The sequence below is a fragment of the Rana temporaria genome, chromosome 8, assembly GCF_905171775.1.
Source record: "Rana temporaria chromosome 8, aRanTem1.1, whole genome shotgun sequence".
In the NCBI taxonomy this organism is placed as follows: Eukaryota; Metazoa; Chordata; class Amphibia; order Anura; family Ranidae; genus Rana; species Rana temporaria.
The window spans coordinates 55,170,434-55,458,791 of record NC_053496.1 but is presented as its reverse complement, the minus strand read 5'-3'; the positions used below and the strand labels follow the sequence as shown (position 1 = coordinate 55,458,791).

Below are 288,358 nucleotides of genomic sequence, written 5' to 3'. Positions count from 1 at the left end.
GCCAACGTATCTAGAGATACGCCGCGTAAGTGTAAATGTGCACCGTCGTATCTGTGCGCCATGCCCACAGAACTAGATACGCCTGAAAATAGGCTTCCTACGACCGACGTAACTTATGCCGTCGTATAGTAGGCGCATATTTACGCTGGCCGCAAGGGGCGCTCCCATTGATTTATGATTTGAATATGCAAAGAGTGAGATACGCCGATTCACGAATGTACTTGCGCCCGGCGCATTAAGATACGCGGTTTGCGTAAGGCTTACGTCCAGCGTATAGTTATTCCCCCTCTATGAGACGCAACTCATGCAAAGGTATGGACCAGGGAACAGTCGTCGTATTTTACATCGTTTACGTAGTAGTACGTGAATAGGGATGGGCGTAGATTACGTTCACGTCGTAGGCAGTGATTCGACGTATCTTAGGGAGTATTTCCAACGTGATTCTGAGCATGTGCACTGGGTTGAGTCCACGGGACGGCGCATGCGCCGTTCGTTCGGCCCATCATTTGCATGGGCATGGGCTTCATTTAAATGGATCACGCACACTTCCACCTACTTTGAATTAGGCCGGCTTACGCCTACGAATTTACGTTATGCCGGCGCAACGTTGGGAGCATTTGCTTTGTGAATACTGTGCTCGCCGATCTGCGCTACATCGGCTTAGCGTATATTCAATACGCTACGCCGGCATAACTATACGCTGTTGTATGTGAATCCAGGCCTATGTGTGCGCCATCTACATTTTCTTCCAACCTTTTCCCAAAATCTTACATGAATGAGTGTCACTATGCCACGGGTTCAATTAAAATCAGATTTTTACAGAGTTACACAATTAACCTCACCCTACAACAAGAGGGGTGAATTACATGTAAAATACAAAACCTTTCAACATTATCATGGGTGAGCAGTGTTAGATATTTACTCCGTAGTGTAGTGCCCTCCAACATGAATGTACCTTTAAATGGGAATGAGGAAAAAAAAACAATTGTTGTATTATTGACAACAGAAGCAAGGAAGATGGGAAACGTTATTTTTTTAAGAAATTGCAGCTATCTTGCAGTAGTTAGGGGTATTATATAAATAGTTGTTGTTGGAAGTGATGCATTGATTTGGGTTGTATAACAAAAGGTTTGTAAGAGAACAAAAATCAAAACAGAGAACAATGGAAGAAATAAACTTGTAGTCACTGATCGGAAACGTTACAATTTTCTTATGATAGTTTAATCTGGATGGTGTAGGGACACTTGTAAGTCAATGAAGTGGATCCAGTTAATCTACAGTATGTGTATGTGAACCTCCGGTACCAGTTCTTCCAATGCTCCCTTATTTTGCACATCTGTCTGACCACTCACCTTTGTCATGGATGGAGAGGTTGTGAACTTTCTTGGAATTACTACTCTAAGGCCTCGTACACACGACCGAGTTTCTCGGCAAAAAACAGCAAGAAACGTGCTTTTTTTTTTTGCCGAGAAAACCGGTTGTGTGTACACTTTTCGACAAGGAAACTGTTGAGGATCTCGTCGAGCCAAAAAGAGAGCATGTCTTCTTTTTCCTCGACGGGAATGGAGAAATTTGGCTGGCCGAGATCCTCGACAGCCTAACAAGGAACTCAACGAGCAAAACGATGTGTTTCACCCGTCGAGTTCCTCGGCCGTAGGTACGAGGCTTCACGCACGCAGGAAATGGCCCAGTTGGCTCTCTTACCAAGAATGGAGCTGAGATAGCAGACCGATTTTTGCATACATTTTATCTGTTTTATCTTGCCATGGATGGAAGTTTTGACAACCAGGAACATCTTTTCACAATATGGACCAAGGGCATGCGGAACACCACCACATAGGCAATATGCTGCTGTAGCCAACCTGCCATAAGCAGGCGTGTCTTAGGATTGCTGCAGTCAGCCAATGTCAATTTATAATCTGTCTTTAATATTTTGTCTTGTTCAGCTTCTTCCTTATGCAGCCTGGCTGTCAGTTCTCCCGCCTGTCAGTCAGTGGTACTGACACCTCTGCCATTAACCACTTAACCTCTGGACCATATTGCTGGTCAAAGACCAGAGCACTTTTTGCGATTCGGCACTGCATCGCTTTAACTGACAATTGCGCGGTCGTGCGACATGGCTCCCAAAGAAAATTGGCATCCTATCTTTCCCACAAATAGAGCTTTCTTTTGGTGGTATTTGATCACCTCTGCGGTTTTTAGTTTTTGCGCTATAAACAAAAATAGAGACCGACAATTTTGAAAAAAAAAATATTTTTTACTTTTTGCTATAATAAATATCCCCCAAAAATATATAAAAAAACAATTTTTTTCCTCAGTTTAGGCCGATCCGTTTTCTTCTACATATTTTTCGTAAAAAAAATCGCAATAAACGTTTATCGATTGGTTTGCGCAAAAGTTATAGCGTTTACAAAATAGGGGGTAGTTTTCCTTTAATGCTGCTGGCATCTCCAGTACCATTTAGAATTACATGGCTGACTTAGTTTCACTTTCTTATGACTGAGAAGAGGAAGCTTTTGGTGTAAGGCATGATGCATTTAGGGTGTTTTGCCCACTGTATGCGCACGCGCCCCTAGTGGCCGATTCGAGAGCCCGACGTATAGCTACGGGCTCTCGCGCAGGGGAGCCGACCTGCCACCGTATAACTGCGGTGGCTGGTCGGCAAGTAGTTAATGTGGGATTCCCAATGCGCTTGGGTTATGAATGTTCGTATCCTTTTCCAGCCAACCACTATTTTTTTCTTTGTCAGTGAAGTATTATGGGAAAGGATATTAATATTTGGGATGAGCTGCTGAGATGTTTGGAGCTGCTTGTTCAGCCCTACCTACCTGTAGAGATATACATGAGCCTGATTTTTTAAGCTGTCCCTTCTGGAATACCAAGGAGGTTGTTAGACTTCCCTAGACAAGAAGGAGCATAGGATGGAGTCCCAGTTGGTGTTGGTCGACTCTCCTATAGAAATGTGATTGCTGCTGGTGATGTCTACTGAAGAATTCTAACACAACGTTGTCAGTCTTGACTTAAAGGTCTTTTTCCTGCGCAGTGATTTTTGGAGTACTAGAGTTCTGTCTTAATTTGGTACATCTGATACCCTTACCCTCCCTTGGAATGTGAGTAATAAACCTACTCTTGTTTCATCTTAAAGTGACTGGTGCCCAATTCTTTACAGACCCCCCAATATGCACCATGCGACTCGCGCATGAGCAGTGCATGCCCGGCCATGAAGCCGCAAGCTGTCATGGCCGGGTGCCCATAGTTTCAATAGAGGCGCCGTGGAGAGGAGGGGGAGAGGAGCGAAGCTCCATGTGCCCCTTTGGCTGGACCGTGGGACAGGTGATTGTCTGTTTATTAAAAGTCAGCAGCTACACTTCTTGTAGCTGCTGACTTTTAATAAACAAAAAAATAAAGCCTGGAACTCCTCTTTAACCACTTGGTGCCAGAGTACGTCATATGACGTCCTGGGCTTTGTGGTGGTACAGCTACAGGCATCATTCAGATATTGCAGTTTTCAGCCGGCTATTCCCTTCACCATCAGAATGGTCATAGTGTCACAGTGGCTGTTCTGCCCCTTGATCGTTCTTACGGGCGGCGAAAGGGGACGTCCCCCCTCCCGCCACCCTCTGGTGCTTCTCCCGACTCACCTCTGTGATCGGTGAGTCGGAGACAGGATCCGCCGGCCCCCAAATTGTGATCATAGAGATTTCTGGCGGACCAGATGAGCGCCAGAGTCTCTATGATTGTCGGAGGTCGGGTGCGATGTTATGACACCTTTCAGGGGGGAGGGGGGTGCAGATACCTGTCTAAAGACAGGTATTTGCACCCACTTCCGGCCCGGCATTCACGGGCAAAAGACGGGCATTCCGTCACATCCCGTCGCCCCCCCCGTTGTGTGCTGGGAACACTCGGCTCCCAGCACACAGCGGGAGCCAATCGGCGGGCGCGGCGCGACTCGCGCATGCGCCGTAGGGAACCGGGTAGTGAAGCCGGAGCGCTTCACTTCCTGGTTCCCTCAGCGTGGATGGCGGGGGGAGCAGCAGAGGACGAGCGATCGCTCGTCCTCTGCTGCGATCGGCGCTGGACTCCAGGACAGGTAAGTGTCCTAATATTAAAAGTCAGCAGCTGCAGTATTTGTAGCTGCTGGCTTTTAATATTATTTTCCCATGGCACATCCGCTTTAAATAACGTGCAAGATAAAAAGTTGCAATGACACCATTGTATTCTCTAGGGTCTCTGCTAAAAAAAACATACATAGTGTTTGGGGGTACGATGTAATTTTCTAGCAAAAAAAATATGATTTTTACATGTAGGAGCAAAGTGTCAGAATTGGCCTGGGCTTCAAGTGGTTAAAGCGGTTGTATACCCGCAATTATTATTTTTTTACACCTGTAAGGCAAAAGCCATAATGAGCTAGTATGCACCGCATACTAGCTCATTATGAAATACTTACCTTAAAACGAGGTGTAGAGAACTTACCTGGTCCACGCTGAGCGAGATGTCATCTTGCCTCGGCGTGTCTTCCGGATATCGCCGTTTCAGCGCTATGATTGGCTGGAGCGGCGATGTCGTCACTCCTGCACATGCGTGCGGGAGATTTCATTCCGGCAAGGGCCCTTTAGCCGAGGATCCCCGCTGCGCATGTGCCGCTACAATCAGCGGCGCATTGCGAGGGGATCATCTCCTAAACCCAGGGCCGTTTGAAGGAATTTGGGGGCCCCAAGCAAAATGGACATAGAGGCCCCCCAACCCCCCCTGCACGCACACAAAGCCTACAGGAACCGGTGGGCGGCCTCCTACTGGCGGCTCTGGACTGTGAGGGAGGGAGGAGGAGGGGAGAGGGAGCCAGGCAGGACACGAGCGGCGCATGGATACAGACAGACGGTAGCAGTGATCTTACCGAAGGCCGGGACACACTCGTGTATTTAGGTTTTGTGCTGCCCTAGGCCTGGTGAAACTCGCGCACCCCTTCCTTTTTAAGACTCGTCCTGTCATTTTCATGGGATGAGGACAGAGGGACAGGGTGGGAGGGGACAAGGTGGGATGAGCACAGGGGGACAGGGTGGGGTGAGCACAGGGGGACAGGGTGGGGTGAGCACATGGTGGGATGGGGACAGGGTGGGATGAGCACAGGGTGGGATGGGGACAGGGTGGAATGGGGACAGGGTGGGATGAGCACAGGGTGGGATGGGGACAGGGTGGGATGAGCACAGGGTGGAATGGGGACAGGGTGGGATGAGGACAGGGTGGGATGAGCACAGGGTGGGATGGGGACAGGGTGGGATGGGCACAGGGTGGGATGGGGACAGGGTGGGATGAGCACAGGGTGGGAAGGGGACAGGGTGGGATGAGCACAGGGTGGGATGGGGACAATGTGGGATGGGGACAGGGTGGGATGAGCACAGGGTGGGATGGGGACAGGGTGGGATGGGGACAGAGTGGGAAGGGGACAGGGTGGGATGGGGACAGGGTGGGATGAGCACAGGGTGGTATGGGGAGAGGGTGGTATGGGGACAGGGTGGGATGAGCACAGGGTGGGATGGGGACAGGGTGGGATGAGGACAGGGTGGGATGGGCACAGGGTGGGATGGGGACAGGGTGGGATGAGCACAGGGTGGGATGGGACAGGGTGGGATGAGGACAGGGTGGGATGGGGACAGGGTGGGATGGGCACAGGGTGGGATGGGGACAGGGGAACAGAGCATCTTAATTTGGGGGGGGGGGGATAGAGGGTGGTATGGGGATATGTGCTGGGGAGTGATTTGAGAGGGAAGATGATATGTGCTAGTGGGGGGGGGGGGAATCGGACCCCCCCCCCCACACACACACACACACACTAGCACATATCATCTTCCCTCTCAAATCAGTCCCCAGCACATATCACCATACCACCCTCTCCTCTCCCATCACTTCAATAGTTCACCTCGAATCTGCTTAAGGGGGGCCCCTTACCTCCTGCTTACTGTGCAGCACTCGTGTCTCTCCTCGGCTCCTCCTCCTGGCTGTGTACACATTGAGCCATGAGGGGGGGAGGAGCCGAAGTGTGACTGTGTATTGCAGTCAGTGGAGAGAGAGGGACGGTTGCACACTGTCCCCGGTGACTGCGCCACTTTGCGGGGGGCGGAGAAACGGCCCCCCCCGCGAGCCCCCCTCCTCCCGCACGGAGAGCCGCACAGCTGAATTCTGGAGTTCAGTGCAACTGCACGCTTCGGCGCTGAACTCCAGGATTCAGCTGTGCGACTCTCCGTGGGGGAGGAGGGGGGCTCGCGGGGTGCCTGTGAACATAGCAGCAGGCAGACAGGCGAGCCAGCTTGGGGGCCCCCCTCTAGCTCGGGGGCCCCAAGCAATTGCTTGCCTTGCCTGTCCTGTTGCGACGGGCCTGCCTAAACCGTACAGGTTTAGGAGATATTCTTTATACCTACAGGTAAGCCTTATTATAGGCTTACCTGTAGGTAAAAGTGGTAGTAAAGAGTTTACTACCACTTATAGACCTTCTTGGTTTTAGGGTCCAGGGGCAGAGGCAGTTGGTACTCCAGGTATTTATGGTGTTATGACAATTGATTAACGGTTAGACCTCGTACACACGACCGAACATGTCTGCTGAAACTGGTCCGTGGACCAGTTTCCGCGGACATGTTCGGTCGTGTGTACGGCCGACCGGACAATTTTCCGGCGGATCAGACAGGTTTCCAGCGGACAAATGTTTCTTAGCATGCAAAGAAACATGTCCGTTGGAAGCCTGTTCGTCAGACATGTTCGGTCGTCTGTACGACTTACCGGACATGTCCGCTCGGCCGAAAGCCCTCGCATGCGTGATTCGACGCATGCGTGGAAGCATTGACCTTCCAGGGTCGCGTCATCGTCGCGGCCACGTCACCGCGTATCCTGTCTGCGGGGATTTCGGTTTGATGGTGTTTACAACCATCAGACCGAAATCTCCGAGCGGACATGTTTACTGTTATTGCTGTTTTTTTTTATTTTATTTTTTTTCCAGTTGGGAATATTTTCCTTCTCTAACCTCGGTGTGTCAAAGGGTGTGGCATAGCCGGGAAGGTCGTTGGCATCCAGAATCACAAGAGATTCTAGCATTCCCCACACTTCATCCAGAACTAAGAAAATTCTGTATTGAGTTGCGCTTTAAGATAATCTTACTGCTGGCAATGGAGTCCCTAAAAATATAATTGGGATGTCGCATTGTTTTAGTTGTATAAGGTTGCCATCTATACAACATGTCCAAGTAGATAGTGCTAAATTTCAGCCTTTTAAAATGTTAATGTGATTTTAGTACATTAAACAATTCTTATTTGCACAAACAATGGAAATGTGTGTCAATTTATTGGGTAAACTGAACTTAATTTTGTATTAGAATCTGGCATCTCTGCTTGTGCGATAAGAGCAGCCCTTTCAGTCACGTTTATTTAAATAGATCATGTAAATGCCCCCACTATTCCTGCAGGAAAAATAAGTTTCTAATGATGCAAAATTTCCTTTTGAAAATAAAATGTGATAATGCAGTATGCATAATATATTTTGATTTGTAAACAATGCATTCAGCAACAGAAATACTTCCCTGTCATTTTTTAAAGGTTGCTTTCATTTGCATAATGTACTACTTAGGAAGTGGAGTTACAAACCCCAGAGCTAAAAAATGTATTAACTCATAGGGTGGGTACTGCTATAAACTGACTTTAGGCGGAAATTGAGGAGCTTATCGTCAAAGATCTTCTCATTTGGGCAAAAAAAGTCTATATGCAAAGAAAACAAGGAAGTCCATATAGTGACTTGATGTCCGTAAGATCTCTCAATTGTGGATAATTTCACCAAGAAATTGTGACAGTTCAGAGAAACGCCTCCACCTCATAAAATGGCCGCTTACCAGCACCTAAGACCTCCTGTTACAAGGTCGAAGACACTTGTGGCTATAAAACGTCCTTTTTTCCCCACAAATAGAGATTTCTTTTGGGGTATTTGAACACCTCTGCGGTTTCTATTTTTTGCGCTAAAAACAAAAAAAAGCGTCAATTTTGAAAAAAAAGCAATATTTTTTACTTTTTGCTATAATAAATATCCCCCAAAAATATATAGAAACATTTTTTTTTCCTCAGTTTAGGCAGATATGTATTCTTCTACATATTTTTGGTAAAAAAAAAATCGCAATAAGCGTATATTGATTGGTTTGCGCAAAAGTTATAGTTTCTACAAAATAGGGGATTGTTTTATGGCATTTTTATTATTATTATTTTTTATTAGTAATGACGGCAATCTGTGATTTTTATCATGACTGCGACATTATGGTGGACACATCGGACACTTTTGACGCTATTTTGGGACCTTTGTCATTTATACAGCGATCAGTGCTATAAAAATGCGCTGATTACTGTGTAAATGACACTGGCAGCGAAGGGGTTAAACACTAGGGGGCGCTGAAGGGTTTAGGTGTGTCCTAGGGAGTGATTCTAACTGTGGGGGGGTTGGCTACCAATGACACGACAGTGATCAGTGAGTGAGTGAGTGAGTGAATAACTTGTATAGCGCTACACATGCAAACTAAATCGCCTCAAGGCGCTTTTCCCATCCGGCGTCGTCCTAATCCTTCAGAAGAGGTGGGTTTTTTCCTGAAGGCCCGATGGTTTTCTTCCATGAGGATGTCCGTTGGTAGAGCGTTCCATAGCCGTGGTCCTTGGACTGCAAATCTTCGTTCTCCCTTTGATTTGTAGTTGTATTTGGGGATGTAGAGGAGGTTTTGGTTAGATGATCGGACAGTGCGATGGGTGGTGTAGTGTTTTATTTTCTCGCACAAGTATTGAGGCGCCTTTCCTTGTGTGCATTTGTGAGTGAGGCAGAGGGTCTTGAATGTGATTCGATCCTTTACTGTTAGCCAATGAAGGGCCCTCAAGGATGGGGTGATGGATTCCCAGGGTTTCTTTCCTGTTACCAACCTAGCTCATGTGTTCTGAACGATTTGCAGGCGTGAGATCAGGTATTTTGGTAGTCCTACGTAGAGGGAGTTTGCATAGTCGAGTCGAGAATTGATGATTGTTCTGACTACTACCGCTCTGTCCTCTGAAGGGGATGAGTCTGCCCAGTAGGCGGAGAAGGTAGTGGGATCCGCCGACTACTGATCCTATTTGCGCATCCATCGACATCTCTGCGTCAAAGGTTACCCCAAGGCTTTTGACCTTGGGGTAATGATCTGCCCAAGGATGGTGGGTGGTGTCCATGATGTCCTAGCTTTAGCCTTTCGGTTTGCGTGGAGGAGAAGTAGTTCTGTTTTTGATCCGTTGAGCTTGAGGGATCACTGCTCCCGATGACAGTGAGCAGTAGATCAGTCCCAGATCATTCTAGGAAATTGTATTAGAGCAGAGGTCGCAAAGGCATCTCACCCATTCTGCAGCTCCGTGACCCGATCGCGGGACAGCGGCGAGCATGGAGTCCGCGGGTCCCACGGGCACGGTCACAATGCCGCAATTTAAAGATGAGGTACCTGTACACCCATTTGCCGAGCCATTGTGCCGACCTACATCAAATCCACTTCTCTGGGAGATTTTTTATTTCTCACTGTTGTTAGCGGGTGACGATACATCTCTCTAGCAGAACCCTGGATAGCTGTAACAACTAGAACTAATCCTTTTTCATCATATTCAATGTATCAAAAACATTTTTGGGTTTGACATGCACTTTGGGGTTGATTTACTAAAGTTGCTTCAGAGCTTAGTAAATGGGGTAAACCTTCACACCGCAAAGAATACCCAATCATGTGCAAGGAGAATTAAAAATAAACAGCATTTTTGCCTGCACGTGATTGGATGATGGAACTGTTCTGGATCGGAAAAACTGTCCGGCTTTTGGTATCTGCTTCCTGGCCAAATCTGATAAGTAGTGAATAGTTGCGTGCACGCATACAGAGTAAGCTCACTGACAAAGGCTGCAGTGTGGAATACTTCCCTTTTTTTTATTTCATGGTTGATTTATACTGTATATGGTTAAGAACATGAATATTCAAACACATGATCATGAATATGTAATATTAACGTGTGATCGGTGGGTGGCAAGCTTTGCTAAATGCGACCCATTCAAGTGAACGAGGAGGCGACGCAAATGCAAACATTTGCCGGCAAAACTGGTGTTAAATCAGCATTTCATTGCCTGCTCACTGTCTGTCTATCACCTCTGAAAAGCAATCTGAATGCAGGTCGCTCTTTAGAGGAGCGGTAGATTAAGACACATGTCTAAGTCTACCATCAAAGCACAGGTTCACTTCAAAAGAGTGAGCTGCCGGGCAGCGTTGGATTCACATCCAAATTTTCACGTTTATAGGCTTTGAAATTTGAAAAACTTCTTCAAACTTGCAGTCTGAAAAAAAAAAAAAGAAGATAAAACCTTTTATACGGTGAGCTTTTTAGCTATAGTGATGTTCTGCTTCAGAACATGGTCTGATCTGTTTCAATATCCATGAAGTGTTTGGATATATATTTTTTTTCTTTTGAAAGTTTGAGGCGAACAGCAATTTCTATACAATACCTCAATTGGAATCACCATGACAACCACCGGAGCCGATCTTGTGCACAAAGAAAACTTTTTAAAATATAAGCTTAAAATAATAAAACATAAAGTACATTAGAGCACCACGGCAAGCTATCTCCCATTCATAGAGCCTGTTTGTTCCATCACCTGATACTCTCGCTGAGAGATAAAAGAAGTAATAGAACTCGAAAGTCTCTGTTCCGCCAAAAGACAAGATGTAGTATTAGGTGCAAGCATGTCTCCATGGAAACCTATTTATTAATGTACATGCATTTTTCTGTGATAAAACAATAAAAATGTATAAATAATGCAGAGACCACAAATGTAATTTAGCCCGGGCCTCTTCATTAATAATACATTGTAATCGCAAAAAACAAAATTTTCTGTTTGTTAAATATAACTTTCTGTAGTTACTAAAGGAGGCCTTAAAGTGGTTCTAAAGCTCAATATTTTTTTTAAACTTCATGCATTCTATTCTATGCATGAAGGTAAGAGGCCTTCTGTGTGCAGAAGCCTAAAGCCTCGTACACACGACCGAGGAACTCGACGGGCGAAACACATCGTCTTCCTCATCGAGTTCCTTGTTAGGCTGTCGAGGAACTCAACAAGGCAAGTTTCTCCATTCCCGTTGAGGAAAAAGAAGACATGCTCTCTTTTTGGCTCGACGGGATCCTCGACAGTTTCCTCGTCGAAAAATGTACACACGGCCGGTTTCCTGCAGAGAAACTCGGTTGTGTGTACGAGGCCTAATCTGCATCGCGATCCAGCCATGTGTATGAGACCCCACATCTCTCCTCCAGGCTGCAAAGCATGAGGTTGGGAAAAAAAATTCACCGATCTCATGCTGACCGCCGTCATCACGGTTTTGTTTACTTCCGGGTACCCGGGCGTGACGTCATAATGTGGGCTCCAACAGTCATAGAGATGACGGTGACCATCTGATCACCAGTCATCTCTATGTTCGTCATCCGGCGTTGGCCGATACATTCTCCGTGCCCCCGATGGCACACGGGAGAGCCCTGAGAAGCACCGGATGGTGGCAGAGGGGGGACGTCACCTCCCGTCAGGCAGTAGAAGACCACGCCGGGTGTCACTCCTGTCAGCTAAGAACAGGAAACTGAGGCTACAATTCACACAGGCTCACCAAAATTGGACGACAGAAGTTTGGAAAAACGTTGCCTGGTTTGATGGAGTCTCGATATCAGCTTCTACATTCAGAAGGTAGGATCCGAATTTGGTGTAAACAACATGAAAACATGAATCCATCCTGCCTTGTTTCAACGGTTCAGGCTATTGGTATAATGGTGTGGGGGATATTTTCTTGGCACACTTTGACCCCCATAGTACCAACTGAGCATTGTTTAAACACCACAGTCTACCTGAGTATTGTTGCTGACCATGTCCTTCCCTTTATGACTACAGTATACCCATCTTCTGATGGCTCCTTCCAGAAGGATAATACACCATGTCACAAAGCTCCGATCATCTCACCACTGGTTTCTTGAACAGGACAATGAGGTCACTGCACTCCAATGGCCTCCACAGTCACCAGATCTCAATCCAGAAGAGCACCTTTGGTATGTGGTGGAACAGGAGATTCACAATCTGGATGTGCATCCGACAAATCTGCAGCAACTGCGTGCTGCTATCATGTCACTATGGACCAAAATCTCTGAGGAATGTTTCCAACACCTTGTTGAATCTATTCCATGAAGAATTAAGGCAGTTCTGAAGGCAAAGGGGGTCCAACCCGGTACAAGCAAGGTATACCTAATAGAGTGATCAGTGATGCCCCGTACACAAGATTGGAATTTCCGATGGCCTAAAATCCGATGGAATTTTTCATCGGAATTCCGTTCAAGCTGTCTTGCATACACACTGTCAGATCAAATTCCGACCGTCCAAAACGCGGTGACATAAAACACTACGACGAGCCGAGAAAAATAAAGTTCAATGCTCCTGAGCATGCGTCGACTTGATTCTGAGCATGCGTGATTTTTTCTCCGTCGGAGTTGCACACAGACAATAGGAATTTCCTATTGTTTTTTTTTCCATCGTAAAAAAATAAAACATGTTCTATTTCTTAACACCAACGGAAAAAAAGTCAGATGGGGTCCACACACGGTCGGAATTTCAGAAATTCCGATCGTGTGTACGCGGCATGAGTGTATATGGGCAGCCTTAGATGCAAACTGTATGCATCCGATACTGCTCATCCTGTCCTAACAACTCCATGTGCAGTTACATGCAAACAACCATGGTGCTTTGATGGCATCATTGATTTGTACAGGCCATTGGCTGTGGTTCATTGCTAACACTGGTGCTTCTCACCGCAGAGAAATGCTTCTCTTGGTGTGAGGCCCCGTACACACGTCCGAGAAACTCGACGGGCAAAACACATCGTTTTGCTCGTCGAGTTCCTTGTGAAGCCGCCGAGGATCTCGGCGAGCCAAGTTTCCTCATTGACTAACGAGGAAATAGAGAACATGTTCTCTATCTGGCTCGACGGGTTCCTCGTCGGTTTCCTCGGCCAAAAGTGTACACACGGTTTCTCGGCAGAATACGGCTCCGATCGAGTTTCTGGCTGAATTCTGCCGAGAAACTCGGTCGTGTGTACGGGGCCTAAGGCTCATATCTGCCATCTGAATGAGCTCTAGAATGGAAAGCCTTTGCTGTTTGAGTCCACTTTAAAGCGGAGTTCCACCCTAAAAATGAACTTTCTATTAACAGCTTGCCTTTAATGTAAAAAAAAATAAATAAAAATAAAATAACTATCTGGCTTTTACTAGGCAGAATTCGTAATCTGCCTACTTCCTGGTTCTAGGTGGTTCAATATCCTGTCCTAAGACCCCATTGCCTCCTGGGAAATTATGACATTCATTTCCCTGGAGTCTCTGGGCATTACTATGCCTAAAAATCGCCCAGCATGCAGGAAGAAAAAAACAGGAAGAAAAAGGAACTGGGCTTCACATGCCCACACATGATGGATACGGCCACAACATGAGCTGGAGGATATAAGGCAAGTGTTTGCAATGATTTCTGGAATGATTGGGGAGAAATTAATATGTTTTAGGGACTATTTAATGTGATTAATTTTAGCTTACAAAAATAAATAAAAAAATATGCCTGGAACCCCGCTTTAACTACACTTGCATGGCTCTTCCTAGAGATTCTGTACTATAAAATTTGGTTCTGATACCTTAGTACCACTCTGCAGTGTGGGCATTGAAGCAGGCAGCCCCATTTATAGGCATGTGCCAACACCCAGCAATTTGCAGCCGTAAACTTCCCTTCTCCATATCCAAATATAATGGGCCAGATCCTCAAAAGAGATACTCCGACTTAAGTGCTGTTCAGTCTGTGTGTAACTTTGGAAACGATCCTCAAAAGGCTTTTTCCAAAGTTACACAGAAGATCCGGCATGTGTAATTGAATTACACTGCCGAATCTTAGGATGCAGTACCGCATCCGCCGCTGGGGGCATTTCGAGTCGAAATGCCGTTGCTAGTATGCAAATTAGCACTTAAGGCGATCCACAAAGCTTTCTAGCTTCCTTTTTGCGCCGTAAGTGTTATTTTGCAAGTGTAAAATTAGGGCTCGTTCTACAAAGTGTAAACTAGTTACACCTTGTAAAAGCCCATTCCAGCGACGGCATTTGGTATGCTTTCCCGAGGGAGAACTCCACGGCAATTTGTAAAAAACAAAACCGGCATGGGTTCCCCCCCAGGAGCATACCAGGCCCTTAGGTCTGGTATGGGTTGTAAGGGGACCCCCCCTACGCCGAAAAATCGACGTAGGGGTCCCCCTACAATCCATACCAGACCCGTATCCAAAGCACGCTACCCGGCCGGCCAGGAAGGGAGTGGGGACGAGCGAGCGCCCCCCCCCCTCCTGAGCCGTGCCAGGCCGCGTGCCCTCAACATGGGGGGGTTGGGTGCTCTGGGGCAGGGGGGCGCACTGCGGGCCCCCCCACCTCAGAGCACCCTGTCCCCATGTTGATGAGGACAGGACCTCTTCCCGACAACCCTTGCCATTGGTTGTCGGGGTCTGCGGGCGGAGGCTTATCGGAATCTGGGAGTCCCCTTTAATAAGGGGGCCCCCAGATACCGGCCCCCCACCCTAAGTGAATGGATATGGGGTACATCGTACCCCTATCCATTCACCTGGAGGCAAAAAGTAAAAGTTAATAAACACACAACACAAGGCTTTTTAAAATATTTTATTATTCTGCTCCGGAGGCCCCCCCTGTCTTCGTTATTAGCTCAATTAGCAGGGGGGGCTTCTTCTTCCGCTCTCCGGGGGTCTTCCACTCTCCGGGGGTCTTCCGCTCTCCGGGGGGGCTTCTCCGGACTCCGGGGGGGCTTCTCCGGACTCCGGGGGGCTTCTTCCATCTTCTCCCCTCTTCCGCTCTTGACTCGGCGAACCCCGGTTCTTCTGCAGCTCTCCGGTGCCTTCTTCTTCAGCGCTGGCTGCCTGCTATGTTTGTGTGTTAGCTCGATTTCAAACAGGCAGCCAGCGCGGTCTTCTGTGGCGTCAGGGTCTTCTGGTCTTCTGTTCTTCCGATGTTGCCTCGTCGCCTGTTGTCGCTGTAATGATGGAAGCGCGCCTTGCATCCCATTTATATAGGCATCACCGTCCCATCATGCTCCGGCAGGTACCCACGTAGTTGGAGCCTACCCACGTGCACCCACCACGTGGGTACATACCGGACCATGATGGGACGGTGATGCCTATATAAATGGGATGCAAGGCGCGCTTCCATCATTACAGCGACAACAGGCGACGAGGCAACATCGGAAGAACAGAAGACCAGAAGACCCTGACGCCACAGAAGACCGCGCTGGCTGCCTGTTTGAAATCGAGCTAACACACAAACATAGCAGGCAGCCAGCGCTGAAGAAGAAGGCACCGGAGAGCTGCAGAAGAACCGGGGTTCGCCGAGTCAAGAGCGGAAGAGGGGAGAAGATGGAAGAAGCCCCCCGGAGTCCGGAGAAGCCCCCCCGGAGTCCGGAGAAGCCCCCCCGGAGAGCGGAAGACCCCCGGAGAGTGGAAGACCCCCGGAGAGCGGAAGAAGAAGCCCCCCCTGCTAATTGAGCTAATAACGAAGACAGGGGGGGCCTCCGGAGCAGAATAATAAAATATTTTAAAAAGCCTTGTGTTGTGTGTTTATTAACTTTTACTTTTTGCCTCCAGGTGAATGGATAGGGGTACGATGTACCCCATATCCATTCACTTAGGGTGGGGGGCCGGTATCTGGGGGCCCCCTTATTAAAGGGGACTCCCAGATTCCGATAAGCCTCCGCCCGCAGACCCCGACAACCAATGGCAAGGGTTGTCGGGAAGAGGTCCTGTCCTCATCAACATGGGGACAGGGTGCTCTGAGGTGGGGGGCCCGCAGTGCGCCCCCCTGCCCCAGAGCACCCAACCCCCCCATGTTGAGGGCACGCGGCCTGGCACGGCTCAGGAGGGGGGGGGGGCGCTCGCTCGTCCCCACTCCCTTCCTGGCCGGCCGGGTAGCGTGCTTTGGATACGGGTCTGGTATGGATTGTAGGGGGACCCCCTACGTCAATTTTTCGGCGTGGGGGGGTCTCCTTACAACCCATGCCAGACCTAAGGGCCTGGTATGCTCCTGGGGGGGGAACCCATGCCGGTTTTTTCTTTGAAAATTGGCATGGAGTTCTCCCTCAGGAATGCATGCCGCTGTCATTTTTTTTTTCCCCGACGCAATTTTAAGCCGTCGCGATCCTCAAAACTCGGCGTAACGTAACTTCGCGCATGCGCAGTACGGCCGGCGCGGGAGCGCGCCTCATTTAAATGGGACTCGCCCCATTTGAATAGGAACGCCTTGCGCCGGCGGAATTTTAGTTACACAGCCTGAAATTTCTAGATAAGTGCTTTGTGGATCAGGCACTTAGGTAGAAACTTTAAGGCAGTGTAACTTAAATTGGATTTTTTAAGTTACGTCAGGTTTTTGTGGATCTGGCCCCAAGTCTTTATGAAGTTCTCCTTCCAATATATACAGAGCGAGGCAGCAGTACATTTATCTAAAATTTGTCATGCGTTGGCTTCTGCACATTGTCTAAGGTTTCTTCGCTTTCATTTATATAGCAAAGTGCTTTTATATCATTCAAGGAGCGATTTGCTGCTTTTTGCAAAACACGTTCATTTCCTTAGACTCACATTACCGGCTTTTAAATATGTGTATAATTTTCAGGGGACATCTGTTTGATTCTTGTTGGAAAAGCGTCTTTTTATAGTGTGAATCATTGTGCTGGCTCTTCATTTCAAGGGCTTACATGTCACTTCACTTAAAACTAGCTGATCAAAGTGAGACTGCCACACTTTGCTATACTAAATGGAATGAAACTATATGAAATATGCACAAGATATTTACAACAGTTGTGTCTGTTCTACCAAGAAGAAATAAATAAATAAATATATATATATATATATATATATATATATATATATATATATATATATATATATATATATATATATATATGTATGTATATATATATATATATATATATATATATATATATATATTAATAAAGGGGTGGGGGGTACTGCATGCACAAGAATTGATATTACTGGTGTTATATTTGAAGTGTATGTGAACCCTTACATATACCCAGGCCTCAGGCGATACACAGAGGTGAAACAAGTCCTCCGATTTAAGTTGCCTCCGTTTAGCTGCAGCCATCTCTGCTCTACATCCGTTCGAAGTGCAGAATTGATATAGCTTGTCAGAGCTTCCACGGTACAGGGGGCTGGGAGCTCAAGTTACACTCTACAGAGCTCAGAGAGCTGACTGGATGGAAGGGACAACACACAGCACACAAGAATAGAGCAGAGGCTGTCAATCACAGGCTGTGCGCTGGAGCTCCCTCCCATGTCACCTTTTTACCTCTTGGTGTCAGGAACACTTGTCAGAAGTGACTCATGCAGATAGCAGAGATATGAGGCAGCGGACAGAAATGACACTAGGGCAGGGGTCTCCAAACGTTTTAAACAAAGGGCCAGTTTATTGTCCTTTAGACTTTAGGAGGGCCGAATTGTGGCCAGAAGGGGCAAAAAAATTCTGCATCATTGAGAATAAATATAGCCTCAGGATTGGTGGTCAATAGGAGGGGTAGTGCCCCTATTAATAGGAGGAATAGTATCCCATCATTGGTATCAGTGGAAGAAAGAGTGCCCCATTGTTGCTGTCAGTTGGAGGAGTAGTGCCTCATATCAGTGGAAGGAATAGGGCCCCAAGGGCCGGATAGAAGCTAGCAAAGGGCCACATCTGGCCCTCAGGTCGCAGTTTGGAGACCCCTGCACTAGGGGGTTGATTTACTAAAGGCATATACACTGTGCACTTTGCAAATTGCAGTTTCACTCAGAGCTTAGTAAATTAGCAAAAGCTCTACTGACTTCCATGATCCAATCACGTGCAAGCAAAAACATTTTTTTTTTCTGCACGTGATCGGGTACTTTTTGCAAAGTGAAGCTTTACCTCATTTACTAAGCTCTGGAGCAACTGCACTTGCAAAGTGCACAGTCTTTTTTTCTTTAGTAAATGAACCCCAGTGTATCTTTATATATATATATGTACTGAGAAAAATTATAAACGCAACACTGATGTGTTTGCCCCTACGACTTAGCCCTAGCACCAGACCTCCTCTGTAACTCAAAACATGCAACCTGTAGAATTTCTTAAACGACGCCCATGGAGATTTTTATGGGTAAAAGTTTGTCGTTATTCCACAAGCGGGCGCAACTTTGAAGCGTGACATGTTGGGTATCAATTTACTCGGTGTAACATTATCTTTCACAATATAAAAAAATTTGGGCTAACTTTACTGTTGTCTTATTTTTTTAATTCAAAAAAGTGTATTTTTTCCCAAAAAAGTGCACTTGTAAGACCATTGCGCAAATACGGCCGCCATTTTATTTTAGAAAAAAATATATAATGTTTGGGGGTAAACAACAAATTTCAAAAAGAGGTTTGGTCCTTAAAGTGGTTGTAAACCCTTTTTTTGGACTTCTGCCTATAGGTAAGCCTAGAATAAGGCTTACCTATAGGAAGTGGAAATATCTCCGAAATGTGCGCCGTTTAGGAGATATTTCACTTGTAGTCTGCCAATATTCTGTACGCTAACACATGGTGTAGAGCTTCTCAACAACAGGTGGATGTCTGTCCTATCTGAGAAGAAGCAAGGTAGGGACTTGTACCAACATCTGCCCATTCGTAGTCCCAGTAGTGTATTTAGGTTTTGTGCTGCCCTAGGCCTGACTAAACTTCTGCACCCCCCCCCCCCAATTTATATATGACCCACCCCTTCCTGTCAAGGTCACACCCCTTTCTGTTTAAGACCCGCCCTGAAATGTTCGAGTGGGGACACTAGTTCTAAGGGCCTGAGTGGGGGGGGGGGCAATTGATGTCCTTAAAGCGGGAGTTCACCCAAAAATCAACTTTCTGCAGTTAGATCCAGCATACTGCTGACATCTGCAGTATGCTGGTCTTTTTTATTTTATTTTGGTACTTATCGTTTTAGCAGTATGTCTTCTATGGCTCCGAGCGGGGAATCCTGCGGGGAATGGGCAAGCAAGTTGATTGACGGCCTTCGATAGCGCGTCACGGCTTCCGAAAACAGCCGAGGTGACACTTGGCTGTTTATGGCGACTGCGCCTGTCGTGTAGAGCTGACTGCGCAGGCGCCGTAAATTGCAGAGTGTCACTCGTGTGTATTTTCGGAAGCTGCGACGCGCTATCGAAGGCTGTCAATCAACTTGCTTGTCTTCGGGAACGCCTATACCAGGAAGTAATCCCCGCTTGGAGCCATAGAAGAAATACTGCTAAAACGATAAGTACCAAAAAAAAAGACCAGCATACTGCAGATGTCAGCAGTATGCTGGATCTAACTGCAGAAAGTTGATTTTTGGGTGAACTCCCGGTTTAATTTGCATAGATTTCCTCTCACTTCTTGATTGGCTATGGGGCAGGAAGTGAAAGGAAATCTCTGCAATGGGACAGGGATGGTAAAAAATAAACTGACAGGGGCTATAACCCTCCCTTACACTTACTATTTTAAGAGGACTAAGAAGATATAACCATGGCAATGGTGCAGCAGAAAACATAGCAGTGAGGAAGGTTTGTGGTCCAGGATGATAGGACAGTCAAAATTAGAAGTGCCCTCCCCCCACAGTTGCGGAATGCCAGCCAACCCACATAACGGAAGCAGTACGGCCGCTTTATGGGGGCGCTAGACTAATTTGCCTCTCAGCCCAGTCCTCCCCATAAGACTGACGCTACATTAATAGTGTAGTGCAAGCTGGCAGGGACTCTTTCCGTGCTGCCCCCTGCAAAGTACTGCGGTTGGGCTAGGCCTTGGCCAGGATCATAGGCGTGCGCACAGGGTGTGCCCAGGCACACCCTAATCATTCTGTGCAGCACTAGATTCCCCCTACCGCCCTGGCCCCCCACTCCTTCCCTCTGCAGCCCCCCCAGACTTCCCTCCTCTCCCCTCCTGCCGGCTCTTGCTGCGGACATGGTTTAGGATGAGTGAGGTAAGGGGCCGATAAATATGTATTTATCAGCCCCTTCTCTTTCTGAAAGAACATGGTGAGTGATCGGTAGTGTGTGTTTGAGGTTTGGGGTGCACACCCTAATGCAATAGGGCTGCGCACACCTATGGCCAGGATACAGCATTGCGTAGTCCCCCTTACAAATGGGTTTTACTAGTTGTGTCCTCTTATACTCTCTGGCCTGGATTCAAGAAGCAATTGCGCCTGTGTAACCACAGGTCGCGTTGCGAAATTTGAAATTTACGTAGTTTGCGTAAGTGAATCGTGAATGGCGCTGGACGCCATTCACGTTCACTTTGAAGCAATGACGTCCTTGCGACGTCATTTGCCGCAATGCACGTCGGGAAAGTTTCCCGACGGAGCATGCGCTCTACGATCGGCGCGGGAACGTTTAAATTGCGCGCGCTTGCGCCGGGCATTTTGCCGGCGCGCCCGCACAATTTACGGAGCTTCTGCTCCGTGAATCGAGGGCAGCGCAAAAAAATTGCGGGGGCGCAGGGCAAAAAAGTTGCCCTGCGCCTCCGTAAAAATAGCGCAATTCTACCTGAATCCGGGCCTCTGACCTCTTTCCCAGCTTTATTTGACAGATCTTAGATCTTTGATCTGTCACAGCTGCCAAAGTCGTTGTGAAAAACCACACTTGCAAAGCTTGTTCTTTTCAATGACAAGCTTAATAATGCTTAGGAGATTATGTAAAATTGTTTTATTTCAAACAGTTCAAGCCTTAGGCTATTTGACAGAAACAAGCAAAGCCATTTTCATAATATTAGAAGATCATCAACTGAAGAGGACATGTTGTATGTTCCTTTTTTCCCCCCGAAAATATTTAAGTTAACTTTAGTAGAATATTAATTTCATTTAAACGTGCCAGCAGCCTCATCCTATTATTAATATGTGGAGGCAGACAGCTGGAAATGGAGGGAGCTGCATTGCCAGAATACATCTGTGTGCATCCAGCCATCTCTGTCATATGCTGACAGAATGGGGCCAGGGGATGCAAATAAAGAGATGTTTTCTCTTTCTTTTGGTCTGGCAGTAAATAAATTCATTTATATCTGAAGGCAGAGACGTGTGTTTACTCGTTGTCAATCTTCTTATCAAAGTCATAAGATAAAAACACTTACCTGTAGTGTAACACAATTTTCACAGTCAGAGCCCTCTTACATGATTGACTCAGATATGAAAAGTTGCTCCCATAGGTACAGATTACAAAAATAATATGGCCCGGATTCAGGTAGAGCGGCGTATATTTGAGCGGGCGTAGCGCATCTCTTATGCGCTACGCCGACGTAACACAGAGAGGCAAGAACCGTATTCACAAAGCACTTGCTCCGTAAGTTACGTCGGCGTAGCTTAACCACTTAAGGACCGGACCAATATGCTGCTAAATGACCCAAGGGGTTTTTACAATTCGGCACTGCGTCGCTTTAACAGACAATTGCGCGGTCGTGCGACGTGGCTCCCAAACAAAATTGGCGTCCTTTTTTCCCCACAAATAGAGCTTTCTTTTGGTGGTATTTGATCACCTCTGCGGTTTTTATTTTTTGCGCTATAAACAAAAATAGAGCGACAATTTTGAAAAAAAATCAATATTTTTTACTTTTTGCTATAATAAATATCCCCCAAAAACATATATAAAAAACATTTTTTTCCTCAGTTTAGGCCGATACGTATTCTTCTACCTATTTTTGGTAAAAAAAAATCGCAATAAGCGTTTATCGATTGGTTTGCGCAAAATTTATAGCGTTTACAAAATAGGGGATAGTTTTATTATTATTTTTTTTTTTACTACTAATGGCAGCGATCAGCGATTTTTTTCCTGACTGCGACATTATGGCGGACACTTCGGACAATTTTGACACATTTTTGGGACCATTGTCATTTTCACAGCAAAAAATGCATTTAAATTGCATTGTTTATTGTGAAAATGACAGTTGCAGTTTGGGAGTTAACCACAAGGGGCGCTGTAGGAGTTAGGGTTCACCTAGTGTGTGTTTACAACTGTAGGGGGGTGTGGCTGTAGGTCTGACGTCATCGATCGAGTCTCCCTTATATAAGGGATCACTCGATGATGCAGCCGCCACAGTGAAGCACGGGGAAGCCGTGTTTACATACGGCTCTCCTCGCTCTTCAGCTCCGGGGAGCGATCACGACGGAGCGGCAATAAACGAATAGCTGCGCCGTCGTCCCGGATCGTTTCTCGAGGGGATCCGACCGCCGCATGTAGCGGGGGGGGGGGGGGGGGGGTCCCGATCGGACCCCCGACCCACGTCTAGGCAGGCACGTACAGGTACGCCAATGTGCCTGTACGTGCCATTCTGCCGACGTATATCTACATGCGGCGGTCGGGAAGTGGTGATATTGGCCGGCGTAAGCCCGCCTAATTGAAAGTAGGAATGTGATGTGATGTATTAAAATGAAGCGTGACCCCACGTAAATGAAGGGCCGAACGAACGGCGCATGCGCGCGCATGCTCAGAATCACGTTGCATATACGACGGCTCAATGCCTACGACGTGAACGGAACCTACGCCCAGCCCCATTCACGTACGACTTACGTAATCGACGTACAATACGACGGCTGTTCCCTGGTCCATACCCTAACATGACTTACACCCAGGGCCGTCTTAATGAGTGGGCACACCTGGGCACAGACCAGGGGCCCCTGCACTTTCCTGTCCCCTTGTAAACATGTGCTACTACTCCTTCTTGCTTAGGGAGTGAATTTATATATTTTTCTGGGCCCCATCAGTTCAATAGCGGGGCCCAGAAGGTGGGAGCTGAGGGACTATTTTTTCATTTTCGGGTGGTGCACAGCTGCATGCTCTAGAGTTCCTGGCTGCAGGGCTAGCCCCTCCCTCAATATAGGTCCATGGCAGTGGCTTGTCTGTGTGCAGGCCCGTCGGAACCCGACAGGAAAAGCAAGCATTTTCCTGGGGCCCCAGCAGGGAGGGCCCTTGCGTCCTCCTGCAGTCTGGTCGGCCGTGTACCATAACCGCGCGGTACAGGAGAATCAGGTTCCTGTTCCCGGCCGGACTGACAGGAAGTGCACACACTGAGTGTTCACTTCCTTTCAGTCCGGCCCCGGGAACAGCAAACTCCTGTACCGCGCGGTTATGGTACACGGCCGACCGGACTGCAGGAGGACGCAGCGATACGGCAAGGGCCCTCCCTGCTGGGGCCCCTGTGCGGACACCAACATCTGCCGGTGTGTGCGTGTGAGGATAGAGGTAAGCCGCCAACCCCCCCCCCCCCCCCCCGCTTCTCAACTGAAAAACTGAAATATCACTTTTTTTTTTCCTGGGGCCCCCAAATGTCTTCAAACGGCCCTGTCTGTGTGGCGTTCTGGAGGAAGAGAAGAGGAGCTCTCCGTGCACATGGAGGAGAAGTGCCAGCCGCTGCAGCCGAGTCCTGTCTCAGCCTATGCCTGTCACAGGATCTGTTCCCCTCACACAGATCCTCGGTGTCTGAGAGCTGCAGGCAGATGTGTGGGGGAGGGGGGCTCAACTCATCCTATCCTGCAGGAGCCCGGGAGGAGGGACATCTGCCATGCTGGGAGGAAGGAAGTCTGCCATGCTGGGAGGAGGGACATCTGCCATGCTGGGAGGAAGGAAGTCTGCCATGCTGGGAGGAGGGACATCTGCCATGCTGGGAGGAGGGACATCTGCCATGCTGGGAGGAAGGACATCTGCCATGCTGGGAGGAAGGAAGTCTGCCATGCTGGGAGGAGGGACATCTGCCATGCTGGGAGGAAGGAAGTCTGCCATGCTGGGAGGAGGGACATCTGCCATGCTGGGAGGAAGGAAGTCTGCCATGCTGGGAGGAGGGACATCTGCCATGCTGGGAGGAGGGACATCTGCCATGCTGGGAGGAAGGACATCTGCCATGCTGGGAGGAAGGAAGTCTGCCATGCTGGGAGGAGGGACATCTGCCATGCTGGGAGGAAGGAAGTCTGCCATGCTGGGAGGAAGGACATCTGCCATGCTGGGAGGAAGGAAGTCTGCCATGCTGGGAGGAGGGACATCTGCCATGCTGGGAGGAAGGACATCTGCCATGCTGGGAGGAAGGAAGTCTGCCATGCTGGGAGGAGGGACATCTGCCATGCTGGGAGGAAGGACATCTGCCATGCTGGGAGGAGGGACATCTGCCATGCTGGGAGGAAGGAAGTCTGCCATGCTGGGAGGAGGGACATCTGCCATGCTGGGAGGAAGGACATCTGCCATGCTGGGAGGAAGGAAGTCTGCCATGCTGGGAGGAGGGACATCTGCCATGCTGGGAGGAAGGACATCTGCCATGCTGGGAGGAGGGACATCTGCCATGCTGGGAGGAAGGAAGTCTGCCATGCTGGGAGGAGGGACATCTGCCATGCTGGGAGGAAGGAAGTCTGCCATGCTGGGAGGAAGGACATCTGCCATGCTGGGAGGAAGGAAGTCTGCCATGCTGGGAGGAGGGACATCTGCCATGCTGGGAGGAAGGACATCTGCCATGCTGGGAGGAGGGACATCTGCCATGCTGGGAGGAAGGAAGTCTGCCATGCTGGGAGGAGGGACATCTGCCATGCTGGGAGGAAGGAAGTCTGCCATGCTGGGAGGAGGGACATCTGCCATGCTGGGAGGAGGGACATCTGCCATGCTGGGAGGAGGGACATCTGCCATGCTGTTGAGAACAGATGAGGTTAGTAAACTTATTAGGGAGGGAGGATTGTGTAGAAACTGAGCTGGGTGGGTGCAGTGCCGGCCCAAGACATTGTGCTGCCTGGGACCAAGAATAAAATGCTGCCCCCCCCCCCCCCCAGAAAAAAAATCACGCCAACCAAAAGGCCCCCACGTTCATTATTTTATATCATGATAACTAAAGGGGACCCGTCAGGGCTCTATACATGTATAAAGGAGTATATAGAGGACCTGTCATTGCTCTATACATGTATAGGAATATCAAGAGGACCTGCCATGGCTCTATAAATGTATATAGGACTATAAAGAGTACTTGACATGGCTCTATACATGTATAAAGGAGTATAACGAGGGCCTGTCATGGCTCTATACATGTATAAAGGAGTATAACGAGGGCCTGTCATGGCTCTATACATGTATAAAGGAGTATAACGAGGACCTGTCATGGCTGTATAGATGATAAAGAGGGCCTGTCATGGCTCTATACATGCATATAGGCGTATAAAAGGACCTGCCATTGCTCTATACATGTATAAAGGGACCTGTGAATTGCCGGCGGCCACAATGTCTTTTGCGCAAACTAATCAATGTACGCTAATTGTGTTTTTTTTTGGTACCAAAAATATGTAGAAGAATACATATTGGCCTAAACTGAAGAAAATAGTTTATTTTTCTAAATTTTGGGGATATTTATTATAGCAAAAAGTTAAAAAATATATAGATTTATAGCACAAAAAAAAAAAAAAAAAACGCAGAGGTGATCAAATATCACCAAAAGAAAGATCTATTTGTGGGAAAAAAAGGACATCAATTTTATTTGGGTAGCGGAGCTGGCGGAACGGGCTGGTGGGCATCAGTATGCTGCCCCCCTAAAAGTGCTGCCTGGTACCCATGGTACCACCCGGTCCCATCATAGGGCCGGCCCTGGGTGGGTGTAATGATTGTGCTAGGGGAGAGACTGCTGCTCAACCCACCCCATGTAATGTGCTCTCTTGTGCCCACTATGTCATGTGCTGTGCCCACTATTGTGCAGTTCCTACCATGTAATGTGCATTGCCCACAATGCCATGGGCTTTGCCCACCATGTAATGTGCTATGCCATGCAGTGCCCACCATGTCATGCAGTGCCCACCATGTAAATTGCTGTGCAGTGCCCACCATGTAATTTGCTGTGTTGTGCCCACCATGTCATGTGCTGCACCATTCAGTGCCTACCATGTAATGTGTTGTACACACCATGTCATGTGCCATGCAGTGCCCACCATGTAATGTGCTGTGTCGTGCCCACCATGTAATGTGCTGTGCCCACTATTGTGCAGTTCCTACCATGTAATGTGCATTGCCAACAATGCCATGTGCTTTGCCCACCATGTAATGTGCTATGCCATGCAGTGCCCACCATGTTGTTCAGTGCCCACCATGTAAATTGCTGTACAGTGCCCACCATGTCATGTGCTGCGCCATGCAGTGCCTACCATGTAATGTGCTGTGTCGTGCCCACTATGTAACGTGCTGTCAGGCAGTGCCCACCAAGTCATGTGCAGTGCCCACCATGTCATGTGCAGTGCCCATCGTGTGCATGTGCTGTGTTGTGCCCACTGTGTGCATGTGCTGTGTTGTGCCCACCATGTAATGTGCTGTGTTGTGCTGTACCAACCATGTCATGTGCTGTGCCCACCACGTAATGTGCTGTATTGTGCAATGCCAACCATGCAATGTGCTGTTCCTTGCTTACCGTTGAATGTGTTGTGCCTACCTTGTAATGTGATGTGCTTTGCCCACCATGTAATGAGCTTTGCTATTACCCCTCCCCCAGTCTCTCTCTCTCTCGTTCTCTCTCTCTTTACATTTTTTTAACAAACAATAAGTGTTTTCATTTTATTTATTTTCATAAAAAGGCCCACCAAAATCCTCAGCACCAGCCCATAATGCTCTTAATCTGACCCTACCGACTGCTTTCTTTCTTTCCTGATGTCAGTGTTTGGCGGAGTGATCTGTAAAGTGCTGCGGCTGCTCTACTCTTTCAGGTGGAGGGACTGAAGTGAGAGAGCTGACAGAGAGGGAGCAGTAAAACGAATACGAGCGGAGCGGCGGTGGCGGCGGGTAGCGTGGCAGACACTTAGTAGCACACAGTGAGTAAGGTGTCACACCCGTTGTGATATCCTAAGAATCATCCAAAGTCCTCACAAGTGCCTTCTAACATCTAAGGCCGCGTACATACGATCAGACCGATCCGATGAAACTGGCCTGAAGACCAGTTTCATCGGACCAAATTGATGGTGTGTACGGCCCATCGGACCGTTGTCCGTCGGACCAAAGTTTTAAAACTTGCTTTAAAATCTGTCCGATGGTCACCTGTCCGTCGGACCAAAACGATGGTTAGTACACAAAAGCATCGGACCAAAAACCTGCACATGCTCAGAATCAAGTCGACACATGCTTGGAAGCATTGAACTTCGTTTTTTCAGCACGTCGTTGTGTTCTACGTCACCGCGTTCTGACACGATCGGATTTTTGGTCCGATGGTGTGTACACACATCAGACCATCAGACCACTTCAGCCTGGTCCATCGTGTACGTGGCCTTATAGTTTTAGATCATCCACACAGGACAGCAGGTGCTCTGCGGCTTTGTCACAGTGTGTCACATGGCTGGTGCTGACTTTGCTGTGAATGTAATGTGGGGTACAATCTGTAACACACAGTACAGCTATAAATGAACAAAGTCAGCACCCAACAGCCATGTGATACAATATGACAAAGTCATAGAGCCCCCGCTGTCCTGTGTGGATGATTATCCTAAAGCTATAAGACCCAATGCACTCAAATATTTTCTACCCACATCTGCCACTATACCGCCCTATACTACCCACACCTGCTACTATATTGCCCTATACTACCCAAACCTTCCACTCTACCACCCTATACTACCAAACCTTTTACTATACCACCCTATATTACCCAAACCTTCCACTATACCACCCATACTACCCAAACCTTCCACTATACCACCCATACTACCCAAACCTGCCACTATACCACCCTATACTATCCAAACCTTCCACTTTACCACCTATACTACCCAAACCTCCCACTTTACCACCTATACTACCCAAACCTTCCACTATACCACCCATACTACCCAAACCTTCCACTATACCACCCATACTACCCAACCCTGCCACTATACCATCCTATACTACACAAACCTTCCATAATACCACCCTATACTACCCAAACCTTCCACTCTACCACCCTATACTACCAAACCTTTTACTATACCACCCTATATTACCCAAACCTTCCACTATACCACCCATACTACCCAAACCTTCCACTATACCACCCATACTACCCAAACCTGCCACTATACCACCCTATACTATCCAAACCTTCCACTTTACCACCTATACTACCCAAACCTCCCACTTTACCACCTATACTACCCAAACCTTCCACTATACCACCCATACTACCCAAAACTGCCACTATACCACCTATACTACCCAAACCTCCCACTTTACCACCTATACTACCCAAACCTGACACTATACTGTATCAGCCTGACCTCACCTTCACTGTGTCCCCCAACCCCTCTGTACTGTGCCTTCCTGCCCCCCCCCCCTATACCGTGTAACGTCATACATAAATACAGGCTGGGAGAGGCATTTATGACAGGCGGGCAGTATGTACAGGGACGGGGATAGTTTAAAAAAGGAGTGGGAGCAGTGTGTACAGGGAAAAAGAGTCAGTGTATACAGAGAGTCTTCTCTTTTATTTATGCTCCCCACGCCAGAACATCCAGGCTATTTTGTCACAAAGCGCTTTGGCACCACTGACCGGTGGTATATGCGCGCTTCCCAAATAAATAGTAATAAATAAATAAATAAATAAATATATGGGGTGGGAAGACAATGTGTATAGGGGGTGAATTTAATTTGAGATAATTCACTGTGTGTATTTTTTGTTTCTAATCAGACTCAAAAGCCACACCCAATATGTAGCATTATTTATCCACACTCTCTCCTTGCCACTACGCACATAGTGTGCCGCGGGTCACCATCTCCCTGGTAGGGGCCCTAGTGCATTACTTTGCCCAGGGGCCCATGATGTTATTAAGATGGCCCTGCTTACACCTGCTTTATGTGGAATATCTTTACGCCGGACGTACGCCTTAAGTAAACGGCGTAGATTACTGCGACGAGCGTAAGTACGTTCGTGAATCGGCGTATCTCGCTCATTTATATACTCGACGCATAAATCAATGGAAGCGCCCCTTGCGGCCACCGTAAATATGCGCCCAAGATACGACGGCGTAGGAGACTTACGTCGGTCGTATGAAGCCAAAATTCAGGTGTATCTTATTTGCTGAATAAGGCGCATAGATACGACGGCGCATCCGTGGACTTACGCGGCGTATCAGTAGATACGGCAGCGTAAGTTCTTTCTGAATCCGGGCCTATGTCTTTGCATTAAACAGTTAAAGTACAACTGGAAGTACAACTAGTTCCTGTATGGCAATTTTATACCATTCTAAGTGTCTGTACAAATACTCAATTCAGCTACTATGTGATGTACAAGAGTAAAAAGAACCATAAATTTACTTTACTTTTCCTGACTGAGACAAATCTTTCATCATTTGTGTCTCACACGCTCCCCCTCCCAGGCACTGCAGCTCACAGTGAGAGGTATTCAATAACCATAGGCAGTGCTGCCAATCCAGATACCAGTGGGTAGGACTAGGCATAGCTTCCAACTGTCCCTGATTTCGAGGGACTGTCCCTGATTTGGAACAAAGTCCCTCTGTCCCTCATTTTGATCTGATCTATATACCGTGTTTCCCCGAAAATAAGCCTAGGTCTTATATTCATTTTGGCAACAAAAGACAAAGTAGGGCTTATTTTCGAGGTAGGTCTTATCATGTAATGTGCTGTCTTCTCTCCCCCTCTCTCTCCCTGCCTAATGCCGCGTACACACGTTCGGTCCATCCGATGAGAACGGTCTGATGGACCGTTTTCATCGGTTAACCGATGAAGCTGACTGATGGTCAGTCGTGCCTACACACCATCAGTTAAAAAAACGATTGTGTCAGAACGCGGTGACGTAAAACACAACGACGTGCTGAAAAAAACGAAGTTCAATGCTTCCAGGCATGCGTCGACTTGATTCTGAGCATGCATGGATTTTTAACCGATGGACGTGCCTACTAACAATCGTTTTTTTTCTATCGGTTAGGTATCCATCGGTTAAATTTAAAACAAGATTGCTTTTTTTAACCTATGGATAAATAACCGATGGGGCCCACACACGATCGGTTTGGACCGATGAAAACGGTCCATCAGACCGTTCTCATCGGTTTAACCGATCGCGTGTACGCGGCATTACAGGAATCCCCAGTGTTTACTGAGTTAAAATGCTTGTAAAATCCTATAATCTACTCTATTACAGTATTATATAATGTACAATGTGTGTGTTTCTGTAATATAATTGTGCCAAATACCTTCGTTATAGCGCCGCTCTGCGCTTCTGTGACCCGCAGGAGCTCTCTTCCCTTCAATTATATTAGAGAAACACACACATTGTACATTATATACTACTGTAATAGGGTGGATTATAGGATTTTACAAGCATTTTAAACTAGGGCTTATTTTCAGGGTAGGGCTTATATTACAGCTCTCATGGAAAATAGTGCTAGGTCTTATTTTCAGGGAAACACGGTAGTTGTATAAAAAAATTCACTATTTATCTTTCAAAAAGTGTTTCCTAGTGCTAAACCTTTCATCCAATTTCTCCAATATATATTGGTGATATTCAAAAGCCAGTATAAAGGAATGGTAATGGTTAAAAAAAGCACTTGGGGGTTTAACTAATAGTTTTTTTGTATACTTTAAGGGGCGTGACAGGGGGTGTGTCCTATGCTTACACACTTTGGATAATAGGTGTCCAACATTCTCATGTCAAAAAGTTGGGAGGTATAGGACTAGGTGTGGCCAGATGCAGATTTAAAGGGTAACTAAAGGTTCAGTTTAAAAAAATAAAAAAAGTCATACTTACCTCCTCTGTGCAGTTGGTTTTGCACTGAGTGGCCCTGATCCTCTTCTTCTGGGGTCCCTCAGCGGTGCTCCTGGCTCCTCTAGTGCTCTCTTTCGGGGCACTCGAGCAGGCGCGCTCCCGTGCCCTGCTACTGCGTCTATTGACACAGACAGCATGACTCGGCCCCGCCTCCCACATCATTGGATTTGATTGACAGCAGCGGGAGCCAATGGCAGCACTGCTTTCGATCTATCCAATCATTACCTTTTGCTATAATAAATATCCCCAAAAAATATTTAAAAAAAACATTTTTTTTCTCAGTTTAGGCCGATATGTATTCTTCTACATATTTTTGGTAAAAAAAACTCGCAATAAGCGTTTATTGATCGGTTTGGGCAAAAGTTATAGCGTCTACAAAATAGGGGATCGTTTTATTTCATTTTTATTAATATTTTTTTTTTACTAGTAATGGTGGCGATCAGAGATTTTTATCGTGACTGCCACATTATGGCGGACACATCGGACACTTTTTCTCCTCTCTGCCCACCTCAAGATGCAAGTGACTTCTGAGGTTGCCCCCACGCTTCTTGTTCCTCCTTGATGGTTGACAGATGCGCACCCCTAATAGAAGAAGCCATAGAGCCCCTTCCAGCCTTGCAAATGTGGCCTGTGCATCCAAGTGGTAATGACCTCCGGTCATGGAAGGATTAAATAAAAGAGGAAGCAATTCAAATGTAAATATACCACATTTTTATTGGGTGTTCTATGAAAGTATAATTATGGACCTAAACACATTTTTTTCCTTTTCCAACTATATATACTCTGAATAAACCAAGAGTCCTTTAGTAAAATCAATTGGCCAGAAGTGAAGATCTAGTGATTGTCTCGCCCATTCGCTGACACACTGTTGACCAAGAGATTCCAAGCCTGCCCACCACGGCAAGGTAGACTCTTCTAGGGCAGGGCCTACACTAACTACACTAACTGCGCTTAGACACTGCCCTGACGGGTCAGTATTTGGCGCATTATAAATCTATTAAATCAATCAATCAATCAATCAATCACTAAGCTACCCTATTGGATGCTAGTCATCCTTTTTCTAATGTTGGGTGTATGTTTGTAATACGGCCTCATCCTATAAAAAAGGATGCTAGTCATCCTTTTTCTAATGTTGGGTGTATGTTTGTAGTACGGCCTCATCCTATAATCTGTGTGTGCGATCTGTGCATGCCAGTCATTGTATGTTGTCCAGTGTGTGTCAGTAAATAAATGTTCGTCCTGTTTTTATCTGGGCATGTGAGTGAGTGAGTAAGTAACTTGTATAGCGCTGACAAATGCGAACCGAATCGCCTCAAGGCGCTTGTATCCAGAGTCGTGCTGATCCTTTAGAAGAAATGGGTCTTCAGTTTTTTCCTAAAAGCCCGATGGTTTTCTTCCATGCGAATGGTCGTGGGTAGAGCATTCCAAAGCCGAGGTCCTTGGACTGAAAATCTACGTTCTCCCTTAGATTTGTAGCGGGCTGTGGGGATTTCGAGAAGGTTTTGGTTAGTTGATCGGAGCACCCGATTGGTGACGTAGGGTTTAATTTTCTCGTTTAAGTATTGCGGAGCGCTTCCTTGTGCGCATTTTTGAGTGAGGCAGAGTGTCTTGAATGTGATCCGATCCTTTACGGCTAGCCAGTGGAGGGACCTCAAGACCGGGGCGATAGATTCCCACGTTTTTTTACCTGTTACCAGTCTGGCTCCCGTGTTCTGGATGACTTGTAGACGCAAAATCTGGTATTTGGGTAGTCCTAAGTAGAGGGAGTTTGCGTAGTTGAGTCGGGAATTGATGATTGTACCAACCACTACTGCTTTATCCTCTTCCGGGATGAAGGGGATGAGTCTAACGTAGCATGCGGAGAAGGTGGCCAAACTCATCTTGCATTCTGGTAAAAAAAAAACCCGGTCCTTCCGATTTGAGGATAAAGGAATCACATGCTCTGTCCCATACCTCCCAACTTTTCAAAATGCAACCGCGGGACATTCATCAAATTTATTTTTTCCATGCCATTAAACTTGTTGAGGGGGGGATGGGTTTTCGGTTCAACCGTCCCCACACAGCCCCCCTGTTTTTACCTGGGCACGTAGCCAAACTCACCTTGCCTTTGGTCAAAAATTTTGGTCCTCCCGATTTGAGGATGAAGGAATCACATGCTCTGTCCATCTGTGCCCTCCTACCCCCTTACTGTGCTCTCCTAACCCCCTGTTCTGTGACCTCCTAAAAATGGTATTGGTGCATCCCTAACTGAATGTAAACAAAAGAATTGCCAGCAATAAAATTTGAAGATATATCAGCATGGGGTTCCCCCCAATCCATACTATGCCCATCGGGTCTGGTATGGATTCGAAGGAGAACCTCACGCCAAAATGTAAAAAATAATTATGTGGGTTCCACCAAAATTAATACCAGAGATTTATCAAAGCATGCAACCTGGCAGGCTAGGAAAGGGAGGGGCGAGCGAGCGCCCAGTCCCCCACCCCCAACCATACTAAGCCACATGTCCTCAACATGGAGGGTGCTTTGGGGTAGAGGGGCTCCCCTCCCCCTCCCCCAAAGCACCTTGTCCCCATGTTGATGCGGACAAGGTACTCTGGGGGAGGGGAGCCCCCTACTCCAAAGCACCCCCCCATGTTGAGGGCATGTGGCCTGGTATGGTTCAGGAGGTAGGCGGGAAAGGACGCTCACTCGTCCCCCTCCCCCCCTTTCCTGGACTACCAGGCTGCATACTCGGATAAAGGTTGGATTTTGGACCCCCAAACTATTATTTTATTTTGGCGTGAGGTTCCCCTTAAAATCCATACCAGACCTGATGGACATAGTATGGATTGGGGGGAACCCCATGCTGATTTATCTTAAAATTGTATTGCTGGCAATTCTTTGGTTTTCATTCAGATGTCAGCGGGAAACCTGCCGACAGCTGATGAGTCATTAGTTAAGGACACACAGGTTCCAGAAGACAGCAGGGACCAGTGACATCGCTCAGCACGAGTCGCGCATGTGCAGCAGGGAACCAGCAAATGAAGCCGCTTCCCTTTCCGAAGATGGCGGCGGCATCCGACATTGCGGGCGCCCTGGACAGGTAAGTGTCCTTATTTTTAAAAAGTCAGCAGCTGCAGTATTTGTGGCTGCTGACTTTAAAAAAAAAAAAATTGGCGGGCATCCGCTTTAGTCTTGGTAGTCTTCCCTCACTTCTTTTTTAGTTGCTGCCAGTTCTTTCATCCCTGCACATTTTTCTTGCATCTTTGCAAGTTCTTCTTGCTAACTGTGAGTTCTTCTTTCCTCACTGCAAGTTCTTGTATCTCTGCAAATTTTTCTTGCATCTTTGCAAGTCGTTCTTCCCACACTGCGAGTCGTTTTTCCCTAACTGCGAGTCGTTCTTCCCTAACTGCGAGTTGTTCTTCTTTCCTCACTGTCAGTTCTTGCATCTCTGCAAATTTTTCTTGCATCTTTGCAAGTTGTTGTTCCCTAACTGCAAGTTCTTCTTCTTTCCTCGCTGCGATTCCTTTAGTCTCTGCAAATTTTTCTTGCATCTTTGCAAGTCGTTGTTCCCTCGCTGCGAGTTGTTCTTTTTTCCTCACTGCGAGTTCTTGCACCTCTGCAAGTTTTTGTTTAGTCACTGAGAGTTCTTCTTCCATCGCTGAAACTTCTACCGTCAATGTGTGTCTTTTTTCCTTTATTGTGCACACTTCAGTCAGCTGTGTTTGCGTTTTGTTGCTCTCAGTGATTCCTCCTTCCATATCTCTGCTTGGCTCCATCATGATGCGTGTTTCATCCTTTGCTGTGCATCCATCTTCTATTACCACTATGACACAATCTTCCTTTGCGTCTCCTTCTCTCATTGTGTGTACTCCCCCCATCTCTTGGGATCCTCTGTTCATCTCTGGGTGTCCTTCTACCATCTTTAGAGAGTCTTTCTCTCTTTGTCTTTTCTTGCAGTAACAAATTCTGTGGAGATAAAGAAAGAAATGTTATAAGAATGTGTCCATAAACCAGCAGAAATTTTCAGAATTAATAGCTGACGCCACTTAAATCTGTGTTTGATCGAAAACAAATAGTCACACGCCATCACCCCATTTGTTACTGTTACTAGCAGCCTCCGTTCATTCACCCCTCCCCCATAGAACAAAATGTTATGCCCCGTACACACAATCAAATTTTCCGTCGGAAAAACCATTGATGGAATTCCCCTCAAGCATGGTCACACAAGTTCTCTGAACTTTTGACTGTCAAAAACGTGGTGACGTACAACACTACGACGAGCCGAGAAAAGTAAGTTCAATGCTTCCGAGCATGCGTCGAATTGTTTCCGAGCATGCGTTGGAATTATGCCTGTCGGAATTGCCACAGACAATCTGAATTTTTTCCGTCGAAAAGATAGAGAACCTGCTCTCAATCTTTTGCTGGCGGAAATTCCGCCAGCAAAAGTCCGAAGGAGCATACACGTGTTCGGAATTTCCGACCAAAAGCTCACATCGGACTTTTGCTGGCGGAAAATCCGATCATGTGTATGGGGCATAAGAGGTGCATTATGACCAGTGAGGGGCTTGTGCTGCTAAACCCCGGAAAATAAGTACAGAAAACACACCGCCTCGGTCTGATCAACTGCTCGCCTATAGGAAAAGTGGTAAATATTGGGAGGGGGGGGGGGGGGCTCATACAGTGGGTGATAGCATGAAGAGTAATGGAGAAAACCTATGAAGAATTTGCAATAACTTACCTAACTATTGAAATGATGACGATTACTACTAGAAGACCGACTCCAGCTAAGATGCATGCTGATGGAAGGTAGCCATTTTTCTTCAGTTGATAGAAGGTATTGGTGATAAGTTCCACACATAAATCGATGAATACTAATCCTGTATTAAAAGTACTGGTCTCTGTTGTTGTTGTTGTTGTCATTGTCATTGTTGGAGACATCATGGGGACCTCCTCAGTGGAAGTGACTGGAGGGGTCTCCCATTGTGGTTCTTGGTGGCTTTGGTCCTCCCTGACCGTCTTGGTATCAGCGATCTCATGGGAAGTGACTGGAAGGGTCTCCCATTGTGGTTCTTGGTGGCTTTGGTCCTCCCTGACCGTCTCGGTATCAGCGGTGTCAGGGGAAGTGACTGGAGGGGTCTCCCATTGTGGTTCTTGGTGGCTTTGGTCCTCCCTGACCGTCTCGGTATCAGCGGTCTCAGGGGAAGTGACTGGAGGGGTCTCCCATTGTGGTTCTTGGTGGCTTTGGTCCTCCCTGACCGTCTCGTAATCAACGATCTCAGGGGAAGTGACTGGAGGGGTCTCCCATTGTGGTTCTTGGTGGCTTTGGTCCTCCCTGACCGTCTCGGTATCAGCGGTCTCATGGGAAGTGACTGGAGGGGTCTCCCATTGTGGTTCTTGGTGGCTTTGGTCCTCCCTGACCGTCTCGGTATCAGCGGTCTCAGGGGAAGTGACTGGAGGGGTCTCCCATTGTGGTTCTTGGTGGCTTTGGTCCTCCCTGACCATCTCAGTATCAGCGGTCTCAGAGGAAGCGTCTGAAGGGGTCTCCCTTTGTGTTTCCATGTTTCTTTGGTGCTTCCTGACCGTCTTGGTATCAGCGGTCTCAGTGGAAGCGACTGAAGGAGTCTTCCATTGTGTTTTCAGGTTTGTTTGGTGCTTCTTGAATATCTCGGTATCAGCGGTCTCCGTGGACGTGGGATCTGATGAAATAAAAACAAAGGAAATAAATTTAAATGTCCAAATAATGAGCTATAATGTTCAACAAACCGGTTTACATTCATGACTATAAATCTATTCCAAATGTCCCTCTGCCCCCATCAAAACTGTCCCCATCAAACTGCTCCCATCAAATTTGCCCCTATTAAACTGCCCAATTAAAATTTTCCCCATCATATTCCTCTACTGTAAATAAGTGTGTCTGTCCCCTTCCCCGGGCTCTGTATGTAATCAGAGCTGAGATTCTCCAGCCCCCTCCCCCCATCGCCCATCATTGTGAATAAGAAGTTTTGTGTAACAATGGCAACAAAAGCCTGGCTGCCCTTTTCAAACATGGCGCCGGATGTGCATTGCGTCATTTCTGGTTCACAGAAAAAAAAACGCGGCGCCCCATTGATGACACACATGATCTCCCAGGAGGCATTGCAAACCGGAAATGATGGCGAGAGGAGGAGGAAGGGAAAAAACAAAAATACTCAATTTACACAGAAAGTGCTGAAAAAAAAAGTATCCAATTTGTTTCCAGTGCACATATTAGTGAGGGGTGAGGAGGAGGAGTTATAAAAGTGGGTGGAGCTCCGCTTTAAATGTAATATCATTGTATAGTGTGAGAAGTGATGATGAGATACAAGACATCACATTGTAATGACCAGATGTCTCCTGTGTGGGGGGATTTCTGGGTATAAGATTTCGTATTGTGTGGGGGAAAAAACTGGCAGGGAAAGGGTTAAACAAATTACCCAGAAGCCTACAAGTCCCTCTGAGCTGGACCTGCCCAGCCTGGTCCTGGTCCCACCCCCACAGTAGACCCCCCCCCCCCATGGTAGATCCCCCCCCACAGTAGACCCCCCCCCATAGAATGAACAATAAACCAAAAGCTGTAACACTCACCAGTCACATGAATGATGACCACCTTGAATGGCTGATACGGGACGTTGTCCATGATGAATCTGCCCTCGTAGGTTCCGCTGTCTCTATACCGGATCGAGTCGATGATAATAGAACAATCCACATGATCCTTCTGCCGGTTTTTCACATCTTCGTGCATTAGAAGGGTGTAGAGACCTCCTCCTTCCGGAGTCATTCCCCACTCCAACTTAACACTGCTTGCACCAGATAGAAGATCGGTGCGGACCTTACACGGGATCGCTACTTTAGAGCCAACTGTAGCATCCATACGGGCGTACACTGGCCCGGCGTGAGAATATTCCACACCCAGAGCCAGGAGAAGGCAGAAAACGGCAAGCGTTTTCCAAAGGCTCATTTTTCCAAAATTTGTCACGAAAAGATATATAGAAATGTGACAAGGAAATTAATATATTATTATTATTCGCTTATCTAATCAGATAGATCTGAATAAATCGCTTCTAAATCGAATGAGAATTCTCAGAGCAGTCAGAACACTTCTGATCGTCTCAGAGTCTTGAGCTCAAATGACAGATCCTCTCTGCGAGTTCTTTATAAAGGCTCAGATGATGATGTCACAAAGTCACAGACAGTGGCAGATATGCCACCATGGCAACAACAGCCGTTACACAACACAGCTCAGATAGGTCGCCATGGCAACAGAACATTCCAGCTCACTTGACCTAACTGCCACTTTGTTCATTAACCCCTTAGTGACTGAATCAGTGTGTGTGTGTGTGTGTGTGTGTATATATATATATATATATATATATATATACAATATGTATGTATATTTCTATCTATCTATATATATATATATATATATATATATATATATATATATATATATATATATATATATATTTATAAATTATATATTAATTTTTTACCTCCTGGAGATATATATATATATATATATATATATATATATATATATATATATATAATCTCCAGGAGGTAAAAAAATAAATATATAATTTATAAATATATATATCTACAGGAGGTAAAAATAATAATAATTATATATATATATATATATATATATATATATATATATATATATATATATATATATATATATATATATATATATATATAGCTATCTATCTTCGAGGTAAAAAAAAAAATATATATAATATTTTTTTTTTTTACCCCCTGGAGATATAATATATAGATAGGTGTATTATATGTATATATGGGGGTGTATTATATGTATAATTGGGGGGAGGGGGTGTATTATATGTATATATGGGGGGGGAGTACTATCTATATATATAAAACTCAACGTGTGTGTGTGTGTGTGTATGTATGTATGTATGTATGTTCCAACATCACGTCCAAACGGCTAAAGATATTAACATGAAACTTGGCACACATGTTACTTATATGTCAGCAACAAACATAGGATAGGTGGTTTAACCCTTACCCACCCCCATTTCCCATGGTCTGGGTTTTTCTTTAAAGTCCCATTCAACTCTATGGGAAATGCATGTTACTTCATAACTTCCAAACGGCTGTAGATATTTCGATAACACTTGGTCACATGTTACTTATATGTCCACTTAAACTATAGGATAGTTAATTTAACCCTTAACTACCCCCATTTGTGAGGGTCGGGGTTTTTGTTTAAAGTCCCATGCAAATCAATGGGAAATGTATGTTCCCACATAACTTCTGTACGCCTGGAGATATTTCAATAATACCTGGTACACATATTAGGGCCCTTTCACACTGGGGCATTTTTCAAGCGCTTTAGCGTTAAAAAAAGCGCCTGTAAAACGCCTGAAAGAAGCTGCATCTGCAATCCCAATGTGAAAGCTCGAGTGCTTTCACACTAAAGCGCCTGAAAAACACCCCAGTGTGAAAGTGGTCTTAGCGTTAAAAAAAGCGCCTGAAAGAAGCTGCATCTGCAATCCCAATGTGAAAGCCTGAGTGCTTTCACACTGAGGCGCTGAGCTGGCAGGGCGTCAAAAAAAGTCCTGCATGCAGCTTCTTTGCAGCGCTTTAGGAGCGGTTAATACACCGCTCCTAAAGCCCCCTTCCCATTGAGGAAGCTTTTTTTAACGCCAAAGCGCCTGAAAAGCGCCTCAGTGTGAAAGGGGTCTTAGCAGCGCTTTACCAGCGTTTTTTGGGCGCTGGCAGTGTGAAAGGCCTCTGAAAGCACTTGGGCTTTCACATTGGGATTGCAGATGAGGCTTCTTTCAGGCGCTTTACAGGCTTTTTTTTAAACGCCAAAGCGCCTAAAAAACGCCCGAAAAACGCCCCAGTGTGAAAGGGGTCTAACTTATATGCCAAATAAAAATATATGACAGTTAAATTAACCCTTACCTACACCCTTATATAAAAGATGGGTATATTTATATTACTATGATTTTCCTCCCCAAAAGGTTAAGATAGGAAGACCGGGCAACGCCGGGTATTCAGCTAGTATATATATATTTGGGGGGGGGGGGGGGTACTATATGTATATATGGGGGGGTGTATTATATGTATATATATATGGGGGGAGTATTATATTTATATATATGGGGGGGGGGGGAGTATTATATGTATATATGGGGGGGTGTATTATATGTATATATATATGGGGGAGGGTGTATTATATGTATATATGGGGGGGTGTATTATATGTATATATATACGGGGGGTGTATTATATGTATATATATGAGGGGGGGGTATTATATGTATATATGGGGGGGGAGTATTGTATGTATATATGGGGGGGTGTATTATATGTATATATATATGGGGGAGGGTGTATTATATGTACATATGGGGGGGTGTATTATATGTATATATATACGGGGGGGGGGTGTATTATATGTATATATATGAGGGGGGGTGTATTATATGTATATATGGGGGGGGGGTGTATTATATGTATATATATGGGGGGGTGTATTATATGTATATATGGGGGGTGTATTATATGTATATATGGGGGGTGTATTATATGTATATATGGGGGGGGTGTATTATATGTATATATATATGGGGGGGGTGTATTATATGTATATATATGGGGGGGTGTATTATATGTATATATGAGAGGGGGTGTATTATACTGTATGTATATATATGGGGGGGGGTGTATTATATGTATATATATGGGGGGGTGTATTATATGTATATATATATGGGGGGGGGTGTATTATATGTATATATGAGGGGGGTGTATTATATGTATATATATGGGGGGGTGTATTATATGTATATATATGGGGGGGTGTATTATATGTATATATGGGGGGGGGGTGTATTATATGTATATATGAGGGGGGGTGTATTATATGTATGTATATATATGGGGGGGGGTGTATTATATGTATGTATATATATAGGGGGGTGTATTATATGTATGTATATATATATATATATATATATATATATGGGGGGGTGTATTATATGTATGTGTATATATATGGGGGGGTGTATTATATGTATGTATATATATAGATGGGGGGGTGTATTATATGTATGTATATATATGGGGGGGTGTATTATATGTATGTATATATATATATATATGGGGGGGTGTATTATATGTATGTATATATATGGGGGGTGTATTATATGTATATATATATGGGGGGGTGTATTATATGTATATATATGGGGGGTGTATTATATGTATATATGAGGGGGGGTGTATTATACTGTATGTATATATATATGGGGGGGGGTGTATTATATGTATATATATGGGGGGGGTGTATTATATGTATATATGAGGGGGGGTGTATTATATGTATATATATATATGAGGGGGGTGTATTATATGTATATATATGGGGGGGTGTATTATATGTATATATATGGGGGGTGTATTATATGTATATATGGGGGGGGTGTATTATATGTATATATGAGGGGGGGTGTATTATATGTATGTATATATATGGGGGGGTGTATTATATGTATGTATATATATAGGGGGGTGTATTATATGTATGTATATATATATATGGGGGGGGTGTATTATATGTATGTATATATATGGGGGGGTGTATTATATGTATGTATATATATATATGGGGGGGGTGTATTATATGTATGTATATATATGGGGGGGTGTATTATATGTATGTATATATATGGGGGGTGTATTATATGTATGTATATATGAGGGGGGGTGTATTATATGTATGTATGTATATATATGGGGGGGTGTATTATATGTATGTATATGGGGGGGGTGTATTATATGTATGTGTATATATATGGGGGGGTGTATTATATGTATGTAGCACCCTCTACTATAGGTAGAGTTGCCACTTTTTCTTCAAGTCAATCCCGAAATCTTTAGCGGCGCACAACAACTATTATTATAGAATAAACTATACATAGATTTTGCAATTAAATTACATTTCTAATCATATGAAGTTAATCACAAGAGTTCCCCTTTACATCTGAATTCCCGGAGTTCCCTTACACTGTAAGGGGGGACTCTGCAGGCTCTGATATAAGGGAGAACTCTGGGGACTCTGACATAAGGGATGCTCTGGGAACCCTGATCTAAAGGGGAACACTGAGAACTCTGATGTATGGAGAGGACTCTGATGTAAGGGGGAACACTGTGGCCTCTGGTGTAAAGGGGAACTCTGATGTAAGGGGTGCTCTGAGAACCCTGATTTACATTAGTGTACTCACTCAGAGACAGAAGAGGGAAGGGGGAGACTTCAGTCACAGACAGGGATGGATGGTGAGCTCACTCACCCCTCACTCTGTATTTGTATGTGGAATATCTCGGAAATTATGTGAGATCTAACGTTAAAACCCCCTTATCAATTTTTTTTGGCCAAAAATCTTTTTTTTTTTTATTAATAGGGTGAACCCCCGCTTTAAATAAGACATGGATGCTTTGTCAAGAAGGCCCCGTTGTTCCAGAGACCCTCCAGAAGAATAGGCTCATCTGACACCTGAAGTGGTACGAGCCTTATGTCAAGGAGCAGAACATCAAGCTGGAGGAGGACCCAGGGCCGAAGACGTTGGAGTGTCAGCCGCTGGTGTCCCCAGATGTTATTGCAATGTCAGAGATGAAGGTCTGCTCGAAGCTGTCAAAGACCTGCGGAGGGACCAGTTGGAGGACCGTCCCTGTAGCTTGGCATTGAAGGCCTTGGAGAACCAACGCCCTGACTTGCTCCTCACTGACTCCCCAAAGGAAACCCGTCTGCTACACAGAGAGTGGGAACGGTTTCTGGTGCACCAAGGGTTGGTCTACCGAAGGTTTGTTTTTTATTTTCTAAATAGGTTCCTTTAAGCCAGTGCATTGTTGGTTCACTTACCTTTTCCTTCTAAATGTTTTTTTTCTTTGTTTTCTTTGTCTGAATTTCTCACTTCCTGTTACTCCTCAGTAAGCTGTTCTAAATGACTTTCCACCGCTCGGATGATGGTAGAAAGCTTACTGAGGAGAAACAGGAAGTGAGAAATTCAAACAAAGAAAAAAAAAATTAGAAGGGAAATTGAAGGAAAAGGTAAGTGAACCAACAATGCACTAGCTTAAAGGAACCAATTTAGAAAATAAAAGACAAACCTTTACAACCCCTTTAAGCCACAGGTTACTCTCCCTATAGTTTGATGTTCAGACGGTGGGCCCGGCTGCCAGTAGACTTTGACCTCAAGGTACGAGTGCAGGACCTACAGCCGGATGACAAGGTACTGCTGAGAAACCTGGGTGTCCATGGAAAGCACAAGTTGGCTGACCACTGGAAGTCTCAGCCCTATGTCATTTGCAAGCATCTGCCAGGATTCCCAGTATATCAAAGCCGGCCAGAGGGAAGCACAGGCCCGCTGAAGACTTGGCATCGCAATCATCTGTTGCCTCTGTCAGAAGCAGTTCATGTGCCACCACAGACAGATTTACAGTCCACACCAACGGCCTCTCAAAGATCCCAGGCAGTGACTAGATCTCAGTCTGTACCCCTTGCTGAAGATGAAAACAGCGAGGCAGGACAACCTCCCCTCCTATAGTAATTGGTGGGATGTTTCTCTGCCAGGGTTATATGCAGATGCAAATTGTATGGTTTCCTGTGCACACTAAACTTTTATTTTTTTCCGTGTGTATATCAAAAGCATGTAACACGTCATAGACTCTTTTCCTCCTTTGGTGGACCAAAGGTTCTTTGGTGGGGGGGGAGTGTGTAGCGGGGGCTGCTCTGTCACCCATGGTCCCGCACTTCCCGCCAGCAAACGTCGGACTGAATAGACACTGACACAGGCACTCACTGAGGGAGATCATGCCTGTCAGTCCCTGTCTCCTCTTCCTTGAGTGACGAGCGGCGCTTATTCACCGGCATCTCGCCCACTATGCTCTCTTCTCTGTGTCCCTATTGGCAGGGTGAGGGAGCCAATCAAGCAGCAGCAGAGGACCACAGGACTTGAAGTCTCATCCCAAAATGGCACCATTGATTTCTACAGGGGGCGGAGCTACTACTTTTGCTTTGCAAGAAGGGGGGCTAGCTAAAGACTTAAGCTTGTTGGTCTGAGGAGAGATCACCATGAGGCAGGACGATGAACAGAGGTGTGAGGAGAGACTACAGGCATTTGCTAGAGAACCATCCAAAGACGGTTCCAGAGACCCTACAGAGACAGTTGTAGATGGATGTACCTTCTGTACCACCTAATATCCCTATTTCTATGTGGAATATCTCTGAAATGATGTGAGATCTAACGTTAAAACCACTTGATCTTACCGGGTCTAACAAATATCTATTAGTCTGAATGATTTTTGGCCAAAAATTTGGATAAGGGGGGGCCAACCCGTCCATATGTTCATCCATATGTACCACCTAAAAATCTAATTTTGTATGTGGAATATCTCGGAAATGATGTGAGATCTAACGTTAAAACCACTTGATCTTACCGGATCTAACGAATATCAATTAGCCTTAATGATTTTTGGCCAAAAAAATTGATAAGGGCGGGCCCGGGCGGGCCAGCCCCCCCTCATTAATCACTTAATAAGTCTCTAATTATGTGAGATCTAACGTTAAAACCACTTGATCTTACCGGATCCAACGAATATCTATTAGCCTGAATGATTTTTGGCCAGAAAATTTGATAAGGGGGTGCTGATGACGGGTTAGCCCCCCCTAGCAAATAACTGTTAAAGGAGTTCTCTAAGCTAAAACTTTTAACCCCCGCTGTGCCCGGGCTGTAAAACTATACAAAATAAACTTTCACTTACCTGCCTACGATCCCCCGTTGTTCCGTTATCGCCGCCCGTGCTCCGGTTCCTGTCAGCTTCCTCTTCCTGCGGGTCGGTGACTCACCGTGCGCTCAGCCTATCAGCGGCCGCAGCAATGTCCTGTCGTGGCCGCTGATAGGCTGAGCGCACGGTGAGTCACCGACCCGCAGGAAGAGGAAGCTGACAGGAACTGGAGCACGGGCGGCGATAACGGAACAACGGGGGATCGTAGGCAGGTAAGTGAAAGTTTATTTTGTATAGTTTTACAGCCCGGGCACAGCGGGGGTTAAAAGTTTTAGCTTAGAGAACTCCTTTAATATTGCTTCTTCTGTGTGTGATCTAACGCAAACAATGATTGATCTAACCTGATCTAACAAAGATCTAACAAACTGCATAAAAAAAGTCAACATTTTTTATATGAGGGGGGGGGGGGGGGCAAAGGTAGCGCCTTAAGTTTGAGCCTGGATATTCTATGTTTTTGTATACCCTCCGATCTTACCCTTAAATTTAACTAGCACCAGTACCATAAAGTACACAGTACACGCTACATGTATATTTGCTAACAAATTGTGTTCACTTTCAACTGAGGTATGTTTCAATTATTTTTCAAGTCCTTTGGGGTTAACCATTTCCTTTTGTAATGATACTTAATGCCAACTCTATTCATGTTTTAGATACCCACCTCTGTATTTCTTCTGAAGGAAGGGGGTCTGTTGAACTGAAAAAAACTTTGAAACATTCCCTTGTCAATCCAGAAGTAAAATGGAAATACTTAAAGGGGTTGTAAAGGAACATTTTTTTTTTCATAATAAGCATCCTTTACCTGCAGACATTCCTCTTTTCACTTCCTCATTGTTAGTTTTTGCTCAGAAGTTGCTCTATTTCTTCTCTGTTCTGTTCACTTCCTGCTTGTCTGATTTTACTGACCACCGTGATGGGAGGCATTACTGCGGTGGTCAGTAACGTGCTCACCCCCTCCTGGGAACTACATCTGTGTGGCAGGACGCTCTCTACGTGTTAGAGACTTCAAGGAGGTGTGAATTACTGGGCGTGCCGCAATTCATACTGGGAAATGTAGTTCTTACATGAACAAACGATGCAAACCAGGAAGTGAATGAGAGAACATAAACTAGAATGCCTGAGGTGATATAGATGAAGGAATTTAATAGGTATTTACTCGTTTTTTAACAGAATCATTACACTATTCTGTCTGTCTACCTTGCAGACATTCATTTTAGGCAAAAATGTTTTTTTCTTTAGCGACCCTTTAATGTATCTATTTACATGTTAAGGCCAACTATAGGAGATATATAGGAGAAGTACTGTATATGGTCTTGCTTGTATGTACAGATTGTAAACAGCATCAATTGCAATGTAAATGGGTTTACAAATAACTTTTTTTATACTTGGATAACTAATGAAATATTGATATCATTTTACTCTATGGTAGGGTTGCCACCTCTTCTTCAAGTCAAACCCAAATACTTTAGCGGCGTACAGATTTTTTTTTTAATAGTATAAACTATACATATATGTTGCTATTAAATAACATTTCTAATCATATGACGTTATTAACACCTTTACCTCTGAATCCACAGAGTTCCCCTTTTACATCTGTACTCACAGAGTTCCCTTACACTGTAAGGGGGGACTCTGCAGACTCTGATGTAAGGGAGAACTCTGGGAACTCTAACATAAGGGATGCTCTGGGAATCTGGAATTAAGGGGGAACACTGAGAACTCTGATGCATGGAGAAGACTCTGATGTAAGGGGGAAAATATGACCTCCTGGGGCACCTTGAGGAGTTGAGAAACACTCGCCTGGGCATTGGAACTGTTGATCATGCAGCAAAAATATTAAACTGTCAGTAAAATGTCCAATATACAGTTAGGTCCATATACTTGTAGCTCTGTATGCCACCATAATAAAATGAAAACAAAACAATCCAAATGAATTTGAAGTGCAGACTTTCAGCTTTAATTCAAGGGGTTGTGGAGAATCCTTTACTGGCAGTCAGGGCCAGACTGGGAATAAAAACCAGCCCTGGAAATAATATTATAATATTATTTTCTTGTTCATAAAAAGGGAAAACCATGCATTTTAAAGCACATTTGAAGAGTGTATTACATATAGATAAGACAGATATGAAAGCACAAAGGTCTATGGATATATATATACAGGGCTTTTTTTTCCAGCGGGAACGCAGGGCACCTTTAGCACTGAATGTATGTGATGTCAAGGGGTGATGGGTTGTGCTACAGTGTCTATTGCTGCTGGGGGATATAGTGTTTGCTGGAAGGGATCTATTTTTGCAGGGGGAGGGTCTATTGTTGTGGAGGAGGTACAGGGGTGGACTGACAACTCATGGGGCCTCCGGGCAATAGGAGATTATGGGGCCCTCGGGCAATAGGAGATTATGGGGCCCTCTTCAAGAGGAGATTATGGGGCCACTGGGCAAAAGAAGATTATGGGGCCCCTGGGCAATAAGAGATTATGGGGCCACACAGTACACACACACACACACACACACACACATACATACAGTATGCATACACAGTATACACACAGTACACACACACACACACACTCATTCATACAGTATGCATACACAGTATACATACACACACACACTAAAAAGGTACTGGAGAGGCGGGGCAGCTATAATCTTGTGATTTTTCGACCAAAAGGATGTCGGTAAGGGACATTTCAGGAAAAAAAACCTGAGATGTTTACATACTGTCCCTGGTTTTGCTGAGGCTGGCAACCCTAATGGTGCCCCCTAGTGGCATGGGGCCCTCGGGCGGTGCCTGAGAGCCCAAATGGTCAGTCCGCCCCTAAGGATTGTTGCTGGGGTGGGTCTTATGTTGCTGGGAGAGTCAGTTGTTGCCTGGAGGGATCTACTGTTGAGGGAGAATTCTATTGTAGCTGGCTGTTGGATGGTCTATCGAAACTGTCTGCGGGGAGATCTTTTGTTTCTGCTGGGGGTCTGTTGTTGCTAGGGGGGGGGTTATTTTGTTGAGGGTGGTCTATTGTTGCCGGTGGATCTATTGTTGCTGGGGGTCTATTGTTATTGGCTGCAGGGGATCTAGTTTACTGCTTTTCTTGTTAACAAATTAAAGGGGCAGTACTGGGAGGTGGGTAGGAGGTGGGACAAAGAAACGGTGCTTGGAGGTAGGTAGTGGTGAAGACGAGGTAAGATGGGGCAAGTCCAAAAGGGAGAGTTCCTGCACCTATTCTCTGAGAAAAAAAGCCCTGTGTGTGTGTGTGTGTGTGTGTGTATATATATATATATATATATATATATATATATATATATATATAAAGCAGATTTTTCAGAGACCACCTTCCGCAGAAAGAATACACTAAGACTGGCCGTGCGGCGCTGCCACTGACCTCCTTTCAGGTGCACCGTGCAAGGATCAGTCTGTTGGCTCCTACTTGTTGTCTCTAGTTTTCCTATAGTCTCCTCTACACAGTCCACACATGCCTGACTTTTCCCATGTCCCCCATCCTGGCGGCGCTCCCATTCTTGACTCCTCTCCATACTTCCTCAGAGACTGCAGACATGATATAAGACAAAAGATGGTCAGAGGTTGCGGACATGATACAAGAGATGGTTAGAGGCTGTAAGCATAGTACAAGAGATGTGAGAGGCTGCGGGAATAATACAGGAGATGGTCAAAGGGTTTGGGCATGGTACAGTTGATGTCAAGATGCCAGAGGCTCCAGGCATGGTACAGGAGATGTCAGAGGCTTCAGGCATGGTACAGGAGATGTCAGAGGCTTCAGGCATGGTACAGGAGATGTCAGAGGCGGCTGCAGGCATGGTACAGGAGATGTCAGAGGCTGCAGGCATGGTACAGGAGATGTCAGAGGCGGCTGCAGGCATGGTACAGGAGATGTCAGAGGCTGCAGGCATGGTACAGGAGATGTCAGAGGCTGCAGGCATGGTACAGGAGATGTCAGAGGCTGCAGGCATGGTACAGGAGATGGTTAGAAACTGAGGACATGATAGATGTTAAGAGATTGTAGACATAATACAGGCGATGGTAAGAGACTGCAGACATGGTACAAGAGATGGTCAGAAACTGCAGACATGATACAGGAGATGGTAAGAGACTGCGAGCATGATACAAAAGATGGTCAGAGACTGCAGACATGATACAAGAGATCAATGCAGCCTTACCAGTGCCCATCAATTGCAGCCTCAGCAGTGCCCATCCATGCAGCCTCACTGTACCCATCCATGCAGCCTCACTGTGCCCATCCATGCAGCCTCACTGTGCCAATCCATGCAGTCTAACCATACCCATCTTTGCAGCCTAAATGTGCCCATAATTGCAGTCTCACCGTGCCCATCATCATAGCCTCACTGTGCCCATTATTGCAGCCTCCCTGTACCCATCATCGCAGCCTCACTGTGCCCATCATTGCCGCCTCACTATGCCAATCATTTCTACCTCACTGTTCCCATCATTGCCGCCTCACCGTGCCCATCATTGCCGCCTCACCCTGTCCATCATTGCAGCCTCAAATGTCTTTTATTGCAGCCTCACTGTGCCCATCATTGCCGCCTCGCTGTGCCCATCATTGCCACCTTACTGTGCCCATCATTGCTGCCTTACTCTGCCCTCATTGCAGCATTGCCATGCCCTCATTGCAGCCTTACTGTGCTCATTATTGCCACCTTACCGTGCTCTCATTGCAGCCTCGCCATCATTGCCGCCTTACTGCGCCCATCATTGCAGCCTCACATGCCCATCATTGCAGCCTGTGGTATTAGAGGTTGAAGACCACTCTCCCCCTCCCTCTTTCTCCCTGAGTTTATTTTTAGGTATGGCTTGATGTTTGAGGGGTTTTTATGAAGTTGTTTTTTAAATTGTGTAATTAATTATATAAATGTCCAAAATAAAGATTATATATATATATATATATATATATATATATATATATATATATATATATATATATATATATATATTAGTGCTGTCAAGCGATTAAAATTTCTAATCGCGATTAATCGCATTAATGTCATAGTTAACTCACGATTAATCGCGCGATTAAGGAGGTTCACCCTTTAAAACATTTTTTTTTTGTTTTCTTATTTATTTTATTTTTTTTTATAATATTAAATTGTGTTTTTTAATTTTTTTACATTTTGATCACTTTTATTGCTGTCACAAGGAATGTAAACATCCCTTGTGACAGCAATAGGTGGTGACAGGTACTCTTTATGGAGGGATCGGGGTCTAAAAGACCTCCGAGCCCCCCTTTGCCCTTCAAAGTATTCAGATCGCCGAAAACGGCGATTCTGAATACTGTGTACTTTTTTAAATCCGGCGCCATTGGCAGCCGAGAAACCCGGAAGTGACGTCATGACGCCGCTTCCGTGGTTTCAATGCGGAGACTGAATCAATGCCGTTTACGGCTTAGTGTCAGTCATGAGCAGTCTTTCTTTTCTGATTTTTTTTTGTATGAAAATCATATGAAAACGGTGCACATTAAATCGTTTGTTCTGTTTCCGTACGAGAATTTTTTTTTTCCGTCGGGAATTTTCGTACAAAAAGTCAGAATTGGCTGTCGAAAGTTGTGTACATACTATTCGAAAATCATATGAAGATTCTTTGGACGAAAATGTTTGCCTGATTTTCTTATAGTGGCCCGGATTCAGAGAGCAATTGCGCCTGCATAACCATAGTTACGCAGCGCAATTGCTTACTTGCGCCGGCGTAACGAATGCTCCTGATTCAGGAACCTCGTTACGCCGACTGCAGCCTAAGATAAGGCTCTTATGCCCGCATATCTTAGGCTGCATTCTTGCGATGGCCGCTAGGTGGCGTTCCCGTTGTGCTCAGCGTATAGTATGCAAATTGCATACTAACGCCGATTCACAACGTTACGCGAGCCCTGCGTACGCAGTTTAGCAGGGGCAGCCAGGGGCAGCCAATGTTACGTATACCCGTCGTTCCCGCGTCACGAAATTTGAACTTTACGTAGTTTGCGTAAGTGAATCGTGAATGGCGCTGGACACCATTCACATTCACTTTGAAGCAAAAGACGTCCTTGCTACGTCATTTGCCGCAATGCACGTCGGGAAAGTTTCCTGACGGAGCATGCGCTCTACGATCGGCGCGGGAACGCGCCTAATTTAAATGATTCCCGCCCCCTACGGGATCATTTAAATTGCGCACGCTTACGCCGGGCATTTTGCCGGAGCGCCCACGCAATTTATGGAGCTACTGCTCCGTGAATCGCGGGTAGCGCAGAAAATTTGCGGGGGCGCAGGGCAAAAACGTTGCCCTGCTCCTCTGTAAAAACTGCGCAAAGGTACCTGAATCTGCCCCAGTGTGTACAAGCCTTTAGGCTCGAAGGTTGTGTACCCGTAAAAAGTTTCTGCAACCCCCTTAAAACAATTCAAAATGAATGTAACTGAATATAATAAAACTAGAAGAGAAGTTATTTTATACGTGAAAAGAGAACACAATGGCAATACATACAGAAAAATCTCCCGTAGTGACTTTTAAGGTGGTAAATATTCATATTCGTTTACGGCTTAGTGTCAGTCTCCAATCTGGACACAGAACGCGGCGGATGGAGGATCGGGTCTCCCGGTGGGACGGGAGGCCCGGTCAGAGCGGCGAAAGGCGGCAGGGGGGGGGGGGATGTCCCCTCCCGCTCCTCCGGCATAACAACCGAGCGGCTTTTAGCCGCATCGGTTGTTATGTTTGGATAGCCGATCGCCCGCTCTAAACAACGGTACCGGGATGATGCCTGCGGCTGCAGGCATCATCCCGGTATAACCCCCGAACGCCGAGGACGCATATATGCGTCCCGTCGGCGTGAAAGGGTTTAGAGGTACGTGCTGACAAAAAAAACAAATGATTGAGCCCTGGTTCACACTGGGTACGATTTGGAACGATTTGAGATGCGATTTGACATGTCAAATCGCATCTCAAATCGGCGGCAATTGTCGGCAATGGCACTGTCCTAATCAGTGCGACGCCGCATAAGCGATTTCAAAAAGTAGTTCCTGTACTACTTTTTGCGATTTCGGGCCGCGATTTACATTAAATTGCGGCCAAAATCGCGGCAAAATCGCAGCCGCGAAATCGCGGTAAAATCGCGCATTTTACCGCGATTTTGAATTCGCAGCAGTGTGAACCTAGGCTTAAAGGGTGAACCTCGTTAATCGCGCGATAAAAAAATTGACGGCGTTAAAATGGGTTTGTGTTAACGCCGTTAATAACGCGTTTAACTGACAGCACTAATATATATATATAAAAAAAGTATAAATCCAATAGTACATCTAGAGTTTAGCCACCAAAAGGTGTCTAACTCAGGAGCTGTGGGGAATAGCAGACAAGCAGAGATGAAAAGAGTGATTATTATGGCTTGGAATGGTATCAAAAGGAATATAAATGAAACAATGTATGCAAGAAAACCAAGAGGGGCCTCAATGATGATCTATGGTGCTGGGATGCATTCCAAACCATACCACCCCATGTAGCTATCGCTGGTTGCAACATGCCAGAACCCATCACATTATGCAGGATCAGTTTGTAAGCGGGTTAAAATTATGCTAGCTAGGTGCTGCCCTCGGACTGTAGAGTTAGCGTTAATCGTCTTTCCCGATTCCAGTTACCTTTGGATCTGACCCACTGATCCTGTGATATAAATGAGGGATAATGGTGTGGAGCAGAACAAGCCACCTCCCTTTGCTCAGAGAGGCTCAGCGCCTGTAAGAGAACCTTGAAGGAAGATCAGAGAGCCGCACCCAGGAGGAGCAGAGGAATGTCGCTTGCCACTGCCATGATGCAGAAGTTAATCAGGACCTGGGGTTCATTCCCAAAGATTCCAACACTGGGAAATGTCACTAATTGATCTGATTTATTGTACATGTATTCTACCTTTGCAGGTATGTCAGGGCAGCAAATAGCCTAAGTTAGGAGTAGGGTTGTAGGAAAAATCTTGTTCTTGTATGTTGGACTTTGAGATGTAATTTTTTCTCTTTTCTAAGTAAAGCTTTGAAACTTTGTTTCCACCTGGTCTAAAGTTACTTATGGGCTGTGAGGCAAGTAATCGGCGCAAATGGTCTTTAGCTTTGGTCATAAAACACACTGGGGTATGAAGACATCAATACCGAAGTTGGTGTAGTATGAAAATACAAGTGGAGGAAGTTGTCCGCACTATCTCCATGAGTGGTCTGTCTCCCATAGCTATAGGAACAGATTTCCACCACAGAGGTTCCCAGCCTGTGCACAAGTATTGAATAGTTAACTAAGTAAAGTGCACACATGGGGCCAGATTCACAAAAAATTGCGGCCGTGTAACGTAACACGTTTACGTTACACCACCGCAAGTTTTCAGTGTAAGTGCCCGATCCTCAAAGCACTTACCTGGAAACTTGCGGCGGTGTAACGTAAAGTCGTCCGGCGCAAGCCCGCCCAATTCAAATTGGGCGGGCACCATTTAAATTATGCGCGCCGGACGTACTGCACATGCTTCGTCTTGAAATTCCCGCCGTGCTTTGCGCGCAGTGACGTAATTTTTTCGAACGGCGACGTGCGTAGCGTCCATTCGTATTCCCGGACGTCTTACGCGAAAACAAAAAAAAATTGAAATTCGACCCGGGAACGACGGCCATACTTTAACATGGCTCGACTAAAGTTAAGCCATGTTAAAGCAGTTGTAAATTTGCAACGGGAAAAAATTACTAGCGACGACGTAACGACGGGAAAAAACGTTGTGGATCGCCGTAACTGCTCATTTGCATACCCGACGCTGGAATACAACGCAAAATCCCCCCAGCGGCGGCCGAGGTATTGCATCCTAAGATCCGACGGTGTAAGTCAATTACACCTGTCGGATCTCAGGGCTATCTATGTGTAACTGATTCTATGAATCAGCCGCATAGATACGACAGGAGATACGACGGTGTATCAGGAGATACGCCGTCGTATCTCCTCTGTGAATCTGGCCCATGGAGTCTGTGCTAGATGCACGATGGTACCTCAAACCATTACTGGCAAGATGGACAAGACTCACCCATCCAGTGATACACTGGATGGGTGGATGTGGACCAGGCTCAGCATGTCCCTCCTAAATGCAAGTTTTAGAGAAGGTGTACGTTGTCACAGGGACCTGAGAGCTAACTGGATAATAGTTATGGTGCAAGTGTACACGGTGTTCGATCATCTCAAAACGGAAGCCCGCCTCTAGGTCGTGTATTCCCTAATGGAAATGGAAATGGCAGGGAGTAAAGGTACCCCATGTGTAATGCAGTTATCCTATCCCCAGTGCCTAGTGTAGCCCAGGAGAACCCACGCTGGGGGTAGTCCTCTCATGTGACCCAGACTTAAAGGGAAAACATAGAGGAAAGGTCCATCTTCAGTCCTACCCTGCCTACATGTATATGAAATGTTTCTTTCCTGCATGTGCTGTAATAATGTGAGAGGTGTTGACTAAAAGGTACACACTATAAGAAAATCGAGCAAATCACAGCAAATCTGAACCGATAAACGAAAATTAGTATGGAAATATTTTAGTACGACAAAGGCTTTTTTTTGTATTGTTTCTGATCATGAGCAGTCTTTCTTTTCTGATTTTTTTTTTTGTATGAAAATCATATGGAAACGGTGCACATTAAATCGTTTGTTCTGTTTCCGTACGAGAATTTTTTTTTTCCGGTGGGAATTTTCGTACAAAAAGTCAGAATTGGCTGTCGAAAGTTGTGTACATACTATTCGAAAATCATATGAAGATTCTTTGGACGAAAATGTTTGCCTGATTTTCTTATAGTGGCCCGGATTCAGAGAGCAATTGCGCCTGCATAACCATAGTTACGCAGCGCAATTGCTTACTTGCGCCGGCGTAACGAATGCTCCTGATTCAGGAATCTCGTTACGCCGACTGCAGCCTAAGATAAGGCTCTTATGCCCGCATATCTTAGGCTGCATTCTTGCGATGGCCGCTAGGTGGCGTTCCCGTTGTGCTCAGCGTATAGTATGCAAATTGCATACTAACGCCGATTCACAACGTTACGCGAGCCCTGCGTACGCAGTTTAGCAGGGGCAGGGGCAGCCAATGTTACGTATACCCGTCGTTCCCGCGTCGCGAAATTTTAACTTTACGTAGTTTGCGTAAGTGAATCGTGAATGGCGCTGGACGCCATTCACGTTCACTTTGAAGCAAATGACGTCCTTGCAACGTCATTTGCCGCAATGCACGTCGGGAAAGTTTCCCGACGGAGCATGCGCTCTACGATCGGCGCGGGAACGCGTCTAATTTAAATGATTCCCGCCCCCTACGGGATCATTTAAATTGCGCGCGCTTACGCCGGGCATTTTGCCGGAGCGCCCACGCAATTTACGGAACTACTGCTCCGTGAATCGCGGGTAGCGCAGAAAATTTGCGGGGGGCGCAGGGAAAAAACTTTGCCCTGCGCCTCCGTAAAAACTGCGCAAAGGTACCTGAATCTGCCCCAGTGTGTACAAGCCTTTAGGCTCTAAGGTTATGTACCCGTAAAAAAGTTTCTGCAACCCCCTTAAAACAATTCAAAATGAATGTAACTGAATATAATAAAACTAGAAGAGAAGTTATTTTATACGTGAAAAGAGAACACAATGGCAATACATACAGAAAAATCTCCCGTAGTGACTTTTAAGGTGGTAAATATTCATGGAATCATGAAAAAACAAGATGTCTACAGCAGAATTCCCATTAGAACTTGGTATTTTTCAAATGTAAGCAAACCTTCCCAATTATTCTTAGAAGTGATGCAATACAAAAGAGCAAGATCTGATATACATTATTCATATTCAGCATTATCATTCAAGTAAACCTTAGCCGTGGGACTATTGGACGTGTCCCCATTAATATCTAGCAAAACATAAATTGTATAGAGTGGCGTTTGTGATTGAGCTTGTATGTAGCAATTAGGTAACTTGTAGCAAGCAGACCATTTACATATAGAGAAACAAGAAAAAGATGGCCATAACCTGATCAGGATCATTACCGACTTGCAGATTGAATTTTTACTTACATAACCCAGCAGTCTTCAGTCTGATGCTGAAGCGCGGTTTGCTAAAACAAATGTGACAGTTCTACTCTAAATATCTATTATTATTGTCCTGGAATTAGATGAGCTGTCAGTGTCTCTGTGATAAGGGTTATTTTTACCTGCTCGCTTTGAATTCTTGGCTATGTAAGCAGGAGATTAAGGTTGCAGGTGGTGAAGGTCTGCTAGACTCAATCATTTGTTGTTTGATCCCGTTGGAAGAAAATTCTTTTGGAGATGGCATTAGAGGAGGCGCTTGACATCCAATTCATCAGCCTATTATCACACAGCTTATTTTGACTGATATAGAAAAGAGGAGACCACCACTATGCCAACATTCAATAATCATATGAAAGGATTGAATGAGTTAAAAACTCGATCAAAACATGGCAGACTTTTTCGGCACAACATAAGACAGTAATTGGTAAAAATATAAGTAGAAGTAGAATCCATAGACTCCTTCATGTCTTCTTGTCAAGGAGACATGAATGAGTTTATGGATTCTACTTATTGATATCATTACATACTTAGGCCCGAATTCACAAAGCACTTACGCCGACGTATCTCAAGATACGCCGCGTAAGTGTAAATATGCGCCGTCGTATCTATGCGCCGTGCCCATAAACTGAGATACGCCTGAAAATAGGCTTCATCCGACCGACGTAACTTTCCTACGCCGGCGTATCGTGGGCGCATATTTACGCTGGCCGCAAGTGGCGCTCCCATTGATTTCCTATTCAAATATGGAAATGAGAGAGATACGTCGATTCACAAACGTACTTGTGCCCGGCGCATAATATACGCGGTTTGCGTAAGTCGTACGTCCGGCGTAAAGTTATTCCCCATATATGAGGCACAACTCATGCTAAAGTATGGACCAGGCAACACAGCCGTCGTATTTTACGTTGTTTACGTAGTACGTGAATAGGGCTGGGCGTAGGTTACGTTCACGTCGTAGGCAGTGATCCGTTGTATCTTAGGGAGTAGTTCCGACAAGATTTTGAGCATGCGCACTGGGATACTTCCACGGGACAGCTCATGCGCCCTTCGTTTTAAGTACTTGTATGGCACTCGGCCCATAATTTGCATGGGGTCACGCCTCATTAGCATGGCTCACGCCCACTTCCACCTATGACGGCTTACGCCGAGGGAACCCAGCGCAGTTTGGGAGGCAAGTGCTTTGTGAATTCGGTGCTTGCCTCTCTGCGCTACGTCGGCGTATCGTATATTAGATACGCTACGCCGGCATAAATATGAGCCAATGTATGTGAATCCGGGCCTTAGTGTTTATACAATTTTTGTTATAGTACATTCAGATCCTAACCTCTATGTCTACTTTATTGGGTATCTGTTGACCTTGTCAGTTAGTAGTAGGGTTGCCACCTCATCCCTTATAAACAGAACACATATTAATTACACAGGTTCTGTGGCTAATTAAGGTGGTAATTAGACTCATTTGGTGCCTAACCTGCATTAAATTAGCCTCAGAACCTGTGTAATTCATATGTGTTCCTTTTTAAAGGGATGAGGTGGCAACTCTAGTTAGTAGGGTGTTTGTCATATGTGATTTTAAATATTTGTTATTAAGACTTTATATTTTTACCAATTACTGACTTATTTTGTGCCGATAAAGTCCGCTATGTTTTGATCGAGTTTTTAACTAATTGAATCCTTCCATATTATTTTGAATGATATTAATTAATTGAAATCTGAAGGGACTCTATGTTTGCCTAGGCAGGGCAAGGCAACAGGTACATTTTACCTTGGCCCTCCACAACAGCATAACCTCACCAAGCTGCGCCATTTAGCTGCCCGTAGTGAAGGAAAGTCCTATGTTAGACGCAAGGTGCTGTAGTTGTAACATGTAATAAAGACAAGCTTCAGCCAGGGCTCAAGAAAGAAAACTGTATCTCCTTTACCACCTAGAAGTTGCCTGTAGGATCATACTCACTGAATAGATGTTACCTCTATGTTTAGTAAGAAGGTCAATATACGCTTGTTAAGGTAATGATAGCAAAGGTAGTACAACATAGATCATATGGGATACCTCTAACACTCTCAATTTATTCAAATGTACAACAGAAGAAAGAAATCTTCATAATGTTGCAATATCTTTATTGAAAAGATAAAAGGAGGATCAGAAATGTTTTGAGTTGCAAGTGCTGCCCAATAACTGCAGGATCAACTGCCATTTAATGGAGGGAACCATTCATCACACTGTGAGAACTGGTGTGTAGAGATTGGCCGAACGACCCCCTGTTCGGTTCACACCAGAACTTTCGAACATTGCAAAAGTCGGAACGGAATAACAAACCCCATTGAAGTCTACGGGACCCAAGGGTGAAAAATCAAAAGTGACCATTTTTAAGGCTTATATGCAAGTAATTGGGCATACAATGGTTATGGGGGTCTGTGTACTGCCCTGGGGGAAATGTATCAATGAAAAAAAGTTTATATATATATATATATATATATATATATATATATATATATATATTTTTAAATGAGCAGTGATTTATTGATGCTTAAAGTGAAAGCATAACAATTTTTAATTCCTTTCAATATAGTTCATGGGGGTCCCCTAAGTCCACCTGTAAAGTGGATAAACAGGAAGCCCACACTGCACAGCACTAATCACAGGCAGTGAGACATTTCCCGGTTCGTAGCTCTGCACAGATCAGGAAATGTCTCACTGGCTGTGATTAGCACTGTGGAGTGTCGGCTTCCTGGCGGGATCGGGCATGTGGGATTTTAAACACACCCGAGCCCATCTCTATTGGTTGTAGACAGTTGAGCTCCCCGCAGGTTGCTCAGCAGCAGTGGAGCTTCTCTGACAAGCTGATCGGGATGCAATCCAGGTGATGCTCCCAGTCAAATCCTAGTGTTAAATATCAGTGATTTTATTTATTAAAGCCCACACGTTACAGGCATAGAGCCCACATGGCTGCGGAACATACGGGTGATTATATATATATATATATATATATATATGTGGTTGTACTCTTGATGCTAATAAATACTGTGTTGATTAGATCTGACTGGGAGCATCACCTGGATCACATCCCGATCAGCATGTCAACAGAGAAGGTTATACAGCATTACTGCTGCTAGGTGACCAGCTGGGGGCTCAGCTCTCTATAACCAATAGTTCCAGCCTTCCCCTCCATGCACCCATAATGTCACCAGCACTAGGTCCTAATAGACTGCCGCCGCTGCCAAGGAGACAGACGCCAGACCAGCGCTGTCAATAGCAGGGGCAGGACAGCTGGGGAACCCCACAGTGGCAGAACACCAGGGCCTGGTGGCAAGACAACCTTTGCAACCCTGAAAGTTCTCCCACTGCTTTGGACCCTTATATTTTCTTGGTGTGCTGGTGACATATATCTCTTGTTTTCTGCCACCCTGGGGGGCCCCAGTATAGTAGGAAGGGAGCTCACTGCAGAACATGTGAAAGGGCCCGTTGTGGGATTGTAGTAAAGGGCCCCAGGATATATATATATATATATATATATATATATAATTGCATTTTATAGTTGGCCCCCCTACTTTTATCCATTTCCCCCCATGTGCCCCCCCCTAAATATGAAAGCTGGAGACGCCACTGTTTAACTGTACTTAGGCATGGTGACAGGGTGCCTTGGCACCAAAGGCTGCACTGTGGGATAAGGAAGGGGTTCGCTTACGATATACTAGAAGTGAAGATATCCCAGGCACTAGCAGATTTCTTGCTGCATGAGTCCCTAAAAGATTTACTCAAAAGAGAAATTTCAGTTTTAATACAAATCAGTCCATCTATTTTTTGATTCATCTTTTATTATCACAATTTCAAACTGGAATTATTTTTGTTACATTAAAAATAATAATGATATATTTCAAATGTAGGTGCTGTGACCAATCTCATTTTGTGGTCATGTAGGATGACTTTTCCTGAAATTTTCTACATCTCTATTTCTAGATTTCAGAGTAGTCAGGTTAAAAAAACAGTTACCAGATGGCAATTATTTGTCACAATGTAGCATTGTTGAGCTTGTCATGGAAACTAAAGTGACATGTTCTCAAATGTTCCAGATTTCTACAGTTAGCGACGATGTCAACATTCTGTCATATATATCTGAAACAAAATGCTGTGTTGAAGTAGGAAATTGTCCTGAGCAGTATAGCAGGAAACCAAGGAGAAATTTAACAGCCTCTCCGCTTCATATTCAAGTTCAAAGCCATCTAGTTGATAGTTCGCAGAGGTTTTCAGGATCCTATCAGGTTTATCGTTAATGTAAAACGTTCGGTAAGTTTTCTAACATTCACCTCTCTGGGGATCTAATTCTGGGACCCCTCTCTGGTGCATGGTGCCACAGCCATATAGGAAACAGCTTCCTGATAGGTGCCCCCTGTGCCCTCCACACCTCCTCAGCTGACAGTGTTCCCTATGCCCCTATTTCCTCCTCCTTTGTCCCTCATTTTGGTCTGATCTATATAGTTGTATATAAAATTCACTTTTTATCTTTCAACATGTGTTTCTCAGTGCTAAACCTTTCATCCAATTTCTAAATTGCTGCATTTATAATTTTCAGAAGCCACAATAAAGGAATAGTGGTGGCAAAAAAAAGCATTTTGGGGTTTAACTAATATATTTTTTGTATATTTCTCTTTTACAGGGCAGGGGTGTGCCCTACATACATTTGCTTATAGGTGTCCCTCATTCCCATCTTAAAAAGTTTTAAGGTATGCCAGTGCACACCATGTCTGCAAGTGAACGCTGTGTCTCTAAATGCACCCCCAGTCTCCAAGTGCTTCCCATGCCCCCATGTGCTCAGTGTGCACTCCTGTGTCCTCAAGTGTTCGCTTTGTGCCCTGTGTCTCCAAGTGCGCCCCCATGTCTCCAACCACTTACTGTGCACCTGCATGACTCCAATTGCTCAAGGTGCATTGTCATGACTCCTGTGTCTCCCTGTATCCTCTAGTATGCTCTAGGGGTGTTGAATATAATCGTTGCATCGATGCATCGAGATTCGGGGGCCCCCGATTCTGCATCGATGCATGTGACCCCAATAATCGATGTCGGTGACGTCATCCCGACTTGCGTCGCCCCTCCCGGGAGAGCGCTCCGAGCGTGTGTTTTAAAATGCTCGTTTTGCAATACATGCTGCTATAATCCATTCAGGGGACACTGCTGCGTGTGCTTTTTAAAATATACTGTGTTTCATTCCTATATTTCTGTCTGTATATTCCCCTTATGTGACTGCACGCTCTGGCCCGCCTCTCACCTCCCACGTGTCTCCTGAAGTCAGCCCCGCCAGCCTCTCTTCTCATCTGATGGCTACAGTACAGACGGTGGGCGGGGCTGAGAACTCCCACTGATGTCGGGAAAGAGGAGAACGAGAGGCAAGAGGCGGGCTACAGGACAGAGTCACGTGCGGAATATAGAGCATACACAGACAGAAATGCAGGTATGAGAAGCTTTATATATTTTAAAAAGCACATGCAGCAGTGGACATTTAATGGTTTAGAACGGCATGTATTTCAAAACGGGTACTCTTAGTTACAGCTGTATTCTTTTTCCTACATGTGCTCTGTGTTGACATTACCCTGATCTCCTAAATTTGCACATTCCATTGTGTTAACTCCTAGTGTGCTGGAATGTGTGAACTTGGGAATCCAGGGTAATTTCAACACAGACACAGTACAGGGAACTTCACAGGGCTATTTGCTGTGGATTATAATCTCTCCTGACCTCCCAGCACCACATGTGTATATGTCTGTACCCTGTAGTGCACCGGATTAGTGCACTACTTATAGCGGAGTTCCACCATTTTTTAGTTTAGTAAAAGTCACCAGCTACAAAAAGTGTAGCTGGTGACTTTAATTAAACTGACACTTACCTGTCCCTCAGTCCAGCGATGCGGCCGCACAGAGTCCCATACCTTTCCCCGCTCCTCTCAACCCCGCCATATCTACTGTGGGCACCCGGCCATGATAGCTTACGGCTTCATGGCCAGGCGCGCACTGTTATCTGCCATTGGCCAGCCAATCTTCTGGGACCTGTGTCCCAGAAGATTGCTGGCAAGGAGGAGCCACCTAGGGCGACAGGAGGAGTCACCTAGGCAGCCGTGACAAAAAGGTCCCATTAAAAATGGCAGGGGGCGAGGAGTGCTTAAAGCAGAAGTTCCACTTTTGGGTGGAACTCCACTTTAAGGGAATGAGTTTATTTTTATTTAAAAGCAGAGTTCAGTAAAAAAAAAAGTTATTAAAAGTCAGCAGCTTCAAAAAACAGTGTATCTTCTGACTTTTAATAAAAAGACACTCACCTGTCCCACAATCCAGCGACGTGGCCACCCGAACCCTCCATTCTGTCCATGGCGCTGGCAATACTACTGTGGGCATCCGGCTGTGACAGCTTGCAGCTTCACAGCCAGGTGCACATGTCTCACTGCGCTGTCCTGCATAGCTGGACAATCTTCTGGGACCTGTGATGTGTCTCAGAAGATTACGGGGATGAAGGGCCACCTAGGCGGCCCAAGCGGAAGTGAGAGCTCGTTGGTAATCGTGATGCATCGCGGAATCGAATCGAATCGAATCGTTGACCAGATAATCGTAATCGAATCGAATCGTGAGACCGGTGAAGATGCGCACCCCTAGTATGCTCCACGGTTATCTGGTCTGCCATGCTCTACCACCAGTACCCTCTGTTGTCTCCCTGTCTGGTGTGTTCCTGCATTCACTAGGATTGTCCTTCTCCCTTTGCAGATACATACCCCTGTTTTGACAGTGTCAAATTAACCAGTCAAAATACCATTCAGTGACTTGATGCCATCAGATAAAGCCTGGTTGGCTGTCATAGTTCAACATACACCCTGCACATTAATTTTGCACATTGTATTGCTTTTTTTAGCTAAGCCCACAAGTGTGTAACTTATAGTCTCTGGTATCAATCCATGTCTGTTTACAGATAATATTGATAGAGTTGCATGTACTCTTCTTTACTTTACAGTGTGAGGAGACATAATTGCAAATCCAGTGTGTATACGATTTGCTGTACTGTTTGTAGCATCTAAGTGTAGAACCCTCTAGTGTACAGTCTAGTGTGAGGAAAAAAACAGACTCACAGTAGTCTGAGGGGTTGGGGTTACTGTAAGTTAAGCTGGAGGGCTATACAGGTCAGACCTCTGGTACCTCCCCCTGGTTCTAGAAGCTATTGGAAGTTTCTAGAAGCTAGTGGGTGGAGGAGACGAGGCTATGATCTGCATATTTTTGTAAATCTGGCCAACACCAGGCAGGAGGCCTGGCAGGGTGGTTAGGTCTGCCCATAAATATTGTGTAGTCTGGCCAACAAAGGGGTGGTGGTTGTTGTCGGATGGAAGATGTAGTGCTGAGGCTGTGTCATGGAGCCTGGGAGGGGAACCCAAGGGTAAGGGGGCTCTGCCTCCAGTCTACTGCTGAGGAAGGAGAGACGCTAGACAGAGGGATCTCCACTACTCTTCAGTATCTTCTAGGAGACATATGGGAGGACTTGGACCAGAAGGCCTGAAAAGCAGTCTTTTCCAAAAACAGCAGGAGTCTAGGGACAGTGTGAGTACCTCTACAACCCCAGGGTGATTCAATATCCAGCAAGCTTTCCAGGGACAATGTCACAGCTAAATCCAAGAGGGGACATAGAGCTCCTGCAAGTTTGGGACTTTTGCTAAATTCCACTAGGGGGACACAGAGCTCTTATAATTGGAGTTCTTACTGCCATTTCCAGAGAGACTGATATTGTTCCAGAGGAATACAGTCCAGGATTAAAATATATTTTTTTTAGTGTACAGGGTGAAGGAAGTTGTCCTCAAGTTGTTCTATCAAGTCAAGTTGGGCATCACATAACCCTTTTCCCCATCCCAAAAACAAGCACATGGATTGATTTTTGTCTTTGTGCGTGAGTTGGAAAATAGGGAAACCCCAAAATCCATATGTAGTTGCATCTATAGTGTTAAAAGTTAAAGTTAAAACTGTTGTCATACATTACCTGCTCTACTTCCAGTGTCACATCTTGAAGGATACAGGAGTTTTGTTTTAAATAGGTTCTTTATATAACACAGTAAAGCGTTTTCTTTTGAAGCTGTCATGTGACCTACTAGAACGTGCCTCCCAACACTGGCGGCTCTGACCCGAAAAAAAAGAAGTCTCTAAGCACTTCATCACTGTAAAGGGTGTGTAGAGAATGACAGCTTGATGGATTGTTCATGGCTGAAAATTCTGACAAAGGAGTGATAACGCCTATAACAAAAAAAATGACAAAATTGTATTCTGTTGATGAAATATCTCTCAAAGTCCATGCTTTGTCTTTGAAATTACTCCTTTCACACTTACAAAAGCATATTAAGGGTGTTATGCATGTAAAGAGAACCTGTCACTGGGGCAAGATACAAATCTGAATGGTCAGATTTATATTTATCCTCCTATATGAGCTTCAGTTTAAAGCAGAATTCCGCGTATGTCATGTTTTCTATAACTACATAGTTCCAGCTTGCACACTTGTTGGACACACTTGTTAGTTGTGATTAAAGTGGAAGAGTAATGTGTACAGCTTTTAAAAAATTCTTATTTAACCGCTTGCAATTCGCCCGCCTACATTTTGCCGTGGGTGGGTGGCATACAGGCACAATCACGTACCTGTACCCCAGCAGTGTCTTCTGGGTTTAGGGAGAGTGCGCACCCCCTCTGGCTGACTCTTGCTGTGATTGGACACAGTGGTATTTTGTCAACAGGTTTCAGCCAATGATTCATGGCTGAGACCTGCTAATTGGCAGCCCAGACCTGTTTGTTTTTTTCTCCCTGCAAAGCAGAGAGAAAGGACAAACAGATATTTCATAAAAGGCGACACATATTACACACTAACACTTGTTAGGCACGCACTCAACCCCTTGATTACCCTGAGATGTTAACTCCTTCCGAGCCAGTGTCATTGGTACAGTAACAGTGTATAGTATTATCACCGATCACTGTATTCGTGTTACTGGTGATGTCAGTGTCAGTTAGTGTACCTTCCAGCCAGCGTCAGTTAATGTCAGATTGTCTGCCGCACTATGACAGTCCCACTATAAGTTGCTGATCACCACCATTACTAGTATAACATAAATAAATAAATAAATATAAATTCCAGTATATACACCAAACCATATACAGGCATACCCCACTTTTAAAGCTTTAGTAAAGGAAAAAAAAAATCATTTAAAATAACAAACATGTCATACTTACCTCCACTGTGCAGTTAGTTTTGCCCCGATCCACGTCTTCTGGGGTCCCTCGGCGGCTGTCTCTGGTCCTCCCCGCAATTAGTCACCACAGTCATGCGAGAACTCGCATGGTGGTCAGTAATTGCGGGCGCATTCCCGTGATACAGCGAGCGGCAATAGCCGCTCACTGTATCACTCGGCCCCGCCCCTCGGCGCACCGCGTCACTGGATGTGATTGACAGAAGCGCCAGCCAATTGCTGCGCTGCTCTCAATCCATCCGCTCAAAACAAACAGCGGCCAAGAGGATTGCGGGAACGCGGGACTTTCGAGGGGTCAGGTAAGTATAAAGGGGGCTCGAGGGGGGGGGGGGGCGGCAGCATCCGATGTTTTTTCACCTTAATGCATAGATTGCATTAAGGTGAATTTTTTTTTCTTTACAACTCCTTTAAGTACACAATGGGGTTTATTTACTAAAGCTGGAAAGTGCAAAATCAGGGTCACTTCTGCATAGAAAACAATGAGCTTCTAGCCCCAGCTTGTTCAATTAAGCTTTGTTAATAAAATGTAGAAGCTCAATGGTTTCTATGCAGAAGTGAGCCTGATTTGTGGGCTTTACAGCTTTAGTAAATAAACCCATTGTGTACTTAACCTCCCTGGCTGCATGATTTTTTCAGATTTTAGGTGCTGAAAGCGGAAAGCATGGAAATTTGGCGTTTTACTTTGTAGGCCTACAATTCTTAGGAATAACTCACTTAAATCTGTCCAAACAAGAGTCTAGTAGACATCCCGGGTATGATAAAGTTTTAAAAACAAAATCATAAATTATAATATAATAAATAACTATAAATAATTATAACAAATAATAATGTAATTATATTAAAAAATATTCAATAATGTAATCAAATCAAAAACACTGAAATTTGCTCAGTTGCAGAATTGTCGCTGTCATTACTTTTATTTTTTTATGACGAATTTCCCCACAAATCGCTATCGCTCAATTCTGCAAGTGATTATAATTTATTATCGCTGTTTTCTAGCTTCTCTAAAACCACTTTTGACATAAAGGAACACTTTTGGTTGCTATGGACAATCTACAGTTTGCAGGCAGAAAGAACAGTTTTTATTATATAAAATAACATGTAGGGCACTGGGCAGACCACTAGGGACAAGGGGGTGTGTATTTTTTACATACAGTACTGTAATCTATAAGATTACAGTATACTGTATGTAATGTGTTTATTAACTTTTTTGAATTTGGCACCGTTCTCCGCTCCCGTGCGTCGTAACGTCGCAGGGAACGGAGATCGGCAGCACACAGGGACACTGTGTGAATCGAGCGAGGTCCCGCTCGCTCACACAGCGGGGAGGCATCGCAGGATCCAGGGACAAGGTAAGTAACTTGTACCTGTGGATGCTGCGAGGCGGCCCAGAGTCTGGCTCGGGGATACCGATCGCAGCACAAAAATCTCACCCCGAGCCAGACTCGGGAATACAGCCAACCAGATTAAAAGTGAGGTATGCCTGTACACTTATTGGGGTTTTATTTATTTTTTTACCAAAGACATGTAGCAGAATACATTTTGGCCTTAATTTATAAAGAAACTCATTTTTTTATATGTTTTATAGTAGAAATATTTCAGTCTTTTTTTCATTTTTATAATAATAATAATAATTAAAAAAAAAATGACAGTGATCAAATACAACCAACAAAAAAAAAAAAGATCAATTTGTGTAAAAAATGTAATTTGGGTACAGGATTCAATGACCATGCAAATACCAGTTAAAGCAGCACAGTGCCAAATAGCAAAAATGACCTGGTCATGAAGGAAGTAAAACCTTCCGGGGGTTAAGCGTAGAGCACACTTGCACAGGCATAGTCCACCATTTGTCGCTGATGCAAACTCCCCCTCAAAAATGCAATCCAACTATCATAGGGGTATATATAGACAGAAAGGGGCTACAAATTGATTAGTAGTAGTGAGAAGCAACAAAGGATGACGATTTCTTGAGACTACAATAGTTAAATCTTCTTGGCAGTATTTTTGATTATGTGCTTATAAAGCAGGGATATGTAATTAATCCCATGAGCCATAGCAAGACTCTGACAGCCACAAGTATGACACCCAGAGGCAGAGGCATGATGGGATTTGTAGTTTTGCAACAGCAGGATCGGCTAATTGCATATCCCTGCGTAAAGGGTAAATCCAAAAGAGAGACAGAGAGACATTTAAATATATATATATATATATATATATATAATATGTTTTATAAATACCAATTATTTCACATCAATCAGGATGAACAGTCATTGATAAAAGCAGAACTCAAAAATAATAAAACAGAAAAACAATAAGATGAACATTAATAGCTTATTTAAAGATAAATAAAGGAAAAAAAAACATATTACCTTTAATACAAAGCTGTTGCCCGCATTAGTTCTTTTCTGCAACTATATGTTCTCAGTCTGATGGCCAGTTTGATAACATCCACTTCCTCTGAACCCAGGTCATCCTGAACCCATCCCAGCCTATGATAGGACAGTGAAAGGAGACACAGTACAGTGATTAACTCTTCTGTCACTCTGCTTTCTCCTTCTATTACCACGCCCCTTGTCAGCACATGAATGCTGCTTCTCCCTCTCACACCTCAGCCCTGTTGTACAGGTACTGCAACAGGTTGGTACCAGCTCAAATTCAAGCACTTACATTGCTTATATAAAAAAAATACATTTAATAATGTATAAATGATTACAGAGCTGCATTAATTTGTGTCTTTTATATCTTTCTGGATTTCAGCTTTAAAAATGACTTGATATAGTGATATCTATTGTATAGTTTATGTTCCCATTACAGTTAAAAATTGGGTTTTTAATAAAGACTAGACAAATATTTCTGTATGGTGTAATGAAAAGTACCAGTTGAAAACAGAAGATGGCAGCATTGCATAATTAGGTGATGCTAAACTACCCCGTGTAATTAGATTCCTACTTCAAATAAGTACTTCCGTGGACTTACGCATATCAGAATTTAAAATGTGTTTTGTACCCATTTCTGCCTAGGCTTGCAAAATATGTTGAGCATTGCTAGAAAAAAAAAGATATGTTAATTCGTCATTGTGCTGCTACCTACAGTAAATTCAAATCCCACCAAACTGTGAGAAAGGCTTGCGATTTATCTCATTGTCTTCTGCTGTGCAGTCCTTGTCATATCTGTTTCTATCACTGCAGGGTGGCTTGGCTGGACTGTAGAGACAGAGATGAACATCGGCTGAGATATAGGTCAGTCTACACTCTGTACAAACACTCACACACACATTGTAAACAGGTAAATGGAAGATCTGGCAACTCGGTGACTCCGCAGAGAACAGCAATCTTTATTATCTTCTATAAAGGGGGTGAACAAATCACCATACAAAACTACAAACCACAGTGGCTAGTTTGGAAAAATCTATAATGGACACTAAAGCCCTGTACACACGATCGGTCCATCCGATGAGAACGGCCTGATGGACCGTTTTCATTGGTTAACCGATGAAGCTGACTGATGGTCCGTCGCACCTACACACCATCGGTTAAAAAACCGATCGTGTCAGAATGCGGTGACGTAAAACACAACGACGTGCTGAAGAAAACGAAGTTCAATGCTTCCAAGCATGCGTTGACTTGATTCTGAGCATGCGTGGATTTTTAACCACTTCCATACAGGGCAGTTATACACCCATCCATACCAGGCCTATTCTGGCACTTCTTTCCTACATGTACAAATCATAATTTTTTTGCTAGAAAATTACGCAGAACCCCCAAACATTATATATGTTTTTTTAGCAGACACCCTAGGGAATAAAACGATGGTCATTGAAACGTTTTATCTTGCACGCTATTTGCGCAATAATTTTTCAAACGCCTTTTTTTTGGAAAAAAATTGATTCATGAATTAAAAAAATAACAAAACAGTAAAGTTAGCCCAATTTTTTTGTAAAATATGAAATATGATGTTACACCGAGTAAATAGATACCTAACATGTCACGCTTTAAAATTGCGCACACTCATGGAATTGCGCCAAACTTCGGTACTTAAAAATCTCCATAGGCAACGCTTTGAATTTTTTTACAGGTTACCGGTTTAGATTTACAGAGGAGATCTAGTGCTAGAATTGTTGCTGGCACTCTAACGCACGCGGCGATACCTCACATATGTGGTTTAAACGGCGTTTACATATGTCGGCGGGACTTGCGTGTGCGGTCGCTTCTGCGCGCGAGCTACTGGGGACAGGGGCGTTAAAAAAAAATATTTTTTATTTATTTATTTTTTTACATATTTATTTCTTTTTTTTACACTTTTTTTTTTTTATTTAATTTTTTTTATTATAACTTTTATTCCTATTACAAGGAATGTAAACATCCCTTGTAATAGGAATGTGTGTGACAGGTCCTCTTTATGGAGAGATGCGGGGTCAATAAGACCCCACATCTCTCCTCCAGGCTGGAAAGCATGAAATCGGTGAAAAAAAATTCACCGATCTCATGCTTGCTGTTGCTTAGCAGCCGCAATTGCGGCTTTGTTTACTTACGGGGACCCGGGCGTGACGTCATCACATCGCGCCCGGGTCCTCCGACGGTCATAGAGATGACTGGTGACCATCTGGTCACCAGTCATCTCTATGCTTCCTGCCAGCGCCGGACGATTCGTTCTCCGGGCCCCCGATGGCACGGGAGAGCCCGGAGAAGCACCGGATGGCGGCGGGAGGGGGGGGATGTCCCCTCCCGCCGCCTGTAAGAACGATCTAGCGGCGGAATCGCCGCTATGATCGTTCTTACGTTGTGCAGAATCGCCGGCAGGAGAGAAGGATATCTGAATGATGCCTCTAGCTGCAGGCATCATTCAGATATCCACCCGCAAAGCCCAGGACGTCACATGACGTCCTCCTGGATCGAGGAGGGGTTCCTGCCGCCGTCATTTCACAATGACGCGGTAGGGAAGTGGTTAACAGATGGACGTGCCTACAAACGATTGTTTTTTTCTATCGGTTAGGTATCCATCGGTTAAATTTAAAACAAGATTGCTTTTTTTAACCTATGGATAAATAACCTATGGAGCCCACACACGATCGGTTTGGTCCGATTAAAACGGTCCATCAGACCGTTCTCATCGGTTTGACCAATCGTGTGTACGCGGCATAAGAGGTCTAAGTACCTCTAAGATGTACAGGATTATCAGGACACTGTATATGAATGGGGCAGAAGGGAGCAAAGATATCCCACTACTCTGCGTTCCATTTTAACAATGAAAAACAGGGACAAATCTGTCAATAAATGTGAATTTTAGTTCACCTGAGGTCTCTGATTCATAGAGGATTATTTACTAAAACTGCAAAATCTGGTGCAGCTCTGCATCAAAGCCAGCCTCCAGGTTTTATTGACAAAGCTTAAAGTGATTGTAAAAGTTGAAATAAAAAAAAAACATGTCATAGTTACCTCCACTGTGCAGCTCGTTTTGCGAGTGGCCACAATCCTCGTCTTCTAGGGCACCTCGGCGGCTGTCTTGGCTCCTCCCCGCATCAGATAACCGCCTCTGCGAAGTGCTTTCCCAAGGGGGTTACCTTGCAGGTGCGCTCCAGAGTCCAGCATTTGCGTCCAAAGACACGAATGCTGGACTCGGCCCCGCCCGCAGCACTCGCGTCATTGGATTTGATTGACAGCAGTGGGAGCCAATGGCTGCACTGTTAGCAATCTATCCAATGAAGAGCCGAGAAGCCTGGGCTGAGATCCAGCACGTTCTTGATGTGGTACTTTCGAGGGCTCAGGTAATTAAAACTGGGGGGTTGGAGGGTCTGTACCGAATTACAGGTAGGTTTTTATTACGGAATGACCCGTGACACCCAGAGACTTTTGAAGGATGGGGGGTACTCCTGTGCCAGCGTCACTATTAAATCTTGGGTCTAGGGTCACCCTGTGCCCCTTTTGGGCATAGGGTGACTGATAAATGATTATTCATGTTTTGCAGGATGTCTTGGAATATTACAAGTTGTTAAAGTCTGACTCCAAATGGGGTGTTTTCATTCAATGGGGGGACACATGCTTTTGAGGTGTTAATTTGCGTCTGCTCCTAGACATTCCATTGTGTGATGCTAATACTGTTTGTGTCCATTGTACTAATTAAGTCTGAAAGGTCATATGTCTCCTTTCAGGGGTAGGGAATTAGCATGTCAATTATGTTTAGTAAAGGAATGTGTTTTGTGTAACAGGTGAGGGGAACTTGTCGGAGACAGGACGTCTGGGGGATAATTAACTCACCTGAATGTCATTATCTAAAAGAATGTGATTGAAGCCCCATTGTGTGATTTGTGAGTGGAGTGTGTCTTTGTTCCTTTGATTACTGTAACATGCTTGTACTGTACATAAGAAAGCTAAGGAACCATTAAAGTCATTCATACATTTTGAAACCAGAGAACAGAGCGTATGTCTCGTTTATTCTGGGGAAATCCATAAGCTGTCGTGGGTTGATGGGTTGGAATATCGTAAACGGTGGTGACCGTTACAGTTTACAACCCCTTTAATTGAACAAGCTGACATTAGAAGATGATTGGCTACCATGCACAGCTGCACCAGATTCTGAGTGTACCAGTTTTAGGTTTGGTTCACACAGGACGCCGATGTGGCTCCCAACAGGGGTCCTGTGCATCCTGGTTCACCGTTTTAGGTCTGGTTTCAGACCGAATTTCGGCTGAATTCGGACCTGAAACAGACCAAAAGACGCACAGGGCTCCTGTGCAAATTCGCACTGGAGCCGCATTGGAGATATGTGAACCAACTCCATAGAGAGCCATTCACATTCTCCTGCTATTGTGAATTGGATGCGGGATCACAATAGTGTGACCCCGGCCTTGCTGTGGCTTGTGGAGGCTGGCAGCCGGGCACAGTTGCCAGATAATTCTTCCAGATGAGAGTGGGGAGATAGGAGCGCTGCCTTTGCTTTTCTCTCTTCTCACACATATTGTAGTTAATAGAAGGATAGACAAATCTAGGGTTGCGTTCTAGGAAAAGGGTTACTTCAGGAAGGTTACTCCCCCCTATGTGATAGAAATCAAGTTAATTATAAGAAAAAGTAAAAAACAAAAACAAAACATATATTAAAAAATAAAAAGGCAGAAACAAGTTTAACCTTCCCACATACACACATAAGAACATAAACCATAAACACAGGTGGTTGTTTTGTTCATGTAGGAAAACGTTAGTTGCGCTACATATTGTATATCGCCGCAAAGGTCGGACTGAGGGTACTAATTCTATGGCCATTATTCATGTTATATTTAAATTGATGACCTATAAAACCTTTCAAAGCTTTTACACCATTTGTCCCCATTTCACAGTTGTGCACAGTTTTAAGACTTGGCATGTTGAGTAACTATTTACTCATTGCAACGTCCTCTTTTCAATTTTACCGAATGTGGCAATATATTTGTGCATTAAAATTTACTTACATGCTTTTTACTGAAAATTTGAGCTTGATAAACATGTACACTAATATGATGTGACATTAAAAAATTGAACTAACTCCATTTTATTCTCCAGGGTCTTTGCTTTCAGAAAATATATATAATTTGTGAGGGACTCATTTTCATGGTCAAAATGTGCACTTTAACTGTGTTAAATAAAAAATGGCTCTGGTAGTAAAAGTGGTTAATATAGCTATTTCTTTTGATCGTTCAGTCCATCTAGCGGCCATAATAAAGTATTTTTCTTGAAATACCTCAATCAGAAAAAAAAACACTGCATTGTGGCCACACGATGGACTTGTTGATCATAGGAAACCACTGGGGTAGATTTACAAAATCTGGTGCACTGAGATTTTAGTTAAGCTGTGCATGGTAGCCAATCAGCTTCTAAAATCAGTTTGTTCAATTAAGCTTTGGCAATAAAATCTGAAAGCTGATTGGTTTCTTTGCAGAGCTGCACCAGATTTTGCACCATGCAGTTTTAGTAAATAACCCCCAGTGTGTTAAGCAAAATAATTCAGAATTAATCAAGGATGAGTGAATTCTTGCCACATTCGTCCACCAATATTTTTATACATAGATCCCTATAACTGCAAATAAAGAGAGTTGTTGTCAGGAGGCAGGAATTATGGGGCCCCTTACACAGCTTCAGGCATTGGCCCCCTGGAGCAGAGAACCGGGGGGGTGCTGCTGCCTGAAATTGAGAAGCGGGGGGGGGGGGGGGGAGGGTGCTGCGAATTGAGAAAAAATATATATAAAAAAAGGGGGGGTAGCCGTCCGGGGGCCTTGGGGACCTCTGGGTCCTTTAATAAAAAGAAATAAAAATATATATAAAAAATATATATATATTTTTAAATAGGGGGGGGTTGTCACCTGGGGCCATATATATATATATATATATATATATATATATATATATATATATATATATATATATATATACAAATTATTATTATTTTTTATAAAAAGAAATTACAAAAAAAAGGGGGGGTTGCCATCCGGGACCTCTGGGCCCTTTAATAATAAAAACAAAAAAAGAAACCTCTGGGCCCTTTAATAAAAAAAAATATATAAAAAAAATAAAATAAACATTTATTAAAAAAAAAGGGAGTTTCCATGCAGGGCCCTTTAAAAAAAATATATAAACAAAAATAAAAAAATAAATATTTACTAAAAAAATTAAAAAAAGGGGGTTTGCCACATGGGGCCCTGGGGACCTCTGAGCCCTTTAATAAAAAAAATTATATATATATATATATATATATAGAACTAAAAATAAATAAAATAAAAATAATGTTTTTATAAAAAAAAAAGGGGGGTTGCCATCCGGGGCCCTGGGGACCTTCGGACCCCTAAAAAAAAAAAAGGCCCTTTAAACATAAAATACAAATATATTAAAAAAAAAAATATTTTCTGGGCCCCTGGGGACCTCCGGACCCCTTACAGGTGTACTGCCTGATGGCGGCCCTGTCAGGAAGGCACAGACAGCAATAAACAATTTATTAGAAGTTCTAACCATAGGTGTGCACAGCCTATTGCATTAGGATGTGCACCTCAAAGCTCAAACACATATGTGTATTTATACTGAAGGTGTCGGTTGAGCAGTGGGTGGTGTCAGTAGGGCAGTGGATGGTGTCAGTAGTTTTTATTTTTATTATTTTTTACAATTTAATTTTTTCTATTTGCTTTTACAGTTTTTTTTGGAGCCCCTTCAGGGGGCTTTGGTGGAAAATCGGGAGTTTAAACTGGGTAAATCTGCACCACACAGGGTGATTAGGGTGTGCCAAGGCACACCTGGCACACCCTGTACGCACGCCTATGGTTCTACCTCTTATGTACTTTACTAGAAAATGTTTTCTCATTTGTGTCCGATTGGAGCGAGAGTTTAAGATGGGGGGGGGGTTGGAAATAAAGAGAGATATGTTGGGGGCCATGTCACAGTGGGAGCAGTGGCTGTGTCCATGCAACCACAACGCCCCAACTTAAAGCTATGGAACTGCCTGCACGGAGATGCGCAGAACACCTGTGCACCCTCGTGCAGGTATACACAGACCTCACATGTGGCATGGATGCACACACCCCATGTGAAAAAGGCCAAAAGAGGGGGACTGCTCATTTAGTAGTATGTATCAAAAAAATGGACTATATACTATATATTATACCAATACAACCATTCAGATTCACACCTATACTGAAAAAGAATAGTTAAAACATTTCAAATTTAAAAGTATTCCCCCCCGTAACAGAAAACATTTTTTAATGAACAGAAAAATCTTTTTTTTTTTTTTTTGAAGGTACAATTGCTTGGGCTGTCATCCTTATCCTGGTCTCAATAATTAGTGGCCTGAAATAGGCATGCCACCAGTGAAGTGCTGGGACACCTTCTTCTAAGTCAGCAATTAAAACATGGAAGAAAAGAAAAAAATTACAAACCCAAATTTCTACCTTCAAAAACAGGTCAGCAGCTTTCATGTTTCTCGGAATTTTAAAATGCTGAATGCCGTAGTTACAATAACTAAATTCAATGACGGCACTTTTTCCTACTTTCCATGTTGTTAATATGCAGTCCATCAACAGACAGCCCTAAGGCCGGGTTCACACCTATGCGAATTGAATGCGCGTTTCTCCGCATTCAATTCGCATAGCTGGAGAATGTGATTAGCTCTCTATGAAGCTGGTTCACATATCTCCGCAGCGGATCCGGTGCGGTGTGCCGGAAAAACGTGCCTTTTTTGGTGCGTTTCAGGTTTGATTTTAGCCCAAAATTCGGGCTGAAATCGGACCTGAACCTGTGAATCAGCACGCATCGGACCCCTGTTGTGCACAGCATGCGGCGACAGTGTGAACCCGGTCTTAAGCGTTTTGCCTGCATCTCTGCACTCAATGGCCCGGATTAACGTAGCACTTACGCCAACGTATCTCGAGATACGCCGTGTAAGTGCACATATGCGCCGTCGTATCTATGCGCCTGACTCTGAAAGCAAGATTTCTGCGCCATTGTATCGTGGGCGCATATTTACGCTGGCCGCAAGGGGCGCTCCCATTGATTTATGATTCGAATATGCAAATGAGTGAGATACGCCGATTCACGAACGTACTTGCGCCCAGCGCATTAATATACGCGGTTTACGTAAGTCGTACGTCCGGCGTAAAGTTAAGCCTCATAAAGGAGGTGTAAGTCAGCAGCATCAATGCAAATGGCTGCACCAGGGAACACAGCCATCGTTTTTTATGTCGTTTACGTAGTACGTGAATAGGGCTGGGCGTAGGTTACGTTCTCGTCGTAGGCAGTGATTCAACGTATCTTAGGCGTTCGTTCCGACGTGATTCTGAGCATGCGCACTGGGATACGTCCATGAGTCGGCGCATGCGCCGTTCGTTCTTCGTCTCTTAATGGCGCTCGGCCCATCATTTACATGGGGTCACGCCTCATTAGCATGGCTCACGCCCACTGCCACTTACGACGAGTTACACAGAGGGAACCCAGCGTAGATTTGGGAGCAAGTGCTTTGTGAATACTGTGCTCGCTGCTCTGCGCTACGTCGGCTTAGCGTATATTCGATACGCTACGCCGGCATAACTATGCGCCGCTGTATGTGAATCCGGGCCAATGAATGTATGACCGCAGAACATACTATAGAGTTAAATCAGGAAAAGCTTCTATTGTATCATGGGAGTTTTAAATAATTTGACCTGCTTATCTGCTATTTGAGTAAGAACAACCACCAGCAAGTCTCATTTTTTGATGTGTATGATTATTAATAAAAGGAGTTCTCATAAAAAAACAAAAACAGGTTCTGTTTTTCTGAAACTGCATTGGGGTTATGTCACATAATGCATAGCGGGGTCCTTTTTTTTTCTTTTTTTAAAGAGTCAAATGTACTGAATCAGTACCTGATTCACACTGTGCTAGCCTTGATACACTTCTCCCAGTATTGTGTGGCTTAAAAAGCAAAAAGAAATATAGATTTCATTTAGACCCATTATATTCATTGCCTTCGTTTTAAATATTTAATCAATCCCTTTATATATAACGACATTATGTTTTATTAATTCTGCATAACCATTACTGGCTTTCTTTATGGATCTTTCTTGATGGTAGAAAAATAGTGAATGCAGCGGAAAGACAATGAAAGGCAGATATATATATATATATACTGTTCTATAAGGTTAAAGTCCTACACCAGCATTAGCTAAGAGACTGAACGAAGAACGAAGAATGAACACATTTCAAGCAGGTTCCATTCAGCGGCATGGTTTATGCTAATTATCCATGTCAGTTCTATTAAAACCATTACTCATAGCACTGCATAAAGAGAGTATAAGAGTGACATAGACAGAGGAAGGACACAGACCACCGTTAAGAAATATTCATTTGTATTCAACTAAAGAGGAAGTTATACAGTCTCTAAAATTTCATTATTGCATATTAATGCAGCCTTCCAAATATACAGTTGTACAAATCATTTAGGTCCCATTTAAATTCTTAGATTTTTTTAAGGTTTAGATTCAGAGAAGAAAGTGCTAATTTAACAAGGTGCAAATCTCTTGAATGGTGGTTACAGGGACAACAAAAAATGTTTATAATGGCTATAACATATAATCAATATTATGTGTCCTTTAAAAAGCCATGCATTGATTTCACACTATAAAGGTGATACAGTTAAAAAAAAAAAAAAATTCGGGAGGGAAAAACAGTGGAAAGGGAAAATAAAAATAAAAAATATCAGCAGATTTCGCCCAAATCGTCCTCTCCATTCCTCCCAGGACCTCCTACTCTCTAGCTCCCTTGTTACCTCCTCCCATGCTCGCCTCCAGGACTTTTTCAGAACCTCTCCCATCCTCTGGTACTCCTTGCCCCAGCATGTCCAGTCAGCCCCTACCCTGTCTGCCTTTATGCGATCCCTGAAAACTCACTTAATCAGGGAAGCCTATTCCACCTCCCCCTAAGAACTGTACCCAAGCCACCTCCATAAGATCATCCCCCACAGCTATTACCTTTTGTATCACTTCCCCCTCCCTTTAGATTGTAAGCTCCACGAGCAGGACCCTCCTGTTTTGTAATTGTACTGTCTCCCCTACATTGTAAAGCAGGGGTGCCCAACCTTTTGAAGAGCGAGGGCCACTTAAGCAACTTGATAACCAGTCGCGGGCCACAATGAGCGGATCAGGTGGATGACAGGTCATAGCTACTCTATAGGCCCTCCGATCCGATCTGCCCAGATGGAAGGGGACGAATTTCCTTCTATTTTTTTTTTTAGAGGATTGGATTTGAAGTAGGCAGGTGTAAACGGACAGAAGTCTGTTTACATTTGCCGCTCTGTAGAGGTGAATTGAGGGTCCAATTGGGTAGGGTCGATCATGTAAAAAGGGCTTAAGACTGCTTTCACACTAATGCAGTGCAGTTTACCCACACCACGGTGCAGCGTAGTGCACCTATGTCTAACCCGCGGGTTAGCTAACTTTGCCATAGACTCCGCCTGTGGCAAAAGCTGGCACTCTACAGGAAGCATTGGCTTATGGAGCTCTGCTCAGGAGCCATTTTCTTCCTCTACCACCAGCTTCATGCACAACACTGATGCTGTGGTAGGACAGGTCGGCAACCTGCGATCTGGGCTTGCCAACCCACCATTCCAGAGCAGGAGGTCGCGGGCCACATCAGAGGGCTCCGCGGGCCACATGTGGCCCCCCCTGTTGTAAAGCGTGGTGCAAACTGTTAGTGCTATCTAAATCCTGTATAATAAAAATAATAAAAAAGAAGATGAAATGATCGGGCAAATTGTAAAGATATTGAAAAATAAATAAAAAACAGAATAAAAATGTAAAAAAAAAATAAAGAAATATGGTCATCACAGATAAATTTGCTGGTTGAACAGGTGCAAAACAAGTCTTTGCTATTTAAATGAACATACAAAAGAGTGTCACATTTTCCTACTAACCCAGAATACCTGTACTAAGAACATTAAATAAAATTGTCATTAAAGACAGTAACATATAGCTTAGCAGTAATACAAAATTATTTCTCCATTTACACACGCTTTAACATAGGAAATATTTTTTTTTTGTTTGTTAGGCTCTTGTTACTGTAGCAAAGAGTTCAATATCAAATGTTGTCAAACAATGTCTACTACACAATCTTTCTATAAGTGTCTAAGTACATATATATAAATTGGAAAAAATAATAAGACAAATCAGAATAATGCATTGCATATCATTATTTACAATAAAGAAAGGAAATGTTTTGGGCTCAATGTTTTCTTATCTGTAAACAAATTATTGTTTGTTTTTCATGTTTTACGCTTTATGGCCATTGAGTACAATTTTTCATTATTTTTCCACTTTTTACAGCATCTAACTGGTTTAAATCACAGCTTGGTATTTTTCTACAGATTTCTCTGTTGGATGGTGGTTGGTGCTAGTGCCAGTCAAACGTTTGATTAACCATTGTGTAGAACCTTTGATTATGTTCTCTGAAATAAGAGTAAAGTTGCTCCAAGACTGTTTCATTTACTATAGGATGGGGGCGCCCTTTAGACTCATGCAAACACCTTTCTCGACCATCACTTCTGATGCAGTAGAACCCCTTGGTTTGGTTAAAATAAAAGTTTGAAGAGACTATTCTAGGAGGCAGGTCAAGGAACCTCTCCACCTTCTGCAGTTCTGTGAGAGGTGTTTTAATTAAAGTATTTCCATCCACTATGTGGATCTGATTTAAACTGAAGTATTTCAGCCATCTCTCCATGTGTAGATCATACAAGCTCCTTTGGATTGCCTTATATTTGGTATTAAGTGCACCGTTTTTAATCACAATTCCCTCAAAAGGCTGCACTGGCTTGTGGTTTTCCAGCCTGTTGTAATAAACTTGGGTGTAATCCGATATGACCCTCTCCGTAGGGTCTCGAAGAATTAGAAGCAGCTTAATTGAGCTGTTCATGCTATGAATCCTTTCAGCAGCGAGTGGTGATGTAAAATAACCTGGAGTTTTCTCGATAGTAATTTGATCTTCAAATGAGAAAGGCATAAGGTTTCTGTACCATTCAATCCCTTTCACATAGTTTTCATCCCAGTCAAAGAAATGTACTTCAGTAGCAGCTACCACAATGTTTGGGTGAATGTCCAGCATTTCCAGCAATGCCCTGGTCCCACCTTTCCGAACGCCGACAATGATTGTCTGAGGGGTCCGGCGGATTGTACCTGGAGGCTGGGTGGAGTAATGTTCAGTAGTATTGCTGAATTCTTCAAGGAATAGGGAAGAATTTGATAGAGGTGGAAAATCGAGAGGAACTGGCTGACACGGGGTCAGTAGGAGCAGCACGGCAACCAAATATACGGCCATGTAGAGAGAGTTGGACAAGTCAGTTCCAAAAGCTGACCCTCTGTAATCTCATGTGTATTTGGCAGTATTGCAAGTGAAGAGCAGAGGGCTAGAAATGCTATCCAGTACCATCTGTTGAGAAAAAAAAAAAGAACTTTAGAATTTAATTTACATACAGTGATACTTGCATACCAGACAACATAAGGGTGATGTGTGATAGTGGTATAGGTGCCCATACTTTTGCTCCATTAAAAAAGGAAGATATTGAAGCACTATGGTTACACTTTGGCTTTGGGTGTTAACAATTGTACCCTTTGCACACTACTGTGACAATGGTGACACTCAATCTAATTTATTACAGTGATAACAATACATGATCTTTCCAGTTTAGATTGTTCTTTTTGATAAAGAATAACCAAAGGAATTAGTTTTATTCCATAAGTAGGCAAATGCAGTACAAACAAAACAACAGGTCTGGGATAATAGTCAACTAAAATCTATAGTGATCTTAAAGTGTATCTAAAGCATTTTTTGTTGTGGATTTGTGATGAGTTAGAACCTTTGTCAAGCTGTTATAGCTGGCTATCCTAGTTAGGCAGATTCGCTGTTCCTATTTGTCCTGGTGACCATTATCACTGATAGATGGGTAACATCCAAAATTTTGAACTATAACCAGATCAGCAGTAGAGGAAAAATTTTCATTACATGGGGTTGACGATGTCCTTCCCTCCCTCATGTGACAGTGTAAAGGCCTGGTGATTAGTAGCTTAGGAAGAAGACCACATCTGTCCCCATATCCAAAATAAATGAGTATTTATGGGGGGCTCTGACAGAGGGGTGAAGAGTTTAAATGGGTATGGGATTTAAAGAGGCTCTATAGTTTTGCCTCAAAAATGGAAAGCATCTCTTTAATTTTTGGTAAATTATAAGATCTCAATATTTATAGCAGCCTAAAGCTTGCTCGGACCCTTAGATGATCTTCTGTTCACACATCTACCATTTCTTTACAGCAGGGGTGGCCAACCAGTGGCCCGTGGGCCACATGTGGCCTGCGGAGCCCTCTGATGTGGCCTGCGACCTCCTGCTCTGAAATGGTGGGTTGGCAAAACCAGATCACAGGTTGCCGACCCGTCATACCACAGCATCCGTTGTGAATAAAGCTGGTGGTAGAGGAAGAAAGCGGCTGCGGAGCAGAGCCCCATAAACCAATGCTTCCTCTACAGCACCGGCTTTTGCCACAGGTGGAGTCTATGGCAAAGTTCAGCTAACCCACAGGATAGACACAGGTGCACTACACTGCACCCGCAGTGTGGGTAAACCGCAGCATATCAGTGTGAAAGCAGTCTTAGGCCCTTTTTACCGGAGCCCAACCAAATGGGACCCTCAATTCACCTCTATAGAGCAACAGATGTCTGTTTACGCCCATCTACCTCCCCTTTCATCTGGGCGGATCGGAGGGCCTATAGAGTAGCTGTGAGCTGTTATCCACCCACACCGCTCATTGTGGCCCTCGACTGGTTTCCAAATTGCTTAAGTGGCCCTCGCTTTTCTTCAAAAGGTTGGGCACCCCTGCTTTACAAAGTAGGAGGAATTATTGAAAAACACCTTGTTATTTTAATTCCTCTTGACTTCATCAGCCAAGAAGAACAGAATGCTGCATAAAACTTGGTCTGATCTTTTGACACAGAGACCTGCCAATCCTTCTCATGCCACACACAGGGACATTATCACAGGATTATGCCCCCACAAAAACATACTGCATTGTCATCCTATTCATGAACACCTTTTTCCTTATAGTTTACATTTGGATGCTTCACAATGATTTAAAATGTAAAACAAAGTATTTGAACCATGATCTCTTTACTTTGAAGTCTTGTTCCTATTCAGAATGCCAAAACCATTTGATAAAAGTGAAATTGGTCTCAATGGAATTCAAAGTGATTGACACGTAGATCAGTCTCTGCCTTTAATTTATTCTCTACTGCTTCAGGGGTTATTCTTCACTTCAATTAATCTCACTTAAACTATTGCTTGAGTAATATAATCATGCTCAGTTTTGGCTAAGTGGCTTGACATTGAGCCAGAGTTCGTCTCTTGGAAAATAAGAGGACTTTCATATTTTCCAAGGGTTACTGACCGCCCTGTACATTTACAAGAGGTGTCATGGCCAACAGTTAATTAGCAAACCAGACTGATGGCCAATTTCTAATTATCATCAAGAAAGTGACTGATTGCCAGCTGTTTAACAAGGAAAATCGGAAGACTTTAACCTAAAATGGCATCAGTTAATGAGCTTGATGTGCTAAGGAGATATTTGAAGTACCGCAGTTAAATAAGTATCTAAAGATAAAAACTTTTTTTTTAAGCTTTGGCTGAAGTAAGGTAGATTCTTGTTTTCAGGAAGCTATGCAAAACACCTTCCCACCAGCCATGATCTGTTAGCACTGTATGGAGAGGTGCAGAGACCTAATACAACATATAAGGTATTTGATGAAGACAAAAATGTTTTTTAATAACTCCTGTGTCCAGCAACAGAGACAGAATCATTGAGGCTGCTACACTAAATTGCCACCATCTGACTTCTGCAGCTCTTGGTCACTTCATCTATAAGTGTTCCAGTGGTGTATATTCCTTGAATTTGCTGGCAACTCATTGTGTAAACAAAAAAGTCAGTGCTAGTACCCATACATCACATGGAAAGCAAAGCTCCTGGGTACTCGATCCACAGTCGCTGGCTGAGAAGAGTAATGAGGAAAAGATGATCCGCACTCCGTCGTTGCTCTTAAAAATATGTAGTATTTTTTAACAAGCCACAGTGGACAAAAGCAAAAAATGAAATGGTTGACGCGTTTCAGCCTATAAGGCCTTAGTCATAACCTCCTCATTATGTGTTCACATGGTTACAATTTAATATCTGTTGTGAGTGTCTTTAATAACAGATTAATCATTTTGTCCAAGAGTTTGGGGAACTTAAGCTTTGTTCACACCTACAGGTACGACCAAACATGGGCACATAGGGCAGCCCATTCATACATGCAAGGAACATGGAAAATAATTCACTGGCTCTTTTCCTAAAATAACAGCACAATGCATTTTAGTGCACAATAACATGTATTTTCAGATGTAAATATCCTCTGTTCGGAATGTAATTAAGAAATGTCAGTCATCAGGAACAGTGAAAGTTAAAGCAAGATCTGAAAGACCAAGAAAAATATCAGATAGAACAGCTCGCAGGATTGTGAGAAAAGCAATTCAAAACCCATGTTTGACTGCACGATCCCTCCAGAAAGATCTGGCAGACACTGGAGTTGTGGTACACTATTCCACTATAAAGAGATGCTTGTACAAATATGGTCTTCATGGAAGAGTCATCAGAAGAAAACCTCTTCTACGTCCTAACCACAAAAATCAGCGTTTGAACTTTGCAAATGAACATATAGACAAGCCTGATGCATTTTGGAAACAAGTTCTGTGGACCGATGATGTTAAAAAAGAACTTTTTGGCTGGAATGAGCAAAGGTACGTTTGGAGAAGAAAGGGCACACAATTTAATAAAAAAAGAACCTCTGTCCAACTGTTAAGCATGGGGTGGATCAATCATGCTTTGGGGTTGTATTGCAGCCAGTGGCACAGGGAACATTTCACGAGTAGAAGGAAAAATGGATTCAATAAAATTTCAGCAAATTTTGGATGGTAACTTGATGCCATCTGTGAAAAAGCTGAAGTTAAAGAGAGGATGGCTTCTACAAATGGATAATGATCCTAAACACACCTCAAAATCCACGGGGGATTACATCAAGAGGCGTAAACTGAAGGTTTTTTCATGGCCTTCACAATCTCCTGACCTCAACATAATTGAAAATCTATGGATAGACCTTAAAAGAGCAGTTCATGACAGACAGCCCAGAGATCTCAAAGAACTGAAAGACTTTTGTAAGGAAGAATGGGCAAAGATACCTCAAACAAGAATTGAAATACTCTTGGCTGGCTACAAAAAAAAGTGTTTACAAGCTGTGATACTTGCCAAAGGGGGCAGTACAAGATATTAACTCTGCAGGGTGCCCACACTTTTGCAGGCGCCATTTTTTTGTTTTCTGTAATTTTGAAAGTGTAAATGATGGAAATAAAATCTAACTTTTTTTGACATATTATAAGAATGTCTAATCTGTAATTTGATGCCTTGTGGAGATTTTTCCATTTTTCCTTTGCTTCGTTATGCACATTAATACAAATGTTTACCTGGGGTGCCCAAACTTTCGATCCCCACTGTAACTCCAATGCAAGCGCATGGGAGCTCATTCATTCCAGCGGAGGCTGGAATTTTTTACGGAGCTGCGCATGGGCAGCTCAGTGTAGAGTTCAGAAAGTTAAGAAGAAAGGCAAGAATCGGGTTTTGCAGAAGAGACATAAAATGTGTTGTCTGCAATTAAAAACCTTTCTTCTAGCAAGTTCCTAGTTCAATGCTAAGCGGGGAGAGCAGCAAAGGAGAGTATAAAAGGGTCGAGGGGGTGAGCTTTAAAGAGCCTCTCCAAACAAGACACTTTCCTGCAGTTTTTAATGTGCAATTCATTTTTGTAGATATTAATTAACATCAATTACTGAAAATTGTTGAAACGACTGTGCATTTAAGGCGACCTAAGATAATTTTGAACACAAGTATTCAGCAAGAGGAGTGGGAAAATTGTAACTAATCAAGAAAAAAATTGCGTCAATGTACCGTACTTATAATGTATGCAGCAGGTTCAATAGTTTGTGGCATTCATCAAAAAATGTTCAATCAAAAAATAAATCATCATTTTAGAAAAGGTTGTATTAATTAGTTCCACGTGTATTGCTTGCATTATTCTCTCTCTCTCTGGTTATACTATCAATGTTTGTAATATACATGCATATAATGGCCCATTATCAAAAACGACTGCATCACTTTTCATGCGTTTTTCTTCCTTTCTAAAACTGCTCCTTTCTAGATGATATTAATTCTTAGATTCCCTTTAAATGACTATGGGGATATAGGAAAATGGAGTCTTTCAAGTCTAGGAGATAGAATATCATTACATGGGGAAACAATATGATTCATGAAAATTGTTAGTTATGAAATTATCGCATGCAAAGCAATGAGGATTGCACACCTATGCAATATCCAGGTATGTTATTTAAACTCTTTGAAAAGAAAATTGTTTGGTAAATTATCATGACTTTCAATACTTAGTGAAAAGACTTCTACAGGAAGCTGGTAAAGGCTGGTATTTCTGCAAAAGGTGTTGACTGACATGATGCCAAAACATAACCCTTTCATGCCTTCTCCATAGGCGACGCTTTCAATTTTTTTTACGGTTACCAGGTTAGAGTTACAGAGGAGGTCTAGTGCTAGAATTATTTCTCTCGCTCTGACAATCGCGCCCATACCTCACATTTGGGATTTGAACACCGTTTACATATGTGGGCGCAACTTCTGTATTGCGCTTTCTTTGCTGCGCAAGCTCACAGGGACAAGGGAGCTTTTAAAAAAAAAAAATGTTTTTATTTTATTTATTTTTATATTATTAAATTGTGTTTAAAAAATAAAAAATTGATCACTTTTTTTGCTGTCACAAGTAATGTACCGTATTTATCGGCGTATACCGCGCACCTTTTTATAGGGGGGAAATCCCGGGAAATCCCGGGTGCGCGCTATACGCCGATAGCATACCTCGGAGGAGAAGGAGGGGGACGAGCGCCCGCGGGAAATCACCAAACTGTCATCTCTTCTCGGCTCTCGCGTCTCACACGCACAGTCCCGCCTCCGCCACCAGCATTGGACCAGTGTTCTGTCTGTCACTGAAGATGGTCCAATGCCGATGGCGGAGGCGGGACTGTGCGTGTGTGACGTAGAGCCGAGTGGAGATGACGGCTCTGTGATTTCCCGCGGTGATTTCCGGCGGGCGCTCGTCCTCCTCCTTCGCCTCCGAGGTACTGTATGCTGCATAGTTTTAAATAGCATAGATTTAAATAGGAGGGAGACTGCACACGCACAGGTGCACTGAAGCATTGAGCTAGCAGAGTGGATTTAAGTAACAGCCTGATGCACAAATTCAGTCAGACCCAGCTGGAAGTGGTGAACTGTGGGAGACATCTCACTTGGTGTTAGTGGTTTTTGCCTCTTTCATTTTCATTTTGTAAGTGTGGTTTTAACATTTAATAAAGGGATTATTCCTTTTTATAGGAGAGCACTATCTTTTGTTCTTTGTATCCTTTTATATGGCTGGATATATCATTTTGGAACTGACCAGTTGAGAGGCAAGAGCCTGTAATCTGCTTTGTAGCTGATCCCAAAAGGTTCACAAAAAATTAGTTTTTCCTGAAAATTCCCTCTTAAAATTGGGGTGCGCGTTATACGCCGGTGCGCGTTATACGCCGATAAATACGGGAAAACATCCCTTGTGACAGTAATAGGTGGTGACAGGTACTCTTTATGGAGGGATCGGGGATCTAAAAGACCTCAAATCCCTTCTTGGCACTTCAAAGTATTCAGATCGCCGAAAACAGCGATTCTGAATACTGTATATTTTTTTAAATCCGGGGTCATTGGCAGCCAAGTAAACCAGAAGTGATGTTGTGACGTCGCTTCCGTGTTTACATTCAGGAGACTGAAACGCTCCAGTCTGTGGCTAGACGCCGGAATTTCTGGCTCACAGATCGGGTCCCCCGCTCCTCTGGCATAACAACTGAGCAGCTTTTAGCCACATCAGTTGTTATCCCTGGAAAGTCGATCGCCCGCTCTAAAAAACTGTACCGGGATGATGCCTGCAGCTGCGGGCATCATCCCGGTATAACCCCCGAAATCCGAAGCCGCATATATGCTCGGCGGGAAGGGGTTAAAGTCTTCATAATTCTAAGCCATCATGCATGAACATATATCATATTTAAAGCTCCTCTCTGACCGACCCCCCCCCCAACTAAATGTTGATTTAATAATTCTTTCAATTACTGTATTTATTGGCCTATAACACTCGCTTTTTTTACCCTGAAAATAGAGGGTAAACTGTGCCTGCGTGTTATACGCAGGGAGCTGTGGAAAGTTTTTTTCCTGAAACTTCCCGTTGCGTGGGTGCGTGTTATACGCCTGTGCGTGTTATACACCGATAAATACGGTAGTTCATTTCCAAAACGAGCCTTAATCAGTGGTCATGTGTTAAGCCATGTCCTGCATCCTCCCTTTTTCATGTGCCCATGCTGCTACATGGTGATGTGGGCACTTTCATTGACTATTCATCAGCGGGGTCCTCACCGGTCCTGAAGACTCCATTAGACATGGACATAGACAAGATGAGGGTTACAACAAGACTGGTCAGCTGTGAGCCCAGACTACAGTTCTGGATCCCCATAGGCAGTGGATTACAGGATGTGGAGGGCCATGTGAAAGCAGAATCAGGTAGCTACGTAAAAAACAGACATCCTAAAAAAGCTGGCAGAGAGGTGCTGCAATAGTCTGGTACAGAATAGCACATGGTATCAGGTGGCACATCGACAAGAAAAAATTGTGCCGTGTGATCATATTTTACTCACAAGCACACTGAAGATTGCTTCTAAGTAGAGTCTCCAGCTGAGACATTTCAAACAACTCTATATATTCTAAAACAGGTGATATCCCATGACCTTCTTTCTCATCGGGGCACAATATATTGAGTCTTCGGCATATTAAAGTGGAAAAAAGGCGGACAGATTTGAGTCTGCTAATTTCCATCTGACAAGACTCATGCAAGCAACTTGCTGACAAACAAAGTATGTCTCCAGAGTTCTCAATTGAAAGATTACCTAAAAGAAGCATTTCCATGAGATTAACTTATTACTTATGAAGTCTAAAATAAACGCTATTAGGAGTTTTTTATTTGCAACAAAGGCTCTGTACTTCTCTTCTGCCGCCCCCCCCCAAAAAGCCCTACTCCTCTTTTGTGTGCACTGCCTGTGGCGTATGCACAATGCACTCCTATAAAATGTCTAGTGTGAAACTGGGTCCTGGGATAATCTAACTCCAGCATATGTATAGGAACTGTATCAACAGTGGCTCCCCAATTGCTAAAGAAAAAGACGATGGACAGAGAAAAAGCAGCCGAGAAGTGGCAGCGACAGGAAACCTGTACCTCTCAGCGCTGGAGGAATGCAAAAAATAAGAGGTAAGTTTGCCATAACTTGCAAGTATGCCATGCATACTAACACATTATGGCAAATGCTCCTTAGAACCCACCGGACAAGGTTTTGCTTTAACCACATGCTGACCGGCAGGCAAAAGGACATATATATACGTCCCCTTTAAAAAGCGGCATTGTGGACGCGCGCGCATGCCCGTCGCAAGCTCCGTGACTCCGACCACGGGTCCCGCGGACTCGATGTCCACGGGCATACCCGCGATTGTGTCACAGGGGGAAATGCTTATGTAAACAAGCATTTCCCCAGTCTTCCTAGTGACAGGACAGTGAACACAGCTTCTTGTAATCAAAAGCGGTAATCACTGTCCTGTCACACACACAGCCCATCCCCCCTACAGTTAGAAGCACTCACTAGGGCACACTTAACCCCTTCAGTGCCACACAGTGATCAACCCCTTCACTGCCAGTGTAATTTTCACAGAAATTGGTGCATTTTTATAGCACTGATCGCTATAAAAATTACAATGGTTCCAAAAATGTGTCAAAAGTGTCCAATGTATCCGCCATAATGTCGAAGTCATGATAAAAATTGCTAATCGCCACAATTACTAGTAAAAAAAAAATATGAATAAAAATGCCATAAAACTATCCCCTATTTTGTAGATGCTATAGCTTTTGCGCAAAGCGATCAATAAACGCTTAGGCCTAACCTCAGGAAAAAAAATAGTTTTTTTATATGTAGCACCTGGCTACTTTCAGAGCCGGTTCTATGTTAATTTTAGGGGAGAATTCAGAGAAATAGTTAGCTCTGAATTAGTTTGACTGTTTAAATTTGGGTCTCTGCTCTAGCTTGGCTGTACTGTGGGCTAACCTTTTGTCCGGGGACACCTGTCGTGTGGACATTCCCTTTTCTGCAACTCTCATCAAGTACCCTAGACGGCGGAGATACAGAGGTAACATGCCACCCAAAACAAACCAGCAGCTCCTTCAGGGGTTGTGCTACATATATATTTTTTGGGGACATATATTATAGCAAAAAGGAAAAAATATTGATTTATTTTCAAAATTTTCGCTCTATTTTTGTTTATAGCGCAAAAAATAAAAGCTGCAGAGGTGATCAAATACCACCAAAAGAAAGCTCTATTTGTGGGGAAAAAGGACGTCAATTTTGTTTGGGAGCCACGTTGCACGACCGCGCAATTGTCAGTGCCGAATCACAAAAAGTGGCCTGGTCTTTGACCAGCAAAATGGTCTGGGGCTTAAGTGGTTAAAGTAATCCTTTTCTAACTAAATGTGAAGTGGCAAAATAAGTAACGTACAGAATACTCACCTTACAATATCCCTGAAAATCTCTGATGCTGAATCACGCCCTCCTTAACCAATAGAAGGCAGTCAGTTATGAACGTGAGATGCAGGCTGCCATTGATGACCTATAGAAAATGATAGTTGCCTCCTCCTACAGAATATGATAGTTGCCTCCTCCTACAGTAAACAAATATTTATATAAATTGCCTGGTTGTTTCTACACTGACAGTCATAGACTTGAAACTGGCATGCACACAGTAAAATCACAATTGCTAATCGGCACGTGTGTTATGGATCAGTGACTCAAGGTACTGTATTGAAGCCAGACGATCAGCATCAGTTAGGCAACTAACATTTTCAGAAGGAGAAGTCTGAATTGGAAGCCTGTATAAATCTCTTTGTAGAAGCTTCTTTTACATGCATTGGTTGGCCTCTGTGGCTGAAAGTGAACCGTGGGAGAGAGAAGGTCAAATTCAAATTTTCCCTTATGAAGCACATACAGTACAGTATTTTGCTTAATAAAAGGAATGCACATTTCTGTGCATACAGTATACATTATGGTCAGAACTATACAATGAAACAAAATATTTAGTCAGGTAAATATGAAATGTAACTTTTTTACCAGACATTTATAAGACAGTATTTATATGACAGTGTTTAAAGCGGTTGTATACCCTCTGGTCCTAATTTAACAATGCATATGGTTTTGAAGAACAAATAGTTGTAAATCGATTGAGCGCTATTGTTTTGGCTACATTCGTTTACTCACTGTTTTACAGATGATCGTTTAAAATAAATTCTCGAGTTACATCCGCGCCATATTACCTGTGGTCTTCCGTGTTCAGTTTTATTTCTATTTCCGCCCACAGTTTCTTCTTTGCCGTGTAATCCCGCGCGTGCGCAGTAAGTTCACTAGTCAAGCCTCTTCTCGGGGAGGAAATATCTGCCTAACCATCGCGGGATGTCGGGGCTAACGTCAACAGGAAATGACGCAGCCCCGACATAAACAAAGAATGTTTCCGGAAGGGTCACGGCTTGCCGGATTGAACGATGATACGGCGCATGCGCGTATCAACGTCATCACTCGGCAATATAGCGATAACAGGAAAAAGAAGCAGGTAGGCAAAAAAAAAAACATTGCAATAGATTAAGGAGATAATGAGACATAATTACATGGAAAGTTCGAGATTTGGGTATACAACCGCTTTAAAACTCTTCTCCAGACAAGAAAAATTAAGAGACTCTGTAAGTTTAAGAACATTGAACACTGCTAGCTTGTGGGAAGTGCAATCTTAGCCTGATCAGAATTCACCTGCTATTGATTGAACCCAAATATATTGAATGCTTCTGCATATACCTGCAGAAGCTTTCAATATCTTCTGGTTTGATCAAATGCCGGTGACTCGACGTTAAGGTTCCCCTATCGAGATGGTTCCTATAAGGACTGCGCAGGCGCAATCCTTGCCGACGGAAATCTCCGAACCCCGGCCGGCATCCAGGCTCATTCCTTAAAGCGGGGGTTCACCCTAAAAAAAAATTCTAACATTACATTCAGCTCACTACCGACATTGACAGTATGCAGATCTTTTTTTTTTTTGCCGTACATACCGTTTTTTTGGTTATTTTCCCCCCAGCTTCCGAGTAGTGAATCCCGCGGGAGTGGGCGTTCCTATGCACAGACTAAGTGATTGACGTATGACAAAAGGTTCCCCACGGCGCATACGGCCGCATCATGAGTTGCCGAAAGAAGCCGAACGTCGGTGCGCAGGCGCCGTATAGAGCCGACTCGCAGTCCGGCTTCTTTCGGCAACTCGTGACGCGGCCGTATGCGCAGAGGGGAAGCTTTTGTCATACCTCAATCATTTAGCCTGTGCATAGGAACGCCCACTCCCGCGGGATTCACTACCCGGACGCCGGGGGGAAAACAACGAAAAAAACGGTATGTACGGCAAAAAAGAAAAAAGATTTGCATACTGTCAATGTCGGTAGTGAGCTGAATGTAATGTTAGAATTTTTTTTAGGGTGAACCCCCGCTTTAACATCCCTGTGGATTGGAGGATGTTAAAAAAAGAGCCAGGAGGCCGAGCGAGCGGAGCGAGCCGTCCGAGTGAAGCCCTGGATGCCGGCCAAGGTTCGGAGATTTCCGTCGGAAAGGATTGCGCCTGCGCAGTCCTTACAGGAACCATCTCGATAGCCAGAACAATATCGTCAGATCACCGGGCCATCTGATCAGGTAACCTTTCAGAACCTCATAGTGTAAACTTGCCCATCCCCTCTCTTCTCCCACACAATCATGTTGGCAAGTAAAAACATACTGACGGGCAGGGCTTTTTTTCAGCGGGAACGTGGGGGAACGCAGTTCTGGCACCTCTAGCATTGGATTTATGTAATAGCAGGGGATACAGGGGTGGGCTAGAGGGTCTATTGATTCTAGTTGCTGTATGATCTATTGTTACTAGAAGGGAACTATTGTTGCTGGGAACCATCTACTGTTGAGGGAGGAGTCTATTGGTGCTGGTTGCTGGGAGGTCTACTGTCGCTAGTAGGGGTGCAACGGATTGTCATTGATCCGTGATCCAAATAGGTCGCCGTTTTTGGATCGGCACACCACGTGATCCGCGGATTGCGGCCATAGGAAAGGCCGCGGCTCTGGCCTAGTTCCGGAGCAGCGGCCATCTTGGTAACCCGGCGGCGGCCTAGGTGAGCTCCCCAGAGCGGCACGCTGACCGGGGAGAAGTGGGGAGATGTGGACATTACAGTGGGAGATGTGGATATTACAGTGGGGGAGATGTGGATGTTACAGTGGGGGAGATGTGGACATTACAGTGGGGGAGATGTGGACATTACAGTGGGGGAAGGTTTGTGGACATTACCTGCACCTATTCTCTGAGAAAAAAAGCCCTGCTGACGGGCCAATAGAAAATGTGAGGAAACTGTTTAGTGACAAGTTCCAACACTACCAGAGGGTGTTGAAGCTTTGCCCATTTAGGACATTCCAGCATTCAAGTGTACCAAGGGATACCAAAAAGCTGCATCAGGTACAGGTGCTTGCACTTCATACTTGTCATAAACGGTCAGTCCTTTTAAAGTTACAGACAGCAGTAGAGGTCAAATCATTCCATGTATAAAAAAAAAAAATCACATGTTCTGTTTCTCATGAGAGTCATGGTTGTCCTATATACGTATATGCACACAGCTCATCATCTTTCCAAATGTTTGTTTTCTGTTTCCAGCAGCCTGTTATGCATATAAATAACTAGCACTTGCATAGAACAAGCAAACAGCCGAAATTAGCATTTATAATTATAACATCAAGTATTTATGATTTTGTATTAATTAATATTTAAACACAAACATGGTACGCTCATCTGTTAAGCCACAATTATTTTATTTTTTTACATTAATCAAAGCTAGAATGCTGATAGTGTTCAGGAAGTAAAAGGTTTTCGGGGTCTCAAAAAGCGATGGGAACCATATGCTATAATATCTGGGTCGGAAGTCCTGTCATCAAATGTATATAGCACATCAATGAAAAACTTTTAAAGGGAAAGCATAGTGCATGTTCCACAACAGCATATTTTGCATTATGCATCATACTGTTATGGGAACTAGGTGAACTGGGAAATTGAGGTTCTGTTTTTTATTCCAGTTTGTCTGATCTGTAATCTGTGATTCCTAAATTATGTATTTCTCTACAGAAAGATCTACAGTATATGCAAATGGTAAAGTAACTCAGCTGCTAAATAGAAGTTAAAAATAAATTGTTCCCTGCAAAGAAGACATGGAATAATTACTTCTGTTTCTCCTGTTTCCATCAAATCTCTTCAGTAGGGAAAATAAACTGCCAGCTGAAGATCTTTCAGAATCGGACATGCTGGAGACTGTCCCATTCCAGGTCTCCCTCTGCCCTAATGCAAGGCTTTCTCCCTGGTGTGGAGTGTCGTCCCCCTTAAGGGGGTAGGGGGCAAGCAGGAGAGTCAAGACACTCACTAACACACAGCTCCTTTCTCTGCAACGTAGAGAGCGTCCTGACTCTCCTGCTCACCCCCTCTCAAGGGAGGGGGCGAGCACGACACTCCACATCAGGGAGAAAGCCTCGCATTACTCCACATCAGGGAGAAAGCCTCGCATTAGGCAGAAGAACAGGAAGTGAGAATTTCTCAGAAGGAATAAGGACATTTAAAAGCAAAATTGAAGGATGAGGTAAGTGAAGGAGGAATGCACTAAGGTAAAGGAAGCTATTTTGGGATTTTTTTTAACCTTTACAACCCCTTTAAGGACTACCAAAAAGTTATTAGCACCTCTTTACCTATTCATAGGTAGGCCAACAGTTGCACATAGACCACCCATTCTCCTTGGACACCTGATGCACCTTCCTAGTGTTGAAGGGAATTGAAGTATCACTTTCCAAATTGTGTGACTGATATGATGGCCTGGTTTTAGATACAAAAACTTATATGACTGATACATAGGGTCGGCATCTTATGTCTGATATTCTTGCCGTCAAAATCAGCTTAGCATAAATTTGATAATATAGTTAATACAAAAAAGCTCTTTGCTAGAACTCTAAAAAAACGAACTCAACATTATTGACTGTTTTTGAGCTTTAGACAGAGTGCAGAAGTATGTTATCACCAAGGGAGATTTCCCCTCAATTCCTCACACCATCAAAAGAAGCCACCAAACCAGGAGGGTACACTTCCCAAAGGGATGCCTATCCTACTGATACTTTGGGGCTATTGCGTCTCAACTTAATTGTATGTCATTAAAAGGTTTAATGGGGAAAAAGTGCCCCAAAAAGGACAGCAACAACATTGACAAAGGGTGTAAACCTATCCTTTCCAGAATTAAAAAAGAAAGGCTGGAGGTTCCGACCATAGAAGGGGCTAAGAATGTCCCCATTACATTTACACACACTCCAGGGATATTAAATTATGGCATTTAACTTACTAGTATCTTTCAAATATGTGGAAGGAAAAACTCTGCAAACACAGGAATAACATAAACTCATGAAGCTGGGACTTGAACCTCTGCTGGGATTTAAGGGCACACACAGGATACCTTAAGCTGCCATTGTACCTTTGCTGGGTGTCCCGAGCAACCATATAACTTTAAGGAGGGGTGGGCTCCCTCCAGGCCAATCGTCCTTAATCTATCCAACTTATATATATATATATATATATATATATATATATATATATATATATATATATATATATATACTCCAATTTGGGAGACTCTCAAAATTATAGAGTTAGGAACACAGTAAACTGGGGTGCCTTGATGTGACCACCGAGGCTTGTGCAGATGTGTGCGACTAAACCCGTTGTTTTTAACGTGAACTGTTTGACAGGGTACATTTCGTTTTGTTGCAGTTTAGCTGATGATTGAACTGGGAATTTGTGTTTGTCTTTTTATGGGATTTAAGCAAGAACCCGGAGCTGTAATGCTAGAGTGCTAATCAATTAACCTTCGCTCTGCCCATTGCCGACATTGTAATGCTGCAAAATTGAAGTGCCAGTAACAAGCGCTGTGGTAATTAGTTAGAAATGTTTACAGGCTGATTTGTATAGCAGATCTGGACAAGTATGACAGGTGGAGCCTGTATGGTTGGTCAAATCTTTCAGAGCTTCAGGTAAAAATTGAAAGAGAGAAAGATCTTGTATAGAAAATGTCAACTTGTAGCATCCCTCATCTGTTATTTAGGGAAGGTTACATTTTCAATTTCAGTAGGTCAAGAAAAGATTCTGCAAAGGCCGAACAGGAGGGTGAATGACGTGATGGAGATGTTGTTGGCATAAGGTCACATGACCGCTACCAAAAGAGAACATCAGTGTCTATTGTGTGAACAGAAAATGCATTTCTTCTGTTATTCTCCTTATATCACGTTTTTTCCTTTCTTCCCAACATGTTTTATTTACCAGAAAAAAAATTACTTTAAAATACAACGTAGTAAACCTAGACATTCTTTGCATACAACTAAGCCGAATGGAGATTTTCAGCAGTAGTAACTCAATAGCAACCACCTACTAAAGTTAGAACAGTAGGAAAAGATACATGGTGATGCACAGCCACATTCCGAACTATCATACAATGGCCTTATAGTGCCCAAGGCAAAGACATTATACCCCCAAAATAAAATACACACAGTGTAGGTGTAAAAAGATAATATTACTTGCATAGAGATTAAAGTAAGTAAAGAATAGATCTTTGGCCTTCCAATTAAAAAAGTATACTGCAGTACTTAAACATAAGGGCATCTGCATTTATAGTTTTCTTTGAGTTCCCCTGCAAAGTCCCACAATCTTGCCAGTAAAGTCCACCTAATGCAGTGTCCTTCAATGGTGTGGCAACAATGCTGCTCTGTTCCTGAATTCAGAACAAAGTAGTCGCCCTCATGTAGGCTGTACCTGCTTGTATTAAAATGAAAAATGTTTGCAGGGGGTGTGGCTATCAGCAATGCCTCTGAATTGCTGCTAAATTCCTCACATTGTGAGCGGTAGTATCTGGGAAGGAAGAATAGGAGACACAAATGGAGTATTTAACATGGTGTTTTTTTTTAACTTTATGAAACTTGCGCATTACATAGTAACTAGTTTTGGTACTTGCTTAGACTGTCATACAGAAGTGTTTAGTTATAATTTAATATCATTTACTTCCCCCAAAGTGAATCTTCAGCAAATATGTCTATCTTTTTTTTTATATGTTCTTTATTGAGACACTAAAGCCCTGTACACACGATTGGATATATGATGGAATCTAATCCGATAGATTTCTTTGTCGGATATCCGATGAAGCTGACTTTCATCAGTCTTGCCTACACACCATCAGTTAAAAATCCGTCCGTGTCCAACGGGGTGACGTAAAACATTACGATGTGCTGAGAAAAATGAAGTTCAATGCTTCCGAGCATACGTCGACTTGATTCTGAGCATGCTGGATTTTTGACCGATGAACTTCCACACAGACGATCGTTTTTTTTATCGTTTTTTTATCAATAGGAGCATTTTAAAACATGTTCTATTTTTTTTCACCGATGGAAAACAAACCGATGGGGCCCACACACGATCGGTTTGTCCGATGAAAACGGTCCATCTGTCTGTTTTCATCAGACAAACCGATCGTGTGCACAAGGCTTAAGTTATGGTACAACAATTGTAGCAGAGAAGTTGCAAACAATACAAGGAGATTGACAATATCAGGTCTGACCCAAAATAGTAAGGGTCTAGTATGCAGAGTAATTTTTCTTTAACGGGAGGGGTAGTAGGGATACGTGAGGCAATATGTCTATCTTTACAAGTAGAAATAACAAAACCGTTCTTTCCATGAATTTGATTAGAATTTTCTCAAAGTGTCCAAATTTACAACAAAAGTGTTGGCATGGCAAATATTTCTAAGTACACAGTCATACACAATAAAGAGAGCAGGTAGCTTATAGCAAATAATTAACAATATCGGGAGAGTTGAGCATTGTCAAAATGAAACACTGTGTTCAAACATATATAAACGTTATGTTATACCTATCTTACACAAATGGTTTAAAATATGCAACTATGCTTGCACTTAGATGTTGGATGATCACAAGGGAGACTCGTTTTTCTTGAGAGATGACACATAGGTTGTCTCATTATGGGATCGGAGGAGAGGAGGGGGGGCATGATCATGAAGTACAGATGTGCTGGTGTTACGGACAAAAAATGTTATAAAATGGAAAAAGCCCAACACTATAAGGGCAGGATAAGGTCCCCTTATTACTGGGAAATATAACAATAATCACATATAAAGGTGGAGATGAAAAAGATGACAGGGATGCCTCACTGTTTCCATTTCTGGTAAGCATGTTTTAGGTGATCTGTCTAGCTGCCGACGTCGGCCTGGGTGTAGATTGTGAATTATCGACATGTAGCGACTCTTGAAAGTCGAGCCAGCATGCCCATGTGCGGGTTATGCCGCGTACACACGATCGGTCAAACCGATGAGAACGGTCTGATGGACCGTTTTTATGGGACCAAACCGATCGTGTGTAGGCCCCATCGGTTATTTATTCATAGGTTAAAAAAAATCAATCTTGTTTTAAATTTAACCGATGGTTAACTAACTAACCGATAGATAAAAAAATGATCGTTTGTAGGCATGTCCATCGGTTAAAAATCCATGCATGCTCAGACTAAATTAGGGGACGGGAGCGCTTGTAAAACTAGCGTTCGTTATGGAGCTAGCACATTTATCACGCTGTAACAGACAGAAAAGCGCAAATCGTCTTTTACTAACAAAAAATCAGCTAAAGCAGCCCCAAGGGTGTCGCCATTGGATTTGAACTTCCCCTTTATAGTGCCGTCCTACGTGATTTACGTGACTGCGTTCTGACACGATCGTTTTTTTAACCGATGGTGTGTAGGCACGACTGACCATCAGTCAGCTTCATCGGTTAACCGATGAAAACGGTCCATCAGACCGTTTTCATCGAATGGACAGATCGTGTGTACAGGGCATAACTTTAAAGGGATCATCGCGTGCAACACTGATCAGTTCCTCAATCTCTGCTGTCTGATGAATACGATGATACCAGTCTGCACGCACAGGAGGGATATTGGAGTTCCAATGTACAAAGAGATGCATCGTCTGACAGCATTTACAAGATGTAAAGCTAGTGACTTACGATACACAGACTTCAGTAGAGAAGAATGGTGCAATAAGTACTGGGCAGTGAAATCAAGAGTATAAGTGGTTATTTTAGCTATGTCTGCATGTACAGCAGAAGAAATCGGTTGTAGTTTTGTGCATGATCACCATAAGTGTAGCAATGAGCCAGCTTTAGACTCACATCTCCAACATAAAGGAGACACTGAAGGCTTAAATTTGTGAATGGGCAAAGGCATCCTATACCATCCTGAACATAACTTGTAGCCTGCTTCCTGGGTCATTATATTTATTAAGCCCTTATGCAAGTGGTAGAGTATCCTGTCCTACTCCTCTTCTGTAAGGTTGAGACCAAGTTGGTTTTCCCAGTTGTGGCACCTTCTACTGGCCTTCGGGGGGACTGTTGGAGAAAAGGAGTATGTATAGCATGGATAGCACATGGCATTGTGCCGCAATTTAACGTAAGTCCAGAAAGGAAAAGAGGAGGTATGCATCTAGGCTTTTAGAATAACAAGAATGTTACTGTCAAACCGTGTGCATAATATAACAGGTAGAGTCCTCAGGGCCTAATTATAAATATGCTAGTTACCCGGATTTGTATTGTTTCCACTACTTTTTAAGGCACAGACCTAAACAAGCATGCTATAACTGAGTGTCAGAATCCCTTATCTCTATACTTTTTCCAGGTCAGTAACTCAGCATTGAAGCCAAAGCATCAGTATGAAAGCCAAGCAACATTCTTCATAGGAGAGATTAGCAATAGTGACCTACATAATGCTCTCATCATAGAAATAGTTTAAAGAGAATCTAGGATACAAACAAAAGTAAAACATTGCTGCAGAGTAAAAGTACAGGCACGTAGTATTGTCTGCACATACCAGTTTCAGTTTCAGAGGCCCTACACATATAGCTGAATATGGGGCCATTGTGACAGGCAAAGATACACAACTTCCAGGCCGTGTCAGAGCTTTCTGCTACATTCTAGCCTCTCCCCTTACAATTGGTCCAACACTATGATCAGATGACTCATTGGCCAATAGGATAACAAGCAAGATGGCTACATCGATTGCATAGATGGCGTCATCCCGACTCCCCCTGCCTCTCCCGGGACAGCCCTGCCAGGGCATTCTAAGGTTAAAACAAATCACTGTCAGTCCCTCTGTTAATGTATTCCTTCCTACGGTGTGTTAGGGATTAATGTAAATCGATGACTTTAACTTATTATCTCCAATCTTTCATCCCCGGTCACGTGCCCTCCTGCCAGGAGGGGGAGGAGGAAAACGGCGGGCTGTCGGGCACGTGACCATGACTGGGGATGAAAGATCGGAGATAATAAGGTAGATACATTGGTTTACATTATCCCTTACAGGAAGGAATACATGAAACAGGGGGACTGACAGTAATTTGTTTTAACTTTTATATTGTGCTGGCAGGGCTCTTCTGGGAGAGGCAGTGGGTCTCCTGGGAGTGCAGGGGGCTGTGCAATGTAAATTAGGGGATGTATCATTTAAATGGGCTGTATCATGTAAATGGGGGGGGGGGGGCTGTGGAATGTAAAGTGGGCTGTGGAATGTAAAATGGGCTGTGGAATGTAAAGAGGGTTGTGAAATGTAAAGGGGGCTGTGAAATTTAAAGGGGGCTGTTTAATGTAAAGGGGGCTGTGGAATGTAAAGGGGGCTGTGGAATGTAAAGGGGGCTGTTTAATGTAAAGGTGGCTGTGGAATGTAAAGGGGGCTGTGGAATGTAAAGGGGGGCTGTGAAATGTAAAGGGGGCTGTGCCATTTAGTATTTATTGTTCTAAATAAATACTGTTGTTGTCTTTTTAACTAAGTTATATAAAAGACCCCCTCAAATAAAAGAACCTGTATTAACTATATTGCCCCTGAGCAAGTCTGGACATTTTAATTACTAGCAGTGATGAGCAGAGTGTAGAGTGTGGAAAATGAGAGAGTTTCAACCGCACAACCGAACTTCTTCTACAGACATAAAACATAAAAAATTATTAAAGTGGTTGTAAAGGCATAATGTTTTTACCGTAATGCATTCTATGGTTACAGACCTTTCAGTATCAGCTTCCCCCCAGGCCCCCCAACCCAAATACTTACCGGGCTCTCCTTTCAATCCAGTGCTGTGCCCGAGAGCAGCATTACTGCTCTTTCTGTCCTCACAGGCCTTTGGCTCCTGCTGCTGTCAATCATATCCTATGAGAAGGGAGCAGGAGGTAGGGCTAAGCCAGGCTGTGTGTCTTGTTGTCATCTTGCTATTGGGGCAGATGCAGAAGAGAAAGAGCCAAGAGCACCATTGGGGGGGGGGGGGGCAGGAGAGGAGGTTTGGGTTTGCTCTGTGCAACAGATCAGGTAAGTATGCTATGTTTATTATTTTAAGAAAGAAATGAGCTGAGCTTCAACTGATACAAACTTTGTATTATAAATATATCTTACTTCTTTCTATATGTTGCTATGTTTTTGGCTTTATGCATTTAACATTTTTTTTAGGATTAAGCTTTTTGCAGGTAAACGACAAATTAAAAAATGCTAAAAGACCATCATAATACAATGCATAATGAATTGCAAAATATGTTGTATGTGCCAGACCAAATGAAACATTTTCTACACAATACTACCATTTTTATAACCTATTTTTATTTCTTGCAGTGGAACATGACCTGCAAACATTCAAGGTCACAGCAATCCCATTGAGAGCACCTGGAAAAAAAATCTCTTGTGAATTTTGATGTTATCCAAGGTAGTCTCTTTTTTGCAGGAAAAAAATATACATTTCAGATACTCTGTAGGGATCTGAGCACATATGATATAATTGAAAAACTATTTTTTTCCATTTCAGAAGTTAACAAAGATATCCAGGTATGGCTATATTATACATAGTTACATTGGTCCAGCTTGGGAATCGCTGTATTACTGATGTCTACTTCAGTGGTTTCCAGCTTCCAGGGGAATAAACCCGGTATGGTTTATAAATAGTTACATTGGTCCAAGCTTGACCAATGTACATTTGCTAAATGTATATTATAGTCATGCTTGGAATTATTCTTTAAACTAAAGTAGGTATTTTATGGGCCCGTATTATACCTTAAACTCAAACAGATATTAGGGACATTTTGCCCAATGGCACAGATGCTGGAATCACAGATGCTTTCGAGTCTTCTGCCCTGTACACACGATCGGATATCTGATGGACTTCCACACAGACGATTGTTTTTTTCTATCAGTTTTTTATCCATAGGAACATTTTAAAACATGTTCTTTATTTTTCACCGATGGAAAACAAGCCGATGGGGCCCACACACGATCGGTTTGTCCGATGAAAACGGTCCATCGGTCTGTTTTCATCAGACAAACCTATCGCGTGTTAGGGCTTTAGCCTCAAAGGGACCAAAGAAGTGAGGACACACTTTTGTTTTCCTATTTTACAATAAGTATAATTAAAACTATAAATGCCCTTGTCTGTTTGCATTCTTAGGTTGACAGTATAAACTACATGTGAGGGGGGACACGATGTACAGAATAAATTAAATAAACACTGATAGTTTTAATTTTTCCAGGACCATATACTGTAGTAAACCTAAAAGAAATGCCAACACTTCAGAGCGGGCTAAAGTATCACAAAAGTGGCTATTTAAAGTGATATTATAGGATATTTTTTTTGTTTGGTTAAGATAAAAGGATGTTATACTTACCTGCTCTCACCACCGTTTTGGCAGTCTTGTCCTCACTGTCCACTCCTCCTTCCTATGGGTATCCCCTCAGCAAGCCAAGTCCATAGACACACACAGCCACACCCCCCACTCCCTACTTATAGGATTTACCTAACAGTAGCAGGAGCCTATGATGCTGGATTGGTGTAGGAAAGTAAGAAGTGTGTTTAGGGAAGAAAGGGCACAACAAGTAGTGGGACATTTTTCACCCCAAACTTGCTCATCCATGTCTTTATGGACCTTGCTTTGTGCACTGGTCCAAATCATTTGGTGGAGGGGAGATTACGGTGTGAGTTTTTTTTTCAGGGGTTGGGTTTGGCCCCTTAGTTCCAGTGAAGGGAACTCTTAAGGCGTCAGCATACCAAGACATTTTGGACAATTTCATGCACCAACTTTGTGGGAACATTTTGGGGGTTGGCCCCTTCCTGTTCCAACATGACTGTGCACCAGAACTCAAAGCAAGAGTCCCATAGGCACACTCCCAAACCTTGTGGACAGCCTTTCCAAAAGAGTCCTGTTGCTGTTATAGCAGAAAAGGGTGGGCCAAATCAATATTGAACCCTACAGACTAAGACTGGGGTGCCATTAAAGTTTATGTGCATGTATCTCCAGATCTCTTCTTTGGCAAGACAGAATTTGGAAACCCAGGAAGATCATCCCTGAAAATTCCAAAGTTCAAATGAGAAAGCTGAGGTTGGGTCCAACCTCTTCTAGATATCTGCATTGGTGCAGCAAAATATCCATCACTATAATGGACCAACAGGAAGGGGCAAGGAAGATGGAGGGAGAGCAGGCATAGTCTCTCTCTTCTGAAGTAAAAATCTGTATAAGTGAGCATTCCATGGTGTAAGGCCCATAATGATAGGTATAAGTTATAGAAGGTCACATCCCAAACATTTGGTAGCCCTCTGCATGGCACTACAGCATGAAGCCAACCTGCCTGAAAATTGAGGAGCTAAATGGTGCAAAAGAGTATGAAAGCAGAATATTATTGCAATTTCACATTTAAAAAGTCTATCACAAGGGTGCAGTCTCTTGCTATAATAGCAAAGTAAATTATATTATTATACAAGATTTATATAGCGCCAACACTATGCAAAGCACTCTACAATATAAATAGGAGTGGTCTTTAAAAGTTTAGGGAGTTGTGTAGTAAACTCCACTTGTTTTAAGAGATCAGAAATTCTGCTTACATCCTCTTATTGTACACAATATTTAAAAGATTCTAAAGCTGTGAGAAACATTAAAATTACATTTAAAACAAGTTCACAGACCTTGAACTCATTCTATCATTCTTTCTCACTGATTGAATTAAAACAAATCTTCGCCTGCATTGTGCACATAAATCTATTTGCTGACTGGCATATCAGAAATACAGTGCCTTGAATAATTTATCGAACAAATAAATATGTATATCTGCTTTTATTTGCACAGGTTCAGGATCAAGGCAAGGATTCTGCAAAATATAGCTTATAAATAGTTAAAACCGCTAGCATCCACTGGAAGTATGGGGCAGCTCTAACACCTATTATATGTTTGGGCTGCAGTAAATTAACTCTCTATTATTCAGCTAGAGGGAGCCCCAAGGCTTGTCATCATTTAGTAATGTGTCAACATATGGGTCAGATTTAAATACATAACAAGTCTATTTTAGTAGCAGTGACTATTGGCCTCCATGGTAAAGGCATCTAGCTTCTAGATGTTATGTTTATGCCAGCTTCCTAGTGTACCTACATACAGATCCCATGCTTTGAATTCTTAAAATGGCCAGAAGGATGCCTAACAATTTATTCACATAAATGTTTTTTTCAGATATGGGAAAATCACCCCTGGTGGTACATGCTCACTCTAAATAGTACAAGGTAATAATGGAACGGCAAGGAAACTGCAGATAAGGATACTTCTTTCAGGTATCGTAGTTTAAATAAACACATAAAAGGTTGATTTACTAAATGCAAAATAGGCTTTTCAGTTTGCAAAAGAAGTTGCACTTTGCAAGGGGAGTCCACTCCAGAGCTTAGTGAATGTAAAGTGGCATCGCAATCGAGCTTCAGCGTCCAATTGGACAGCCGTTCCTTTGGAAACAGCAGGAAATCATAAAAGAACCGGGTTCCTTGCGACTTCCTTACCTATCTGCATTCCCGCTTCGGTTGAGTGCCACCTACAGTGGGGAGTACAGACTGCACCTGCCAACAATCTACTGTTACAAGAGTAATGCCGCGTACACACGGTTAAAATTTCCAACAACAAATGGAACGTGCCAGGGGTGTCCACTATCCCCGATGTTGTTTGCACTCTCACTAGAACCTCTGTTGAACAGGATCAGGCAGAACCCAGATATACAGGGACTTCAAATAGGTGATCGGAAATAAAAAATCTCTGCCTACGCAGATGACTTGTTGTTTTCACTGTCATGCCCCCAGGTCTCACTGCCAAATTTGATAAAGGAAATGGAAGGATACAGGACACTAGCAGATCTGAAGATCAATTATGCGAAATCAGAAGCGATGGGGGTATCCCTCCCCTTAAAAGTATAGCAAAGCATAAAACCAATTTTAAGTTTAAATGGGCATTGAAATATTTAGGGATAAATATTCCATTAAGACTTGAGAAGGTATTTTCGGTAAATTTCCCACCAGTATACAAAGAAGTATGGGCCAGATCCACAAAAGGGATACGACGGCGTATCTACTGATACACCGTCGTATCCCTGTTTCTATCTTTGGAACTGATCCACAGAATCAGTTTCCAAAAGATAGGGAGAAGATCCGACATGTGTAAGGGACTTACACTGCCGGATCTTAGGATGCAGTACCGCATCCGCCGCTGGGGGCATTTCGAGTCGAAATGCCGCTTCGGGTATGCAAATTAGCACTTACGGAGATCCACAAAGCTTTTACGCTTCGTTTTTTTCTCCGTAAGTATTAGTTTGCAATCGTAAAATTAGGGCTGCTTTTACAAGGCCTAAACTGTTTAGGCCTTGTAAAAGTAGACCCTTCTATCCCGCGTCGCCGTCTTTTTTTTTCAAATTTTTTTTTTCCCGCCGCAACTCGTATTTTTTTTTTTACGCCCGTCGCGATTCTTAAAACCCGGCGCAACGTAAAACCGCGCTAAGCACGTCGGGAAAATGACGTCGTGAGCACGGCCGGCGCGGGAGAGCACCTAATTTAAATGGGACTCGCCCCATTTGAATAGGAACCGGGGATTGGAGTCACTGGGTCCAATAAGTATGTTCAAACTGGAATTGACTAAATTTGAAACATATTGTAATGAGAAGGAACCCCTCAATCGAATAATATCAACGATATATACGTTACTAATAGCTCCTTTAGAGAACTATGAGATGCCAGCAATTAAAAAGTGGGGGAGGGATCTCAATAAGATCTTTACACCAGCCCAGTTTCAAAAGATAATATACCTGGCTTTAAACACATCAATATGTACCAGAACGCAGGAATCAAATTATAAATTATTGACCAGGTGGTATTATACGCCAGTAAAATTAGGAAGGTTTTTTCCTGAAGTTTCAGATCTGTGCTGGCAATGTAACGGGGATCGAGGAACTTTGCTTCATATATACTGGACATGCCCCAAGATTAGGCAATATTGGCGAGAGGTACGAAAAGTATCTCAAAAAATGGTTGCATGGCCGGTGACAGATGATCCGGGGTTTTTCCTGTTGCATCTCTCGCAATTACATACACAGGTATATAAAAACTCGGTATTATGCCACATGGTCAATGAGGCTAAAGTGTGTATAGCGAAAAATTGGAAAAGCTCTAGGCTTCCAACAATCGCTGAATGGCTCTACAGGATTAGAAACGTGGGGGCCATAGAGGACCTGGTACTAACGGCACAAGACAGAAAAGAGCAATATAACAAAATTTGGTCAACATGGAACATATTTGCCCATCAGAAGAAGGGAAGAGATTAATGGGAAACATAGTTGGGGAGTAGGGCCGCTTGGGGAATGAGAATGAGAAATACTTGGGAGACCAATATTCACAGACATCCACGGGGGAGGGATTAAAATATTATCTTATTTTTTTTTTTTTCTCCAGGTTTGCTTTGGGAGGGGAGGAGTTGGGGGATTATAAAAAATTTAAAAGAGGAAAATGCAGAAGGCTGAGAGAAATAAAAGATAAGGATACTCAGGAGAAAGAGGGGCATAATTTTGTGATTTCTTCTTTGGTTGTATATGTATAAGAATACATGGACAGTAAAGTAACGATAATAAAGAAAGAGGAGAGGGAGGAGATTAAAAATAGGTTTAAAGAATGTAATGAGATGAGAATTGTACCATGTTTTGAAATATAATAGAACATATAAATGTACTGAAAGATGTATCCTGTTCTTGAAATATGTAAATAAAGAATATATAAACAAATGTTCGATGTGAGCTTGTTGTCGGAAAATCCGACCTGTGTGTAGGCTCCATCAGACATTTGCTGTCGGAATTTCCGACAACAAATGTTTGAGAGCTGGTTCTCAATTTTTCCAACAACAAAAGTTCTTGTCGGAAATTCCGACTGTGTGTACACATTTCAACGCACAAAAATTCTACGCATTCTCGGAATCATTGAACTTAATTTTCCTCGGCTCGTCGTAGTGTTGTACGTCACCGCGTTCTTGACATTCGCAATTTCCGACAATATTTGTGTGACCGTGTGTATGCAAGACAAGTTTGAGTGAATATCCATCGAAAAAAAAAATTCACCGTTTTGATGTCGGAATGTCCGATCGTGTGTAAGAATATCTTCTTTTTGAGAAAATGCTCATTCTAGGGACGATTTCTGCTGTAACTCAATGATATGCCGTTCCCTAAAGTGCATTTTTACAAGATCTTCAGCGGGATACATTGATGCTTGTCATCCCGGCAAAAGGAAGCAATTGAACTGTGTTTTGAACATAACTCCTTTTACTGAAGGAATAGAAAGACACATAAGAGTCACCCAGAGCTCATATCTTATGTGCAGTTACAGACCATGTGAACTAGCATTGTCTAAAAATAATATGGACACATTTTATCAACATTATAATTCAAAAGGTTTTCAGTTAAAACCAACCCTGGGATACTAACAACCCTCATACCACCCACCCTCACAACCCTCTCGAACCTATCGCTGGTATGAAAAACAAAATTACCATTTTACTTACCTTTAGCCCTGGTTCACACTGGGTACGATTTGGAACGATTTGAGATGAGATTTGACATGTCAAGTCGCATCTCAAATCGGCAGCAATTGTCGGCAATGGCACTGTCCTAATCAGTGCGACGCCGCATCTGCGATTTCAAAAAGTAGTTCCTGTACTACTTTTTGCGATTTCGGGCCACGATTTACATTAAATTGCGGCCGAAATCGCAGCCGCGAAATCGCGGTAAAATCGCACATTTTACCGTGATTTTGAATTCGCAGCAGTGTGAACCTAGGCGAAGCCATGGTCAAGTGCCAGTCCTTCTCTTCTGTTTACTTCCTGGGGTTCTTCTTTGGATGTCCACATCATTGCCTGCATGATGTAGACACCTCCTATATGTGGAAGCAACACTTCCAAGGACTAGGTCCTCTCTTAAAACCAAACAAAAGACCGCAATACTTATCTCTCCTTCAATTGTCCAACATCCTTTTGCTGGTATCTTTTACCTGGCTTCTTCCCAGTGCTGTGCTGCACTTGTCTTCATTGGCAGGCATAGGGTGACGTCACTTCCGCACATGCTCAGGAATTCAGTCACCACAGCACACATGACCTATGTCTGTATGTAAACTGCGCTGCCATTGTACAGCTCAGTGTACTTTCCAAAAAAGAGCATGAGCATGCAGGTAGGTTTATTTTATTGCTGAAAAGACACTATTTCTCTTCTGCAAAAAAAAAAGCCTGCCTGTTCATAGATTTTTGGAGACTTCAGAGATTCCAGAGGCAGGAAAACTCCCGGGGGAGCTGAGGTGTCAGGAATCAGCAGCTGGGAGACCAGATATCTATAGCTACACCAAGAAACTGGGGCCAGTCCATGTATGTATATGTTTAAAATGAGATTTATTTACAGTAAATGAAAGATAATCACACACCAGCAAACAATAAGCATGAGACTGCATGAAAATCAAACTAAATAACAAAATACCTAACCAGAAATCGAACAAACTAAATATACAAATATATATAAATATGAAACATGCAAGGCAGGGGAGAGCAGGGAGCAAATGGGAAGGTAAAAAACAAAACTGGGATATGAACAATACAGTAAAAAGTGGTATCAGGGCAAGAGCCTTTAACTACTTTAATACCAGGCACTTACACCCCTTCCTGCCCAAGCAAATTTTCAACTGTATGTGCTGTCGCTGTTTAAATGACAATTGCGCGGTCATGCTACACTGTACCCAAACAGAATTTTTACCATTTTGTTCCCACAAATAGAGCTTTCTCAGTTTGAGACACAGTGCAGCTGGTGCTCCACATCATATTTAGCTGTAACACGCTTGATTCCTTAGTGCCAAGGTCTTGGCACTTGCACAAGTAAGCGGCCATTTGGCTTTTGTTTTTAATCTGTTTTACAATAAATCACGGAACTTCACTATGGCCCATTTTTCTTCATTTTATCCATGGTAATTTCTTCTGTTGGAGTCTATTCCTGGCCAGTCCCATCCAGGTACCAGTACAGACCGTAGGCCACCAACTGTACCACCTGATCCTTTTTTTTAAAACGAAGGGTCATGGTGGTCTGGTAAGTAGGCACGTACCTCTACCTCTCACCGGGTGTCGCCAGTTTGATATCTGTTCCGTGGTGATGGTGTCTACTCTCAAGTTAACCATTTGATGCATGGACTTACCAATTGCTTATCATTTAGTGACCATTGCTGTTTGCACCTATTTTTTTTATTTTGTTATCATATAAACAATTGCACTTTAAATCACTAGTGTATTGTTGACCTTATAGTTAACATATTATCTCACGTTAGAATTTGGAATTTATTTATCACTTACTATTAGCGCCCCCTTATTACTATACACCCCCACATTGCTAAAGTTGTTTCACACCACTTTAGGGGAGCAGCTTCCTTAATATAATTTACATTACCATAGCACGGAGTTCTCTATTTACTCACCTCCTGCTCTTTAGCTCCCTTGCTACCTCCTCCCATGCTCGCTTTCAGGACTTCTCCAGAGCCTCTCCCATCCTCTGGAACTCCCTAACCCAGTATGTTCGATCAGGCCCTACCCTGTCCACCTTTAGGAGATCCCTGAAAACTCATTTATTCAGGGAAGCCTATCCCACACCCACCTAACTGTCCCTGAGCCACCCCCATCAAATCATTCTCTGCAGCTATTACCTTTTTGTACCACCACCCCCTTCCCTTTAGAACAGGGGTCTCCAAACTGCGGCCCGAGGGCCAGATGTGGCCCTTTGCTAGCCTTTATCCGGCCCTTAGGGCACTATTCCTCCCACTGACACCAACAAGGGGGCACTATTTTTTTCACTGATACCAATGATGGGATACTATTCCTCCTACTAATAGGGGCACTGCTATTCCTTCTACTGATCACCAACCTTTAAGGCCATATTTATTCTCACTGATGCTGGGCCCATGACAATTTCTGCCCCCCACTGGCCACAATCCGCCCCTCCTAAAGTCTAAAGGACAATAAACTGGCCCTTGGTTTGAAAAGTTTGGAGACCCCTGCTTTAGAATGTAAGCTCTACAAGCAGTACCTTCTGTATTGAACTGTACTGTAATTGTGCTGCCCCCCCTCTACATTGAAAAGCGCTGCGTAAACTGTTGGCGCTATATAAATCGTGTATAATAATTATTATTATTTTCTCATCAGCAGTATGTTGTAACTTCTATCAGTACCTGGTTAAAGCTTGTAGGAGGAGTTTTTATACTGCACTGGTTGTCCGGTGTGGATGCAGGACCCCTGAGCTTCTGTCTGGACAGTGCTGATTGGCCCTGTGCTATATGCTGTACTGCATATACAGACTGATTTTACTGTTGTGGGTTTAGTGACACTTTAATAGGAAAGCGGGGGACTGGCAGGATCAAAGGAAGTAATATAAAGAGAACAGAATACTTTTTAACACAAGTACATGGTACAGCAAGCACATATCAGGAATATGAAATGTTGGGCTTACATGATCTTTAATAAGCCAGGTTAGGACTATTGAATCAAGCATATGTTCTGTCAAAATCATTATCATGGCAGGGAGGTGTTACTTTTGGTGCCAGTGGTTGATCACCTATATGTGCCAGTGATGGGAATCAGGCTCTATGCCTAAAAGGCTAAAAATACATCACTTCAACCTTACCTTTAATAGGATATTGCCATACAAAAGATAAGTGAGCAAAAACAATTCAGGAATGACATAATAGAACGCAGGAGCGAGCCTTGATTAATTCTTGAAGCATCTCACACATTCCTTTTCACAAAGAATTATTTTTATCCGTTACCATTGCCAGCCTGGAAATAAATGACAGTGCAGAGAGATTCTCTGTGTAGAAGTCTCTAATTCTGAGGACTAACAAATTAATGTATAACACAGGCAATCAGCAGGCATGGATAACATCCCAGCATGTTGCCTTCAGGACATGTCTGCGAGATCAAACAAATCTGGATCACATGCGGTCCTGCAGGTCTTACAGGATCTCTTTAAAATATCATCTGCATATTAAAGCGTTTTGGACGGGAGTAAATTGGACAGTGTTTGCAGCCCTGTCATGTGTTGTGTTGTGCATTTTCTTTTCACAGTGAACTCGCGCCACCTGAGGCGTACATCTGCTGACCCGCATCTGCAATCTGTACTTTTATCTGTGATCTGTGAGACATGCCAAGTCTCTGCGCACATAATGAGAGCCGCGAGCAGTCTGTAGCTGGGCCACTCTGTCAAACATCAGGCCTAACAAACACTAATTGTGGGGCTCTTTACTGCAGGCTTGCACGGATGGTGTGAGTGTTTCTGTAATGGTAACTCATCTTCTTTTTGGTGTCCATACATGTTTTTATTAATGAACGATTTCTCTTCCGGTCATCTCTTTTGATAGGAATTATCAACCAATAGTGACAGCACTTTAAATTGGTATGCCACACGCAGGGAATTTTTTTTTTTTCGATCATCAGTTAAGATACAATTGTAGCACCCTCTAGGTAGGTAGGTGCTAGAGATACAGTTGTATTCAAAATTATTCAACCCCCACTGAAATTGATTTTTTTGGCCAGTTTGACATTGATTTTGATCATTCAGTCATCCTGCTTACAATTAAATCAAAGAGGCACGTGTAGGTCAGACAAATATAACATAACATTTATAGTGAAATAACCACAAATGTCTTTTCTGTGCTCACATCATTATCAGTTTTATTCAACCCCCAAGTGACATTCAATCTTAGTACTTAGTACAACATCCTTTTACAGTTATAACAGCTTTTAAACGTGAAGCATAGCTTGACACAAGTGTCTTGCAGCGATCTACGGGTATCTTCGCCCATTCGTCATGGGCAAAGGCCTCCAGTTCAGTCACATTCTTAGGCTTGTGCACTGCAACTGCTCTCTTTAAGTCCCACCAGAGGTTCTCAATCGGATTTAAGTCTGGTGACTGCGATGGCCACTCCAAAATGTTCCAGCCTTTTATCTGCAACCATGCTCTAGTGGACTTGGAGGTATGCTTGGGATCATTGTCCTGTTGAAAGGTCCAACGTCTCCCAAGCCTCAGGTTTGTGACGAACTGCATCACATTGTCATCCAATATCTCCTGGTACTGAAGAGAATTCATGGTACCTTGCACACGCTGAAGCTTCCCTGTACCTGCAGAAGCAAAACAGCCCCAAAGCATGATTGACCCCCCGCCATGCTTCACAGTAGGCAAGGTGTTCTTTTCATCATAGGCCTTGTTCTTCCTCCTCCAAACATAGCGTTGATCCATGGGCCCAAACAGTTCTAATTTTGTTTCATCAGTCCACAGAACACAATCCCAAAACTTCTGTGGTTTGTCCACATGACTTTTGGCATACTGCAGTCGACTCTTCTTATTCTTTGGAGACAGCAAGGGGGTGCGCCTGGGAGTTCTGGCATGGAGGCCTTCATTACACAGTGAGCGCCGTATTGTCTGAGCAGAAACTTCAGTACCCACATCTGACAAATCTTTTCTCAGTTCTTCAGCAGTCACAAGGGGACTTTTCTCCACTCTACGCTTCAGGTAGCGCACAGCAGTCAAAGTCAGCATCTTCTTTCTGCCACGACCAGGTAGCGTTTCAACAGTGCCCTTTGCCTTGAATTTGCGAATGATGCTTCCTATGGTGTCTCTTGGTATGTTTAACATCTTTGCAATCTTCTTATAGCCATTGCCCTTCCTGTGAAGAGTAATCACCTCTTCTCTTGTCTTCCTGGACCATTCTCTTGACTTCGCCATGTTTGTAACCACACCAGTAAATGTCTAGAAGGAGCTGAGTATCACAGTCAATTTAAAGCTGCCTAATTGGTGCTTATTAGGCTTTATTGCTGCTCCCTGACATCCACAGGTGTTAATACCTGATTGAAAACACTTCAATGAACCTCTGTTCTTCAGAGTGGTAGTCTTTAAGGGGTTAAATAATTGTGTAAATGAAGAATTCACAAAAGAAACATTTACTACTGTATTACAAAACCAATTGATGTCATTTTAGTTGCATATGGTTCTTTAAGAAGTCCTTGCAGTATTTCATTCTGAATACAATTACAAATGTACACTAAATTCCCTAAAACCTTTTACAGCATAGGGGGGTTGAATAATTTTGAACAAAACTGTAGAAAGGTTGAGTCCCAGGGCCAGATTCTTGTAGAAGAGCGTATCTTTGTTCCGGCGTAGCGTATCCTATTTATGCTACGCCTCCGCAACTTAGACGGGCAAGTGCAGTATTCTCAAAGCACTTGCTCCGTAAATTGCGGCGGCGTAGCGTAAATAGGCCGGCGTAAACCCGCCTAATTCAAATGTGGAACAGGGGGGCGTGTTTTATGTAAATAACTTGTGACCCGACGTGATTGACGTTTTTCACGAACGGCGCATGCGCCGTCCGTGGAATATCTCAGTGTGCATTGCTCCAAAGTACGTCGCAAGGACGTATTGGTTTCGACGTGAACGTAAATTACGTCCAGCCCCATTCACGGACGACTTACGCAAACGACGTAAAATATTCAAAATTTGATGCGGGAACGACGTCCATACTTAACATTGGTATGCCGCATGTACGCCTCATATAGCAGGGCTAACTTTACGCCGGGAAAAGCCTAACGTAAACGGCGTAACTGTACTGCGTCGGCCGGGCGTACGTACGTGAATTCGCGTATCTAGCTGATTTACATATTTCTAGGCGTAAATCAGCGTACACGCCCCTATCGGCCAGCATGAATATGCAGTTAAGATCCGACGGCGTAAGAGACTTACGCTGGTCGGATCTAATACAAATCTATGCGTAACTGATTCTATGAATCAGGCGCATAGATACGACTGCTCAGACTCAGAGATACGACGGCGTATCTGGAGATACGCCGTCGTATCTCCTTTGAGAATCTGGGCCCCATTTGCTAATCACAGGAAAAGCCACATCATGCACTATATGTTCAGCTGAACCGTGCTGCTGTCTAACGGCAATAGATCAGATGCTGAAATGCTAATGACAAAAAGGGTTGAGCTGGAATTGATGGGTAATGGCTGCAATGAACCACTTGTATACTCAAAAAGGTTGCTGCCGATTTTTTCCAAAGATTAAAACAGTACAAATGTAAATAACAACCACAAGGCTATAAGGCTGGCTCAGGCACTGATGAATCACTAGGACTAACCGGGACAACCAACCAAGGGACACCAACCATGGAATGCCACAAGGACATGCCAAATGCAGTCTGTGGTGTGTAGAGCCGACGGGCAAGGTAAGATGGTGTCACTGGTGATGTGAATAGAGCCAAGCAGCACAGTCAGCTGCTGAATGATTGTGGCCCACCTGTCACCCTGCCCAGCCCGGCATTCACTTCCAGACACTTCAAGACACTGAACCATCAGCTTTGTTTTTGTATTTTATTGAGGGATTAAAAATAGAGGTAACCCGAAAGATGAAACTAGCTGCGAGTCACCAGCCTACTCTAAACCACTCCCAGCCCCACAGATCAAAACAAACAAGCCTAGCTTCTAGCTATGCCTGCCTAAATGTAGCTGTTCTGCAAAAAATCTCACTCTAACACCTACAATAGGTAGAGGGTGCTATATATATATATATATATAATATTATATTGCATCGTACCAATCATTAGATGTGGTGGCTGCATTTGTTTTCTTCTCTCGGTTTTCTCCTGGTGATCTGGCTAGAGACACAACTTTGGATGAAGGAGCACAGGGGGCACATCAGTCAGCAGCATTGTCTATCTGGGTGGAGGGTAGTGTTAAATGTATTTGCAGATTGGGATACACCAAAACACTGAAGCCAAACTCCAGCTCACACTTTATAATCAGTTACAGCCAGTGTTAATTTTGATGACTAAAATTTGTTAATTGACCAAATTAACACTATTTTAGTTACAGTAACTAAAAAACAACTAAAGCTAAAACAATTCAGATGACTAAAATATGACTAAAACAAAATGGCATTTTAGTGAAAAGACTATGGCCCGGATTCACAGACATCTTATGCTGGCGTATCTACAGATACGCAGCGTAAGTGTCCAGATGCGCCGTCGTATCTATGCGCCTGATTCCTAACACTAGATACGCCTGAAATATGGCTTCAGCCGACCGACGCAAGTTGCCGTACGCCGTCGTATCTTGGGTGCATATTTACGCTGGCCGCAAGGGGCGCTTCCGTAGAATTACACGTCGAATATGCAAATGACCTAGATATGCCGATTCACGAACGTACTTGCGCCCGTCAGATTAAGCTACGCCGTTTACGTAAGGCTTACGTCCGGCGTAAAGTTACCCCTGCTATCCCGCGAGTTATGGCGGGATTTAGAAAGAACTTGCTTCTTTTTAAATCCCACCATAACTCGCGGCAAACATCCGCAAACATCCACAATGACAAAAGCTCCCAGGAGACATTGCGGCATCGAGGAAGTGACGGAATACCCGCACACTACCCGATGAATCCATATACAGGAAGCGGCCAGTAACTTAAAGGATTACTAAGGTACAGTGAATCGGAAAAAAACAAAACAAGCGGTTTAGTAATTATGCATATGAGCGTATTATTTATTTTTTTTGGTGGGGGATTGGATCTTGGGTGGGAGTACCCACACTTTTTTCCCCAGGACTTGACCCCTGATTAAACTTCATTTTTCTCGGCTCGTTGTAGTGTTGTATGTTGTATGCGTTCTTGACGGTCAGAATTTTGTGTGACCGTGTGTATGCATCACAAGTTTGAGACAAAATTCCATCGAAAAAAAAATTCACGGATTTCTTGACTGATTTTCCGATTGTGTGTACGTGGCATTAGGGAAAATTCCCTTGCAAAGTGCAAATTCTTTAGTAAATCCCCCCCCCCCCCCAGTGCAATCTTTCTCCCAGCTAGGCGGATCATTATCTGCTTGTAGAGGTTGGCACACAACGAAACAGTTGCAAAGTTCCATGGAAGAAAGGTGATCTATAAATACCTTTCGTTGCACACTGGCCATTAAAATCATGGCAGGACAGTAAAGTATTTAGACATTTTATAGCGAGGAGGATTAAGATGATATCATTTGGTGGATAACGAACACAGATACCTGTTCTCCCGTCTCTCCGCTCGGGGTTATCTGGCTTCTATGCCGGCGCGGCAGAGTCAAGCGATGTGCCCCAGGCAAAGAAAGTAAAAAGCAAATCTATGTCATCGTGCAAACCAGTAACATAAGTTACCATGACAGCCTGAAAGCACTTAGATTATTAACAGCTGCACAACCCAAACTTCCTTCTCAGATCTTCTTTCTCACTGCTACATTTATATTCCAGGTTTTTTTTTTCACATTATTCGCAGGGTTGGATGCACCTACACAAGAAACCGGCACCAGATAAAGGGCATTAATTAGGCAAGGAAACAAATCTACAGATTGCAGGGTTTACTGTAGCAGCAGCCAATCCATAGTTGAATTTTACTGTTCTAAATTGATGCTTGATGTAGGCTACTCATGTCACAGTTTCCTTTTAATTTAAAGGAAATATCCATGTTCTTAGGTCCCCATGTTATAACATGTTTATTTGAAATTCAGCTTGCTAGCGATCTTCCCGATTTCCAGGAAAGGATTTGTGACCCTTGCTATTTATTTATTCAGTTGATATTTTTTGTAACCAGAATATAAATTTGCTATCTTATGCAATTCTTTATTGCAGCCATTCTCATGCCTCATACACACCTATAGGTTTCCCATCGGGAAAACTGCCATGAGAGCTTTTGGCCGTGTGTATGCTCCATCGCAATTTTCCCGACAGGAAAACTGCCAGAAAAAAAAAAGAGAACCAGCTCTTTTTTTCCCCCCGGGATTCCCGTCGGTTTTTAAGCCGGCAGTTTTCCTATGGGAAAAAGACAGCGGTGGAACAAACACATGGCCGGGTTTCCCGACCAAAACTCCCATGGCAGTTTTCCTGTCAGTAAACCTGGCGGTGTGTAGGGGGACACAGTAACCAAGCAAGGTTCTTGATTTTGCCCTCGAGTTTCCCAGCGATAAAAAGTCCGCCGGGAAACCTGTACGTGAGTACTAGGCATGAGTAATTTTTCAGTGGCAGCACCCTTTAACCACTTGCCTATTGGGCATTTTTACTCTTTTCCTGCCCAGGCCAAATTTTCAGCGCTGTCACACCTTGAATGACATTTGTGCAGTCATGCAACACTACTCAAGCAAAAAAACTATTTTTTTTTAACAAATAGAACTTTCTTTTGGTGGTATTTAATCACAACTGGGTTTGCTAAATAAAATAATAAAGACTAAAAAATGTTAACAAAAAAAAAAACTTTTTATAGTTTGATATATAATTTTGCAAACTGGTAATTTTTCTCTTTCACTAATGTGAGCTGATGAGACTGATGAGCACTGATGGGCTTCACTGATAGGCACTGAAGAGGCTGCACTGATAGATGGCACTGATAGGCAGCACTGTATTAAGCTCCTGTCCCCTCTGTATTAGAACAATAAGTTCCCCTGTGTCATAAATATGCTTATCTGTACTGATAACACATTGTTTTCCTGTGATCAGTTGGATCAGTTGCCTCCTCTCTCCTCTGTCTGGCTGACAGTTCCAGTGGGCAGGGCCGAGCACTGCCGCTGATGGAGAGGAGAGAGGAGAGACAGAGCCGAGGAATCACATAAGCATATTTATGATATAACACAGACACTGGGGAACATATTGCTCTAATATATAGGGGATGGGAGCTTTTAATGTCAAGTATGAGAGCAGGGGGGGGGGTGCAGACACGGAGCAAACAGTCAGAGAGGGGGGGAGAGGACACAGGAGACAGAGAGCAGGGGTGTGGCTGAGGGAGGCATGTATGCTGACAACTGTGTCAGGGCTCAGCAGACCTGATATAACGTGGTCAGTGTACAGGGGGGAGTGTATGGCCAGGTAGGATCAGGCAGGTATTACAGGTGATACACGGGGCCAAATGACACAGCACAAGCACTATGCTGTATAACATGGTTAAAGGGAATAGGATCTGTTTTTTATATTTTTTATTTGGGTTAACAAACGCTTTAATGCTTTATTTTGGATGGTTAATTCTCCCCCCCTTTAGTTATTCAATTGGGTTTAGTTATTGTCCCTGTGGTATAGGATTACATCTGTCCCTGTGATATAAGATTATATTTGTTAGGAACAGTTATTACATTTTTTATATTTTTTTATTTTTTATTTAACTATATGTTAAAATAAATTGTAAAAGATTGCTGTGGTATGTAGTTATATAATTTTATTATGTTTTGCGGATTTCAGTTAATATCTGATCCAATCAGCATAGGTGTCCCCATTAATTTAAGTGACGTGACACTTGCGGATATCCGGTTTCTATCTCAGCCGATGCTTCCTCTGCCATATGTATGGAATTATGTTGCTGATTAGTTTGGTTGGTTGCCTAGAAATGAGTGTCTATATTAAAACGGGTAGATTGGGTGGCTCCTCCCCTACTAAGGAAGTCCTGACTATTGGATGTAACATATGTATAGTAAGAGGAACCCCTACATGATGTCATGCCATGGCCATCTCTGCACCAAGTTGTCTGGTCAATAATTGCCAAAGACGAGCGATATATGATTAGCACTGCCTATAGTGTTTTTTTTCTTTAAGTGCAATATTTATCCTTCTATTAAAATCAGAGTTTTAATCGGAGAGCACTGAGGTTGTGTGCTTTATCTCCCCACATATACATTGCTTGAGTCCATTCAGCCATCCATCCACTCATATGAGTAGGAAGCAGTGAAGACTCGGAAAGGAGTAGCTGTTTTTGCTTCATCCCCAGAGAGGGAAAACTGTGTGGTGTGACCTACTGTTAAAGCAGGGGTCATGTCAGTGAGGTGAGAGGCCATTCTGTACGGGTGGTGGATTTACTCTATGTAATGCATATCACGGTGGTGATTTCAATGGATTGAAGCTGGATATGACTTACCCTTTTTTCAAATATTTGGAACACTAATATATTTTCACATTTGGAAATTTATTAGACTATATTTTCTATATCTTTGGAGGCATTGTGCATGATATCATAGTGAAGATCATTAAAACATTTTTTTATAGATTATATTATATTATTGATGTTTCTGTACACTATTGATATAAGATTTAAGCGCCCAGAGGCGATTCAGTTCGCATGTGTTGCGCTATATAAGTTTCTCACTCACTCACTCAAGGTATTTATGTTGATTTCTTAGGAGAGTTGTGCAACACTATTTTGGGTAAATAGTTTGGTTAAATAAGTTTTGAATCACTTATAGGTGTTGGTTAGCAACTCATTCAGCACAGATTGTATTGGCATTTATTGGATTGGATTGCACTGATTGATCACTTGTACGCAACTTTAATCAGAATGGTCCAGAGGACACTACGATCACAGAACGCACCACCCGTGTACCAGTAGGGGGCATGCAACAGGCACGATCATGGGAAGCCATCATAGGACGGTGTCCCAGAACTAGACAGCCGCGCTGTAGTCATCATTAGGCTATAGCGCGGTCAGCAAGTGGTTAAATGTATGCATAATCTCAAGCCCCCCCACCTTGTAAAAAAGTAAAGGTTACCTCCTTCACATCAGAGTCTTCCCATTATGTCAGAGGCCATTCATATCAGAGATCCTCCCTATCATGTTCAGAGCCCCCCATTCACATCATAGTTACCCCATCACATTAGACCCTCAAACTTGACAGCCATAAAAGTTACCACTATACATTGAAGGTCCCCTATACATGAGCCCCCCCCCCATCACATCTGAGTTCCCCCAGTCACAGAGCCCCCTCATCACACAGTACCACCATCAAAGAGTCCGCCAAGGACACAGTCCCCTCTTTGTATCAGAGCCCTACTTTTAGACTACAGCAGCGGGTGGAAGGTGGAGAAGGCAGACATCCATCTTCTCCTGAATGTTGGGGGTGATCCTGCATGCCACCTGCCCTGGATCATATACATGTTGCCATATTGTGGGTGAGCCAGCTGCCATCTCTAGAGCAGCAGTTGAGAGTGTCATTGGCTTTTTGGTGCTGGTGGCTGGCTTGCCTGCACCATGGCAGCTCATGTCGCTGAAGCAGGGCATACTGAGTCCCAAGCTCACGGCACCCAGAGGAAACCCAGACAGCACCTGCCTGGCTTGAGAAACACCACTTTATTTCACATACAGTACATAGACAGATCGACCCCAGTAAAATCAGGCTGCTCACAGATGGATTAACATTCAGCCAGTTCCTGCTGAATACCATCCCATAAAGTGCCATAAAATGGCCAAAGAGATCCAGAAGGACTGAGAAATTAAAATGTCTTGCATATGGACAATCAACAAAATCCACCACCTGTATAATTAGCATACGAGAGTCCTTCTCAATAAATGCCACATTGTGTCAAAGATGGGGCCCCGAATATCTGGAATTAAAGAGTCACTAAAGGAAAAAAATTTTTTTGCTGAAATGACATAAAAGTTAACTGATTCCTTTTAAAAATGAATAAAAATAGATTAAATTCAATCATATAATGTGCCTACAGTTTCACTTTCGTTTTAAACTGGTTTCATGTTTATGTGAAGTAAAGAGACCCACAGAACAAAAACAAACAAATCCAGGGCAGTGTTTTGTTTTTAAAATGAATCTGATTGGTTCTGTTAAGTTTCAGACACACAGTAATGACAGCTTAGACCAGGGGTCTCAAACTGGCGGCCCTCCAGCTGTTGCGAAACTACAAGTCCCATCATGCCTCTGCCTGTGGGAGACATGTTAGTAACTGTCAGCCTTGCAATGCATCATGGGACTTGTAGTTTTGCAACACCTGGAGGGCCGCCAGTTTGAGACCCCTGGCTTAGACCATCGTGAAAAGCTCCCAGTACTGTGGTTATAAGGAAAAAGACAACCAGGAAGTGTGGAGATCAGAGCGGTTTTACAGCAACATCAAAGCAAAAACGAGCAATGAGGACATGAAACCAGTACTGCAGTAAGGTAAAGGAAGCTATTTAGCTAAAAATAAAAAATTCCTTTAGTGGTCCTTTAATTCTACACACTTCACTTTATTGAGGAAAAAAAAAAGATACAACTGTCTCCAAAGTTTCCTGCAAATATGAAACACAATTGGAGTTGTTACTTACAGTACCCATTCCAGCCTCATGTTTTATTCTCTTGGGAAATGAGGAGCCTAGCTTGTCACCAATTTCTTGTTTGTTTCACATTTTTACATGTCTATATTTTGTTTTTATAAAGAAGACCCATATTTTTTGTCAAATAGCAATCTGACATGCTCTTCAAACACCCCCACACTGCAATTCCAAGTCACTGCCTGCAGACTTTGAATTTATGGATGTAGTTTGAGAAATTTCAGAGCATTTTTTCAGCATAATTGTAAAATCAGAGATCCTGTGAGTTATGAGAAGACGTTATTCATGTAACCCCAGCCATATCTAGCCGTGGAAAGATTGATGGGAAATATATGCACATGTAAATGCCTGTTTTGAAATCTGTGTCATCGATCATAGCAAACAAACCTGGTTTTTCCCCTTTGCACAATATTTTGTCATTTTAATGTAAGCCGTTAGATAAAAAAAACAACAACAAAAAAAACCCAGTGAATTAACATTGCAGATAAGCCCAATGAAAAATGTGTTTACTCTTACAGAGTGATGTCATCGACCATTTCACTGCATAAAGTAGTTCTGAAATATGGCGGCTCGATGGATCATTAATTATAGAAATCTGCAAACGCATCTTATAGCCGCAATAAAAAGGGTATTTTCTGTGAAATTTGCATGCAAAATCTTTGCAAGCTTGTTTAGTTTCCTAATTTCCTGCATAAAAGTACTGGAATAAGGCAGGGCAATGACTTGCACCAAAAACTATTTTTTAAAGTGAACCTGTGCTTTGCACATGCAAAATCACCCCCTGCAGCAGTTTATATTTGGCTTTATTTTATTCCTTCGCAGCTCCACTTGGCTGCAGGTTTGAGAAGAAAAAGCCTTGATAAGCTCAAAGTCAGGATATATAGGTCTGAGGACACCTTCACCACCCCCCATTGCTGAATGACCGGGTGGCCAATTGCCATTCATTAGTGATGCAGCTAAAAAAAGTATCTCTTATTTGCTCCCTTTGGGGAGCTCCCTTTAAATATACCATTGAAAGTGCATTGTTATTTAAAGCAAAATAATACCTGTTGCAGATACCTATGAACTCTGCTTCTGCTGCACTGAAATCTCTAGCGGGTTTATAAACCCTTTTATGAACTATAGAATACCTTTCCTATATATGTTAGGGAGAGGAAGAGGGGTAGGTGATTTGTAGTCCAAATCAGTGATCAGCCTAAGGTGACAGTACTGCTCCTCCTTAGACATAGTACAGTAAGTGATTATTCTCACCCCAAAACAGGATGCATGTTAGGCCCGTTCCACACCAGCTGACCGATCGGGTCCACTTGTCCGATTTTCAGGTGGAACTGATTGGACCAACCATTGTTCTCTATGGAGAGGCGGATGTCAGCGGACATGTGTTCGTTGACACCGGCCAACATCCAATCCAATTAGGTCTGATAGAAACAGTCCGGTGGATAGGGTCAGATGACAGTCGAATGGAAACAGACAGGAAGTCTATTTCTATCCCACCGCCCCATGGAGAACAGCTGGCTATGCAGAGCGGACACGGAGCTGTCATCCCTTGCCTGCTCAGTGGGGATCAGCTGCCTTACTGGTAAAATCACCAGCTAAAAAAAAAAAACTAAGCTGCAATATATATACTGTATTATATAACACTAGATGCAGATACAGCTAATGCAATGACCTTATAGCAGTGGTTCTAAACCCCACTAGTGCTGTGACCCCTTGATAAAATTTCCCAAGTTGTAGGGACCCCTAACAGTAAAAAAAAAAAAAGCATCGTGGGTTGTCAGCACCCAAGGCAAGACAAGTAACTTTCACCCCTAACCCATGGACATTTAGTGCTCCCTGAGTCTCTTCCACTGGTCCAGTATTAAAACCCCTTATGGTACATTTAAGGATGTACCACTCTCTCTTTGTTCTCCTTTCTTTCCCTTTTATCTCTCTATTCTCATTTCTTGTCTTTTCCCCCTCATCCCTCTCTCTAGCCATTTTTCTTGTTCCTTCTCTTGTTCTCCCTTTTTCTTTGTTCCTTCCCTTCTTTTCTTCTCCCTTCCATGTATTCTCAATTTTTTTTACTCCTTGGTGGGGGGTGGGGGGAATGGGATCAGTGGCAGTGCTGGGGGAGTTCTGCTGATCAGCCAACTTAGGTGTTCTTGATCAAGGTCATCTTCTGATCTGAGAACTGTAATGGGGACTTTTAATGGCAACTATAATCACAGGTAGTGTTACTGTGTCTTCAGCTTCACCGTGTCTCCAGCTCTGTGCTGTCTCGCAGCAGTGATACCTATGCCAAAATCAGGAGATAGTGTCTCCTTCAGCCCCTCCCACTTCACATTTCTCACCAGTCAGCTGACCTCTAGTATCTGCCCCCAGCCCTACCGTGAACTGAGGGGGCAGCCGCGGGCTCCAGGAGCAGCCCAGCTGGGGGGCGTGAAAAGGCTGGAAGAGGCTTCAGGAACAGACCAGGATTCGGTGACCCCTGGCAAAACATCATTCGACCCCCCAGGGGCTCCTGACCCCAGGTTGAGAACCACTGCCTTAGAGGATCTGGAAGGATTTTCTCATCCCCGGTGAAGCAAATTTGACCATTTTTAAAGGTTTTTTGTTTTTGCCTATCTCCGGTCAACTGTGGGAATAAGGTCCTGTATATAAAAGATTTGAATGTATTTATTTATTAAATTTTTCTACTGGTTGAACTAAATGTCTTTTTTGACCTGACTATGTAACTATAATACAATACTGTTCATGACTTTAGAGATGCTTGAAGATCAACAACAAGGGTGCATTTATTGAAAGTAAAAATCTTGTAAATAAAGAACAATGAAAGAATTTGAGAAAACTAGAACAAGATGAAAAACCAACAACTTATCTACTTAATGGGAGGGAAAAAAAAAACGGGTAAAGTACTAAATTTCTGTTATATTCAGCAACAAACCATGAAGGTGAGCAATGAATACAGCAGAGGGTGAATGGCAGGAAATGAAAAGGAAGACATAAGATCAATGCACAGTAAATAAGCAGCAGATGTAAACTTGAATAAAAGTTGAATATTCATAGAAAACTGGTATCCAAAAATGAGTGTTTTACGAAAACAAGAACATATATGGATGATGACAAATCTGTTTGCAAGGGGTGACTGCGTCAGCGAATAATTACGACCAATGCATGTTGTAAATCAGCAAATGTATGGTGAATTTTGAGTGACTCAACAATGTTTTATTTTTAGAAATTTTGAATGTGGAGTTATTTTCCTCACTACATAGTAAAATGTTAGCAGCTGTGTGCTATAAAAAAATATATAAAGTGCAGAAATTTTCTATTTTCAGCATGCCATCATTTCATAAAATGTCCCCCAATGTTCTATAAAGTTCAGGAAATTATCCAGCTTCTGTGTAATAAGAAAAAACTAGCTTTTGCACACCAAGTAAACATTGATTCATCTGTAATCTCTCCACCTACCCACCTTCTGTGATTAACACAAAACTGTAATAGTGTGTCAGTTGTGAGGAACCATCAGCTCATGGGCTGCTATGGTCAACGTAGAAGAAACAACAGGGTCATGTAGAGCCCAGGAGTATGTTGCCCTATTTTGTCTCTTTCTATCTAATAAGTGGCAAAAAAGAACGAAACTTAAATATAATCAAAAATGAGACAAGAACTGTCACTCTAGAAGATGTGGTTGGGAGCTCCCTCTGGATTCCCTGTAAGTTAAAGTGTAAGTAAAACCCCCCTATCGTTTTCAGCCAAGGAAGCTGCCATTTTTGCCTCTGTTTAATCTACAAATGCCATGATGCTGCACATGCGATCAGTTATGACACCAGCCATTGGATGGTTTGACAGTTTGGTTGAGAGCACAACCAATGGGAGTGTTACATTTCAGGCACGTGCCGAAAGGAGATGAAACTGTTAAATGGATGGGTTTACTTCCACTTTAAAGGTTTTCTTCCTGGCTTCACTATTAACCAGAAAAGGATTTGAAGTGCCTACTCTGTATATTAAGAGTCAAAACGGTTTTAAAACTAGTAATGATGGAGAAATGAACATATTTTTTCTGTAGGTTTTTGGTTCTCTACTGAAAAAACAATAAAAAACAAGGAGGAGATGTGGTAGAGAACTTACGGTGTACTAATTCCACATCTATAATATGGTATAGCAATTCCCCATCTGTAATATATTATAATGTAATATTGGATATTCTGAAGAATAAAAATTATGTGATGAAATGGGTTCTCTGGCTCACTGCACACTTTTAGCAACAGCATTTACACAGCACTTGACAAGCGTGAAAACCACCCAATACGTGTTCAGCAATACTGCAACATTAATTCTAAAGCCTTGTGCACACGATCAGTTTTCCAGACTGGAAAACTGTGAGGAGAGCTTTTGTCCGGGAATCCCGGCAGTGTGTATGCTCCTCGCATAGGAGCAAGAAAGAGAACCAGTTCTTTTTTTTCCCGTCGGGAAATTCGGCGGACTTTTGTCTGGCGGTTTTTGGCAGTTTTCCTATGGGAAAAACTGCGATGGATCATACACACGGCCGGGATTCCCGGCCAAAGCTCCATCGCAGTTTTCCTGTTGGGAAAACCAGCCGTGTGTAGAAGGGAAAGATTGAACCGAGCAGGCTCTCGGCTTTCCCCTCTGGATTTCCGATGGGAACTTTTCCCATCGGAAATCCCGTACGTGTGTACGAGGCATAAGAGTTCCTCAATCATCCAAAAAATAAGTATTGAAATGCCCAATGTTCTACTGTTTAAGTTGCAGCTACTGACATTTAAATTTAATCTTATATAACACAGCTGTAATTTGATGACACCATCACTTCAACAAATTCACAAAAACATATTCTGCCCCAAGTCTTATTTTCAATTTCTTGTTTCCAAAAAATGAGCGCATCACATTTGGTTCTGGAAAAGGTTTGAGCATTTGAAATGCAAATCTTCCATTCCACAAACATCGGACATAATTAGCGACTTAACAAGTATTAAATGTCTCCATGAATATTTCCACCGCATAAATTAAATGTACTGCATCGAGGAGGTCAATTTAGCCCCAAGGATCTTGGCTGATTATGCCAAGAAGCTTCAGCACCTAGAGGAATCCGCGAGGCTGTGTAACAAATGTCATCAGCAGTAACTATCAGACCCCCGTGGCATCTCGGCTACAATTATACACACCAGAAAATATGACAAGCAGGATAAACCTCCAGCAAATTATGACAAATTAAACTGAAAAATTAAAACAGATTTTCTTGTGTAATGCTGGCAAAAGAGAAGCACATAAAATGTGTCATTAAAAAAAGCTATACTAAAACAACGGCGAGTGTAATAGATCCACCTATTAAGTGGAACTAGAAGTACTAGTACTGACCAAATATTTACACATATTTAGGAGGTGTTTTCTTAGTTTTGTCCATTTTGTAATATATATTTTTAGTAAATATCAGTATGTCTTGGTCTTTCATCTATAATTGGTAAAGCCACCGTGGTACTTTTTCAAAGACCTGAGCAATACTCAATTACTAGTAAGGTCATGCAGCAACCTAAAGTCACAAATAGACTTTGAGTCTGCTGACCTCCCTTTAGTCTTTTATTATAAAAATGCCCCTAAGCCCCCCTAAAAACTTACCTCAGTCCTACAAAGGGGATATCTTTGTAATGGCAAAACCTAAACTATTTATGAATTAAGGTTTGCTGCTATTTATGAGGGTTATTGCTGACCCCCTAGCCTCAGTACCCAAAGCTAGTATCAGGAAAGCTCTAAATCTATAAAAGTCAAGAATACAGATTTTATGATTATGTGAAATAATATGATTAGTGATGTGTTTCTGCTACTAAAATCTCTGAAATGAAGACGACTGATACCTTTAGAGCTGTACCAGATTTTTCACTCAGTTTTGGTAAATCAACCCCTGTGCCTTGTAGAATAGAAATGGGAGAGGAGAGGACACTACAGTAAGAAATACATGTATTTAACACTTGAGAGGATTTGGTCTGACAAGTTGGCTGCTTCTGAGGACTTCTTTGTGATATTTTCTGACCAATTGGACCATCTTCCATCCTGATCTGGAGCCCAGGTGTGGAGGTCCCATACATTGATGTTTACACCACATGTCTTGTTGACTCATTGAGCATATGCCCAGTTAAGTCTTCTTACTCCGGTAAGCCTCCTCACTAACCCATGGTGGTCTTCACTTCAACACTGATGGCACATGGAATCCCCTTTCTGGCTATATAGTTTTTCTTTACTGTTTATCCATGGACTGTTGTATTCATGGTTTAAAAACCTCTATATGATGGAACATAGACTTTAGTTTGGGTGTGAATTTCACATCACTTTTCACTGTTTTTATAAAATTTTGTGGTCATTTCACAATATATATTAGATTGTATTTATATATGAATTTGTATTATTATGAATTTTTGAGTGCTGCACAAAATTGTATTTTTCACAGATACCTTGAAAACCTGTAGCCTTCATCAGACAAAATGTTTATCACAAACATTCTTCAAAGGATCCCTAAAGAAAATTCCACAAGTGAAATGTATATTAAATGCAGCCTAATGATATAATGTGAATCACAGTCCATAATGAGCATTATCTTAGAGGAGGTTCTCTTGCAACTAAAACATACTTTACCATCATGATCCCAAAGGGACAGAAAGTGTAAAAAAGTAAAAAAAATTGTGACTACCCTACCTTGTTGTAAAACTATTTTAGAGGGAGTAAACAAAGATTACCAAAACAAGTGTGCCTTCCAAAGGGGTCAAAGTTGGGTACAGTATATTACAAATGATTTTGAAGAACTATTTTAGTGGATAAGATGTACAGGGGAGGAGTGAGAATAGTATAACATGGGGTAGCTTGTGCATGAGAGAAATATAGAAATGATGAGAATGACCAGTGTGTGCATGGGGGGAGTGGAGAAGGAACAGAGTCCAATATTTGCTACGCACATATACGTCAGCAGAATGGCACGGCTGCACAAAGCAAACTATATATACGTCGCTTTAAATTTCATGCCGTTCGGGCGCGTGCCCCTGCCACAAGATCCGTGACCGCAATTTTTTTACCAAAAATATGTAGAAAGATACACATCGGCCAAAACTGAGGCAAATTTTTTTTTTAGATATATACTTTTTGGGGATATTTATTATAGCAAAAAATATATATATATATATTTTTTTTAAAACGCAGAGGTGATCAGATACCACCAAAAGATAGCTCTATTTGTTGGAAAAAAGGACGTCAATTTTGTTTGGGAGCCACGTCGCACGGCACGACCTTGCAATTGTCAGTTAAAGCGACGCAGTGCCGAATCGCAAAAAGTGGCCCGGTCATTTGGCAGCCAAATCCTCCGGGGCTGAAGTGGTTAAATCGCCATTTAAAAAAACCTTGATGCCAGATCACTATTGTGGGAAAATGTGTCTGCATTTTTGTGATGGGGAAAAGCATGTCCCTTTGCTAGACAATCATGCCTCGTACACACGACCGTATTTCCTGGCAAGAAAACTGCCATGAGAGCTTTTCGCCAGGAATCCCGGCTGTGTGTATGCCCTATCGCAGTTTTTCCGACAGGAAAACCGTCGGGAATCCCAGCTGGAAAAAAAGGAACATGTTCTCTTTTTTTCCCGCCAGGATTCCCGGCGGTTTTTAAGCCGGCAGTTTCCCTATGGGGAAAACCTGTGGTGGAGAATACACACGGCTGGGTTTCCCGACCAAAGCTCTCATAGCAGTTTTCCTGTCGGGAAACCCAGCCATGTGTAGGGGGAAAAACTACTGGGCAGGTTCTCGGTTTTCCCGGCGGACTTTTTACTGCCCGGAAAACCGATCATGTGTACAGGGCATTAGAGTATTAAAAATTGCCCTTATAGGTAAAAGGGTATATATTCATATACTATTAAACTATACTTTTAGCATTCCTTTGGATACAATGTAGTTATCTAATATCCTCAGTATTGGACCTAGATAAAGATTTCCTGGCATATAAGGAGAGTAAGAGCCTACATTGTGTTACACCAAAACTTTAGCAAGCTTGCTGAAGCAATTATTTTTGGCATGGCTGCTAAGAACCATTCTCAGACAAATGTGTAGATTATCCGCAGGCTGCAGTCAGGTGTTTGAATAAAATTATACTGAAAGTGTACTGAATGTCGAAGCATTGCCCAAATTTACACTCCCCCTCTGAAGCATTTTCCTGCTTTACATTTTGTAGTGAGACACATCTTGTATTACTATTTAAAGAGGAAGTAAAGTCTTCCTCTTTAATTGTACCTATAGGTAAGCCTATAGTAAGGCTTACCTGTAGGTACTGTAAATATCTCTTAAACTTCCACCGTTTAAGAGATATTTACTGTATAGGCTGCCGCCAACATCATCGGTGCGTGCGCACTGAAGGAACGGTCCGCTTGTGCCTCTTCTTCAGGACCCGTGCTGTGTCCGGCGACACCCACGCGGATGGCAAGCACAGCACCGGAGCCTGCAAAACCAGAAGTAGCTCTGGGAAATAAGTCAGCCATGGGAGCGGAGTGCAAGTGTCACTGCAGGGCATCGTTTTAAGGTAAGTATTTCATAATGAGCTAGTATGCGATGCTCATTAAACCATTGTCTTAAGCCCCCATACACACTATCAGTTTTCCTGATGGTTTTCTCTTCAGGTTTACCAAAACCATCTAATATGAGGTCAAACCTTAAGCGTTTCAATTTGAATGCAATCAGGCAGGTCCTTGTACTACATGGTTTTGGTAAACCTGAAGAGAAAACCAGCAGGAAAACTGATAGTGTGTATGGGGCTTTACAGTTTTTTTTTTTACATTGCTTCAGTTACTTCCTGGTTTACATGCCTGGAGTAATGAGATCATACATTCCAGGTGTCTTCAGTAGGGGAGGAGGGTTGTTCTTAGCTAAGCACACCCTCTCCTGCTTGCGTGCCTGAGATAAGGGCAGGTGGATTCCAGGAAGTACTGTAAAGCCTGGTACACACTAGCAGTTTTTTTCCATCCAACCCAACAAGCTGAACAAAAAACAACTGAAGAGCTTGAGAGGAGCCAATTGGCAGACCTTTTTCTGTCATGCCCCTTCGACAGAAGCCAGCCGAACCGGCTCCCATACACACGGGGCAAATGTCGGCAGGTTTCTATTGAACTGAATAATGCCGCCTGATATTCGGCCCGTGTGTACAGCCCTTAAGTGCTACATGAATCATCTGCCCTTACGCAAGATGGCTACAGCCAGAAATGCTAGGGGTTGTTTTTCAAATTGATTTCTCTACTTAATAAAGAATGACGATATGGGTAGATGGGTGAGTCTGCTTTGAATATTATAAATGAAATAAATAGCATTTTTGATTTGTGGCACTCAGAGGAAGTGCAGTTCCACTTTAAATAGAATGGTAAGAAATCACTGGATCTTTGGAAAATAAACTGGTATGTTGAACTTGCAGCTTTTTAAAGCGTTAAAAAAAAAGGAATCTGCAGAAATGTATCAAATATATATTTATTTAGCGCTGACAAGTACTTGAAAAATGTTGCCAAGCCCACAAAGTCTCAAATACCAACATTATGATTTGCTCTGGCAAATGCCAAAGATGCCATGGAACACCTGCTCCAATGGCAATATTAGCATGGGTATAGGGAGACAATTTAAAATTAAAATCCTTAATGAAGGCAGACTTTTTATCAACACTTACCTCTAGCTGTCTTAAAATAACTTTTTTCCTTTTACCTGCACAATTCAGAAATTCACCAACATACATGAAAAGCCTATTACTTAAAAGTGCCCAATAAATAAAACAGCTAAGAATACTCCACACTGACAAACAACTTAAAGAGAACAAAGAGCCGCACAACTCTCCAAAAGTGTTTCTAATTAGGCTTCCCAACAGTTCCTCCTAGACCTTTGTCATTTTTAAAAATAAACCGACATAATAAATGTTGTCAGATTATAGTAATTTTGGAGGAACGGCAAATAATAGAGATGTCAATTCCACCACATAAAGATCAGTCAGGTTTTTAAACTAATACTTTGTAATTGCAGTAGATGCATATAAGTGCACACTATTATACAGTCTTGCAAAGTACCAAACTTACGCGTAAGAAGGAAAAAACTGACTAAATGAACAAATTGAGAGTGAAATAAAAGATTTATAAAAGTGAACTAGATTACTAAATTAAAAAGTAAATTCACATTTTAAGTAAAGGAGATTATGAGCAGCTATTCTTCATTACAGCACAGGTATCAATGGTGGCACGTGGTATGTATAAGGTGCGTTTTGTGCATGACAGACATTGGAAATATCATGGAAAATTGCATCAAATACTTATCATAATTTTCCTTTCCTGGCACCAATCCATGGAAGCATACTACCAAATGTATGCTGTCAGGTTGGTGCCAGGAAATTAGGTTTACTATGTTGGCTGTGGAAAGCCCTGTAGGGGACATGTTGATTTAACCAGTGGACTGGATTTAGACACTTTTTTCTAGTTCCAGGTACATTTTTGGATAGGGCATATCTATTCTTGTAAAAAGATGGGTTGATTCATCACAGGCTAATAGGGTGTTCATCTTGCGAGGGAATTTGCACTTTTCAAGTAAATTTATTTATAGCTTAGTGAATACTGTGAAGATCTGCTGAGTATTCTTTCCAAAGTGAGTTTTCACCACATTTACTAAGCTAATTCTTGCAAAGTGAACAGCCTGTTTGCCTTTACTAAATCAACCCCTGAGTCTTATTTATCATAGAATGAAAATAAAAGGGATGCAAAAGGTAACTTTAACTGTACAAGTAATACAGTATTTGGATAATGCAAAGACTTTTACACTGGTACACCAACAGCAGCGGCCTGTTCATTAGGAATGTCTGGGAGCTGCCCCCTCTCTCCTCACCATCCCCTATATGCAATGGATAGATTCATGATTAGCATGAATATGGCCACCACGGCCACCCCTTATTCATGTATCCGGCCCCTTTTAGGGCACATGAATTACAACAGCAGTTTTTTTTGTGAAGCACCTGAATAGGTTGGGCTCAGGTCACAGAGGATGCAACCGGAGCCCACCCAGGTTAATGAACATTTGCTGTTGAAACACTGATCCTCAATCCGGTCCAATTCAGAAGCGGGTGTGAGACCCGTTTTTTGATTGGCTGAAAAAAGAAGACTCCCAATTGGCCGCAAGGAGGCGGGAGGAAATGGAAGCTGCTGCCGCCATTGCCATGCTGACCTGTGGAAAGCAGGAGAATGGGAGGCCGCCGAGCAGGGGAAGCCACCGGTGATGGGGAAAGTGCTTCAGACTGACCGTGGGGGGGGGGGGGGGTCATACTGTCTGCCACCCCCCCAAAAAAAATTCCTCCGGCCTGCTACTGTACGCCAATAACTTAGGGAAACACTTCACTAAGCATTCTATATAAATAAACATGTACATTTAGCAAGTAATCCTGTAAAATAATCACCCTGTGTGGGTCACATTATATAATCTTTATCTTAATATTGCAATCTTAAAAGTAGTTTTCAATCTTTTTTTTTTTTAAGTGTATTTTGTGCGTGTACTCGAGAGAGGAGCCAGCCAGAGTTGGGAGTAGGCAGGCCTCCCCCAGAGGCAATCTGACACCTTTCTCCATGCCCCGGGTGTCAATGGTGGGTGTGTGAGGGGGTCCTCCCACACAGCCCGCCCTACCTGCTCCCCTTTGAAGCCTAATGGGGCAGAGGGACTCCCTATAAGGGAGTGAGAGGATTTGCCCGCTCAACCAGCCCCGTTAGTCCTTCGCCTCTCTTTTTAGAGACCGCGTGGTCAAAGTGCGTGCATGTTAACCCAATTTCGAGTGCGTGTAAGTGTGGTGGTTTTTGTGGGAGGGGGGTGGGCGTACTAAGCGCAAGCTTACCTCGCATAGCACACCCACCGGGAGACGGGCTGAGACCACCAAACTCAATTCACATGTAGCCGAGACCGGGATCCGAACCTCTAGCTGCAGAGGTGAATGGCTTGTCAGCGCAGTGCCAATCGCATTGAGCCACCGCAGCTCAGCTTTTCAATCTTTTTAAATCTGCAGCTTACATTAAAGTCCACCTTCTCTTTACTGTATGTATTGTCTTAAAATAAGAAATAAATCCCTTGTTTTGGGGATTCCGATTTTATGACGAGTCTAATGTGCAAGCTTACTGGTTTAGTGCTTTGCTTTGGCCCACCACACCATAACTGATCTGGTTATATTTTCCAGTATACAGCAATATAACACGTCTAACAAATAAATGACTCTGTAAAGAACATATGGGTATTTCAGTCTTACCATAGTATTGAAATAATAATTTAGACCCTTTTCAGAGTACTTTGTCTTTCATGGAACTATAGAAGTACATTTCAATCTCCGTGCTAATACTGGCATTCGTGACCAGGAAAAGGGAAGCAATCCATGTAGATAATAAATGATGCAGATGGTGTAATGTGCCTATAATTCATGGGAAGTAGAGAAAGGCCACAACAGACTGGATTATGAGAAGCTGTACTCGACATTTTTAACTCACTCTTACATTTAATGCTACTCGGATGCTCTTAAAACCTTTTAGAGTAACTGTGATGCACTTCAATATTTTATTACAAGGCTTGCTCGTTGAGGATCACCCAGAGATTCTGCTTCTGTAAATCTGATACCGTCAGTCTATGAAAACATTTGCATTGTATATTGAAAGGAACTTTAAAAGGGGGTCAGCTATAGAAGAACAAGATCCATTATAAATCTTAGGGCAAATTCCCATATATGCAGTGCATTAAAGTGGTTGTATACCCGCAGGACAAAAAAAAAACCCTGTAAGGTAATACTTACCTTAGAACGAGGCGTCGATATCTCATCCCGGTCCACGCCGAGTGAGCTGACATTTTTACCTTGGCGTGTCTTCCGGGTTCGCAGCTCTGCATGCAAATTGAATGTCTCCTAAACCGAACAGGTGTTCACAGCATCTCCCCGCAGGGAGAGGGGGCGAGCATGCTGACTAACCCCCAGCCAGAACGGCTCGGATGATGGGGGCAAGCTTACTGAGGAGAAACAGGAAGTGAGAAATTCAGGCAAGGAAAAAAAAACATTTAGAAGGGAAATCGAAGGAAAGGGTAAGTGAACCAACAATGCACTAGATTAAAGGAACCTATTTAGAAAATAAAAAACAAACCTTTACAACCCCTTTAATCTACAAAGTCCATAGCTACATACTGTAGTTACATAGTTAGTCAGGTTGAAAAAAAGTCTAGTTTGACCAAACAAAAACAAAAGAAAAATCATACAATTCCATATACACAATCCTTCACCCACAGCTGATCCAGAGGAAGACGAAAAAGCCCAGCAAAGCACGATCCAATTTGCTACAGCAGGGGAAAAAAATCCTTCCTGATCCCCCAAGCTACAAGCTGGGATCTATATTTCTATGTATTGTACATAACTCGGCAATGTGCTTTAGCTGATCCCTTTATTAAAATAATAACATATATATATATATAGTTTGCATTATATTTTGCCAACACTTCAGCTGCTGAAAGGTGGGGTGACAATGTTGGGAAAACTGCAGTATACTTTGATATCTGTGTTTCCAAATTCTGTTCTAAAATCCTACCAAATCTGTGGACCTCTGAACCTAAATTGCATAGCATTAACAGGGACTTGTTAATCCTTTATCGCATACTGTATGTAAGGCTCCCTATACAAGTGTGGGTGGAAATCCGAGGACAGGTTTTAAAAAATTCTGCTTGAGATATGTCTTCATTTACACTGTTGAACACTGTGAAAACATACTATCTTTGAAACTTTCTGATATGAACAATGAGTCCATTTAAATGGCTATTGCACTCTATTGCCCAGTACACACGATCGGTCCATCCGATGAAAACGGTCTGATGGACCGTTTTCATCGGTTAACCGATGAAGCTGACTGATGGTCAGTTGTGCCTACACAACATCAGTTAAAAAAACGATCATGTCAGAACGCGGTGATGTAAAACACAACGACGTGCTGAAAAAAAATGAAGTTCAATGCTTTCAAGCATGCGTCGACTTGATTCTGAGAATGCGTGGATTTTTAACCGATGGAAGTGCCTACAAACGATCATTTTTTTTCTATCAGTTAGGTATCCATCGGTTAAATTTAAAACAAGATTGCTTTTTTTTAACCTATGGATAAATAACCGATGGCGCCCACACACGATCGGTTTGGTCCGATGAAAATGGTCCATCAGACCGTTCTGATGGATATTTAATAACTAGTATGCTAAGTGAGAGGATATCTCTTAGGCCCCGTACACATGACCTAGTTTCTCGGCAGAATTCAGCCAGAAACTCGATCGGAGACGTATTCTGCCGAGGAAACCGGTCGTGTGTACACTTTTGGCCGAGGAAGCCGACGAGGAAAGCCATCGAGCCAAATAGAGAACATGTTCTCTATTTCCTCGTTGGTCAATGGGGAAACTTGGCTCGCCGAGATCCTCGGCGGCTTCACAAGGAACTCGACGAGCAAAACGATGTGTTTTGCTTGTCGAGTTTCTCGGACGTGTGTACGGGGCCTTAAAGCCATTTAGGTAAGTGCTCTAAAAAAATAGAAAGAAGTACATCTGACCAAAGGGCTAAAGTGCAAGTAAACCCCCATATTGTTTTTAGCCAAGGAAGCTGCCATCTTGGCCTCTGCTCAATCTACAACTGTCATGATGCTGCACATGTGATCAGTTATGACACCAGCCATTGGATTGTTTGACAGTTTGGTTGAGAGCACAACCAATGGGAGTGTTACATTCCCGACACATTTTGAAACTGTTAAATATATGGATTTACTTCCGCTTTAAGCGTCCTTCGTAAACTGTTAAGGGAGATTTACCAACTTTGGCCAACAGCAACACATTGTAAAATAGGAAAAGTGAGATAATAAGACCAATTTAGCTGTTGGATCACAACTTGAGTCAAATAAAGGTTAAAGGCTGGGTTTGCAGGCATTTTGTTTTATAAAGGACAAACAAAAAGAAAAGAGTTTCTCAAATATAATGCATATACATATGCAAATATTGCCTTCAGAATGCATATTTTTTCTTAGAAGAAAATTAGTAAAACTCCATAAATTTAAATACAAGAGGATCTGATTAGCAATAAGATTAAACCTCTGGGGAGAGCAATTATTTCATCTGCTCGGGAACAACAGGTTGTAAGGTTTTAGAGATGAAAGGAATGTTCCATTATTAACATATTTATGCAGAAAATGAAACAGGATTTCATAGATGAATTTTTATGGAATGGTCATTGTAACTAGTTATTTTTTATTTTTTTTAATGCAGAGATGAGTTCTGCAATATGGATGAAAAAAAAAAAGTTGATTGGTTTCCTTTCCACTGTCAATTAAAAAGGTGAAGCATAATGGGCAAATGCAATATCTCACAGCGACCAATCAAACCCAAGAACAATTGAAATGTATGCACTCTTGTAGCTGGATTCAGAAAGCTTTACGCCGGCATATCAGTAGATACGCCGACGTAACTCTGAATCTACGCCGTCCTAAATTTAAGCGTATTCTGGAAATCAGATACGCTTAAATTATGCTAAGATACGAGCGGCGTAAGTCTCCTACGCCGTCGTATCTTAGGGTGCAATTTTTCCGCTGGCCGCTAGGTGGCGCTTCCGTTGAGTTCGGCGTAGAATATGTAAATGACTAGATACGCCGATTCACGAACGTACATGCGCCCGGCACATTTTTTTTACGTCGTTTACGTATGGCTTTTTCCGGCGTACAGTTAATCGAACAAATAGCTGGCCTAATCAATGTTAAGTATGGCCGTCGTTCCCGCGTCAAAATTTGAAATTTTTACGTTGTTTGCGGAAGTCGTCCGTAATGGGGCTGGACGTAATTTACGTTCACGTCGAAACCAATACGTCCTTGCGGCGTACTTTGGAGCAATGCACACTGGGATATGTACACGGACAGCGCATGCGCTGTTCGTAAAAAAACGTCAATCACGTCAGGTCACCACCCATTTACATAAAACACGCCCCCTCATCCTCATTTGAATTAGGCACGCTTACGCCGGCCCCATTTACGCTACGCCGCTTCGTGAATACAGCACTTGCCTCTCGGACTTACGGCGGTGTAGCGTAAATACGCTACGCCGCCGCAAAGATACACACATTTACCTGAATCTAGCTATTGATGTTTTAGCCACACCTGGGCTTAATTACTACCAGTAGTTTTCTCTCCTCTAGTTGCCAGTTGGGCTTTGTATGACATCTGTAAATGTCGGCAAATCAACAGCCAACTGAAGCAGCATGCACTTCAGGCTAAAAATGCTGCTGCCAACTGCAAGAGGTTGTCAGTCTTCAACAGGAAGTTCTGTTACTGTCAGGATCCCCAAGTCAAAAACCCACTTATAATAATATTTTGCTTAAAAAGCTATATATAACTTCTCTGACCCCCTCCATATCAGTGCCCAATCCAAGTGAATACATAAACTGTCCAACAGACCATTAGCTTTAAGCACACATATGCGGTGCGGGAAATGCAGCGATTCCTATGCTGTTCCCACACCTCATTTAAATTACACTGTGTTTGCGATCCGCTGTGGGTGTCAATACAAAGTTAACAAAACAACAAAATGATCAAAAACGCAGTGCGGTTTGCCTGCACCGTATTACATGGTACAAAACGACAATTGTGATTTGGTTGCGTTACGGCTCCATAAAAGGTGCCTGCACATTTTTGGTGCAATATGGTGCACTTTGAGCCCATTCAAAAATGAATGGGCTCAAAACACACCACACTGAATTGCATAGGAATACAGTACAGTTCACGTGCACATTATAGTGTGAATAAGGGCTACTAGAAGACTACTAAGCCTCATAACAGTACTATTAATAACAAGCATCCATCCTGCTGTAAAAAGAGGATTACCATCATTTTGAAGCTAAATGCCTATGTATCATAAGGTGCAGGAGGCAGATTATACACATTCTATCGCCTAAGGCCTTGTACTCACGACCGGATCTGTGCGCTGGAAACTGTCTGCCCGACAGTTTCCGGCGTACAAGGCTGATTTGTGTTTTGTTCCGCTGGCGTGTACACACCAGCGGACCAAATTCCCGTCGTACCGGAACGCGTGCACGTAAACTACGTACGACGTCACTATAAAGGGGAAGACCAAAGTTAATGGCGCCGCCCTCTGTTCCTCTTTTGCTAGTTACGTGTTTGCTCGTGTTAGTGAAGGTTTGGTTAGAGCTGATTCGCGCTTCTCGGTCTCCAGGCTTTGACAGCGTGTATTCACGGGTTCAGTGCGTGTGCTTGCGGTAACGTAGTTGTCATTCGGCTATAGGCAAGCAGGTTGTTTCTGCTTTAGCAGTTGCATCCTGTGCGCTCGTATCTGTTTGTCACGCGTTTGTCGCAGGTAGTGCTGGATTTGCGAGTGCTTTCTGTTTCAGTGTGTTCTTGACTGACCAGCCGGCCGGTTTGAAGCCATGATGGAGCAGCAGCGTCAATTTTCGCGAGTTGGTGCTGTTTATGGGATGGCTGCTGGATATGTTCATTTGTCCAGTACTTTGGCCAGAAACAGGGGGCGGAGGCGTTTCTGGACCAAGAATTGGTTGCGCCAGCGTGACCAGTTCTCACATATGCCTCTGCTTAGGGAACTCCAGGAGAATAATCCTAATGACTTTAGGAATTTTCTCCGCATGACGGACCCCGTATTCAACCGTCTGCTGGATCTTCTGTCCCCCTATATCACGAGGCAGGACACTGTGATGCGCCAAGCCATCACGGCCGAGCAGAGGCTTATTGCCACGTTGCGGTACCTGGCGACTGGGAGGAGCCTGCAGGACCTCAAGTTCTCGACAGGCATCTCTCCGCAGGCGCTTGGGGTCATCATACCGGACACGTGTGCTGCCATCATCAAAGTTATGCATGAGGAGTATATTAAGGTAAGTTTCCTGGCTCTAATAATGTGGCCAACTAACTTTATTTTTATTTTCCCAGATATGCTGTGTGTTTAACTAACGTTACCTTTTCTCCCTATGCATGTTGATATCAGCTTTACATGTTTTATTCTTGGCCTACCTGCATATTTGTCCCTTACCCAATATTAACCTGTCCAGCATGCTATCCTAGGGACAAACCCACCTTGCCATTTTTTCAAACAGGACTTTTTGGTTTTTGTGTCCCCCCCTTCAAACTTTTATTGTCCCCATCAGAGGGCTGTGGAGTCTCTTAATGAAGTGGCCCTATATATTTCATTTCCCAAATTCTCCATGCACATTTTTCTAATGCAATTTTAATACTGTGAACTGTCACAAGGATGCTTGTAGGATGTATTTGTTACAAAGTACTAAATCTCTAATTTTGTTTGTCCCCACAGCTACCCTCCACACCACAGGAATGGCAGTCTGTGGCTTCCCAATTTGCCCAGCGGTGTGATTTTCCAAACTGCGGTGGAGCAATAGATGGGAAACACGTCCGCATTGTGCCCCCACCCCGCTCGGGGTCCTACTATTATAATTACAAGGGTTATCATAGTATTGTGTTGATGGCGGTGGTGTCGGCACAGTATGAGTTTCTATATGTGGACGTGGGGAAGAACGGCCGGATGTCTGATGGGGGAGTGTTCGCACGGACTGATTTCTATGATCGTCTCCAAGCTGGTGGTCTGGCATTGCCACCAGATGAAGATAATGTGGAAGGACTTCCGTTTGTGTTCCTAGCGGACGAGGCTTTCGGGCTTGGTCCTCACCTCATGCGGCCTTTTCCCCAGAGGACCCTCACCTCAGAGAGGAGTGTGTTTAATTTTCGGTTGGCCAGGGCTCGGAGGGTAGTCGAGAATGCCTTTGGGATACTCACCAACCGGTTCCGCCTGTTCAGGACATCGATACATCTGGCGGAATATAAATTGGACACCGTTGTATTTGCCTGCTGCATTTTGCACAACTTTTTACGCAGGCACTCCCAGACGTACCTACCCGACATCGGTTCTGAGGCAAGACTACCCTCAGATCCCCTTCCCGGGCTGGACACTGGTCGCGCTGGCTTGGCCCCCCAATCAGCTCGTGAGGTACGCGACAAATATGTTGAGTACTTCATGGGTCGGGGGGCCATTGCTATGCCAGATCATATTTCTTTCTAATTCGGCCCCCAAAGAAAGGAATATTCTAAAAAATAATAAATAATTAGACCATTGGACTTTATACAGTTGTTTGTCATTAATGCTTTTTCTCTTTTTCTGTCTTCCTGGTTCTCTAACTAACTTCTTCAATTGTAATGCATAATTGATTTCTCCACTTTTAGTAACTAACCACATTTTGCACAGTATTCACTCATCTACAAACAGGGTATTGAGTCTAGAAATAAGAAGCAACTCCATTTGTAAATGTTGAGGTCAAGTTTTTTTAATTTTTGCTTGTTCATGACCCCAAAAATAATTTTATATTTTTTTCATTACTCCCTGCTTTTGTACTTAGGAGTCTTCAAAAATTTTTTAAACTTTTTTTTTTTTTTCAGGTAATTCAACCAAAAATATTATGCAGATTATACATTTATTAACAAGTTCACTTTTTTTTTACTCAAATATAGTTAGATTTATTGTTTACATATATATATATATATAGATTATATTTGGTGGGGTGTTTACCGCCTTAAATTTTTTTTTGGCCATATTTTTTAGGCACAAAAAACAATAATTTTTTAACCATTTTTTTTGTTTTTGGTGTGTTTTTCTAAAAGAAAATTTTTAGGTGAGAATTTGGAGTCAAATCTCTACTTCACTAAATTCAGTGATTAGAGAGATTTATAATTCTATATATATATTTTTAAAAATTTTTGGCGTTGTTTATTCTTTATGGTCTAAACTTTATAGTATCCCAAAATGTTCAACATGGTCAAAAAGTAACAAAATCCAATTCCAAAAATATAAAAACTCACAACAGCAGTCAGTCATGGTGTGCTTTCACACTGGAACACGCCAAAATTGGAAGATACACACATTCAGTGCAAACTCGCCAAATGTCATTGGTTCAACAGACAAATGGCCACATGTGCTATCTGACATCATGGGTGATCAATGTCTGTGTTTTGTGGGAGCAAACCCTTCCTCTCAACTACTTGAGGATGGAGGAGGGGGTTGGACCCACAAAGCACAGACATTAGATATTCTGTGATGGCAGATAGCACATGTTGGCACACTGTGTGTGTATCTTCAAATTTTGGCGTATTCATTATTCAAACTGTAAAAATGTTTGTGGGGGCGGGGGATGGGCGGGGGGTGTTTCAGTCTTTGACACGGCCCATCATGTCAATAATGTTCTTAAAATTAGATTCGATGACCATCATTCTTTGCCGCATATTGTCCATTTCCGTGCTGCATTCCAAAAGGACATTTGTTACATTCTGTTCCATGAGAAACATCCTTTCACGCATATTGTGCATTTCAGTGCTGCACTCCATTACCTGCTGAATAATTATAGCAGCACTTGCACGTGAAAATATTGGCACACCATCCTCCTCCCCTAAAACAAAAAAAAAAAATGGCATTTACAATATTATTTTTCAATGAGGCCTATCTACATATGTTTTTTTGAATCAAGCTAGGGTGACACTGACCTGATGGGCTTCTCCTTTCCACCTCTTCGACATCTTCTATCACTCCTCCTTCTTCCACCACCTCCCCATCATCTTCAATCACTCCTCCTTCTTCCACCACTTCCCCATCATCTTGGACTCCTCCTTCATCCATCAATCCACCTTCTTTCAATTCGCCAAATTGTTCTTCCGCCACTTGCCCTTCATCTGCTATGACTTCTAAGTCCAAAATTACTTCTTCCTCCTCTCTTCCTTCCTCCTTTCTTCCTTCCTCCTCTCCTTCCACATCCTCCTCTCCTTCCACATCCTCCTCTCCTTCCACATCCTCTTCTCCTTCCACATTCTCCTCTCCTTCCACATCCTCCTCTCCTTCCACATCCTCCTCTCCTTCCACATCCTCCTCTCCTTCCACATCCTCTTCTCCTTCCACATCCTCCTCCTCCTCCACATGTTGAGATGGCAGATTTTGGCCTTGTCTGGCCCTCTCTGCCTCCTCCAAATGCTGGCGACTTCTTTCCCCTGAAATAAACCAAAAAAAATGTAGACTCATCAGCACACAGATATTGGAGAGCATAAATCGCACACATTGCTTAGAAGATGCTTTCATTTAGTTACTTTTATCTTTCACCAAACCTACATTTTGCAATTACTTCTATATGGCAAGCTCTGATCCTGCCCCTTTTTAGCAAAGTGACACACATGGATGTCCCCCCTAAACTGTATTTCTGGGAGACCCTACCAAAACCCATTTTTGATTTGGGGAGACACAGGTGCTCTGCATTGCAGATGTGAAAACATCTGCTTTATTACCATATTATTTCTAGAACTAGCTTTTACACAATGTTTACAAACAAAGTTTTTGGCCAGTGAGCCATGTCCAGGTGTGTTGTTCCTGGAATAACCGAGCCTTTCTGATAAACTATGTGATGTTACGTTGTTTACTAAGAACACTGTTTGTAAATATGTAGTTATTTATGTTCTAAAAAATAAATAACAACATGTCTTTAAAATTACAAGCAGGCCAAGGAGGCAGATGGTGAAATATACATGGCAACACATTATTGCAGACAATCACCACCCCCCCCCCCCCCAACCCCAATATATATTTACTTACTTTTACGCAGAATTTTAAGTATTTTCTTCATCTGATGTGGCTCCCTCAATTTTAAGTCTGACCAGCGTTTCCTCAGCTGTTCCTTGGACCTGGTGATCCCAAACATCCTCTGCATTCTCCTCGCCACCTTGTCCATAATATGTGCCTTTCGGCGGTTAGGGGTCTTGTATGGCCCTAATTCACCATCATAGTCCTTTTTTCGCATGATGTAAACTAACTCCACCATTTCCTGGAACCGCATATTAGTGGCTTTATATCTTCTTTTCCTTGATCGGGACGTCCCTGCCTCTGTCCCTTCACTTGTGGCATGAGAGCATCGTGCCCGCTCGTGTGACATCGCCATCTTTCCTTTCCCACAGAGATTATGGGCGTGGAAAAGATGAATTCTTACGCCATGGGCGGAGAAGAGGGCGGCGTTTAATACATACGCGGAGTGTAGAGAATGCAAACAACGTGTTTACGTCCGTTACGCGGAGAATCTTCGAGCGCATCCAGAACATACACAGTTAACGCCATATTTCCTAAACTCATTGATTAGGGGCCTCGCAAAGGTGACGAGGGCGGGGTTTCATAAATACGCGGAGTGTTTAAAAGGTTTACGCCGTGATTACGCATCTTACGCGGTAATTAGGCGAGCGTGAGAAACGAGGAGCGAGAGACAGGAAGGTAAGGAAATTAAAAATGTGATCAGCAGAGGCCTTGAAAATGTAGACACATGGGATGGGGGTTTGGGCTGTTGGTTGCACCCTTTTTAAGCTATTCTGTCTATGGGGTACCACAATGTTATTTTGGTATCCAAATGCTTTTGGACACCTCACAAAATAGAGATGTGAACAATGCTGTACCTCATTGACAAGTTTTTGAATGGTGTATTCAGATCAGGCAAAGTATTGTTCAAGTGTTGGTTGTACAGAGGTCATTAGGAAGTGTCTTTTATGTCATCCATTGTCAGGGGTATGAGATTTACACATGAAAGAGTGCCTAGATGAAAACTGTCATTTGTAAGCATTGTTTAATTTAATATATTTAAAATATTTACTGCAATGTGAACAATGGCTCTGCATCTAGCAAATCAATGTTTGGTACAAGCAATGCGGCCGAGCTGCCAATCATTGTTTAAACAAGAGAGACTGTGTTTGGAATTAGATATAGGTAATAAATTTGAAGACACATATTAGATCAAGGTCAACGCTGATCCTTTGGAATATTTATTTTTCTGTGGTTTATGTTTTTGTAATCTAGACTCAAAAAGAAATATAATTTTGCAAAAATTGCAATGGACCTCCTACAAAGCAAGGAATCTATAGAGGCCTTACTTCAAAAATACCAGGACACGCCCATCCTGTGGAATTCAAAACACTCGTTATATTGCAATAAAGAGGTACGAGCGGCAGCACTAGAAGAGCTAGCAAATTATATGCAAACTTGGGTGCCAGGATGCACTGCCAACATGGTGAAGGATAAACTTGCCAACCTCAGAAGCACATACAGGAGAGCATACAAAGCTAATAAAATCAAAAAATCGGGAGCAGCAGCAAGACAAGCAAAGGAACCCAAACTGTGGTATTATAAACAGATGGCTTTTTTGCGGGACGAAATGGAAGGCAGGAAAACGATGTCCAGTCTTTCTTCCAACCTTTCCTCCATGCTACCTTCCAGCGGACATTCCCCAGATGACCACAGCCCTGCAGAGTCGGAGGAAGAGGGCCTGGCTGACAGAGATGCAGATCTGCCACCCTTCGATGAGGAGGTATAGTAGTTTCCTCTATATTTATGGCGTAAATAATTCTTGGTGGATTAATGATTAGATATTGTAAAAAAAAAACCAAGCTGGAAAAAAGCAAACAAAAAGGTGTACAGACAAATAGGTGTCAGGGATGACAACTGCAGGGGTCAGAAGTAGAGTGTATTCAAGTAATAATGAACAGAAAATACTGAACGAAAAACATGAAAATGAGTGTGGTTTTATTTAGCGAAATTGTAAAAAAATTCTTTTTTTTTCCACACAGGAAGAAGAGATCAGCCAGGAGGTGGCAGATCCTCAGGTGTCTGTCAGCCAGGAGGAGGCCGGGGTCAGTGGCAGCCAGGAGGAGGCCGGGGTCAGTGGCAGCCAGGAGGAGGCCGGGGTCAGTGGCAGCCAGGAGGAGGCCGGGGTCAGTGGCAGCCAGGAGGAGGCTGGGCCCAGTGGCCTGCAGCAGGTCCACCCGGCCAGGAGAACCACCACCAGCCAGTCTTCTCCCCCCCAGGTGAGGCCATCAGGCCGAAGGAGGCAGTTGAGGCCTGTGGAGGAGGCAAGCCTCCGCATGATCCAGGAGGCAAGCGCCATCATGAGGGCCCCCCTCAACCCCACAGAGGCCTTCAGTGCCTCATTGGCCCATGATTTAAATGAAGGGGAGGAGGACCAGAGAAGACTGGCAAAGGCCCTGATGAACCAGGTCCTTTGGTGGATGCAGAGGGGCCTGCTGACCCCAGACACTGGGCTATGTGACCCGGCCCGGCTTGCGGAACACCATCCTCCTGCTGCCACATCAACCCCACCTGCAAGACCCCGTGTTCGATCCGCTGGAAGGCTGCCTGGAGGGAAGGCTGGAAAGAGGAGGAAACGTTGATTTTCTGCCTTCCATTTCCTTCCACATAAAGGACATCTTGTTTGTACTACCACAGTTTGGGTTCCTTTGTTTGTGTGCTGCTGCTTCATATTTTTGTGTTTGGCTCCTGAGGCTTGGAAGTTTATCCTTCACCATGTTGGAAATGCAAGTTTGCATATAGTTTGCTATCTATTCTAGTGCTGCTGTTCTTTTTATTTTTTGTGATGACATTTGCCTGAATAAAAGGCCTTTTGCTTTCATTTGAAAACATGTCTATTGTTTGATATACTGTGGGGATTATTAGGCAGCAAACCTTTAATAAATATACAATGGGTAATTTACAAAGGACACACTCCTTGGGGGGGGGGGGGGGACATTTGGTGTGCCAACATGGTTTAATATTCTCTAATGAAACACCAACAAAAAAAAAAAAAATTTAAAAAAACATGTAAAAAAAAAAAAGTTTAAATGGTGACATAACTAGAAACAAAAAAAGAAATTAAAAAAATGCACATTCCTTTACAAAAATGACTACTCTAAATTATGGAGGACCACCAACCAAAACACACGTCTGGCATAGAAAACATTATTAAAGGATTACATCACAAGCAAGAAATGTGACATTTCAGTATGGGACAACTCTATTGAAATTGCATCAGCAAGAGAACGGGGTTATTCTAGCAAGAGAAGAATTAATAAAACGAGGCTTTAAAATGTGGTTTAGTGCGCCTTTTTAAGACATTGTTCTCTTGCTAGAATAAAAGGTTTCTAATGACGAATGTGCCATATCCCAAAGAAACGCGAGTTTTACCTGAACGAGCGCTCCCGTCTCCTCATTTGGACTGAGCATGCGCGGGGTTTTTGTACGCTGCTTTTGTGTACAGACGACCGAACATGTCTGACGGACACGATTCCAGCAGACTGTTTTAAAGCAAGACCAGGAAACAGTTGTTCGTTGGAAAACGGTCTGGCCGACGATTGTTTGCTGGAATTCTGTACGTTACTGCCTACACACGAACGAACATGTCCGCTGAAACTGGTCCGCGGACCAGTTTCAGCAGACATGTTTGGTCGTGAGTACGAGGCCTAGGTGTTATAGGCATTTTATGTATATAAACTTTAGTCTTTATCAAATACGTTTATGCTGCCCAATATAATAGACTGTAGCATGTGATAATAAGAAAATATAGATATTGTTGGAAAACATCCAGGGTCTGCTAGAATATCCTATACACGTTAACCCTTCCGCTCTACAGCCCTTATACCAGGGGTCAGCAAGCCGTCAAACGCAATCTACCAGTTGACCGTGGGCATCTGACAGGTAAATTGGGAACATGGCCCTGCATTGCTGGATCTTCCACCTCAGCTTCTGCCCCCCCTCATTGCAGAGTGGAGAGTGGGACACATCACAATACTGGATGGAGGACAGGCGTTACTGTTCACATGAACCAGCAGGTGATTGGCTAGCAACCAGTTACCAGCTAGTTCATGTAAAATGTTAACTCTGACAGCTCCTGCTCACACCCTCCATCCAGTACTGTGACACATCTCTCTCTCCACTCTGCTGCAAAGTGTACACCAGTGTAAGGTTGGGGACTGCTACCTATATTGTGTGTGTGTGTGTATGTGGGGGGGGAGTAATGGGGGGAACAGAGAACACTATTGGGAGGGCTGATGTGAAGGATGGCAAAAGGCACAGGAAATTGTTATGGGGGGCACAGGACACTACAGTGCGGGGAATGTGATGTGAAGGGGACAGAGGGGAAGAAAACATTATATTTGTGGGGGTGATGTGAATGGGGGTACAAGACACTGCTATAGGGGGTGGAGCAGGCAGAAGACACTAATGTGTGGGGGCATTGGGCACTACATGAGGGTTGTAAAGGGGGGCGGAGTACACTACAGAGGGAGTGAGGCGAAGGGGGCCACAGGACAGTGCTTTAGGGGGGCACAGTACACTGTAAAGAGATGGCAGAGATGACTACAGTGGGTGGGTAATGTGAAGGGGAGCAGATGACACTGCTATGGGGGCATGGGGAACTACAGTAGGGGATGATGTGAAGGGGGCAGAAGACACTGCCATACAAGGGGAGCAGCAGCAGAGGACACTACACTAGGGGGGATAATGTGAAGGGGGCTGGGACACTGGTATGCGGAAGACACTACTGTATGGGGGGCAGAGGGTCAAAGGACACTACTGTGGGGGTGATGATGTGAAGGGGAGCAGAGGACACTATGCTGTATTTTTATTGGGGCTTGATAGTTATTTTCCTTCATGTTGTCCGGGTAGATCTCAACCTCTGAAAGGTTGCTTACCCCTGCCTTATACCCTTATTGGCGTTATTATTTCTGCAAACACATTCCTCAAGGGCCACAAAAACTGCAACTACAGCTTGAGAACACTAATTTTATCATTACAACTAGGCACACTAGCTACATTGAACCAGACTCTTATTTTTAAAATATCTTTATCTATATTTTGTTTGCACCATTTTTCTGGTCTTCTTATTAAATGATATATAAAAATCATTAACGTTATTGTAAAGGTACTTTTTTAATAAAATAACAAACATGGTATACTACCTCTATTATCCAATGGTATTGCGCCAAGCCGCCCCGAACCTCCTCTTATGAGATACCCTGCCAGCACTTCTGGCTTCACCTATTCTGAATGTGCCGCCATAACAAGCTGTTTGCTATGAGGGCACACCTGTTGGATCAATCCAAAGCCGGGCCATGTGCGTCTATTGAAACACAGCATGGCTCAGACATGCCCCCGCTCCCTCCTCACAGGATTTGATTGACAACTGCTGTCGAGCCTCCTGTGAAAGAGCAGCACTGCTGCAAATGGGCACAGCACTGGATCGAGATTGGGCTCAGGCAACTATTGGGGGAGCTGACATTGAAAGGTTTTCTGCCATTAAGGTAAAAAAACATTAGCCTTTAAAACAACTTTAAGCTTTATCTCTAATGTCCTAAATCCAAACTGTAAGGGGTTGTAACTTGTAAAGGTAAAACAATGTTTTCCCCTAAATAGCTTCCTTTACCTTAGTGCAGTCCTCCTTCACTTACCTCATCCTTCGATTTTGCTTTTAAATGTCCTTATGTCTTCTGAGAAATCCTTACTTCCTGTTCAGGACACCCACTAACACACAGCTTCTTTCTCTATCTGCAACGTAGAGAGCTTCCTGACTCTCCTGGTCGCCCCCTCAAGGGAGGGGGCGAGCACGACACTCCACACCAGGGAGAAAGCCTTGCATTACTGTGTAGAGTTACAGACAGAAGAACAGGAAGTGAGGATTTCTCAGAAGAAATAAGGACATTTAAAAGCAAAATCGAAGAATGAGGTAAGTGAAGGAGGACTACACTAAGGTAAAGGAATTTAGGGAAAAAAATACCTTTACAACCCCTTTTAAGAATCCCAGTCTTTTTGAATAGTGCTATTATACTTAAACTGGTCATGTCCCTGTCTGGCGTGACAGCGTGTATTTCAGAAATTTCTTAAAAGTCAGAATTGGTACAGCAGATACTGTTGTTTGTGCATTACCTGCAGAGTTAACCAACCCCAGTGATGATCACTTCCAGTCTGCTTGCATTAGATTGTTGTTCCACAAGCTGGAAAATATCTGTGCAGAGTGCCATCATCACATACTGGTGGCAGTGACAGTCACACTTGCCACTTCAACCACCAACGCCAATTGACTAACCTGCTCACATGCCTTTTCTTATTGGTCATAACACCCTGAGAATATGGCAGCTCATATTTTGTGTATTTACTAATTGTTGCAGGAAAGTGGTCATCACGGGAAGGCCTGTTAAACTATCCAGTGTCCCATCTTTTGTGTAATGCAATCATAGTGGCTTCTGTCCTCTTAGCATATTTTTTTATACAGCACCCTGTAGTTATTCATGTCCAATCTACACACAAATTGATTTATTCCAGTGGAATAGAAGCTCATCCAATGAATTGATAAGAACATAATAAATAAAAGTGCTATCAAAGCAATTTAAAACCACAAACTGTTCTTCATGCTTTCAATTTTTATCTTCACTCGATTTGGCTTTGTCTAGAATTCAGCACATTCCACCCGAAGCTGTAGACTATTCATCCAGAGAAACTATGTATATTTCATCACTAATCTCTACCGTCACATTCCATTTGTCAGCGACTCCTCTCCAGGGCTTTCATTTCCAACATCCGTATCGTTAAGTCCCTCAAAAAACAATTTTAAGTCAAGTTTCCACCACCATCTATAGACCATTCATTCTCTACCAAACTTAATTTTTCACCTTACTGCATTAAGGGCCCATTAATATACATGACATGGATAGGTTATTTATTTTTGTAGCTTTTTACATCAATAATATTTAAAGTGGATTTTTTAGGCTAGAAAGTTGAAAAAATGCTTTTTACTGGAGGCCAATTTTAAGACTTCCTCAAGTTGGAGTAACACTGATGGGATATTTTCAAGTATTCAAGGCTTCTTGTATTCTAAGGAAAAAGAAACATAGGTAGATTCACAAAGAGTTAGGCTGGCTTATCAGTAGATAAGCCGACCTAACTCAGAATCTACGCCGACCTAAGTTTAAGCGTATGCTCAAACAGAGATACGCTTAAACCTATCTAAGATACGATGGCTTGCGCCGTCCTATCTTAGATTGCAATATTTTGGATGGCCGCTAGGTGGCGCTTCCATATCGGTCGGCGTAGAATATGTAAATGAGGGGATACGCCGATTCACGAACGTACACCAGGCCGACGCAGTACTTTTACGCCGTTTACGTAAGAGATAGGCCGCGTAAAGTTAGAGCTAGGCTCTAGTGGAATAGTAATGTCAAGTATGGCCGCCGTTCCTGCCGCGAAATTTGAAATCTTTACGTTGTTTGCGTAAGTTGTCCGCGAATCGGGATTTACGTCTTTTACGTCCACGTCGAAATCAATAGGCCCGTATGGCGTACTTAGCCGCAATGCGCACTGGGAAATGAAGGCGCCCGGCATGCGCAGTAAGAAAAAACGTCACAAACGTGAGGTCAAGCCTCATTACCATACAACACGCCCCCCTCCAACCCATTTGAATTAGGCACCCTTACGCCCGCCGTGTTTACACTACGCCGCCCTAAGTAAGGAGGTAAGTGCCTTGAGAATCATGTACTTGCCTCTCTTACTTAAGGCGGCGTAGTGTAAACACACTAGGCTACGCCGCCGCAAATTAGCGAGCCCCTACCTGAATCTACCCAACAGATCCTAATGGGAAAGCACCATGCTTTGTGCATAATTGCTTCATTTGTTATGGTCAGGACCCAAAAAATATAACAACTTAGGGCCCTTTCACATGGCCGGTTACATTCAGCCACCAGATTCCAGCAACAAGAATGAACGGATTCTAGCAAATGGGATGACCAGGGCAGTGCAACGAAGCCTATTTAAACTAATTGTGGGCTGACAGCTGACAGATGTCCCAACATGGATGTAGCTGACTACATCCAAGCTCACAAATCCATCAGTAACCACAGCTAACCGCTCTGTGTAAGGCTACATGCAAACAGCAGCAGCCACTCAGCTTATTAAAACTAATGGCGGCGGGCTGACAGCGGCCGTTGCTATTCCACTCACAAGAATCTGTCAATTCCATGTGAATGTGGACTAAAAAGCTTTTTTCTCTTTTTTCTTTATATCCTGAAAAAATTTGATATTGAATATTAATATTTCTTTCGAGCTAGCAGACCAGCAGCATGTTTCATTATTGTAAAACCTACTTACAGCATAGCTCCCAACTGTCTCTGATTTCAAGGGACTGTCCCTGATTTGGAACAAAGTCCCTCTGTCTCTCTTTCCTCCTCATTTCTCCTTAATTTTAGTCTATATAGTGGTATATAAAATGCACTTCTTATCTTTCAAAAAGTGTTTCCCATGGCTAAATCTTTTATCATTATTTCTAAATAGTTGCATTCGTGAATTCTAAAATATATATAAAGGAATAGTAAAAAAAAAAGCACTTGTGGGTTTAACTAATCATGTTTTTGTAGAATACTCCTTTACGGGGCGTGGCAGGGGGTGCGTCTTATGCTTACATACTTTTGCTAATAGGTGTCCCTCGTTTCCCACCTCAGAAAGTTGGGAGCCCTGTAAAGACGTGAACTCAATACAGCAATGACTTAGGCCTCGTACACACGACCGAGAATCTCGTTGTAAAAGAAACATTGTTTTCCTCAACGAGAATCTTGACAAGCTTTCCTTGCATACACACTGTCAAGACAAAATCTTGTCGTTCTCAAACGCGGTGACGTACAACACGTACGATGGCACTATAAAGGGGAAGTTCGATTCCACTGGCGCCACCCTTGGGGCTGCTTTTGCTAATCTCGTGTTACCGCGTGTTAGTAAAAGTTTGGTGAGAGACGATTCGCGCTTTTCAGTCTGTTACAGCATGACGAATGCGCTATCTCGATTACAAACGTTACTTTTACCGAAGGTGCGCTACCGCGGGTTTCTAAGCATACACACAAACGTGTTTCTCGTCGTAAACCAGCCCGACAAGAAACACGACGAGGAAATTGAGACGCCCGACGAGATCCATGACAGTTTTCTCGACGAAAAGCATACACACGACCATTTTTCTCTGCAAAAATGCTCTGCCACCAAGTTTCTTGATGGATTTTGCCGAGGAAAACGGTCATGTGTACGAGGTCTAACTCCAATGTGTCAAGCCTTACCAGAGGACTCACTCCAAATTTTCTATCAGATAAAACCACAGCCTCTAAACAGGCACCGTCTACTGTGCCCATGCTGCTCAAGAAATCCTTTGTCATATATTGAATAACTAGTTGTAAAACAAAGAGTTGTAAAACAAAGGCTGATATAAAACAACCTTTTTTTTTTATAGCACAAAATACAGAATAACATTTTTGATTAAAGCTTTTGACGACCTGCAAAATGTCATTTGGATCAAGTCACTGTCTACTAATTCTACTGTTAAAGCTATCTTGCCACAACTGGAGCAGTCATAGAGCTTACACATTTATAAATATTTTATTATATCTTTTCATGTGACAACACTGAAGAAATTACACTTTGCTACAATGTAAAGTAGTAAGTGAACAGCCTGTATAACAGTGTAAATTTGCTGTCCTCTCCAAATAACTCAACACACAGCCATTAATGTCTAAACCTTTGGTAACAAAAGTGAGTACACCCCTAAGTGAAAATGTCCAAATTGAGCTCAATTAGCCATTTTACCTCCCTGCTGTCATGTGACTCTTCAGTGTTACAAGGTCTCAGGTGTAAATGGGGAGCCAGGAGTGTTATCGCTCTCACTCTCTCATATTGGTCACCGGAAGTTAAACATGGCACCTCATGGAACTCTCTGAGGATCTTCAAAAAATAATTATTGCTCTACATAAAGATGGCCTAGGCTATAGGAGGATTGGCAAGACCATTAAACTGAGCTGCAGCAAAGTGGCCAAGACCATACAGCAGTTTTAACAGCACAGGTTCCACTTAGAACAGGCCTCGTCATGGCCGACCAAAGAAGTTGAGTGCACATGCTCAGCGTCTTATCCAGAGGTTGTCTTTGGGAAATAGACATATGATTGCTGCCAGCATTGCTGCAGAGATTAAAGGGGTGGGGTGGGGGGAGGTCAACCTGTCAGTGCTCAGACCATACGCCACACACTGCATCAAATTGGTCTGCATGGCTGTTGTCCCAGAAGGAAGAGCTACAGTTCATTGAGGGAACCATGAATGCCAACATGTACTGTGACATACTGAAGCAGAGCATGATCCCCCTCCCTTCGGAGACTGGGCCACAGGGCAGTATTTCAACATGAAAACAACACCCAAACACACCTCCAAAACGACTGCTGCCTTTCTAAAAAAGCTGAGAGTAAAGGTGATGGACTGGCCAAGCATGTCTCCAGACCTAAACCCTATTGAGCATCTGTGGGGCATCCTTAAATGGAAGGTGGAGGTGCATAAGGCCTCTAACATTCACCAGCTCCATGATGTCATTACGGAGGAGTGGAAGAGGACTTCAGTGGCAACATGTGAAGCTCTGGTGAACTCCATGCCCAAGAGGGTTAAGGCAGTGCTGGAAAATAACGGTGTCCACAAAAAGTTATACATGTCTGCAAGCTAATCACAGCACAGCATCTTACAGCCTACAATATCAATAATCCAGTGATTTCGTAATGTAACAGTGAGTGAACAAGTGAGTTTGTGCATTATACATCTATACAGTAGAAGCTGCTTGCAGTTGCATTACTACATGCCATGATTTCTGTTTAAAATACCTTCTCGAACTAGTGAGATAGAAAGCAGCCTGTGCTTCACAAATAGCCTCAAGACTCAGAGATAAGCAATTGATGCACTTCTCAGAGACTGACTGTTAACTCTTTCTTTGTCAGGGCAATGTCTCAGCAAAACATGATTTAGCACCCTTCTAGGTAGGGGCTAGAAGGGAGTAGAGTTTTTGGGTCTTTCTGCTTACCAGGAAGATTGTCGGGTACATTTAGATGCTCTCTGCCTGATAGTGTCTGCTTATGGTGTTCAGGTGCTGCTCATGTTGTCTTAGGCCCCGTACACACGACCGAACATATCTGCTGAAACTGGTCCGCTGACCAGTTTCAGCAGACATGTTCGGTCGTGTGTACGGCCGATCGGACAAATGTCGTCTGTACAGACTCACCGGACATGTCCGATCGGCCGCCATCCCTCGCATGCGTCAAAGTGATTCGACGCATGCGTGGAAGCATTGACCTTCCAGCGGCGCGCACATTGCCGCGTCATTGTCGCGGCGCGGCCACGTCACCGCGCTGTCTGTCCGCGCGGATTTCGGTTTGATGGTGTGTACAACTATCAGACCGAAATTTCCCAGCGGACATGTCCGATGAAAACGGTCCGGCGGACCGTTTTCATCGGACTGTCCGCTGGTGTGTACGAGGCCTAAATGTTTCACACTGGTCCAATAGGGGGAAGTGGGAGGAAATCTGACAAATGAAGGTTTCCCCTGGAATTAATCCAAACCCCTGGATTCATTATAGGAAACAAGTGGATGAGAGTGTGGGCGTTTGTGTGAAAACCCTTAGCAACTGGTGGCAGGATAAGAAGGGAAAAGCCCAAGGAAGTCCACACACAGCAATGCCTACGGGGAAGTGCTACAATTACATTTTCCATGAAGGGAGAAATGCATCAAGAACCAGAATTCTTTTCGAGTCATGAACTAAGCAGACAAGGTAAACTCTTTGTTAAACCAACTTGGAAGGTTCAACAGAATTGTAAGGCTGATAAAGAAGAATTGCTGGTTAATGTCAGTTACTTATGGTCTAAGACCCCATTCACACCTGAGCGACAAAACGCCCGACGCCGGACGCTTCTGTCGCTCGAGGGGAGAATTCCCATTGCTGTCTATGGAGATGGTTCACATCTCATAGACGCCGAACGCCTGTCGCCTGAAAAAAAGTCCCGGACCCTTTTTTGGGAAAACGACATAGGCGTTTTCCCATTGACAGCAATGGCAAGACTTTGAGAAAAAAAAAAGTGAAAGTTTTGTACTCGCGGCAAAATACGCTGCTACACGCGATCGCGGCTGTCGCTCAGATGTGAGAATGCAGCCTTAAACTGTTGATTGCATGTCTTTCCTCTCGCAACCTTTTCGTGAGGTACTGCAACTAGAGGGCACCCTCAAACAATTCATTTCTACCTATGAAAGTTATCAAAGACTGTGCCATTCAGTGACATCACAAGGGGGCAGTGCCACCCGGTGACATCACCAGGTGGCACTGCCTCTTTGTTTATTTAGTAGTGGGAGCCAGCGGAGCTGTCAAACAGTGGGAGCCTTCAACGGGAGCAGAGCTTTTTTTGGGGGTTGACGGTGACAGCGAGCATCATGATTGATGATGGATCTACACCAGGGGACATTTAATTTTTTTGGTTGTTTTTAATTAAAAAAAACAGTTTTTAAAACTACACTTTTTTTTTGGTGAATGAGTAGGGCTACTCCTTACTCATTCACATAGGAGGGGCCAGATTCCGATAAGCCCCCCCACCTGCAGACCACCTGTCAGGGAATGCCCGTGAGACATCTGGCGCATAGATGTGTGCAAGCGCATAGGTTTGCCCATAGAATGGCTAACAGACGCACGCATGCGATCACGTGTGCGCACGAGCGCTGGCTTAATTCCTCTTGGCGCCAGAGGGAGTCTAGCCTCCTAGTCTTTGCTGACTGATCTTCAGCTGTGCCCTGTATCCTGATCTGATCCTGTGTGCTCTCCTAGTTTATGACCCGGCTTGTTCTTGACCTTGGCTCAATATTCTGTTCCTGTGTTATACGCACCTCTGACCCGACACTGTTCCTGACTCTGGCTCTGTTTACGATTTGGTACCTTCCTGCCCACCTGTTGAGGAACCCGGCTATTCCTGTAACTCTGCTACTGTCTTTGATCCTGGCTGCTGTTAACCCTCGGTTGCCTGCCTGGCTGTATACTGTTCCTGCTCTGTACACAGCAGCCTACTCCAGTCAGCAGAACCCTGACCATGTGCTGATCCGGGACCTTCCACATCAGGCACTCGAGTCCCTCTTGTCCTTTGGTCTCCTCTGTCTCATCCTCAGTGGAGCCAGGACAGGAGATAAAAGAGAGGCCGACCTCGTCAACTCAGTCTCCTATCAGGTACCTGACACCACCACAACCACTAACCAGGTTTGTGGGAAAGAGGCTGTTCGCTCGCCCCCCCCCCTCCCCCTTTCCTGACCTGCCGGGCTGCATGCTCAGATAAGGATCTGATATATATTTGGTGGGGCACATCTATCTGTTGCATGAAACAACATACAGGTAAGTTGTTTCACGCAATAGAGCAGCCCTGCCGCAGTATATATGCGGTGGGCGGTCTTTAACTAGTTAAAGTGTATTTAACAGTTTTGACTTTTTCATGCAAAAAGCACCAGTTAAAGTTTATAAATGTTTATTAATTTAATACGGATTTATCTTTTAGATTTAAAAATTATTTTGGAAGTTATTTTGCGTGTGTGTGCAAACACAAAGTAACAACATTTCATTTTTTTTCTTTATTGTGATAACCATTTTGCAGCTACAGTGTATGGGATGTAAAACATCAAAAGCAACATTTTGTTATTCTACGGGTCCTGTGCTTTCAGAAAATATATGGTTTGGGTGAAAAAGTGAAAGTGATAACTAGTAAAACAGGTATAAAATAGCAAAAGAGGTCGAGCGTCCTAAAGTGAAAAATGGAAGGATGAGCCTGGCAGTGAAAATTATAACACGGTAATTGTCAGATAAAAGTACAGTATTTAAAAAAAAATACTATTAGATTTTTTTCATGAAGTTGTAGTCTAGTTAACCATCACTTCTATACCTCAATCACCTCTGGACATGAAAGGATTAAAATAAATACTGATAAAATTGTCATCATGCTGGTACTTTTATCATAGTTATCTTAAAAAAGACTGTTAGTGAAAATCAAAGGCCCATCTAGTCCCAGCTTTGGGACTTCCCTGTGCAATCTGCCAGGTATAATCTTCAAGCAGTATTAAACCCCCAAGAAAAAAAAATATACTATTGCAGCTTACCAACTCTTAGCTGGCTGCTTTAGTTTTCTTTGTAAGTTTTTCGCCTTTATTTTTTATCTGGTAATCCACCCAGTAAGTCTGTTATATTTGCAACTTCCTATAAAAGACCAAGCTGTCCAGCAAAAATGGCAGTTAGATTAACACTGACAGGGGTGTTTACAATAGTCAGATTTTATTAATTTATAAAAAAAAACTTTATCCTAAAAGGGAAAAACATTTTTTACGTAACTGCTTACAAATTGTAAGCTGGACATCAGTTAATGTGGTTGTAAATCCTCACATATACCCAGTGAAGTGAACAGCCTCAGGTGATAGTGATACAAAACCTTCAACATAGTTTACTTGTTTATCTGCAGGCTCTCTTCCCTACACCCCTTCAAAAGGGGGCGAAACGTGTTAAAAATGTTCTCCATCTGTGTAGAGTACAGAGGAGGTGGTGGAGAGCTTCAGTTACAGTATGTGATAGCTGATTGGAGGAAAGGAACACATCCCCTTCACACAGCAGAAGAACTGTGAATAGACAAGCTGCGTGCTGAGCTCTCCTTCCTGACACAATTTTTTTATAAACTTCTCAGAAGTGTCTCATGCTGATAACAGAGGAAGGGAGCATCAGAGAGAAACAACACTTAGAGATTTGGAGAGAGACAAGTAAACACTACAGATGCATGTGCTTTGCTCAGATTTCATGACTGAGGTTTACAACTACTTTAAAGCAGAGTTCTACCCACAAAGTGTAACTTCCGCTTTAAGGAGTCCTAACCCCCTGACATGTCATTTTTTTTGAGGGGGGGGAGTGGGTATCTAATTTTTACAGGTACCCAGCTCCCACTTACACCCAGGCCGCCAATGCGACTCCTCCTCTCCCCCTCCCTCCCTGCAATCTTCTGGGATATGTCCCAGAAGATTGCTCGGCCATTCAGGACAGTGCAGCGCGACTCGCACATGCGCAGTGCACACCTGGCTGTGAAGCCGCAAGCTGTGCCCACACTAGTAATGCCGGCGCAAAGGAGAGACGGGGGAGAGAACCAAGGCTCCGGGCGGCCGCATAGCTGGATCAAGGGATAGGTGAGTGTGTATTTTTTTTAAAAGTCAGCAGCTACACTTTTTTAGCTTCTGACTTTTAATCAACTAAAAAACAAGCTTTAAGTCCATCCAAATCTGCTAATGCATCTAACACTACCTTGCCCCCAGAATAACAATGCTGCTGTCCAAAGGTGCCTCTGTTGCTCCTTCATCCATGGTGTTGACACCCTAAGGCCCCTTTCACACAAGCATTCCATGAGTCAGTTTTTCAATCGTACGTTGATGGATGAAAACTGACAACAATGCATTCCTATGGGCAAAAACGGATGTAAACGCATGATCATCCGTTTACATCCGAAGACACAAAGGTGTGGTATTGACCAGATCATCAGGAAAGAAGAAAAAAAAAAAGATAAAAAAAAATTGAAAACCAATACAGCCACCACATTTAAGAATTGGTAAGCTGCAATATATATATATATATATATATATATATATATATATATATATATATATATATATATATATATATATATATTGTTTTTGGGTTTAATACCGCTTTAACTAAAATATTTTTTTTTTTAAAAATAAATAAAAAAAAACCTGTCCATAGATCTGTACAGCAGATGATAATGCTGCATATTTGCACTTGTTTCCTCCCTAGCTGGTTACATATTGTCCCTATAGTCCAAAAGGTTCCCCTTTCTCCATTCCGAGCCTCCAGCTTCTCAGACTAGAATTAAATTTGTTCTAATTAGTTTCAGGGGAATATGTGAGATTGCATTGCTTAGTGAGACCTTTGTTATGCCCCACAAGAAGATTTCCACCTAGGGAGGAATAACACTAAAGAAGTAATTAAAGTTCAGTTACAGTTCGTTATGTGGAATGCATTGCCTTAATTGCAGAGCGGTGTTTTTCATTATGTTACAATCTATATTCCGAGCTGGATTCCAGGCACATCGCTGACCATTCAGCTACTGAACAGACTGGGGAGAAGGATATTCACATTGCATTGCACGTTCTTTTTTCTATTAAAAAGAAATATGATGCCTACTCATCTTCCTGGCACATTCATACTTTTATATTCATTTTATTTTTGCAAGAATCCATTGCCATTCTGAATTTATAATTCACCAATATCAACTTTCCAAACTAGTACTCTATTATAGTGGACCTGTATCTAAAGTTTATGTAAAAGGAAACTTTTTTTTTTTATGTAGCACTACCCCCGAAGGAGCTGCTGGTTTTGTTTGGGTCTGTACTCTGGCTATCAACCCCTGAAACTGGCTCAAACCCTCCTTTGGCACAACTGGTATCGGTAAGGATTGTGGAACCCACTGGTTGCCCCTGACTTACCCCTGCTTTATGAGGGATAACGTTACGCCGGACGTACACCTTACGTAAACGGCGTAGCTTACTGCGACGGGCGCAAGTACGTTCGTGAATCGGCGTATGTAGCTCATTTACATATTCGACGTGTAAATCTATGGAAGCGCCCCTAGCGGCCAGCGGAAATATGCGCCCAAGATCCGATGGCGTAGGAGACTTACGTCGGTCGGATGAGGCCAGAATTCAGGCGTATCAAGTATTGAGAATAAGGCGCAGAGATACGACGGCGCACCTGTACACTTACGCTGCGTATCTGTAGATACGCCAGCGTAGGTGTTTTCTGAATCTGGCATAATGGATCGAAAACAGAACTTCTTCTGTTTCACGCCAACCGTAAGATGTCATTCAATACATTCCCATGTGCACAAAAGAGATAATTTGACAGTTGGCCAGTGCATACATGATCTGATTGCCAAATTGGGTTGATAACCAACTTTATCTGTTAACCTGAGCCAAGTCAGGAAGACAGATCTATGAGGCCCCGTACACACGACAGAGTTTCTCGGCAGAATTCACCGAGAAACTCGGTCAAAACCCGGATTCTGCCGAGAAACTCTGTCGTCTGTACAGTTTTGGCTCGATGGAGCCGCCGAGGAGCTCGACGAGAAAATAGAGAACATGTTCTCTATTTTCTCGTTGTTCTATGGGAGAAGGCGGCCCGCCGAGCTCCTCGGCGGCTTCATCCCAAAACTCGACGAGGAACTCGACGTGCCAAGCACGTCGAGTTCCTCGGCCATGTGTACGGGGCCTAAGAGTTTGGTGCTACTTAAAGGGGTGGTTCCCCCTAAAACAAATTTCTAACAATACATTCGTAAGACCCGTTACACTGCGGGTAGGCTGGCTTTTGTTTTGTTTTTTTAGTACATACCTCGATATCGCCATTTCGTCCCTTGGCGGTGGGCGTTCCTAGTTGATTGATGTTCCTCCGACGGGCACATACGTGACGTCACGACTTTCCGAAAGAAGCCGAACGTCGCTGCGCAGGCGCCGTATAGAGCCGACTCTATACGGCGCCTGCGCAATGACGTTCGGCTTCTGTCGGAAAGTCGTGACGCGCAGTATGCGCCCGTCGGAGGAACGTCAATCAACTAAGATCGCCCACCGCCAAGGGACGAAATGGCGATATCGAGGTATGTACTAAAAAAACAAAACAAAAGCCAGCCTACCCGCAGTGTAACGGGTCTTACGAATGTATTGTTAGAAATTTGTTTTAGGGGGAACCACCGCTTTAATACCATAGCACTTACAAGAGGACTTAGTGTTGTGTGCAATCATAGAATGAATGTGCAGATATGATGTATCCTGACTTATTGGATCCACAGCCCATTTTTCCACCAAGATAAGCAGAGCATTAAGGCGGAGTTCCGGCCACAATTTCACTTTTTAAATATAAATACCCCTGTAATATACAAGCTTAATGTATTCTAGTAAAGTTAGTCTGTAAACTAAGATCTGTTTTGTTAGGTTGTTACAGCATTTAGACTCTTTATAAAATAGAAATTGACTGGGGCCATCTTAAGTATGGGCATCATGAAGCCAGACTGTATGACTTCCTGGATTTCAGCCTTGCAGACCTCGCACATGCTCAGTGCTGCACAAGCAGTGTCAGATCAGGTTTCAGCACCTGTGCTGTCCAAGTCACATGATTCTTTGAGACTGGGGAGTGCACAGACTCCTGGAAAGTTACACCGACTACATTCCCAGGAGTCTGTGCGGTGTAGGTTAGGAAGCATTAAGCACCTAGGTGCAGGAAGTGGGAAGATTAACTATTCTGCCTAGCAACAACACTTTGAAGGCATCTAAAAAAAAAAAAAAATTTGTAAAGGACTAATGACATTTTTTTAAAACTACTGATGTAATGTTATATTTATGGGTGGAACTGCACTTTAAGCCTTGTACACACGCACAGTATTTTTCGGCAAGAACCAGCAAGAAAACTGCTGGCAGAGCTTTCTTGCAGAGTAAACCGTGCGTGTGTACGAGGCTTTGAGGTTTCTCGTCAAGAAAATCTAGACGAGATAAAAATAGAGAACCTGCTCTAGGCAATGTTTTCCTGCCGAGAAACCCAAGCGTGTGTATACTTACTACTCCATGGAAACCTGCGCATGCTCGAAATGACTTTGACGTATGCGCAGTAACTTCCAAGGCATAGGTAGGGTGAAGCAAGATGGTGGCGACGGCATCGAATGTGACGAGCACATGCTCGTCGTAGTCGATGACGTCACTGCGTTCGTGCCATTCAAAAGAACAGCGGTTCTTTTGAATGGTGTATCTGTACACTCGGCCGGCAAGAGATTCTTGCCAGGAATCTCGTCAGGAAAAACAACGTTTTTTTTCCTGACGAGAATCTGGGCCGTGTGAACAGGGCTTTAGGCTGAAACATTAGCTGTCAGTACCAAGAGATGAGTGCGGCTAGTTTCAAGAATCAAGACTTACCTACCATAAGACCACTCTGTACACTACCACCCCCTCCCTGCAACTTTAAACTCTCACACTTTAACCCTTTCTTTAACCTTAACCATGCAAATTTAACTCTTTATTGTCATGCTAATCTCTCCTATGTGAGGCTCCTCTGTGGTTGGGACCAACCTTCTTGTGGCACTACTACTTTTTTAAATGGTGTTGTCTACTCTGCTACATACACAAATTATCATTACCATAGGTGCAGATCACCAGCTCTAGAATGTAAAGGGATATTCAGAAATTGCACCATGGAGCTCTAGCAGCAGAGAGTAACCTAAAACATGGCTTGCAGCTGCAAAGTTCTTAAAATTGTTAATTGTTTATTCAGCAGGATTAAGGTGGGTGTTGGTGACAAAGGGTTTGATAAACTGCATCAAAGTCAATGCTAATCAGAGGGAACTGAATATTGCAATGCAAGCCATATCTTTAGCTGCTGAGTGATAAAGCAGAAAAGAATGCACCCTTTTAAATTCAATTTATTTTTTATTACCAGGTAACCTTCAAACTCCTGTCTATGTATTTCATCTTATTAATACTTTATTTCAGAGTAGACATCCTCTGCATTTTTCAGCACAGCAATCTCACTCTGAACAATGGCTGTAACGTTTAATATATTATGAATCAGCAATAATCAGTCTGATTGAAAAAGCCCCTTTGGTCAAGCATATTATGAATTTCACTAACATAAAACTAGGCAATGTCTCTGTGTCTGTCTGTCGGTTTCTTTCTTGCTCTCTCTCTCTCTCTATTCTGTATATATATATATATATATATATATATATATATATATATATACACACAAACACACACTGTATATTCTCATGTATTATTGGTGCTCTCTACAGCAGCTAGAAACCTCAAGGGGCACCCTTAGATCCCCCCCACACTTCTGCGCTTTTTACATGCAGTTTCACGTACAGTAAACAATCATTTAAAAGCACAGGAGACACTGTGATGTTATATCTCAATGATATCTGGATTAGGAGGTAAAGAGAATCTAGAACCCTGTAGGCAAGATTCTAATTTGGCATGACCTGAGCAAATCTAATGCTATTTTTAAAATTATAATTCTAGGATACCCCTATTTTTGTGCGTTAAATTGTGTACACGCGGTCGGAATTTCCCACAAGAACTTATGTTGTCGGAAAAATTGAGAACCAGCTCTCAAATTCTTGTTGTCGGAAATTCCGACAGCAAATGTCAGATGGAGCATGCACACGGTCGGATTTTCCGACAACAAGCTAACATCGAACATTTATTGTCGGAAATTCCGACCGTGTGTACGCGGCATAAATGCTATCCTATTATTTGTTTAAGTTCAGTGCTGACAATGGACATTATCAAACAAACCAACATTTGTGTTACCATTATATTATAAACTAAAGGCTTTGCTAATCCTCCAGCAGTCTGTAGAGAGCATCAGCTATCAGCCGTGTGTTAAGACATGAGACAGGTGAGCCCCCAACAGAGCCTTACAGCCTGACACCGAGATGACATTTCTGCTGTTAAAGGAAGATAATACAAGTGAATAACTGCACACATCCACATCAATGAGAGGTAAGGCTACGCTATTACGATTGGTCCTAATAAAATGACACCCAGGCAGAAGCTCTTCATCCATTTACTGAAGATTTATCTGGCCACTCAACCTTTAAGAAAAGCTAGTAATAGATATTCACATTCAACTTGTTCTGAAATGTTGAAGATGTTTCAAAGCTTATCCAATCTTCTTCTTGAATTCTACTGAGCGTCAGGATCATACGCCACAATTTATATCTATACATACAGTAATGACCTTATTCAAAAAATACCACGGAACGTGATAAGGCAAATGCTGATTGAATTAGTAATGATTGGATTACGGTGACTATGCTACCTGTGTGGAAATAAATGCTGGGGTATGTTCCTAACACTCATTAGAACCAAAGAAGAGGCTTGAATGAGCTACAAAACATAATCGTTCCAGAACAAGTCCAGTTGCATGTGATTGTCCTAACTATACCATGACTTGGATAAATAAGAACCTTTAAACAAGTATTCAAGTAGTTGACAACACAAAACCATCCCATGACTTCCTTCTTAGGGTGTAACAGAAAAAGATGGCAATGGTGCGCTTATTTAATAATGTGCCATAAAGTAATATACTGAAAGAATGAATACGATGAGTATCCAAACATACAAATAAATAAATATATAAAACAAATGTGAATAAAGTCCAACTAAAGCCCAATGGTAGGAGTTAGTTCATATAAAGGTAAACATCTCATATGGATTACTTGATAGAAGAAAAAACATCTATCCAAAAATCGACTGTTAGATTTACCATTAAGTTGGGTAATAATGACAACCATTATCAGCACTTAGACACAGCGGCAACGCTGTAATTGGCGCTATATAAAACATTATTATTATTATTATTATTATTATTTATGAATTGGCCGCTCACCTCCAACAATGATCCAAGGGTCAAACAAGGCTTATCGGATAGTCAGATAAGGAATCCTGCTCATGGATCTGTAAATGCATCCAGGTTCCAGGCGATTACGAAGAACTACATCCAAAACTTGGCATCAAAACATCTTGGGTAATTCCATATATAGAGGAAACAGCTCGCTCCAAGGAATGCCACTTCTTGTATAAATGACGCTCAAAGGAAACAAAGAACAGCCACAGTGCAATATTGCCAAATGAAAAATAAATTTATTTAGTAAAAACACTGCTTACATCAAGAAAGGAAAAAAACGCAGTAAAAAGCAATGGGAGTAGTGACACACAGGCCTCCTCACCGTACTTCCGTTAATCACCACCAGAACTGACGTCACAATGCTCCACCCAACGCGTACGTCACTGGTCATGTGACTTCCTCAGGGATAGGAGCCAAGTGACAAGTGCCGGGTATTTGTACCCCTTCTAACCAATGGGCTAGCCTTAGTGAAGGTGAGTCATCAGTTCATCTGTGTCCAATGTAGTTAATTGGCCAATAAGAAAAAACATCCATCAAGGCCATGGCCACATCCATCATAGCATGTTGTTTGTTTCCTTTGGGCGCCATTTATATAAGAAATGCTATTCCTTGGAGTGAGCTGTTTCCTCTATATATGGAATTACCTAAGATGTTTTGATGCCAAGTTTTGGACGTAGTTTTTCATCTTCGCCTGGAACCTGGATGCATTTACAGATCTATCAGCAGGATTCCTTATCTGACTATCTGATGAGCCTTGTTTGACCCTTGGGTCATTGTTGGTGGTGAGCGGGCAATTCATAAATCTAACAGTCGATGTTTGGATAGACATTTTATCTGTTTTTTCTTCAATCAAGTTATCCTTATGAGATTTTTTGCCTTTATATGAACCAACTCCTACCATTGGGCTTTAGTTGGACTTTATTCACATTTTTTTTTTGTATGTTTGGATACTCATCATATTCATTCTTTATGGCACATTATTGAATACGCGCACCATTCCCATCTTTTTCTTTTACATTTAATACGCAGTGTTTTTTGAGTACACTACTAAGTGGTTGCAGCTAATTAACGGTCACTATACATGTACTATATATTTGTTTCTGAGTTTATTTTCACTATGTTTACTGGAGGCTGATAGTTTATATTTGCTTAAAAATTAGAACATATTAGTGTGCAAGTTTTACACAATGTGGTTTATTTACTAAGGCTGGAAAGTGCAAAATCAAGCTAATTTCTGCATATAAACCAATGAGCTTCTAACCCCAGGTTGTTCAGTTAAGCCTGGTAATAAAACTTGGTTTCTATGCAGAAGTGAACCTGATTTTGCGCTTTCCAGCTTTAGTAAATAAATCCCATTGTGTACTTAAAAATGGGGTATGCCTGTAACACATTCCTTCTTAGGGTGCTGCTCTCATTCAATAACTTTGCATACTAAAGATGTAATCCATCTCCTTATTATAACTTCTTCACTTTCTATTGGCCCTGTCTTTCCCTGAAAGGAAATACTTACCAATAGAGGATGTTACATAGTTACATAGTAGGTGAGGTTGAAAAAAGACACAAAACCATCAAGTCCAACCTATGTGTGTGATTATATGTCAGTATTACATTGAATATCCCTGTACGTTGCGGACGTTCAGGAGCTTATCTAATCGTTTTTTTAAACTATCGATGTCTCCTGTTGAGACCACCGCTTGTGGAAGGGAACCCTCTACAAAGTTTATGGTTAAACCTCTTTTCTTCTAATTTTAATGAGTGGCCACGTGTCTTGTTAAACTCCCTTCCACAAAAAAAAGTGTTATCCCTATTGTGGGGTCACCAGTACGGTATTAAAGTACGGTACGGTACGTTGGCACCAAATGGGCTATTCAAACTCAGCCAGTGCTCAGGATCAGTTCTGCTTTGTCTTTCAGCCTGCCCTGTATCCTGTGATCCTGTTATTCTGTATCCGGTTTCCAGTTGCTGACCCGGCTTGTCTGATCATTTTCTGAACTCCATCTGCACCGATCCCAGGTTGTCCTTGACCTCTGCTTCTGTCTGCTCCCTTTGCTTTTCTTCAACTGATTGGCACCTGACCAGGCTTGCACCCAGACCACGCTCTTGCCTACTGCTCTGTACCTGATCTGTCCTTCCAGCATATAACCCAGCTTGCCTTACTCTGCTTCCTGACACATGTTGCTGTGCCTGCTGTTTTACGGTCTGCTACCAGTGCATGCCTCACCTGCACACTGCTGCCAGTGCCAGCCTGCTACAGTCTGCCATCCACCAGCTGCTTCACTGAACACTACTGACAACCTCTCCTGCCTGACGTCTGCTGCTGGCAAGACCTACAGGCACGCATGCCACTTTGCACTCCTGCGCCTTCTGTTCACACTACTCATCATTTCAGGCTCTGCTACCAGATATGTGATACTCTCCTTCTCATAGAGGTAATGGGAACCAAAACATCAGAAAAAAGAAGATTCATTTTAATTTTCTATTGTGGCCAATGTTTATTCTCTAAGCAGGTGTCGACATCTACATCCGAAAAATGGCTGATCCTCCCTTTCTATCCCTGGCTAATGTAACGGTCTTAGGCCTACTCTCCATGGCAGAAGTCTCCTCAAGTCAAGGTACTCACAGAACATAACAAGATCCCTTGTAATCCTCAATACAAATTGTACCAACCCTGGAAAATTAGCTGTACGTACTAAGATTAGCTGACCTAGGATGCAATGCAGTCACGACTGACTTCTACACGTGACTGGACCAGTCTAATAAACAGAGCACGAAATGTAAAAATAACACCAGTTACAGCCTCCGCTTACAAAACACTTGCCATATAAAAGTTGACACCGAATCCTCCTCATCAGCACCTGCTGCTCACAGTTGTGGTTCCTTGTGATGTGCTCTCTAATTATGTATGGCGTCAGTTGCTCAGTCAAAATATTTCAATGCATATTTTACACAAAGAAAAAGAGACAGAATATTAAATGTACTGTCAGGAGGCCTGCAGTTTAGAGTGAAAGAGTTCTGTTTTCCTTTGGAACAAAGACTCATGACTCTTTCACAAACAGGAAAACTTATCACACACAGTAAAACTTACATTTTCTACAAACTACAAAAATAAAAAAGTATATATGTATGTATATGTATTCACACAAAGGTAAAACTTTGTTAAGCCTAGGTTCAGACTAGTGCGATCTCAGACATTGCATGTGATTTGCACCTGCACCGCAGGTGCCGATCACATGCAATGTCTGAGCAATGGGAGTTCAGCCATACAGTTTGTATGGCTGAACTCGCATTGGCTTCACACAGAAAAAAGTGCATTGACTTGTTTTTCCCCTCACTGGAATAGCATGGGTGTTCTCACCTATGCGTTCTGATTCCTGTACGAATCCACAGTTCGCACTGCGATCAGTGAACCGTTCTGGGGGTGTCATTAACAACGTATTAACACACACAGCGGTTCGCAGAGGGCAGTGTGAACTGCCAGCGGGAGAGAAGCAGTACGGGAACCGGCGCTGTAATTGCACTGGTTCCCAAATCGCACTAGTCTGAACCTAGGCTCAAACTGTATAACAAGTTGAGAGAAACACAAATATACATATGTAGAATGTTCTTTAGTTTTGAGAACATTCATAAAAAAAGGGCATCGCTTGGATTTTTCTGCCTAGTCCTTTGAGATTATGGCCCAGATTCACGTAGAGCGGCGTATATTTGTGCAGGCGTAGCGCATCTCATATGCGCTACGCCGACGTAACATTGAGAGGCAAGAACAGTATTCACAAAGCACTCGCTCCCAACGTTGCGCCGGCGTAACGTAAATTGTCCGGCGTAAGCCTGCCTAATTCAAAGTAGGAAGGAAGTGGGCGTGATCCATTTAAATGAAGCTTGACCCCATGCAAATGATGGGCTGAACGAATGTCGCATGCGCGCGCATGCTCAGAATCACGTCGAATTTACTCCCTAAGATACAACGGCTCAATGCCTATGACTTGAACGTAACCTACGCCCAGCCCCATTCACGTACGACTTACGTAAACGACGTAAAATACGACGGCTGTTCCGTCGTCCATACCTTTGCATGGGTTGCGCCTCCCTATAGGTGGAATAACTTTACGCTGGACGTACGCCTTACGTAAACGGCGTATACTCATGCGACGGGCGCAAGTACGTTCGTGAATCGGCGTATCTCGTCATTTGCATATTCGATGCGTAAATCAATGGAAGCGCCCCTTGCGGCCAGCGTAAATATGCGCCCAAGATACGATGGCGTAGGAAACCTACGTCGGTCGGAGTAAGCCAAATTTCAGGCGTATCTTACTTGCAGAATCAGGCGCTGAGATACGACGGCGCATCCGTGCACTTACGCGGCGTATCAGTAGATACGTTGGCATAAGTCTTTCTGAATCCGGGCCTATATTTTTTTTTTTATAGAGAATAATATAAGATAGCTTCTCTGCTTAAAGTTCAACTAAGGCAAAATAAAAAATGACCTATATAATGCTGTCTGTCACTAGTATTAACAGTCATTTTTTTTTCATCAGTTGATTCTGACAATAAATTTATGTTATTATTTTTACACTGCCTTTAACAGGGTGAAAATGATGTTTGTTCTGCAGTTAAATAGCACAACAGCGTTGTCACCCTGTGGACAGGATCGTTTTAGATGCTTAGATACTTGTTCAGCAATTGAAGGACCCACAGGGATTAAACCTTTGTTAAATATTTCAAAGTAAAAAGTATTTTTTAAAGGGTCCCACAGGAGTACTGCTATGCTATGCAGGTAACTTTTTCTTTTTCTTTTTTGGCTTTTGTTTTGTTTTTTATTATTATTATTTTTTTTAGGGAAAATCATTGTTTTAAAAGTGCATGGGAAAAATACCATGCTGCATGCATGCCTGAAAAACATTCCAATTTATCACGTTATCATATGTATTTTCAATGCTGGCAGTGTGACTTTTAGCATGATGTTTATTAGCGCACATTCACGATATCTCCCTTAATCAGAAAAGTGCTGAATACATATGATGTATTTTAGCAGGAGCAGTTACAATATATGTTATAATAACTTCACTACAACAGTGCAGCAATGCTTTAGTGTTTAAACCGATAACAAATTGTTAGGACAGTTTTGCAGCACATTTAATCAGAACAATCTGTCTTGGAGTCAGCCCTATACTGTAAACCCCCCCAAAAAAACTTGGCACACATATAGCCCCAGTTCTCCTTTACAAGTGTGCAACGTTTGCTGTCTGGGGGACCTACGGCCAGGGAGCACCGATTTTTCAAAACCGGGTACCCTTCTATATACTCCCATGTTAAACGTAAGTCTAGTCATGGACACAGTGAGGCATGGGCACAGTGAGGCATGGACACAGTGAGGTACAGTGAGGCATGGACACAGTGAGGCATGGGCACAGTGAGGCATGGACACAGTGAGGCATGGGCACAGTGAGGCATGGGCACAGTGAGGCATGGAAATGGATAACCTAGGCTTATACTCGAGTCAATACGTTTTCCCAGTTTTTTGTGGTAAAATTAGGTGTCTGTTACAGCTTGAAAAATGTGTTATCTCCATTACAAATGCTACTTTTACTCCCGTCTCATACTTTTTTCTGAGCAAGCGCGGGTTTCTTAGCATACACACGCTCGAGTTTCTTGTCGGAAACCAGCCCGACCAGGAACTCGACGAGCCAATTTGAGACTCCCGTCGAGGAAATAGAGAACTTGCTCTCTTTTTGGCTCGTCGAGTTTCTCGACAGTTTCCTCGACGAAAATGTACACACGACCGCGCTTTCCTCGGCAAAAAAATATCTCCCAGCAAGTTTCCTGTGTACGAGGCCTCAATCAAATGTATGCAACAGGGAGTTAGTGTCTGTGTGCAGGCGGTCACCAATTGTTGAAGTTAAATTCTTTGTCACTGCTAGGTTATGCGCTAGCTATTATCAGGGCCAAAGTTGACCCAGCATAATAATGAATAAAGGCTTCTTTTAACAACTAAGCATCATGTACTAGCTGTGCTTCCTGCTTAGTAGTGCAGTAATTTGCTTTGCCGTTGTCAGTCTACAGCCAGAACTTTGTAAGTAGGTTTGCACAGAAAACAATACAATTTAGATGCCTTATTTTGTAATTTACTTTAATGCACCATGCTGACATGGAAATGGCTGCTAGAGGAAAAAAATGTACTTATCCGGGTATGAAATATGTTCCTGGAATTATAATACATCTACATTGTAAATTGCTTTCACCATACAATAATAACTCGGAAGAAGTATTTACTGAAAATCCATCATAATTCCTCTTCTTTCACTCTTTCATCTTCAAACCACATGCTGGCTACATTGGTTCTGTAAACATTTTAGATAAAGCGTTATAGGAAATAAACATCTGGTAAAGATCCAAAAATCAAATCTGTCCTTCAATGGGAGAGATGCCTGGAGGGACCTCTTCTCCTACACCTTGCTCTTCTTTCTGTAGATTAGTGGCGTCACTAGCGTTACATGGTGTCAACCCCCCCCCCCCCCTAACAAATTTTTATCAGGACAGTATGAACATTTTTTTTTAATTAATTACATTTATTTCTTGTGCACTTGCTGTGAACTTACTGTTCCCCGGAGGACAGTGAAGAGTTAGCAGGACAACAGCACTGCACAGGACAACCGAAGCAAGGAGGGAGGCAGATTCTGGCTAAGTACATTCTAAACTTAGTTTCTTTCTCATCCCTGCAAGCTCCTCCTCTGTCAGGTCTACTATCTAGCCTACCACAGAGCCTTGCAGTAAAGACGGAGAAGAGAAGGCTAGTAATTTATTTTAAGTGTCCACAGAGTGACAGCAGGACAGGCAGTAGGGCACTAAGCAAGCTAGCGCATTGGCTGCAGCTCTCCCCCCCCCCCCAGCCTGCCACAGTACTCTGTCCTACCATTGCAGAGTGACAGCAGTAGACAATGGGCAGGCTAGATCATCAGGCTCTCTCCTGTCTAGCCTTCCAAAGTGCCCTGCAGAGCGCTGGACTGGCTATTTTGGGGGCAGCAGTGCACAGTCATGGTGCACACCCCAAACTGGCCCCTGTAAATGATGCGGTCAGAGACGGTGCACCGATCCGTGCACTGTCACCAATGGGAGTGACACCATGGCGGTCGGATATCCCTTCCTACTTGATGGTGTCACCCTTCTGGTGGGTGGCACCCAGATGTGGTCCGCACACCCCATAGCAACACCACTACTGTAGATTTCACTTCAGCTGCCTTTTTGGACAAATAGTGGACTTGTTCTTTCAGAGATAAAGTTAAATGTAAACATTAACAATGAACTTTGTTGTTATTTGGTCCCTTGTGGTCTGTTAAATAGACCATTGAAAGTGTTTTGTTATATCTGTTTGACAAATAAAAAAAAAATACATGTTAAATGTTAGGTTTATGATTAATCTTTTTAATCAGCACAAGGGACAATACTTACATTGAATGAGGAGTATTCCTTGTGCTGGTGGCTGCTGTCTTCATTTAAAACATCACCTCTTTGAACTACAGAACACCATCTGCTATCTTATAAAGAGAAGGGAGTAAGGCCTCGTACACACGACCGAACATGTCCGCTGAAACTGGTCCGCGGACCAGTTTCCGCGGACATGTCCGACCGTGTACGGCCTAGCGGACAGGATTCCTGGCCGGGCGGACAGGTTTCCAGCGGACAAAAGTTTCTTAGCATGCTAAGAAACTTGTCCGCTGGAAAGCTGTCCGTCGGACATGTCCGATGGTTAGTATGACTCATCGGACATGTCCGCTGGTTATGACGTAAAACCAGCGGCCCGAAATCCCGCGCATGCGTCAAATTGATTCGAGGCATGCGTGGAAGCATTGTACTTCCATGTCAGAGAACATCGGTGTCTTATACGTCACCGCGTTCTCTGTCCGTGGGGATTTTGGTCTGATGGTGTGTGCACACATCAGACCAAAACCTCCCAGTAGACATGTCCGATGAAAACGGTCCGCGGTCTGGTCGTGTGTACGGTCTGGTCGTGTGTACAAGGTCTCAGAGTCCTAAAACAGTTTCTGTCCTAGGGTGATAACAATTCTTCTCCATTGATATAGTACGGCAAGTGAACGTTGCCACCCTGGTACAGAAGTGTGTTACTGGTAGAATCACTAGATGAAAATAAAGGGTAAAAAGGCTTGAAAATAGAAAACTAATGCAAATCTAAAGACTGGGTAGTTGCAATAGAATACATTTTTGGTTCTTGGGTTTAGATACACTTTAATTTTTACTTGGCAAGGAGATGCTGTTATATAGAATAAACTAGACATGAAATCCTCCAAATGAAGCAAACAGATATTGTTAACTATGTACCATTACCCAGTTGTGATTCTATGTTTTACTGTATGTTGACAAGGTGGAAATCCACTTTACTCTAGCATTTCAACATATTCCCTTATCTTCTTTGTAAAGGAAATTATATGTGCAAAAAAAAAACATACCTGTGTTGGTTTTTTGGCTTAAAGACTTTGACGCTATCCACCCCATGCTGTTCATTCAGTTTGGCAGAAAATGCCAAACTATTAATAAAGCCCAGTCCCAGAAGCGATTTTGGTCTTTAGGTCGCGTGATGTCAATTACGGCTTTCTTCCCCAGCCGAGGGCTGCACCACAGTCTTGCTTCTGTAGTTCTGCCAGATTTCAGAGACAGGGATGGAGCAAGAAAACAGTATGGTCTCTCCCTAGAAAGTCAAATAAAATGATTAGACATAATAGAATTTACAGAGTAAAAGCAAAGAATGCATATAAGACACAAATTAATTTGAAATTTAAATTAATATTCACTATAAGAACTAATTATATCAAGTGCCCCTTAAAGCGGAGGTTACATTATACATTCAGTATACCTCAAACATGTACAGTATGATGTTTTTTTGGGGGGGTGTGTTCATACGGTATTATCGGTATTTTCCTCCCGGCTTCCGGGTACTCGCTCCCGCGGGAGTGGACGTTCCTGTGCAGTGCGGCAATGTCATCTAGGACTTCGCCCATATGATTGACGTGCCTGAGAAAAACTCCCCCCGGCAGATAAGGCGCGTCACGACTTACCGAAAGTAGCCAAACCGCAAGTCGGCTCTATACGGCGCCTGCGCACCGACTAGGAGCCGTGTAGAGCTAACTGCGCAGGCGCCGTATAGAGCCGACTCGCGATTCGGCTACTTTCGGAAAGTCATGATGCGCCTTATCCGCCGGAGGGAGTTTTTCTCAGGCACGTCAATCATATGGGCGAAGTCCCAGGTGACATTGCGGCACTGCACAGGAACACCCACTCCCGCGGAAGCGAGTACCCGGAAGTCGGGAGTAAAATACAGATAATACCGTATGTACACCCCCCCCCCAAAAAAAAAAAACGGCATACTGTACATGTTTGAGGTATACTGAATGTAATGTTATATACTTGTTTTTTGGTCGAACCTCCGCTTTAAACTGAAACTATAGCATTTAAAAAAAAATATTTACTGAAGAGACATACTGGGGTTTCATAGTTTCATGGTAAGTAAAGTTCAATAAAGACAATACAGTAGCCCATCCAGTTTAAGCTTTGTAGATGTGGCTTTGTAGGTGTATGTGTGTCAGTGTCGATAATCATTTCCCATATCCCTGTACTGTATGTTGTGTTCACTAAAACGCATGTCCAAGAGTCTTTTAAAAATATCAATAGCTAATAGTTTGCTAGCTTTGGGTTGATTTACTAAAGGCAAATATACTGTGAACTGCAAGTGCACTTGCTCCACAATTTAGTAAATGAGGTAAAGCTTCACGTTGCAAAAAATACCCAAATCACATGCAAGGAAAAAAACAACAACATTTTTGATTGAACATGGTTGCATGGTAGAGATCAGCAGAACTTCCTCTCATTTCAGAGCTTCACTTCAGATCTAGAGCAACTTTACTTCCAAGTGCACTTATAGGGGGATATTTACTAAAGCTTTACCTGATGTAACGTGTAACGGCACTTTGTAGAGTACACAGTCTATTTGCCTTTAGTAAATCAACCTCATAGTGTCCCGTTTTAGAGAAAGTAAGAAATAGTTTAACCCCAAGCTTTTGTTGCTGTCTGTGTCTGGTGTGGGAAATTACCCTCCACTTCCTATAGACATGTCATGAAGGGAAAGGAAGTTTCTCCAAATGTCCTCTTAAGCTGGCCATAGATGGATCAAAATGTGTCCCGTTCAGCAGAGACTGAATTCCGATCCATGTGTGGGCGTCCCTGTTTGACAAAAGTCGATCATTAGATTGACTTTTGTCGAAAACAGGAATGTTGGAAAACTTTTGTCGATCAGGGTGTGCAGCTGCTGTATTCTGAAAGCAGAGAGTCCCGCTGTCAAAGTACAATGCCCCAGTGGGGAAGTTGTTATATCCACCTCGCTTGTGTGGATGGAGGAATTCATGTTTTTTTTCCTTCAGCTCACTGGCTAAACAAAAATACTCATCTTTGGTCAGCTTTAAAGGGGTTGCAAAGGTAAAAGTTATTTCAAAAGTAAAAGTTATTTCACCTTAATGCATTCTATGCATTAAGGTGAAAAAACATCTCAGCATTAGCACCCCACCCACCCCCCGTTTACTTACCTGACCCTTCGAAAGTCCCGTGCCGTGAAGGTTTCTCAGTCGGCTTCTCGGGTCATTCATTGGTTTATTGAAAGCAGCCCAGCCATTGGCTTGTGCTGCTGTCAATCACATCCAATGATGTGGCACGCCGGGGGGCGGAGCCGAGTGATACAGTGAGCGTCTATGGCTGCCGGCTGTATCACAGGAGCGCACCCGCAAGAACTCATCACCATGCAAGCTCGAAGGGGATGAGTTCTTGCGAGGGGGAGCCGAGACAGCCGTCAAGGGACCCCAGAAGACCAGGTTCGGGGCCACTCTGTGCAAAACAAGCTGCACGGTGGAGGTGAGTATAACATGTTTGTCATTTAAAAAAAAAAAAGTTCCTTTACATACCCTTTAAATGTCTGTCACTGAAACAATTGCCCCCCTCAGAAAATGTACCCCTTACTTATGTTCTAGCAACAAATCCAAATTTAGTTTTTTTTAATGTTTAGACAATGGTCACCAGGACAAACTGAGAACATAAATCTATCCAACAGAAACAATGAGAGCAATAAAAACCTTTCAGGGGTTACACCCTTCTTTATTCTTAAAAAGCTAAATGTTATAAGTTTAGATACACTCTAAAGTGTAGGTCCAGCCCTTTTTCTCATTCTGAACAAAGTAGGGTAGGATTGTTGGGTTTTTATAGCTGTCCAGGGCTGTTATGCCACGTACATACGATCAGATTTTTCGTTGGAAAAACCTTGGATGACTTTTCCGACGAAATACCGCTCAAGCTTGGCTTGCATACACACGGTCATACAAAAGTTCTCTGAACTTTCGTCTGTCAAGAACGCGGTGACATACTAAACTACTAAACAAGCTAAGAAAATTAAGTTCAATGCTTCCGACCATGCGTCAAATTGTTTCCAAGAATGTGTCGGAATTTTGAGCGTCGGAATTGCTAGACAATTTTTTTCCGTCTGAAAATTTGAGAACCAGCTCTCAATCTTTTGTTGGCAGAAATTCCGACAGTAAAAGTCCGGTGGAACATCCACACGGTCGGAATTTCCATTCAAAAGCTCACATCGGACTTTTACAGTTGGAATTTGTACGGGGGGCATAAGAGATTTTAATTGTAATGTGTTAAACATTTATATATTTAGGTTTGTCGTGGAGTCATTTTGCATTCATAAGAGATTTCTACCTATTTACGGTCATGGTGACCAATTTCACCATAAAGAAAGTGAGAGTAATATAAACTGAGAAAAAAGTTGTAGCTTGAGTTACACTCTAAGATATACAAGCAACAAAGCATACCTACTCATAATAAAGCCCTTAAACAACTCTTAGGCCCCGTACACACGACCAGTTTCCTCGGCAGAATTCAGCTTCCGACCGAGTTTCTGGCTGAATTCTGCCGAGGAAACTGGTCGTGTGTACACTTTCAGCCGAGGAAGCCGACGAGGAGCTCGACGAGGAAATAGAGAACATGTTCTCTATTTCCTCGTTGTTCTATGGGAGCTCTCGTCCCGCCGAGCTCCTCGGCGGCTTCAGTGCTGAACTGGCCGAGGAACTCGATGTGTTTGGCACGTCGAGTTCCTCGGCCGTGTGTACGAGGCTTTACTTCAACAGCCCAGTGCTAGGGCCTCAATAGCCAACAGAAATTGTGGCATTTGATTGCTTGGTGGCAGGGACAGGGATTACCTCAGGCTTTGAGCACATATCCATGTGCACAATGTGCCCAAAATACCCTAGAAATAATTTTTCCTGCTTTTCAGAAATAATTAAAAAGTCTGTATAATTTATATATCAGGTTCCTTTTGAAGTTGGCCAAAACATGCAGCTATAAGGACGCACTTCCACAGACTGGTTCCTAAACATGTTTGTTTGGATCCCCTAAGCATGCATGTTTTTGCCTACACATGGGGGAGAGGAACCTCAGGTGTTAGGTGATGTACGGGATGACTGTCTGTTTCAGCTAGAATAGGCCAGTTTGGGTAAGGGCCTGTGTTGACGGGCTTTGGTCTTATGTCCAAAACATCCATTTGAGACTCTTCTAAGACCATCCAGATTTAATTGACCGATATATTTGATCTGCAGTTGAGCTCCCATTGGCCTGCATTTGACCTGCTTTAAGCAGGTTTTCTATCCCTACAGATTTTCAGCAATACAAAACCCATCTGAAGCAAACGAAAGCCGATGAAGGGTCCAACAGTCATGTCATGTCTATGGTCAGCTTAAAACAAATTAATTGATGTAAAAATGAACATCTTTTGTTCTGCCATTTCATGGACCCAGCGAGAAGATTAATGATTTTTTACTAAATATTACAAATACAGTGCCCTTTCCTGTCCTTTGAAAGTTAAGACACAAAGAGCAACACAGACAGTCTGCTGCCACCACCCGAGGCTTAAGCCTTCTTATCTATTCATTAAGCAGTTGATTTTGGCAGCAGCCCGGTTGGAAAAAAAAAAAGTATATTTCTGTAAATAAATCTGTTGCATTCTTGTTCCAGACATTTCATAATACTTGGCTACTGAGCTCCGCTTTTTCCTGTTTTTTTCTCTCTGAGTTTCAGGTGCACAATTAGCAAAAATAAATCTGTTCTTCAGTACAGGATTTGGAACATAGCTTAATATTTACATGGGAGACTTTAAAACCTCCAGTTAATTAAGCATTTAAATATTTGTAGAATGGAGATTTCACTTCCCTAAGATAGAGTAAAATGAGATAAAAAATGCATTATCAAAAACAAAGTATTAAATGCTTGTGTCACATTTTATAAAATGTATAGATAAACTTTATTTCATTTAGAGGGATGTTTCACAATTTTGAAGCTTACAGATTTTGCTTTGAGCATTGAAATGTTCCCAATGCAGATGCAGAGATGATCTACTGTCTGCTGGATAAAAGGATTTTGCAAAAGAATAAAAAAATCGAAAATCCCCAGTTTGATTTGCGCTCCTCTATGTAGAAGTATTACTCAGTTTTGCCCAGGCACAGTTTGTAAATTTTCTCAGGTGTTATTGTAACATTCCCCATAGCACTAGTATTTTCAGGAGGCCTACATCAATGATCTGGTACTTGCATGCTTTTTGCATTTTTCAGACAGACAGGCTCTTTAGCAAGAACTAACGACCTATACTCGATACGCTTTTTAACATATGAACAAACCCATAGCAGCTAAAGTGTAGAGAAATACACTTTCAGTACAAACCTCCACACATTACCATATGTTTTATCCCTTTAATATACTGCAAGTGCAAAAAAAATTACATTGTTCTCATCACTTCCTGCTTGGGCGACAATTCACTGCTTTTGATGCTGTGAATTTTTAACCAGCGTGGTCAGCCTTGCCTGCTGGATTAAAGAACTCCACATATCCACCACCCCTCTCTGTCCCTACCCATTGACTCCCAAAATCCTCCATACACTTTGTGCACAGAAAAGGCTCTTGGGAGATGTAGTTCTGGGAGCATGCTTAACTCTCAGCAGCTGTCCTTACTAGTGTTGCTCACGAATATTCGCATTGCGAATATTCGGCTCGAATATAGCATATTCGAGAAATCGCGCTATATTTCGAATTTCGCGGTGAATATTCGCAATTCCGAATATTCGCATTTTTTCAATTTGATTTTTAAAACAGATCACATCCTATCGACGTCTAAAAGCATTGCTGGTATGATTAGAGACCCTGGGCAGAGTAGCTAAGCTGAGGCGATCCTTTTATGTTGCCAAATTGAAAAAAAAATATTGCGATTTTTCGCTATTGCGAATGCGAAAATAATTGCGAATTTTCGATAACTGTGGTAGGAGAACTCTGATTGTCTCTGATGCAAAAGGGGGGGGCTTTGTGTATGTGTATGTTATGAATATTTGTATGTTTGATATTATTATTTTTTGTAAGAAGGAAAAAATTGCGCATACCTTAAAAAAGGGGAGAATACAGCAGCAACTCAAAAATGTTATACAACATAAATTAATACAAGACAGAAAATGGAGTCGCTCTACAAGAATAAAAAATATGTCTAGTGACAAGACATGTGGGCAAATTATAAAATAAGCAAGCGCAAATAACTTGTGAAATATACAGTGAAACAAATATATAAAGAAATATAGTCCCAATAATAGAAAAATAATCTTTCATAAAAATGTCTTTGATATGTGAAGTGAAAAAAAGTCCAAAGCATGCAGCATGAACGTGTTCAATCTTTAAGGTGTTTGATTGACAAACGGCTGTGACAGATGGATAGAGTAAAGAATCACCACCAATGCAAAACACTTTTTATTTTCTATTGTAAAATATCAAGAATATTCTGAGCCAATCAGAGTGCTCCTTCTGCATTTGCCGAATATTCGCAATTATTTTGTATTGTAAAATATCAAGAATATTCTGAGCCAATCAGAGTGCTCCTTCTGCATTTGCCGAATATTCGCAATTATTTTGTATTGTAAAATATCAAGAATATTCTGAGCCAATCAGAGTGCTCCTTCCGCATTTGCCGAATATTCGCAATTATTTTGTATTGTAAAATATCACGAATATTCTGAGCCAATCAGAGTGCTCCTACAGCATTTGTCGAAATTGCGCAATAAATATCGCATTCGCATGTTGCGATATTTCGATAAAATATCACGAATATTCTGAGCCAATCAGAGCGCTCCTCCAGCATTTCTCGAAATTGCGCAATAAATATCGCATTCGCATGTTGCGATATTTCGATAAAATATCACGAATATTCTGAGCCAATCAGAGCGCTCCTCCAGCATTTCTCGAAATTGCGCAATAAATATCGCATTCGCATGTTGCGATATTTCGATAAAATATCACGAATATTCTGAGCCAATCAGAGTGCTCCTACCGCAGTTATCAAAAAATCGCAATTATTTTCGCATTCGCAATAGCGAAAAATCGCAATAATTTCATTTCGATAAAATATCACGAATATTCGAATTTAGCGAATATATCTCGAATATTCGAATATATATTCGAGATATATCGCGAAATCGAATATGGCATATTCTGCTCAACACTAGTCCTTACAAGAATTGTACAAGCCTGGCAATGATGTTACAGGGAGTAATAAAAGCCTATTGCCACAGCAACAATATAAAATAATAAAATAATCCTGGGACATGCTCTAGAAGAGGTTTTGGGATAAATTACGATAATGCTGGGACACACTCTTTAACCACTTTAGCCCTTGAGGGTTTGGCTATTTGGCCATTTTTTGTGATTCGGTACTGCGTCACTTTAAAGGAGTTGTAAAGGAAAAAAATGTTTTTCATAATAAGCATCCTTTACCTGCAGACATTCCTCTTTTCACTTCCTCATTGTTTGTTTTTGCTCAGAAGTTGCTCTATTTCTTCTCTGTTCTCTTCCTGCTTGTCTGATTGTTACTCACCATCGTGAAGGGAGGCTTTACCGCGGTGGTCAGTGACGTGCTCGCCCCCTCCTGGGAACTACATCTGTGCGGCAGGACGCTCTCTACGTGTTAGAGACTTCAAGGAGGTGTGAATTACTGGGCGTGCCACAATGCATAGTGTAGTTCTTACATGAACGAGCAATGCAAACCAGGAAGTGAATGAGAGAACAGAAACTAGAACGCCGGAGGTGATATAGATGAAGGAATTTAATGGGTATTTACTTGTTTTTTAACAGAATCATTACACTATTCTGTCCGTCTACCTTGCAGACATTAATTTTAGGCAAAAAATGTTTTCCTTTACAACTCCTTTAATTGACAATTGCGCGGTCGTGCGACGTTGCACCCAAACAGAATTGATGTCCTCTTTTCCCCACAAATAGAGCTTTCGGTTGGTGGTATTTGATCACCTCTGCTTTTTTTTTTTTGCACTATAAACAAAAATAAGCAACAATTTTGAAAAAAATTCAATATTTTTTACTTTTTGCTATAATAAATATCCCCAAAAAATATTAAATTGCTGCCACCAGGGAAACCAGAAGAACTATCATCCCCATTGGAAGATTTCCCCCTCTATTCTTGCACTGACAACATTTCAAAATGTTGGATTTCCTTTCACATTACGTGATAAAGATCACCAGGATGAATAGAGGTGGTACATTTTCCCTAATAGGGGCAGAGCTAGCAATTAAAACAGTGGGTCTAACCCCTGATCACTATTCACATACAAAAAAAGTTTTGCTTTTAAATTATACAAGTCAACTATGCAATTCTATGAATTTCCCCACACCTCAAGAAACCAATGGGTGAATCTTGTAGCTAACTGCTAATTAAATACATCCCCTATACTTTTATAATGACAAAAAATATATATCAATGCTATATGCATGTATAGTAGCAAGCACTGGTATATATTTTGTTATAGAAGTCATGCAGCCACAGAAGAGTAATAAGGACGATGCTCTGGCAGGTAGTAAAATGTAGGCCTAAAATGCATTTTTGGACGGAGGGAGAAACCTTTTAAGGCCTCTTTCACACAGGTGGCTGAGAAAGGGGGGACTCTTTCACAAGGGCTCATGATTTTACCATCCCCTGACCACCCGCCTAAAGCCTACACTGTTCACATACAGATTTAATATGGCATGTTGAGTTGGCACGTGACACCACCTGTCAAACTCGCTGATTCAAGTCAATGGCGCTACACCTCAACCAGCTCATGGTTGCAGGCCCTCCTATTTAAAATTGCAGTTCACGCAACAACTGCTTACCCATCTCTTTGAGACGCCAATCCCCCTATCCCCTAAACTATTTTTGCTAGGCATCTCCCAACCCCGCCTGGCCAAGCCGTACAAAAAACTACTTAGGCACATACTAACGGCGGTTAGATGCTTGATAGCCCTTAATTGGAAAAAACCCACACCCCCATCCCAAGAAGCCCTTTACGCTAGGGTCAAGGATGTGGAGTTGATGGAGCGGATGACGGCTAGGATACGCAATGGCATGGACGCCCACAATGAGGTCTGGAGTGAGTGGCATCGACGGGAGGATACACCGGGGGCGGACGAGGTGGCAGACGCGGTAACTTAAATCTCCCTTCTCTTTCTTTTCTTCTTTTCTCTCCTTGACTCCCCTCTCCTCTTATACAACCTACTGTTTTGGTGTCACTGTTGACGCCAGAGTATAGAAAATGGTTTGATATGCATAGTTTGTTGACATGACTGGTGGTAGAGCTAGCTCTTAGAATAGGACCCTATGGGCCGGAAGCTTAACTCCCCCTCTACCCATATAGGGCAAGGGAAATATTTGTATTTCTGGATAAGTGTCTGCTTTGGTCTTTTATTGCCTGCATTTAACTGTATCCTGTGAACTGTTTTATATAAATAAAAAACTGTTATTTGAAAGAAAAAAAAGAAAATTGCAGTTCACCAAAAAAATACCTGACAGGGGCTGATTAGCAGCATCCTGCAAAGCAATCCACTGCAGATCGCTTTTCAGAAAATGAAAGTGTGAAATTAGCCTAAATCTGTATGTCGAGTTAGAACTGAATTATTTCAGCAAACTGTTTCCCTACTAAATATGCAATATTTTCAATAATTAATAGGCACATAATATCACTGTACATCCTGCATACAGGATATCCTCCCACACCATCGCCCCATGCAATAATTACAGGCAATATCGTGTCAGCTATATAAATATTATTCCGGTCTCATTGTGTTGCAGCACAAACATCTTTTGCATATCTGAGAGAGTAATATTCACTTGTTACCTCATCATTAATACTAAACAGCGATAAGGGAATGTTTACCATTGGGGCTTGGTGTTCTAATGGTGTACAAACAAATATGCATACAAATGAGTAATTAATTCTTTATGGATTGTCGATGCCAGTTATGGAAATCCTGCTACATGAAAAACATTGTAGGTTTATAAAACTTTTGAGGATGTGAAAGTATTTTGTCTATAGCAAACAATCAGCTCAACTGTCATTTATCTTGTACAAGCTGTAAAATGGGAGTTAATGATTAATTGTCTGTCTTGCAGAGGAGCAATACATTTATGTAAAATTCTAAAGTGCATATATTTTCAGTTAAAGTTTTTTAAAGACAACATTTTTGGGGGGGTTTGGTTAATGTAAGGGTGGTCAAAGACGGATCAATTTCCTTCTCTGCAACCACGGGTTCCCCTATCGACACTCCACTATTGTCCAGTGGGGGAGCCAATCAGCGGGTTTGGTGGACTCGATGTCCGCCGGTCACCCGCAATTGTTTCCCTCAGAGACAGAACGGGGATCTGCCTGTGTAAACAAGGCAGATCTCCATTCTGAGAGGGGATGACACACAGATCCTCTCTTCCTACTTTGCAGGAAGATGGATCTGTGTGTGTTGTCCCAGTAAGTCCTTCTCCCATACAGTTAGCAAACACACAGAGGGAACACAGTTAACCCCTTGGTTGCTCCTGTTAACCTCTTCCTGCCAGTGTCATTAGTACAATGTCAGTGCATATTTTTAGCACTGATGCCTGTAATAATGTCACTGGTTCCCACTGGTCACTGGTTCCCCAAAAAGTGTAAAAAATGTCAGTTAGGCGTCTGTTCTGTCCACCACAATGTCGCAGTCCTGCTAAAAAAATCACTAAAAAGCATTATAATAAAAATGAAATAAATCTATCCCCAAAAATATGTAGCAGAATAAATATTTGCCTTAATTGATGAAGAAATCAGATGTCTTTATTATTTTTTTTATTGGATGTGTTTTATAGCATAAACTAAAAAATATTGTTTTGTTTTTTTCTCCAAAATTGACAGTCTTATTTTGTTTATATCGCAAAAAGTTCAAAACCACAGAAGTGATCAAAAACCACCAAAAGAGAGCTCTATTTGTGGGGAAAATGTGACATCAATTTTATTTGGGTACAGCATCGCATGTCTGTGCAATTGTCAGCTAAAGTAATGTAGTACTGTATGGCAAAAAATGGTCTGGTCATTAAGAGGGTACAACCTTCCGGGGCTGAAGTGGTTAAGGGAAGCTTAGACCCCTTGTCAAGCTTCTATTGTTTTCTTGGTCATTGCTAGAGAGAGTCACTCTTTATTTGTCATGATGATCATTGTCACTGAGATAGAAAGTGAGGAAAAAATAAATAAATAATGTTGAGTGTTCACCCGGGCAAGTGGTAAGAGAAAATTCCCCAATGTGGACACCGGTTCCAATGATAAAGTTGGCACTTCTGGTTGTAGGAAGACAATGCTATGTCCCGAATTTAGCAATCTAAATGTCATTTAGCTAAGATTTCCATCCACTTAAAGCAGATCTGTAGTTGCCATGGTGCTGCACATGTGATCAGCTATGACACCAGCCATTTAATGTCTTGAAAGTTTGGTTAGGAGCACAAGTAGTTCACAGCATGACTTAAATCTAACAAAAAACAAATCGGAAAACATGGCACTGAGAAATTTGGGCATTAAACTAACCCCAAAATTAGAAAACCTCCATAACCATAACTCCTGGCCATTGAAAAAGACCACAAAAATTGGCATTCCAAAAAGTTATCATGGTTTGGTAGAGCCACCATTCTTAAAATTATGGCTCTACCCCGACTACTCTACCTATTTCATGCCATACCTTTAGACATACCACCCACCTTCTTTAAAAGATTACTGATAGCCCAAATACATTTTATCTGGGCAAACAAATGACCACGCATCCAACTGAAACCATTAAATCTTCCCAAACCAAAAGAAGGAATGGGAATCCCTGACTTTAAAAAATATTATTACGGCACACTTGACAAGGATAATAGATTGGCATTACCACAACAAAAACAAAGACTGGGTAGATCTTGAAAGATCCTGGCCTACTCTGCAAGCACGATATTTGCCCTAGTCAAACCCTACAAACTATCCAGTATCAATCAAAAAACACCCATTAATAAATACGACCCTTTAAATATTCCATAAGATGGCGACTATACATAAACTCTCTAATTACCCAATCCTATTAACCTCAATAATGAATAACCCCAATTTTCCTCCTGGACTAGACAACAAAACTCTGTTTTAAAAAGATCACCTCTGCTAGCCTTACACTGTATTCATAATGGAAACATAAAAACCTTCTCAAGCTTAGAGAAAGAACCCGATAAAAATACTCTACCCTTCTCGTCATACCTGCAAATACATGATTCCATTGAGAATAACAAACGTAAAGACATATTGTCAAGAACCCTTACAAATTTCGAACAAATATGCTATGACCAAAAACCTTTACGAAAGGCAACCTCAATGTCTAATAACTGGATCTCTCAGCCGACCTCCGACTCTCTGGATAAATTTGTGAAGACGAGCTTCAAGTCCAAATTTCAGACGAACAATTGGAAAAAGCTGCGGTTTTCACCCATAAATGTTCTCTGAGTACTAGAATTCAAGAAGTTTCATATAAATTACGCACTCAATGGTACATTACTCCCACTAAAATAAAAAGCTGATCTCCACAAGAGTCGGATGTTTGCTGGAGATGCAATAAAAGTAAAATAACTTTTCTACACATCTGGTGGACCTGCAAAAAGATCCACACATTTTGGGATCAGATTAAGTCTTGGATTACACATATTACCAATACGCAACTTAAACATGATATAGCTTGCTGTCTACTACATGTGAACATTTTTTCCTATAGAAAGTACAAGAAATCTCTGTCACGTCACCTCCTAAACGCAGCTAAAGCACTAATACCACCTTTATGGAAAACAAGAAAAACTCCATCCTTTAAAAGATTGGCTTCTAAAAGTCAACTCTATCTACCAGATGGAAGAAACAATTGCCATTAAAAAGAAAACACAATGCAATTCCATAGAACATGGAGGCTTTGCAACTTATTCACCCTCTCAGATTCCTTTAAGAATCTAATGGAGTCATAGAAGTGTGTACTAGACCATCAAACAACAGATTAAACATAATATATAAACTTTAGTCAAGCGTATAATGTCACTACCAGCATATTTGTCAGAATGATACCCTACTCTTCTTCTCGGATTACCATCACCATTACAATTATTACTACTGTCACGAATATCAATATCTCTTAAATTATCTTTAAACCTTCCCAATCCCTCATTTCACAATGACATTACCTATGAAAAGCTACAAAATTATTTATTATCCTGCCAATCATATTTTGTTTCTTTCTGTATTCCTATATGATAATAATATTTGATTACATGATTATATGTTAAATCAAAAATGTAAAGTTATATGCCAACCTTACTGGTATTATATCTACCACTGTTTATACATACTGTTTATACATATATTTTTTTCGATTTGAATGTATATGTAGAATGTTAACCTTATTGTATTCTTTACATTTATTAAATAAACCGTTATTGAGAAAAAAAATGTAAAAATGTAATAACAATGAACGTGTTTAGTTTTAAGGGTTACATACAGAAGACAGTCTGATGCACTGTTCCAACATTACAGTACTTGCATCCAACGTGCACCTGTAAACCTGTATTGTCTTAGGGGCATCATGAAGACATTTTCAATTCCCTACAGGAGTCAAATATATTCCTATTTGCTCCTTAATCCAATCTTCCATTCCTCGCTTTTTCCAAGTGTGTGTGAACACATACGTTTCATGATTCTCGAACTCATCACTCTCACCACCATACTCTCAAATTTATCCTGTCAGTCACTTAGGACAGATTTTCTACATAGTATGGTAGGAAAACAAGGGAAACCATAATGTACATGTTGCACATTGTTATCATTCATTACCTTAAAAGGTAGTCTACAGATACTAGTAATTCTCAGTTAACCACAGTCTTCTTTTAACCACTTAAGGACCGAGCCTGTTTTTCAGACTCAGTGTTAAAAACAAGTTTTTGTTGCTAGAAAATTACTTGGAACCCCCATACTTTATAATTTTATTTTCTAACACCCTAGAGAATAAAATGGCGGCCATTGCAATTTTTTTTATATTGTGAAAGATAATGTTACGCCGAGTAAATTGATACCCAACATGTCACGCTTCAAAATTGCGTCCACTCGTGGAAAGGCGTCAAACTTTTACCCTTAAAAATCTCCATAGGCGACGTTTAAAAAAATCTACAGGTTGCATGTTTTGAATTACAGAGGAGGTCCAGGGATCAACTTTTTGCTCTCGCTCTGAGGATCGCGGCGATATCTCATATGTGTGGTTTGAACACCATTTTCATATGCAGGCGCTGCTCACGTATGCGTTCGCTTCTGCCCCTGAGCTGGTCGGGACGGGGCACTTTAAAAAATTTTATTTATTTTTTTCTTATTTATTTTACTTTTTTTTTATTTTAACACAGTTTTAAAAAAATAAAATTGGGTTACTTTTATTCCTATTACAAGGAATGTAAACAATAGAAAAAACATGACAGGTCATCTTACATATGAGATCTGGGGTCAAAAAGACCTCAGATCTCATATTTGGACTTAAATGCAATAACAAAATACTATTTATAAAAATTGCTAAATAATATTGCGCTTATGACAAATTGTGAATAAACATACAAAATATAATATAATGAAAATAAAAAGCAGCACCACCAATGTGAGATATTGTGAGATAAATAATCAGTAACAAAAAATGAGAAAAAATAGAAAGTCCCAGAATTATCAATCCCTTTTGTTCTCTGTAAATAGGTAAGGAGACACCTTCTTACATCCAGACAATGCCATTTATTTTCTTTCTCATTTTTTGGTTTATCACAAAAAACATCAATATTATATCTTGTGTGCTATGAAATAAGGATGCTACCTTGGGTAGATACAAAGGGTCTGGCCTGAGGGTTCCTTTATGGACAGCCCTTCAGTTCCCCAACCCTCCTGGCCGTGGTAATTGCTAACAGAAATTATATTTTTAAGGTTAGAAACTTAAAGGGAATCTCCTCTATAGGTTCAAATGGGTGTTTAAATAACACCTCTAACACCCTTATCAAGTCCCATGGTGGGAAACTGCCTTTGCAGACCGGGGAAACTCTTTCCCTGGCCACCAAGAAACGTTTAATGAGGTCTTCATTTGCCAGTCTTGTATCAAGATAGACTGCAAGGGCCACTATCTAAATCCAAAGGGTGCTGAACGCTAGGCCCTTGTCTACTTTGCTATGGAGAAACAGTGGTGGAGGTCATCTGTTTCTCTTTTCCCCAGAAACAGAAAGTCTTTCAAATTCTTGAGTAAGTCTTATTAGTCACTGGTTTTCTACTCAGAAGGAGGATACTTATCACTCTTTCTGAGCAGCCTTTACATTTTAGGATCTGGCGCTCACTAATCAGGCCGTCAGCTGGAAAAATTCCGGCCTTTGGTGTAGTACTGGCCCTTGCCTGAGAAGATCCAGCCTGTTAGGGATTTTCCATGGCTCTGTCACTGCCATGGATCTTAAGCTTGCAAACCAAGCTCTCCTTGGCCTACAGGGTACTATCAGGGGGAGCTGGCCTGGGGACTGGCTGAGCTTCTGAAGGACCCATGGAATCAGTGCTAGGAGTGGGAAGGCATATGACAACCTGCACTGCCAGGTCTGAGTCAGGGCATCTAAGCCTTCTGACTCCCTCTCTTGGGAAATCGAGAAATATCTCTTTACCTTTCTGTTTTGCCGGTTGGCAAACAGATCTATTTCTGGATTTCCAAAGCGCTGCACCAGGGCTTGAAAAACCTTGGGGTTCAGTTCCTATTCCCTCTGCCTTATCGGCTGATGGCTGAGGAAGTCTGCCTCGGTGTTGCTTGTCCCCTTTATATGGACAGCTGATATGGAGAGAACTTTTCCCTTGGCCCAGTCTAGGATCTCCTTGGATAATTCTAGAAGGGGTCTGGAGCTTAAAGCCCCCTGGTGACTCAAGTAGGCTACGACAGTGGCGTTGTCTGAACTTACTCAAACCCCGTTGCTCATAATGCTTTCTTAAAAAGGCTTTCAGAGCCTCCCCCACTGCTTTGAGCTCCCTGTTGTTAGATGACATCCGACATAGCAAGCTGCTGCATTGACCATGGGCTTTCTCCTTTCTTAGGTGGGCCCCCCACCCCCAGAAACTGGCATCAGTGGTGACTTTTACCTGATCCCACTGCGCCCATGGTCTGCCTCCCTTTAGGTTTTTGGGTACTGTCCACCACTCTAGGGAGGACAGGACATGAGAGGTGAGCATTATCTCCTGATCCAGGGACTCCCTTTTTTTGTCCCAGGACAACAGGATGGAGAAGTGAAGGACCCTTGAGTGAAGTTGCGCCCAGACTATGGCTGGTATACTTGCTGACATCAGACCTAGAATTCATAGCACTTCCCTTCTGGAGTGTGAAAGGGTTTTTATAGAAAATAGTAAATGACAGGATTTATCGGTATGAATCATCAAAGAGGAAATAGTAAATTATAGGATTTATCGGTATGAATCATCATAGGATAAATAGTACAATATTACAGGATTTACCCTTCATATGCATCAAAGAAAACTATTTTCCTGGCAGAAGGTTTAAAGTAAAATTCTGTTAAAGTACATTTTTTTTTTTTTTACTTTGCAGGGAGATGAGATTACTAAAATGCAGGCATGCTGGGATGCTTGTACATAGCTTTCAATCTCTTCCTAAATGCCCCGGGAGTATGGAAACCTGGTGCTCCTGTATAAAAATATCAACTGTTAAAGTAATCTTGGCACACAGTTAACTCTTTGCAGGTGTCAGTATCCAGGTTCTAGGTGGATTTCCCTGCTCTTTCCACTTATTGCAGTTACTAGCCAGCTTAACCACTTCAATACTGGTCACTTTTACCCTCTTCATGCCCAGGCCAATTTTCAGCTTTCAGCACTGTCACACTTTAAATGACAATTGCGCGGTCATGCAACACTGTACCCATATGAAATGTTTATCATTTGTTTTAACACAAATAGAGCTTGCTTTTGGTGGTATTTAATCACCTCTGGATTTTTTTTTTTTTTTTTTTGCTAAATAAACCAAAAATAAATCCTTGTTTCTTTCTTTTTTTTTCTAAATAAATAATGTTTCTTCATACATTTAGGTAAAATTGTATTCCGATACATGTGTTTGGTGAAAATAACCCAAATCAGAGTTTTTTAGTTAGTCTGTAGTCCACAAACTATTTTATATACAGTATATCTGAAAATCGATCAGTCCTGATGTACTGATGGCTCATCTCTTTTCTTGAGGCCCGAAAATGCCAGGACAGTACAAATACCCCCTAAACGACCTTGAAATAGGGAACTGTTCCCCTGAAGAAGTCACGAAGTACGTGACGTAACGGCGTAGGGAGGAAGCGAGGCTACCGCAAACCGGAAGTGACCGGAGGAGAAGTAAGACGGCGTTGAGAATGCCGTGCTTTGCTATTTCACTCGTTTTTATTCTAAGTTCTTATGTAAGAGTCCACTTTTTACCAATTATAATAAAGATACCCAGTAACATACTACACTATTGGAGGCTTTTCTCTCCTTTGCTCCTTGTCTTGTCTTAGCGCCCCTTGTTGGAGCGGTTTTCACTATAGGCCAGCTGATACCTATCAGACCAGCGGGAGTGGTGGAGGCCACTAGTCACTACAGCCATAGTTGGAGAACAAGCATAGGAATTATGGGAGAAATATCAATGTCTAATCACCTATAATAGAGGTGGAAGTTCTGAGAGACTTTTGGTGGATTACCTGCTTGATTCATCACCCCTATTGTGAAAGGATCCCGGACGGGACATTCCCCTTCCATCTTGGGATCATCATTACTACACATATAGTCACTTGATATCTATGAGGACTGTTTTCCTATTCGAGACATCTATATAGTGACCTCTCAAGACTATCCATACATTTATCCATTTGCACTTTATTATTTGCACCTATATGGACCTTCCATGTTTACATTCCTATATTGCTATATTGATATAGTCACCTTTTAGGATTATTCACTCATTCCATTCCACTTTATTTGCACACTTCTGGACTTTTTCATTGCACTATTTGCACATGTATCAGTTGTATCATTGTTTAGCGCAAGATAATTTTTTATATATATTTATGGTCATGATGATGCAGTGCCTGGACCGATTCCAGTGATGTCAGCAGAGAGCGGACTTCAGTCCGCTCTCTGCTGAAAATGGGTCACAGGAGTGCAAAACTAATTGCGTTTCTGTGACCCATAGGAGAAGCCCAGCCAAACGAGTTCAGGCTGGACTTTTCCTTTAACTCAAAATTTCCGCCTGGGGCAGCGGTAACCATTACTTGGCTTCACGGTTATAACAGAAATTGTAATTGACACTCTGCATCAGGAAAAAAATCATGCAATCGTCTGTTAATCCATCTGTGGAGCATATAGGGGCGATTGTGTGGATTGTGAGTGTTTGTATTAGGCTGGCTTTATGGTAAAAAGAAACCCTTTCCAGACCTGGGATATTCATATGAAAGGCCACCTACGTGGTATACTTCACTAATTAAAGATATAGATATATACCATAAAGGCAATCCCTCAGGCAACCTTTTCCAGTGGCTATCGCTTTCCTGCAACATCAATATCTAAATTAGACATACCAATAGCAAGTCTCTATCTTTTGGTCCCTGGATCTTCTAATTCAGAATTATTCCAGCTTCTATGCTGTGCATCTAGTGATTTAGAGCTTTGTCATCTTCATTTTGGTGCAGACTGCTCGGTCTGGGTCAGTTTTTTCCCCTCCCTTGCCCCCCCATTTTGGCCGTCATTTGGGGTGGCCTTGCCCGTCTCTATTATTCTTGGGCGCTGTGGGGCTAGCACAGCCATACCTCCTTGCTTTTAAAAGTCTTAATGTGACATACCAAGATACCGGCTTCTACATTATATCATAGATATTCACACCACTTGCTCCTGATGAAGAGGAATAACACATGACCTTGAAACGCGTTGAGTATCACTCAGTCCAACTGTACAAGAGTGAATTTTAACAAAATTTTGTAATCTGTTGATATAGCTAATGCTGTGTCTATATTGTTAGAGCTTGTATTATTAAACTTATATAGTTTATAAACATATTTTTTCATACAAATTTTTTGGAGTCATTGCCCTTTAAAGTCCCGCCAGAGGGTTTTATTTTTGTTCCGTATTAGAAACAATGTGTCTCCTCTGTGGATATAATGTATCTTTATATGTACAGTAAACACAATTCGACAGATTGTAGTCTAATTGACAAAGCAATGATACACAGTGAAATTATAAATTCCCAATAAAGTTTTATTGGACGGACACTGTGGGCAACTACTAATTAATTAGCTAGTAGCTACTGGCTGTGTAAGGCTGCCTCCTCAGTCAGGGTAGGAACCCCATGGCTGAAAACAGAAGACAGAAAAGAAAGAGGGTTGTCAAACAGACCATATTGTTATAACGCAATATATTGGGATTTAGATAGACAACAGTAAATTGAACTCACAAACGTTGCATAATAAAAATAATATCTCAATGGTCGGCTTTAGCGTTGTGGAGATCGCTAAAGCTGCCACCAGGAGACCCTTTGGGCACCACTGAGATACCTGTCAGGACACTGGCGTAGGTCTGAAAATGCATTTCGAGTCTGGACCCGCCTCCTTTCTCAGTCAGAGGTAATGGCACTACTGTGTATTGTGTTTGCATTGTGTTAAGCCATTGCTGAATGTCCATTTCAAATAAATGGGCTGCACTAATGTAACACACGTTAATGTGCAGTATGGTGCATGTTAATGCTTGTGCAATGACACAACACACCAAACTGCAACTGTGCAAATGCACCCTAAAGTGTGCTTAGTGAGGGGCACACCCCCAGCTTGCTGACTGGACAGTGAAGGAGCAGCAGTACAGTGATAAGACTTTCCTCTCCCCTACTGCCAGCAAATGTGCATATTGACCTCCCTCTACCAGTTTATCCTCTGCTGTAATGCCGCATACACACGACCGTTTTTAATATCATGGAAAAAACAATGTTTCTCTCAATGTGATTCTTGTCAAGCCTGCCTTGCATACACACGATCGTGAAAAAAAAAATGCTCGAGCAAAGCGCGGTGACTTACAACACGTACGATGGCACTATAAAGGGGAAGTTCCATTCGGATGGCGCCACCCTTTGGGCTGCTTTTGCTGATTTCGTGTTAGTAAAAGTTTGGTAAGAGACGATTTGCGTTTTTCAGTCTTCGTGCTTTTCAGTCTGTTACCTCCATTACAAACGCTAGTTTTACCAGAACGAGTGCTCCCATCTCATAACTTGATTCTGAGCACGCACGTTTTATTCCCGTCATTAAAGCCTACACACGACCGCTTTTCACGACGTGAAAAACTCTGCAAAAAAATAGAGCATGTTCTAAATTTTTAATGCCCATTTTTCACGTCAAGAAAAATGCTCTGGGGCCTACACACGGTCGTTTTTAATGACCAATTTAAAAAATTGCCTTTTTTTCATCATGAAAAGCGGCCATGTGTACGTGGCATAAGTGTTTTACAAGAGCTTGATATCATGACAAACGTAGGTACTTACTTTAGTATCATTTCATTCTTTTATTTTTTTGAATGAATACCAAAAGGCTCTCATGTTTTTTTTCTATTTTGATGCTGCCCGCATTTTTTAGTGGCCATGTCTACCACTTCAAATTGCTTTCAATAGCCTAAATAAAAATGACTAAATAAAGTAGAACAACGTACCACCAAAAGTTCTGAGCAGTTCATCACATTGATAAATAATTATGGGTGGTAGACAGGTTGCCTTTATTTGATTGATAAAAAATGGCAGAAAATGGTTAAATTTACCATGTACAGTAACATCCAAATGAATGACAAGTGTTTTCATGTTAGTGTGATTGACTGAAGCAATGCAAGCTTTTAATTTTTATATCAGACTATTTGATCAATGGAGTCCAATATATAGACAACTTGCAGATCCTTTCTTTAAAACTGCATTTTAAATAATAACCGTTTCTTTTAATATAGAATTACTTTCTATCTGATGGTCATAAGAAGAACTTATTTAGATTAAATAATATTCCCTAGTAAATCAATTCTTGATTTAACAGAGTAACGGAGCAGAAAAGTAATGTAGATAGTTCTTTCTGTGTTAAACATTATATTTTACAGCATCTTCCGTGCCTATCAATATTTATGGAGCCTAAGAAAACAGAATTAAATTAGAGCTTGTAAAATGTAGTCTATAAACTGTTAGTAACAAGAGCTCCCGTTGAGGACGGGTATAGCACAACAGTCAGAGCTTAAAGCTGAACTCCAGGAAGGATTTGTATTGCATAGTTACATTGGTCCAACTTGGAACAAAGTAAGTATGTATATCTCATACTTGATGGGCCTATGGGAAAGTTGAAAATCACTGTAAAAGTTGGCGCTACCACAATGATAGCCATGATCTTCTGGGTCCTGCTCGGGTTTTTTGTGAGCGGCTTTCCTTCATAACACAGGGAGTAGGGCATTTGGTATTTTCGTCATATTTTCTAGTGATTACTAGACATTCTCTGATTGGATGAGGTGGAGAGGAGGGACACTGATGTCATCCAATTAGAGAATGTCTTATATTCTTTGAAAAAAAATACAAGGTGTTCTATGAATGGTGACAGTACCGAGTGAACAATCTCCCACTTTATGTGTGTAGAGTGGAATCTGTTTGGTCTAGGACCTGGAATATCACAGCTATCACTGTAGTAGTGATACCAGAAGCCCATCAAGTATGAGATATGAATGCTTACATTGTACCATGCTGGACCAAAGTAACTGAGGAAGAAAAAAGCAGTGATGACCTCCCGGTGATCTCCTTCCCCGATCTGAGGACTACAGTGGGAGGGGCTGATATTCCCCATTGACGTCAGCCAGGGGGAGAGGAGGAGAGTGGCGGGAAGTCACGTGAGTGCACAGCGGTTCTCTGCAATGAGGTATTGCGCTGCCTAATTTTTAAAAACACAGATACTTCACAATATATCTTCCTGTAACAGAGGGGCTTCCAGGATTTGTGATTAGTGGTTTACAGGCAAAGTGGCGGGAGGGGAGGTGCAGGGAGGAGATGGCTCACACACAGACTCCTGAGCTGACAGGCAGGGAGGGAGATGGAAAGGGAGAGACAGCGGGATGATGGCGGTACATTAAACGACCATGGTATCATGGCTCAGCAGCCATGAATACTGTGGTCAGCACACCCATACAAGGACACAGGAGCAGGCAGGATCAACCAGGTATAGTACAACATAGAAAAAGACACATTACACAGCACATGCACAGTACTATTTAGATCATGCCTTAAAATGACAGTATTTTTTTAGGCTTACAACCACTTTAATGTGTTTGTTTTAAAGCTCAGTACCAGGCAAAAGTCATTTACAAGAATTATCAAAGGTTTGTATTTCTGTCTATCCAGTCTTGCCATTTACACAGCCTTACCACACAGCAAATCTAGGTTGCTGACATCATTTTTATCCACTCCAGTTAGGCAAAAAGGGTTCAATAAGTGGTGTGGTGCATTATGGTGCCATTCATCAATCATTTCTGTGAAGCATATTAATGGCTGCAATTTGTACTACTGTTCCTTTGAGTGACGAGCATTACAAGCCAGTAAGCAGTCAACAAAACTTCAAACCCGCTTGGATGACTTTTGCTTGGCCATCGCCTGTCCTCCCATAACATCAGGGATGGACTGGCCATAGGGACTACAGGGAGTTTTCCGGTGGGCCGATGGCTCAGTGGGCCATTTTTTAAAACAGAGATGCTGCTTGGAGGACTTTTTCTAACGCCCTGGCAACCCCCTAGTGTGAAAGCACTCAGGCTTTCACACTGGGACTGCAGCGGAAGCGTTTTTCAGTTGCTTTACAGGTGCAATTTTTAGCCCAAAAGTGCCTAAAAAACGCTCACCCCCTCTCTTTTACACTCACTCTCTTTTTCTTACACTCACCCCCCTCTCTCACCCCCTTTCCCTCAACCCTCCCTCTCTCTCTCTCTCTCATTCCCCTCTCTCTCACCCTCTCATGATATACAATAATGGATGTAGGGGCCTTTTGGTTGGCGTGATTTTTCCGGGGGGTGGGGGCAGCATTTTATTGAATTAAAGTGGGCCGGTCTGGATGAAGTCCAGGGCCAAATTTTTGTCCCAGTCCAGCCCTGCATAACATCACACGTGGCTCTCCAGTCAATGGCCCGTGGCAACCCTACAGCCTTTTTGTTGCATACAATGCTTGATGTTTCATTGAGAGTGTGTGTGTGGCGGGGCGTCATTTTTTTTATGTGGGAACATTGTAGCTGTTAATAGTTTTATTTGCACAGTGATTGAACATTAATAAAGCAATCAAGTCAAGTGGTCAGCTCAGAACTGGGCTTATTTCTTCTGGATAATAGCTGTACTATGTTTTCAGCTTTCAAATGATTTGCATTACAAATATTCAAAATTACATAAAAGTTGTTTTAAAAGTTGTTTTACAATTCAAAACACACAAGAATCGCACACTCATTCAGCCACATAGAAGATGTCACCTAACAGGAAAAAATACATTAAAATCAAAGGCTCATTACATTCCCCAGAGTTAATCAAATATTAAAAGTTAAAAGGAAAAAAAAAATTGAATAAGGTAATAGCGTGCAATAATTTGATTGTGAGTTCTTCGTATTGATACATTATTCATAGAAATCCATTGCAGAAATAAAGCAGAGGATAGTGATGTATAACTATTTGATTAATGCAGCCTTGTCACACCACAAGACCGGAGTAATCTTGTTTTAATAAGATACTATAATCAAAATAAAAATCACATTTTATATTTATATGGTATTTTGCTTTCTCATCTTTGCAAGTCTACTTTATTAAAGATCTGTATTTATGTATATTAATCACCTAGATTAGTGGATCCCCAAGTTCAGTTCTTAAGTATCCCCCACAGGCCATGTTTTGGTAATTTCCCTTAGCTTAAATATCGGTCATGAATGCTAAGCCACTGACAATGATTTAAAGCATCTGTGCAAGGTGTAAAAATATCTGAATATATTTTCTTTGGGGGTATTTAAAGTGGAAGAAAAGCTAACTTTAACTATTCCTAAAAATGTTCCCTCATCCTACCTATCGTTCATACCCTGTAGAAAAAAAAAAATCTGTGAGCTTACCTCTTTTTAATCGGGTTTAGTCACATGATTTAGCAGCTCCAGCCCCCCTATGTTAGTGAGCTGCTGCTGCAGGGGAGAGGAAGAAGTGTCAACAAGGGCTGGGCCATAGAAGCCTATAAGTGACTTCATCGCTCCAGGAATTCACTGCTATTTTCGAGTTCTTCTATACAATTTTACTGTTAAAGAGGTTGGAATGTGATTAAACACTTGCTTAGCTTGTACTTGCAATCCCTTGTTTTTTATGCTGTAGTACCCCCACTAGTCTAAGGCAGGCCATAGATGGTGAGCATTTATTTCCTGCAACCCATAGTTTTGAACAATTCCTCCATCAACACAGACAGTGGTGACAGATGAATGTCTCCTGCAGAGAATTTGTCTATTTCAGATGGGGAAAGCTGCCCCCACCGGGAGAAGACAGTGATTATTGCTAGCGCCTATAGTAGCTAATAGCAATAATCACAAGTGAATCCGGCAGGCTGGTTCTACTCAAGTTGATCGATCAATCAACTTAGTACATTCAGCCTGCCCGCACATGGTTTGAATCTCGGCTGGCTCCTGCTAAACCGGTCAAGATTCGAACCGTCTATGGCCACCCTAAGTTATGGTAATGGAGCACAGACTCAGATGCTGTTCTGGCAGATGCTATTTGTTTTGAAATTTTAACAGATATAAGCTTTGAACTAAGCAGTTTGATAAGAAATTGAGTGTAGCTTTTAGTTATTCAGTTGCATGTGTACATTTCAGCTTTTTACATCAAAGAAACAAAGTGAACATCTGCAATCCTGGAAACTATGAAACGCAGCATGAAGCTCCAACTAATGGCTCAAAAGAAGAATGCAAAAAAAGAATATATGTGCTATATTTCAACAGGAAAAGATTGCCTCAGATCAAAAACAATTTGACAGGCCAGGCTAAGCAGTCACTTTGTTGTACAGATACATAAAAACATGGGTGGGAAATGAGGTTGGATCATCCCGAATCTACGTATTAGTTCAAAGTGTGTAGCATTCTTTAAAGTGGTTCTAAAGGCTGAAGTTTTTTTTAGCTTCATGGATTCCATCCATGAAGCTAAAAAAACATCTGTGTGCAGATCCTCCCCCCAGCGACCATAATACTTAGCTGAGCCTGATCTCAATCCAGTAATGTCCAACAAAGCAGCTCCTCTCCTGACTCTCTCTCTCCTCATTGGCTCAGACACAGCAGCAGGAACCATGGGCCAGATCCACGTACAGCGGGCGCAACTTAAATATTCGGATTTAAGTTACACCGCCGCAAAATTTCTACCTAAGTGCTCGATCCACAAAGCACTTACCTAGAAATTTGCAGCTGTGTAACTTAAATCTGTCCGGCGCAAGGCGTGCCCAATCTAACGGGGCGAGTCCCATTTAAATTAGGCGCGCTCCCGCGCCGGACGTACTGCGCATGCTCCCAACGTGATTTTCCCGACGTGCTTTGCGCGAAGTTACGTTGCGCCGAGTTTTGAGAAATGCCCCCAGTGGTGGCCGAGATACTGCATCCTAAGATCCGACAGTGTAAAACTATTACACCTGCCGGATCTTAGGAATATCTATGCGTAACTGATTCTATGAATCAGCCGCATAGATAGAAACAGGGATACAACGGCGTATCAGTAGATACGCCTGCGTATCCCTTTTGTGGATCTGGCCCCATTGGCCCAATTACAGCCATTGAGGAGGGAGGTGGGGGTGGGGCTGAGCCCCATTCTGGTAAGCAGCTTGCTATGGGACTATTCAGCAGGGGGGAGGAGCCCAGAGTGCCAGCCTGAGAAGAGGAGAATCGGAGCTGCTCTGTGAAGAACCATTGCACAAAGCAGGTAAGTATAACATGTTTTTATTTTATTTACTTTAGTATCACTTTAAGGCTGAGTCCAGGCTCTGGCAGAGGTGCAGTGTTTGCTAAATAACATTGCTTGTTTCTTGAAGTTGCCTTTGCTTTTTTGATTCTCTCGTAACACTCTTCTGATCCACCACAGAAAGTATTCTTCTATGACTTCATTCTACACTGACTAAGTGTTCTTGTGCACATAAACTGTATTAATGACTGCTCCTCTCCAAGGCTGAGATAATTCTCTAGATGCAGTTTTTATTAGATGGGAGTGATAAATGTCTCAATATTACTTGCTGTCCACTTGCTTTCAAATAATTTAATGTCCAGAACATATTTTTCATCCCTTCCTTTTGGCGTTTTTCCCCCAGTATGTAAATTTTAGAGCAATAAAAGCAGTATTTTAGGAACTGATATGACTAAAAGAGGAAAAAACATCCTAGAATTTAACAATCACAATTTAAAGAAAACCCGTCACTAGCATTTAAAACCATACCAAGCCCATGTAGGAACAGCCTGGCACAATGCAAGCTATGGCCATAATAACGTGAAACAAATGTGAAACAAAGTATAATCAGCGCAGAATTTAAAACCCAAGGGCAAAATACCGTATTTACTCGAGTATAAGCCAAGTTTTTCAGCCCTTTTTTAGGGCTGAAAATACCCCCCTCGGCTTATACTGGAGTCATTGTACCTGAATTCTTGACAGGCGTCCATTTTTTTAAAAGTCGTGGTTTCTTCCTGGCGTTCCATTCTGTGATAGGCATTTGACACTGTGTTCCACCTATCACGGAGGTCCTCTCATCCTCGGACAGTTTCCCAGTAGACACTGTGTTCGGTGTTCCGCTAATCATGGACGTCCTCTTGTCCGAGGATGAAAGAATGTCCATGGTTGGCTGAACACTGAACACAGTGTCTGCTGGGAAACTGAGTTCGAGGATGAGAGGTCCTCTGTGATGGGCGGAACACAGTGTCAAATGCCTATCATGGAATGGAACGTCAGGAGGAAGCCGCGACTTTTAAAAAATGGACGCCTGTCAAGAATTCAGATACTCGGGCATAGTGAGACATGGCACAGTGAGGTATGGCACAGTGAGACTGCAATGGGCACAGTGAGGTATGGCACAGTGAGACTGCAATGGGCACAGGGAGGTGTGGAACAGTGAGACTGCAATGGGCACAGTGAGGTGTGGCACAGTAAGACTGCAATGGGCACAGTGAGGTATAGCACAGTGAGACTGCAATGGGCACAGTGAGGTATGGCATAGTGAGGCTCCAATTAGCACAGTGAGGTTGCAATGGGCACAGTGAGGTTGCAAATGAGCACAGTGAGGCGTGCAAATGGGTATTGTTGACCCTCTTTTCCGCTTACAGTAGCTGCTGCATTCTCAAATGTTCGCTGTGAATGCTCTCAAACTTTTCGAGAACAAATGTCCGATGGGGGATAATCCGATCGTGTGTGTGCACAAGTCCATCGGACTAAAGTCCAAAGTACAAACATGCATGCTCAGAACCAATGCTAAAGATCAGACAACAATAGCAGAAGTATCCCAAAGGGTGGCGGTAAAAAGCTGAAAAACCACATGATTTGGTGAAAGTTGACTGAAAATGTTCTGCCGTGTGTATGCAGAACAAGTTCACAGCCAACGCCCATTTCGGACCAAAATCCACGGAAAAGTTGGATGGAAGTCCGATCGTGTGTACAAGGCTTCACATATCATTAAGTCTATTTCCATCCTTACTGGATGCCCTATTCACAGGACATCGAAAACTATTAATACAAATAAAAGATAAAAACATGCCGATTACGGCGCTGGATATTATATATATCGCAGTTCCCTCCCAAATGGCTTAAGGACACCCAGAACCAGGGGCATCTATCACTACTGATGCAAACCCGCTCACCACTGAGCCCAGCATCCAGAGTGTCCACATCTCTAGGAGTACCTCATAAATATCAAAAGATATTCATAAAATAACATACTACCACCATATCTTCTATATGAGGACCACTACATTCTGGTCTTGGGTGATTGGTCCATTGGCTGATATGTCACTTCTGGCCTACAAACAGGGCAGAAGTGCTTATATTGCAGAAACTGATCAGGGAGGGAAGGGAAATGTGGTATGTTGACACAGATTCCAGAGTCGCCTAAAATAATGGTGCACTTATATATAAAACATATGTAAAACATTTTTTAGATTTTGTATATTGAAGTGTACCATTGTTTTGTATATTTTATTATTTATGAGTGTGAGTTCACTTATTGAATGGTAGCAGATGTTCTTTGTTCACTTTATTATTATCTCACAGTGTAAGGTATATTTGCATAACAGCGCACAAGTTATTTTATATTTTATATAACCTATATAACCCTCTAATCACTGACAGCTCCCCACCTGCTGAAGAAGCTCATCAAAGAGCGTAACGCGTACAGGTGTGAAGAGCCGCCCATTCAGGAAGTTTTTTTCATTTTTAAATCAATGTGGAGAGTTGATGATATGCAAGTTTTTTACATACCTATGGGAGTATTTTTATCCCTGTGTGCACTTTTAATAAATATTCTATGGTCATACACAAATGATGGAGATCCCAGGAGTAGGTCAGCGTGGTCCAGGGACGCCGAGAGGAGGCGTTTGGGACTCTGTAGTTGGGTCAATATTTGTAGGTGAGCAGGCATTCCAGCCAGAGGTGGTGGTCACTGAAGTCACTGGATATTATGAACCTTTATTTATTTTTTTAATTATCACCCTGAGTTGCACAAACGGTGGAACTTTCACATTGTTGCGACTTTATTTTGATTATACAGTGATTGTGTTTTTCATTGGTTGCGCTACATAAGTTTTCTTTATATGACCCATGCAGGAACAACCTGGCACATTGCAAGCTATGGCCATAACAAGCCTATGTAGGAACAGCCTAGCACAGTGTAAGCTATGGCCATACAAGCCCATAAATGAACAGCCTGGCATAGTGCGAGCTATGGCCATACCCAGCCCATGTTGGAACAGCCTGGCACAGTGCAAGCTATGGCCATACCCAGCCCATGTTGGAACAGTCTGGCACAGTGCAAGCTATGGCCATACCAAGCACATGTAGTAACAGCCTGGCACAGTGTGAGCTATGGCCATACCAAGCCCACATAGAAACGGAATTTTTGTTAAAATATTTTTTCATGGTGTGTTTACATTTTAGTTTGTTGGGAGAATGAGTAATAGGGGGTTAGCTTCCATTTACTGGCCACACCTGCTGCATGTCTGGATAAGGGTCTGTGTTTTATTCTTTAAAAATACTACATCATACTCTTCAGTATCTTCACGTGCAGCTTTAGGGCCAGTTCCATACACATTTGCCGATCTGCAGTGGGTGTGAATATTAAATAACCAACACCCCAAACGCAGTGCATTTGCCTGCACACGATCGCATGGAACAGTAGTACCATGAAATTTGGTACAATTTCAGTCCCTTCAAATAAATGGGTCTGAAATCGTACTGCACCTGTATGGCATGAAAATTGCACAGACACTATTTCTGGTGCCCTTAAAGTGTATTTCCCCTTTTGCAGCCAAACTGGGACAACACCTGCTTTATAGTTGTTACATGTCCCCGTTCATAAAGTTTAGCTTTAAAAAAAAAGAAAATTGCAGATGCTCTTATCCGGAAATTACAGCAAGTGGAAGTATTATATTATTTTCTATGTTTATAAGGGAGCTGAGAAGCTGCATTTGCCATACATAATCCAGGGGCGTGTCTGCCGTGAAGCAAGCAAGGCGTTTGGCTGCATTTTTCAGGTGGGCAGTGCGGACCCCCGGGTGACCGCACTATAGCCAAATCAGGGTTACAGTGCAGTCGTCCAGTTCTGGATGGCTGAGAATTGACGCCCTCCCAGATGTGCAGCCCCCTCCATGCGCCTGTTTCATCACACACTTGACGCAATCTGTAATCGCGGTGTCCCTCAGACACAGCTGATCAAAGATCGGGGTAAAGAGGCAATCACAGCTGCTCTTTACCACATGATCTGCTGTGTCCAATCACAGCTGAGCACGATCTAAACACACTTGCCGGATATCGGCAGAGAGACGGTAACCGTCAAGTGTAAAAGGGGACATCTGCAATGATAATCAGTGCCGCCCCAACAGTGCCCATCAGTGCTGCTAATCAGTGCTGACAATCAATGCCTATCAGTGCTAGCTATAAGTGCCAATCAGTGCTGCCAATCAGTGCCCATCAGTGCTGCCAATCGGTGCCTCCTCATCAGTGCTGCCCATCAGTGCCGCATTTCAGTGCCGCCTTTCAGTGCAGCTTCATCAGTGACTCCTCATTAGTGCCCACCAGTGCCGCCTCATCCTCTGCCCTGCTGACTCCAGCCTTTGCACCACTGAACCCATATGTGGCACTTGGATGAATATAAAACGCACCCTAACTTTAAGAGGGAAGTTTCAGGAAAAAAAACTTTCCACAGCTCCCTGCGTATAAAACGCAGGCACAGTTCACCCTCTATTTTCAGGGTAAAAAATGAGTGTTATACGCCAATAAATACAGTAGTTTGTTTTCACTTGGAATCATAGGCGTGCACACAGGGTGTTCCGGTTAGGCGTGCACACAGGGTGTGCCGGTTAGGCCTGGGCACACCCTAATCACCCCATTCACATTAGCATTATCGCTCTGTGTTCCAGTGGGGAGATGGGAAAGATCTACCACTGAGCAGTTCTGCTTATAAGAGAAGCATTTCACGCTTAATCTGCAGGCAGGGAGATAATGTAGTTGATTTACTAAAACCGGAGAATGCTAAAATTGGTGCAGCTCAGCAAAGAAACCAATGTGCCAGTGGGGCAGAGTGCCACAATAAAGATTGTATATATATATATATATATATATATATATATATATATATATATATATATATATACCTGTATATATACACAGTATATATATATATATATATATATATATATACCCACACACACACACAGTATACATGCATGTTTGAGCTTTGGTGTGCACACCCTAATGTTATACCTGAAGGGTTCCACATGTCCTGGCACTTTAAGGCTGGCTCCACCCAGCAGTCATGACAAGGGTCAAGGGGCATAGTAGCCATCTTAGAGAGACCACATGTAGGAAGCAGAGATATGTACTGTCCTGAGATGCATGTTGCAGTGTACAGCCTGTACTGAATAAACATCCATTGTACCAGACCAGAGTCTTGTGTCCCTCACAACACAGAGGATATAACACCTAATACGGTAGGCTGCACACACTTATGCTTGTAATAATACTGTTCCTCAATATGTACACCAAGGAGAAGAAGCCTGAAGCCTCGTACACACACACAGTTTTCTCAGTAAGAAAGCTGCTGGGAGAGCTTTTTGCCGAGAAAACCATGCGTGTGTATGGTTTCTCGTCTGGAAAACTGCCGGGAATCTCGACGAGAAAAATAGAGAACCTGCTCTCTATTTTCTCGTCAGGATTCTCGGCAGAGTGTTTCCTGCCGAGAAAACCGAGCTTGTGTATGCTTACCTGTCTCCAGGTAAACCCGTGCATGCTCGAAAAGACTTTGATGCATGCGCGGTAGCATACAAGGGCAGTACAGGGTATAGCAAGATGGCGGCGACAGTGTTCTTGCCATTCAAAAGAACGGCGGTTCGTTTACACTCGGCGAGCAAGGAAAGCTTGCCAGGAATCCTGTCAGAAAAACCAACGTTTTTTTTCCTGATGAGATTCCCAGCCGTGTGTACGAGGCTTGAGTCTTGAGAGACTTTGGAGCAGTGTAAACCCCTGCAGTTTTGCTAGTAGGCACTACCAATTCAACATAAGTTGCAATGGTTTGGTAGATGTCTAGTACAGGGGGTTTCCAAACTTTCTAAAAAATTTGCCAATTTATTGTCCTTCATAGTTTAAGTGACTCAGACTATGACTCTCAGGAGTTGGAAATTCCTCAGGGATGGTGTTTGGCGGGAGTAAGAAAATGAGGTAGCACTTGTGGTTGATAGGATGAAGAATTGTGTGCCATCATTGGTATAAGTGGAAGTGGATTATTGCCCCATTGTTGGTGTCAGTGGAAAGAATAGTGTTCCATAATTTATTTCAATTAGTGAAACTATATCCCATCATTGGTATTAGTGGGAGGAATATTACAACATTGTTGGTGTCAGTGCGAGGAAGAGTGTTTTATCATTTACCGTGTTTCCCCGAAAATAAGACCGGGTCTTATATTAATTTTGGTTACAAAAATCAGACTAGGGCTTATTTTCAGGGGATGTCTTATTTATTTATGGAATGTACAATAATCTACATTTATTCAAATACAGTCATGTCATCATGACGATCTTAAAGTGGTTGTAACCCCAAAAATAAAAAAACATATCCTGATCCTTTATATCCTTTGATAGCCAGCACAGTGACCCGCCGTAGCTCTTCTTCCCCACTTTTGAGCACTGCAGAGGAAGGGGCCGCTGACGTGGGAGAGGAGAAGATCTCTGGCCGGTTGCATGAGCGCCCAGCGGCACTGTAAGTGAGGTATTTTCCAAAATAAAGTTACAAAAGGAGACACACTGCTCATTATATAATCTTTTTACAAAACGGATTACATGTTTTTACAACGACTTTAACTAGGGCTTATTTTCGGGGTAGGGCTTATATTGCAGCCATCCCTGAAAATAACGCTAGGTCTTATTTTCGGGGTAGGGCTTATTTTCAGGGAAACAGGGTATATCAGTGGGAGGACTAATGATCCACCATTGGTGTCAGTGGGAAGAATAGTATGCCATCATTATTTCAATTTCAATGCCATCATTGTTGGTGTCAGTGCCAGGAAGAGTGTTTTGTCATTTATATCAGTGGGAGGAATAGTGCTCCATTGTTGGTATTAGTGGGAGAATTAGTGGAAGAATAATGCCCCATTATTGATATTTGTGGGAGGAAAAATGCCCCAATGCATGTGTCAGTGGAAGGATGCCTCATTGCTGGTCTCTGTGGAAGGAATAGTGTCCCATTGTTGGTGTCAGTGGGAGGAACAGTATTCCATTGTTTATATCAGTGGGAGAAATTGTGTCTGGTCATTGATGTTAGTGGCAGGAACAGTGTTCTATTGTTGTTATAAGTGGGAGGAATTATGCCCCATTGTTGGTGTCATGGGAAGGAATGGTGTTCCATCATTTATATCAGTGGGAGGAATAGTGCCAGAGTGCTGGATAAGGACATGCAAAGGACAGCAATGCGACATGCAGGCTGCAGTTTGGAGACCAATGGTGCAGTAGCATTAAGGTTTTGTCTTTAATCAATGTCTTGTAGACCCAGTGGATACTTTTGTCAGTGGTATAGAACAATACTTTTTGTATTTTGTATTTAAAGTGTTACTATACTCAGTGATGTAAAAATAGTTCACCCCCCCTCCCCAACATGCCCACAGCTTTAAAATCTTCTTTTTACATTAAAATACTGCCACTATATACCTTTGTTGATGGTATGTATACCACATTTACATGATAAACTGCACAGTTTCTCCAGTGCCGAAAGTTTAGGTAGGAGGAGATTTCCACTACAGCCTGTATACACGCCCACATGTGTGATGCCAATATCATGTGACCTGGCTAGCTCTGAGAACAAGTAAATGTTCTCTCTAGCATAAAAGTCACAACTGAGCTTGTGCAGGTCGGCTACCGTGCCTGTGTTAGCTGGCTTTCCCCAGATAGACAGTGCAGGGGGAGGATCTGTGCATACAGGATAAAACAGCCTTTTTACACAATGCAGAGGATTAACCCCATAAGTTCCACAGTGAGTATAACAAGCATGCTATTCTGCATATACAGAATTATTTTACTGCTGTGGGTTTAGCAACACTTTAAGGCAATTTGGATGCTGGTCAAACATAAGTAGCAATGCATCACCTGCAAAATAAAAATACTTATTCAGTTCAGCTGCATATTCTTTATTTTGCTGAGCAATGGCCTCTTCAGATCACTCACATCTGAGTGTATCATATGACCATTCCCCCGGCAGCATGCTGTGGTTTCTTCCCCCCAGTCAGTACTTCCCTATAGGACACAAGTTGTGACACAGCGCACAACGGGCATGGTGCTTTGCTATATATTTTTATCCCAGTCACAGAGTTGCTTCAAGAATCGAAAGTCAAAGTATTAAAACATTTTTTAACTTTTAAAAATGTCATAGTAGTTAAAAATAAAATAAAAAATCCCAACAATTTCTACATAATTATTAGAGACTCAAACATTCTTATAAAGGAATAAAAGAATAGAACAGTTGTCAGTGATGTATCTGCCTTGCAGCTGTGTCTGTGGCAGACGAGACCCAATACACACTGTGCAAATAATCCAATTCCCTCATCAGAAGATGTCACCTAAAGATTTAAATAAACTGGAAGTGTAAAATACTTGATCCAGCACTGTCCACAGTTAGCAGTAGACATGTGCACAACAGAAATTTTCGCATTTTTTTTGTTCCGTTTCGTCACGTTCCGTAGATTCTTAAAAATTCGTAATTTCGTAAGACTCAAGTTTTCCTATTCGGACCTGTTCGTATTCCGTAAGACGCAAGTTTTCCTATTCGAAACCGTTCGTAATTTCCGTAACAGTTTTATTTTCGTTTATACTGAATGATTCGTAATTCTGTCTAATTTATTTTCGTTGATTCAAAATTCGTAATTTTGTTAGATAATAATTTTCGTTTAATGGATTCGTAATTTTGTACTTTAGTAAATACGTAGCAACACGCGGCTAATCCATATTAAGATATACCGTATTTATCGGCGTATACCGCGCACTTTTTTGCCCTGAAACTCAGGGGAAAATCGTGGGTGCGCAATATACGCTGATACCCGCTTCCCGCGCCGAGTTTGAACTAATGCGCTGGCATATACCGAGCGCAGTACACTCGTGTATAGTCGGGCAGGCTCAGCTCCTCTCGCAGTCACGTCCTGGACGTACAGGACGCACAGGACGTGACCGCAAGAGAAGCCTGCCCGACTATACACAAGTGTACTGCGCTCGGTATATGCCGGCGCAGTAGTTCAAACTCAGCGCGGGAAGCGGGGATCGAGCGGGGAGGACACCACAGACGGACGCCGGACCCGACGAGGCTGCCGATGGACGCCGCGCAAGACACCAAAACTGTAAGTACTAAAATCTTTTTTTTTTACAGGAATGCGGGTCCACTTTAGGGGTGCGCGCTATACGCCGGAGCACGCAATACCCCGATAAATACGGTAATTTCTCTTAAGCCCGTACACGCGGTCGGACTTTTTGCCAACAAATGTCAAAATAAGCATTTTCCAAAAAATCCGACCGTGTGTACGCTCTATCGGTTTCAAAAGTCCGGCCAACTTCCTTCAGACAAAAATCCACGGAAAAGTTTGTTTGAAGTCCGATCGTGTGTACGAGGCTTTACACTGTACAATGTGACTCAGCACTAAAGAGATAAGCTGATTGGCTAAGATATTAAGTAATCACTCACTGACTACACTGCCCAGTGCCCATTCGAAAGAACGATACAAGTACAAAAATTTACGAACATACAAAGAAACGGATTTACAAAACACACAAATGAAAATACGAACATACGAATGAAAATACGAACAGACAAAGGATTTAAAATACGGAATGCAAATCGTTCGTTATAGATGTCATTTTCGTTCTTTTGCTTTTTCGTGTTTTGTATTTTAGTAAGATTGTCCAATCATACGTTTGTATTTTCGCTTGTTCGTTATTTTGCTTATTCGTAATTCCGTAATTTTCGTATTTTGGTTCTTTCAGCATTTCGGATGTTTGAATTGATAAGAATGTACGAAAACGAACAAATTCGTACGAAAATCCATTTTGTTACGAACGGGAACGCACATGTCTAGTTAGCAGATGCCTGGTTAGTTTAGTGTTGCTTTGTAGAAAATAGGAAGACTTCAGTGAAATTTTGCCATTTTTACAAAATGCTTTGGAATCAATGGGGAAAGCAGATTTGGTGTTATTTTTTTTCCCCAAAGGATGCTACGGGTGTTAAATTGCTCCTGAGGGTTTTAGAAGACCCTTCCAACTATCCTTGTCCTGCTTTTCCCAATAATAGCTTCATTATTTTACCTTTTTGTTCGTGGAAAGATACAGACAATAAAAAAAAAAAATAGACAAACTATGATAAACTACACCCAAAGAGAAGACATATACAAAGAACATTATATAGAATACGCTAAACAAACCTTATTGCTACCCCAAAAATAAGAATAAAAACACCCTATAGATAGCCAAAAAAAAAAATTCTGCTTCTTTTAAATTTAAAGTGTTACCAAACCCGGGACCCTGCATTCACTATATCTGATCTCCCACAGTACACAGAACATGGAAATGCAATTATTTTAGTAAATATAAACTGCTAAATACCTTTTCTCATCAGCATTTTTTAGCAGTCGTGTAACTTCTATCAGTGTCTGGTAAAGCTTGTAGGAACAGTTTTCATTCTCCTCTGACTGTCCTATGAGGCTGTGGGGCCCCTGACCCTCTGTCTGGACAGTGTTGATTGGCCCTATGCCTATTATCCTCCCAAGAAAAAATAAAAATAAAACTTTTAGCAATACACAACCGAGCATGAGCAGAGTGCCTCCAAATGCTCTGTCTTATCAAGACATGGATTGGGGACAGTGGAAGAATGGGAGGATCAGAGAAGAAAGGATCAAACAGCCTTTTTACACAGTGCAGAGGATTAACATTTTAGGCTCCACAGTGAGTATAGCAAGCATGCTTTACTGCATATACAGACTGCATATCAGACTGATTTTACTGTAGTTGGTTTAGTAACACTTTAACCACTTCAGCTCCGGAAGATTTACCCCCTTAATGACCAGACAATTTTTTGCAATACGGCACTGTGTTACTTTAACTGACAGTTGCGCGGATGTGTGACACTGTACCCAAATGAAATGTATGTCCTTTTTTTTCAGAAATAGAGATTTATTTTGGTGGTATTGGATCACCTCTGCGGTTTTTATTTTTTGTGCTATAAACCAAAAAATATCAACAATATTTTTTAATTTCTATAATAAAACATACCCAATAAAAAATGTCAAAAAATCAATTTAGGCCAATATGTGTTCTGCTACATATATTTGGTAAAAAATCCCAATAAGCGTATATTGATTGATTTTAGTTATAGCAGCTATAAACTATAGGATATTTAAAAATATATATATAATATATATATATGTTTTTTTTTACTAGTAAGGGCAGCAATCTGCTATGCTTATGCCTTCTACACACGGCCAGTTTTCCAGTCGGGAAAAATGCCATGACAGCTTTTGGCCGGGAAAACTGGCCGTGTGTATTTCCTGACATGTTCTCTGTTTTCCTGCCCCGATTCCCGGCAGTCTTTTTCCCAGCAGTTTCCCTATGGAAAACACTGCGGTGGAGCATACACATGGCTGGGTTTCCCGGCCAAAGCTCTCATTGCAGTTTTCCTGCCAGGAAAACCAGCCGTATGTAGGGGGAAAAAGCTGCCGAGCAGGTTCTTGGCTTTCTCCTCGGGTTTCCCGACGGTAAAAAGTCAGTCAGGAGACTGAGGAAATGTAAAGATCTATGGCCCTGCTTAGCAGGAACACAGGATCAGCCAGGGCTGTCTTAATGAGAGGGCACACCTGGGCACTGCCCAGGGGCCCCAGCTGCATGGGGGGCCCCTGCACTTTCCCCAAAGCAGCTGGTTCTTGAGCCCACGCTGCCCTGAAATTGGGGGCCCCATGATGCCACTGATACACAGGGGAGGCAGTCTGCCTCCTACCTACTCAATGTCTGTTTACCCGCACTGTCATCATTGTAGGGGCCCCAGAGCATTACTTTGTCCAGGAGCCCATGATGCTATTAAGACGGCCCTGTGATCAGCACATTCCCCTTTCACAGAACAGCGGTCTGACGAACAGCGGTCTGCCTTGTTTACATAAGCAGACTGACGTTCTGTCTTTCTCCTTAACGATTGGCGTGTCCCGGCAGACATCACATCCGCCAGACCCACTGATTGGCTCCCTCTGGGTCCAATCACAACAGGAGTGGGACGCCGGTGGTGTGCGTGCACGCCCCAGCCCCGGAAGTGTCAGATCATGTATAGGTACGTGATCTGGCACAGAGTGGTTGCCCTGCTACTGTAAATGTACGCGGGCAGCCGCTAAGCGGTTACTTGGAGAAACTGGTAAATTTGATGTGACGTCAATTTAGTTAATCAATCTACTCATGCCTATTCATAATAAATTTAAACATGTCAAGCTGTACCTAAAAAGGTCACACATACCAGTAGGAGCTTGGTAAATAGCCATCTAAAATTAGTGGTGATCCTTTAGTACAGTTGAGAAAAACTATCATTGAGGTCAACACATAAATAGGCATTGACGTGAAATAAAAGTCCAGAGCCGGTCGCAGGTATTCCAGCAAGCGCTAAAATATGAATGAGCATTCTCCTTATTAAAATCCTTTCCTTGTTCACAGGCGGCAAAGTGATTGTTATAAATACAGGCAGATATTTGCTCTTTCATCAGAATGGGTCACAGATCTAACTGTATATCAGGCTTGCTGGTTGTCTGGATTCCTTCGATATTTAACCTTGATATCTAAAGCTGTTAGAAGGCCAAGAAAAGGTAGAAAATTCAATACTGGTGTTCAATTGTGAAAAGGAATAAAGCAGACACAGCCGCCTCTGCTTGTTGGATATGAATATTCTGATGGAAAATGCATGGGGCTTTTAGCATGGAGCAAGAGAAAACAGCAAGCGTGCCATGTAGAGTCTGCTTTACAGAAAGATGCGCTGAGACTAATTTTATCTGACAAGGGATCCTGGAAAACTGACCTGAATGTCATCATTAAACTAATGTAGCACTATATATCGACCATTCATGATGTATGTCAGCAAAGCGGCGAATAACAAGAAAACTACACTCCTAGGGTATCCAGGACTAAAACATATGGGATTCTTGGGCATGCAGAATTATAAAACCATAGATCAACCCTTTTAAATCTTTTTAACATGGAAAAACTCAGGATTCAGGGATCCCTTGTTGATCATTACTATATCTACAACTTATGCCGCGTACACACGATCGTTTTTCAGCATTTTAAAAACGTCATTTAAAATGATCATGTGTGGGCTTCACATCCTTTTTCGGCTTCTGAATTTTTTTTCGAACATGCTGCATTTTTTAACGTCGTTTTAAAAAATGTCGTTTTCAGGTTGTAAAAAATGATCGTGTGTGGGCAAAAACAACGTTTTAAACCCGCGCATGCCCAGAAGCAAGTTATGAGACGGGAGCGCTTGTTCAGGTAAAACTACCATTCATAATGGAGTAAGCACATTCATCACGCTGTAACAGACAAAAAAGCACGAATCGTCTTTTACTAACACAGAATCAGCTAAAAGCAGCCCAAAGGCGAATAGAACTTCCCCTTTAGAGTGCTGTCGTACATGTTGTACGTCACAGCGCTTTGTTCATCATTTTTCAAAAACGATGGTGTGTGGGCAACGTCGTTTTTAATGATGGAAAAACGTCGTTTTTTGGACATGCTGAAAAACAAAGTTTTCTTTAATGCCGAAAAATGAGCATTACACCCAGGGCTGTTATATATCACATTATCTGTAATAATAATGAAACAAATAATAATAATTGTAATAATGGGCAGTAAAATGCAGAGTGAAAATTGTAGTGTTCCCTCACATTTAGTAGAAGTGGTGGCCCATCCCTTAGATCTGCACGGGCGTGGCCATCCCCTATCCATGTGTCCGGCCCCCTAATCTACATACAGGGCACAGGACACATAGATTACAATGTTTTTTTTTTTTTTTGTTATACAAATATAGGCGTGGTAATGTGCTAAAAATAATCTTCCATCTGCATGGTAAGCTCTCTGTGTGTCTATGAATGCTCTGCCTGCTTGTGTCTGTGTCAGATATATTTATTGTCCATCTCTCTAGATGTTGGAGATGCTGAGGAGAGACATACACCTACACAGGGAATCAGCTACGTGCCTTATCTTTTCTTTTCCTTGTGTTCCCCCCATTGGACTTTATTGAAGCCCTCATATACACATTGCCCCGCTGAGTCTGGTTTGAACTCCAAGACACAGCGGTGGGGCACATTTCATCTGCCACTGAAGACTCTTATATTGGCACTGGCAATCTATGTCTAAATTATGTAATTGTACATACAACTCTGTTCTGTATTTTAGGGTTCTGCCCTGGTCTCTCTGGCAGAACTCATGGGGTATCCCCACGGGCTCCCCAGGCTCAGTGTTCCCCCTGGACTGACACATGACCTGCACAATCTAAAGGTCCTGACAAAGTGGGAGTTCCCACGAAACACGTGGGCCATACCTCTGATATCCTATACCAAGACCTGGACTCAAGAAACAGTATACTGTACTTTCTCTTAGATTGTAATAGATTTTAATGTTTCCATCCAGGGATGGCAAATAAAGCTTTTCTATATTTTTTTAAGACTGTGTCATACATCATTGTTCATACTCCATTAGGGCACATTTAAAGTCCCACCCTACCCAATTTTGAATTCATATTGCATATCTTTAAGGGATGGTGCCTCTGTGGAAATATAATAATTTCACATCTACTCCCACCTCTACATATAATTTTATTGTGTAGCTCTCACTTGCACCAGCACTAGACTGGAAGACCCAGGGATTGTGGGATATTTAGTTTCTGCACAGAAAGTGTCATGTCTCAGACAACAGACCAAAGTCATGCATTAATCAGTGCAGTGCCATGCTGCATGTTTCAAAACAAACAGAAACTGATGGATAGAACTGGTTACAAGGGCACGTCCAAAGTGTGGTGATAGATAGTGATTAATCAAACTGGTCTGGAGCTGTAAGTGGGGTCCTTCAAGGCTCTATTTACATTTTAGTTGACCAAAATCTTCATTACATTTTAGTTGACTAAAATCTTCATTACATTTTAGTTGACTAAAATAATTTTAGTTGACTAAAATCGAATCTGTTTAATTAAATTGTAATGCATTATTTAGGCATTTCTCTAGAATTTCCAAACCCAGTATATACTCCTGGAGTAAAAAAATCTATTATCATGTAATTATTTATGGTATTAAGATATGAACAAACTACACACACACTCTGGACTGTGGTCTAAGGAGGCCTGTAATGTTGCACAGTGATCTGGACTGTGGTCTGAGAATGCCTGTAATGATGCACTGTACTGTGGTCTAAGGGGAGGCCTATAATGCCACATAGTGCTCTGGGTGATCTGAGGAGACCTTTAATGCTCAGAGCTCTGTTCCCCTGGACGGTCGGCACTATCAGGACTCTAGAGGCCTCTAATGCACAGTGCTCTGGGACAGTGCTCTGGGCGGTCTGACAAGGCCTGTAATGCACAGTGCTCTGAAATAACATGATCAATGCACATTTTATGTAGCTCAAAAACACAAGGTGCAAGTATGGATGTTTACTATGGCCGCGTACACACGGTCGTTCCAAACCGATGAAGTGGCCTGATGGTCTGATGTGCGTACACACCATCATTCCAAAAACCGATCGGGTCAGAACGCGGTGACGTCAAACACACGACGTGCTGAATAAAACAAAGTTCAATGCTTCTAAGCATGTGTCGACTTTATTCTGAGCATGCGCAGGTTTTGAACTGATGCTTTTCTGTACTAACCATCAGTTTGGACCAATCGGTCAGCGGTCCATCGGTTCGATTTTGAAGCATGTTTTAAAATTTTGGACCGAAGGAAAACAGACCGATGGGCTATACACACCGTCAGTTTGGACCGATGAAACTGAACCTCGGTCCATTCTCATCGGTTTTGTCCGACCGTGTGTACGCGACCTGAGTCTTTAAACCGGGGATCAGTTCAGTGCCCCTTGTACCAGTGGTCAGGGAAATGTCCCCTTACATTGGTCATCAGTGTACCACCCCCTTAAAACTAGTAATCAAATGCCCTTTTACACTTGTCAGTAGAGAAGGTACCTCACAGAATGATGGTCAGAACCCCCCTTAAAACTTGTGTTCAAATGCTGCTTTTACACTGGTCAGGGCAGAAGGCCCCCACAGAATAATGGTCAGTGGTGAAAAGGACCCTCTTAAATTGCTTTGGGAGAAGGGTTCTTTTACATTGGTGGCCAGAGAAAAGAATGCACCTCACATTGGTGCTTAGTAGAGACAGAAATTGCAACTTACTAAAAGAACTTCTACCACCTTCCAGAGGAACATTTGGGTTACACTGAACTGAGACTGGAAATGAAGTACATGCAGGGTATGTGTATATATTACATACATGATACTATGATGCCTAGGAGCTGGCCCACGCGTGCCTTTAAATAGTCCCTTCTACTGACCCTATGAGTAGCAACCTAGCTTGCATTTTGATGATCATTGTTAATTAGAAATCCCTTTAAAGTTCTCTTTCATAGAAATAAAGCTTTACAATGGCCATTCCCAACCAGGGAAAGAGCAGACTACAGAGTCAGTTCTATACATTCCTCTTCACTACATTCGGATTCCTATATATAGCTGAATAGCTCAGCTGTTAAGTTTTGAACCCTTGCTGTGATTCTCAAGACAATATCCCTTTGGCAGCTCCCTCTGTAATTTTACAGCCTTCTAGGTAGAAGCCAAAGACCTACTGAAAATGTATGGGCTGTAGGGTGAATCATGGGAGGTCACACACACTCTATACAGGCTGGGTGCTGTTCAGGGTCCCTGGTGCTGCAAGACATCCCAAGTAACCACAACACCTAAGTGCCCATTATGCAGATATTTGTTTCAAAGAAAATTGTATTAACAGAACATGGAGGAGGTCATTGTTGGCCAATTGTGAAAATGTTAGTTGTCCGAACATCATGTGGATCCAACGGCTTCATTCAATGAGTCAATTATGACTTCAGTAGTGCCTTGACTCACTGAGCTAACTTAGTGCTAGTTAGTTCAGTCCTAGCTAGACATTCTCTGTTCCTTCCATGTTTCCTCAATAAGTTAGTACATAACAGAGACAGGATTTAGGAAAGTCATTGGGTTTAATTTACTAAGGCCCCTTTCACACTGGGGCGGGAGGCGCAGTGCCGGTATAGCGGCGCTAAAAATAGCGGCGCTATACCGTCAGAATTGCCGCGAGATTCGGCCGCTAGAGCTGCGGTGTTGACCCCCACTAGCGGCCAATAAAGGGTTAATACCACCCGCAATGCGCCTCTCCAGAGGCACATTGCGGGCGGTATTACCGCGGTTTCCCATAGTTTTAAATGGGAAGGAGCGGTATACATACCGCTCCTCTCACTGCTCCAAAGATGCTGCTTGCAGGAGATTTTGTTCTCTCCTGCCAGCGCATCGCCTCAGTGTGAAAGCCTTCGGGCTTTCACATTGAGAAGGCTGGGCAGGAGTTTTTTAGGCGGTATTTAGGCACTATTTTTAGCGCTGTACCGCCTGAAAAACTCCTCAGTGTGAAAGGGGTCTGTAACGGTCACCACCGTTTACGATATTCCCATTCCATCGCCCCACGACAGCTTATCCGACAGTCCGACAGACATCAGACATGACCCATTTCATTTCCCAGAATAAACGAGACACAATGGAATGTCTTTCAGGAGCCTATTGACCTGTTGTGGGTCAGCATGAAATCACCTGAAATATGTCCAGATCTCCTGCAATACATGAATTATCAGTTATCAGTCACCCTATGCCCAAAAGGGGTACATGGTGACCCTAGACCCAAGAGTCATTAGTGACGCTGGCACAGGAGTACCCCCCATCCTTCAAAAGTCTTTGGGTGTCACGGGTCATTCTAAGACTGAAATATGCTGCCAATCAGCTCCTAACTTCAACGTGTTCAATTAAGTTTTGACAAAAAAACCTGGAGGCTATTTGGTTTCTATGTAGAGCTGCACCAGATTTTGCACTAAGTTTTACTAAATTAACCCTTTGTCTTCTTCCATTTCATAGGACTGGAAAAGCATCATTTGTACTGCAGTTTTCTGAAGTGAAATCGTGTTGCACTTAATGGGCCAGATCCACAAAAGAGATACGCCGACTTAACTCGAGATTTCTAAATTTACACGGCGTGTATCTTTGCGCCCGATCCTCAAAACGAGAAGCGCCTGAAATTCCGGCTTTTCCGTCCTACCTAAAATAATTACACCAGCGCATTCTACGCTAGGCACGCCGCTTTTTTTGATAGGCAAAGATGCAAATGAGGGAGATAGGGCGATCCACAGAATTAAGTGTGTGCGCCGTAGATTACGCCCTGTGCGCACCTGTTAGTTTCCCGGAGGGAATTTACACTTTATAAAAGCAGCCCTAATTTTACACATGCCGTCTGAATGTCTGCTGAAGCAACACCATTGAGGAAGAGCTCAGCACACACACACTTTCAGGACTACAATCTGTCTGCCAAAATGCCAGGGCCATCAATGATCCTAGCTGCATTAGTGTCTTTAGAGGCGCAAAGAAGGAGGAGGGCACAGAGGAGGAGGAGGAGGGCACAGGAGAGGGTATACCGCCCACGCCAAGATGTGTTTGGCATGCCTGCTTCTGAGGTATTCCGCAACTACAGATTTACCCGTGAAGCCATCCTGGAATTAACCACAATCCTTCAGGATGATCTCACCAGCCCAACACAACGCTCCCATGCACTGCAGCCACTCATCAAAGTACTGGCAACTCTGCATTTTCTTGCCACTGGCTCTTTCCAACGCACAAGTGGAGGCGTGGCTGGGATGGCACAATCCTCCATGAGCAGGTGTGTGCACCAAGTGGTCCCTGCAATCCTGCGGCGCATGGGAAATCAATTTCAAAAACCCACCCAGGAGGACCAGCGTTTGAAGACCATGACAGACTTCTATCTCATTGCCAGATTCCCACGCACCATCGGGGCCATTGATTGTACCCATGTGGCACTACAACCCCCCCATGATACTGAGCACATGTTCCGGAATCGTAAAGGCTGGCATTCCATAAAAGTGCAGGTGATCGTAGATGCCCATGGCCTCATCTGGCACGTCTGTGCTAAATTTCCGGGATCCTGCCATGACAGTTATATTTTCCGGCAGACCCAGATCTCCAGAGATTTGGAACAGAACATGTATGGAGACAGCTGGCTGATTGGTGAGTGACATGTGTGTCAGGTATGTCCCCCCCATGATGCTGACATCACAAGGGGCACATGCATGACTAATATCCTCCTTTCTTTTCCCTTACAGGTGACTCTGGATATGCCCTGGGACCTCACATGATGACCCCATTCAGGAACCCCCAAACCCCAGGAGAGCAACGCTACAACCAGGCGCACATACGTACCCGGGGAGTGGTTGAACGTACATTTGGGCTTATGAAGTCCCGCTTCAGATGCCTGGATAAGTCTGGGGGTACATTGTTGTATTCCCCAGACTCTGTGTGCCAGATAATCGGGGCATGTTGTATACTCCACAACTTTGCCATGAGAAGGGGACTGCATATTGACTTATGTGCTGACCTGACCCCCGACCCAGGCAATACCCCCCCAACCAACTCTACCCGGTCTGCTGAGGGCACAGCAGCCAGGAGACGCCTTGCAGAAGGCATTTTTTCCCAGTAAACGTACATGAATAATGTCACAATAAGAATGTATCTTTTCCCTGTAAATGCACATCAATAAAGTCACAATGAGAATGCATGAATGCACACCACTGTGGTCCCTAGCACAGACACATCACATGCACATCGAATTGGATTAGATCCAAGTACCCCCCCTTTGGGACTTGGGAGCAGTAACGCCACGCCACGGCTCCAATTATGTCACTGTGCATTCATACACCATTCAGGAACCTGGGATTGCACTTCTCCCTGGTCCTGGGGATCCCTACTCCACCAAAACTGAGGGTGACACCCTTAATTTATCAGGAATGCCACCCCCCCACATTCACACATCATTCACACACATAAATCAAATCATAAGTACAGAAGACCAAATTAAATAATAAAAAAAAAAAAAAATAACATAAACAAAAAAACAAAAGTATCCCTGCTAATTAATTAGCGGCGGCGATTGCTACGCCTTGGCTGGGCAGGGGCACGGGCACGGCCACGGCCACGCCGTCGCGGAGGATGTCCATTGGGGGGGTGAGCTGGGGAAGGAGGAGCCTCCTGGGGGGGGGGTGAGCTGGGGAAGGAGGAGCCTCCTGGGGGGGTGAGCTGGGGAAGGAGGAGCCTCCTGGGGGGGTGAGCTGGGGAAGGAGGAGCCTCCTGGGGGGGGGGTGAGCTGGGGAAGGAGGAGCCGCCCCTGCTGGCCTGCCCTCCATGGCCCCTGCAATTCTAGTGAGACAGGCAGTGAGGGCAGCCGCATTGGCCTGGCCAGACCTAGTATTGTCCTGCACAGGGAGGTGGGAGGGGCTACCCCTGATGGTGGCCTGACTGGTGCCAGCCTCAGGGGTAGCCTCAGGGGAAGACTCAAATGTCATCATATCAGTGGCCAGGAGGACTTCCCGGCAAATCTGCATATTTTCATCCTCCTCCCCCTCATCCTCCTCCCACTCATCCTCCTCCCCCTCAACCTCCTCCCCCTCAACCTCCTCATGAGGGGAGGTTTGGCCAATCCCCTCCCCTGGGGAATCCTGCCCTTCTTGGGACTCATCATCAGCCTGTCTTGGGGGTGGTGCAGCAGCCTGGCCCGATGGGCCTGCAACCTCCTGGCCTGCAACCTCCTGGCCTGCAACCTCCTGGCCTGCAACCTCCTGGCCATCTGTGGAGGACACAAAACAATCACATGTTTGAGGAACCACACACTTGGCACATCTTCCCTTCCCCCACCCACACATGCTAATCAACAGAGATTAAAAAAAAAACGTACCTGTCCTCCTAGGAACATCTGACGTATAGCCAAGCAGGCCCACCACCTGCTGTGGGTGGAAACATTGGGCCACTGCCCATTCCTCCTCCGTCAGTCTGACTGGGCAGGGTCCCCCTCCTCCAGTGCCCCTGGTATGGGGGTCGATCCTTGCCATCTTATTCCGGACGACGCTCCTCAGATCATTTATTTTTTTCTGTATGCCAGCGGGGGTCCTGGTCTCCCCCCCCCCGCCGCATTGATCTGGTCCGTGATATTTTTAATAAGCTGCCTCCTCCTGGCCGGGGTGGTGTTCTGGCTCTCAGGGCCATGCAGAAATCGCCCATATTTCACAATGCCCCGAGCAAGAATTTGCTTCTCTCCCAGGGTGAAATTAAGCTTCCTGCGTTTGGGGGGCATCACATACACCACCCAGCAACAACAAACACACCCGACAAACAATCTAGAATACACACCCAAAAACCAGACAAAAATATACACCACAAAAAACTAACAAAAATATAAACACACAAGGACACAGCTAATATAAATTCAAAAACAAACACGCACAAACAAAAAAACAAAAAACAAACACCAAAAAACAATTAGCAAAAACACTAACACACAAATTAAATAAAGACACTTCGCAAAAACAAACAACAACTAGACTCTCCAACTCCTCAAACACTTTTCTCACAAACACAACTTACCAACAAACAAACAAACAGAGCAGAAGCAAATTGCTCATGGAAGGGAAACAATGGGATATACTTTTGCAAGGGAAGTGTGTTTGTGTGGGGCTTTTTAGACACAGGGCGATCCTCAAACTAAGTACACTTGGCCTTTTACCTATCTCACTGATTGCGCCGAGACCAGTTCTGCACATGCCCAGTGAGGTCCCGATTCGTGCGCGCATGCACAGTACGGCCGGCGCCTCATTTGCATGGGGTCACGGCTCATTACAATGAAGCACGCCCACTTCCTTCCCACTTGCAATAACCCTGCCTTACGCCTCGGAATTTAAGTTACGCTGGCTCAAATTTACACGCAAATGCGCTGTGGATACGGCACTTACGACACCAACTTAGGGCAACGTAACTTAAATGACATAAGTTCGGACGAACTAAATTTGCGCCGCTGGCTGAGGATCTGGCCCAATGTTTGTGTCTTATTGAAGATCTAAGCTGCTTGTGGATGGTGCCAAGTCAACAGATAACCATGCCATCCAGACAGACCAGGTCTAGGGAGGTATATCAATGCATAAAGCAGCATTTGAAACAGAAATGTAATGATGTAATGGTAGTTTAATGGGCTTCCATCCAGCCTTATCCTCATGCATGGCTGTGTGATGACAATCAAGATTTTAGATTGCAAGCTCTTTTGAAGCAGCACCGTTCAGTGTTCTTCCTCCATGAAGAGCCACCTAATATGTTATTACTAAAGTTACAGTTAAATAGAAGTGCACAAAAGGATACATTTTTGTTTGTTTTTCAAATAGAATAACTAGGACTAGCATGCTGTTTTACCTTGTGTGCGAATAGCAGATTAGGCGTGTGATAGATGTGCCGCTATGTGTTTCAGTTGCATTAATAGGCAGGCTTCATACAAACTTAATGGAAGAAAATTAGGTCAATCTTTGGTGCAAAGGAGCTAAAAGCATTCGGTTTCAAACAGTAGTTTTCCTAATGATATGATAGCCCAGTATAAAAAAATCAATGCTTTACAAAAACATGCTGGAAGTTTATACAATCCATATAGCAATTCTCGTGTGCCTGAATTTTATTACTCCTGACAAATAGCTTTATAGGTCAGCAGAGAAACACGGCTGGAAAAATGGGATAGTCGAATGGTTTGTAAAATGTTCAAAAGGTAACAAATGTTGAGGCATTAGACCAGATTGAGAGTTAAGTACAGCACTGGAATATAAAGCACGCCAGTCTTAATGTATGTTTGACCAATCTATTCGGCTCCAATCTCTTCGGAGTGCACTTGCAGTTCCACGCGTGACTTGCAGGGCAGGCTATTCATTTCAATGAGCTGCCCTATACACAAGAAACACTTAAAAGAAGCCCCTGATCCTTTTGAGAAATCACGCTGCACTGCACTGAAATGCATGGTGCTACAGCACCTTGCGTTTTGGTACGAGCGATCGCAAATGAGTGGGGGGGTGCAATTAGAAATGAATGGCACCTCCATGAACATTAGGAATTAATGAAACCACTGTGCATCTGCAAAAGGGCAGTGCGTTTCTGTGAATGTAGTCTTCCTAGCCTGGTATAACAGGCTATGTTGATATTGTAACATTCAAAATCTCACACTTTCTCGCAATGCACAGAAACACATTGGGGGTTATTTACGAAAGGCAAATCCACTTTGCACTACAAGTGAAAACTACAAGTGCAAGTGCACTTGAAATTGCACTGAAAATGCACTTGGAAGTGCAGTCGCTGTAGATCCGAGGGGGACATGCAAGAAAAATAAAAAACAGCATTTTAGCTTGTACATGATTGGATGCTAAAATCAGCAGAGCTTCCCTCATTTCAGATCTATCCCTCAGATTTACTGTTAATACCTGACAGCCACTCAGTCAGATGACACAATGGCCCATTACAGGCATACAAGGCCCCTTAGTTGAGTAGCAGAATTTTAGTGTCCAGCTTGCATCAGTCCTGTGGCTACTGATCTCAGCACCACTGATTCGGGCACTGCCAACCCACCTGGCTGCAGCTGCCCCTGCCCCTTTCACTAGCCCTCTAGGCTAACTTCTCCCCACAGTCCTTAGGACTGACACTCACCAGCCCACCCCACTGACTCTCAGGAGATCTCCCACATGTGCTGACCTGCTCCCGCTATCCTCTCTCCTTGGTCCCATGCCTCCAGGAAGGGTTTCCTCCATGTGATTTGGTAGGACTCTTTCAGCTCCCAAGCCAGAGGCCTGAGATCACCCCCCAGACTAGGGGGCACAATCAAGGGCCACCGACAGCCTCCTCAGTGCTCCATCTCCATTTTCCACTTGACTGCCCCTCCTGGCATGACTCATGCCTATTTATGAGGTGGCCTGCCCCTGCTAGCCCTTCACTGGGGCCTGGCTGAGGCCCTCATAAATGTTCCAAGCAGCCCCTCCTAACCTTCACTCACTATGTCTAAAACATTGTCCAGTGTCCCAGAGAACAGGGGGATGTACAAGAGAAGCTTCTAGGATGAGTCACCCAGCCCTGAACTAAAGTAACCCTGACCCAGATTACACAGTTTAGGCTTAGCCCTGAGCTGTGTTTTGCCTGCCCTAACAGACCTACACTAACAAACCTAAATGAACTCTAGCACACCTCTAGAGGGTGCTACACTTATATTATGTAATATTTGTAAGCAGTCTCTATGCACAGTTTATCAAAATCTCCACCTGATTTCATAGTGGTGATATCACCCATCTGTAGGGGGACTATAAAAAACAATTGCTGCTGATATTTGTCAAGATCCTGATTGCTCACATAGATACTGCTGGCTAATAACTCTCCTAATCCAACAATTAGCTTCCCTTCACAAATTCACACAGGAAAGCCCTATTTTGAGTCCATTCAAGTCTCTTAATTTCACTGAAGCCCTGATGAATGTGGGTGTTTTTGAAACGCATTGAATTTTTTTTTTCTTTGGTCTAAACCAATAAATCAATTTAGACTCAGATTTGATCTAGTGTTCCTTCAATTGGTGCATGTTTCAAGCAACTACCATCAGCCTCTTTCAAGGGAAGACCATGTTCTGTAAAAATAAAAATAAAAAAAAATACTATCCCCATAAGCTAAAATCACCTTTGCTACAAGCATGCTACGCTGTACCCAAATTAAGTTTTTATCATTTTGTTCACACAAATAAAGCTTTCTTTTGGTGCTATTTATTCACGACTCCATTTTTAATCTCTTGCGAGATAAGCAAAAGAAAGAGCAGAAATTTTGAAAAAAAATTAAATTTTCTTCTTTCTATTTTAAAAGAAATTCAAAAAAATCGAATCTTGTCATTAATTTAAGCCAAAATTTATTCTGCCACATGTCTTTGGTAAAAAAAAATCACGTTAAGTTTATAATAATTGGATTGTGTGATCAAGGACAGGTGTGCGCAAATGATCATGTGCAGATGATCATGGACATTTGTGTGCAGATGATCACTGGGACATATGATTTTACTGTTACATATGTGGGGGACAGTGTTTTCACTGTGTGGGGACTTTGTGTGTTTACATTGTGTGGGGACACTGGGCCGGTGATCAGTGTGTAAAAAGCTTTAAAAAAACAGCTCATACTCACTAATCCCCAGCCGGCTGCAGCGATCCGCTCTCCTCTCCTCACTGACAACTTCTGTGTGAGGACAGGAGAGCCGATTGCCTAGCATCATGTGATCAGGAGGGCCAATCACAGAGCTCTCCTGCCGGTTGGATATGCGCTGTGTTCGGGTGACATGAGCGCATCGTAATCGTGCGGCTGCACGGGCACTTGCGCCGATGTGCGGGCACGTGCGCCAATGTGCGGGCACACACGATCCCTCTCCTTCTGAGGGACATTCCTGAACGTCCACTCAGAAGGAGGAAGCGCCAACCCGGCCGTATATATGCAGTGGCTGGGTGGGATGTGGATAAAGACTAAGAATGTGCATTGCAGTGGAGAACAAAATATAAAAAAATTCTCCAATTCAAATGTGAATGATTACCATATTTATCTTCATATAACGTGCCCTGGCATATAGCGCGCACCCCCAACCTGGAAGGAAAATTCCTGGAAAAAAAAGAAATACTTACAGTTTGGATGCCCCTTGTCGATGTCTTGCCCGGCGTCCATCGGCGGCCTTGTCCGGTCCGGCGTCCTTCTGCGGCCATCGTGGTGTCCTCCCCGCTGTGTTTTTCAGCCAATCCCCGCTTCCCGCGCTGTGTTTGAACCACTCCGCCGACATATACCGAGCGCAGTACACTCTGGCAGGCTCGGCTCCTCTCGCGTAAAGGACGTACAGGACGTGACCGCGAGCGGAGCCGAGCCTGCTCGAGTATACCCGAGTGTACTGCGCTCGGTATATGTCGGCGCAGTGGTTCGAACACAGCGCGGGAAGTGAGTATCGGCGTATATCGTGCACCCACGATTTTGCCCTGATTTTAAGGGCAAAAAAGTGCACGGTATACGCCGATAAATACGGTAGATAAGGTTATTCATTCTTTAATGTCTGTAGGCAATTTATAGTTGAACTATGGCCTCCCAAAAAAAAAAAAAAAACATATGCTGCACCACTTATGGTATCTATAAGTACATCTGTACTTACAGTATTCTCTGAGCCCCCCTGCAAAGTCCCATACATACCTGTTGATCCTGCCAGTGAAGTTCACCTAATGCATCTTCTTGTGATGGTGTGGCAACAATGCTGCATTGCACCTAAATGCAGAGCAGCATTGCCACTGCTGGAGAGCTTGGGCCAGATCCTCAAAAGAGATACTCCGACTTAACTGCTGTTCAGTCTGTGTGTAACTTTGGAAACGATCCTCAAAAGGCTTTTTCCAAAGTTAGACAGAAGATCCGGCATGTGTAATTGAATTACACTGCCGAATCTTAGGATGCAGTACCGCATCCGCCGCTGGGGGCATTTCGAGTCGAAATGCCGTTGCTAGTATGCAAATTAGCACTTAAGGCGATCCACAAAGCTTTCTAGCTTCCTTTTTGCGCCGTAAGTGTTATTTTGCAAGTGTAAAATTAGGGCTGGTTCTACAAAGTGTAAACTAGTCACACCTTGTAAAAGCCCATTCCAGCGACGGCATTTGGTATGCTTTCCCGAGGGAGAACTCCACGGCAATTTGTAAAAACAAAACCGGCATGGGTTCCCCCCCAGGAGCATACCAGGCCCTTAGGTCTGGTATGGGTTGTAAGGGGACCCCCCCTACGCCGAAAAATCGACGTAGGGGTCCCCCTACAATCCATACCAGACCCGTATCCAAAGCACGCTACCCGGCCGGCCAGGAATGGGAGTGGGGACGAGCGAGCGCCCCCCCCCTCCTGAGCCGTGCCAGGCCGCATGCCCTCAACATGGGGGGGTTGGGTGCTCTGCACCACGTGGGTACCTGCCGGAGCATGATGGGACGGTGATGCCTATATAAATGGGATGCAAGGCGCGCTTCCATCATTACAGCGACAACAGGCGACGAGGCAACATCGGAAGAAAGGAAGAGAAGACCCTGACGCCACAGAAGACCGCGCCGGCTGCCTGTTTGAAATCGAGCTAACACACACAGATAGCAGGCAGCCAGCGCTGAAGAAGAAGGCACCGGAGAGCTGCAGAAGAACCGGGGTTCGCCGAGTCAAGAGCGGAAGAGGGGAGAAGATGGAAGAAGCCCCCCGGAGTCCGGAGAAGCCCCCCCCGGAGTCCGGAGAAGCCCCCCCGGAGAGCGGAAGAAGAAACCCCCCCCGGAGAGCGGAGAAGACCCCCGGAGAGTGGAAGAAGAAGCCCCCCCTGGTAATTGAGCTAATAACGAAGACAGGGGGGGCCTCCGGAGCAGAAAAATAAAATATTTTAAAAAGCCTTGTGTTGTGTGTTTAATAACTTTTACTTTTTGCCTCCAGGTGAATGGATAGGGGTACGATGTACCCCATATCCATTCACTTAGGGTGGGGAGCCGGTATCTGGGGGCCCCCTTATTTGAGGGGACTCCCAGATTCCGATAAGCCTCCGCCCGCAGACCCCGACAACCAATGGCAAGGGTTGTCGGGAAGAGGTCCTGTCCTCATCAACATGGGGACAGGGTGCTCTGGGGTGGGGGGGCCCGCAGTGCGCCCCCCTGCCCCAGAGCACCCAACCCCCCCATGTTGAGGGCATGCGGCCTGGCACGGCTCAGGAGGGGGGGGGGACGCTCGCTCGTCCCCACTCCCATTCCTGGCCGGCCGGGTAGCGTGCTTTGGATACGGGTCTGGTATGGATTGTAGGGGGACCCCTACGTCGATTTTTCGGCGTAGGGGGGTCTCCTTACAACCCATAACAGACCTAAGGGCCTGGTATGCTCCTGGGGGGTGAACCCATGCCGGTTTTTTCTTTGAAAATTGGCATGGAGTTCTCCCTCAGGAATGCATGCCGAGCGACGCTGTATTTTTTTTTTATTTTTTCCCCGACGCAACTTTTTTAAGCCGTCGCGATCCTCAAAACTCGGCGTAACGTAACCTCGCGCATGCGCAGTACGGCCGGCGCGGGAGCGCGCCTCATTTAAATGGGACTCGCCCCATTTGAATAGGAACGCCTTGCGCCGGCGGAATTTTAGTTACACAGCCTGAAATTTCTAGATAAGTGCTTTGTGGATCAGGCACTTAGGTAGAAACTTTAAGGCAGTGTAACTTAAATTGGATTTTTTAAGTTACGTCAGGTTTTTGTGGATCTGGCCCCTTGTGCTTTTCGGAAAACTAGCTGGCTGGATTACCAGATGAAAATAAAAGAAACCTAAAAAAGGAAATTAATGCAGCCATCACATTTGTAATATATTAATACTTGCTTTTGGGTTCAATACCAAAATCCACAGTAAAAAATAAAAATAAACTTTCAGTAGCTGATTTAGGCTGCTTTCACACTGATTTGTTTTTCTTTTACTTTTGCGTAAAAAAAAAGCAAACGCTACCAATTAAAACGAAAAATCGGTCCTGCAGAATTTGATCAATGCCGCTAAGGCGTACATCTCCTTGCTATCACTATGGCTTTCCAAAGTTGAAAATATTAATGACTTCTCCTCACACAACCTTAATGAAAATGACCACAAAACATGGTTCCTATGAAATGCGTCAGTTGAGGGAAAAACTTATAACTATCAGTTCATTTATGACATTTTGGTTGCTCAATAATTTCTTGTCCCTATTCCCTACTCTACATTCCCTTTTGTTTTCTTTATTTACACATTTTAGGAATAAATACAAAGGAAGTGAATTTGATTTTTATTTTCTATTTCTTTTAACTTGCTACTGATTTTTTTTGCTATTTATATATATTTTTTTTATTATTTTTTTGTAACATTTGAACTATATTGTTTATTATTTGTATATGTATTCCATTTACGGATAAAGTATATGTTGCAGTCATATATGTATTTATTTTTAAATCTCAGATCTTTATTTAAATAAAGAAAAAAAAAAGCAACAAAAACACACCTCTCAATTGAAATGAATGTAAACCACATCAAAAACATGGCAAAAACACATAAAAAATGCACCCGCAGTTTCGTTTTTTGTGCATTCTTTTGCAGCATCCTATAGAGCCACCATTGCATGCAGTGTGCATCAATAGAAACACATAGCCTAGGATGGCAAGGCACTCCCCTGCTCCTCCCTCCAACCTTTGCCACACTAACAGACTGACTCCAGACTGCACTGTCCACTGTTAATTCTTTCCTGGGAATACCGGTAGTTCAGAGGAGCAGCACTGAGAGAGCATAATTGAAAGTTGTAAACTACAAGAAGAATCACAATGAAAATAAGAATTTTAATAAATGCTTTACTGGGGAATAGTCACTGCCAAAAAAATTGTTTGTTTCATTCGTTTTTCGGGTCATTCATTATAAATGGCAATTTGCAAATTCGTAAATTCAAAAATCCGAAAATAAGAAAGAAAATCCGAAAATTCGAAATAATAGCTAACTAACTAATAATAACTAACTATTAAATTATAGGTATTGGAACTTCCTTAAAAATGTGGCTGCTAGTGAACCTAAAGAATACAAATTTATCCAAAGTTACGAATTATCTGAAATAACAACTGATGCATCTAAATAAATGAAACGAAACTAATAAATAATAATAATAAAAAGTTTTTTTATTTTTTTTGTTATTTATTATTATTAATTTGTTGCGTTCAATTCGTATAGATACTGCATTGGTTATTTTTGATAATTCGTAACTTCAGATAAATTCATATTCGTTACGTTCACTAACTGCCAAATTTGAAAGGAAATTCCAATACTTATAATTTAATAGTTAATTATTATTTCAGATGTTTGGATTTTCAAATTTCCGAATTTTAGAATATTCGAATTTACGAATATTTTGAAAAATTTGTTAAAATGGGTTTTGGTTAATTTGAATGTTTCCAAATAAAAAAACAAATTCGGAACAAAATGAATTGCACATGTCTACTGGAGATTTTTTATTTTATTTTTTATTGTGCCCAACATGAGCTAAAAACACTGAGAGTTTAATCCTACTGCAACCACTTGCCGCCTGCCGTATAGCAAAATGACGGCGGCAAAGTGGTTTAGTTATCCTGATCGAACGTCATATGACGTGATCAGGATAACAGAGCCTTCACACGCCCCCGGGGGGGGCATGCAGCGCAGTGATCGGAGGTGTGGTGTGTCAGTCTGAAACACTGCAACTCTGATCGTGGATTGAAGCCTCTGATAGAGGCTTCTTACCACGTGATCAGCCACGACCAATCACAGCTGAGCATCGCGTGAAGTGCCGGTAAAAGTCTTTCCTCGGTTCATGCTGACAGGGAGAGCCAATCGGTCGCTCTCCCTGTCAAAGGGGGAGGGGGGTTTGTGCTTATGTCCTCCTCTATAAAGCCTGTCAGTGCCTATAAAAGTGAAGATCAGTGCCCACAAGAGTGCAAATCATTGCCCAAAAAAGCGCCAATCAGTGCCCCATCAGTAATGCCTGTCAGTGCCCAATGAAAGCGCCAATCAGGGCCACTCAGGAATGCCTGTCAATAGCTCCTCGTCAGTGCTGCCTATCCAGTGCCACCTATCAGTGCTGCCTATCAGTGACCATCAATGCCACCTATCAGTGCCCATCAGTTTTGCCTATCAGTGCCCATCAGTGCCGCCTATCAGTGGCCATCAGTGCCACCTATCAGTGGCCATCAGTGCCTCCTATCAGTGCCCATAAGTTTTGCCTATCAGTGGCCATTAGTGCCGCCTATCAGTGGCTATCAGTGCCGTCGATCAGTGGCCATGAGTGCCGCCTATCAGTGCCCATGAGTGCCGCCTATCAGTGCTGCCTATAAGTGCCCATCAGTTTTTTTTCTTCAAAAATGGCTGTATTTTTTTCATTTATAGCGCAAAAATTTAAAACCACAGAGGTGATCAAATACCACTAAAAGAAAGCTCTATTTGTGGGGAAAAAAATGATTAAAATTTCGTTTGGGTACAGTGTTGCATGACCGCGCAATTGTCATTCAAAGTGCGACAGCGCTGAAAGCTATAAATTGGAATAGGAAGGGGGGAAAGTGCCCGGTATTGAAGTGGTTAATCTCTCTGCACACAACCATGTTAAACATATACCGTATTCAGCAGATCAGCAAATGCTGATCCTGCTTTGATGTATCTTTCTTCCGACACAATATACAAAGAAAACAGAGGCGAGTATTCCTTGCTCATCAGAATCACAAATACACTTTGTGCAGTGAACCCGCTTGGCACTTGAGCCTCATCACAGGCAGAGATCAGAAGTGTAAAATATGTTATGTAAATCCCATCCCCTCCAGAGATCTACATGGATTTACATCTGGTGACAGCAGTTTGTGCTGTTCATACAGTCTCTGCGCCGGAGTCTCTACTACTCGGGGAGAAGGGAGCAGCTATCAGATTGCATACACATTTAATTTTGTCATGGATCATTAAGAAATAATGAAGCAAGCTTCTCCCATATGCTGTCATTATTTGGTGACTGACAGTGACAGACCATGAAAACAACAGAGTAATACGTTTATACCATCAAATTTTCTAGACAAGCAAGAGCTGATTTTAGTGCGAGGAACTGAGATTCTCATAAAAATGATTGGCTTCTGCTTGTTGAACAAGGGCAGAGTACAAATGCAGAGGACCCACGGCTGTATCTCAAGCCCCTGGGCATCTAGACACGTTCCAGTGAATATGGAAAAAAGGAACCCTAATATTATTCCGAGCCGTCTATGTAGTAGCACTGAATGGTAGATGTTGCCTACGGCTTTTCTGGTTTCTGAATAGCAAAAAGACACAATTTCTGAATTCAGTTTTATCTGCTGACAGCTTGGATCACAGTGCATTCGTAAAAAGACAACCTGGCCAGGAGATAAATATGGTCCAACTGGTTGCATACACGTTACCGTTCAGTAAGGCCGGGTTCACACTATTCCAAATTGGATGTGGGTTCCCCACACTATTGCAAATAGGATGCGGGTCCCCCACACTATTGCAAATTGGATGCGGGTTCCCTACACTATTCCATATTGGATGCGGGTTCCCCACACTATTCCAAATTGGATGCGGGTCCCCCACACTATTCCAAATTGGATGCGGATCCCCCACACCCAATTAACATAGCAGGAGATTGTGAACAACTCTCTTTGGAGTCGGTTCTCACATCCCCGGAGTGGCTCCGGTGCGAATTGCGTCTTTTAGTCTGAAATCAGACCTGAACCGGACCCCCAATGTGAGTTGCTCCATGCTGTGGTGTGACCCCAGCCATAAACAAGGATAAGAACAACAATCCCAGAGCTGGTACCTTAAAAGCTGAACTCCAGGCAGATTGTCGTTCTGTCAGAGAGGAAGGCGTCGATCCCGTGTTTCTGCAAAGTAGGAACACAGATCTTTTCCTTCCCCTAGTCAAAGTGTGATAGACGTGAAACTAAAATGAAAATTTTATGTTATGATTAGAAATATTAAAGTGTATTTCGGTAATATTTCTTTAGTATATTGCTTATTTTCCTTGATAAGTTCTATCAGAGATTGTTTTAAAGGGATTTGATGTTTTGTGAAAAGCAGAACTGTTTTCCAAATTAAGAAGCAGAGGACTTTTCAAATGAAGCTTCCCCATCCCCCATTGTAATTCACTCTTCCGTGCATTCCTGATCATTTCAAGAGGAAATTGTGACTTTGCTACATCCTGCCTTTTGGAGATGGAAAAGGAATTTGTAGCCTGGACTGTTTTTCCCTTAAAAGGCAACGTGCTGGTTTCCTGTGTATGGATTTCTAAATGGGCGATTTGCTGGAACTATTTCCCAACGAATATTCTTCCTCCTGTCCTGGACATGCCCCTTTCCAGCCCACCTCACTACATCCTTGCAGTTCTGATCGAGAGACCCCTATCATTTATGATAAAACAAAGACTTTGCCATGTGGATTAACAGAATGGGAGGGTAACTGGGTGGGGTTCAGGGAGATTGGGAGGGATTGATGGGTGTGTATTCTGTGACGACATAAGGAGAATAAAGCTAAGAATGAGAAGATTGCCATGAGCATCTGCTCACATTTTACCCCCTGCATCTCTGTGTATCTGTCTGTTCTTCTCTTCTCTCATCTTCCTGCTGTGCACTTCAGCTCCAGACCACAAGAAGCTGTGTGTGTGTGTGTGTGTGTGTGTGTGTGTGTTCGTTTGTCTTTGCTTATTTCCACAGATTATAGCAGTGAATCATTACAAATCTAAATCAATTGACGCGCCAACGTGGTTTTTGGACTTCAAGGACAGACTTTGTGGACGCACAAGAAACTGGCTGAGAATTGAGGGACCGTCTACCATTGAAAGGGGCTTCATGAACCCCTAAACACGGTAAGTGCGAGTTTTTTTTGGCTCCCTTACACCGTGTTACAGGCTGGACGGCCTCTATTCCCATCTAGTTTGTCTACAAATTCCGAGCCTTTGAAACAGACGGTATAATTCTGGTCCAGAAGCGAACCCCGGTTTGTGCTGATTCACTGCTATTAATTTTTTTTGGTTCTTGCCTGTTTGTATGTTGTGTATGGTTCTGTAAGGGTGTGAGCTTGTGGGTTGTTTGCTGCCTGTGAGTAGTAGGGTGCGCTGTAAGGGTGTGAGTAGAAGGGTGAGCTTGTGGGTTGTTTGCTGTCTGTTTGTGGTTCTGTAAGGGGTGTGTGAAATCGGCCTACTAAGTTAAGGTACTGGTCGTGCATCGTCTCGGATTAAGCCGATGTGATAAAGGTGGTGTGCACGGGGAGTGCATGCTGGCTCGGAATAGCCTGGGTTCAGCCCTAAGGAAGCTGGCTGCGAAGATGTATATATGGGCTTTTGTTATATTTAGGCTTGTGATAAATATTTCAAAACCCCTTTTAGATAAATTGGGGTACATTGGGATACTGGGGATTATTTGTGTATGAATGTAGTGAGATATATGTGTGGAGTCAGATATCTCCCATCTGCCTTGCTTTGAATTTCGCGGGGTTTTTTGCTTACTAAGTTTTCCTCTGTAAGGAAAGGTGGGGGTCGAAAGCTGGAGGAGGTTGTTGCATGTGTCCTCTGCTAAGCTGTAAAGCTGTTTCTATTCTCGTATCTAAATTGTTTCTTTTCTTGCACTTCTGCCTTTTGTCACAGTTGGCTAAGCAATTAACTCTTGGTCTTTCTAAACTAGCATTCTTAACTCTTTCGTCTGTGGCTTCTTGCTCTGCTAACTGTGCTGATTTGTGACCTGAAACCCTATGCCTTTCATCACAGCTGGATACCAATTAAGGGTTTTCTGCCTAGCAGTCTTAACTCTTTGCAGTCTGAACAGGAAACTTTTTCATTTCTGTGCCTTTCCTAGTTAATTTTTTTTGCTGGGATGATCCTTTTGTCTTTCTCAGTATGTATGTGTTTTTATTATGCTGGATAACTGTGTTTGACTGAATAGAATACCTGGCTTTCTTGTTGTATGTATTGACTGCTGTTGGCACTGACTTTTGTTTTTCATCTACAGAAGTCTGAAGTTTTTCTTTATAACTTCTGACTCCCCTTCTTCTTCGTCTTCCATTTTGCTTTTCTTTGGCTTTAGATTTTTCCCGCCTTTTCTGAAAAGCTCCTCCCCCCTCTGCCATCTTTTTCTTAGCTCCTCCCTTTCTTCTCCCTTTTTCATAGCCACCCCCCCCCCCCCTCCGCAATCTTCTTCTTAGATCCTCCCGTCTTCTCCAAATCTTTGCCGCTTTTTTTTTCATAGCTCCTCCCCTCTCCACCATTTTCTTCTTAGATCCTCCCGTCCAACCCTTTCTTTGCTGCCTACTACACAGCCCCCTATCTTCCCCTCCCTCTATGTAGCATGCTGATTGTACTGACTGTGCTAGAAGTGATTTGATTGCGTCTAATGGTACATTGTGTCTGTAACATATAACTTATGGTGTCTTTCTTTGCATGCACTTTTCGTTTGGGTTCTCAACTCTGTGCTGGAATCGAACTCTTTCTTTCTTATTTCTTTCTCCTTTCTTCAACCCTTTTTTTCTTCTTCCCATTGAAATTCATTGATCCCTTTTCCCAATTCCTTGTTGGCAAGTGGTGAATGAATTCTTCTTATTATTATTTTTGCTGTTTTTTTTTTTATATTTCTGGGATGCCTCCCTGATATAATATATACTCCTGCCCCCTCCCTGGTGGGGGGATAGAACTGGGTGTGTGAGGAATGTGGGAGGTCCAGACCCCTGCATCCTGCCCGCCCTGAGCTCTGCCACATTTGCAAGTTGGAGGATAGCCCCCCTCTTCCCCCCCAGGGACGACAACCTAGGAGACAGTTTTTTTGTAACACAGAGTTTTTTTTTTTTTTAACAAAAGGTTGACTTGGGATATTGCAACTGTTTCTGTACAATTAAAATTGGTCTGAATATGCCTGTTACATTGTACGCTGATTTATCAGATAATTCGATTTAACTAGAAATAATGGGATATTTCTCCTGAGGTTTAAAAAATATGGAACAGACATTTGATGCACATAATAAGCAATTGTTAAGTCTTTATTTTACAGTTAAAATCTTCTACAGAGAATTAATTTAGGTGAATTATTTCGTCCCGTTTTTTTTATCCTTTTAATCGGATGGATTGAATGCGTGTTCTGTGGGGACCTGTCCCATCTGGGTTGCCCACTTACACTTACACTGACGATGCCATGCACTGTATTTTGACTTGATACATAGAGGGCTTTTTGCCAGTTTTGAAATTTATAATGTGATACCCAGGGCCTGTTATTGTCTTTTCGTTTCCCTCATGTTCTGCCCACGATGCCTGCTGGAAGCATGGGCCCCGCCCGACTGCTTGAGGCCGTGCCCCTTCTTTCCCCTCACGTTCTGCCCAACTGTATGCCCCGCTGGAGGAAGCATGGGCCTGCCCGGATGCTCTTCCCTGCTGAAGGCTTTGCCTCGTTCTGAACGCATATGGTGTCGCCTCCTGCCCGCTGCCCGCTGCCCATACTGGATTCTGTGCCCTCCGGCCCACGGGCCTTCTTCTTCATGCCCTCCTTAGTCTGTCCAGGGGGGGGTAACTACAATGCCACTTCGCTGGACAGACACGTAAGGGAGGAAAATGATGTAGATGGGAGTGGCAGACCTACCTGAAGGTAGAATCCGCTCATATGCTGTCCTGTGTGCCCCGACCTCAATGCCTTGACCTCATGGGGTGCCCAAAAGCGGTAGAGAGAGTGTGTAAATCCTGGCATTCATGACTACAGAAGCTGTGTTCACAAGTCACAAATGAGGGATGAGGAGATTCTGGGTATCACATTGGAACAGTAGAACATTTTACATAGTACATTTAAATGGTTTTATTCCACATGCTGTGCCATGCCATCCTCAGGGTTAAGTGGGTAAGTGGCCCCAAGGGGGGAGCATTCAATACATTATCCCTTTCTGAAATCTTGTTTGAGACAGTCTCTAGATTAGATTGTTATGAGCTATGATTATGTGACCGCTTTTGAAAATAGGTAACTAATATTCGTGTACGAGTTTTTCTCACATTTCTGATGTAGGTACCGATAATTACCAATATCCCCTGGGTGATGATTAAGAGGTTCCTTCGAAAATATTCTCTGGAAGATGAGTGATATTATGGATTGTGCCGCCCAAATCTGAATGAAATTATATATCTTTTTTCAAATACATGGGATTGTGACAACTGGGGTTTGTGGGTTGGAATATCTCAAAGGGGGGTCCTTGTTACATGGGGTAATTAGTTAATTAATGTCAGAGTGTAAAGAAGTTCTTTAATGAGATAATTAAGTTTAATTCTGCCTGTAAATGTTTATGAATATGTTTACCCCAACAACTGAAAATGTATTATGACATGTCAAAGCATAAATATGGGATTAGAACAAAGGTTTAATGGGAAAATTGTTGATTGAGATTGTGTGAAGAATTGTATACAATTCAGTAAATGGTAAACAACATGGTATTTTATGTTTAACTGAAATCCTACAGATCTGGTTGTAAGAATTAATAAGTAGAGGTTTGAGCAATGTTTACAACAGATTCTAAACTTGGGTTTGGTTTATTATAAGGTTCCCCAGGAAAAATATTAAAATATGAAAGTTATGTTCAATCTAAAAAACTTTATAAAAAATATTATTATAAAAATTGTAAAAATAAAATTAAAAAATAAACAAGTGTTAAAAGTTATTATAAAATGACATTTCTGATAAAATATAGATTGTGAGTAATTATGAGTGACTTTATCAGTAGAAAACAATGGTCGGTTCATGCGCAGGGACTGGTCAGTGGATTTCATGAGATTTGTCCTCTAAGCGATCTTTTGTCGCTATTGGAAGTTAAGGAATGTCATGTTATAATGTGGTGTACATGATTTTTGGCAGATGTACAAACCAAATATGTTTTAAAATTTTTGAAAAAGAGTTAAAAATGAGAAAAACGATGCAATTCGATTGGATTGTATATGGTCTAAAACTTGTACAATCTGCTCCAAGCATGGGGGGGGACAGATGTTTTCCCTTAGAGGTCATTAACAGCAGATCAGGTTACAGGCTGTGGTGGTTTACAGGAGTGAGTGCTAGCTTGAAATCCGACTCCCAGTTTAAGCATCCTCAGCTGCTGTGCTTTACAATGGCTCTTTTGCAAGTTTGAAGGGAAAAACAAATAAATATCAGAGTTTATGTTAAGTAAACTATGGAAGCGTATTATGAGGGTAAATCTTTCTTTAATAATAAAAATACAAATATGGATAGATGATGCGGTATGATACAGCCATATTTATGGATTAAAGGGTCATCTTCCAGGTTTTGGAGTGACAAAGGTGTTCAGTCAGAGAGGGAAGTTGTGTTTTGTAGAAGGATCCCTATGAGATACAGTGAATCTTTAAGACTGAACCAAAGGCTGCTATGTTTGTTTAAACAGACATGCGACAAGAATATTCATGCTGCATGATCAGTCCTGAAAACTAGTTTAATGTAATAAAGTTTCTTTAGGAAATAAAATATTTAGGACAGAGCCCAATATAAAATTAAAATGCTAATGAAGGGAAATATAGTAATTTGGTGGGAACGGATGCTTTTATGAAATTCAACTTAGTAATGGGAATGTAGATTGGATGGATACATTATGGTTGCTATGGTCAATAGAGGTTTGTTAACTATAAACAAGGATGCATTCCAGTATATTACTGAACACCTAGAGGCCACTTCACAAATGACTTTGTATAAAATTATGGCCTTATACAGGATATTAGGTGAACAAGGGGGGCATTTAGAATGTCACCTGCGGACAATATTTTGGGTGATAACACATTTGTACTCAAATAGGTATAGCAATTCTGTTTATATTGGTTATGATAATGTTTTGTTATATGGACCATGTCCTCCATTACCGTCCTTGTCTGTTAAGAAATAACAAAGAGAATGAACTGATAAAATATTCATTTCAAGGGGGGGCTGTGATAGACGTGAAACTAAAATGAAAATTTTATGTTATGATTAGAAATATTAAAGTGTATTTCGGTAATATTTCTTTAGTATATTGCTTATTTTCCTTGATAAGTTCTATCAGAGATTGTTTTAAAGGGATTTGATGTTTTGTGAAAAGCAGAACTGTTTTCCAAATTAAGAAGCAGAGGACTTTTCAAATGAAGCTTCCCCATCCCCCATTGTAATTCACTCTTCCGTGCATTCCTGATCATTTCAAGAGGAAATTGTGACTTTGCTACATCCTGCCTTTTGGAGATGGAAAAGGAATTTGTAGCCTGGACTGTTTTTCCCTTAAAAGGCAACGTGCTGGTTTCCTGTGTATGGATTTCTAAATGGGCGATTTGCTGGAACTATTTCCCAACGAATATTCTTCCTCCTGTCCTGGACATGCCCCTTTCCAGCCCACCTCACTACATCCTTGCAGTTCTGATCGAGAGACCCCTATCATTTATGATAAAACAAAGACTTTGCCATGTGGATTAACAGAATGGGAGGGTAACTGGGTGGGGTTCAGGGAGATTGGGAGGGATTGATGGGTGTGTATTCTGTGACGACATAAGGAGAATAAAGCTAAGAATGAGAAGATTGCCATGAGCATCTGCTCACATTTTACCCCCTGCATCTCTGTGTATCTGTCTGTTCTTCTCTTCTCTCATCTTCCTGCTGTGCACTTCAGCTCCAGACCACAAGAAGCTGTGTGTGTGTGTGTGTGTGTGTGTGTGTGTGTGTGTTCGTTTGTCTTTGCTTATTTCCACAGATTATAGCAGTGAATCATTACAAATCTAAATCAAAAGCACCTCCCCCACAGTGAGTAAGCACAATCTAGGCATACATTTAACCCTTTGATCACCCTTAGGCCGCGTACACACGATAGGATCGCCAGAGGAGGACGGTCTGAAGGACCGTTTTCATCAGTCCAAACCGATCGTGTGTGGGCCCCATAGGTTATTTAACCTTCGGTCAAAAAAAATGAGAACTTGCTTTAAAATTGAATCGATGGACGTCTAACCGATAGGTCAAAACCGATCGTTAGAATGCAAAAGCATCGGTTAAAAACCCGCGCATGCTCAGAATCAAGTCGACGCATGCTTGGAAGCATTGAACTTCGTTTTTTTCAGCACGTCGTTGTGTTTTACGTCACCGCGTTCTGACACGATCGTTTTTTTAACCAATGGTGTGTAGACGCGACGGACCATCAGTCAGGTTCATCGGTTAACTGATGACAACGGTCCTTCGGACAGTTCTCATCGGATGGACCGATCGTGTGTACGCGGCCTTAATGTTAACCCTTTCCCAGCCAGTGTCATTAGTACAGTGACAGTACATATTTTTTAGCACTGAACACTGTATTAGTGTCACTGGTCCCCAAAAAGTATCAGTTAGGTGTCCGATTTGCATGCCACAATCTTGCACTCCTGCTATAAGTTGCTGTAACTTTTGCACAAACCAATCAATATACGCGCATTGGGATTTTTGTGGTTTAGATTACCCCTACTGTCCAGATTTCCTCCCCCCACTCTGCAATGCTGCTGGCTTCCCTCCTCGCCTCTCTACCCGCCTGTTATGGGGGATGTTTTAGGGTGGAGACTTGGGGAAGAGGCTAGTAAATATTTAATTTACCGGCCCCTTGCTTGTCTAAATGAGAACAGTGAACACACTTGCTCACTGTGTCCATTCACGACTAAAGCATAGTACATATTAAACTGTGTTCACTATTCTTCCGTTTGTGAATGAACAGGAAGCCACTCAGTACAGAGCACTTCCTATTCATTCACTGTTCCGTGCAACTTAGGCTGCAGAGAAAGGCTTGTGTGTTTGAGCTTTGGGGTGCACACCCTAATGCAATAGGCTGAGCACACCTATGTTGATTATCATGTTAAAAATGCATCTAAAAGTATGTGCAACCTGGACAGGATAGAACTATGGTCCAAATTTACTGGTTGCATACATGTTACAGTTCAGTGAAACGAAGCTGAAGAATGACAGTCCCAGAGTTCACACCTTTAAAGCTTAACTACAGGTATGGATTTTACTAATATACCAATGCAATACAATCCATAACAAAAATTCAGCTTTAAAGCTGAACTTCTCCCTACCTGAAGAGTTTCCTCCTATCCTGCTCCCGCCCCCTCCACAGCCCGTCGCTCCAGTGAGCGCTGGAGGGGCAGAGCAGAGAACGGTGACTGACAGTCACTGGCTCTTTGCTCACTAAAGACCAAGAACTGAGCGATCAGCAATCTTTGATCGCTCAGTTCCTGATCTTAAGAGGCAGCAGTGGACAGATGGATCAATGTTGCAACTACATAGGGGAGTATGACATTTGTCCAGATGAGAAAATGTCTAACAACAGTTGACCAAGCGTAGCCTTAAATAATAGCCTATGTACCAGAAGAGAAAATAGCCTAAGAACATTTGCTCAAAAAAAGAAATAACTTTAAAAAAAAAGAAAAACACAACATATAACCAAAAGAGAAAATGCTTTAAGAACATTACATTTTGCCCTATTTGCACAACAGTCACATCTTTATATTAACAGTCTGAGGACTCCACAAATTAAAACTGTGAACACCCAAAATTTAATCTTAACCTACAGGCTGTTCACCCCTGCTCTAGGGGTACCATTAGATCTGTAGAGAGAATATGTAATGCCACTATGCTTGTATATGAAGACTGCAGTAGATAGGAAATGTCCATTTCACTCTACCCTGTAATTACTATAATAAGGGATCAGACCTAATGAAGCAGTTTTTAGTTGAAATGACCCCATTGAACTACTAACATTTGAACCTAACTCTAGGCAGATATTAAACACACAAATTAACGCAGCTCTGTAATTCTTAATTCACCATTAATTGTATCTTTTAAAAAGAAGCGGTCATCTAGCATCAGCCTCTTGCTGTCCCTGTACAGCAGGGCTGGAGAGTGAGAACAAGAAGCAGGACCAGGAGCCAATCCGTTCATGTGATGCTGATGAGAGGTGATGATGATGATAGGAGGAGAAAGCGGAGTAACAGAGATATAAACTGATCCCTGTGCTGATTCTCCGTTTGCTGTCCAGTCATTGGACAGGGTGGAGCCAGGACGATCTGGGCTCAGAGAAACACATACACTGCATACACACACACATATATATATATATACAGTACACTCTGTACTGCACTGTAGTATATACTATGCACTGCACAATATACTCTACACTGCACTGTAGCATATACAGTCCATCTAGTTCAGCCAAAAAAAGGTAAAACCATAATAAAAAATCATACAATCTTATATACACAATCCTATACCCACAGTTTATCCAGAGAAAGGCAAAAAAAAAACAGGAATGCATGATCCAATTTGACCCATGAGGCAATGCGATATTCCCTGGATCAACTTTACCTATAAATGTTAGTAACCAGTTATATTATGTACATTTAAGAAATGATCCAGGCATTTTTTTATTTTAAGCAATCTACGGAGCTGGACAAAACCTGCTTTTGAGGGAGTCTATTCCACATTTTCACAGCTCTTACTGTGAAGAAGCCTTTCCGTATTAGGAGATTAAATCTCTTTTCCTCCAGACGTAAGGTGTTCCCCCTTGTGCTCTGTGATGACCTTAAAGTGAATAACTCAACACCAAGTTCGCTATTTGGACCACTTATATATGTATACATGTTGGTCATATCCCCCTTAACTATCTTTACTTTCTTAACTATAGGCTTTGTTGCCTATTTTGACCTACAAAATGCTTGCATGGACGTTCAGATTCCATTTGCCTGTTAAAAAACTAAGAGCAATTGAGATAGATGTGGCGCTATTTTTATTTCTATTTTTGTTTTTATTATTTTTATGTGAGGAAACATTTTGTACGGTCAAAAGTCCGACCGTGTGTATAAGGCATTACTGATATATAAAGTGGATTTGTCCACTGCCCCGTTACAATTTTTTTGAAAAGGTTGCCCAATAGACTTATTTAAAATGAACCAGTGGAAGCTTCCATTGCCAACTTTTGAAAGTTGCAGACTTTTACAGTTGACCTTAAATTTTAACAATAATATTCATCACGGCAACATCCAAAGTCCAAACCAGACAAAAAAAAAGTCATGTTTTGCAAAGGGGTATTTCACTTTTTTTTAAATGCATTTTTCTGTAATTTTTGTTGTTGTTATTCTGTCTTTCGCTGTTAAAATAAACCTACCATTAAAATTATAGGCTCATCGAGCTAGATTCACGTAGCTGAGCGTAAAGTTTGGCCGGCGTAGCGCATCTCATATGCTCTACACCGACGTAAAATAGGGCGCCCAGACCATTATTCACAAAAATCTGGCGCCGTACGTTGCGCCAGCGTAGTGTAACTAGGCAGGCGTAAGCCCGCCTAATTCAAATGTGGAAGGTAGTGGGCGTGTTGTATACAAATTAGCCGTGACCCCATGTACATTTTTTCACTAACGATCCGCGCATGTGTGCATGCTCAGAGTCACGTCGCATATACTCCCTAAGATACGTCGGCTCAATGCTTTCAACGTGAACGTAACCTACGCACAGCCCCATTCACGTACCACTTACGTAAACGATGTAAAATTTGACGGCTGTTCCGACGTCCATACTTTAACATTGGCTGCGCCTCATATAGCAGGAGTAACGTTACGCCAGACGTAAGCCTTACGTAAACGGCGTAGCGGGCGGCATATCTAGGTCATTTGCATATTCTACGCGTAAATCTAAGGAAGCGCCCCTAGCGGCCAGCGTAAATATGCACCCTAGATACGACGGCGTACTAACACTTACGTCGGTCGGAGGAAGCTAGAATTCAGGCGTATCTAGCTACCAGAATGGCACGCATAGATACGACGGCGCATCTTTCTACTTACGGGGCGTATCTATAGATACGCCGACGTAAGAGCTACGTGAATCTAGCTCATCATTTCTTTGTCAGTGGGAAAATGTGCAAAATCAGCAGGGGATCAAATATATTTCCCCCCTCACTGTATCCTCTATCAAGGTATTCATAAAAGATTTCTAACAACCAGAAGAGCCTATAAATACAGAGAAGAAGCACTGTAGATGTCTGTTTCGGAAAACTGAGGATAGATAGAAAAGGGAATCACTTACACAGTTCTGCCTTCTTTCTTAGAACTTTAAAGTTAATATTTATAAAACATTTAAAAAAAAAAAATTACAAAAGAACACCAAACATGGTGGATGCCGGAAATGCTAGACTTCCCTTCAGTACATTTGATCCAAATTAATAACAGTGATTTGTGTAGCAGAACTATTAGAAAATGTTCTCATGCGGAGAAAGAGAAATTGTGAGTTTTTATCAGTGTTATTATACCAAAGAACATTTGAATCCGAATCCCATATAATCATTTTTATTTGCGTTCTTCTTAGGAGTCCTAAACTATTACTTTGCACTTACCTGAAATAGAATTGCTTAGGATTTATAAACCCATTTTGTCATATTACACTGACAATAAAATAATAAGCAAGGCTGTTAATGTGTTTTTATTTTCCTATCACTGCATAATGTTCTCTAATTTTACAGTGTAGTTTACAGAAGTTGTAAGTCAACGGACAGCTTTCCCAGCATAAAAAACAGAATTCTACTTGTCATAAAAGTACTTTTCCGAAAAGATTAAATAATTATAAGCCATGCCAGTTAAAACTCTGCAGATTGTTTTGTAAGTCAATGGACAATGCTCCCAATGCAAATACTAATTTCTAGTTGTCAGAAAAGTACCTTTCACAGAGATTAAATAATTATAAACGGTGCCAGTTGGAAATCTGTAAATGATAAAAAAAATCCTAGCAACAGCAGAATTCCTAGCTGGTTTTATCAAATGACAATAAAAAAAAGTTGTTACTGATGCCGCGTAGACACGATCATTTTCCGGCATAAAAAATGTAATTTAAAATGATCGTGTGTGGGCTTCACATCATTTTTCGGGTTCTGAAAAACTACAAAAATTTTTTTTGAACATGCTGCATTTTTTAACGACGTTTAAAACAATGTCGTTTTTCGGGTTGTAAAAAATGATCGTATGTGGGCTAAAACGACGTTAAAAACCTGCGCATGCTCAGAAGCAAGTTATAAGACGGGAGCGCTCGTTCTGGTAAAACTACCATTCGTAATGGAGTAAGCACATTCATCACGCTGTAACAGACAGAAAAGCGCAAATCGTCTTTTACTAACACAAAATCAGCTAAAGCAGCCCAAAGGGTGGCGTCATCCGAATGGAACTTCCCCTTTATAGTGCGTCGTACGTGTTGTACGTCACCGCGCTAGAGCATTTTTTTTAAACGATCATGTGTGGGCAACGTCGTTTTAATGATGAAGTTGGAAAAAACTTTGTTTTTTCTAGAGGCTGAAAAACTTTGTTTTTTACATGCCGAAAAATTATTGTGTGTACGCGGCATAACAGTTTATTCCCTATGAAGAAAAAACTGTCACCAATTTTATATGTCTGAGAGGTTTAAAGCAAAACTCCAGGCAAACAGCTGAATGCACAGATGAAAAACATATATATAAAAAAAAAAAACTTTAAATATTTTTTTCTATACAATTCTGAAATATACGCAGTTCCTGACACAAAGCAAAGTCCTTTGTGACAAGCCCACGTCCAACCTGTGACTGGACAGTGAAAGGACGAGCAGCAGCATTCTCCTTGAATCAGCATGCTCTTTGCTAGCACATAAACACTGCAGCACAACTGACTGGCTCTTTGTGCTGCTTTTCCCTCTCCCAGTTCCACATCTAAAGATTAGTAAGCTACAATATTTTATATATTTATTTATGGGTTTAGACATGTGAAGCCCCCACCAGGGGGCCCTTTCAGAGGCAGTTGCCACTCAACTTGGGCATCGAGAAGGTGGCCACTCACACTGCTTCAATGTTTCCTCTCACCTGCGGCAATAGGATAGTGAAGCTGCACGAGGGGAGTGAGAGTGATAGGAGAACTGCCCTTGGCCATCACTGTGGGTGAAAGCCTTGCCCACACATATGGGAAGAATACAGGTACAAATGCTGCTGGGGAGTGTATGTAGGGAGAAAGGACTTTATCTTTCAGAGTGCAGAGCAGGGCTTGAAGAAAGGACATATTGCTGTGACCTGTGTTGTACTACCTGTGTGATAACTTGGCTGTAGAGAGCCTGTGCTGGGGATCCGTTAGTCACCCTTTGGGATTTGGTGAGAGACTGCGGCTGTGATCTAGGAATTGACTGAGGTTGTGTCCTGACCCTTGAGGAGAGGACCACCTGAATTTACTTTTGTGGCGTGTGGGGAGTTAACATTCACTGGCCTTTGTGGGACTACCATGGACCCAGAGAACAAACAGCAATTGTGAGAGGTCTCTTAGCCATTGACTCTCTCTGCAGCCTTTCCAGTAGAATAGAGCTACACGTTCTTCCAGGACTATCTGAGACCCAGTTCCTTGGGAGCACCTTTCTCTGTTGGGAATACAAATATACCCTGAACGCTCCACCCCAAAGACTAAGGGGCCCAACGCTGGCTGGATTGAGTTTAGTACTACTTGCCAGTAAAGTGGCAAGAGATTGTAGCATCCTCTAGTCTGGTTTTTGACTACTCATATAATAGGTATTTATATTTACAGTTACATTGCATTATACAGCTTCACTGCAGCATTGTGTTATAGTATAACTACTGTGTGGTATTATACTGCAGTTGTTTTTTTAACTAGTTTTTCCCCTCCAGGGCTTTTGAATCTCTACTTTTGAATTTACTTTTGTGGCGAGTGGAGAGTTTGCATTCGCTGGCCTTTGTTGGACTACCATGGACCCAGAGACCAACTGCAAATGTGAGAGGTCTCTTAGCCATTTACTCTCTCTGCAGCCTTTCCAATAGAATAGAGCTACCCTTTCTTCCAGGACTATCGGAGACCCAGTTCCTTAGGAGCACCTTTCTCTGTTGGGATTACAAATATGCCCTGAACGCTTCACCCCAAAGACCAAGGTGCCCAAAGCTGGCTGGACTGAGTTTAGTACTACTATTATTATACTGCAGTTGTTGTTTTAACCAGTTTTTCCCCTCCAGGGGGTTTGAATCTTTTAATAAGTCTCTTTTGTTAAAGCGGGAGTTCACCCGAATTTTTTTTTTTAACATTAGATTTAGGCTAATTAAGGGGAGCAGAAACGGGTATTTTTTTTAAAGCTATGCCGTACTTACCGTTGTAGAGATAGATGTTCTCCCGCCGCTTCCGGGTATGGGCTGCGGGACTGGGCGTTCCTATTTGATTGACAGCCTTCCGACGGTCGCATACAGCGCGTCACCAGTTGCCGAAAGAAGCCGAACGTCGGTGTGGCTCTATACGGCGCCTGTGCACCGACGTTCGGCTACTTTCGGAAACTCGTGACGCGCTGTATGCGACGGTCGGAAGGCTGTCAATCAAATAGGAACGCCCAGTCCCGCAGCCCATACCCGGAAGCGGCGGGAGAACATCTATCTCTGCAACGGTAAGTACGACATTGATTTTAAAAAAATACCCGTTTTCTGCTCCCATTAATTAGCCTAAATCTAATGTTAAAAATTTATATTTTGGGTGAACCTCCACTTTAAGCCATAAGATGTGTCAGTGATTCCTGAAGTCAATTTTGGGCAGTTCATCACTGGAGCAGGATGGAAGAGCCTGCTCAACCCACTGGGGTTTATTTACTAAACCTGGAGTGTGCAAAATCTGCTGCAACTGTGCATGGTATCCAATCAGCTTCTAGCTTCAGCTTGTCAAATTAAGCTTTGACAATAAAACCTGAAAGCTGATTGGTTTCTATGCAGAGTTGCACCAGATCTTGCACTCTCCAGTTTTAGTAAATCAACTCCAACGTCTCCTTTGGTGGTGAGTACTGCATATACGCTTTCAATAGAGAGGTCTCTTGTGATAAGAAGAACTCAAAGCAGGAATTCTGATATGACTTTGCTGTATGTGTGACACACATTTCTTTGCTTGTTTCCAGTGTATTCCAAACTGTTGGATCTAGGCAGCCTTTACTGTAGACTTTGCAAAGCTCAGCATTTCAGTGTAGAAATGCCTTGTAGGAGATTATATTTTCTTTAAAAGTGGCAGATAGAGAGAATGATAAAATATTAATTTGTATTGGCTTATATTTTTCCTTGTAGAGATTTCAGAGAAGACCAGGTCTTACATACAGTAGATGCTGGCAGTGTAGGTGGTTGGGATGTGTGGACAGGGTAAGAACCGGACTAAGCTACTAAATTGTTAACCAGACCTGTTTAAAAACTTCTGATCCTTCTGCATGTTTCACTCTTCACCTTGTCAAAAGTTTTCTTACTATTTTTATCTCATCCATGCAGGCAAGCTATGTTCAGTTGACCATGGAGTAGAAGCAACAGACCATAATGCAAGACAATGTCTGAATGTCAAATGTCAGAAAATCAGCTTCTTGATTTCCAGCGATTTAAGATACACCAATACTTTCTTATTAAAATGTAGAGAAAGGGCCAAAAATGAAACAAACATAACAATGGAATAATTTAAAAAATGTAACTAAAGTACTGTATAATACAAACTACATTGATTTTTAAATTAAATTTCCTTTAATTAAAATATACTGTACACACTTAAACCTACAGAAAAAAACTTGTAAATTATATTAATGTGATAAAATATTCACATCAATATTTACAAACAATTATCACATCATCATTCCTCATTAGTTTTTCACAAATTTCAGGCGCAGCAACCCTTCTCTTTTTAGTTTCACTCTAGGAACCAGTATCCATTTATATATTATTCATTGTATTGTTTGGCTGTTTTCCATTTAACACCATTAGTTTTTTAAGTATCTTTTCTGAGCTCTCATTTAATTCTTCCTTGCAGCCATGGAGTTGGGTAAGGACTCATCCATCCAGGCCATCAGTAAAACCGATGGGCATATTCGATAGATAATTCAAAGAGAAAAGCGCAGCAATCGATTAATGCCAGCTGTCAATTTAACTACACCAAAACCGTCAATTTAGCTACACCAAAGCAAGATGGATTCCAAATACTTGCATTTCCCAGTGTTAGACAAAACAATCCTAAAGCATAAAAACACCAATAAATAAAATCCTTTATATGCTTTTCCAAACAAGCAAAACCCCTGATGCTACAGGTAAATAGGGATGAGCTTTATGTTTGAGTAGAACATGAGTTTGACTCGAACATTGGCTGCTCGCCGAACAGCGAACAATTTTGGGTGTTCGCAGAAAATTCGAAAAGCAGCGGCACACCCTTCAAAAGTCTATGGGAGAAATAAAAAGTGCTAATTTTAAAGGTTAATATGCAAGTTATTGTCATAAGAAGTGTTTGGGGACCAGTGCAAAAAAAAGTTTTAATCATGGACATTTTTTCGGGAGCAGTGATTTTAATAATGCTTAAAGTGAAACAATAAAAGTGAAATATTCCTTTAAATTTCGCCCCTGGGGGGTGTCTATAATATGCCTGTAAAGTAGTGCATGTTTCCCGTGCTTAGAAATGTCCCTGCACAAAATGACATTTCTAAAGGAAAAAAGTCATTTAAAACTACTCGCGGCTATAATGAATTGTCGTGTCCCAGCAATACAGATAAAAGTCATTAAAAAAAAAAAGCATGGGTTCCCCCCTTAGTCCATTACCAGGCCCTTTGGGTCTGGTAATGGACTTTTATGACTTTTTATAACAATAACTTGCATAGTGCAGTCCATTACCTCCTCTCTGGAGGTCTCCTGCAGGCGCTGTCCACTTCTCCCTGCACCAGGTGCCTCCTTAGCAAGCCTGATACTGGGGAGGCATCCATGCACTCCCAAACCGGGCTTTGTGCCTCCGTAGACACACACAGCACCGGTAAGCCATACCCCTGCTCCCTCCTCAGTTTGACTGACAATAGGAGGTTATGGCTCCTCTCAGTGTTTCCTGTGGTTCCTGGCAATGAGAGCAGTAGTGCTGCAGCCAGGACAACACTTGAGCGGTCAGGAAAGTGTTTAGGGGGGAGTAGGTAGAACAGTTAGAGCCGGTTCACACTGCGGCGGCACGACTTCGGGGGCGACTCTGCAAGTCGTCCTGAAGACAACTTCAGAGGCGATTAGCAAAATGACTTCTGTATAGAAGTCAATGCAAATCGCCCCGAGCCACCCCCAAAGTCGTACAAGAACCTTTTTCTAAGTCGGAGCGACTTGCGTCGCTCCTATTAGAACGGTTCTATTGCATAGAATGGGACGCGACTCGTCAGGCGGCTGAGCCGCCTGACGAGTCGCCCCAGTGTGAACCGCCTCTTAATGGGGCATTGTTTACCTTAATGCAGGGAATGCATCAACAAAAAAAAATGACTTTAGAACCACTTTACTACTGCAACTAGTGAAGATTGAGTGCAAAGCATACGCATGGTAGCCCGGCAACTAGCATTTCCAGAACAGATCATCAATGAGAGCCTTAATGTTTTTCTTCAACAAGTTTCAAGTAGCTTTCTTGAAGTGAATCTGCCACCCATTCTTAGTCCTATTAGATACTTAAGTTAGATAAAAACGACAAACTATACATATCTATTTTTTTTAAACGTATTACATATATATATATTCCATAAAGGATGAATAGGAATAAGAGTGCTGAATATGTCCCTAAAAAAGGAAAAGCCTTTACTTAAACATAAATCAAGGTGCATTATGTGAGCTGACAACATTACAATATATTTGGCAGTTTTTTTTTTAAAAAAAGCTTCTTCGGCACTTATTATTTGTGGATGCCAGCATTAATTTGAATGTCTCCCCATAGGCAAAAGAAGCCGTGTTGGCTGTTCTTGTATCCCCATTGGTTTTCTCTTGATTAAAGGAATCTGCTTCATTATGGAAGCACAGCAGATAATCCTTAGAGTATTACACTTCATCTTCCTTGTACGCTAATGGGAAATTCTGTAAGGGGTTCTTTTCATAAAGGCAAAAATAATTTGACCCTCACTGCAATAGACTGCATCTAACATTATACATGATAGGTTTTCTACACAATTAAGTATAGCACTTACATACAGCATAATTACAATATAATTATGTATAAATGCCATGGGGCTGATTAATAACTAGGAAGGAAAAAAACACAATGTAGTTTGTCGATTTCTAGTTAATTTGTTAGGGCATCTGAGAAAAGTAGAGATGATATCGAGCGGCAGAGAAGGAGTAAGCATTGCTACATTGCAATATGATGTTCTGCATTCATCTCCCAAAAGGACACCATTTGCATGGAGTCAGAGTCGGTTCACACTAGGGCGACACGACTTCCAGCGCGACTTTCAGAGGCGACTCCGACACGACTTGAGCATGAACCACAGAGCGATCTGGGGCGATTTACAACACGACTTGAAGTCGTCTCCAGGACAGGAGACTTTCCAGTGGCCAATCAAACAACAATCAGCTCTAGGGGAGGGAGAGGTTTGCCTGAGAAATGTATGATATCTTCCTGGAAAGTCGCTTCAGTTAAGACAGTGATCAGACTTGGAGGCGACTTCCATTGAAATCAATAGGTACAAATCGCCTACAAGTCGGATTGAAGTAGTACAGGAACTTCTTTTGAAGTCGGAGCGACTCGAGTCGTGTGTATTAACACCGCTCCCATTCACTTGCATTGTTTTTCTCGACAGCGCGACTTGGGACGAGTTGAGGCGACTTCAAGTCGGATCCCAAGTCGCCCCAGTGTGAACCGGCTCTCAGCATGTTCTCGGCCTGTGTTTACTTGAGTTTCCACCAAGTTGATGCACTCTTGCCTAATCTGATCCTCGCAACAAATATGATGGACAACTAGTACACAGCTCAAGTAGAGCCATAAAAATGGATACATGATTTGTAATTCACATACATTTGTGATCTACTACATGGCTATGATAATTGAAAGCTTGTCAGGGTGGGGGGTGGGTAGAAACTCACCAGCTTAAAGGAGATCCAAGCCCTTTCTCAGCCAGGAGACTTCCAGTGTTCCCTTGAGCATTGAATAGTATAACAAGGCATACCTTCCACTGATAACCATCCTAAGTGTTCATTTGCCCCACTAAACACCAATGTAAAGTGGCATCTATCCTACTGATCTTCATTGTATGGGGTTATCTAACCTACTGACCACCATTGTAAGGGGTCATCTAACCTACTGACCATCATTGTAAGGGGTCATCTAACCTACTGACCACCATTGTAAGGGGTCATCTAACCTACTGACCACCATTGTGAGGGGTCATCTAACCTACTGACCACCATTGTAAGGGGTCATCTAACCTACTGACCACCATTGTAAGGGGTCATCTAACCTACTGACCACCATTGTAAGGGGTCATCTAACCTACTGACCACCATTGTAAGGGGTCATCTAACCTACTGACCGTCATTGTACGGGGCAATTATCCTACTGACCACCATTGTACAAGGAAACCTTTTATATGAATCCTAGTGTAGTGGGGTACTTTTCCACTGATCACAATGTAAAGGGACACTCCACTGACCACTAATACGATGGGATATTACTCCACTGTCTACCACTAATGTACCATGAGCTGTAGATATAATATATAGGGTTCCCTGAAACCCATTAAATCATTCAAGGGTCCTCCATAGTAAAAAGGATGAAAAAGCGTGTCCTCAATAGATATGATTTAGTTTGTTAATTATTGTGTACCAAACAACAGCTATGTTTTCTTCCATAAAATACTTTTTCAACTTTAATTTGTGTTTTTTTTTTTCTTATCCTATGACTGCTGATCTCCTCCTGCCTCATTTCCTGCACTTCTTGTCTTCATGCATTACCTCACGCATTGGCTGCACATCATTGTTTAGGAGAGTTGTCTTGATAGAGATGAAGGTGAACCCTACTTGAATAAAATGTCAGAATGTTCACTTGTAGTCTCCACCATGGGTGGGTGTGACAAGGAGACAGTGCAGGATCAAAGTTAGGCTAGGTTCACAGGTTTGTGTTTTGCAGTGCGTTTTCAGTTTTGCAGAAACGCACTACAGTTCAGTTCATTTAATATGTTTTCCTATGGGTCACGTTCACATCTGTGTGTTTCTGCAGCAGGTTGCGTTTTATGTTTCTATAGATTTCAATGGAAATGCAGTGGAGTGCATTAAAAACGCAGTGATGGCATTTTAGATGTTTCCCCTGCGTTTTTGCTTGTTTTTCCCACATGAAAACAGATACCTCCTAAAAATGCAAAAAAAGCACATTAACCACCTTCGGACCGCCTCCAGCAGATATACGTCGGCAGAATGGTACAGGTACAGGTACGTTGCTTTGAATTTGCCTCCGTGCGAGCGCCACCTGCTGTGTAAACAAGGCATTTCCCTGTTCTGCCTTGTGACAGGACAGTGATCTACTGCTCCCTGTCATCGGGAGCAGTGATCAGTGTCATGTCACTGGTAGCCCAGCCCCCACACAGTTAGAATCACTCCCTAGGACACACTTAACCCCTTCCTTGCCCCTAGTGGTTAACCCCTTCCCTGCCAGTGTCATTTACACAGTAATCAGTGCATTTTGATAGCATCGATTGCTGTATAAATGACAATGGTCCCAAAATAGCGTCAAAAGTGACCGCCATAATGTCGTAGTCACGATAAAAATCGCAGATCTTTTTTTTCAAAACTGTTCTGCTATTTTTTGTTTATAGCGCAAAAAATAAAAACTGCAAAGGTGATCAAATACCACCAAAAGAAAGCTCTATTTGTGGGAAAAAAAGGATGTCAATTTTGTTTGGGAGCCACGTTGCACGACCGCGCAATTGTCAGTTAAAGCGATGCAGTGCAGAATCACAAAGAATGGCCTGGTCATTGGGCAGCCACATCCTCTGGGGCTAAAGTAGTTAAAAATGCATCAAAAAACTTGTGTAGAAAAATTTAAAATGCATCAACTGCACCCTGCCTAGATGTGAACCTAGCCTAGAACCTAGGAGACAGTTGTCATCTCATTACAGAAAGTGCCTAAACAAAGACCTTCATGGCAGGATTGGCAGGTATTTAAAAAAAAACATGAAAACAATTTAAATTAACTCTTGAGTTTACATAATAAGCTTAAATCGTATTCTAGTGGCCGAGTTTAGATCTTATTCAACAATAATTCAGACACATTAAGTGCTGCAAGATATTACACTCTTGTCATTGTCCCTTGGCAGCTCTTACGTGGCAGCTGGCAGATGTTGCACCGCTAGACTCCTGAGCACAGATGAAAGTTGTGCTGACGGTAAGCGCCACCTTCTTCCTCCGCTGTGTTTTGCCTGGTGCAGAAAACACCAACACAACTTCTAATGGGAGGAGGAAATGTATGAACTGTCATTCCATCACAGAGAACAGAGGAGCAAGAGTTTATACATGTACCTGGCTGAGTTTCCTTTAATAAACTTATTTTTTTTACTTTTCCCCCTGCGCTCATCACCAGCCTGATTTTACCTGTCATGTAGCAACAGAGGCCCGGATTCTCGTACGAGTTACGCCGGCGTATCTCCAGATACGCCATCGTAACTCTGAGTCCAAGCTGTCGTATCTATGCGCCTGATTCTTAGAATCAGTTACGCATAGATTAGTATTAGATCCGACCGGCGTAAGTCTCTTACGCCATCGTATCTTAACTGCATATTTACGCTGGCTGCTAGGGGCGTGTACGCTGATTTACGCCTAGAAATATGTAAATCAGCTAGATACGCCAATTCACGAACGTACGCCCGGCCAAGGCAGTACAGATACGCCATTTACGTTAGGCTTTTCCCGGCGTAAAGTTACCCCTGCTATATGAGGCGTACAATGTTAAGTATGGACGTCGGACCAGCGTAGAATTTTTCACGTTTTACGTCGTTTGCGTAAGTCGTTCGCGAATAGGGCTGGGCGTCATTTACGTTCACGTCAAAAGCATTGGCTTCTTGCGGATTAATTTGGAGCATGCACACTGGGATACTTTCACGGACGGCGCATGCGCCGTTCGTAAAAAGCATCATTTACGTGGGGTCACATTACATTTACATAACACACGCCCACGTCTACCACATTTGAATTAGGCGGGCTTACGCCGGCCTATTTACGCTACGCCGCCGCAACTTTGGTTTAAGAATACGGCACTTGCCTGTCAAAGTTGCGGAGGCGTAACGTAAATAGGATACGTTACGCCCGCACAAAGATACGCCGTTCTACGTGAATCTGGGCCTCAATGTACAAATAAACTCTGAGAAATAAGCCAAATACACAGCTGAATTTGGTTTTAAGTGAACAGGTTTATCTGACAAAGGATTTTCAGCCAGTCTTGTATTGTAGTCACTACTGCCAGGCAACATAGCTGACTTTATATTGCAGTGGTAGAAAAGGTAACGCCTTCCATACACGGCTTAAATTCCAGCCATGCATTGCCCTGTTGGCGCCAGCTGTCTGAGCAAAAGTCAAATTTAATTGACTTTGTCAAGAAGCAAGATGAAAAGTTATTGGCCAGAAGATTGTCGGTCAGACAGTGACAACATCCAATCAGATGAAGTATGACGTCCAATCAGATGAATCATCATGAATCATCCAATCAGATGAAGTATAGGTATTCATGCAGCTACAAGTGTCAGCTTTCAGAATACAATAACCGGCACGGAAAGGTGCCTTCATCCATGCTGTTTAGCATGGATGGAGGAATTTATTGAAGGAGAGGGCATAGGCCCAAGGTACCCAACCAGGAAAAGACCAAACACAGTCCTTGATTGCAGTAATTATCCTATAAATTGGTTAGTGGTAATGAATAATGACAGATTTTCGAGACACTGGGATAAGGCAATAAAACAGTTGATATTCATACAGTGGGGTAGATTTACTAAAGCTGATGCACACAGAATCTGGTGCAGTTGTGCATGGTAGTCAATCAGCTTCTAACTTCAGCTTGTTTTATTAAGCTTTGGCAATAAAACCTGGAAGCTGATTGGTTTCTATGCAGAACTGCACCAGAGTTTGCACTCTCCAGCTTTAGTAAATGATCCCCACAGTTACCAGGCTTGGGCCTGTATTACTAGAGGATGGTTTCTGTTGAAGAGGTTAGCGGTTTGTAATGTACCGGGATGGTACTGTAAAACTGTTAGGATAAGCCCCAGGTACTGGGATGTTTCCTCTAGATCAATAGTTCTCAACTCCTGTCCGCAGGACCCACTAACAGGCCAGGTTTGCAAGATAACTGAAATACATCACAGGTGATATCATTTGCTGCTCAGTGATTACAGTATTCTAGTCCGCATTTTTCCAAGGTAATACTTAAAATCTGGTCTGTTAGGGGGTCCTAAGGACAGGAGTTGAGAACCACTGCTCTAGACAGACATTGTGCCTGTTGAGACCCTACTAGCCAGCAATCTCTCCCTGTGCTAGTGCCGGGACAAGGTCCTCTGGAGCCCAGAACAAACATGGCAAATTGCCCCCCCCACTCCAAGATGTACGATTATGTGTCAGCAAACCCCCCTTAGATCATTAATCTGCATGCTCCCCCTAAGCAATCACCCCTTACTGACAGTACAAATCCACGCCCCTGCTGAAATCCCCTCTCCTGGCACAAATCTGTGCCCCACCCCCCACCCAAAATCCTCTCTCCCCCATGTGCCCTCAGCACAAATCTTCCACCCATCAAATTTCCCCTCCGAGCACAAAACCTCTCTACCCATTCCAAATTCCCTCCCCCTAGCGCAAATACCCCCCCCCAATCGTCCCTACTAGCGTGAATCCCCTCCCAAAATTGTAATCTTAGCACAAATCCCCCCTCCCTACTATATTACCTTTTGTAGCACAGACCCCCAAATCCCCCCTTCTAGCACAAATCCTCTTCACCCATCCCCCCTTCCAACACAAATCCCCCCCAAATTACCGCTCCTAGCACACCTACCCTAGAACAATTCTTACCCCCTAACACCCTCCACCAAATTCCCCGTTCCAACACAAATTTCCTCCCCCCAATCTGTTTGTGGTGCCCCCCTACCCCACATAATACCACAGTGCCAAGGGCAGCCATCCTCCTGCCCACCCCTTGTCTTGGCCCTGCCCTGCATTATATACTTTTCCTCACCAGCAGGGTCTCTGATTTGTCCCTGACCTTCCACTCGCTCCAGGTACACCAGAATGTCATGGATACCCTATCATAATAGTTCTTCCCAAGATGGCTACCTGAAATCTCATTTACAGATTACAGAGCCCAATTTAATACTGACCTCTCTGTGATGTACACTGATTCCTCTGAGAGCCTGACGGAGTCCATGAGGGGACAATTCCCCCCAACAGACTTCACTCCATCTGTAATAATCGCACAGTGCCACCTACAGGATGGAGGGAAATCTTCACCTGCCTCCAAGCCTGTAGGTAGGCTAACCCTAATTCAGAAAATACAGACCCTCCTCTGAATGGACAGTGAGGGAACAGCTAAGGATACTAGTGGTGCCCCCTCTTTTCCACCATCTGAGTGCCGGTTCAAACAGGGAAATTCATGAGTTCAGGTACTTACATAATACACATATAAATGTGAAAGTCAAAACGGTCCATTTAGACTTACCGAAGTTAAAATAATAATATTATTACGTCACAATGCAGTGCATGGTAAAAAAAATAATAATAATTCATATTGCAGTATAAATAGACACTTGATTTTAATAATTACTTAGCAAAGTTAAAACTGAGCTTGGAATGTTCACTAAGCTTAGAAAATAACTGAGGCTGTGTTCCCTCAACCAATCACATTCTAACAAATATCCTGGGCCAGATTCACGTAGAACTCCGGCGGCGTAACATATCCCATTTACGTTACACCGCCGCAAGTTTTCAGCGCAAGTGCTTGATTCACAAAGCACTTGCCTGTAAACTTGCGGTGGCGTAACGTAAATCCGTCCGGCGCAAGCCCGCCTAATTTAAATGGGGCATGTATCATTTAAATTAGGCGCGTTCCCACGCCGAACGTACTGCGCATGCTCCGTTTTGTAATTTCCCGCCATGCTTTGCGCGAAATGACGCCGCACCGACGTAATTTTTTGAACGGCGACGTGCGTTACGTCCTTTCCTATTCCCGTACTACTTACGCAAAAAAAAAATTCAAAATTTGACGCGGGAACGACGGCCATACTTTAACATGGCTAGTCTAAATATAAGCCATTGAAATAGCATGCGTAACTTTACGACGGGAAAAGCCGACGTAAGAGAATGCGACGAGCGCGCGTAGCTTCGTGGATCGCCGTAAACAGCTAATTAGCATACCCGCCGCGGAAAACGATGCAAACTCCACCCAGCGGTCGCCGAAGTTTTGCATCCTAAGATCCGAAGGCGTACGAAGCCGTACGCCTGTCGGATCTTAGCCAAATGCCGTTGTATCTTTGTTTGAGAATTCAAAATAAAGATACGACGCGGCAAATTTGAAAGTACGCTGGAGTATCAGCAGATACGCCGGCGTACTCTCACTGTGAATCTGGCCCCCTGTTTTCTTCATTTCTCTCATTCATGATTGGGTATTCAAGGTGAACACAGGTTTACATTACTTACAAACATTTACTCTGCAAAGTGGACAGCCTCAATGTCTTTAGTAACTCAATCCCAATTTATCTGTCTATATAAAACACACACAAAAGCTCATCATTTTTAGTAAGAAACATAAAAATCAGAACTTGGTGACCCTTTTGGCCCACACACAGACATTTTCAAGGCCAATACATTATGTATCTAAGTGAAAATGTACCAATACTGGTTTAAATAATACATCACTGGAAGGGACTTAACAAATCAAGTTAACCATTTAGTTATAAAGAAAAGATAGCTAAAAGCATAGCATATAAAACAGACATATTAAATATTAAACATGTCGTAATGACACAGCTGTGGATATGCATGAAATGTCAGCACACCAATACAGAATCAGTCTTCTGAATCCTGTAATACAGAAAAAATACAGCAAAAATAAACCAGAAAAATATACACATTTAGAGGAATATTAGAGCAGCAGTCTAGGTTTTGTGATTAAAACCCCATAGAATGTATAGCAATAAAGGGGACCTTCACCTTCCCCATCACCTCACGTATACCTCTTTCCGCTCTCACAATCAGACATTACATTTTTATTTTTTATTTTTTTATCCCTCTCCACGCCTCATCTAAATGCGAATGATGTACCCAGTTGACTGCAGCCACCTAGGTTACCAAGTCAAGAAACCCAGGGGGCCTCTGGGCAGGTCTGGATTTAGGGGGGGGGGTGCTGGGGTGGACTATGCCCCCCCCCCCAGATTTTAGTTGTGCCCCTCCAGGTCTCCAACCACTGATCCATGAGGCACCCTGATGGGGACAGTTGATGTAAGGGGACTCTGATAGGGACAATTGTTGTAAGAGGGACTCATGATGTAAGCGTATGCTCTGATGGGGACATCTGACGCAAGGAGGCACTCTGATAGGGACAACTGATGCAAGGGTCCCCCCTCTGATAAGGACTCATCAAGTAAGGGGGAGACTGTGATAGGGACACTTGATATAAGGAGGGATGAATTTGGTTTATTCATCCTAATCTAATGGACAGTCTAATACACATTAGCGTTCCCTGTTCAGTCCTGCATCGTCTCTGCACTACCTGTCAGATGTTATTTCTGGGTTGTGACTTGTGGTGCAGAAGCATGTTGAGTCAATCAAAAATACTGGTTCCCTGCATCTCTGCCACACTGTTAACAGTATGCCCCTTGTCTTTTTATACTGTACCCCCAGATCATATAAGCTAGCTCATAGCTAGGCCCCTGCGGCTGCCTCTGAGTACTCTACAGAGCATGCGCGGCATCAAGGGGCAGGTGCAAGAACCCAGAAGATACAGTTGGCTCCTGGTGAGAAGCTATATTAAGTGTGCAGCAGTGACAGGCCACTAAAGACTGCTTGATATGTATGCTTTTTTTGTGGATAATCTAGAGAAAAATACACTTAGGCCTTGTACACACGACCGAACATGTCCGCTGAAACTGGTCCACGGACCAGTTTCCGCGGACATGTCCGACCGTGTGTACGGCCTAGCGGACATGTTTCCTGGCCTAGCGGACAGGTTTCCAGCGGACAAAAGTTTCTTAGCATGCTAAGAAACTTGTCCGCTGGAAACCTGTCCATCGGACATGTCCGATGGTTAGTATGACTCATCGGACATGTCCGCTGGTTATGACGTATAACCAGCGGCCCGAAATCCCGAATTGATTCGACGCATGCATGGAAGCATTGAACTTCCGTGTTAGAGAACGTCGGTGTCTTCTACGTCACCACGTTCTCTGTCCGTGGGGATTTTGGTCTGATGGTGTGTACACACATCAGAACAAAACCTCTCAGGAGACATGTCCGATGAAAACGGTCCGCGGACCGTTTTCATCGGATATGTTCGGTCGTGTGTACAAGGCCTTAGAATTATCAATATAGTGAAAAAGCAAAGAAAAAAAAAGAAGGGGTGAGGTTCCTTTTAATCTTTTTGTCTCGATTTACAAACATTTAGCACATGGAAATGTGTTTTCTGTCATGGACAGCATAGTGGATGAGTGGTTAGCACTTTCATCTGGCAGCACTAGGGTTGTTGGTTCAAATCCCAACTACATCACTAGCTGCTTGGAGTTTGCATGTTCTCCCTGTGCTTGCAAGGGTTTCCTCTGGATACTCCAAAGACATGCTGGTAGATTAATTGGCTCCTGACTAAATTGGCCCTCTAATGTGTATGAATGTGAGTTAGGGACCTTAGATTATAAGCTACTTGAGGGCAGTACCTGATATGAATGTATAATATACTGTATATATATAAAGCTCTATATAAGTGATGCGCTATCCCTTTTTTTACATTTTGAATTGTCGCTCTAATATTTTAACGTCTACAAGGACATCTGAGGATGAAAATGACAAATGTACTTAGACAATTAAAGAACTGTTAAATCCTAATTGGTAAGCACTTGTGTTGTACACCATATGTTCTGGTTTGTCATATCTAATAAAACAATTGCTTGCTGAAAGCTGGCTTCTCTTTTTCTATAGATGGGGGATTTTCTGGATGGATCTTGATTGTCAGCACTACCTCCAGGAAACCTAAAAATCATCCCTTGTGTTGGGGCTGCCCCCGCACTGCAAGGGTTAACTGCTGGTTTCTGTCTAGGGGATTTAGAAAATCAGACTTATGTAGGTAGATTCACAAAGAGTTAGGTCGGCTTATCTACAGATAAGCCAACCTAACTCTGAATCTAAGCCGACCTATGTTTAAGTGTATTCTCTAACAGAGATACACTTAAACATATCTAAGATAGGACGGCTTGCGCCGTCTTATCTTAGATTGCAATGTTTTGGCTGACCGCTAGGTGGCGCTTCCATTGCGGCCGGCCTAGATTATGTAAATGAGCTTGTACGCCGATTCCCGAACGAACGCGAGCCCGCCGCAGTCGATTAACGTCGTTTCCGTACGTGATAGGCCGCCTAAAGTTATTCCACCTATGAGGTGGAATAACAATGTTAAGTATGACCGCCATTCCCGCCGCAAGGTTCGAATTTTTTACGTTGTTTGCGCAAGTCGTCCGCAAATCGGGATTTACGTTGTTTACGTACGCGTCGAAATCAATAGGCCCGTATGGCCTACTTAGCCGCAATGCGCACTGGGAAATGTCATTTATATTAGGCGCGCTTACGCCCGCTCGTTTTAGGCTACGCCGCCGAAAATTAGCAGGTAAGTGGTTTAAGAATCACTACTAGCCTAACTAATTTACGGCGGTGTAGCCTAAAAAGACTAGGCTAGGCCGCCCTAAAGTTAGGCACCCCTACGTGAATCTACCTAACTGTATTTACTCGATCCCCTACTCCTGCAGGTTTCACAGTACTGCTAGACTGACACCTGCAGCCTCTCCTCCATGCTACAGCAGTCTAAGGTCCTTTGCTGTCATCAATGCCAATGCAGGGTATATAGCCCTGCACTAGATGTGAGGACACAGACAGTCCATGGCTGGATCATAGAGGAGCGCAGTGGGGGAGCGGAGAACTGGGCACGTGAAACTGCTTTGAATTTGCAAAATTCTCACTTCTTTTAATCACTTGCCTATACTGGGCCTGCGTTTATGCAATGCTGTACTCAAACTATTTTTTTTTGAGACAGATAGAGCTGTCTTTTGGTGGTATTTAATCACCACTTAGTTTTTTATTTTTTGATAAACAAACGAAAAAAGATCGGAAATTTTGAAAAACATTTTTTTCGTTTCGTTATAAAATTTGGTAATTACGTATTTTTTCTTCTTCACTGATGTGCGCTGATGAAGCTGCACTGATGGGAAATGATAGGCTGCACTGATGGGCACTGATGGGGCGACACTGATGGGGAGGCACTGGTGAGTCTGCACTGATATGCAGCACTGATTGACACTGATAGGCGGCACTGATAGATTTCACTCATAGGTAGCACTAATAGGCAGCTCCAGAGCTTTTTTTCTGCGAAAATAGGTGCAGGAACTCAACCACGACCCGTTCAGATTTCACAAACAGTAGAAGGGTCTTAAAGGGGCATTAAATACCAGGATTGCATTACATACAGAGTGCAGAGTTCAGGGGGTTACACACAGAGTGCAGAGCTGTTGCGTGTAAACACAGAAACCAGACTTCTGTGTTTACAAGTGATTGTGGTGAGCAGGCACCAAAGGGTCTGAGCCAGAAGTGGTGGAACTGATTTCCCCCAAGTTCCCCCTGAAAAAAAGCCCTGGGCGGCTCTAATAGGCACTGATAGGTGGCACTGATGGGCACTGATAGGCGTGAATGATAGGTGGTACTGATAGGCATCACTGATGAGCACTGACAGCCAGGAATGATGGGCACTGATTGGCAGCACTGGTGGACACGGTTGGGACTGCACTTATAATCAGGACACTGATGAAGCTGATTGGTTTCTATGCAGAGCTGCAGCAAATTTAGCATTTTCCAGTTTTTGTAAATCAACCCGAATATGTAATTAGAAAATTACTTCAAAACGTAGTTTTCTTTTAACATTCGATTTTGGAATAAACTGACTTTTCTGAGCAAAAACCAGATAGTCGGAAATTTGTTTGAGAAAAAATTTCTGACCCGCTCCTTTGAATTTTCTTGTCATGGGGGTTGAAAACAAATGTCATTTTGACCCCCATTAACATTAAGAACAAACATTCTTAAAATAAGGGATATTTGAAAATTCTACTAGTGTATAGCCCCTGTGGACCAGCTTGAACCAATGTAACTATGTAATTATCCATATCCCTGTGGAAGCTGAAAATCACCATTACTCCACTAGCTTCAAAGTCCCATACCGAGCGGCTGCCCTGCTGCTTACTGAATGCAGGAGGGTGGCATGGATGCCACCCAGAGAGCGCTTTGCAATTTCTCAATGAATGCAAAGCTTTCTCTGATTAGATGAGGTGAAATGTGTGATGTCACTACCCTGCCTCTTTATTTCATCCAATCTGAGAAAGGTTTGCACTCATCAAAAAAAAAAAAATCATTTTTGGCTTCCAGGGGGATCCTATAGGTATAGTATATACATCATTGGCGGCTGGTGCTCAACATTTTTGGGGGGCGCAAAAAAAATAAAAAATAAATTGCAGCCTCACTGTGCCCATAAAATGCAGCCACTGTGCCATCAATTGTCACCACTGTGCCATGCCATCAAACGCAGCCACTGTGCCATCAATTGTCACCACTGTGCCATGCCATCAAACGCAGCAACTGTGCCATCAATTGTCACCACTGTGCCATCAATTGTCACCACTGTGCCATGCCATCAAATGCAGCCACTGTGCCATCAATTGTCACCACTGTGCCATGCCATCAAACGCAGCCACTGTGCCATCAATTATCACCACTGTGCAATGCCATCAAATGCAGTCACTATGCCATCAATTCGCACCACTGTGCCATGCCATCAAACGCAGTCACTGTGCCATGCCATCAAACGCAGCCACTGTGCCATGCCATCAAACGCAGTAACTGTGCCATGCCATCAAACACAGCCACTGTGCCATCAATTGTCACCACTGTGAAATGCCATTAAAAACGCAGCCACTGTGCCCCTTAATTGTCGCCACTGTGCCAATTGTCACCACTGTGCCCTTTAATTGTCGCCACTGTGCCCATTGTTGCCACTGTGCATGTCACTGTGCCCTTTAATTGTTGCCACTGTGCCCATTGTCACCACTGTGCTCTTTGTCACCACTGTGTCCATTGTTGTCACTGTGCCCTTTAATTGATGCCACTGTGCCCTTTGTCGCCACTGTGCCCATTGATGCCACTGTGCCCTTTGTCGCCTCTGGCTCTGATAGGCACTTCAGCACAGCCAACCAGCTGCCGTTATTCAGGTATCCGGCGCCCTATGTCCGGCTATCTGAATAGACCACAATAGAGCCAGAAGGGGCGGTGCTGCAGAACGACATTCTTAATGCCTTAAAGTGCCCGTTTTCTTCTTCTTTTTTTTTTATGACTACAGGGGGGGGCGCGGCGCCCAGGCACCCCCTATGGAGAGGCCGCCACTGATATACATAGTTACATGGGTCCAAGCTGGAACAATGTGACTATGTAAAAAATATCCATACCTGGGATTCAGCGTTAAAAAACATATATATATCTAGATATATCTATCCATTGGCCTGAAGTTCAGCTTCACTTACCAAATTGGTCTTAATATTTTACACCCGGAAGTCAGTTTGCATCACAATAAAGATGGTAGTCAAGTAAAACCAATGTGTCATTACATTTATATGATAAATATACCAGTATGTATGGATTTTTAATAAAAGGGATGTACACACATGGTATAGGGACATCTGCTCATGGATTTATATTCTACGCTAGTTTATACAGTGCGCTACATAAAGCAGATGGTTGTGCGGCCTTCCATTCAACTTCTAGGTTTCACAGTGGATCTAGAATGCTAGAGATAGCGTGTGAATTCAGCAGAGGATGAAAATAATAAGGCTTTTCTCTTGCTTCATTCTCCAGTGCACATGTCAAATAGTGAACTTCTAAATGCCCTGGAAGAGCACAGGAGGCCGTGCACGGCACGCAGGCTCCCCTGACGCTCCATGCATCTCGGGGAAGGAAGATGTCCTTAGAAAAAAGAAAACACAACCTAGTACAGCGCAGGTTGTCAGCGGGACCAGAGGTTATGTAAACTTCTAAGCAGATTAAATGTTTTATTTTGCCGGAGCAGATTTTCTGACAACTATTCAATATGCAGCCTAGCATAAAGAACAATACAATAAGATCTCAGCAGTTCTGGGACTTTTTAGCGTTGATCTTGCTCAGAAGAGACACATTCCCTGCACAAGCATGGAGAGAACCAGTTCCTCGCCTTAAATAATGTATAGGATGATTTTGGAGGCTGCAAATGCATGTAAAAAACAGCAGCATCTGTAGGGGAGATAGTGTATTACTGTTTAAGGGCAAATCCGGCCACACAGCCAGGGGTCAAGTCCTGGGGAAAAAAGTGTGGGAACTCCCACCCAATATCCACTCCCCCACCAAAAAAAAATAATGTTCTTTAAGTTCTTTCTAAATCCTGCGATAACTCGCGGCAGACCTCCGCAATGTCTCCTGGGAACAATGACAAAAGCTCCCAGGAGACATTGCGGCATTGAGGAAGTGACAGAATACCCGCACACTACCCGATGAATCCATATACAGGAAGCGGCCAGTAACATAAAGGATTACTAAGGTTCGCCTGCCCCTGACAGTGACTCGAGCTGGGCATCGCCGCTTAGTGAAGGATTGGCTTGGGCGGCTCGGCTGCTCTAGTTCTGCAAAGGGAACTGCGCTCCTGCTGTGAAAAAAGTGCAGGAACTCCATTCCCACACGTTCCCGCAGGACTTGAGCCCTGCACACAGCTAAATAAAATCAGAACATTTGTAAAGTAATGCATATCCTCTATGTCAGTGGTCTCCAAACTGTGGCCCTGGGGCCACATGCGGCCCTTTGCTTGTTTCTATTTGGCCCTTGGGGCACTGTTCCATCCACTGATACCAACAATGGGGCATATTTACCCCCACCCTCCCTCCACTGACACAAATGAAGAGGCACGATTCCCCCCTACTGGCACCATCGATGGGGCATGATTCCCCCCCACTGGCACCATCGATGGGGCACGATTCCCCCCCACTGGCACCATCATTGGGGAATTGTTTGTTTTTTCCCCATTGACTTTGGGACCTTTTCTACTCCCAATGACCAAAGTTCGGCCCTCCTAAAGTCTGAAAGACAGTAAACTGGCCCTTTGTTTAGAAATAGAAAAAAAAAAAAAAACTGCGCCAACTCAATATAGCCAGCTGTGATGCTGGAACAAGGTAAATAAATTGATCAAGGCGAAACAGTCCTAAAAAATGTCCCAGTGATAATGAAGCAATAAATGTAGCAATAAATGGTATTCAGCTGGAAACTGACAACACCGCAGTGCAGGATAAAATCATCAGTGAAACCGCCACCACATAGACAGCCTCTTACCAGATCGATAAGAGGGAATAGCAATAAGCTGATTTAACCGCACAGTGATAGCACCGGGTCCAGGGGAATCCACAGGAAAAAAACAGCTGCCAGGGGAATCCAGATCCAATCCTCCACAGGAAAAAAACAGCTGCCACTTCACTCGGAAGTTCCGTGGGTCACCAGAACAGAAAACAGGCCATAGCGTGATACCGTTTATTTTTTTATTTTATTTTTTATTTATTTCAGTAAAAAAGATTGTACTTACAATTAAGCAGAATCATAAAAACGTTCAAAATTGGTGCCGGCTGGCAACGAAGGAGCGCATCCTCATTCAAAATGAGCGTGGTAGTGTCACTGAGCGCATGTCCCAGACGTGTTTCGTCAAAGGTTGACGTTTTCAAAGGGGATGGCCCTTTGTTTAGAAAGTTTGGCGACCCCTGCTCTATGTGATCCATCTCTTTCTGATTCACTATATGGCTACACAGGAACAGGACACCCAAAATGAAATAAATATTTTTTTAAAGAGACTCCTATTTAAGACAAAGTACAAAATGTGCACTAAACTCAAGGTAAGTATGATCTGGTGTAATCTCCAATCTTTTCAGGCATCTCTCCATCATACATGGTAACCCCAAGAAAGAGTGAACGCCACGTCTGTAGGTAGTCCAGTATAGCTTTATCAATCTAGATAAAAGATCAGTAAAAAAAAGCCATCAGATTTTGTTTTTTTTACAACTACCCCTTCAACAGGGTTTGTGCTGGCAGTGATAGTTGGAAATATTGAACAATGAGATCAAAGGATCAAGAATTGGAATAATGCCAGTATTGGCACCAGACTGACCGTTCCAGATCTGTCCAAATGGGGGATTTAGGCAATGTGACACAGTAATTTTAAAGTCCACCCTTCAACCCACCAATAATCACCTTACCCATGCTCCCTTGCAACTTGCTTGCTCTGTTGGAGTCACTGCAACACACACACAAATATGAGAAGGCATGTGATCACCACTGATGCAGTGATTAGGCTCAAGCAATCAATTACAGGCACCCCCCTGTTAACAAGTTTGCTGACTCAAAATGGAGTTTACCAAAGGATTTGGACTGCAAAGAAATGAAGCAGAGATGGGCATGGGGAAGGGGATTAAGGGGTGGATGTTAACCACACATCTGCCGCCATTCATTCATAAACGGCACTGCAGAAGTTACCATAGGCTGGCCAGTGCACCCATTAATTACTGCAAGTGATTGTCTTACAAATGAAGAAGAGAATCACCGCTCAAGGATACTAATCAGGAGAATCTCACCACCTGATCCGAAGCCACGGGTGATGGCAATGCATAGGATAATGCAAAATGAAGAGAGGATTTCTGGACAGCCGCACTCCAAAACTTGTTGCTTTTATTATAAAACTGGTAACACAGGATACATGCCACAGCAAACGGGGTACAAGCTGATGCGTTTCACACCAAACCTTAGTGCTTAGTAATAGCACTAAGGTTTGGTGTGAAACGCGTCAGTTGTACCCCGTTTGCTGTGGCATGTATGCTGTGTTTCCAGTTTTATAATAAAAGCAACACGTTTTGGAGTGTGGCTGTCCAGAAATACTCTCTTCATTTTGATTGTCTTACAAGTTGTCATTTGGCGCCTTGGTTCAAAGACACAGTGTACAGAGCCGATTGGAGTGACTCTGTACAATATGATCACTGTGGTGGAGTCATTACAAATGTAAACAGTGTACTGTTTACATTGGAGAGCCTGTTTACAATGGAGGGGGCAAACCTTTAAATCATCTGCCTGTCCTCCATTCAAGGATAATTTTTTATTCATAGAAGTGATAGTATGACATCCATAAGTGAAAGAGCTGGGTGGAAAGGGCGGGCATAGTGAAGTGCTCTTGATGGGTGCCTGTCACAGCTCCCTTAGATAATTTCCCCCATGCCACACTGTTAAGATTATGGCAGTGGGGTTAGGGGAAACCAGAGGAAGATTTCTGCTAAAGCAGGAGACAGCAGCACAAGAGATATTTCTTTACTACATTTAGGCTTCAAAGGTGTACCCATGAGGCTTCCCTGAGAGGACCTTCTCAATGGGATGCTGTCCTAGCAGAGGGTTGTGCAGAAATGCTCCAGACCAAGAAGTAATTGCTAAATGTACTTTACCTCAGACAAAGGCATTCCTAAAATAGTGGCCAGAGTCCATGGCAGAGGACACTCTGATGCCATGTCAGGTCTCCCCTATATAGGAAAACAGAACTTTCACTGCATAATTATTTCCATTAAGGAAATAAGAATAGGTGAGAGCATCTAGGGGTGAAATGTGAGAGCTACATACCTAACACCCAGTTAGTAAAAAAACAGGTATTAAGAGATTAAAGAAGGTGCTCCAGGCCCCCCCCCCCCCACAAAAAAAATGTTAGCATGCTACAAATACTGTTGACATTTAATATAAGGACATTTACTTTTCCAGGGATCCAGGGATACACACACAGGAGTATTTCCTGTTTACACGGTAACCTCTGTAATAGGAATTCCCGTCTCTGGCGCTGCCATTGGACGACTGTTCTGTCCATCAAAGGAGGCAGGACTTTCTATTAAAGAGGCCGCAGAGAAAACAGGAGTTTCTCCTGTATGTTATATCTTTTGGCGCTCGTCCCGCCCCCTCCCTCTCCCCTCCAAGGCTGCAGATGAATGGGCATCAATCAGGCTGCACTGTGGGCAATGGGGGTGCTTCATTCATGGCACTTGTGAGGCTGCAGATGGTCACTGACCCTTATTTTGCTTCAGAGTTCTTTATTTAAAATGTACGTTTTTTTCCCTGAAAATTCCTTAAAGTGAAGGTGCCAATAAATACAATGGTTCGGATTCACAAAGCACTTACGCCGACGTATCTCGAGATACGCCGCGTAAGTGTAACTGTGCACCATCGTATCTGTGCGCCATGCCCACAATCTGAGATACGCCTAAAAATAGGCTTTCTACGGCCGACGTAACTTGCCTACGCCATCGTATCGTGGGCGCATATTTACGCTGGGCGCATTTGCCGCTCCCATTGATTTTCTATGCACATATGCAAATGTGCATAGAATATATGCGGTTTGCATAAGTCGTATGTCCGGCGTAAAGTTATTTCCCATATAAGAGGTGCAACTCATGCAAAGGTATGGACCAGGGAACATAAGCCATCGTATCTGTTGCCGTTTACGTTGTAAGTGAATATGACTAAGCATGGGTTACGCTCACGTTGTAGGCAGTGATTCGACGTACCTTAGGCAGTTGTTTCAACGTGATTCTGAGCATGCGCACTGGGACGCGCCCACAGGACGGCGCATGCGCCGTTCATTTTAAGTACTTCTATGGCGCTTGGCCCATCATTTGCATGGGGTCACACCTCACTAGCATGGCTCACGCCCACTTCCACCTACGCTCGCTTACGCCGAGGAAACCCAGCGTATCTTTAAGAGCGAGTGGGAGTCCAGTGCTTGCCTCTGTGCGATGCGCCGGAGTAGCGTAAAAGAGATACGCTACGGCGGCATAAATATGCGCCGATGTATGTGAATCTGGGCCAATATATCCAAATAACATGTCCGAACTCATCTCTTTACTCACACAACCCTAAGGCATAATAATTATTGTTGGGCAGTGTATTAGTGCTCGAACTAACACACTTAGAACACATTTTAATGGTTCAAAGAATGATAGGCAAAATGGTCGGCCCTCACACATGTTCACTTCATCAAATCTGGCCTTCTTTGAAAAAAGTTTGGACACCCCTAGCGTATATGCATGTATGCAGTATACCTATGTTTCCAGCAGGTGGCAATGAAGTGTTATAGTGTGTTATTCTAAGGTAAAGTAATAACAGGATGTTCTGTCTATGTTAAGTGCATGTACTTGTATATTCCTGTTTCCTGTGTCATGTTTCTCCATTCTGTAAGACATGCATTGCTAATCCTCCATAAAAGTAGAATATTCTCTGCATACAACAAGCTTCCAAGCACATGATTCAATAACCTGCTAAAAGGTTATTGAATTCTAATTCTAATTATAAAGTAATAATAACATAAAGTGTACCTTTAGCCAAAGAACCTTGGTTATGATTGTATTACCGTATACGGTATGTATCCCTACCTACTGGCAAGATTTACCCTTACGTATTGTTTTCCGTGACTGTGTAAGGAACCTCTACAATAGGACAAAGACGACAATAGAAAAACTGATAAAGGTTTTTGCTCTTCTCTACACTACAAAAATAATTCTATTGTTATTTTCTTTGTCCCCATTGGAAACATGCCACTCCTTTCCTGTACTAGGTACCACACAGTAAATGAGGGGGGGGGGGGCATTACATAGAAATACATACAGTAATACAATTCTGATAATGTTAATCAGGGGCGTCGTTAGGCCCAGGCTTGGAGGGCTGTACCCCCGAATGGGCCCTCGAAAAGCCCCAAATCTATTTACCGATGATTTGTATTGTTGGCCCGAGCGCCGGGACCAATCTGATGGCCGAGTGCGGCTGGGGCCGAGTTCGGCCGAGTGCGGCTGGGGCCGAGTTCGGCCGAGTGCGGCTGGGGCCGAGTTCGGCCGAGTGCGGCTGGGGCCGTGTGCGGCCGAGTGCGGCTGAAGCCCCTGGTCTTTTTGCCACCTAGCAACGCCCCTGATGTTAATCCTTTACTACCTATAATTTAAAATGATAAATAAAAAAAATGGCCAGTGTTCCATTGCAACCTGTTAAAATCCAATCAAAACTATCCCTAAACTAAGTAAGCAGAAAAAAACAAAAAAAACAAAAAAAAAATGGACATTTAAATAACATCTAAGCACAAAAAAAAGTGAAAAGCAGTTTTGTGACCTGACACAAAGCATTACAGCTTGCTAGTCTCTTTACAGACATCCGGGTCACCTTGAGCCTTTAATCAATTATGTTTAGCTGGGAATCGTGTACCAGCAGACGGCCCTTATAGCAATATAAAAAAGCCACACTTGTTAAATCTAGGATGTGTTAAACTTACTTGTAAATGTGATTAAAACAATTCCATCTGTTCTCGGTGTGGTTGAAAGCAAAGCAAACTTGACAGTACATATGCAGGAAAATATGTCATTTTGTGCAATAACAAGCCTGGCGCAAGTTACGTCTATTATATAAAGAAAATTTGTCAAGTGTTACTTTACTCCAAACTCTAATATTTGCTTTATACTGACACCATCTGCTCAAAACAAGAATACTAAATTAATGGAACATAAGCACTCCACATTGACACCTCTTTTTATTAAACGTATTTCTCTGTATATTGCCAACACATTTAAAGTGTTACTAAACCCTGGACCCTGAATTCACTATATCTGGTCCCCCACAGTACACAGAACATGGAAATGCAATTATTTTAGGAAATATTAACTGCTAAATACCTTTTCTTGTCTGCAGTATATATCAGTCTTGTGACTTCTATCAGTATCTGGTTAAAGCTTGTAAGAGGCGTTTTCATTCTACGTACATTCTGTCCTATGAGGTTACAGGACCCCTGACCCTATGTTTGGACAGTGCCGATTGACCCTGTGCTAATCACATGCACCCTCCCCGAACAAAACAAAAAAACTCGCTAGCAATGAACACCAAACTGAGCATGTGCAGAGTGCCCCCAAGGCTCTGTACTAGTATCAGCAGATGGATTGGGGACAGTAAAAGAAGGGGAGGATCAGAGAGCCTTTTTGTACAATGCAGAGGATTAACTTTTAGGTACCACAGTGAGTATAACAAGTATGCTTTACTGCATATACAGATTTTACAATTGTGGGTTTAGTAACACTTTTAAGCTACTTTCACACTGGGGCAGTTAGAGCGCCTGCAGTAAAGCACCACTAGTTTTAGTGGTGCTTTACCGTCGTTTTAGCAGTGCTTTTTGGCCACTAGTTGGGCGTTTTTAACCCCCATTAGTGGCCAAAGTAGGGATTAATACCGCCGGTGTAGCGCCGCTGCCAAATTGCTTTGAATGCACTTTGGCAGCGCTGCCCATTCATTTCAATGGGCAGGGCGGTTTAGGAGCATTGTATACACCGCACCTCCACTGCCCCAAAGATGCTGCTTGCAGGACTTTTTCTAGCGTCCTGCAACCTCACCGCTCCAGTGTGAAAGCACTCAGGCTTTCACACTAGAGTGAAAGGAGAGGTGCTTTACAAGCTCTTTGCAGGCGCTATTTTTAGCATTAAAATGCCTGTAAAAGCACTCAAGTGTGAAAGTGGCCTAAGGAAAATCAGTTTTGCCATGTGCACGCTAGAGACAGAGAGAGCAACTTTGGGACACTGTGTTGTAGTTGCTCACTGTGCTCCCACTGTACACTATCTTGCCTCCACCCAGCAGGGAGAGTAGCCAGCAGAAAAAGCTTAATAGACTTGGATGCTGGCCGCACTGAATTATGAGAGATGTAGTTGTAAGGAAGGATCTTACTATGGAGATCAATGAGCAAGTAGACTACAATCCCCAGGAAGAGATGGCTAGGTGGAGGAGATAAAAGCTGTATTTACCCACAAACAAAATGTCTTCCTCTTGCAGCAGGGGGACTTGGGAGTGCCCACCTCATAGTGTGCACAAATGCGTGCTACAACCTGTGACTGGAGTGCTGAAAACAAGGGATTGTAGACGGAGTACCCTGAGTGCAGAGCTGGAAGGACTGTGGATAGCTAAGTACCTGGTTCAAGGCTTGTTTTATCTCTGGGACTGATGAGAGGCCATTGGCATGATTGTTCTACTTCTGCTGGCAGAGACTGACCATCTACCTAGCAGTCAGAATCACTGTATGCAGACTTTAAAGAGGACTGTGCTATTTACCACCACCTTAAAGACTTGGCCCTGACACTAGCCGGCTGAAGACTGAGAACTGTATACCAACCGTTTTAAGAAACTTTGCCCTAATTTCCCATAGTCAGAGGTACTCCCCCCCTCCCCCATCCTTAGGGAGCTACAGATACCATCATAGCCTTTTACCTACAGTGCACTCTGAAGAGGGTATATGTTACTGGTCACAGAGATGTTTCTGTGGGACTATTCATTAATTGCTATTGTTCATTAATTCGTTAATGCTGTGTTGGTTTTTGCTCACTTGGTGCAGTTTTCTATCCCAAGCTGCTTTAGCCTAAAAATTCTATTGAATAGCGTATTGTCAGTAAATTGATTCTTTTATCTGCTCATATATATGCATTACCATGTATCTTAAGTCGTGACGATATACCTAGTATATTCACAGTTATCCAATTTGATGCTTATTTAATGAAACTGAAATGCAGTTATGTGCAGGATACTCATATGTGTGCTCACATATGTTTGCAGCAGCAATCATTTGCTTGTACAAGGTATATCAGAGGGGACTAGGTTGTTCACAGAGTTGAGACAACAGAACAGAGAACCCAAAGCAACAAGTGGCTCCTGTAGGGGTAGTGCTACATAAGCTTAAAGGGGTTGTAAAGGTACATTTTTTTTCCTAAATAGCTTCTTTTACCTTAGTGCAGTCCTCCACTTATCTCACCCTCGATTTTGCTTTTAAATGTCCTTATTTCTTTTGAGAAATCCTCGCTTCCTGTTCTTCTGTCTGTAACTCCACACAGTAATGCAAGGCTTTCTCCCTGGTGTGGAGTGTCATGCTCGCCCCCTCCCTTGGACTACAGGAGAGTCAGGACGCTGATAGAGAAAGGAGCTGTGTGTTAGTGGGCGTCCTGACTCTCCTGTAGTCCAAGGGAGGGGGCGAGCACGACACTCCACACCAGGGAAAAAGCCTTGCATTACTGTGTGGAGTTACAGACAGAAGAACAGGAAGTGAGGATTTCTCAGAAGAAATAAGGAAATTTAAAAGCAAAACGAAGGATGAGGTAAGTGAAGGAGGACTGCATTAAGGTAAAGGAAGGTAGGTAGATTCAGGTAGAGTTAGGCCGGCTTATCAGTAGATAAGCCGACCTAACTCAGAATCTACGCCGACGTATGTTTAAGCGTATGCTCAAACAGAGATACGCTTAAACATATCTAAGATACAACGGCCTGCGCCGTCCTATCTTAGATTGCAATATTTTGGATGGCCGCTAGGTGGCGCTTCCATTGCGGTCGGCGTAGAATATGTAAATTAGTTTTTACGCCGATTCACGAACGTACGCCCGGCCGCCGCAGTCGATTTACGCTGTTTCCGTAAGGCCTTAGTAGGCCTAAAGTATGGCCGCCGTTCCCGCCGCGAGATTCGAATTTTTTACGTCGTTTGCGTAAGTCGTCCGCGAATCGGGATTTACGTTGTTTACGTCCACGTCGAAATCAATAGGCCCGTGCGGTGTATGTAACCGCAATACACACTGGGAAATGTAGTCGCCCGGCGCATGCACAGTGAAAAAAAAAACGTCAAAAACGTGAGGTCAAGCCTCATTACCATCAAACATGCCCCCCTCCAAGTCATTTGAATTCGGCGCCCTTACGCCTGCCCGCTTTAGGCTACGCCGCCGTATATTAGCAGGCAAGTACATTGAGAATCATGTACTTGCCTAGCTAATTTACGGCGGCGTAGCCTAAACAGGCTAAGCTACGCCGCCGTAACTTTGCACTTATCTACCTGAATCTACCTAACTGACTCAGATTAAATGCCATTCAACTATATTTTCAGGCGAGGCAAGCAATTGCCTCCTACATACTTCAATACAGATTTCCTTTAAAAAAAAAAAAAAACACATCCAGCTGATTATGTCCTTACCTCCCAACTTTTTGAGATTGGAACAGTGTTAATTTTGGCAGAAAATGTAAATTTAGTTTTAGTCTTAAGTCTCGTACACACGGCCAGGTTTTCCGACGGGAAAACTGCGAGGAGAGCTTTTGGCTGGGTATCCCGGCCGTGTGTATGCTCCTCGCAGTTTTTCAGATGGGAAAACTGCCCAAAAAACGGCGGACAAAAAAAGAAAACCTGCTCTTTTTTCCCGCCGGGGTCCCGGCTGACTTTTTCCTGGCAATTTTTCCTGGCAGTTTTCCTATGGGAAAAACTGCGATGGAGCATACACATGGTCGGGATTCCCAACCAAAGCTCTCATCTGAGTTTTCCCAACGGGAAAAACTCTCATGTGTACGGGGGAAAAGTTACCGAGCAGGTTCTTGGTTTTCCCCCATGGATCTTTTCCTGTCAAGAATCCCAGTCGTGAAGCTATGACTGAGCACTAAGTACTAGTGTGAAACGTGTCAGCTGTGTGTCCCATATTCCTTGCTGTGGCTTGTAGTGCTTTTTTATCCAATTTTACCAATAAAAGCAATTTCTTCTGAAGTGCAGCTGTCCAAACATCCTTTTTGTTCTTTAATCCCAGTCGTGTGTATGAGGCATTAGTCTTAGGACTAAAATGTCATTTTAGTTTTAGTAGTATTTAGTCAACTAAATCTCCAGTACAATTACACTTTGCTACAATATAAAGCTTGTATAACAGTGTAAATTTGCTGTCCCCTCAAAATAACTCAACACGCAGCCATTAATGTCTAAACCGCTGGAAAAAAAAGTGAGTACACCCCAAAGTGAAAATGTCCAAATTGGGCCCAAAGTGTCAATATTTGGAGCATGGAGTTCACCAGAGCTTCACAGGTTGCCATTGGAGTTCTTTTCTACTCCTCCATGACGACATCACAGAGCTGGTGGATGTTAGAGACCTTGTGCTCCTCCACTTTCTGTTTCAGGATGCCCCACAGATGCTTAATAGGGTTTAGGCAGTGGTCGTCTTAGAGGTGTGTTTGGGGTCGCTATGTTGGAATACTGCCCTGCGGCCCAGTCTCTGAAGGGAGGGGATCATGCTCAGCTTCAGTATGTCACAGTACATGTTGGCATTCATGGTTCTCACAATGAAGTGTAGCTTCCCAGTGCCGGCAGTACTCATGACACTCCCACCACCACAATTGGCTTTGTACTCCTCACCGGGTTGCCGCCACACACACTTGACACCATCTGAACCAAATAAGTTGATCTTGGTCTCATCACACCACAGGACATTGTTCCAGTAATCCATGTCCTTAGTCTGCTTGTCTTCAGTAAACTGTTTGAAGGCTTTCTTGTGCATCATCTTTAGAAGAGGCTTCCTTCTTGGATGACAGCCATGCAGACCAATTTGATGCGGTGTACGGCATAAGGTCTGAGCACTGACAGGCTGACCCCCCCCCCACCCCTTCAGCCTCTGCAGCAATGCTGGCAGCACTCATACGTCTATTTCCCAAAGACAACCTATGGATATGACACTGAGAACGTGAACTCAACTTCTTTGGCCGACCATGGCGAGGCCTGTTCTGAGTGGAACCTGTCCTGTTAAACCGCTGTATGGTCTTGGCCACCATGCTGCAGCTCAGTTCCAGGGTCTTGGCAATCTTCTTATAGCCTAGGCCATCTTTATGTAGAGCAACAATGCTTTTTTTTCAGATCCTCAGAGCGTTCTTTGCCATGAGGTGACATGTTGAACTTTCAGTGACCAGTATGAGAGAGTGAGAGCGATAACACCAAATTTTACACACCTGCTTCCCATTCACACCTGAAGCCTTGTAACACTAATGAGTCACGTGACACCAGGGAAGAAAAATAGCTAATTGGGCCCAATGTCATGTACCAGGGGAGTATGATAGAAAGGGCTTACTGCACTGTTTCAAGGTGGACATTAATTTTTTACTCAAAAGACAAAACTAGAAAGAAAAGCCAATTTGCAATTTTCGTGGGAGACAGTGAGAGAAGACGGTGAAATATCACCTTATATTTTAATTTAAAAGTATAAAATATTCATGCCTACCAGCTTAATATAGTTGGTTATATTTTACAATTATTTCCAGGGATACTTTCTCTCTGTGCTTACATTTCAAAGCACTTAGCCGCCAAACTGCCATGTTTAGAAGTGCATTTCCACTTTTGCAGCCAAAGTGGGATAACACCTATTTTATATTTGTTACATGCTCCTGTTCACATAGCATAACTTAAAAATAATAATAATAATTGCTGCTTAATTTTAGTATTTTGTGGAAAATCTTACCCTGCTTTCTACTTGTATGTAATGTTCAGGGGGCGGGGGTGGGTGCTGGGGAGTAATGCTTACCATAATGAATCCTCTCATTACTGTGCTGGCAGATCCTAATAGTTGTAAACTAGATTTGCATGCCAACTATCCCAATAAAGGTTTAAAGATCTCAAAGGCTTGGGTGCAAAAGTGGAAATACACTTTTAGGCCAGTCATACATGGTTTGAATTCTTTAATGGGAAACACACCAGAAAGGCTGATGTTAGAAATCACGGGGCCCCATACAGCCTACCTGACAGGACCCCTTCAGCCAAAAGTGCATGAGGACATAGATTTATCAGTCCCTTTCTCTGCAAACTCGACTGTACAGATAAATGAATAAAATACACACTCAGGCCCGGATTCACGTAGAATGGCGTATCTTTGTGCGGGCGTAACGTATCCTATTTACGTTACGCCTCCGCAACTTTTACAGGCAAGTGCCGTATTCTCAAACGAAAGTTGCTTCGGCGTAGTGTAAATAGGCCGGCGTATGCCCGCCTAATTCAAATGTGGTAGATGTGGGCGTGTGTTATGTTAATTTTATGTGACCCCACGTAAATGACGCTTTTTACGAACGGTGCATGCGCCGTCCGTGAAAGTATCCCAGTGCGCATGCTCCAAATTAACCCGCAAGAAGCCAATGCTTTCGACGTGAGCGTAAATGACGCCCAGCCCTATTTGCGAACGACTTACGCAAACGACGTAACATTTTCAAAATTCGACGCGGGAACGACGTCCATACTTAACATTGGTACGCCGCATGTACGCCTCCATATAGCAGGGGTAACTTTACGCCGGGAAAAGCCTAACGTAAACGGCGTATCTGTACTGCGTCGGCCGGGCGTACGTTCGTGAATTTGCGTATCTAGCTGATTTACATATATCTAGGCGTAAATCAGCGTACACGCCCCTAGCGGCCAGCGTAAATATGCAGTTAAGATCCGACGGCGTAAGAGACTTACGCTAGTCGGATCAAATACAAATCTATGCGTAACTAAATTCTAAGAATCAGGCGCATAGATACGATGGCTCAAACTCAGAGATACGACGTCGTATCTCCTTTGAGAATCTGGGCCTCAGACTTCCTGCTCATTCACAAACGGAAACATAGAAATACATTTTACTATGCTTCTGTAATCATTGCACTGTCTGTACTGTGGTGGCAGATCGTATTAGTTGTAAACTAGCATAGTAAATACAGTTTACTATGCTTCAGTGATGATTGGATACAGGAATGATTGGTACTGATCGCTCCCTTTGTTCATTCAGGAAATGAAGGGGCCAGAAAATGACATATTTACCGGCCTCTTCCCTCGCTCCTCATCCTGAAACATCTCCCTGTGTGCCTGCAGAGAAAGGGGCACACAGGGGGGCCCAGACAGCAGATGGAAGCAGCACATGTACTAGAACCAATCCCAATGAAGTGCAGCCGGAGGGAGAAGCTGGCAGCTCTACAGGGGGAGACAGAAGAGGATCGGTGTCTGAAATAAGACAGTACAGCTGGCCCTCCTGCTCAGCAGATGCCGTGCCCCCTTTTGAACTGATGGGGCCAGAACCCAGTAGAGAAGGGCTGACTGGACTGCATTATCAGCAGCCCTGCATACCTGTAACCTATTCTTACATTACAAATGTCCAAAAGTAGTAGTAGTTTTAAAGCTTTATTACCTTTTGTATTACTTAACCATCGCTTTTAGATTGTAAGCGCTAACGAGCAGGACCCTAGGATTCCTCCTGTATTGAATTGTATTGTAACTGTACCGCCTGCCATCATGTTGTAAAGGGCTGTGCAAACTGTTGGCGCTATATAAATCCTGAATAATAATAATCAAGCTAAATATTAGGTATGCTCTCAATAGTTATAGCATAGTTAAATTGGTCCAGTTTGGATCAATATACTTATATCAGTACTTATATCTCACACCTGATGGACTACAGGGGAAGCTAACAATCACTGTAGTAGTTGATGCTACTTCAATGGTCACTGCTATCTTCCTGGTCCTGTGCAACTTCCTCACGGTGTATTGACCACAAGGGGTCGCGTTATTGTCACTGCAACCATTCAATTAATTTTCAATTAATACAAGGCAATCTGTAACTGGATGATGTGAAGGTTGTGATGTCATCGGCCCTTGTATTAATTGAAACCCTCTGTTTTCAGTGTGCAGTGGGGCAGCCAATCAGGCACAAGACCTAGAAGATAGTGGTGATCCCCACTTGAAGATAGTAGTGATGACAACTTGTCAGCTTCCTCAGCTGTCCATCAGATACACAGTATACTTACATTGATCCAAGTTGGACCAATGTATTATACAATAAGTGTTACTAATCCCACAACATTAAACTCATTCTGTATATGCAGCAAAGCATGCTTGTTATATTCACTGTGGAACTTAAGGGTTAATCCTCTGCATTGTGTAAATTGGCTGTGTTATCCTGTATGCGCAGATTCCCCCCCTTCCCGCACTGTCTATCTGGGGAAAGCCAGCTAACACAGGCAGGGTAGCCGACCTGCACATGCTCAGTTGTGTCTTTTATGCTGGAGAGAACATTTACTTGTTCTCAGAGATAGCCAGGTCACATGATATTGGCATCACACATGTGGGTGTGTATGCAGGCTGAAGTGGAAATCTCCACCTACCTGAACTCTCAGCACTGGAGAAACTATGCCGTTTACCACTGACCGTGGTATACCGATCAGCCAAAAAGGGTGTATAGGGGATATTTACAAAAGGCAAATCCACTTTCGCTGTAGATCTGAGGGGGACATGCAAGGAAGATAAAAAAAAGCATTTTTGCTTGCACGTGATTGGATGATAAAAATCAGAAGAGCTTCCTCTCGTTTCAGATCTTTCCCTGAGGCCTCGTACACACGACCGAGTTACTCGTCGGGCAAAACACATCATTTTCCTCGTCGAGTTCCTTGTTAGGCTTGTCGAGGAACTCGACAAGCTTGCTTTGCGTGCACACAGTCAAGACAAAATCTCTTCGTTCTCAAACGCGGTGACGTACAACACATAGGACGGCAGGAGAAGTTCGATTCCACTTGCACAACTCTTGGGGCTGCTTTTGCTAATTTCATGTGTTTGCGTGTTAAGTAAAAGTTTGGTAAGAGACTATTTGCACTTTTCAGTCTGTTACAGCTTTAAAAATGTGTTCTCTCCATTACAAATGCTACTTTTACTCCCGTCTCATACTTTAATCTGAGCAAGCGCGGGTTTCTTAGCATACACACCACAACCAGCCCGACGAGGAACTCGACGAGCCAATTTGACTCCTGTCGAGGAAAAAGAGAACTTGCTCTCTTTTTGGCTCGACGAGTTCCTCGACAGTTTCCTCGATGAAAAATGTACACACGACCAGTTTCCTCGGCAAAAAACTCTCCCACTAAGTTTCTTGATGGATTCTGCCGAGGAAACTGGTCGTGTGTACGAGGCCTCAGACCTATAGCGATCTACAATGACTGTACTTGTAGTGCAAAGTGGATTTGCCTTTAGTAAATCAACCACATAGCGGCAGTATTTTAATGTAAAAAAAAAAGATTTATGAGCTGTGGGCATTGGGGGGGGGGGGTTTGGGAGATTAACTATTATAGTATATAGTATAGTATAAAAAGTATTTTAAATGATACCTTCATCCTGTCAAATAGTAGGCAGGGGTTTGGAAAGGAGGCTAGAGATGGACTTTAATGGTACCGTATTAAGCTGGTGTCCAGTCAAAGGTTTAAGAATTGTATTACAAGATAAGAAAAAATATTCACATATTCATAGAATAAAATATTTAGTCATGACAATCATGAAGTAGCTAATTATTCAACATCCTAATGTTACCCAGTAGAATATCAAACCATCCACAATATATTGATTTTAGGCAACCTAAAATCAATATACCGTATATACTCAAGTATAAGCCGAGTTTTTCAGCACATTTTTTTTGTGCTAAAAATGCCCCCCCTCGGCTTATACTTGAGTCACTTTTTTGCGCCTGATCTCCCGGAACTTGGGGACATGGTACCGGCCGGCTGTAGGTCCCCTGGACCCCAACCTTGGCACACATATAGCCACACTCTTCCTCTACAAGTTTGCAAAGTTTATTGTTCGGGAAACCTATGGCTGGGGAGCACCGATTTTTTAAATTCGGGCACCCCTTCTATATACTCCCATGTTAAACATAAGTCTAGTGATGGACACAGTGAGGCATGGACACAGTGAGGCACAGTGAGGCACAGTGAGGCATGGACACAGCGAGGCATTGACACAGCGAGGCATGGGCACAGTGAGGCATGGACACAGTGAGGCATGGGCACAGTGAGGCATGGGCACAGTGAGGCATGCACATGGACACAGTGAGGCAAAGTGAGGCACAGTGAGGCATACAGATGGACACCCTAGGCTTATACTCGAGTCAATACGTTTTCCCATTTTTTTGTGGTAAAATTAGGTGCCTCGACTTATATTCGGGTTGGCTTATACTCAAGTATATATGGTATTGTGGATGGTTTGATATTCTACTGGGTAACATTAGGATGTTGAATAATTAACTACTTCATGATTGTCATGACTAAATATTTTATTCTATGAACATGTGAATAATTTTTCTTATCTTGTTATAAAATTATTTTGTAATTTAACTGGACATCAGCTTAATACGGTACCATTAAAGTCCATGGGCCAGATTCACGTAGCCCGGGCGCAGCGTAAGGTAACCGATTTAGGTTACACCACCGCAAATTTTCTGTCTAAGTGCCCGATCCACAAAGCACTTACCTGGAAATTTGCGGCGGTGTATCCTAAATCCATCCGGCGCAAGGCGGGCCAATTCAAATGGGGCGGGTACCATTTAAATTAGGCGCGCTCCCGTGCCGGACGTACTGCGCATGCTCCCGACGCAAATTTCCCGACGTGCTTTGCGCGAAATTACGACGCACCGACGTTTTGTGAATCGCGACGTTAAAAAAAGACTTGCGCCGGGAAAAAATGTTTTTAAAAAGAAAATTCAAAAGCGACGCGGGAAAGACGGGTATACTTTTACATGGTGGAGTAATTTTCCACTTTGTAAAAGGTGCCCTATGTTTGCGACAGGGAAAATAACACTTGCGGCGACGTAACGACGGGAAAAAGTTTCGTGGATCGCCGTAACTGCTAATTTGCATACCCGACGCTGGTTTACAAAGCGAACTCCCCCCAGTGGCGGCCGCGGTACTGGATCCTAAGATCCGACAGTGTAAAACTATTACACCTGTCGGATCTTAGGGATATCTATGCGTAACTGGTTCTATGAATCAGTCGCATAGATAGAAACAGGGATACGACGGCGTATCAGCAGATACGCCGTCGTATCCCTTTTGTGAATCTGGCCCCATATTACTGGGTTTAGTAACACTTTAAGATCGTACCTAGAGTTCAGCTTTAAAGATCTGCATGCTTGTTTCCACCCAAGGACACAAACTTGAGAATTAAAAAAAAAAAAGCCAGGCAGCTAGCATTTTCAGAAGGGGAGTTTAGCAATGGCAACCTACTCAGGTTTCCTTTAAGCACACCATATACAACCATCTCCTTGCATTTCCATTTACTACATGGAATGGCTTTAACAAAAGACAAAAGTGGAGTTTCCTTATAATTTCTGTCTTGTTGCATGACAATCTTATTTTCTTGTTATAACACTGCAGTTAATATCATCGGCGCCTTGCAATTACTGATGTGCATCCTGCTGTTGATAACTCATTAATGTCATACGTTGTAAATGGATTTGATTTCAAACAAGTCAATAGAATGAGTGGGAGCGACAAGCTAAAACGCTGCGTAATACACAACATTCGAGAGAGACAGCCAGCGCTACCGTTTACCACGGTGCTTTATTATACTAAAGATGACCTGCTGGCCTGACCTGCTTTTATCCTATAATGCAACAGACAGGCATTTCAGTCTCTGACAGCGGCTGAGAAAGTCTCTGCTCCAGTTTGTGGGACATAATGAGGAAGACTCAAAGGTTACAGAATCATGCTTGATTTAGGACATTAAGGGGTAGATTCAGGTAGGGAGCGCGTATTTGTGTGCGGGCGTAACGTATCCTATTTACGCTACGCCTCCGCAACTTTGACAGGCAAGTGCAGTATTCACAAAGCAAAGTTGCGGCGGCGTAGCGTAAATAGGCCGGCGTAAGCCCGCCTAATTCAAATGTGGAACATGTTTTCGTATTTTATGTTAATTTATTGTGACCCCGCGTAAATTACGATTTTTACGAACGGCGCATGCGCCATCCGTGAAAGTATCACAGTGCGCATGCTCCAAATTAACCCGCAAAAAGCCAATGCTTTTGACGTGAACGTAAATTACCTAAATGACGCACAGCCCTATTCGCGATCGACTTACGCAAACGACGTAATCGACGGAAAATCTGTCGCTGGCCCGATGTCCATACTTAACATTGGCTGCGCCTCATATAGCAGGGGTAACTTTACGCCGGAAAAAGCCTAATGTAAACGGCGTATCTGTACTGCGACGGCCAGGTGTACGTTCGTGAATGATTTACATATTTCTAGGCGTTAATCAGCGTACATGCCCCTAGGGGCCAGCGTAAGTATGCAGTTAAGATACGACGGCGTAGGAGACTTACGCTGGTCGTATCTTAGAGAAATTCTGGTGTATCTGATTCTTTGAATCAGGCGCCAAGATACGACGCCTCACACTCAGAGATACGACGGCGTATCTGGAGATACGCCGTCGTATCTCCTACCTGAATCTGGCCCAAAGTGTATAGCTGGGCACTTTTTTAGTTTTTTTTTAACAGCACAGGTGGGTGAAAGCCTTCTAGAACGCAGAGTTCCTGCGCTGAACAACTAATGAATTATTTTCTGCAAGAGAAGATGAATTAAACTCTTTGTGCCACCTAGGGAGATGGCTTGTTTTCTGTCTGATGCTGCAAATCTTTATTAAGCAACAGTGTAAATAGCACTAATGCCTAGGAACCTACATCAACGTGGTTAACTCTTACATCTGATCAGGGCTCTCAAGAAAACTTTGCAATCAGTTATGATGTTGAGTTAGGGCTTCACTGGCAATTAAATCTCTTTACCACCCTGAGATTTAACTACTTATTGCCCATTACCTTATTAACAGCACAGTGATGTAAATGAGTTGTGAATGCCAAGACTTACATCTCTCAACAGAAAACATAATAATTGCCATATTAGCCCAAGCCTTCATAGTTACATAGTCAAATACTGTAGGTAATCTGGCTGAAAAAAGACACATGTCTATCTAGTTCAACCAATATAACATCAAATATTCTAATATGGCTTAATGATTGTATTTAATGGATATAACTCCGCCAACGTTATTGGGTGGTAATGTGGGGGTAACTATTGCTTCTGGTTCTTAAGGGAGCAACACAGTTACATGATACTTTATTTGCAGTAATAATGAACTTTTGAAGGCAAGCTTTCAGGGGTCAACAGTACTGCTTGTATCTAGAAGATGGGGGAAGACCCCAAAAGTTTGTCCTGAAAAAATACTGTTACTACAAATATAAAGCAAACTTTTAACTGTGTTGTTACAAGTGTATCAATATGTCCTAGAGCGCTGCTTGGACCTAAAAGATTGGGGTAGACCCCCCAAAAGTTTGTCCTGAAAAATTGCTGTTACTATAAAAATTAAGTGAATATTTAACTGTTGTTACAAGTGTACTAATATGGTCTAGAGCAGTGTTTCCCAACTCCAGTCCTCAAGGCACACCAACAGGTCATGTTTTCAGGATTTCCCTCCGATGAAACGGCTGTGGTAATTACTGAGGCAGTGAAACTGATCAAATCACCTGTGCAAAATAATGGAAAGCCTGAAAACATGACCTGTTGGTGTGCCTTGAGGACTGGAGTTGGGAAACACTGGTCTAGAGTACTGTTTGGACCTAGACCGCCAAAAGGATTAAACCCCCCCTCCCCAAAAATGTTACTACAAATATAAAGATCATTTTTTACCATGTGGTTACAAGTGTGCTAGGACCTAGGAAATGGGGGTAGACCCCCAAAAGTTTGTCTTGAAAAATGTCTGTAATTACAAAAATAAAGAGAACATTTAACTGTGCTGCTACAAGTCTACTAACATGGTTTAAAGTACTACTTGGACCTAAAAGATGGTGGGTAGACCTCCAAAAAGCTTGCCACACATCCCCCAGAAAAACGTTACTACAAATATAAATAGCATTTTTAACCATTTTGTTACAAGTGTATAATATGGTCTAAAGTGCTGCTTGGACCTAAAAGATGGGGGTAGACCCCAAAAAACATGCCCCCCCCCCCAAAAAAAAAGACTATTACTACAAATATAAAGAGAATTTTTAACCATGTTGTTACAAGTGTACTTGTATGCTCTCTAGTGCTGCTTGGACCTAGAAGATGGGGGTAGACCCCCAAAAGTTTTTCCTGAAAAATTGTTGTTACTAAAGAGAATGTTTAACTGTGTTATTAAAGGGGTACACTATAGTCTACTGTACTGCTTAAAAAGAAAAGCTTGCCATAAAAATAAGCTGTTACTACACATACTGCATAAAATAAATTGTCAGCCTTGTTGTGAAAAGTGTACTAGTATGGTCTACAGTATTGCTTGGAGGAAGAGCATGGGGGGTAGACCCCGAAAAGCTTGGTCTTAAAAATTAACTGTTACTACAAATAAAAATATATTTTAAACTGTCTTGTTACAAGTGTATAATATGGTTTGCAGTTATTACTTGGACCTGGAAGATGGGGTAGACCACCAAAACCTTGCTCCACAAAATAAACTATAGTTACTATAAAGAGAATTTTCAACTGCGTCACTACAAGTGTATGATATAGTCTACAGTACTGCTTGGACCTAGAAATGGGGATAGACCCTCAAAAGCTTGGCCAAAAAATAAACTGTTCTACAAATAAAAAGAGATTTTTTAACAGCGTTGTTACAAGTGCGCTTGGTCTATAGTACTGCTTGGACCTAGAAGATGAGGGCAGACCTCCCAAAAAACTTGCACAAAAAAGAAACTCTTTCTACAAATATACAGCGTATTTTCAAATGTGGTATGAGTAAAGATGGGCGAGACCCCCAAAATCTTGCCTAAAAGTTAACTCCATACTACAAATAAAAAGCTAATTTAATAACTGAGCTGTTACAAGTGTACCAACAATCACTTTATATGTTAATAGAGCAAGTCCCAAATCTCAATCTTGTTCATTAACCCCCCCCCCCCAATATTTAATATTCATCCTAGAGCAGTGCACGCTCCTAATATAATCATGCTTGTCTAAAGTCTGAAACTTCATTCTGCTTGGTGGTTATAGAGCACATTTCTATAGTATCCATATGCTGTCCCCTTTAAAAATAAAGAGTTCTTAGAAAATTAAAGAAGCTGTATTAAAATAGGACAACCCTTTAATGAAAGCAGACATGAGCATAATTATGGCCAATGAATATATGTTCCCAATTAAGGGATGGGGCATGGGACTATACGAATGCAATTGCATTCGTATAGTCCCATGCCCAATCCCTTAATTGGGAACATATATTCATTTTTCTACCAGGGACGGTAATGCTTTTGGCTACTTCGATAGCTATATTTGTGCATGCTCTATATTCATTATTTTCTTATAATTCTGGCCATACACGATACAATTTTCCATTACCACTATGAGGTCAGACCTAAACACTTTAAATGTGTATGCAATCAGGCAGGCCCTACATTTAAAGAAAATTAAACAAGAAATATGTATAATGTATGGCCAGCTTAACTCCAGAAAAAGTTACAGAAGAGAGAAACCACTTACCCTGCCTCACCTGTGCAATGTAAGTGGATTTTAGTCATGCAGCATCAACATTCAACTCCCAGCCTGTATATAGAGCTGACACAGACTAACACATAATCATATATTATGTATGCTATACATACACAATTCATAGGTGATTTTCTGTAGGGTCCATCAGAATCCCAGAGACAAGGTAACTTGTGTGCAATGTTAATAATCCACTCTGAGCAGTATAGGATCTGCACCCGAGATCTCCTATACAAAGGGTGACTGTCCTCCACAGGTGCATCAAATTAACAAGTTTTAATCCCACAAAGTGCAATCCAGCACACAGCCTTGTTATAGAACTAGTTGTACATCCCTCAAGCTGTGAGCAGCACAATCCACATTTCATAGAATAAAGCCTATTGCATGCTGAGTGACAGAACAAGTAGTAATATTAATCATTCAGCCTACTATTTAGCCCGTTTACCAGAAGCATGATACAAGCATCCCAATTTCTGCCCATCACCAAACCCCCATCTTACACTAGTGAGCCCCTGAGAGGCTCTGAACCGCAGGGGGGGGGGCATAACATCCTATAGTGAGTCCCTGAGAGGCTCTGAACTGCAGGGGGGGGCATAACATCGTATAGTGAGTCCCTGAGAGGCTCTGAACCGCAGGGGGGGGGGACATAACATCCTATAGTGAGTCCCTGAGAGGCTCTGAACCGCAGGGGGGGACATAACATCCTATAGTTTCAGCAGCTTCACAGCAAAACCCGACAATTCCCAATTACATGTAATGATGCCCAGAGCTTCTACCCCATCCTAGTGCTGCTGCCCTTGGCAAGAAAAGTGAGCATCCATCTGATTTATGGAGCCTGAAGCAAAAGTGAAGCTACTCATATAGCAATCCAACACCCCAGGGGCACCATTCCCTACAAAAGTGCCCATAGAAGTGTTAAAATAAAAGGAGTAGAGTACCTCTTGATGAGCCATGTAGAGGCAGCTGAACTGAACTGTATGAAGTCCCCTCCAGCTTTCCAGAGACAAGGGATGAGGATAGAAGAGAAGGAGTCCTCCACAGCCTGGATCTCACCCACTGCTGAAGCCTATGGCACAGTCTGCTCCAGATAAATGTATTAACGGCAGCCGGCTCATGATTAATTAATCAGCCCCAGTGACCAGACTGGGAGAAGGGAGGAAATCTAGAATAGGAAAATGACAGAAGAATGCAAAAAAATCACAAGCAGCAGCAGCAGCCAGATCACTTGCTTCCCCTTCTGAAATCATAATCCCCTCTGCTCCTTGCAAGCTTCATAGGCAAGAAAGTGGCAGCAGCATCACAGTGCTGAGCTGCCGATGTGTTCACTATCAGGAGCTGTTAACCAGTTCAGCTGGAGTTGGGATGCTGCGCTTGGATGGAGAGGGTACCAGCTTCCTATTGGACGATCCGTATTGCTCCTTTATTGGCCATAAGATAGTTAACTGGCTGCTGCCTGTGCATGCTCTAGGTAGCAGGATGCTCAGTGTGCCCTGCAGGTGTGGGCAGATGTGTAATTCAGGGGCAAAGCAAAGAAAAAGAGAAAAGATGCATCATGTTCATCATCAGGCTGACTTCATAGAAAATAATAAAAGAAGAGACCTCTGCTGGACTGCTACTGTGATATAAGAAGGAACTTTACAAGAGCAGCAGTTATGCTTTCTGTATTATATAGCAATCCAGACCTGTAATCCAGAGCTGTGAACCTGTAATATTAAAAAAAAAACACCTGCCATATAAAAGTCAGCCTGCTGCAATAGAAAACTAAAAGGGACACTTGAAATATAATGTGGAACATTTTTCTGTGTCAGGCTGTACCCTGCTTTGATTATATTTCTTTGTTCTGCGACTGCCTGGAAAAAAATGAGATAAAAATGGTCCCTTTTTTCATTTTTTTTTTCTCCTGGAAATCTATAAATGAGTTTTTTTTTTTTTTTTTTTTTTTGCTGTGGATGAGAAAATGGGATGTGTGTTTGTTAACCATTGCATTATAAAATAATCAGTATATGGATTGCTAGAGTGCATTAAAAGGATAGTCTGCTTGATATTTTGGGCTGTGGATAGATGCTGCTGGGTTGTATCATTTCCTGATGTTTCTGGTATTTTTGGGGACTCCAGGAGCCAGGTCTGCTGGAAAGATTTGTTCTGCCTCTGCAGCCACGGAGTGTGTTCACAATGTAATACTGACTAATGAGAAACCCGACAGAGAGAGTGAGACATCTCCCATCCCTTGTAATTGTCACAGCGGGTGGGAGGAGCTGAGAACTTAAATCACTCCAAGACTATCTGCAGGAGCTGGTTTACAATAGACATGTGCACACTGAAATATTTCTTTCGGAATTTTGTTTTCGGCCGAAAAATTTGTTACTCCCGAAATTCGTTTTTATTTTGTTTTGTTTCGTTAAAATTTTTTCCGAAAATCTGAATTAAAGCGGAGGTTCACCCTAAAAACATTTTTCTAACATTACATTGTGCTCACTTCTAACATTGACAGTATGCTGATTTTTAATTTTTTTTTTTTGCTGTACATACCGTCGTATAGCTATTTTCCCCCCCGCTTCCGGGTAGTGGCTCCCGCGGGAGTGGGCGTTCCTATGAAGAGGCTAAGTGATTGAGGTGATGACAAAAACTTCCCCCCCCGGCGCATAAGGCACGTCACGAGTTTCCGAAAGAAGCCGAACTGCATGTCGGCTCTATACGGCGCTATACGGCGTCTGCGCACCGACGTTCGGCTTCTTTCGGAAATTGGTGACGCTCCTTATGTGCCAGGGGGAAGTTTTTGTCATCACGTCAATCACTTAGCCTCTGCATAGGAACGCCCACTCCCGTGGGAGCCACTACCCGGAAGCGGGGGGGAAAATAGCTATACGACGGTATGTACAGCAAAAAAAAAAAATCAGCATACTGTCAATGTTGGAAGTGAGCACAATGTTATGTTAGAAAAATGTTTTCAGGGTGAACCTCCACTTTAAGGTCGAATCTGTCATTGAAGGCTTATGGTGTCTGTTGAATGTTCTAAGAAGATTTGACGGAGCAGCTAAATTGTACGACGTCGCAATCGTACATTTCCAGTCGAATGTTCCACCTAAAAGCTATAGAAGAATTCTAATGTTGTATGACACTAGTAATAATTATATTTATAAATTATTATTACTAGTCAACCAACATTCAAATTCTTCTATAGCCTATGGGCCGAGCATTTGACCGGAAATGTACAATTGCGGCATCATACAGTTTAGCTGCTTGGCGAATCTTCTTAGAACTTTCGACAGACACCATAAGCCTTCAATGACAGATTCAATGTTTGTATGTTTTTCGCTGCTTCGTCGAATCTTCGTCGTTCATGTCAAATGGTCTACCCCAACACTGTCTCTATAATGTTGAATCTTTTCTCTCTATGTTGAATCTTTCCTCTCTATGTAGAATAATCTTGGACTAATAGAGTTAAGGTTAGGCACATTCAACCACAGGTTCGATAGACACAGATTGCTATTGTCAGCATCATGTCGAATCTCCTATCTATTTCGAACTGTTGTAGAAACGAAAACTAAAATAAAGCATTTTTTTATGTCAGATCTTTCAGATTTCGGATTCTGCACGTTCGTTTTCGTTTGTTAAAACGATAATGAAAATACCCGAAATTCAGCCAAAAATGCATTCGGACGAAAACGAATGCACATGTCTGGTTTACAATGACCAGCAAGCTGTCCAAAACTGAAGTATAGCATAAGTATGGAGGGGGCTGTACTAATTAATATTTATCTAATAATATTTTTTTTCAATCATTCAAGGTATGAAAGTAACTTTTACACCTACATAAAGCATTAGTTCAGCCTTTTAACAAGATTTGAATTTAAAGGTGCTGCGCTTATTATAACAAAACCTAATATCAATAACGTGAAA

The 288,358-nt window shown here is 43.0% G+C and overlaps 2 protein-coding genes across 2 annotated transcripts; both read right to left on the bottom strand.

Moving 5' to 3' along the window:
* Positions 1-23,592: 23,592 nt before the first annotated feature.
* On the bottom strand, positions 23,593-24,744 carry LOC120910400 (extensin-1-like). Its single transcript, XM_040322157.1, has one exon. It carries the CDS (start codon positions 24,742-24,744, stop codon positions 23,593-23,595), a length of 1,152 nt encoding a protein of 383 aa, XP_040178091.1.
* Positions 24,745-78,708: 53,964 nt separating this feature from the next.
* On the bottom strand, positions 78,709-286,186 carry LOC120946954 (heparan sulfate glucosamine 3-O-sulfotransferase 1-like). Its single transcript, XM_040361821.1, has 3 exons — positions 285,397-286,186; positions 171,869-172,107; positions 78,709-79,825 (listed from the first exon to the last, which is right to left on the bottom strand). Exon 3 carries the CDS (start codon positions 79,712-79,714, stop codon positions 78,794-78,796), a length of 921 nt encoding a protein of 306 aa, XP_040217755.1. The 5' UTR covers positions 79,715-79,825; positions 171,869-172,107; positions 285,397-286,186; the 3' UTR covers positions 78,709-78,793.
* Positions 286,187-288,358: the final 2,172 nt, after the last annotated feature.

What these genes read in the sequence shown, in the direction of transcription:
- LOC120910400 (XM_040322157.1), bottom strand. Translation starts at nt 24,744, where the DNA reads ATGGCAGATGTCCCTCCTCCCAGCATGGCAGATGTCCCTCCTCCCAGC.
- LOC120946954 (XM_040361821.1), bottom strand. Translation starts at nt 79,714, where the DNA reads ATGGCCGTATATTTGGTTGCCGTGCTGCTCCTACTGACCCCGTGTCAG.